The sequence below is a fragment of the Phodopus roborovskii genome, unplaced genomic scaffold, assembly GCF_943737965.1.
Source record: "Phodopus roborovskii unplaced genomic scaffold, PHOROB, whole genome shotgun sequence".
Taxonomy (NCBI): Eukaryota; Metazoa; Chordata; class Mammalia; order Rodentia; family Cricetidae; genus Phodopus; species Phodopus roborovskii.
Window position 1 is genome coordinate 17,191,588 of NW_026125059.1, and position 288,358 is coordinate 17,479,945.

General features: G+C 42.7%; 3 protein-coding genes and 1 pseudogene across 8 annotated transcripts; 2 read left to right on the forward strand and 2 right to left on the reverse strand.

Annotated features, from left to right (window-relative positions):
- Nucleotides 1–62,635: 62,635 nt before the first annotated feature.
- On the forward strand, nucleotides 62,636–220,341 carry Chd6 (chromodomain helicase DNA binding protein 6). Of its 5 annotated transcripts, none has more exons than XM_051187234.1 (37): nucleotides 62,636–62,790; nucleotides 104,280–104,336; nucleotides 113,241–113,761; nucleotides 128,581–128,728; nucleotides 130,199–130,348; nucleotides 140,879–140,941; nucleotides 141,726–141,784; nucleotides 142,413–142,530; nucleotides 146,944–147,030; nucleotides 147,206–147,340; nucleotides 150,704–150,825; nucleotides 152,327–152,570; nucleotides 153,818–153,994; nucleotides 154,498–154,641; nucleotides 157,461–157,716; nucleotides 159,024–159,234; nucleotides 163,458–163,653; nucleotides 175,757–175,921; nucleotides 177,798–177,977; nucleotides 178,763–178,873; nucleotides 180,372–180,574; nucleotides 181,178–181,377; nucleotides 181,856–182,015; nucleotides 182,886–182,975; nucleotides 183,945–184,048; nucleotides 187,142–187,271; nucleotides 189,144–189,204; nucleotides 198,867–198,927; nucleotides 199,530–199,746; nucleotides 201,259–201,467; nucleotides 202,628–204,205; nucleotides 207,351–207,502; nucleotides 207,849–208,055; nucleotides 208,883–209,335; nucleotides 210,838–211,029; nucleotides 211,993–212,112; nucleotides 217,522–220,341. In XM_051187234.1, the coding sequence occupies exons 2-37, from the start codon at nucleotides 104,310–104,312 to the stop codon at nucleotides 218,410–218,412; spliced, it is 8,142 nt and encodes a 2,713-aa protein (XP_051043191.1). In that variant the 5' UTR covers nucleotides 62,636–62,790; nucleotides 104,280–104,309; the 3' UTR covers nucleotides 218,413–220,341. The 5 variants fall into 5 exon arrangements, with proteins under 5 accessions (XP_051043191.1, XP_051043215.1, XP_051043220.1 ...); XM_051187242.1 differs by lacking the exon at nucleotides 62,636–62,790 and adding an exon at nucleotides 63,377–63,442; XM_051187250.1 differs by lacking the exon at nucleotides 62,636–62,790 and adding an exon at nucleotides 74,145–74,167.
- On the reverse strand, nucleotides 124,383–124,481 carry LOC127225440 (uncharacterized; annotated as a pseudogene).
- Nucleotides 220,342–254,824: 34,483 nt separating the features above from the next.
- Nucleotides 254,825–259,747, forward strand: Emilin3 (elastin microfibril interfacer 3). 2 transcript variants are annotated; one of them, XM_051187275.1, is made up of 4 exons: nucleotides 254,825–255,046; nucleotides 256,116–256,238; nucleotides 257,229–257,452; nucleotides 257,700–259,747. In XM_051187275.1, the coding sequence occupies exons 1-4, from the start codon at nucleotides 254,883–254,885 to the stop codon at nucleotides 259,481–259,483; spliced, it is 2,295 nt and encodes a 764-aa protein (XP_051043232.1). In that variant the 5' UTR covers nucleotides 254,825–254,882; the 3' UTR covers nucleotides 259,484–259,747. The 2 variants fall into 2 exon arrangements, with proteins under 2 accessions (XP_051043232.1, XP_051043242.1); XM_051187285.1 differs by having other exon boundaries at nucleotides 257,859–259,747.
- Nucleotides 259,748–261,370: 1,623 nt separating this feature from the next.
- Nucleotides 261,371–275,378, reverse strand: Lpin3 (lipin 3). The gene is made up of 20 exons (XM_051187297.1): nucleotides 275,235–275,378; nucleotides 274,012–274,403; nucleotides 272,347–272,442; nucleotides 271,094–271,341; nucleotides 270,843–270,923; nucleotides 269,888–270,008; nucleotides 269,391–269,748; nucleotides 267,973–268,072; nucleotides 267,690–267,850; nucleotides 267,107–267,200; nucleotides 266,941–267,010; nucleotides 265,215–265,307; nucleotides 265,084–265,127; nucleotides 264,264–264,402; nucleotides 263,190–263,338; nucleotides 262,921–263,007; nucleotides 262,420–262,572; nucleotides 262,130–262,244; nucleotides 261,957–262,060; nucleotides 261,371–261,815 (listed from the first exon to the last, which is right to left on the reverse strand). Exons 2-20 carry the CDS (start codon nucleotides 274,201–274,203, stop codon nucleotides 261,671–261,673), a joined length of 2,550 nt encoding a protein of 849 aa, XP_051043254.1. The 5' UTR covers nucleotides 274,204–274,403; nucleotides 275,235–275,378; the 3' UTR covers nucleotides 261,371–261,670.
- Between the last annotated feature and the right edge of the window lie 12,980 nt (nucleotides 275,379–288,358).

Here is a 288,358-nt window from a genome sequence, read left to right on the forward strand (position 1 = left end):
GAGGAAGTAGGAGCCCTGAGACCCTCTGGGAAATGTAGTTTTCAAGATGATTTCTAGAAGCAGACGAGTTTCAGCCAGTTAGGTTTGGTTGAGTCACATGATCTCCTCAGTCAGCTGTTACCTAGTGAATTACTCATCCTGGGTTCTGAGTAAATAGCTCCAACACTGCCTAGATTGGACTTCTAGATCGGCCACCTCGGCTCCTCTGGCATATTCCCGCTAGTCCCAACTCTCCATAATTTACAGACACTATAGGACCTTCTGCTGTTGTAACAGCTGCTGCCCATGCTGCAGCTCTGGAGACCTTGTAATTGCTTCATTACGTACGTGAAGAAGCCTTTAATGTCTGATCACCTCATCTTTGGGGACTTTTCTACTACCTGTTCTCACTCCATCGCTTCGTCTTGACCCCTGACTGTAACTCCGCAAAACTGGAAGTCCTAGATTCATTACCTTTATAAGTTCCCTCTTGTATTTTGTCCCTCCGCCAGCCTAGATCCCGAGAATCCATACCTGTCTCAGGACCTTCCATGACTCCAAACATCTGGTTTGTACCTGATTTGAGTCTGCTAGGTTTTCCTGGAAAGGGAAACTGCAGTACCTAACATGTTGATAGCACTGAAGTCATCCCAGACCTCGGTGGGCAGGTGAATAACTCATAAATAGGTAATTTTAAAACTCAGGGGGGAAAATGGATAAAGACTAAATCACAGAAGAAGAAATGAAAATAATCTATGAGAAGATGCCCATTCTTATTATGATCAGGAAAAAAACGTAAATCAAGACACAATATGATACCGTTCTAAATCAACCAGGTTGGTAAGATTTAAAGCCAGGTTGGTGATCACCGTGATGGAAGGAAGGTAAACAAACAGAGAGAGTTTGCTGCTGAGAACCACAGTAACACAGGCTGTGGAAAGACAATCTTTGCTGCCTTTCATCTCACCTTTACACTTCATGTTTGTCCTCTAAAGTCATGGGAATGCAAGCTAGAACAAAGCAAAATTGGAGGGGGATATTCTAGGCTGGAAACATGGTGGGAAGATAAAAGATATTATTTAAAATCAACAGAAGCATAACTATATAAAGAAATAAACAGCAAGAAAATCAGCAGACTCTGAAGTGGTATATTGAAATAGATGTGTTTGGGAGATGGGAGAGATAAAGCCTTTTCCAAAGCATTATGATAGAGAGTGTTTGTTTCTGATGAAAAGCCAAGCACAGTCAATGTGTTCTCAGATTTAAAAAAAAAAAATTTTTAAAGGATTATAGCCAAAACCAAAAAATTCCTTTGAGAAGTGGCAGGTGTAAGATTACATACTGGAAATAAGTAAGTAATACAACTTCAAAATTTAATTTTGAAAAATAAGTTCTTTGTTTGCTTGTTTCTTGGAGGGAAGAAAGAGATCCCCAACTGATATGTTTGAGCACATCAGAATCCCCTACCGCATTGCCTCTATAGAGACAGGCTCCCAAGCAGACTGGGTCCCCGCTGTCATATACAAGGTATTAAGCAAGCATTGAGCCCCTGGTGGAAATACAGAGCCTGAAACTTCTCAGGAAGTATGCTGTCAAGCCTGGAGATCAGATTAGCTTGATTTTGTTCTTAAAATGCTAATGTTTTATTAATATATGTGTCTCATCCCCCTATAGCACAAGGCCCACTTAGCATACAAAAGAATTAAAGACTCTCAAATGCCTTAAAACATTTCTATATTATTTTCCTATATCATGTGACATTTATATAATTCAGAAAACAGAGAAAGGTTAATAGTTAATTACAAAAGGTATCATCTTGAAAGCAGTCCAATTTATTGCCCTTCTACATGGAGCTGTACCATCTGATTCTAAATTTGGAGACAGAGAGTAGGCACATCTTTATATATACAAGGCAATACCCAGAACAAACCAAAACAGTTTTGGAATCCCACACAAAATTATTATTTTAGTAGTTGAGCTCAAGATTACCAAGGAGTAAGAAAATCTATACATCATAAAAAAATAAATCACATAGACATCAATTTTGAATAAAATAGAATAATGTACCACAAGCCATTTGTACACAATCAGTTGATTTTTAAGTCGTCTCAATTCATTACATAACAATATTTTTGTAAATAAAAAATTATTTGAGAAAAAATATTACATACTGTCCCATGTTCAAATTATTAGACTTGATCTAAATAAAAACCACTCTAAAATTTCAGTACAAGTTCCAAAACACTCAGGCTCGATTCTATATTTAGTTCACCGCAGACCAATTCATCAACTCACACTTGTCTGAGTTTGAATAGTATAGAGATAAAGCATCTAAAAATGGAACTTTCAAGGAAGTATAGTACATATTACTCCTTGGCTCAAACTTTAATTCGTTTTGTAGTATTGACTTTTACTGGAGTAATAATGATGTATAGTTTAAAAGGTCAATTATGAGTGTAATTGTTTAAGACATGGTTTCTCAAGACAGATATGTAGCCTGGCTGTCCTTGAGCTTGCTCAGAAAACCAGGCTGGCCTCAAACTCAGAGATGCACCTGCCTTTGCCTCCCAAGAGCTGGGATTACATAAAGCATTTACCACCACCATTTGGAGAGTGTAATAAATACATAATGTCTTCTGTACATCCCAGTTCCAACTCTTTTTTCCTTTCTGTCCACGTTCCTGAATAATATGAATATGAGATGTATCAAGGCATGGTGGCACTGTCTTTTAAACCCAGCACTTAGACAGAGGCAGGTGAATGTCTTGAGTTCAAGGCTAACCTGTTCTACAGAATGAGTTCCAGGACAGCAGGGGCTACACAAAGAAACCCTGTCTCAAATAAAATAAAACAAATTAAAAACCTAAGATGCAAACAATAAGGAATTGTTAAGAAACAAAACATTGATGAGAGAGTGTTGTGGGGTGAGTATGATCAAAGTATGTCAGACACCTGGATAAAAATGTTATAAAGAAACCCATTGTGTAATTATTTTAATCTAATAAAGTCTTAATGAGAAGGCAAAGCATTACACCTATACTTAAGCTCTGTGCCTGCCCTCCAGCATTTCATTCCCTCCTGCCAAAAGGAAGCCACACCCTGAAATGGGTGTGTCTGTTCTACACATGCATAGCTTGTTATACTTTCACAAGAGTTGTCTACATTCTCAAGCATATATCTCATGTTTTAAGTCTTGGGAAAAAATGGTGCTGAAGTCTCCAAAACTTTTAAAATTAAACATTGTATTTTTGTCTTAGCTTGTATGTTTTGTCATTTCATTTTGAGTCAAGGAGTTCCTAGATAGCCCAGGATAGCTTCAAATTCACTACATAACTTAGGCTGCCCATGGCAATCCTTCTGCTGAGGCAGTTCTCCTAGCTAAACACAGCAGTAGTTCCAATTTCCTCTGTCCCACATATATCTCGCTACATCTCACAGTAGGAATATTCTACAAGTGATTTACCAATTTCTTCTTGGAGTTTTTTTTTTTGGGGGGGGTTGTCTCTCTTTTTGTTACTACAGTGTCACGATGAATGCAAATGTCTTACAAATTTCTCCTTCAGCATATTCAAGAACTATGCATATACCCATGAGTAGCATTTCTGAGTTAAGGGGCATATGCAACTTCACCTTTGGATATCTCTTACTAAGGCATGAATGCACTTCAGAGTACTGATTTACACTTACTTCTGCAGAGTACAAGCATCCCCATTGGGCACTATGACCTCCAACATTTGAGGTCAGATTTTAAATTATTCCTACACTGATGTAATACACAAAAAAGTGTCATCTTATTGTGTCTTGGTTTGCATTTCTTTGATCATAGCAAGACTGGACATCTTTTCATAGATGCATTAGTCATTCCCATTTATTATGTTAATTACCTTTTTTACTTTTTAACTTGATATTGTTTTGGATTTCTTTTTTTTTTTTTTTTTTTTTTTTTTTGAGAAAAGGTCTCTCTATGTCTTTATGTAGTCCTGGCTGACCTGGAACTCACTATATATACTAGGCTGGCCTTCAACTCACAGAAATCTACCTGCCTCTGCCTTCTGGGTGCTGGAATTAAAATAAGTGTGTACCACCACACCTAGCTTCTACTGCTTTTTTTTTTAAATCACTGATTGGAAAGTTGTTTGCATAATGTGAGTCTGAATCCTTTGTCAGCTATATATACTATTAATATTTACCTTACTTATAGTTCTTCTTACAGTTTCTTAATGTCTGTGTATAACCAGACTTTGTATTTTAATAATGTTTATTTCACTGGTTGCAAGTTCATTATGAATTATGTTTTTATTTGTTTATTTTTATTTTGCATGCATTGATGTTTTGCCTGCATGCATGTCTGTGTGAGAGTGCTGGATCCCCTGGAAATGGAGTTACAGACAGCTGTGAGCTGTCTGTATGAGTTATGTGGGTGCTGGGAATTAAACCCTGGTCCTCTGGAAGAGCAGTAGTGCTTTTAATGCTGAGCCATTTCTGCAAGAATTATGTTTTTTTTTTAATTTTATCAAATCCTATTTCTAACCGAAGAGTGTGACATCTATTTCCTTCAAATGTTTCCTTATATCCTTTCTAATAAGAGTTTCCTTATCAGGTTCAGGAATTCCACTTTTTTTTTTTTAAAAAAAACTGAAATGAAAAAATTCCAGTTTCATTTAGTTTTTTCTTATATAAGTAATCAATCATGATCATTTTCAAAGAGTTTGTTCTTTTCCACTATTTGCAGTACTACTCAGTCATAGAAATCAGTTAAACGTCTCAGGTAGTTCCCAGGCTTTGTGTGGTAGACCAATTGTCTAAGTCTATGTTTGTATTTTGATGCCATGCTATCTTAATGAGCTTACCTGATCTGAGACATTTACAATGTAGAATTATCTAACTGAGTTTTCATAGAAACATTAGGTTTCTCATTGAGATTTCAGTAAATATCTATGTGTTCCTGTGGAGAAGCATCTTTATGATACTATATTTTCCTGCCCATGTTCAGAAGCATTTCTCTTTACTTGGGTCATCTTTAAGACATGTCTATTATTTTGTGAGAGTTTTAAACATTTTTTGTTAGATTTACTGTGAGGTACTTTGTCATTTATTTCTTGGTGTTGCAAATGGCATCTTTAAATTTACATTTCCTTTTTGTGCCTTAACCATAGGAAAGCAATTGAGTTATCTCCCTAAATTCTCATAGTAACTCTAAAAACATCTGCTTGTAGGTTATATTGGCTTGTTCTGTATAAAGGATCATAATCCATGATCAATGGGTGTGATACTGAACAGAAGCCTCACTAGAGCTCTTCATAAACCAATGCAAATTGTGTTGTATGTGAACGTGGAGGCCAGAGTTCAATGCCAGGTGTCTTCTGCAATGCTTTCCACCTTGTTTTCTGAGACAGGCTCTCTCACAGAACCCAAAGTTCACCAAGTAGCTGGACTGGCTGGCTAGAAAGCTCTAGCAACTTACCCATCACACCATCAAAAGTGCCACTCACATTTCACTTGATGCCCAGTTTTCAGTATGTCTCTATTCAAAATTGTACCTAGGACCTCAAAATAACTTTTATTGAATGTCCTACTCCCCATTCCCATGCAGTTACAAAGGGTGGTCACATGGCTCTGTAGAATACATATGAAGATCCAGAAATCTTGCTGTTCCTCAAACAGGTGGAAATGATAAAGCTCTCATTTTGACCCTAACCCTCCACTTTAGGGATATGAAATGAGATCCTGTATCAAAGAACCTACTATCCTCTAATATTCAACGAGAATAAGGACACAACATACCCGAACTTATGGGACACCTTGAAAGCAGTGTTACGAGGGAAGTTCATTGCACTAAGTGCCCATATGAAGAAAACAGAGGATAGTCACATAAGAGAATTAACAGCACAACTGAAAGCCTTAGGACAAAAAGAAGCAAACTCACCCCGTAGGAGTAGATGCCAGGAAATAATCAACTTGAGGGCTGAAATCAACAAAATATAAACCAGGAAAACAATACAAAAAATCAATGCGACAAAAGAGTTGGTTTTTTGAGAAAATCAATAAGATAGACAAAACTTTATCCAAACTAATGAAAAAACAGAGAGAGAACATGCAAATTAACAAAATCAGAAACGAAAAGGGGAACATAACAAGGGACACAGAGGAAATCCAGACAATTTTCAGGTCATACTTTGAAAACCCATATTCCACAAAAATTGAAAATTTAAAGGAAATGGACAAATTCTTGGATAACTATCACTTACCAAAATTAAATCAGGAACAGACAAACAACTTAAATAGACCTATAACCCACAATGAAATAGAAGCAGTCATCGAAAGCCTTCCAACCAAAAAAAGCCCAGGGCCAGAAGGCTTCAGTGCATAAATCTACAAGACATTCAACGAAGACCTAAAACCAATACTCCTCAAATTGTTCCACAAAATAGAAACAGAAGGTTCATTGCCAAACTCTTTTTACGAGGCCACAATAACCTTGGTATCGAAGCCTCACAAAGACACAACTAAGAAAGAAAACTACAGACCAATATCCCTGATGAACATTGATGAAAACATACTCAATAAAGTACCAGCAAACCGAATTCAAGAATACATCAGAGAAATCATCCACCATGACCAAGTAGGCTTCATCCCTGGATTGCAGGGATGGTTTAACATATGAAAATCTATCAACGTGATCCACAATATAAACAAAATGAAAAAGAAAAACCATATGATCATTTCCCTAGATGCTGAAAAAGCCTTCGACAAAATTCAACACCCTTTCATGATAAAGGTCTTGGAGAGATCAGGGATAACAAGAACATACCTAAACATAATAAGAGCAATATATAGCAAACCAACTGCCAACATCAAACTGAATGGACAGAAACTTAAGGCGTATCCTCTAAAATCAGAAACAAGACAAGGCTTCCTTCTCTCTCCATATCTCTTCAATATCATACTTGAAGTTCTAGCTAAAGCTATAAGACAACAAAAGGAGATCAAGGGGATCCAAATTGGAAAGGAAGAAGTCAAACTGTCTCTATTTGCAGATGATATGATAGTTTACATAAGCGACCCAATAAACTCTACCAGGGAACTCCTACAGCTGATAAACACCTTCAGCAAACTAGCAGGATACAAGATAAACTCAAAAAAAATTAGTAGCCCTAATTTTTCAGATGACAAAGTGGCGGAGAAAGAAATCAGAGAAACATCACCCTTTACAATAGCCAAAAGCAACATAAAGTATCTTGGGGTAACACTTACCAAACAAGTGAAAGACCTATATAATAAGAACTTTGTGGCTCTAAAGAAAGAAATTAAAGAAGATACCAGAAAATGGAAAGATCTCCCATGCTCTTGGATAGGTAGGATAAACATAGTAAAAAATGGCAATTTTGCCAAAAGCAATCTACTTCAATGCAATCCCCATTAAAATCCCACCACAATTCTTAACTGACCTTGAAAGGATAATAATCAACGTTAGATGGAAAAACAAAAGACCCAGGATAGCCAAAACAACCCTGTACAATAAAGGAACTTCAGGAGGCATCACCATTCCTGACATTAAGCTCTACTACAGAGCTATAGTTCCGAGAACAGCCTGGTATTGGCACAAAAATAGACAGGTAGACCAATGGAATCAAATTGAAAATCCTGATATTAATCCACGCACTTATGAACACCTGATTTTCGACAAAACAGCTAAAAGAATACAATGGGAGGAGGAAAGCATCTTCAATAAATGGTGCTGGCACAATTGGATGATTGTGTGTAGAAGACTGCAGATAGACCCATGTCTGTTGCCATGTACAAAACTGAAGTCCAAATGGATCAAAGACCTCAACATCAATCCAGCCACACTGAACCTCTTAGAAGAGAAAGTAGGAGGTACCCTTGAACAAAATGGTATAGGAGACCACTTCCTGAACATAACTCCGGGGGGGCACAGACTCTGAGAGCAACAAATAATAAATGGGACCTCTTCAAACTTAGAAGCTTCTGTAAGGCAAAGGACACAGTGGACAAGACCAAACGGCAGCCCACAGACTGGGAAAAGATTGACAAAGGGCTGATCTCCAAAATATACAAAGAACTCAAGAAACTAGTCAACAAAACACCAAACAACCCTATTAAAAAATGGGGTACAAAACTGAAGAAAGAATTCTCAATAGAGGAAATCAAAAAGGCTGAAAGACACTTAAGAAAGTGCTCAACATCCTTAGCTATCAGGGAAATGCAAATCAAAACAACTTTGAGATACCATCTTACTCCTGCCAGAATGGCTAAAATTAGAAACACCAATGACAACTTATTCTGGAGAGGATAAGGAGAATGGGGAACACTCCTCCACTGCTGGTGGGAGTGCAAACTCGTACAGCCATTTTGGAGATCAGTATGGCGGTTCCTCAGGAAAATGGGAATTAGTTTACCACAGAACCCAGCAATCCCCCTCTTAGGCATATACACAAAATATCCACATCTATGCAACAAAGACATCTGTTCCACTATGTTCATAGCAGCATTATTTGTAATAGCAAGAACTTGGAAGCAACCTAGATGCCCCTCAATTGAGGAATGGATAAAGAAGATGTGGCACATCTACACAATGGGATACTACTCAGCAGAAGAAAATAATGGAATCTTGAAATTTGCAAGCAAGTGGATGGCACTTGAAGAAACCATCCTGAATGAGGTAACCCAGTCACAAAAAGAGGAACATGGTATGTACTAGCTCATATATGGATTTTTAGATCTAGAGAAAGGGATCACCAGCCTATAATTCACACCACCAGAGGAACTAGGATGCAAGGTGTATTCTAAGAGATTCATATAAAGTCCCTCACAGAAGGGGGAAGGGGCACGTCCCCCAGAGCATAGGGGAAGTGGGGGGGGGCAATGAATGGAGAGAGAAGTAGGAGAAAGAGAGGGGAAAAGAGGAAAACACATGCAACTAGGAAGATTGAGTCAGGGTAGGAATAGAAGACAGAAGAGAGAGAGAGACAGAGACAGAGAGAGACAGAGAGAGAACATAAAAGAGGGAGCCAATATTGGTTTGAAGAGAAAACTGAACCTAAAGAAAGGTCTAGACACCTCCAAGACTGCCGCCAACTAACAATTTGAGCATCCATGGAAAGGCTACCATAAAAGCCCTTCCCGGATAGTGAGATCAACAACTAACTTATCCATGGAGCCCTCATCTAATACCTGTTGGAAACAGAAGCAAACACCCATACCTAAACACTGAGTTGAACTAGAATCCAGATGCAGACGGAGAGGACAAGATCAGGTTGCAGAAACACATAGAGAGAGCTGACCTGAACAAGGAGAAGCTAATGGGCCTCCAGACTGATAGCTGGGAATCCAGCATGGAACTGACTCAGGCCTCCCTGAATATGGGTCTCAGCCAGAAGGACTGAGTAGTCTAAGGGACCTCAGACAGTGGAACCAGGATGTATCTCTGGTGCACAAATGACCTTGCGAACACATCCCCCAGGGAGGGATACTGCCTTAACCTAGAGACAGGAGAGAAGCCCTAGTCCCTACTTCAAATGACCTGACAGATCTACATGACCCCACCTGGATGGCATTGTCCTACATGTGAAATTTGGTTGGGGGGATTGGAGGGGAGGGTGGTCAGGGTGCATGTGAGGGGGCAGAGAGGGTAAAAGTGAGGGAGGGAGGGAGAGAGGGAAGGAGAGGGAACAGGAATTGACATGTAAAATAATAAATTAAATAATAAAGAACATAGTTGTGAAAGATGATGAGAAATGTTGAAGAAAAGAATACATGGATAGCAATAAAGAAGCATGTTAGCAAAACAAAAACAAAAAAAGAACCTACTATCCTCCATTCACTGTGCATCATCTTCCTTTTGAAGTTTAATCATCAACTTTCTCTGTTCTTCTAAGTCAGTGACCATGGACTCCAGCATCCCTGCACTATCAGCAATTCTTTTCTCTTTATTCATTTTTATTCATTTAAGCTTTTTAAAAAAATCTTTTACTGTTTGTTGTTTTCAGTCTTTGAGGAAGAGGGAAAATGAATGCAAATGTTTCAACATCACATCTGCCTACAGTGCAGAGATGTAAGAGGTAGATAGGTAGTCAGGGTTCTCTAGAATAGCAGAACTTATAGAATGAATATCTTCATCATTATTAATTAGACTTACAGGCTACAGTCTACAATAGTGGGCTATGAATGGAAGGTCAAGAATCCAAAAGTCACTCTGTCCACAAGGCTGGATGTCTCAGGTCGTCTTCAGCAGATGCTGGAATCCCAAAAAAGCAGGCTCTAATGCCAGTGAAGGAATGGACTTGCTAGCAAGGTGAGAGCAAGCAGGCAAAGAGCAAAACCTTCCTTCCTCCACGTCTTATATAGGCTTCCAGCAGAAGGTGTTGATCAGTTTTAAATTGTCTCTTCCTGCCTCAAGATCCAGATCAAAGGCATGTGTCTTCCTGAAAGACCCAGACCCTCATCCAGCTGCCTGCTTTGGCAGCTATGACAGGTTGCAGAAAAGATCCAGCAAGACATAGGTCCCTGATTCAGCAGGATGTGCTGATTCCTCTACTTTGCCCAACCTTGCCCTAATGACTAGGAAGCAACTGCCAGATACCCTCCATGTGTCAAGGAACCAATCAGAAGTTAACTCTGGATATGCTTTCCTGATAATAGTGGAATGTAAGGCATAGCAACTGCCCTGGGGTGGCCTCTTAGGCATAGCAACCTTTCTGCAGCTTCAGCTGACAAATCAACTCAGGACAGGTTCCCCCAGCCTGGAGGTGCACCAAACCTGAGACTGTTGCTATTCAACTAGTGGCCCCCCCCAGACACTCCCCTTGCTCTACCCCCAATATATGCCCTATCCCATTGCTGCCTGGGATCCCTCCTACTCCACTGTGTCAGATGGGCAGAGGACCTGAGCTAACTAGTAAATTAAAGACTCTTTGTTTTTGCATCAGATTTGGTCTCTTGGTGGTTTGGGGGCAAGGGGATTCAGAGTCTGGGCACAACATTCCTACCTCAAAAGTCTTGACTAGGCTGGGTGGTGGTAGTGTACACCTTTAATCCCAGCACTCTGAAGGCAGAGGCAGGTGGAGATCTCTATGAATTCTAGGCCAACCTGGTCTACAGACTGAGTTCCAAGATAGCCAAGGTTACACAGAGAAACCCTGCATGGGAAAACAAACAAGCAAACAAAAAGTCTGGACTAGAAATGGATTCGCCAACTTCAAACCAAGCAACATTATTCTCTCACAGGGTGACCCCATTTCTGGATTGTAGTTTAATCCAGATGTAGTCAAGTTGACAACCTAGAATAGCTATCATAGAGGAGAAGCATCAGTAACTGCAGGATGTCCACAGGGCCTGTTGGATTTTTGGAGCATCCTCTGGCTTTTAGGGTTTCTGTATTGCTGGATGATTGCCTGGCATGGTTGGAATTTGACTATGTGGGGAATCAGGAGCAAGGTGTGTGTGTGTGTGTGTGTGTGTGTGTGTGTGTGTGTGTGTGTGTGTGTGTGTGTGTGTGTGTGTCTGTGTGTATCTGTGTGTGTCTGTGTGTTCAGACCAGCAAAGCATTTACAAAAGACAAATGGGAGAGGCTATTGAACTGGAGAGGAGAGTCATCATACTCAGTTGGATGGATCCATCAAAAGCTGATCAGCAAAGCAGCAGTGGACTAAATATGGATGGAAGCCCCTCACCTCATTCTCCTCCTTAGGGGAGTTAATTCTCAGAAAGGAAGGGAGGAGACTAGGGAGGCACAGCTCAGAATGGCAGAGTTCACACTAGCAACCCCCCACTCAGAGTCAAGGAACCAGTACAGACATCACTCCAGCACATGAAGTCAAGTTCCTGAAGAGAATAGTTGATTTCTCATCTCCAATGTCTCCCAACACACACACAAACACACACACACACACACACACACACACACACACACACACACACACACACACACACACACACAAGCCAAGGCTCTAGAAATGGCTGTAACCTTTTTTTGGTGTCTTGTATGGGTTAGATCAACATAAATAAAGGCTGTGTCTCCAATAAAATAGTTATCTGCCTTTTGCATTTTGTAAACAAAAGCTGATGGGACACTTCTGAAAGCAAACAGCAAGTCATCCCCTGTGCAGCCAGAGCTCTGGAACCTGGGTGAGGCTTTGTCTCAAGTAGCTAAGGAAATCCCCTTCTAGAAAGGAAGCCAAGCTGTTGTGGATCCTCTGCTCTCATCATGAATGCGTCCCTTCTCTTCTGATGGGAAGCACCCTGCAAATCTCGATCATCCTGAGAAACCAAGCCATGCCCAAAAGGTTAGTGAGAGATGGGAGAATGCTCAGGAGAACAGCTTTTGTTCTGGTGAGCCAGCAGCTGCCATGCAAAGGGATGGCTGCTGCATCTCTCCTGGAGTGCAGGGACTCACATCGGTGAGGAAACTATTCTCCAAATTCACCCTCTCTGTGTTGTTGCTCCCCACAGCCTGCACCTGCAGCTCTTGGTATTATGCCTGGATATCTCTGTGCCCACAAAGGAGGGCTCCTAACAAATGGATGGCAAGCATGAGAGCATATCTCTCCAGCTCTCTTGCTGTGCCAACTGTGGGCAGTTTAAATGTCTCTTCAAAGTTCCCAGGAAAGGCCAAACCACGTGACCTTTAGGGAGCCCTAATACCATGGCTCTGTTTAGCCTCCTACCCTCCCTAACTTCTCACTTAGCCATCTTCCAGCAAAATTTGGTTGCGTGGAGGAACCATTTCTTAAATAATATTTACATGAGGCATGGGGATATAGCTTGCTGATTGAGTGTTTATCTAGTGTGTGTGAGGTCCTTGGCTTAATCTCTAGGACTGCCAAGAAAAAAATTAATGTAATTCTAAAAATAATGTTTGCATGAATCCCTTCCTCAGAGCCTGCTATTGGACAATCAGCCGAAGACAGCCTCCTGTTTCAAAATTCTCTACCAGAAAACTAAAGGAGTGGAGAGCCCTTAGTTTATGGGGCACAGAAACCTGAATTCTGTGGATATCAACAGGGAGCCCTTGGAGAGAATAAAGAGTAGAGATTCGCATTGTCTCTGAAAACTAAATGCGGACAAATGGGCCTCTGAAGGGAACCCAGAGAGGGGAACAGAGAGGAAGTGCAGTGTCTGAGGAGATGAGTGGCAATGGGAAAGTTGGCTAAAGCACTAACCCTTCGATACACTGCTGCTCACACAAACAGTGCGGATGTGAGGTTGGGGCAAAGGGAATCTAAAAAAGGCAGCCTGGGAGACTGCAGTGCTACAGAGAAGAATGGGAGCAAATGATCCTGAACCTGAACTCAGTGGCAGTGGGAGGAGCAGTTCTGCGCCAGAGAAGGCTAAAGATGATTCTGACCACTGTGGGCCCATACCACACACAGACACACACCAGATACACACACACAATCACATCACACACATCACTACCACACACATATACAAATATTATACACAATCATACCACACAAACACACCAGGTACACACCACACATACATATCACACATTACCACCACACACATAAACACTACATACAATCACACCACACAAATGCACCAGACATACACCAGACACACACGCACATACAACCATACCACACACACATATACCACACACACACACACACACACACACACACACACACACACGACAATTTAACTAAGAGACTAAAAAAGTAAGACATGCCTGCAGCTCTGGATTTTCATAAAATGATAAACTTGGAATTGATGGAGGGAGGTCTAAAACTGTCCCAGGCAAGCATCCCAAAGAATACACAGCACCAGAGCTTTTCACAGCCTGTGCCTATGAATGGGCTTCTGCAGCAAACATGGAAGATCTTGGAACCAACTAAGGCAAAGCATTCCAAAACCACAATGGGGGTGGGGATTACCCCACCCATGACTCAAGCACATGCTTTCTGTATCCTCAGCCCATGACAGACACAGGGCAGTGCTGGGGTTCTTCTCCATAACAGTAGCCCAAGCTGATAGCTTTGACCTACCCTGCCCTCCTTAAGCTTGCACCCCTACCCCTACAGCCAGCCTCCTTTCCCTGTGTTCCCAGAGTCCCAACAATGGTGTCCCAGGGTCACTGAAATGTAATTCAGGCTGGGAGCTGGAGACTTGCCTCTGAACCCGATTCTGTGTCTATATAACTCTTGCTGATTTTGAAATCTTTTTATCACAAAACTGATTCTTCACAGGCTGCTGAGGGCCTGAGCCTGGCTGTATCTTTCTCACAATTTCCCCATCTCTCTCTGAGCCCACCCCGCCTCTTTCTTCCTCCTTCACTCTTTTCTGCCCTCATCAATTCCTCTTTTCCCTTTTTCCCTTCTCCTAGTCCTGGCCTCCTTGAATCAAACTGGCCTGTGTCTCCAAAAAAAGATGGCACAGTGCTCACAGTAACTGACGCATCATAACGCAGTTCTTGCTGTTGAGTCCTTTCTGTTTCTTTGCTATTAAAAATAACCATGTAGTGAACATTATTTTAGACCTTTATCTACATCTCTGAGTAATTCCTTCAGGCTGCTGTACTCCCTAGAGAAGGCACTTCAAAGACTTGTCATGTATTTGCAAAAATCATTTATACAAGAATGTCGAACACATAACAGGATTTCAAATTTATACAAATCCCAGGTGTAAAATAGGGTCACATGTATTTCTCAGGAGTCCCTGAAAACATTCACACTATAGAATATTCTGTAGATGTTTTATGCATAGAGGACATATCTAATACCCTTTCATACACTTAAATATTTTAATTCATATTCTGAGCTAGTTCATATGTTGAACTAATCATTATCAATTTATATCAAACATGTGTCAAGTGCTAGCAATAGCCTTGGGCTAGATCCTGTTGATTTAAGCTCAACCTGGCTATTTTAAAATATACAAATAAGTTGCAAGTTTTCAAATACCATGAGGCAGAATATGTTCAAAGAGTATTCTAATACGCATGAGTTCTCTACCCAGACAATACTAAGCAACTCACAACTCTTTTCCAGTCTGCCTTCGGTCTCTGTTGGTGGAAACTGCTCCTTTTTCCAAAGCCTCAGACATCCTATAATGCTTAGTCATGGCTTTAAAGAAGGGGGACAGATTTTCTCCAACTTCCTTCCTTAGGACAGAGCTCATGGGCCATGGTGCACATCCATATTATTTACCCCATTTGTAGCAGATCCAGTGTGCTGCTGGCTCTGAAATAACCAAACATCAACATGAAAATGCCAAGGGTTTCCCATTTGCTGTATGGTATGCTAACAGGTCTTGGTGGAACTTGGTCAACAGTCACAATTTTTTTTAGCTACACTTGACTATCAGGGACTATTTTGAGATCCACAAAGAGGAACTTGAACAAAGATCTTATCCTAATTAAAGTTTGTTGCTGTGATAAACAGTCAGATAAAAAAAAAGTTAGAGAGGAAATAGTTGATTTGGCTTAGATTTCTAGGTCTCAACCACTGTAGAGGGAAGTCTGGACAGGAACTCAAGGCAGGAGCAGAGGCAGGAACCATGAGGGAATGATGCTTCTGGCTTACTCAGACTTGCTCATAGATTCATTCTTAGCTATCTTTCATATAGGATCACCTGCTTAGGAGTGGTGTTACCCACAGTGGGTTGAGTCCTCATTCATCAGTAAACAAGACAGTCCCTCACAGTCTTGCCCATAGACCAACCAACAGAGACAGATTTTCAATCAAGACTCTTTCAGGTGATTCCAGAAAATGTCAGGTGGACAGTTTTCCAGAGCTTTTAGATATCCTTGGAATCTCACCATTTAGTATGAAATATAAGCATGCCAATCAAATAATTGTAATATAGTATAATGAAGGCATCTCTGCAATTTTAGAATTGGCAAATGTGATGGGTACATGATGGAGCCAGAGGACAAGTATATTATGCAATGAACAAAGACAAGAGGACTTATTAACTGTGTATCTGTCAGCTAAGCAGGGTAGCAAACACTGCACTTACAAACTCAGTTACAAACTACATACTTGCCCATTTTTCACTCGGGTAACTGGACATTTTCTGGGTGTTGTCTCTGGTCTTGTCTAGGTTTAGATGAGCTTGACTACAGACTATAGTTGTTTTTGTTTTCAAATCTGTTTCATGCATTTGGGGCCTCCTTAGACCTGGATAAATAGTTATTACAGCAAGGAATGGGAACAAGCAAGCAAGAAACCAAACCCAACATACAATCACATTTGAAACCTCTGAATACATCATGTGCACTGACATACCATGGACCAAAGTGTATTACACTATGAAGGCTAAAGTCAAGGTACAAAAAGGGAATATTCAGGAGATGGAGAGATGGCTCAGCAGGTAAGGGCACTGGCTGCTCTTCCACAGGTTCCTGAGTTCAATTCCCAGCAACCACATGGTGGCTCACAACCATCTATAGTGGGATCTGATGTCTTCTTCTGCCATAAAGTCAACAGAGCATTCATATACCAAAAACAAATAGATGAGAGAGAAAGAGGAGGGGGAACATGTATCTCTTATGGAGATAGAGTGAGAAGCAGTGAATATTTGCTGCATAGTAATCTAATCTACCACAAACTGGGTCTTGAAGAACTGAGAAATGTTCCAGAGAGAGGTGGGAGGAACCAGTGACCCAAGGAGAGAAACCACATCAAGGAAAGGTAGGGGCACACAAAGGCAAAGCACACTGAGGAAGCTGTGGGTGCTTCAAATGGAGAAGATCAGCGGGAGGCAGAGTGCACGCAGGAAGCTACGGTGGGAAGGGGAGACAAAAGCTGGTATCCCAGGGGAGGAGGAAACCTGAAAGATCTAGATCAACTGACGCAAGGTAAGAGTCTGCTCCCCTTGCTGGGTTTTTGAGATAATCTCTTAGGGCCATTAGTATTTGGTAATGGAAAAATGAATACATGAGTACATGGATGGATGGATGGATGGATGGATGGATGGATGGATGGATAAATGGATGAAACCTTCCTCTTTGCTATAAAACCAACCCATACTTTTACTCTGCCAATGAATTTTTAAAGCCATGTTAATGGGCTGGTACTGCGGCTCCATGGTAGAGTGCTTGTCCAGCACGTGAAACCCTCTAAATTCAATCCTTAGTATTGCCCAAAATAAAGAAACAAATAAGAAAAGGAAGGCTTGAGAAGGTGGATCAATCAGTAAAGTGATGGCCATGCAAACAAGAGTTCTGAGTTTTGATACCCATGCATAAACACTGAAAATGGGACATGAACCTATAAACCCACTGCTGGGATGGGGCTTGGTGGCCTGCCAGTCAAGCCTAATCCATGAACTCTAGATTGAGTGTGGAGAGCTGCCGAGGAAGGTGCCTGGCATTTACTCCACATGTACACATGTGCATGAACCAAGAGAGAGACAGAGAGACACAGACAGACACACACAGAAAGAGAGAGAGAAAGAGAGACAGAGACGGAGACAGAGAGGGACAGAGAGAGACAGAGAAAGGGCAAGGAAAGACAGACACACAGAGACATAGAGAAAAAATAGAGAAAGAAGGAAAGACAGACAAACACACAGGACACATGGAGAAAGAGAGAGAGAGACAGACACAGAGAGACAGACAGACAGATACACACACACACACCCACACACCCACACACACACGCACACACGCACAGGCAGAAAGAGAGAGATGACATACTAACTCATATTCTTCATCATCTCTACTGCCCAAACGGACCTAGTAAATCCTTTTTGTACTCTAGAAAACTAAGAATCCTTTTCTCCCTGCCCTCCCAAAATTACTATAGTTTCTGATAAAATACATTTATTGAAAAATTATGGTGGGAATAATGTGAATATTCATTGTTTGGCCCCCCAAATGGCCACTCTTCATTTTGATATACTGCTTTCCATGTATTACAACTATGTAAATAGAGTAATATATCCTGTCATAGTTCACTGTTAAAGATGAGCTCAACAACCAATCTACTACATCATTTTTAATGACTGTTCAGTATTTCATTGGCTATATGTTGTGGAATGTCATTTTAACTATGGAAAGATGTGTTATATTTGCTTATGCTGCAGAATATTACTTTAACTGTGTAAAGGTATGTTACATTTGTTTCACCTTGCCTGCCTAAGGCATCTGATTAGTCTAATAAAAAGCTGAATGGCCAATAAGTAGGCAGGGGAGGGATAGGCAGGGCTGGTGGGTAAAGAGAATAAGTAAGAAGAGAAATCTAGGCACGAGAGAGAAGAGCGAGAGGAGAAAAAGGCACATGCCTGGGACGAGCCAGGAGCCACCAGCCAGCTAGATGGAGTAGAACATACAGAAGGAAAGAAAGGTAAAAAGCCCGAGGTAAAATATAGATGAAGAAAAACAGGTTAAGTTATAAGATCTAGCAAGAAACGAGCATAAGATAAGACTGAGTATTCATAACTAATAGGAAGTCTCCGTGTGATGATTTGGGAGCTGGTTGGTGGCCCAAAAGAAAGCCTGTTACAAATATATCATTTATTTGTCTCTAGTTCTCACCATTTAGAATAATTTTCTGTAATATATATTTGCTTACTTGTCTAGATAATTTTATAGGTATATATTACTAGAGTTAGAATTACTTGTTCCTGTATTTCTATATAAAATTTTCATATATATTGTCAAATTTCCTGCCAGAATGTATGTATACACATTCCCAACAGTGGTGTTTTCTCAAATGACCTTTCCTCATGGTTGACAATATTTTAAAATCTATTTTGATACATAAAAACACAAGAATTACATCTGTGTTGGCATTTAGCGTTCTCCTCTGATAGCACACAGAGCACTTTCCAGTACCAGGAACACGAGTTCGTAGGGGTGAATGCTTTAGGTAGTTACCAGTTCTTCTTCTTTGTGTTCAACAAGTTGTATAGATGCTGTCTTCAACAATAGGGCATACATCAGTTTGTGGAGAGCAAGCCACAGCCTTGACAATAGCCTGGGTTGTTTGGAGTATCCATGGGACCCCCGTTGGCCAACAACTTGGTTAGATATAACCTATTTCTGGAACTGGAAGTTTCATTGGATGAGGAGAGGGGTCTAGTTTGGGCTTTCTTGCCTCCATTATTTGGTGGTTCCATTTAGATTTCTTCCATATATGCATATATTTTAAGAAACTTCTTTTGTATTGGGGTTCCATACCTACCCCTCAAATGGCCCTTAGTTCTAGCTGTCCCTCCCTATATTCCCTCCCCTCTTTCTTCCCCTTCCCTGTTTTATTCTCTCATTCTATGCCCCCCAATCTATCAAAAGCTATCTATTCTATTCCCTCTTCCTAGAGAGATCCATCCCTATTACCACCCTCACTCTATACCTAACCTCTATGATTATATCAATTGTAGTTCTGCTTATCAAAGACTTAACAGCTCACATCTACATCTAAGCAAATTATACCATATTTGGGGGCTGGGTTATCTCACTCAGTATGTTTTCTTTTTCTAGCTCCATTTATTTACCTATGAATTTCATTTTTTTGAACAGATGAGTAATATTCCGTTGTGTAAATGTACCACATTTTCTTTATCCATTCTTCCATTGATGGACATCTAGGCTGTTTCCAGTTTCTGGCTATTATGACTAGAGTAGCAATGAACATGATTGAGCAAATGCCTCTGCTGTAGGATATAGACTCCTTTGGGTATATTCCCAAGAACTGTAATAGCTGGATCTTGAGTTAGATCAATTATCGACTTCCTGAGGAACCACCACAGTGATTTCCATAGTGGCTGTACAAATTTACACTCCTACCAGCAATGGATAAGTGTTCCCCTTAGTCTATAGCATCCCCAGCATGAGCTTTTATTTATTTTATTTGAATTGGCCATTCTAACTGGCATAAGATAGGATCTCAAAGTAGTTTTGATTTGAATTTCCCTGATAACTAAAAATTTTGAACATTTCGTTAAGTGCTTCTCAGCCAAATGTGTTTCATCTTTTGAGAACTTTCTTTCTATCTGTATCCCATTTTTAATTGAGCTATTTGTTTCCTTGGTGACCAGTTTGTTTAGTTCTTTACATATTTTATATATTAATTCTCTAGCAGATATGTCATTGATAAAAAAATCTTTTTCTATTCTGTAGCCTGCCTTTGTCCAAATGATAATGTCCTTTGCCATACAAAAGTTTCTGTTCTACATGCAGTCATCCACTCTGACCAGCACCATTTGCTGAAGATGCTTTCTTTATTCTAATAAGGTAGAGGAAGAATGCATGTGGATTTGGGTGAATGGGGAATCAAGAAGGACCCAGGAAGATTTGGGAGAGGAGAAATCATAATCAGAATATATTATATGAAAAATATTTTAAATAAAAAAGAAAACTAGAATCAAATTAATTTTTAGTAAGTGTATGATACTAAAATATTAATAAAAGATTTTTGGCAAAATAGATAAGAATTATGAGAATGGTGTATCATGTAATATTTGACCTATAGTCACATTGTGTAATGCTAAAATAGCTATTAAAACTTTATTTCTTAATGACAAAAGTTTTTAAAATCCTTTCTTCTAGACTTTTGAGATGTCTAGTATCTTACTGTTATCCTGTAATACAGTAATATACCAGGCTATCTCACTATCTAATTGTGACTTAGTGCACACTGGTCCCCACTTCCATTCCCCCATCCACTCTAACCACTTCTGGTAATCACCATTTCACTTTCCACCCCTTCTCTCCTCCTCATCTCTTTCCCTCTCCCATTCTTGTCTCTCATGTGGAGGAACCCCAGCCCTATGCTCTTAACTTCTTTGAGATTAGCTTTTACCGATTTCACACACATGAGGTCAGGCTTTATTTGACTTTCAGTGACTGATTTATTCACTTACCATAATCTCCAATTCCATTCATATTATCACAGTGACTACTTATGTCCTTTACTATAATTTCTAGTTCCATTCATAGTATCACAAGTGACTGATTTACATCATTTACCATAATCTCCAGTTAATTTGTATTATCATCACAAGTGACTGATGTGTCACTTAACGTAATCTCCAGTTCCATTCATATTTTTCAGAAGTGACAGAAATATTTCCTTTTATGGACTGAGTACCATTCTGTTGCAAATATTTACTGTGTTTTCTTTTTCTTCTGTCCACTGATGGACTAGAAAAATAAATGAATTTTTCTCTTCTTAGAATATATCCATGGAAATCACTGAAAATATTATTGAATTTAATTAAAAAATTAACATACAAGTCTATGACCTTATTCTATTACAACAACAACGTCAGGAAATATGTAGTATGAAGATGTACTGCTGTGTTCGGTGTAATAGAAAACTGAACAGCCAATAGCTAGGAGAGTATAGGCGGGACTTCCAGGCAGAGAGAGAGAACTCTAGGAAGAAGAAAAGGTGGAGTTGCAGCCAGACTAGGAGGAAGCAAGAAGGGTAGTTTAGAGATGAGGTAACCAGACATGTGGAAGAATGGATATTTTAAAAAAATTAGTGAATTTAAATTATAAGAACTAAGTAGGAACAAGCCTAAGCTAAGGGCAAGCTCTCATAATTAATAATAAGTCTCTGTGTCATTACTTGGAGCTAAGAGTGGAAAAGAAAGTCTGACTACATGTGACGTCAAACATAGAGGCCTGAAAAAGCTAAGAAAAGTTCTGGGAAAGGAGCTGGAGTAGTCCCACAGTCTGAATGGCACCCAGTCATTTCATCACAGCCAACTATAAATCAGTCTGGGAAATACACTCCAACTGATACCTGAGAGTGAGTAGAGATGTGGTAAATGACTGACTCCTCTCTACTACTTGTTCCAAAAATATGAGAACTATGCATTGACTCCTGGATTTAAATATATTGAAGCAATTGGTGATGGTGGTAGTTCAATCTTGATAGAGTGATAATTGTACAAACCTGATCAGAATAGGTTCAAGAGAGAACTGAAGATAGCAACTACTTAAAACAAGAACTGGTTTGGAATTTGGGGAATGGATCAATGAGTAAAGTACTTCCTATGCAAGCAGGAGGATCTGAGTTCAAGTCCCCACAACTCATGTGAAAAGCCAAGCATGGTGGCAGGAGAGCTAGAGAAATGTCTCAGCAGTTAGGAATGTGCTCTTATCTTCGGCAAGACCCAGGATCCACTTCCCAACCACCACATGGTGGTTCACAACCATCTGTAACTGTAGGCTCTGATGATCTGATGCATTATTCTAGCTTATGTGGGCCCTGCACACACATGGGTATCCAGATATATATGCAGGTAAAACATAGACACATATGAAATAAAATATTTTTAAAGATTTATTTATGTTTTATGTATATAGTGTTCTGCCTCCATGTTATGTCTGCACATCAGAAGAGGGCACCAAATCTTATTATAGATGGTTGTGAGCCACCATGTGGGTGCTGGAAATTGAACTCAGAACCTCTGGAAGAGCATCCAGTGTTCTTAACTGCTGAGCCATCTCTCTAACTCCAACATAATAACTTGTTAAAAATGTAAAGCTAAACTTATGGCACATGCCTATAAACCCAGTTCAAAGATAAGTGACAGGGACAGAATGATCCTTAGGATGCTGGCTAGTCAGTGTAGACAGTGAACTATAAGTTCAGTGAGAGACCCTGTCTCAAAAGATGAGATGGAGCAGTAGAGGAAGATAGTCAATATCAAACTAGGGTATCCATGCATGCCTAAACACACACACACACACACACACACACACACACACACACGATTACAACACACACATATACATAGTTAAAAAAAACAAATGTGGTTTTAATAGGTTTTGTTATAAAGGGAAGCAAAGTGATGAGTTAGTTGTTGCTGGAAGCATTATGAGATAATGAGTCTCCCCACACACACACACTTTTTTTTTTAATGAAGAAATAGCCACATGTTTTTGTGCTGATGGGAATGTTCCAGTGGAGAGGAAAATTGATGATACAGGAAAGAGAAGGAAAATCACTAGAGTGATGTCCTTGAGTGAGCAAGAAAGGAGAGGATCTAGTGATAAGGAACTGTTTGGTCTTGGGAGAACACAGACTGCTCCCACACTGTAACAGCAAAGAAAATAGAATATATGGATAGCCCCGGTAGGGAGCAAACGTGTTGGGCTGAGGTACTGAAGTTTCTCCCTAATCATTCATGGTTTTCACAGAAATAAGAAGCCACATTATCAGCTGAGAGTGAAATTGAGGGACTGTAAGGTGTTTGGGCAGAAAACAAATACAGCAAACTAGGGAGACAAAATATTACTCAAGTAGTTGGTCTTCCCAGCGAACAAGCAGCCATTTCTGAAACAGTCTAGTCTGAGTCCACGCCCAACGACATCTCCTTTTCTTCACTCCATCTATAGACTTCCCCTTGCCTAGATTATCTGAACTGAATAGTCACAGCAATAAATAATACTTTTATCACATAGATGACCCAATCCATGTTGTAAGTATTTCATGTATAGCTAGTCACAGTAACTCTGAGCAGTCAGTGCTCTTACAGTCCCATTTTATAATGAGAGAACCAAAGCGCACTAACATATACCTGAGCTGATTGTGAATTCAAGTCATTGGATATGGGGTCCTTACTCCTGCCATATACACACACAGTCAACTTTTTTTGTTTGTCTGTTTTTTTGTTTTGTTTTGGGGAGGTTTTGTTTGTTTGTTTGTTTTGTATTTCAAGACAGGGTTTCTCTGTGTAGCTTTGGAGCCTATTCTGGCACTCACTCTGTAGACCAGGCTGGCCTTGAACTCACAGAGATCTGTCTGCCTCTGCCTCCTGAGTGCTGGGATTAAAGGCATGCGCCACCACTGCCTGGCCCACAGTCAACTTTCTTACCCAAAAGTTCCACATCCTTGAAATTAACCAGCCACAAATTAAAAATTCATACACACCCCAAATTGTATTTGTGCTGAGCGCATACAGACCTTTCCTTCATCATTATTTCCTAAACAATATAGTATATAACACCTATTTACATAGTATTTTCTTTGTATTAGGTATTATAAAGAACCTAGAGGTGATTTGAAGTATTCAGAATGTTGCACATGGATCATATGTAACTACTTTGTCATTTTAGAAGAAAGGCTTGTTATCCAAGGGTTTTGATATCTGAAATCTAGAAGACATCCTAGAATCAAATTCCTCATAGATACCAGGGATGGTGTGTGTGTGTGTGTGTGTGTGTGTGTGTGTGTGTGTGTTCTTACAAGAAGTAATCAGAAAGTAATAAGAACTAGAAAGCATTAATCTTAAGAGGAATAGATAAAATCCTCAAAGGTCTCTGGCCAAGTAACTGGAAATGAGATTCAGAGCATGGGTCAGTCTTGTATAGAAATCCTAGAAGCAGAGATTAAGTCACTGTTTTCAGCATAAGGACAAACTGAAAAGGAAGGAGGAAACCCTCAGGAGTCTTCCATGCTCTTTATCACTCAGCACATAATGCTTGACTTAGCTTTATTTTGATTTCCTTCTATATTTTAATTGTTTTCATGAAAGGTGGCGTGGTCCTGGGATGGTCAAGATAATGATGCTAAAAATGGCTTCCAATCAATGAACAGTGAACCTTATCAATGAAAAAAATCTACTCCATGAGCTGGGAACCAAACATTTTACTGGCATTGTATCAATTCATTGGTTACAACATTTCTGAGGGTTTCAGAGCCTTGTTCTCATTTTTAGATAAGAATTTTGAAGCAAAGAGATATGGTAGCACATGACCAGGGTCACGTAGATAATATATGGTGGAGGTGGAGCTTAGGAACAAGCCTGTTGGAGTTCAAAGACTGTGCTAGCTGTGTTGTAGCAGCTGTTTCTCTATTTGGAAATGAAGCACCCAGAATACTAAGGAACCCTGTAGGGCCGCAAGGGCCTGTGGGCCAGAGCCTCTGGGTGAGAGGAACTCCCTTTAATGAAGGCAATTGAGAAACAATCCTCCTCTTTATTTCCCGGTAACAGGGGCTCAGAAAAGCTAATTATCTTCCTGTGAACCAGTTAACTATTCAATTTTCTCCATTTGGGTAATTAATTATCAGAGTCAAATGCAGAATCCAGCTAATTTTAGAAACACACAGCTGGAGGGTCAGCTCCGGAACAAGCCCAGCTGAGAAAGGAGGAAGAAGCAATCACTTCTGTTGCTGCATACAGGGAGAGGAATGTCGAGAGACCTTGGACAGGAGAAACCAGATTAAGGCCGGATGGCTGGGACTGCCTCTGCATCAGAGAGCTAGCAGTCAGTGTCCAGGACATAGAAAACGAAAGCTACTATTGGGCCGTGGAGGCAGGACTTTGCATCATTAGCATCTATTACTGCCTGCCCCCTTTCTCTCTGAGGAACCAGTGGGAATCTGGCATGCCACTGGTCCTCAGGTTCTCCTTTGAAGCCCGTTCATAAAAGGATGGGTGAAAGAATGAGAGGGAGGAAAGGAGAGGGAAGAGACAGAAAGAGAGATAGAAACAGAGACAGACAGAGGCAGATGGAGAGAAGACACTGGATCCCACTTTTGAGTATCAATACATGCTAACACCATACCTCATATCAAGGAGGTTAGACACTTCCACTTTCTTTACCATGGGTGAGAAACCCAGGCTCAGAGAGCAGATGGCAGCTTATTCAGTCTCCTGGTCAGGGTACAGAAGAAACTGGAATTTGAGCTCAATGTCTAACCCTGTGATCTCACTGCCCCCTAACATGCCACACTAAACGCACAATTTTCAGGGCAATACCAGGTGAGGTAGATAGGAGTATTTAGCATCACAAAAGTTGGAGAAGCACTTGGCTCACTATGGCAAAGATAGCTGGTCAAGAATATTCATCCCCAGCAAGCCCCTCTGGAGCAGGAGGATGTTCCTTCCATCTGCATATAAAGATCTAAAACTTTTGCTACTACCTACTGCCATGGGTTCTGGGTAGTAGACCTGACAATAAACTTTAGGGTCAGTTGCTGAAGGAAAATGATTAGGGGTGATGACTATAGCATGAATAATAAAAACCCAGAGACAGATGTTGGAATTCAAGCTGAAGATCAGAAAAGCAGAGCAGTCAAACACTAGAGAGTTCTTACCTCTACCAAGGCTCAGATCAAAAAGGGAGATCCTGTCCTAAGTGTGACTGACTCCTGTCTTATGTTCCTCTCTAGTGCTGGTATTAAAGGCATGCATGACTACCACCTGGCCACTATGGCTAATTAGTGTGGCTGCTGGGATTAAAGGTGTGTGCCACCACTTCCTGGCCTGTATGGCTGACTAGTGTGGCTAGTTTGCACTCTGATCTTCAGGCAAGCTTTATTTGTTAGATCATAACAAAATATATCACCACAGATGATGATTTCATTGAGCATGTAGTATGTGCAGATATGTGCTAATCACTTTAACGTGTGCTCTTTCACTTAATCATGTGATGATCCAAGAGTTTTCCCATTCCTACTGCACAGACAGGTGAACTCAAACAACAGTTAGTTCCTTTCCTCTTGACTGAGGAAACTAAATCCAAACCTAGGCAGTCTGACTCCAAAGCCTCCTTCTAAGTCAACAAGGCCCCTGGCAAGAGGGAAGATGAGAACTCAGAAAAAGAATGCTAAGGAGACCACACAAAACCATGGACCTCTCCTCCATGGCTGCTTGCATAGGTTCCTAGGTAGATTCATTTCACCTTCTATTCCTATCAGTTCACTCACTGTGAAGAGCCTTGTCTCTCTGCAGCGGGGGAGTCCCCTTAGGCTGACTCTTAAGAACCCAATACTCTGACTTGACTCAAATCCCGAGATGTTCTGCATCAGGTACATATTCCTTGCTGTTATGGACACCCTTCTCTGAGATGCTGGGGTTTTCTTAAAGGCAGGGCAGGTAGAGAACTGCTACCCACATCAAACCAACAGTCCATCTTTCCTCATCAGCCATGCCTTTCTCACACTGTCCACCCTGTGTCATTTCTCCTGGAAGGCCAGTCTCCTCTCCAGCTGTCACCCTTGCAAATGCTCAAGGCCCAAACTGAGATTCCCAGAATTGGGCCTTCATCTTTTTGCCAGGTGTGATGGGAGTTTCCAAGTTCAAAGCCAGGCTCCCTGCCCCAAGCTGCTGGCCCAGTGCCTCAGCAGGTGCAGCATGGTTGCTAAGCAACATCTCTGGATCTCTGTATGTTCCTGTCATGTGGTTGTGGTTGCTAGGGAAACAAGTCCTCAGGCATCCCATGTTGCAGCAAGGACTAGGCAGTGGTATGTTATCTGAGGCCTAACAAAAGCCCTGTTGTCCCAGGTTCTGATGACCTATGATTCCCTAAGTCTGATATAGGCACAGTTAGCTATCAGATGGATCTTGTATTTCCCCCCAGGTACTAGCTTTTAGAAGAGAAGTGAAGGAGTGTTGATCATGTGTTGGGCACTCGTGGAGTCTCTTCTTTTGGGATGGTTAGTAATTGACTTTACAGGAATGTATTAATAGGCCAGATTCTGAAGCAATTTCCTAAACCCATTTTCCCCTCCCTTTACCCAGGATTGTAGGGTAAGAGCATTTGTCCTTTGTATGAAGTAGACAGTTGTACCAAGGTCTAAGGACTACAAAGAAAAAAGAAAAAAAAAGCCAGGCAGCCCCCCAATTCTACCTCCACATTCCTGCAGCTCAAATACTAACAAAGAATAGATGTCACATCAAGGATGCTACAAGCCCTCGAGGGCTCAATTCCCTGGTCTTCAAATCAAGACTTCCTGTTGATCTCTATACAGGATTAGACTCAGAAAAAAGTGAAAAATGGGGTGGGGGAGATAAATGCAGAGAAAATATAAAAGATTCCGCCCACTAGTGAGGAGGTATAAAAGTGAAATGAGTCATACAAGTTGAAAAATATGGCACAGAGAAATAGTTAGAACAAAATGACCATAGAATTAACAAAGCACATAGAAAATAATTGGAATGTCCCAGGGGGGAAAAATGACTAGTATTAAAATTCCAAAGAGCAGCCAATACAAACATTAGAACTATTTCTATCCCAAGTCACATCTCAGAAAGTATCAGAGTAACCATGAGAAGATCCTAAATGCTTCCAGGGATTAATAACAATTTTAGTAGAAAATGCCAAAAGTCATAATAGCACAAAATGCCCCAACCTGTGTGGACAGTCTCTAAATAACCACAGGAAAATGATTTCATCTGCTCATCTTCTAAATTACAGCTTTTCTTCATTCCTAAGGATGTTTTTATTTTCCTTATCCAGTTGATCTCTCTTATAACACCTTGCCTTTTTGTCAGCCCCCTGCTGCCCTCCCTGGATGATACTATCCTGGCTACCAGCACTGAGCACTTGTGAGAGAAGATAAAGATATGAATTGCATATTCAATGTCTTATATTAGCAATAAGTGTTTCTTCCTCAATTGTAGCCAATGCCACCAAATCCAGAAGTCTTCTTTTACTTCCTCCAGAAAAATAAATCTGGACTCTTCTGTAGGAGTTGAAGAAGGAGCCCTGTGAGTCTGTATGTTGGGCTTTGGATCAATCTTTCTGTTTTAATCCCATCCAGTCATACCAATACCCGAGCCTTCGAGGAGTTTTTGCCAGTAACATTGGGTTGCTGTTTCTTGGCTTTCCCATTGCCACATTAGGATTCTAGTCTCTGTAAAGTCAGCTGTCAATCATTTATCTGCTTTCTAGGTTAATTTGTTTGGTGTGTGTGTGTGTGTGTGTGTGTGTGTGTGTGTGTGTGTGTGTGTTCTGAACCAGTAAATATATGGGGTCTACTCACAGAAGCACTGGTAGCTCAAAATTATCTATGTCACCAGAAAGTCTACCTCAGTATGGGTCAGGACTCATGAAAGCTGCATTCCTGGGGCTCCCTGAACAGCTTATAGGCAGCTCCACTGAATAACCTCTTCTTTCCAGTTTTTAAATTGTGTAGATGTTTTTAAGTCTTCTCCACCCTCTTGTTCTTTGTAGATTTAAACCTCTTTAAAAGGTCTGTACTTGGTAGGATCTTGGCAAACAGTCTTAGTTTTTATGTTGAAAACATCCAGACTGACTAAATACAAATGTTACCTCTAGCATCCTGGTTCTAATGTACACTAGCTGTTTAATCATTGCTAGTTGCTCGTAATACAATGCCACAGACTGGTGGTCTTATAAAGGAAAGTTCCAATGCAATCCAGGGCATCAGTATGAGATATGGGGAACACACATGAGATCTAGCCAAACCCATAGTCAACCCATTCTTGAAATAGTCCATTAATCCATTAATTGGTTCATGAAATAAGAGCTCGAATGACTTCTTAAGAGTTCCACCTTTTAATATCTCTAAAGAGGGATTATATTTAAACATAAGGTTCAGGTGAGGCAAGCAATATCCATATTATAACAAATAGACAAATGTTGGAAACTCTCTGTGCCTCAGTTTCCCCATCTATAAAATGGAGATAACAGTAGCAAATATTTCATATCACTATCTGAACTCCTAGAATAATTTCCAGTAGATATCAAATAAATTCTTCCTAAGTTCATGATTATGATTATTTAGTATTTACCATGTGTCAACATCTGTGGCAAGAGCCAGGTTTGGGAAAACCAAAAAGAACACAAGAGTTTTATTTCTACTCTTTTGGCCTCACTCTGGAATAACCAGTTTTCCCACTCAGGTCTATACCATGTAAATATGTTATGCACCTAAGTAAATTATCAAACAGGTGGAAGTTCTGGTTGTACAAACACAGCTGGTAACAGTGTAAATAGGCTATTCAAATGATTCAAGGGCCAGGGAGGCAAGGCAGTTGCTTTCAAATACGGTTGACTTTCCTCAGCATAATGGGTGTTAGCATCATTGCCCAAATGACTTGTCCACATAGTTACTTCTGAGCACTGAAGTCATGCGATTGTCATTTGTTTTCTCAGGGTAAATGACATATGCTTTGGGAAGTGACCCCACTCTGGCCCCAAGTACCCTAAACAAAGACTCCTTTACCCTTTTAAATAAGCTTCCTGGTGGTTCGCTTTTTTCTGGTTAGCTTGGCTTTCATCCTCTTCTCTCTGCTCTCTGATCATGCTGAGCAGGCAGCAAACCTGCAGGTTTTGCAATGCAGAACCTGCTGTTCAGTCTTAAAACAAAAAAACAAAACAATTTGTGAACTTTCTCTCCTGACAGAGGGAGGCACAGGAGCCCATCAATGCAAAGAAAGGAGCCCAGCTAACTCCAGGCCCAACTTCCAATGAACTAGACTTCTTTAATATTAGTGCAAATGCTGGCCAATATATTTCTATGATGGGGGAACCACAGGGCTGAAAATGACTAGACTTGGATTTTTGTTTTTGTTTTGGAGACAACACTTCATTATACAACCCCAAGCTCTCAATCCTCCTGCTTCATCCTCAACCTTCTTAGTGCTGGAATCATAGGTGTGTGCCACTACCCTCAGTATACATATCTTTAAAGGGACAACAACCCAGCCAATCTTAGAAGATGGAGTTATTCAGACTATCTCTTGGTTGGGGTTTCTGTTGCTGTGACAAAACACCATGACCAAAGTAACTCTTATAAAGGAAAACATTTAATTGTGACTGGATTACAGGTTCAGAGGTTTATCTCATTACCATCATGGTGGGAAGCACGGAAAAGTGCAGGTAGACATGGTGCTGGAGAAGGAGCCAAGAGCTCTGCATCTGGAATGGCATGCAGCAGAGAGAGAGAGAGAGAGGGAGAGAAAGAGAGAGAGAGAGGGACAGAGAGAGGGAGCCTTGGCCTGGATTGAGTATTTGAAACCTCAGGGCCCACTCCCAGTAACTTGCTTCCTCCAACAAGGCCACGCCTCCTAAAAGCACCAATCCCTATGAGCCTATGGAGGCCATTTTTGTTCAAACCATCACAGGCTGCTAATACCTCCATGATCTATCACTGGGTTGATTAGTTCTTTTCAATACATGCTAGAGTCATCTGAGAAGAGGAAACATCAACTGAGAAAAGGCCCTCATCAGATTAGCAAACTCCTCCATGGCTTCTGCTTCAATTCCCTCCTTGACCTCCTCCAGTGATAGATGGTTACCTGGAGGTGCAAGATGTAATAAATCCCAATTGCTTTTGGTCATGGTGTTTATCTCAGCAATAGAAACCTGATGACCAGCCTATTCTTAGACAGGTCTCCTTTGAATAGCTTGTATTTTGATTGATCTCACCTCCACCTTCAACTCCCAACCCCCTGATTCCAGGTAAGAACTTCTCACCCAAGCAAGGATCCTGGTGTGCCTTACTATGTTCCAACCTGGGATTATCTTGAGGGATTTATTGTTATACTCTTCTTTGGTTCTATCAGTGAGTAGAGCCGGTACAGCTGGGTACCAGTTAGATACCCTTTCTTCCTACCATGGCTGCAGAGATGTACAGAGATAATAACATGTCATAAGTTGGACGCCAACAGAACACCCATAGATACACTGCTTGAGAATCAAGGACTTATAAAATGCCAAGTGTAAGGACTTTTCCAGTTGTCCCACTTATAACTTGTTTTCATTTCCCAGAAATCAGAGTTCAGCATCAGTCCCCTTTACTTATCTCCATTTCTGTATCTCTACCAACAGACACATGCCCAATAGATATCAAGAAAACCACTTCTTTCAACTCTGACTTGCCCAAGTGAGGGCTTTGTTCACAAAGTTGTGGTTTCTTCTTTGCCTAGGGTGAGTTTTGTCCCAGGAAGCCCCTCATACATTCCTTGTTACAAACCAATGTCAAAGACACTACAGAAACATCCCCAGAACTGTCTACACTCCATATATGGAAATAGATTAAGTCAAGCTGGTAGATAATATCTCTTGATCTCAGGAAAGATTTTTGTTATTGGCTTTCATGAGTCTATTCACGCCCCTATATCCCATAGAAATCAAAAATATGATTCTTCTATGGAGAATAGGATATATTGAGGGACCAGGACCTATTGGGTACTTCTTCAGAGTGAAACTTTTAGAAACAATAATGCTAAATAACACTTGACAAAAGAGATTTTGGAGTACAAGCAAATGCCATTCGCTAACTCACCCTGGGAACAAAGCCCATGAGTCCTATCCTGCTTAGGCCGACTATCTGGGGGTTTGTGGGCACCACACTTATCTGGCTCCAGAGTTGGCATGTTAAGGACTACCCTTTCTGCTCCAGAGTGACAAGGAGCAGTCAGCTGTCTTCAGCACAAAGTTGGAAACAAGTCCATATGGATTATTTGGGTCCCGACTTATGACTTCTAACATGAAAGCCCCATCATCTTCAGTTTGACTTCCATGCTGGTGGTGGGTGAAGAGGAGGACTCTTTTGCTCCTTGAGGACCAATTCTTTGTTCCCTGTTCATGATTCTTACTGTGGGCCCAAGGTTCAAATACAAAGCTTTCCACTTGTTCTCTCTTTGGGGGGAAAATTTTCTCTGCATTGTCCATAGCCAGGAAGCCTAGATGTCCTGTTTTCTTTCTGGGCAGTATGAAGGTTTAACTTATCCCTACCGGGATTTTGAAACCTTGGGCAGAATGGTCCAAAAACAAAATCTATTACTTGATAAAAGAGGTCTTCTAACCAAACTTCCTAAAGGAACTGCTAAATCTAATCTCCAGACACCCCACCCCCAGACTGGTCCCTGTTATCAATAGTTTTTTTCCAGTAGTCTATTATTACTCATTCTTTGAAATTCTGTGGACTTTCCTATCGTCTTTCAATAAATCCCTCTTGTTATGTTTAGGTTACCAAAAGTCTGTACCTGTTATTCACCACCAAATACTCCTGCCTAATTCAGTAAGGATGGCTCTCACCCTGTTATTCTTGTCTCCTAGGTCTAGTGGCCAGCCTCTTCAAAAACAAGCACAGGCCGTCCCCCTGTAATTACCAGACAAACTTCAACTTCTGACTCCTTGTGGTCTTCATTCAACAAGCGAGCATGATCCTTAGGGCAGTGTGCAAGACTGAATCAGAGAAACAGAAGAATGGCTTGAGTGTAGAGAGAAGACAGAGAAACGCATCAAGCACCAGCCATGGGGCAACAAAGCCATCCATCAGGAAGAGCCTGGCAGGAAGCTAAGACCTGCTGGGGGTTAAAGTGCGGGGTGAGAGAAGTCAACATGATGATCAGAGGGAGAAGCACAGAGACAGAAGTTCAGGCAGAGAAGACCTAACTCATGAGCACGCTGGAGTAACAAAGGAGCAAGGATGTCCATTTAGCAGGGGACCACACCACGCCACGCCACACCACACCACACCACACCACACCACACAGTGCCCTGGGAACATGGCAAACATTCCCTGTTCACTCACAACAGCTGCGCTGTAGGAAGAGGTCCAGCTCCTGTCTCCCTAGCTGTATCTCCAAGCTGCTGACATGCCAGTGTGGATGGGCAGAGGCCCAGGATGCTAACCAGAGTGATGAGTGAATCTCCTGAGAGTACATCAGTTTTGAAAGCCTCATCTCTCATGTGGCTGAGAAGGGAAATGGCCTTGGTGGTTGAGCTGCACCAGTCCTTCCAGAGAAGCCAAAGGTGGGTGGTAAAGTCAAAATCTGGAATGGAACCCAAAATCTCTACTCTGCTCAGTCCGTTTTTCTCTTGCTTTTGCCTCTTTCCACTACTGGAGTGAGGAAGGGAATGGGCCCATGGCAGAGTTGGTGAAGAAGAAAGGATATTGTACTAGCCAGGCTTCTGGCTTCCAACTGTGATTGTGAGAGAAAATCTCTGGAAGAGCATTAAGTTGCTCAAAGAAGTGATTAGAAGGCTTGCAAACTGGCCTCAGAGAAGCCAGGTAAGATTTCAGCACAAGCAGGTCATTACTATCAGCACTATGACACTGGATGCTGTCTCCTTCATGCTTGGTACTTGCTTCCTCCAAATAGAGTTGGTGCTCAAACACGTAGGATCCCTGAATGGCTAATGTCCTCTTCTAAGATAAACTATGTCTCCCTTCAGCCCAGGCCAAAGAAATCTCCCACATCACTCCATCTAGTACAACAAAAGGCCAGAAGGGAAGAGAAAGTAAGGCTCCCCATTCTCATCTTCACATATTCCCATCCAAGACTGGGGCACTTGGAAAGGACAAGATGACTGTGACAGGAAGGTTGTAGATCTGGGGAATCCTGGGTACCCTCCAAGTTTCTGTCAGGTTAACTTAACTCATCTTATTGGCAACTCTTTCCAGAAGAGCACCAGGAGAGACCTGATGGGTAAGTAACTGTTAAAAGAAGTGGGAGTATCCTACATTCAAAACAGCTGGACAAAGCAGCCTTACAGACTACAGCCAGGATTTCTGAATCTTCTTCGAATCCCCCATGACAGCACCCCTTACCAACAGGAAGTAGTTTGGAAAGAACAACGCCCAAATTCCCAAATATTGTGTATAAATGTTTGTTTTCATTTAATTGGACTTTGTTATATAAAATAAAATCAATTAATAATAATAAAAAAAGAAGTGGGAGTGTTTAGAAAGTTCTGATTTGTGGGATAAATGTTGAGCTCATCCAGTTACTGAAACTGATTTCCCTGTGGCTATGGAACAAGCAGAGGAAAGACAAGAGGGAAATGAGCTTGGATGTTATGCTGGAACAATGGGATGCCTCTGACGTATCTTAAACTGGAAAGAGACATGATAGTATTGGTGTTTTGGGAATGAGATGAAGAAGGTCTTTTGTTTTGCTATTGCCTCATCACTAGTACCAGGGAAGCTGACCTAAACCCAGGTAGACTGCAGGTAGAGATTTGGCCTGCCTTCTGAGGGGAAAGCCAGGGTCTGTGTCAGTGCAGAGGCTTGAGACCAGCAAGCTGGCTGCCGACACTGTCCTTGACCGTCAGTCCAGACAGACACTGCCTGCAGTGTGTCTTTGCCTCTGGACACTTATGTAATAGGCTTTATCAAGGGCCTCCTCTGTACCCTGTCCTGAGATCCTGCCCTTCTTTCTAGGGTTTCCACTTCATTGTTCTTTAGACAGGATGGCTAGCACTGCTGGGGACTGAGCCTGGCTGCTACACCAGAACCCTTCCTCAGAATTCCATAAGCCAGAGCAGAACGCTGGAATCCAGGTTGAAGGCAGCACAGACGGATGCAAATGGGTGTTCCTGTGATCTTTGCAACACATGTACAGTGGAAATAGCAAAACTAAATAAAATCCAACTGTGTGGCAAACTCTAGTTACGCATACCTTATATAAGGAAAAGAAGCCTGGTTTATTTATCCTTGGGCTGCTGTCATCATGTCTCTGTGACACTCCCACTTCATAGCACTGATGTGAGACCAGGCTGTCTAACAGTCATCAGATGTGGAGACTTAATGCAGGGAAGGCAGGAGCCTCAGCAGGAACTCGGTAATTTGTGTTCCTAACTTGACAAATAGTTTTTTCCTGGTTTTTGTTTTTGTTTTTTTTTTCCCTCTTCTCTGAGGCCTGGGTGTGTGGGGATACTGGACCCTGCTTCTGCTATTGACATCGCTGTAGAGGGGTCTGGGTCACTACTAAGCCCTTTCCCTACAGATTTGATTCTAAGTAAGTGGTACCAACATAGACAACGAAGAAATGGTCTGTTGCTTTTCTGAAGAACACAGCTAACTAACACTTAGAATTCTTTGCTGACAGAGATTTTCTTGTGTGATAGCATCTGTGTTTAATAAGGAACTAAAGGACTGCATGTGTTTGAACCTTTATGTACATGTAGTGCTAGTTATTGAAATATTAAATTCATTTCATTCTGAACACTAATGCTCGAGGAAATGGAATTTAAGCGACAGAGCCAGTGTGCTTCAAAGTCTGAGTACTCAGTGGGACAACTGGGCTGGCCCTGCACACTCCTTTCTCAGATCTTCCATTAGCTGGACTGTGGTGAGGCACGGTAAGGCTGACAGGAGATGGGGAAATGACCAGAGTGGTTCTCTCTCTATGCCACTGCTGGGTCTCATGTAGCTGAAGATTACCCAAATCCTCCTACTTCTACCTCACAAATACTGAGATGACAGCTGCACGCCAGTATGCCAAGTTCATTTGGCACTGGGGATTAGGTCTAGGAATTGTTGTGTGCTAGGCAGTCACTCTTCCAGTTGATTTATATGTATCTAGCCCACTGGCAGCATTCAGTAGCAGTTCCATGACTCCAGCTCCATTAGACTTGATTATCACAGTCCTAGCTTCCCCCGGTGACCCTGAACCCTGAGTTCTAGTAACACCACCTCCTGTCTCTCAAGCTTCTGGTGACAGTGGCTTCCAGATGCTACTAAGCTCTGAGTTGTTTCACTCTCCTCTGTTGGGCTTATTATGACCTGTATAAATAATGGTCTTCATGAAATCCTTCTGTCTTGAGTGATTCAAATGGTGCTGTTTTCCTGATGGGACTCTGCCTGGTATACTTAAGGTTAATGGAAAGGGTCATGGATGGGGTACTTTTGTTTTAATTCTACTTTATTATTTCATTGTTTGGAGACAGGTCTAATATAGCACAGATTGTCCTTGAACTTGCTATATACGAGGGTTGGCCTTAAATGATTTGTCTTCTTGCATCTACCTCTCCAATGCCACATGTGTGCATCACTTCACCTAGTTCCATTTTGCTTTTTAAAATATATACAATGTCCCTTCTGCTTCCTAGGCTCTGCTAGGAGACCCATTCTCATAACTCACTCCAGTAGTGGAAAGAGGCAAAAGCAAGAGAAAAACGGACTGAGCAGAGTAGAGATTTTGGGTTCCATTCCAGATTTTGACTTTACCACCCACCTTTGGCTTCTCTGGAAGGACTGGTGCAGCTCAACCACCAAGGCCATTTCCCTTCTCAGCCACATGAGAGATGAGGCTTTCAAAACTGATGTACTCTCAGGAGATTCACTCATCACTCTGGTTAGCATCCTGGGCCTCTGCCCATCCACACTGGCATGTCAGCAGCTTGGAGATACAGCTAGGGAGACAGGAGCTGGACCTCTTCCTACAGCGCAGCTGTTGTGAGTGAACAGGGAATGTTTGCCATGTTCCCAGGGCACTGTGTGGTGTGGTGTGGTGTGGTGTGGTGTGGTGTGGTGTGGTGTGGTGTGGTGTGGTGTGGTGTGGTGTGGTGTGGTGTGGTCCCCTGCTAAATGGACATCCTTGCTCCTTTGTTACTCCAGCGTACTCCAGGTCTTCTCTGCCTGAACTTCTATCTCTGTGCTTCTCCCTCTGATCATCATGTTGACTTCTCTCACCCCACACTTTAACCCCCAGAAGGTCTTAGCTTCTTGCCAGGTGCCTTCTGATGGATGACTCTGCTGCCCCGTGGCTTGTGCTTGATGCATTTGTCCATACTATCCACATCCAAGCCATTCTGCTTTGCAATTTGTCTCTGGGATCTATACTTCTCAAAGGTTGGTGTGATAAGACCTGCTTGACCACCACACAGCCAGAGTTCTCCATGGGTCTATTGTCTGTGGTTTCTTTGCTCAAGAAGGTTAATCATGTACCAAACACAGAACTAATGTGTTCTGCTTTAACCCTATGATTCATATGCAACCTGTACAAGGTTAAGCATGCCATCTTCACTCAATGGGTCTGGTCTTTTTTCTGCCTTCCTTAACTCAGTGGCTGCTCTCCTGCTCTGCTCTAGAGACGGAGTCTTCAACATGAAGCCCCACTTGCAACCTACTTTTCTGTTGCTCACCCTATCATCTGAACTTCTTCATATTCAGCTGTCCCAACTCTCTGTTCAACATGCTTTCTCCTCTCCCATCTTCGGCACATGTGATCTTCTTTGTACTTTGCTGTCTCTACCTATAGTCTATTTCTTCTCCAGGAGCCCAACCTAGAATGTTTTTACTTCTCTGTCTTTATTGAACATGAACCTTCTTGAGACAAAGATAGATATGGGAATGTATGGTGGTGGCAAGGGACACTGCACATCAGGATCTATGCTATGTTTCTTGCTGTTTTAGAGTCAAGAGTTTCAACACAACTGACAGTATTCACTTTTCTGAAGGATATCTCAAACAAGAGTTTCAGTCAGTCATGAACTATATTCAAAATCAAAGTTATTCAACCTTTGAATTTACCCTCATTAATGACCCCTAAACTTGAACAGTGATGTTCCTCTGTCACCCTTACACCTGACACTCTTCTGGTACTCCTAAACTTGAATGATGTACCCCATAAACAACCTTGTAATTTCATTTTACAAAGAAAATTCTTTAGGATAGAGAAATAGTAAGGGCTGGAGAGATGGCTCAGTGGTTAAGAGCACTTTCTGCTCTTGCTGAGGATCTGGGATTGGTTTCCAGTACCCAAATGGCAGCTCTAGTTCCAACAGATCTCTCACCCTCTTCTGGCATCCATGGTCACAGCACACACTTGGTGCATACACATATGTGCAGGCAAATACTCATGCACATAAAATTAAACATAGTAAACCAGCTCATATTTCTAGCAATTATAAAATTGCTTAATCTTTGAACCTACTTATGGATTATATTTGATCAACATAGCTTCAAAAGCCACAAATGTGTAGCTATTGTTAAGACATTGGGCACACCTTTCTTTTTCTTTTAGTGGGAATGTTCCAATTTAAAGCATATGCCATCTCTTTCTAAACAATTATCAAATTGTTCTGTATTGACTATGGTGGTTTGAGTGAAATTGGCCTCAATAGGCTCATGAAGTGACACTATTAGGAGGTGTGGCCTTGTTAGAATAGGTTTGGCCTTGTTGGAGGAAGTGTGCCACTGAGGTTTCAAATGCTTTAATCAGACCTAATCTCTCTCTCTCTCTCTCTCTCTCTCTCTCTCTCTCTCTCTCTCTCTTTCTCTCTCCCTACTAACTGCTGATTCAGATGTAGAGCTCTGGGCTCCTTCTCCAGTACCATGTCTGCCGGTGCTCCCCCATGCTTCCCTTCATGATGAAAACGGGCAAAACCTCTGAAACTGTAAGCCAGCCCTAATTAAATGTTTTCCTTTTTAGGAACTGCTATGGTTATGGTGTCCCTTCACAGCAATAAAAGCCCTGATTAAGACATCTTCAAATTCTTTCCAGTGGGGTAAAACTCTGGCCACACCAGAGTGGAAGTCCTTTGTGGGAAATTCTTCAGCCAGCAGCCTAGGTATGCATCTCCCACTTGAGTGAACAAGCCGGGGCAAGAAGGACCTTTCAGAAACTTTCGTGACCAGCTAGGGAATCAGAAAGTAACTAACACAATGACCTCAAACATCCTACTCTAGAGCCTAGAACATACAGTCACTTGTTACTTTCCTAGCCCTGAGTCCAGAGCTCAGTTTTGGGAGATATGCAAATAGTCACATGACTTTTCCTGGGGGAACAGACATAGGGCACTGACACACTAAAGGAAAGAGTCCATCCTAGTCCCACTTGATGAATTTAGGAATTTATTGGAGATAGTTATAAGAAAGATCATGGGTGACTGACTCAAAGACACCTGCACCATCAGTAAATCCCATGAGCAAATAACGGACAGCTACATTATGGAAGAGTCGCACCCCAGTCAACTATCACTTATAAAAACCTCTGGGAAGGAAGAGATTTCATGAGGATTTTGTGACAGCTTGTAAGCCTCATGAGCCCCTGATTCCTGCCCTTCCTACCAGTAAAGAATATTTATAGCTCAGATCTGGTGAATGTCTTCTTCAGATGATAACAGCTATGCTGACTGGTGATGGCAACGATCATGTCCGACCCAGAGGAAACTGATATAGGACAGCTAAATCGAATGTTCTAGAGACATTCTAATAGGTGTCCTACTGTCCTTTCCCTATGAAGCCTGCTCAGGGACAAATGCCTCTGTAAGATTTAAGTTCCAAGAGTACTTCTCTCCAAAGGGTTACAACAGCTAGAGGTCACAGTTGTGACCTGGGTACTTCTTTGCCTGGTGTCTCCCAGGGCCTGGGGTAGCCTAGCTACTTGTATTGAGAGTCTGTGGAATTAGCTCATTGTCTCTTGCTCTGCTGGTATTGTGATGCTGAAAGATTCCTAACCTGCAGTGACTCAGCTGTTTGTCTGAAGCAGAGTAGCAGGACAGTAGGGAATCACTTTGGAAGCAAGTCTTGAGCCCCCTGGTCATAAGGAGGCCTACCCTCTTGCCTATAAAACCATGTAGAGAGCCAGAAGTGTTAGGATCTAGGCCTGGATTACCCCAGGAGTGTAGGAGAGATAATGGGAATCCTGCCAGGTCAGAAAGAATTTAAGAGGCTTGCAGAGTTTTTACTGCAGCCCAGCCTTCAAGATTCTCCCACCAGGCAGCCAGAATTAGTAATGAGGTGTCCTGCTGGCAGGTGATACATACAAATCAAGAACTGTACAAAGTCCTCCTAGCAAGACTGAGACAAGAAGCAACCTTCTTTGAAAGTTGAAGAAACAGCAAATTTCTCAAGCAAACAAACAGATCCAAAGCAAGAAGGCAGGCCCATGAGTCAGAGCCTAAGGTGGAAAGGAGAGACTCAGAAACACCCTCATTCATTCATCACCTGATGCTGGACACTGGAGATGTGCAGATCAGTCTTGGCCCTGGAGAAAATCCATATTTAACTTCAATGATCAGCCATAAAAATAAGCAGGGACTGCAGTCAAACATGGTTAAAAACATGTCAAGATAAACATGGGGGGCTGAGTGTGGAAGTGAGGACCTAACTCTACCTTTTGGGAAGGAAGTCTAGACAGCCTTTGTAGTAGAGGTAAGATGGAGAGCCATGCTCACAGAGGTAGGGTATAGAGAAGACTGTTTGGGGCACTGTGGATCATTGCATGGGCCTGGCTGCTCGGGAGCTTATGCAGCCATTGCAGACACTGATGAGAGACAGAGAGAGGATGTACTCCTAGCTATGATGTTCTTGATCTTAGTTGGAAGTAAACACAGATTGCCCTTCCATGGCCTTAGCATCTTCTCCGGTCAAATGACACTTCTTATTAAGGAGGGGAGATGATGATGACAGCTAGCTTCTGTTGTATTTCTTCCTTATAAATGTAGGAGATTGACTTAGCCAGACAAAGGAGGAAAGAAAGCTGACACAAGAGATGTGGGGAGACTGAGCTTGGTAGATTCTTGTGAGTCTGAGACTCAACCCACGCTACACAGGGTTCCAGAGGAAGGGCATTGTGACCAGCTCTGGCATATTGATTGTTCCTGCCCATCTGGTACAGGACGGAGAAGGAGCTAGATCTGCAGCTGGGTCCCTCAGTGTAAGAGTAATAGGAATTAGGAGATGGTATGGGTGTGCTGAGTATGCCTTTCCCTGAAGGTGGCCTGAAGGGATCACGGACTTACCTAGATACAAAGGAAAACACTTGTAGCCCCAGCTGCCTGGATGCTGAGGTCAGTGTGGTCACACAGCAACAGCCATCTCAAAAACAAAACGAAAACATGGCACAGTTTTACGTGCAGAGTTCAAACATAGCTTGTTAACTGTGGGTCCTTGAGCAAATTACCAAGTCTCTGAGCCACTGCATCTTCTGCTGTTGTAAGATAAAGACCGCTTATTCACATCCTTGCTAAGAATGTCTGGTTGTGTAATACTCTGGTACTCAGTGGATGTTCAGTTAAAGGGAATTCTCTTCTGCTTCATGCCTCAAGACCCTGTCTCAAGAAACCCCAAAAAGAAATGAGTGGGAGACTTTATTCAACATGTGGCTCACACACACACACACACACACACACACGAAGATCTCTTTTCAAATCAATAAGAGAAAGAATATATTAATTGCCTATAATCTCAGTACCTGTGACACAAAGGCAGGAGGAGTTTGATTAAGTTCTGGCCAGCCTGATCGACAGAGTGAGACACTGTCTCAAAAACAAGAAGAAAGAAAAGAGAGGGAAAAAAGAAAAATGTACAAAAGATAGATGTAACTACTAGAATGCATGTTGATAATTATTAACCACATACATTGTACATATGCAAATACACAGCCATATATCTGTATTTCTTTCATTAACAAAGTGGTGAATTATAACCATAAAATTGAATTCTCACTTAGAAGGAATAAAGCAGTGTGTTTTCTTTCGATTTACAAATCATTTGTATTCTCCATGGTGTGTGTGTGTGTATGTGTATGTAGGTGTACACTATCTACTGATTCTTCTAGACTATCTTTCTGATAAAAGTTGACTCTTATTGGTGAATATGAGTTCTCTATGTATATACTATTTTAACTTTTTAATTGCCATACTTGTTGCCAAGTTTTTTTTTCTAGTTTGTCATTTGTATTTGGACTTTATTTCTGGTATTTTGGTTATACAGAAGCTTTAAAAAAAATCAAGTGATCAAAATCACCAGTGGATATATGTCAGTCTGTGTTATGTTGCTATAATAAAACATCTACAAGTGGGTACTGTATGGCTTTCTGGCTTACAGTTTTACAGACTAGGAACTCAAGAGCATGGTGCAGCATCTGAGGAGGACCTCCTGCTACTTAATAACATGACAGAGAGCATTCCACAGAGAAACAGAGTTGGCATTCTAGATTGAGTCTCTCTCTTTGTATAAAGTCATTAACGCCAAGCTGGGCATGGGGGCTGAGGCCTGCCATTCCAACATTGGGGAGGCTGAGGCAAGAGGATTGTGAATTTGAGAACAGCCTGGGCTACATAGAAATATCCTATTTTTGAAGTACTGAATAATAAAATTAGTAATGTCATTTGGAGCTCCATCTCATGACTTAATCTAATCTTAAGTTACTGATCAAGGCATTGCTCCCAAACATGATTAAAATATAAATGTGATAACTTTTCACAATACACAGTTTGAAAGGATAGCCACCACATAAGACTGCCAGTTTAGACCGCCTCAGATTGAATGCATCTTGCACTATGTCTTCTAAGTCTTACCACTTTGACTCTAAATTGTGTATTGTATTTTGCTTTTAAACTTTGTCCTTCTGTGCAGGTGTGAGAGAAGAAAGAATAGGAACTAATCATACAGACTTGAGTACTTTGATACTATCAAAAGTTATATGTTGAAATTAACTGATGTTAGCCAGGCGTTGGTGGCAAACACCTTTAAATACCAGAACTTGGGAGGCAGAGGCAAGTGGATCTCTGTGAGTTCAAGGCCAGCCTGGTCTACAGAGCGAGTTCCAGGACAGGCTCCAAAACAAGAAACCCTGTCTTAAAAAACAAAACTAAACAAACAAAAACAAAACAAAAAGAAAATTAAGTGATGTAAGAGCTGGCTTTTACATTGGCTTGTGAATTCAGTTAATACGAAGTCTACCCTAGAAACAAATTCCTTCTTAGTGCAAGCAAAAAAAAAAAAAAAAAAAAAAAAAAATCTGATTTCTTAGCTAAGTCTGGGGATTAGAATCCCAGGTGTTGATTCTTGTAGTCTTCTCTAAGAAATGTTAGTCTTTCCCCTCTTTTCCTGGGCATAACTCCCAACATTCCCATGGGTGGATAGAGAAGCAGCACTGTCCTGGCTAGTTTTATGCCAACTTGACCCAAGCTAGAGTCATCAGAGAGGAGCAAACTTCAATTGAGAAAATGTCTCCATAAGATAGGCCTACAGCATTTTCTTAATTAGTGATTGATGTGGGAGGGCCCAGCCCATTGTGGGTATATAGGGGAACGCCCTTAGGCCGGTGGTCCTGGGTTCTATGAGCAAGCCACGATGAGCAAGTCAGGAAGCAGCATTTCTCCATGGTCGCTCCATCAGCTCCTGCCTCCAGATTCCTGTCCTGTTTGAGTTCCTGTCCTCACTGCATTTGATGATGAAATATTATATGGAACTGTGACTAAACACTTTCCTCCCCAAGTTGCCTTTGGTCATGGTGTTTCATCACAGTAATGGTAACCCTACCCAAGCCAATGAAATAAGGACTGAAGCAGTGGCTCAGCAGTAAGAACACTTGCTGCTTTGGCAGAGGACTTGGGTTCAGTGCCCAACACGCACATAGCTGCTCACAAACATCCACAACACCAATTCGAGGGGATCTGATGCCCTTTTTGACCTTTATAGAGACCAGGAATGCACATGGCACACAAACATACATGATACAAAATACTTATACACCTAACATAAAGTAAATACTCTAAAACAAAAATGAACAAAAGAACCAAGGAGAAAGTATAAGGAATCACATAATAATTATAACACAAATCACACCTACCCTATGATTAAATACTTTCTAGGTGCCAAGGACTATTCTAGCACACTCTGTAAACAATGTTAGTGTCTTACTTACAGAGAAATGGAGTTATTTGACTAAAGGTAAAGAGTCAAGAAAGTAGTACTGGGTCCTGGGGCATTAGCTTACTTGATAATGTATGCACTGTGAAAGCATGAAGGCCTGAGTTTGATCCCCATGCCCATTTTTTAAAGCCAGGTATAATACCAATCTTGGAATGTCAATGCTAGAGAGCAAGGACACGCATATTCTTGGGGCTTGCTGGTCAGCCATTCTAGCCTACCAGTGAATTCTAAACCTGGTTTCAAAAAGGTGGACAGTACCTCAGGAAAGACATGCAAGGTTGCCCTATGTCTTCAACACCCACGGACACACCTTTGCTCGAGTGACCTTACACACAAACACACCTACACACATGAAAATAGGGATGTATCCCCACAACAGTAAAAAGTGGCACTGCCAGTATTTGAACCTAGACCATCTTTGTTCCTATGTTTGTTTGTGAGAATACTTATGATGCTGTTTTGACTTACCCTTTAGCTTAGGGAGAGTCTCTGTTGGCTCACTAACAGTTGCAACAATGAGTTGGTAAGTACTTTCCCATTTGCTGTCCATTTTTTCCTGATTTCTGGATCCCCTGCACAAAATGAGTCACATGCGCACTCTTTGGGTGCACTCTTGGATCTCCTGCCAAATCTCCCTTGCCAGAGAACATGGGCTTCAATTCTTCCACTAGGTTCTCAGAGGCTGTGTCAGATTTAAAGTATAAAGGGTTCCTTGTGCACAGTCTTCCAGCCAGCAGAACTAGCAATTGCTGACGCATTCCATATAAGGTTTGGGGCCTCAAGGAAAGTGTCCTTCCCTAACTAACCATTTGTCCAAAGTATTGATTTAGTCCTTTATTTTCTGAGCAGAGATTTGGAACTTTATTTACCAGCTTTAGATGCTTTAGTAATGCTGGAGTACCTAAAATTGACCAGTCTATAATTGAATTGAGTTATTTGGAGGAGGTAAAAATACACTGTGCAATTCTCATTTTATGTGTTGCTATTTTTACGTAGGCCAGAAAACGCGAACTAGAAAGGGAGGCTGCAATGTGCTGCACAGAAGGAATGAGACAGAGACAGAGACAGACAGAGATAGACAGAGAGACACAGAGAGAGAGAACACATGGGAAGGAAGGAGGTAGGTTGTTATTATTACTTACTTTTTGCCAGTGACTGTACTAGACCTGCCATTTAGATTATCTTGTTTAATTTCCACATCTGCCCTGAGGCATAGACTTATTGTAATTCATGGATTAGGAAACTGAGGCTCAGAAAGTTTAAACATCATGCTCAAGGGCACAAAGCTAGTTCACACAGAGCTGGGATCTGAATGTCATCCTCTCAGACTCGGTGTGTGTGAGGTACAGCAAAGTTGAACAGATTCCAAAGCCTAGTAGAGAATGGGAAAGATAAAGTGAAAATAGCCAGCTGTGAGGAAAGAGGAGCATGTCTAGAGAGACAGAAGGAAATGTGCAGTTGTAAGAGGTATGACTTCTGAGCTGTATCTAGAGCAGGGCAGGAGCAGGCAGCTGGAGCCAGCTCTGGTGGTAATCAGTATGAGACAAGAGGAAAGGGACTCATACATCAAAGAACATGCTGACTCAAAAGCAGGTGAGCGAGGAGGGCCTGAGAGAGGACAAAGATGTTCAGCCTGTCCCAGAGATAGGGGCTCTTGCCTACTTTGAAGCAGAGAAGACCCTAGGCATAGAAGTTCCTGAGCTTTCAGGTTGACTCTTCTCATTTGCAGAAACATTGCCCTTGTTAAAAAATCCCCCACCAATAAAAATAGATTTAGCCCATCAAGAACATTCCTTTTCTTTCTTTTCATTTTTTTCTCTCTCTCCCCCCCCAGGTAGGTATAATAGCCCTGGCTGTCCTGGAACTCACTTTGTAGACAAGGCTGGTCTTGAACTCACAGAGATCTGCCTGCCTCTGCCTCCTGAGTGCTGGGATTAAAGGAGTGTGCCACCAATGCCCTGCTTCAAGATCATTCTTAATAGGGCCATGAAATACTGTCTTCTGGACATGATCTGGCCATTGAATTGATGATTTCAGCTATGGTTCCCTGCATGAGACCTGTGCAAGAGAGGGCCATTCAACTCCCAGTACATAACGGACTGGGAGGAGATAGTGATGCCCAGTTGACAGCTAATGGTTGCTGGGAGTGGAGAGGAGTCATTTTCTTCAGTGCCACTGAAAAGTTACACACGCTCCAGTAAATTACTTTCCATCCATGTTCACATGAGCAATCCTTAAACTCAGTGAATCACAAGAAAACAAGAAAACAAAGGAAGTCAATGACAAAGACAGGAAAATAGGACTGGGGGTGCTTACTGGAAAAAAGGTGTTCAGCAGAAGTTGGAAGGGGTTGGCAAAAATGGCTGAAATATGTTATATACATGTATATAATAATGGTTAAGAGTAATCAGTTACCTAATTAAAACTAAGATTACATCTAATATAAGGCACTTACTGAGTATCTTTTTATACTAAGTGTGACATAGTGATAAAGATAAAAATGGCATGCAAAAATCTTCTGTCACCGTTCTTTCAGAGTTCGTAGTCTAAATGGGAGAAAGTGATCTGAGTCATGTGATCATGCAAATGAATCTGAATTAGAGTTTAAATAAGTGCTGTAGAAGAAATGTATAAATGAGAGCATATCAATAAGGCTTCTTTGAGAAAGCAACACTTGTTTTATAATGAAGGATGCACATGAGCTCACTATTTGCAAGAAGGATATTGTGATGATTATTTTTAAAAGCAATTTGCCACAGATTAGAGTCACCTGAATAGTAGCCTCAGCAAAGGAACTGTCCTGATTGTCTTAACTGATATGGGAAGACCCACCTTAAGTTGGGGTGGCCCTTTCTGGTATCAGACCAGATTGAAAAAGGATGGGGAGCTGGGTGGGGATGGTGCAGGCCTTTAAACCTAGCACTTGGGAGGCAAAGGGAGGCAAATTTCTGAGTTTGAGGCCAGCCTGGTCTACTGAGTGAGTTCCAGGACAACAGGTTCTACACAGAGAAACCTTGTTTCAAAAAAAAAATGAACAAAGAAAGGGAAGAAGGAAGGAAGGAAGGAAGGAAGGAAAAAAGGAAAAGGAGAAACTGTACATGGTAAAAGAAAGATCATCTGCCTTCTGCTGGATTGTCCTCCCTTTTTGCTTCTGATTTAATTTATCTTGTTGCTACTGCTGCTGATTCCTTCACTGATATCAGAATCAGCATTTCCAAGTTTCCACCATTGATTAAGAACCAGTGGATTTAAGATCAGATTGGGTCTTCTGAGGACTGAAAAACTACTGAGTTCTCAGGCTCTCAGATATGAGACAGCTATTGTTACTATTTCAAATGTAAGTTGATTTAATAAATCACACACATTTATACTTAGTTACTGTTCTATGACTGTGAAGAGACTCCATGACCAAGCATTTAATTGGAGCCTTGCTTATAGTTTCAGAAGATCCATGATCTTCATGGAGGGAAGCAGAAAATTGTATTGCTAGAGCAGTAGCTGAGAGCTTTACATTCTGACTTGAAGGAGAGAGAGAGAGAGAGAGAGAGAGAGAGAGAGAGAGAGAGAGAGAGAGAGAGAGCCCATCCCCAGTGACACATCTCCAACAAGGCCATACCTAATCCTTCCCAAATAGCTCCACTAACTGAGAACCAAGCATTCAAATATATTAGTCTATGGGAACCATTTTCATTAAAATTACTGTGTAGTGTATGTGTGTGCATTTCATTTTATTGGTTCTGTTCCTCTAGAGATCCTTGATTAACATGGATACTATTGGAAATAATAGAGAACCCATCAAATGCAAAGATCCTTTGTTTTGATGGTTCATTCTGGAGGATTGAGACTTAATCCAGGATCAGCCTTGAACACATTTTACAGACAGTTTGATGACTCCATTCCTAACTAGAAACTTCTCTATTGCCCAGTGAGTATACATTTCAGCTAAAAAGCAGTGTTTCTGTCTTTAAGAATCAAACATGTTTCACTTATTCATATATTTGCATCCAAATACCCATTTATCCAATCAGATCTCTAATCAAATACCTACTCATATATGTACTCATTAATTATCTATTGGCATCTACCTAAAATCCATTGTAACAGTCCATGTGTCCACCCAGATAACTATGCATTTATCTATCTCTATATATCCACCTCTATTTTATTTCTTTGTATGCTTACATATCAGTGTCCCTATCCACTCATTCGTCTATTTGTTCATGATTTTTTTTATATGGTCTCAAGACCACCTTTCTCCAACTTCAAAACCAGCTATATAACACTTCAAATCTCTACCTGGAATTATCTCTTTTTAATTTTTAAAATCTCCCTGTGTGTGTGTGGGGGGGGGTGCACATGGTTACACATGTGAGAGTGCTTGAGTGAAGGTCAGAGGACAGTTTTTGAGAATAACTTCTCGCCTTCTACCATGTAGGGCTTAGGAATCAAACTCAGGTTGTCAGACTTGGCAGCAAGAACCTTTTCCTACTAATGTATCTGACTGACCACCTTCTGTCTTTCTCTTATACATATAAAGGAGCTTGTGATTATTTTGGGACTGCTCAAACAAACCAGAATAATCACTTCATTTCAAACACAGCTTATAAACAACTTTAATTCCATTTTACCTAGCAATATAATATATTTTTTTAAATTCCAGGGGCTGAAACGATGGCTTAGCAGTTAAGAGGATATACCACTCTTACAGAGGAGCCATGCTAAGCAACTCACAACCATCTGTAGTCCAGCTCCAAAAGCATTGAACGCCTCTGGCTTCCAAGGGTACCTGTATTCTCACATACACATGTACAGGCATACACACATTTTAGAAATCTAAAACAATTCTAGGAATTAAGATATGAACATCTTTGGGTTATTATTCTGCTTCTCACATCATCATCCATTCTTTAAGCTATCTTGTTGTTTATCCATCAATATCTCTCTTTGGTCTTCCATTCGATTATGTATGTATATATAAACATGTTTGTACATCCATCCAAATGTCTGCTTGTATATGTATTCATTAAACTACTCATTCACTTCCTTGGTTTTCATTTATCACCCATAACAGGCATTGATCCCGATTTGACTTATATGTTCAATAACCCATTCATCCACAAGTCATTCATGAATCAATATATCTATCTGTTCAACCTCTCTTCTGATTAGATGAGCTGCCTTTGTATGTCTTTTCCCTGACCTTTAATTAGCCAAACTGTAATCTTTCAAGATACACACACACACACACACACACACACACACACACACACACACTTGCATGCATTCCCCACAATTCAAACAAGTCAGTTTATCTGCATCTTTGTTATTTGTCCTCAAACACCTTCTTTTCTGATCCTATGTAAAATGACTTAAAACTTCTGGTTCCTATCCACAACTCCATTTGGCCTGCAAGCACTTTGTACTACTAATTGGCTGCAGCACGCCTTCCCTGGATCTTACTTAGTTCACAGACCCCTGATGGTGTTAATTTTGAGTGGATCCTACTCATACCCTGAAGAAATTCAAGCAACAAACAACCCCACAGTATGTGAGCATTTGTGTAGAAATGTACTGGATTAGAGCTGTGTGTGTTAACAGTTTTTCTATGACTCCCTGACACTGATTCCATGGAAAGATTTTCCCCCCATAAAACCTATACCCCACACAATTTATGTTACTGCTGTTATTCCCCACAAGAAGACAAATGGTACTGTAAAATATTTGACTTGATGGCTATAAAAGCATTTTGTAAATAGTTGAATAATGAAATGTGGCATTTAAAAATCTCAGTTGCCACTATGTAAGGAAAAACAAAATAAATATGACTAATTTTATTTTTAACAACAAGTTTTGTTCTCCCTCAGACATTCCCCCCAAGGTGCTATTAATAAGGAAAAAAGCACGAGCTACTGATGTAAAAGCATAAACAGTGGCAGTAACTATAAAACCACCACTTCCAAGCACAATTGTAATTCACAGTTGTTGGGACTGCTAATGGTCTCACCACTAGCATATATAAGGTGGGCTGTGGTTACATGAAGTCCCAGCACTCAACTGAAATGCTATTCTCTGCTCTGCTGCCCAGGAGAGTACCTCAGAATTCAAACAGATGGAAATAATATTATTATAAAGATAGCCTTTTTTTTTTAAGGTAAAGCAGAGATTGGGAGTGTGGCTTAGTCTATAAAGCAAATACTTTACAGATTGAGTAAAGTATAAGTATTTGAAATTCGATCTGAAGCACCCATGGAAAAAGCTGAGCACAGCACATCTGTAATCCCAGAGTTGGGGAGTTGGAGACAAGAGGATCTATGGTGCTCACTGACCAGATAGTCTAGACAAATAGGTTCCAGTAAAAGACCTGGTCTCACATGATGATGGTAAATTAATAATAATAATAATAATAATAATAATAATAATAATAATAATGAAGAGCAATACTAAGTAAGACACAACATCAACCTCTGACTGTCACATACAAACACATGTATGCACCCTCAAGTACATGTGCACACACATATGCTACTTAATGCATGGGAACCTGCATGCACATGTGTATACACACATATAGAACACACACATGTAAATATTTCAGGCTGTGTTTTTTTACTAATTGGTTAATAATAAATTACTGGTCATATGCCATATGATTGACATATCAAGTCATGATTGACACATCATGTCAAGATGTGATCACTGAGTAATGTGGCTAAATGATTGCTAGATTCTTGTATGGTTTTAGGCCATTAAGCTATCATGGGAACAAGTTCACCCTAGCATGAAATTATCTTGACAAGCACACAGAAGATTCTTAGTTTGATTCCTCCTAACATTGAGTCCCCATTCATATTTCTTTAGGAGCTATAAGGACATCTTTCATGGCTGCTATCAGACTTCAAAATTGGCTTTGTAAATAAATACCCAACACTGTCAGTTTCTCGTGTCACACTGCCTGCCCAGGGTTAGCCTTAGCTGGATCTCCTCATTTAGTAACTCTAAAGAGTACGGGTGTGCCTATAGTGTGTGTGTGTGTGTGTGTGTGTGTGTGTGTGTGTGTGTGTGTGTGTGTAATATGTGTTTGCATGAGTGATGGTCAGAGGAGGTGGTCAAGTGTCCTTCTCTTCACCTTATTCCCTTGAGACAGTATCTCTGCTGAACTTGGAGCTGGACTGGTAGCCAAGAAGCTTGAGCAATCATCTTGCTTCCAACCCCTCCCCACAGTTTTGGGTTTTTTATTACCTGCCCATGCCTGACTTTTTATATGGGTGCTGGGGATCTGAACTCAGGGCCTCGTTCTTGTTCAGTAAATGCTCATAGCCACTAAATTATCTCTCCAGCCACTCAAACTTTAATAAACATCTAAGTCAAGTATAGTGAATTGGAGTCCACACTTTGAGAACAATTTCCTTCAACTTAGCCAGTTAAGTTGTGGCTGTCCCTATTTTTTAAATTAGTATTACATATCTGCATTAATCAGGCTTCTCCAGATAAACAGACAAATAGGATGCACATGAGTACATGCAGTTGGGGGGGTGGAGAAGAGAGAGATTACAGGAATTGGCCTATTTGGTTCCATTACCTACTATCTGTAAGATAGAAAACAAGAAAATCCAATGTTAGAAATTCAGCCTGAGTTCAAAGGCCTGAGAACCATGAAGCCCTGGAGGTGACTCCTAAGTCAAGTCTGAAAGCTGAAAATTGAGGTGGAGGTAGGAGAGGGTGTGGTTTTGAGTCTTTGTCCTAGTTGGCCTCCTGTTGCTATGATAAAACACTGACCAAAGGCACCTTGCAGAAGAAAAGGCTTACATGATCTACAGGTTCCAGCCACTCTTTGAGGGAAGCTAAGACAGGAACCTGGAGGTAGAAACGGAAACAGCACTTACTGGATTGGTTTTCACAGTCCAGTCATTAATGAAGAAAGAGCCCCCATGAACTTGCCTCTAGGCCAATCTGATGGAGACATTTTCTCAATTAAGGTTCCCTCTTGCCAGATGACTCTAGCTGGTGTCAAGTTGACAGAAAACTAACCAGCACAGTCTGAGTCTCCAAGCTTGAGAGCAGAAGACGATGCGTGTCCTAGCTCATCCACACAGAGGACGTGTACATTCCCCATTCTCTTGCTTTACTTGAATGGGCCTTGCAATGGATGGAATTAATAGGATGCTCCCCAAAGATTGGTTAAAAAAAAAAACAAACAAACATCTCTCTCTTACAGTCTTCTTATTCAACCACTAATATCTTCTCGACACACTTTCAACAGACACACTTAGCAATAATACTTGTGGGTTATGAGTTGTGTGTGTGTGGTGTATGCATGAAAGTGCACATGTATATGCAGATGTTTTGGGGTATGATCAGATGAATTTTGGTGCATTCCCATATGGAGGTCAGAAGTTAACATCAGATGTTTTCTTTTATCACTTTCCACCTTACCTTCCCTGAGCTTAGATTTCTCTTCCTACTTGTTCTTTCTGCCCACCAGCCCTGCCTATTTTTCCCCTGCCTTGCTAGTGGCAGGTCAGCTTTTTATTAGACCAATCAAGGTAGGCCAGGTGAAACTGCAACACATTTTTACATAATTAAGCACATGTAGCATAAATAAATATATCAAACTTTTACACAATTAAAGTAAAAGTAATATTCTGCAGCATGAACAAATATAGCACATCTTTGCCTAGTTAAAGTAATATTCTGTAACAAGACAATATAGAGAGGCACGTGGCAGTAGGTAGAGACTTGTGGGGGGCGGTGGCATCTTGCAGAATGGCTACCATACTTCAGCAAAATCATGAAAACAAATTCATTATTCTTCAAAGAAAGTGCAGTATGTTTTTCCTGAGATGTAAAACGATGTTACTTCTTGTATTGTCCATTTGTAGATGGTGGCCTCTGTAAATTTGTCAGTAGTGCCAAAGCTGGAGCTGCACACATAAGGGAAATGGCTCCATAGCAGCTCGAGGCTTTGCTAGAAAGCTTTAGCTTAAACAAGTTTTTATGGCTAAAATGGTCTAGCTATTGTTGCAGGAATGTATGCCAGTGAGTGAGGATCAAGGATTTATGAGGCTGTTTCAGGTTGGGATGATTATCGTTTTTAAAAATTCATGCCCAAGAACATTTGAGGTGTGACTTCCCATAAGTCACAGTTACTGAAAGTACCCATAGTCGTTTTAATGTGTAAATATATAATGAATAAAATGAGTAGAATAAAAATGCTAGTAGTATTAATCAGAGCTGAGTATGAGCTCTGAGGCACTTTAAGAGTTAAGCCAATTAGATCGCTACATGAGGAATGGAGGCTGTGAGTCTATAGAAGGTACCAGAAGAGACAGAAGGTCTCCCAGGCCCAAAGCAAGATCAGTGACATCAGTCTAATCAATGTAATTCATATGTTTCAGAAAGATTAAGTCAGTGAAAAGGATGCATAAGGAAATGGAGCAGAGGACAGGACATAACTGTAATGTGGCAATAAATAGTGAGCAGATACCATGTGCTAAATACTGTGCGTGAGTCGTTCAATCCATACAACTCTAATAGTTGGAATAAAATATGTAAAGTAAGTGAGTTTCTTAACTCCAGATCCTGTAGTGTTAACTATCCTTTTCTAGTTCTGTCCTAGGGAGTGGTAGTTCTCACAGGAGGACCTCTTAGTGGAGATTGATCCCCAGTGACTGCAACTCCACAATACACACTGAGTACTAACATCATTTCCTTGGCTCTAGGTTCCAGATTCCAGAAGTCACCCTCCAATTCTTACTCCTCTTCCCATCCCATCTTCTCATAGACAAGGTTAACATATGGTAAGACAGGATAGCCCACACAACAAGAATATATTCCCTTGGAGATATATATATATATATATATATATATATATAATGAGAATCATAAAATACTTAAAACATACAGAGAATAATACACAAGATTAGCCCAGTCTGAGTGTGGTACATTTGGTAGGTAGAGGCAAGGAGATTAGGTATTCAAGGCCAGCTCAGCAACATAGCCAGTTCAAATCCAGGCTGGGTTAGATGAGATCCTGTTTGACAAAATCAATCAATCAAACAAACAAACAAACAAAAAGAACCCCCAAACAAATAAACAAACAAACAAACAAAAAACCCAGAAGGCTTTGGATGATGGTTTAGTGGAAAAGCAGTTGACTTGTAAGCATGAGGACCTGAATTCCATCTGCAGAACCCACTTTAAATGCTGGTCATGGTGGTGTGTGTTTGTAATCCCAGCACTGGGAAGACAGAGACTGTGCCATAGGGCTCTCTGGCCTTCCTGCCCAGCCTAATTAGTGATCCCCAAGCCAAAGAAGAGTTCCTGTCTCAAAGGAGGTGGACTGAACTCTTGAAGATGATATTCAAGGTTGTTCTCCGGCTTCCATACATACATGCACCCACACATGCATGAACACATACATACAGACAGACATACACTTTTACAAGGGGAGGGTGATAGAGCACTTTTAAAAGGCCATAACGCCCTTGCTTAGTATACACAACACCCTGATTTCAATACATAGTATTGGAAATGAGGGGTGGTAAGAATTTACCAAAGATTAAATTTTATTAATATTTAGTTGTGTTGCTTTAGAGTTTTCCACAAATTCTGGGAGGCTAAAACAAAGAACTTTGTCCAAAGACAGACAGACCTGAAACTAGCACATCTGCAAGTTGCTTGCAAGGGGCAGCAGGAGTGGAAATACCCTTGTTGTCTGCTACATATGCTATTTCTTTGGAGGACTATTAGGGTAGCAGCTCTAATGTGCTTCAGGACTCACGCAGCTCAAGGACAGTTTTCTTCTGGTTTCCTTGAACAAAGAAGATTCTTCTAGCACAGTCTCACCACCATGTAACACCCCTTTGTGATATTTGACTTTCAAGATGTTAAAGTTGTTTCTGTGTTTGTCAGACTAACTCCTGTCCTTGCATAGACTGTAGACTCCCCAAGGGCAGAGCATGTACCAAATTTTATTCACTATTGTATCTCCAGCACCTAGGACAGTGTTTGTCAGCAGTGGGCATTTAAAAACAACCAAGAACTTTCAAGGCATGAGTTCAGTTTTAGACACCAACCCCTTTATAATCTCTCTAAGAAATAAATACATACAAAGGTTGAATATGAAAGTCTATAGCAGCACTATTCATAAGAGCGACAAAGTAGGGACAATTTAAATGCCTGTCATATTGTGTGACTTTTCCTGTGGAGATGTAGCAAAAAAGAAAAAAAAAAAACCTTCAGATTCTACCCAAGTCTAACTTAGTGAATCAGTAAATTTATTGGGATTTCTTAAATGAGCATGAACAACTTGAAGGTGGCTCTATCAAAGAAAAGCCCACTCCAGCATGCATGAAAAATGCATCTCTTGCTGCATGGACTGGAGAATCTCTTCCCTCCATAAAATTGTTTACCGCTTGTATAGGTCTTGGTAGGGGTCTTGTGGATCTTGTAAGTTTCAGGAGGCTGAGACTTGTGAGCTTCATTTAATTCATGAGTCTTATGAGCTTCCCTCCTTCCTCTAAAATAAAATAATTACACAAAACTGCCACATAGGCTTAGTAGTAGAGGCCTGTAATCCTAGCTACTTGGAAAGGTCAAAAGGTCAATTTACTTACTGAGTTAGCTGGAGACCAGCCTGGACAACTTAGTGAATTCATTTTGCAAAACAAAAACATAGAGAGAGGACTGGGAGGTATATCTCCATGGTAGAACACTTGTCTAACATGTACAAAACCCTGGATTAATCCTCCATGCTGCTAAATAAATAAGTAAAGAAATACCCACCACCATTTAGTGACTGTATAAACAAAAAGTGCCATATCCATTATGATAGTCTTGATGGTCAACTGACACTGTCTAAAATCACCTGGAAAGAGGGTGTAAATGAGGGATTTTCTAGACTAGGTTGGACCGCAGGCATGTCTCTAGGGGAATCATCTTTTGTATGTAAATAAATATTGGAAGACCTGCCTGCTGTGGGTGACACCATTCCCTAGGCAGGGGATCTTAAGAGTGTGGGAAATGACCTGAGTACAAACACTCATCCATTCATTGTTCTGTTTCTGATTATGGATGTGGCATGGACCAACTCCTTCAGGTTCCTTCTACTGGGACTCCCCTGGTATAATGTCTATAACCTGGAACTGTGGCCTAAAATGAACTCTCTCCCCTAAGTTGTTTTTGATGAGTATTTTATATCAGCAACCCAAAAAGAAACTACAACACCTATATAATGTAACGTTGTCTACTAATAAAGAAACAATGAATTAACACTTATAGTCTAGGTGAACTACAATGTTTAATATTATATGAAATGTGCCAGACATGAAATACTACCTATAGTGGGGGGGAAGTAAATTAATGGCTATGTGTGGCAATAGGATCAACGACAATGGGAATTTGGCAGGTGATGGAAATATTCTAACACTGAATGATGGGCTGCTTGACTGTATAGATTTACTGAACAACATCAAACTGTTCACTTCTTTCAGTAGGCAAATTATACAGTATTGAATTTTGTACCACAATAAAGTGGCTAAAACGGTTTTAGAAAATCAATCTCCTTACTTAGACACTTTATCCAAGTGTTCGCTCTGTGGAACATTACCTTTGTGGGACATCGACCTAGTTCTGCTAGTTGAGTATATCAGCTCTTAGTGATAGATCTGATTTTTAACTTGATGCATAGAAATTATCATATTTCCCAGCCTCCTTTGTGCTTTGGGAAATCTGTGCAAGCAAGTTCTGGCCCACATGATTGATACAAACACAAGTGATGGGCAGTATTTTCAGAGAAGTTATTGAAACTGCCCCATACTTTGCATTTTTTGCCATATACTCTTTCCTTCGATTAGTAGTAGTCCTGAAGCATAAAATGAAGAGTGACAGCTAAAAAAAGGCAAAGCAAAAATATCGAAGCCTGGTTTTCAATGTCCCATGCCAATATCAGACTGTTTGCCTCTTGCAGTTCTTATACAAGAAAAAATAAATCTCAACATTGTTATTCTTCTGCAGCTACCTCTTTTATTTTTAGCTATTTTTTAAACAGTTTTAATTATGTGTTTAAGTGCATCTCAATGGCCAGAAACGTTAGATTTCACTGGAGCTGGAGTTACAGGTAGTTGTGAGTTACTCAAAGTGAATATTGGGAACTGAACTTGGATCTTCTGAAAGAACATTAAGTGCTCTTAACCACTAATCCATCTCTCCAGCAAATTTAATCCTAAGTAATATCAGTTGTAGTAGGTGTGAAATGAGAAGAAGTTTTACAGACTTTAATAATGCAAGGTTAGTTGAGAGTTAGGGAGGTATGCTAATACATTGTTCCCAAGAACACCCTCCAAAAGGTATGCACAACTCCTGAAAAAATACTCATCCCAAAACACTTGTGTGATATATGATTTGAAAAAAATGATAAGTGTTGCTTTAAAAACTTGTATATTTGGCTCTTCTTTTCTAGTCCTTCCTTTTTCTAGACAGCTAACGAGACTACCCTTAAATGTATGAGAAAATGACATTAATTTGAAATGCTTGAAAGATTCCTATAGGATAAATTTCAAACTTCCTTTTTTCATGCTTCAAATATTTATTTCCACTTACTATAGCATAAGAACTTGTATTCCACTAAAATTAAATGCATACAAATCAAAAGTTCTGCAGAATGTGAAACTCAGAATATTTGCTAAGAATATATTTTTTTATATGCTTACAAGTCAGGCCAGTACTTCAAGCATTTTCATGTTCTACCACTGTGCAGTCCCATGTCTGAGTACACTAATCAATGTTCATTCCACAGGATGGGTTCCTGGAAAAGTCCCAGATGAGGCTATGATGGCTCAAATGCTTCCTTTGTTACTTGTTTGCAGATGACCTTGAGTGTGTTTGATTGCTTTTCTTCTCAACTTGACACAAGCCAGGATCATCAGGGAAGAGGGACCCTCAAGTGAGGAAATGACCCCATTAGATTGTCCTGTAGACAAACCTGTGGGGCATTTTCTTTCCTTCCTTCCTTCCTTCCTTTCTTCCTTCCTTCCTTCTTTCTTTTTGAGACAAGTTTTCTCTGGTTTCTCTGTATTGTTTTGGAGCCCGTCCTGGAACTAGCTCTGTAGACCAGGCTGGCCTTGAACTCACAGAGATCTGCCTGCCCCTGCCTCCAAGTGCTGGGATTAAAGGAGTACACTACCAATGCCCGGCTTGTGGGTATTTTCTTGATTGACATTTTGACGTAGAAGTGCCCAGTCCACCGTGGGCAATGCCATCCCTGAGCAAGCCAGTAAACAGTGTTCCTTCATGGTCTCTGCTTCAGTTCCTGCTTTGAGTTTCTGCCCTGACTTCCCTCTGTGATGGGATTTAAACTATAAGCCAAAAAATACCCTTGCTTTGGACATAGTGTCTTCTCAGAGGGAACTTAATTTTTTCCTTTAAATATGTATTTTAATTTATTATTTGTAATTTAATACATGTATATGGTTTACTTTTTATCATATTAGACCCTCACCAGGGTTTCTTTTTATGATTTGGCCTCTTTCTAGCCTCACTCTGGCCATCTCCCTCTTATATCATGAATCTTGTCAGTGCTAAGACCGAACCATGGTTTCCCTAATCTCTCCACATTTACACATGCCACTCACTCTTCCTGGAACACTTTCTACCTGCTTCTTTGCCTCCTATTTGATCACTGAGCCTTTCAGACTAGACTCCAATATCAGCTCAGCACATTCATTCAGACTTTGTGCAGTGCCTACTATGTACCAGACACTGCACTAGTGCTTGAGTTGCAAACACGGTCTCTGTCCTGAAAGGACATGGAATTCATGACATCAGACAAGTCCTGTGTTAGTCAGGGTGTGCAACTGGATGTAACAATCAACCTGCATTTCCCAGCCACTTGACACTGCTTATTTCTTGCTCACAGCATCATCCAGTGCAGGTAAACACAGGGGTGCTGCTCTTCCAGGTCAGTCTGGAACCCGGGCTTACATTATTGCCATTTCCTGGTTCTCCTTTGGATAATTGTGCTTATGACACGAGGGAAAGTAAGCAAGCTTGGCAGATCAACAGGAGTGTTTAGGGGATGCCCAGAAGTGACAGAAATCTTATTTTTACCAAGATTTATTTTTCTAGGGGTCAGTGAGATGGGCCTTCTTGATCAGTGAGAGGAATAATTTTGCTGTAAGCTTGTGAGGAGAATGAAATGGACTTGTGGAAAAAGACTTTTCCTTCCATAGGTTTGGAGTAAAGAACAATGGCGAAGCACGTGGTCTAACTGAGGAAACAGAGAAGTGAGTAGAAGCAGGAAATTGAGAGATTACAACCAGACATCTTCTATCTTCTGCTTGTGGAATAACTACTGGAAAGTTCTAGAAGTGGAGGAAAACTTTCTGAGGCTACCCTTTTGAATTGTAATAATTTCCCCCTTCTGGAACATTCAGGAAATATGGAATTGCTATATGGTATAGAATTCTTATATCTCTTATATCTTCTATCTTGTATTAGGCCTTTGTAGTCCTATAGTGTCAACTGAGTCTTCTTGCAGTTGCTGTGGCAAGCAGCTCTGAGTGAGGTTCCCATCTGACATCACACAAGCCGATCCTGATAGTGCTTTGTCTCATGGCCCTTTTTCCATGGTCCCTGTTGACACTGTGTTTGGGGACACCACAGAACCTTGATATGACACCATAGAATTACTGATGTGAATCCTTTCCCAATGAAAGATGAGCTGTGAGTCCAGCTTCCTTCCTTTCCCTGCCCCAGGTAATACTGAGACTCACGTTAGATGGCTTCTTAGAGAATTATCCCTGAGCAGAAGCCGCCAGCCACACTGAGAGCCAGCCAAATAGTCATTTTAGATTTGCTCTTCATCCGTACCTTGCACTTATGCCTTACCCCTGCAGTACAGAACCGATTTCTACCTCTGGGCAGAATGCAACAAAGAGCAGCTCAGTGCTGCTTCACAGGGAGGGCCCGGGCTGCTCTGAAAGAGTGTAAGAGCTCTTCTCAGTTCCGCTGAGTATCTCTGCAGTACCTTGTCTTCAGAATGTACCACTTCCTTTGCTCCTATGCATTCCACTGGGGTGTGGTTCCATCGTGGACTTCTTTTGATTCCGTCTCTTACCACCCAACATTGTGTCTTTGTGTCTCATGCTTATTGACTTTCCTCAAAGTTTGAGAATGGCAATTACTATCAAGTCTACCTTTCCTCTGTCCAGCTCCTGTCCTTCCCTAGATTCTCTCTTGACTCTCTTGGCATGTAAGTGCTGCTCCCTCTATCCAATTTTTATTTCTCTCAGCCTCATCCCAGGAATGATAAATTCATAGATGCCAGAGAGTTCCAGAACCATTGATCCTGGTATTTGGACTGAAGGGGTCTGACCACCAGCTTTCTAGTCCTTTAGCTGGTGCAGCCACTGGCTTAAAAGGTAAGAGCAAGGAGGACAATTAGCTACCAGTATACTCACTCACCAGTTTGGCAGGATTGGAAACCCTTGAGGTGCACGTCTGCCTGCCTTGTCCCAGATTAGACTACAAGTTCCTATGAGCCAGGAATGTTGCCGCCTTAATATTCTGTCTTTGTATCTCACACAATACCTGGGACAGAGCTTGCAGTTAATATCTAAGGAAAGATGAAAGAAGAGGAAGCATGGTCTGTGAGCCATCTTGGCCATCCTTGAAACAAATGAAAGGTTCTGGGTGAGACGGTTATGTGATGTGGGGCTGCTGCTACCTATGCATTTTTAACTGGACAAATCTCCGGGATCAAAGAAGAAACGAAGACGTGTCTTAGCTAAGATTACTATTGTTGAGATGAAACACCTAACCAAAAGCAACTTGAGAGAAGGATTTATTTCCTCACAGTTCCATACAACAATTCGTCACCAAAAGCAGTGAGAGTGGGAACTCAAGCAGGGCAGGAACCTGGATGTAGGAATTCATGTAGAGGCCATGGAGGGGTGCTGCTCACTGCCTTGCCCAGCCTGCTTTCTTACAGAACCCAGGACCACCAGCCCAGAGTTGGCACTGCCCACAATGGGCTGGGCCTTCCCCCATCAGTCACTAGTGAGAAAATGCCCTACGTGCTTGCCTACAAACAGACCTTATGAAGACATTTTCTTAGCTGAGGCTCCCTGGTCTGATGACTCTAGCTTGTGTCAAGTTGTTGTAAAACTAGACAATACAAGAAGTAAGACTCAGAAGAGGATTAGAGCCACAGATGAAAGACACAGGAAAACTGGGATATCTAAAGAGCTAAAAATATTCTCTCTAGGGGTACAGGAAGGCCCTGCTAATGATGTGATTACCCTTGACACACTCAAACCATACTCATCTTAAACACTTCTGACAAACTGCTCTTGGAGTCATCAGACTTAGATCATTCTTGCTTTAATTAAGGTAAAATGAACTTCTAAAGTCAGAGTCCAACCAGTTTTTTTCCTTCTTCTTCTTCTTTAAGTATTCACTGGGGAAACACTCCAGATGGGCAGGCAGAAGTGAAGAGGAAACAGGATCACTTGGTCCCAGGGTAGGAAGGATGCTATGAGGACTATTCAACCAGGGAGGGTAGGCTCCGGATCCCTCCTGTCCTAATTGTTCCTCCTCCATCTCCGGTCTGATTTCCTTCCTCCCTCCATCTGTTTTCCTACAGCATTCATCACTACCTGCCCCTGTATCCATATAGTTATTTTATTTATTGCCTTTTCTTTTGCCTGTTCGGTGAGAGCAAGGGCTTTGTCCTATTGGCCGCTATAGCCTACGTCTCAGATCAATGTCGGGTATTTAGTGGGCACTTAAAAATTAGCTGCTAAAAGACGAATTACCGAAGATAACAATTGGTTGAATCTCTGCCATATGCTAGGCCCTGTCCTTGACGAAGCTACAAGGATGGAGACAGGCCTGAAAATAAACACACCATGGCTCCACTTCTGATTTTACTGAAGCATATCCAATGCGCTGCAGGATCCTCAGGGCTGGAAAACTCCCGGGGTGTGGAAGGCCCTGGGAAGAAGCTCCTCGTGTGCTAGGGAGCCAGGCGGAGCTGCAGGAGAGGCTGCTAGAGACAGACGCTTCCCCCAGCCTCTCAGCATCTTCTTTTCCTGTCCGCTGGGATCCTTTCCTCTCCTTGCATGAGTATGCAGGATCTGGGCACCAGACATTCTCGTCTTGGGACCCCAGTACATCCTCTCCCATCGCAGGAGAGCCAGCCCCTGGTTTTCCAGCTCGCTTGTCCACTACTTGGGAGACCTCCACCTGAAGGTTGAGCCCTGGCCGCTCACCGGGTAGCCAGCGCCCTGGTCCCCGCCCCCTACCTGCAAGCTGAGGAGTGCTGCAACCCGCCCCGCCCCCGCCGCCCGCGGGACCCCAACCCCGCCCCGCCCCCGCGGCCCGACCGCTTCGTTCCGGGGGGCGGGGCCGCGAGCTGCGTTGTCTGCAAGGCGGGGAGAGCCAGGCTGAGGGGAGGGGCAGCGCCGGCATCGGCCAATCAGTGCCGCGATCACATCCATGCAAATATGAGCACAATGGAGCGAGCCCATCACTCGCTCCTGCAAGCAAGCTTGAAACGGGCTTCACACTGAGCGGCAGTCCAGATGACCAATGATTCCGTGTTTTGGGCCAGCAAAGCCCAATGGCGCGGCGGGAAGGGCGGGCCTGAGCTGGGTTAGGGTGTCCTTGCAGGGTGTCTGAGCTAAACTTCACCAAATAATAGCTGTTTGTATTTTGGCTGCTGCAGGAGCCATTTTAGGTAAGTTCTTCTCTTAACTTTTTATTTTCCTGCCTGGCCCCGGCGGGCTGGTCTTGTCCGCGGCGACCCTGTCTCCGCCCCGCTGGCAGGGATGGGGCTGCCCTATGAATGGACCGGGGCTGAGGGGCCGCGGCGGCGCGAGGCCCGGCCGGGCAGGGGTCCGAGCGCGGCCGGCGGGCGCACGGCCAGGCCGAGGGCTCCGAGGCCTGGGGCGAGGGGCTTGGCGTCTGCCCTGCCCGGCTGCCGCGCGCTCCGGCCACCCTCCGTCCTTGGGAGAGCGCCGCTGCGGGCCGCGCGCCCAGGTTCGGGGTCCCGCTTCCGACCCCGAGCGCGGGCCTTTGCGGTGGGGCGGGGCCTGCCAAGGCTTCCCGGGGGACCCCAGCGGTCCGCGGCGCGTGAGGGCCGCCCCCGCGCCCGCCAGCCGCTGCCGCCCCCGCGGAGAAGTTGCTCCGCTCCGCGTCCTGCGTCTGTTTGCAGGGGTGAAGGAGGGTGGGCCGGTGCCAGGCTGCTGCTCCGGGAGGGGGCGGGGGCCCCGGCGCGTCCCCGGGTCGCGCGCCCCTCCCGGCGGCTCCTCACGCACTAGCGCGCACTCGCCCAGAAAATTGGAACCCTGAAGACTCCAAGCCACCAAGCCACCCCGCTGCCAAGTTTGGTGCGTTATTAGATTGCATGTTAGAGCTTGCAAAGAAAAGGAGATTGGGGCGTGGGGGTGGGGAGAGAAAAAAAGAAAAAGAATCTGTCCCCTTTAGGTATTTATTTTTCTTCTCTGTTGAGAAGTAACGGAGAATGTCCTTCCTAAAATTTCTAGGGACCATGCCTGTCAGAGATGCAGAGGGGTTGGCAGCTTCTTGGGTTTTAAACCGAGGTTATTAGGAAATCCCCGCACTAGTGAGAGATAATTGAAATGTGAGTTTGTTTGCAGCTTCAGTTTTATTTGATCCAATTAAAAATGCATAAGCAAGCACTTTATGTTTGTGTACATAGAGTATTCCTAGTTTCAGTTATGACTAATATGAGTGTGGTTTCACGAATGTGGGATCTAATAAGGCAGTATAATTCAATTTTGAGCTCGTAGGCCCGTGTTCTCCAAATTAGGCTTTATAGACCATTAGTAATCTGGCCAAGGTTTCTAGTGAATCCCTGGCATCTCTGAGTATCTTCTCTAGGGCTGTGTGTGCCTTATTCTCCACCTCTTAAAAAACTGTTCATTCTGCTGTAACAGATCCATGAACAGAGAAAATAGATATATTAAATATTGACAGTTTTCAGAGTGTTTGAAATATTTTGCCTAGGATTTGATTATTTCCCAAATGGTATATAAGGATATCGTGCCAGTACGCTCCCATATTGGCATACCTCATGGGGATCTGCTTATGGTGCTTTTGGAAAAGTCTGGACAGACATCACTCAGTTCCCAGAGCGGTGAATGCTCAACTTACGGTGCTGGGGTGAGTGGGTCTTTCCCATTGGCTGTGCGTGGCACAGTAGTTTAGCTGGAAGCCAAGTTGGACAATCAGGTTGGCAACCTCCAAGAGAGGTTTTGTGAACTTTGTGGTTCTCTGGCAACAGAAAGATTTCAGATCTGTGTATGATAAAATGATTAGGCATGAGTTGTCATGTTAGCGTGGTTTATGCCAACCAGAGCAGGTGGTTTCACAAAGGCCTGGGAAAATGTGGAGTGGTATGATTTAATTTGGAGTTCCTTCATAGATGGGTTATGTTTCTGTATTGAAACTTTTTTCTTGATGAGTGGGTTACTAAAAGCTAACCTGACGGACGGCCAGGAAGATACCTCTTGTGGTAAAGTGCTTGCCATGGTAGCATTGGGACCTAAGTTTGAGTCTCCAGCATCCATATGAAAAAGTCAGGCATGGTGGCTCTGTAATTTCTGGGGCTTGCTGGCCAGCCTAGCTGAACTGGTAAGTTCCAGGGGTATTGGTATTGAAAGATAAGGTGGTGAGATTGGGGAAGAAAAACTGACCTTTGGTCTCCATGTGCACAAGCACACATACACAAACACACACAGAAAGCCTCTAACTTGTATATATCCCTCCCATCACTCTGTTGCTTTGGAATCTCCACTTATAACTTTGAGGTGCTGTTCCTGGTGTATGTAGTCTGTCTTGGTGTAGTGAAGTCAGATTTGTGTTTCTGAGATGTTACAGTTTCCCTGGAGTTACTTTTTTTCTTTTTTTTAATCTTTTACCATTTAGCTTTGTTACAGCACAGCAAACTAGATACAATTTTACCCCTGTTTTCACATACCTTTATAATTATTTTTTAGAGTAGCACAGTAGGAGGTCCTCCTCAATATATGAATTCAAGCTAGGGGTTGAAAAACCAGTTATCAATGGTGTGAGAGATCCAGTTAGGCCTTCCATTTCAGGAAGGCCCACTTGAAGTGTGTTTGTTTGTTTGTGTGTTTTGGTATTTATTGGTATACTTTACCATAAATTTCTCAAATAGAAAAGACAATATGTAGCAGGATTGTATCTCTTTAGGAACTACATCCAATTTATGATTTTACCAGCTAAGTATTGCAGAAGATTTATCAGAAACAGTCTGCCCTGAGGCCACTATATTGTGGAGATTTCTTTGGTTTATTTAAATTGCACAAACATTTTTTGGTTTTCTTGGAAGCATGGCTTAATCCCAAGCCTATCTATCTGTGGTTATGCTCTCTGGGTCAAACCATGAGGCTTCTTAACTAACATCAGACATCCTTCTGTCATTGCCTATGCTCTCCAACTTTGATGGGAAGTCTGTTAGTAAGGATCAGTGGGTCTCTCATGTGCCCTTTAAAGGTTATAGAATTCAGAGAGCCTCCCTGCAAAAGTACCTTTGGTACAGGACAGGGACAATACTCACATCCCCTGAAGAAATTGCTTTCTTTATTCCACTTTCCCCAATGGTTGCATTGCTTGCTGCAAAGCTTGCGATATTTTTGTCCTTAATAAATATTTAGGGAGTTTCTTCTACCTCCATCCCTCATAAAAGCTGTGATTTAGTTAAGTAAAAAGCTACAGTGGGTTTCATGGGGTTGCCTGCATCCTTCAGTACCAGATTATAATATTGCAAACTCTGAAGGACGTAAAGTAATAGCTAGGGCTAAGGTGTCAGCTCTTTAAGGATCATTTATTTGCAGTGGAATGTGGCATAATTGTGAGACAAGCAACAGAGAACCAGGGCTGGTCGGTGCTGGGGGCTAGGGGATATGAGGTACCCTTGCTCTGTAGCCACTTCATGAAGCTGGGCTGCAGCTCAGCAGAATGAAGTAACATGTTCAAGGCTATTAAACTAGGAAAGGATAGAGGCAGAATTTGAACCCAGATCTTTTAGCTCCAAAGCAACTCCAAACATGGCTTGTTTTAGTAGTGTGGTGCTAGGTCAGTGAACATACTTTTCCTAAGAATGTATCCCATTTTGCTTTTCTGTTTCAAGAATTGATTGCTGAGGTTGGGGGAGGTGGTACAGGGAAGGCCCAATAGCCCTCCTTTCCTGTAATACATTTAGGAGTTTAGGAGTAGTCAGGTACACAGTAATCATGACGTGCAGAGGGAGAATGCAGTCACTTTTCCATGCCAGAATGTTTTTTTCTTTGGTTTGTGTTGTGGAGGCGTTGATACCCTCATGAGAAATTCTGCTACTTCCATAAAAGTCGTGAAGGTAGTAAAAGAGTTATTTTAAAATATCCATTGCTGTTCCCCATCTTGGACTAAATTGTTTGGATAAAATCCAGAGAAAAGTATTTTGTCTGTAGTACCTATGTTGGCCAGTTCCTGTAGCTTGTGGTAGAGTATGTGTGTCCTCATATTCTTTATGTCCTTACTCTGTCCTGGGAACTTTAGAATATGTAAAGTACATGTGACATGATTTAAGCTCCTTTTGGGAATTTTTTAAACTCTGAACTTTTTTCCTCTGTGTAATCCTGAATGTCTTAAAATTTTTTTTAGATTCCTTTTTTTGTGTATGACTGTATACCGTGTGAGTACCTTGGAGTTACAGGTAGTTTCTAGCCACTTGTGAGTCCTTTGGGGGATCAAATCCAACGCCCAGTGCATGACTTAAAGTGTTTTAACAAGAAAAAAGCCCTATCTTTCAACAGACTTATATGATGCTGTTATCCATTACTTTAGAATTTAAGACTATACTTGAAAATTTTAGGAGCATTAGGAAGTAGAATTAGGATAGTTTCAGGGAATATTTCCAAACATAAATGGAAAGTGATGAATATGTACTTGAGGGTTTTTTGTTTTTTTCGTTTGTTTGTTTTGTTTTTCAAGACAGGGTTTTTTCTGTGTAGCTTTAGAGCCTGTCCTGGAACTTGCTCTTTAGATTAGGTTGGCCTTGAATTCATAGAGGTCTGCCTGCCTCTGCCTCCCAAATGTTGGGATTAAAGGTATGTACTACCACCGCCTGGCATACTTGAGTTTATAATAATAAGAAGTGATATTTCCTTTCCTTGTGTTCTTTAAGTTTTTTTTTTTAAATGAGGCGTATTCATCATCTAGTTTTATAGGCATAACTTTTATAAAGTAGTTACATTTTTCATATATTTTAGGTTTTTTTTGTATGCCGTGTGACCATGTTACTTAATTTTTGGAAATGTGTATCTGTGTTTGATTTTTCTTTTCTTTTTATTTGTTTTTGAGACAGGATCTTACTTTGTGATCCTGATTTTCCTGGAACTTACTATGTAGAACAGTTGGACTCTGACTCATAGAGATTTCTGCTGGGATTAAAGACACACAGTACCATGCCTAGCTGGATATTTATTTGTTTGTTTATTATTTATTTTGAATACCAAGATTGTTTATGCAGAAGAACTGGCTTCAGATGGAGAAGAGGTTTTTGTAATTTGTTTGTAACTTTTTCATCAGTTATTGGTTTATTTCTGAAGGCCAAAGAATAGTATACAAATCTATTGTCATTTGTGGTTCTCATAATGTCTCCCCACTTTTTCCATCCACATACCAAAAGTTAAATTAAGACTCATGGGTACTTTTACAGCATTCCCAGGGGTCATCCCTAGACTTCCTTCCCTCCCTGTGCTTTTCTGGAAGATGGTCCATGCTGGTTCCCCTTCGTAGGGTCTAAGGTTGTGGGAAGTAAGAAGGCAGCTGTATGACTGTCTTAGAGGATTCTGGACTTCTCAGTGTCAGCCATCTGCCTCTACAGATGGGGCTAGCAGGATGGTTGTGACAAAAGTGCATGACACTTTCTGTCTTTTTCTTTTTTCCTTACTCATTTTGTTGTTGCTTCTGTCTATAGATGAGGATTTTCTTTTTCCTGAACCCAAAGTCAACAGCCCAGGCACTTGTCTTTATTCACATATGCTAAAAGAAGGAACAAGCCAAACAGGTTCTTGTTGTAATTAAACAAAATCCCCTTTTTCATATCTCAAGTCTTACAACTTCTATGAACACTAAGTAGGGTTTTCTGAAAATGTGTCTAGCTGATCAAGTATTTATATCAGATTCCATAAAAGCTGCTGCTACTGTGGAAAAGTGTCTTGTTTTTAAGGTTCTTGGGTCTTACTGTGTGATTAAAAACAAATTGATAAAAACAAGTCTAGATCAGTAAGAGAGTCATTGAACTTGGGATTTCCATAGATTTTCTTATAGAGTCAACTTATTGGACTGGAACATCAGTTGAAGAGAAGAATCAGTTTATTTTTCTTAATAGATAGATTAGATGGTTTGGTAAAGGTCACTGATTCCTGTAAGGCAGTGGTTCTCAACCTGTGGGTCACAACCCCTCTGGGGTCAAAGGACCCATTCATCACAGGAGTCACCTAAGACCATTGGAAAACACTGACATTTACATTATGATTCATTACAGTAGTAAAATTAGTTACACAGTAGCAGTGAAAATAATTTTATAGATGGAGGTAACCACAACATGAGGAACTGATTTAAAGGGTTGTAGCATTAGGAAGGTTGAGAACCACTGCTCTAATGGCTTGCTCCTTTATGGGTATACATAGTAAAGTGTGCCTGGGCTGTTTGCTTTGGGTTCAAGAAAATATAGTCAGTGTTCTCATAAGTCCTTCGAAAGACTATGACTGATAAACTAAGTCCAGGTCATAGGTTTTGTTCACTGGAGGAAATTTTACATAATTTAACAGACACTTTATTATTGCTCATTGTATAGTTTGTCTTAGCAATTCTTGCAGTGTTAGCAGTCTGCATTCAACTGTTAGATTCCCATGAGTTCATTAGGCCATCATCACTCCTGGTCATGTGACAGGATTGGCTCACACTATCATTGTTGATGTCTGTATGGGCCATTGTAACGTCACTAGGACAGAAATGCTGACAGGAATAAGAGAGGAGGGATTTATTTTGGTTCAGGGCACAGGTGAAGGCATGTTGACCACGCTTGGTGGCTAGGCTGTGGCTGTGACAGCATATGTGTGAGGGCTGATTTATGTTAGTGTTAGTCAGGAAGCAGAAACATCTTTTTGCAGAACCCAGTCGGTCCCCAAGACAGCTGCCTGCCACCTCCAGCTAGTCTCCACTCCCTAAAGGTGCTTCATCCTCCCAAAGCAATGCCACCGCCTGGGGCTCAGCTTTTCAACACAGGAGGTGTAGAAGGACAATCTGCATCCTGACCCTGCCATCACTAGATTGCCTTTGAAAGCAAATTTGGTAGGATACCATGTTAAGGATTTAAGGGTATTCTACTTAATGGAATTAACAGTTTTGCCTTGAATTGTAAAAATACCTCGAGGAACTTATAGAGGTTATGAAAAACTAATGGCAAACTTCAGAAAGATGATGGTAAAAATATAAGATGAGTCTTTACAGATCTGACTCCTTTAAGTAGCTCCTTAGATTTGTGCAGGTCTGAACTGTTATGTCTCTGGATTGGGTTGAGTTGTATGCAGTACTTGTAGTAAGCATGTTGACACTTTTATGTAGTTCCTTAGAAAAGATGTTTTACCTCTTAAATCTAATAATAAAAGTATTAACTTACATTGTTCTGCTTGATGTGATCTCCCTCCTCCCCACCCCTGAGTCCATTTTTCTGATATTAGTATTAGTCTGTGGCTGATTAGGAAAGAACAAAAATGAAAACTAGCCCTTTGCTGGTAGAGAGCACTTGAGCCAGTGTTGAGCGACTTCAGCACTGCCATGTAGTTTGCTAAAATGTCAGAGCGGTGAAGTAGGCAGTGGAGAACCAGACGTTTATCGGAGAATTTTATGAAGATTGACACTTGAGAAATGGTTCTGAAATAGCACTCCCTAGTAGAACTTTGTGCTGTGACAGAAATACACAAGTTACCTGGCATGTATACTTTTAAACCTCTCATATGTGACTGAAGAATTTAAATTTTATTTAATATTAATTGAAATTTTAAGTGGCTAATGCTAATTAAAATTGACATTATGTACCCATTTATATTATCTGGTTTTATGTGAAAGTTGATTTGAAAGTTCAGAAAATTGGATCAGAAATAAGCCTGAATGTGTTTCATGAGGCTTGAGAAACAACAAGGTAGCTAATAGATTTGCCAGCAAGGGCTCTTAACCTTTCTGTCTATGACTACTATGTATGCTGTCCTTTAGCATGACTTCTGACATGTTTTCTTAATAAGATTTAAGGCAAGCAACATTTTAAGTGTAGTACTGTAATTCTCCAGTTCTCGGTAGAAATAGTGCTGGTTATAACGGTTTCCATCTCATTAGGTCATAGGGTTTCATTTTCAGATGTATTTATAAGTTGAGAACAGGGATGGATTTACACTTTGTAAAGGAAACCATTTTTGATCATACTCCCCAAGTCTCCTTTGAAAAACTGATTATCTCTGCCCCTATTGCAGTATATTTTAAAAAGTATTTGGTAAAAGACATTTCTTTTGCTTATTCAGGAATGAATATATATGTGTGTGTGTGTGTATGTATATATATATATATATATATATATATATATATATATACCTCAACCTGCCCCATGTGCTTGAACTTCAGATTTTAAACTTTGGAAAGCCAAGGATAACATTGATTTTAGTTTATTGATCAGTATCCCCGCAGAATTGCAAATTATTTTGTGATTGGCAAGTGGATAGAAGTTTGATTATATACAAGTCAAATTTGACTGTCAAGATCCAAATGTCAAATCATGCTTTTAAAATGCGGTCTAGTCATAATAAACGGGTCTGGTTAAACAGCAGCTTTATTAAACATGTGTATATCACACATGGGAAATTGTTGGTCATTTAGGTAGTGATTCTTACAGAGAGAGACAGCAAGGGCTTGTCCTGTGTGGTTTCCAGGCCCAGAATGCTAGGTTCCTTAAAGAGCATGGGTAATGCTGTGCGTAGAGTGCTTTGTAACACGGCACTGTCTGTTGTGGTTATGACACTGGTTGATGCTATGTCAGCTCACTTTTCCCATGTGTTAATTCTCTTTTAAGTGGCAGGTCTTACACTCTAAGGGTCCAGTGGGTTATGATGTGGTAGGGAATAGTGTCTGCTTAACTGACAGTGACATGAGTACCCGAGTAGTGCTGATTTGGGGACTTGTCATTTTGAAATATGCTACTTCAATTTCTTTTTATTTGCATTTTTAAAAGACCTCTCCTTATATATCCCTGCCATTCTCTCTCTGATCTATATCAAGTGTATGCCACTATGCCTGGCTGGCTTCTGTGTAACTTTTCTTCTAAAAGGATTCAAATTCTAGGTATTTGCATGTATGTGGCTCTTTCTTGCCCTTTCTCTCCCTCTCCCTCTCTTCCTCCTCTCCACCTTCTGATAAGGTCTCAGAGATCCCATATCAGCCTCAAACTTGCCCATTTGTGCAAAGTATGACCTTGAACTTCTCAACCCCCTTGCTTCCACCTACTGAATGCTGAAATTATAGCTATATGCAAACATGCTCAGTTTCATGCAGTGCTGGGGATCAAACCCAAGGCTTTCTTGCATTAGGCAAGCACTCTCCCAACTGAGTTACATCCCTAGCCCTCTATGAGGTCTTGGAGAATTGGGAAGCCATTGATAGAATTGCAATCTAATAGTCTTGACAGATCCCATGCTTAAAACGTTTGTAATTTTCCTTTCTTCAAGTATGCTCCCATGTTAAGATGGTGCTACATGACTGATTGCATAAACCATACACAAATACGAATCTTTTCATTTACCCATAATACCTACTCTCTGCACTCTTAACCTACTCTATCTTTTTGTGGTGTTTCATGCTGGCAGGGTTCTTCCCTGGATATTCATGCTGTGTGTTCCTTTTGAACTGAGCTTTGTTGCTGCCATCATGAGTGTGGTTATGGCAGTTATTTCTAGCTTGTGATTGAAGAGTATTGGACATCGCAAACATTGGCATTATAACTGGTATTTCTCAGAAAGTTAAAGAAAGTACTTTCAGTTTTGGCCATGTAGAAGAGTTGGCATGTACTTTTGAAGACATGTAGTCTAATTTCATTGTCTTTGAATAATGAAATGGGGTCCTAGTTAAGTTAGTATGTTGTGAATCCTGGTTTGTGGCAGTTCTTAATTCCTTTTTTTACAGGCTAGGGTCCTGAAAACTCACATAGGAAATTTAAAAGGGGGCGGGGGTGGAATTGGGGCTGGAGAGGTGGTTTAGCAGTTAAGAACACTTGCTACTCTTCCTAAGGACCTGGGTTCTATTCTCAGCCCCCACGTGGCTCACATTCATCCATAACTCCAGGCCCAGGAGATCTGACATCATTTTTTGGCCTGTTTGGCACCAGATATGCATTTGATGCACAGGCATTAAAGCAGGCTAAACATCCATATGCATAAAGTTAAAAAAGAATATGGGAGAAAGGAGTGCTTTGAAATTAATAAATCTGTGAGCTACACAATATTTACACTTAAAATTTTAAATGAGCATATGTGTTAGATGCCATTCTGATTTTTAAGCGAATGTGTTTCTCCTTTCCTCATCTCTCCAATTGCCCTGATGCCATCCCAGTTATTTTTCTCTTCCATGTACCATGTGTCCTTTGCCCCTGCCTTTCCTTATCACCTAATATTACTCCCTCTTGGTCTCCTTAGATTTTCTAGACTTTATCCACATGTACACCTGTTTGCACGTTCGTGCATGTATGTGTACACATAGGCTAGGATCTGCATATGAGAGACAGCATGCATTTTTGCTTTTCTCACTAAATATTATACTTTCCAGATCTGTCAATTTTCCTACAAGTTTCATGATTTCATTTTTCTTTACAGAGGAGTAGTCTGTTTTGCGTATGTACCATATTTTCGTTATTCATTCATCTGTTAATAGACATCTAGGCTGGTTCCATTTCTTTGCTGTTGTGAACATAGCAGCAACAAACAGGGATGTACAAGTGCCTGTGGTAGGTTAACTCCTTTGGGTAAATGTTTCAGAGTAGTATAACTAGATCATATTGTAGTTCTGTTTTTAATTGTTTGAGAAACTTCTATACTGATTTCCATCCGCGGTGAATAAAGATTCCTCCTTCTCTGTACCCTCTCCAGCATTTGTCAGCTTTCTTGATGATAGCCACCTTGACTGGAGTGAGTGGTGAAAAATACTCTTTAAATAAAATGTTGAAGATGTTATCACTGAGACTGGGAGGTGCTATTTTTGTAGGTTTTTAGTCTGTTTTCTCTTTTAATGATCTGACTTTCGAACTCTGCACTTTTAGGTACTGCAGTGTGCCACCCTTCTTTGTGCTCTTGGACCTTGGTGTTCACTATTACATATGGAATATGAGCCCTGCCTTGACTAAAGTTAAGTCCGGGTTACTTCTTACTAGATTCAGCCTGCCCAGTGTTGTGCTGTAAAACCTCCTACTCCTTTCTTTTTTGTCGCCTGTTACTTTTTTTTTTTTTTTTTTTTTGCTGCCTTCTGAAATTTTGCCTTTCCTAACATGATAAAGATAGCTCCTTGACATAATCGTATATCCTTCAGATCTCTAGTATTTTGGGAGTTTCAGAACGTTATGATGGACTTTGGGTAGGATAGCTGCCCTGTAGCCAGAAAGACTGTACTGAATGGTGGTTAAGGGTATGGAGTCTCTATCTGTAACCTTAGGTTTGAAGCTCTGCTACTTACTTCCTGTGTGGCCTCCTTTACTTCAGTTTTCTCATCTAATGTGGAAGTAATATTTGTGTCCTGTGGTGGGCTTGAAGATTATGTGAGTTAATTTATGTGAAGAGCCTGCGAACAGTGCCTGGCATTGCAATCATGATATGTGTTAGATATTATAAAGATTCAGGGGGAAATCGCTGATAATCTTTCTAGCTAAAGGGTTAATAGTTTTACTTACCCCTCCTCCCTTTTTTTCAGCAGGAGTTTCTGGTGATGTTCTGCAAGGCTTTTTATGTTGGGTGGAAGGATCCTAGAACTTGTTCTGAAGAATTTATAGGGTAAAGAAGATATAATATATTCATAAACACCTGCATACAGACAATTGTTCTGTTGCAGTATAGCTTGTGGAAAGTATAAGATAGGGACTGTGGGTGCTCAAAGAGGGGAGGGTTAAGTTATGTGAGGACATTGAATGGGACTGGTTGGGCAGGCAAGATTGGGTGTACGGAGACTGGTAGGGAGGTAGAAGTGTCCTAGAACACCTACTGAAGTTTCCCAAGATCTGCTCTGTGTCCCAAGACAATAACTGGACAAGGGATGTATGGTTAGGAATGTAAATACAGACAGTGTATTAAGAATGGGGAAATGTGGTGGTGGCTCACACCTTCAATCCCAGCACTTGGGAGGCAGAGGCAGGAGGACCTCTTTGAGTTCCAGGCCAGCCTGGTCTACAGAGCGAGTTCCAGGACAGCCAGGGCTACATAGAGAAACTTTGTCTCAAACAACAAAAACCAACAAACAAAAAGGAATGAGAAAACTCTCCTGAGAATAGGAGTGGGCTAATGAGCTGAGAGAAAAGCATGTTTAAAAACAGAGACCTTGGCCATGAGCCTCATCATCCTTTATCAAGATCTCTGTTGTGTGTGGCCCAGGTAGGAAAGGAATTCTAGTCCTTTTCTGCCCAGGAAGATTAGGATTAGAGGGCCTAGTACTGTAGTAAATGTATCCATCACCTATTCAGTAAATATATACTGAACGTCTGTATGTCCAGTGTGCAAACCTGGAGTGTGACAGTAGAGGAAGCAACGATTCAAGAGCTTATGTCTTAGTGACATCCGAACACATAGAACTGTAAAATGAAACATGTTAATGAGGCAGAACAGATTTATTTAACTAAAAAAGCACAATGAATTTCTGAAAACCCTTTTTTAAACTTTGAAGAGACCTACAGCATCCTTGAGCAGCCTTTTCCTGGGACAAGGCTAGTCAGGCTTTCCCACACTTGTAGTTCTCTGTCCCTTGCATTTGCAGCTCCTCTAGGTATTTTTTTTTTTTTTTTTCCATTTGAGATGAGAAAAATCTCAGTGTTTCCTTTCTGTATTTTTCTATGTCTGCCTGAAAGGCAGCCTCTTTCATCAAGCACAGAGAAATATTTTGCCTAGTTAACCAATTTGGGATTTCCATTGAACTGTCTCTGTCTTTTCTCATATTGTTACTCATTTACTTAGTAAACAATTGTTGAATGTTTTTTTTGGTTTTCATCCATTTCTGAGTCCCAAGGGGTTGAAGATAAATGTATATGGTCTCTCTGTCCATGTGGGATGCCTAGTATGTTAGAGGAAGCAGAAAGGTAAGCTGTTGCAAGCACTACCCTAAAAAGTAGTGTTTTTATTCAAGGTTTAGTTAGAGTAAGAGGGAGTAACCATCAGTGTGGGGGCTTAACCTGGAGTTAGTTAAGGCTTTTTTGCAAGGCAGACACTCTTAAATAGGTTTTTGGAAGTTGATTTTGAGTTTGATAATCAGTACCAGGATTAGTGTCTATGAGTTTGAAGAATCTTTCACTTGAGGAAAAAGGCCTGATTCAAAAGTGCATGATGAGTTGTGGCGGGAACATTGGTAGGGAAGCTGTGGAGTATGTATGTGGGAGGTGTAGGAAATTTAGATGCTGAAAGATCATGGTGAGGACTTTTCATCTTGTGCCTGCAGGGAGACGTCACAGAGGCTTTAACCAGTGGCATTTTTTCCATGCTTGGGTAGTAGAGGCTGGTTTAGAACAGTGGTGTTCAAACTTTGTACACTTTAGGATTACTTGAAGAGCTTTTTAAAAATGCATGGACTAATCACATTGGTGGATTGGTGGTGCAGGGACCCAGCTTTTAGTTTTTTTTTTTTTTTTTTTTTTTTTTTTTGTAGCCACCTAGGCAATGCCAATGTGTGCCTGAGTTTGAGAATACTGATTTTCAGTGTCCTGCCAATAAATAATGAATCAGGATTGGCCTAGCCAGGAGCCGCACAGGAGGAGACAAAGCCAACCATTATTCTTTATTTTCCTGTGTGCTTGACTTCTCTAATGAAAATCGGGGCCCTCTTGGGGCCGTTTTTCCATAGAGATGAGTATGTAGTAGCCTTTTCAGCAATTTTCCTTTGTTCAAGTGCTCCTATTTGAATAGGTAGAACATTTTAATTTATTTCTCTCCTTTTTTACTGTAGAATTGCCTGTGGGGTGAGAGTAGGTGGAAATGAAACTTGGTCAGTTTTATTGTCTTGTAGTTTTGGTTAAAGTTAACAAATGGATTAGATAACTGTGTAGGGTGGCATAAACTTGTTATTTCAGCACTTGGAAGGTTAAAGTGGAAGGGTCACAAGTTGATGGTTATGGTCTCAAATGGTTTGGGTTTATTTGTTTTAGCTCTGTATTAGCATAGATAGGAAAGTCTTCTTTAAGTCCTGACATTTGTGTAAAACTCACAGTGCTGATACTCTCCTTTAAATATAGGCTCCAGATAAAGTATCTAACATGTGGTGAGTATATAGTTTCCAAACAGCGCCTCGGTTCTAATTTATCTTGTTCCTGGGGGTTTGTTTACAGATGTAGTATAGAAGCTGACTTGGTTTTTACATGTGAAATATTCTCTTTGACAAATAAATTATGATGTGGGTAGTATTTAAATTAATCAATTTGGGTCAAGTTGGTCTTCTCCATTCTAATGGAGAATTGGAGCATGGAGAATTAAAAACATGTTTATATTCAAAGGCTTTTATGTACCCCCTTTTGTGTCTGGAAAGATACAACATATACAAAATAGTACCTGTGATGACTATTCTTGGGTCAGCTTGACTATATTTGGAATTAACTAAGTCACAAGCCTCTGGGTACACCTGTAAGTTTTGTTTTTTGGTTTTTTTTTTTTTTTTTTAAACTTAATTAAATCATTTGATGTGTGAAGACCCACTTTTAATCTTTTTTTTTTTTTTTTTTTTTTTTTTTAAGAGATGGGAAATTCCATCTTTAATGGAAGGGCCACACCTTCTGCTGGCAGCCTTTATAAAGAACACAAAGAAGGAAGCTTGCTTTTCTTTTTTGTTTTTTTCTGGCTTACTCTTGCACTGGCTAGCAAGTTCATTCCTCTACTGGCATTGAGCCTACTTCAGTATATACCGAAGACTAGCTGAGATATCCAGTCTTGTGAACTATGGATTCTCAAACCTTCTTGTTGGTAGACAGGCAATATTATTGAAGTAGCTGGACCACACAATCTGTAAGTCATTCTAATCGTGTGTGTGTGTGTGTGTGTGTGTGTGTGTGTGTGTGTGTGTGTGTGTGTGTCTGTCTGTCTATTCTACCAATTCTGTTCTTTTAGAGAAATGCCCCTCTTCTGTGTACCTAGTTCACTTGTTATTTTAACATTTGCCAAGTTTGCCTTTTAACTTTCTGTCTTTCCTTTTACTCTACCATGTGAGAATTATTTGCATGAACTGTGACAGTTCGTTTTACATCTGTCCTGAAATTCTTCTGTACAATCATGTACAATCACTCATGAAACATGACAGGAAACAGATAGGTAACCCCTGTCGGAACTTCACACAGCATTATTCTTTATGGTGTCCCCTTCTCCACCCTCATCTCCCCAGTTAGGATCTAGTGTGTATCTTGCATAGGTTGAGGTATCTTGTGTCCTTAACATGTGATAGTGATTAGTTTGAGCTGGTATTCTAGGATTTCAGAAATGGAAATAAAAAATTGTCATAGAAAATGGTATGGTTCAGCTTTCTCCTCCTCTTGTTTCTATTCTATCCTTTCATATTCCCCACTACTGGCCAAGGATTGGCTTTAGAAGATAGAGGCAAAATTCTCAAGTGGAAACTTAGATCTCATATACAGTTGGGTCTCCTGACCAGATATTTGAGTTAGTGTTTTGTTGCTATGACCAAAATACCTGACAGAAAAGAGAGGAGGGATTTATTTTATTTAGCTCATCATTTGAGAGTTTAGAGATGTTCAGGGACACGCCTCTAGTGACTTGTTTGCTTTCCACTGCCTCCCACCTTCCACCCTTCACTACTGCTAGTAATGCTGTCATTTTACAGATCTAGCAGGGGATTAATCCAGTTGTGTATCAAATCCCTCATGAAGCCTCACAGACACACCCACAGTGTGCTGCTCCAATCACCAATCACCGGTTAAGGTGGCAATCAAGATTTGCCATCACAGACTTGTGTAGTAGGTTGATTTTGTTATCATTAGTCTGTTAACAAGAGAGAAGCTGCTAAGGACATGATACAGGGAAAATAGTTAAGTTTCCACTTAAGAGAATAGAAGAAAAGTGGGCCCAGAGAAGAGGTGTTTTATTAAAAAACACCTTCCCTAGAGCATGCCAGGAGGACTCAGAGGTGCAGCAAGGAATCCACAAATAAAAAGGCCAGGTTCTAGGTCTGGCCCCAATGCCAGAAAGGCAGGCATTGAAGCAGATAAAACCATGGCATTTGTGTCCCATCCCAGAGCTGTGAAATAAAGAGCTTGGGGGATACCAGTACTAATTATGTATTATCTTATTTAGTCCTTGATTAATCTCACTGAGATTAAAGGCTCTGTTGTTACCTTCATTTTCTCAGTGAAGGAGTTTAGGCACTAGGAGGTTACATAGCTTGCTTTTGGTCACAGAGTTACTGCAAAAGCAGCCATTTTGAGCTTTGACTGACATAGTTGCCCCTAAGTAACCCTAGGTGTTTTTTTTTTTTTTTTTAATTGCATTTTATCAGAGTACCATACATAGATAAAACTTGGAATTGGGGCTTTGCAGTTAGCTACTGACTCCATGGATGCCCTTTCGGTATTCTTTTAAGATGATTAAACTACATTCTAGCCAAAGTGGATTCACTTCTGCTCCAAACCCCCTTTTTGGCCCACCTGGTCTTGATGCCACCTAGGATAACAATTCTGTCAGTAAGTCCCTAGTAAAAAATTTTCCCTGAACAACTGTAAGTCTACATATTTCTCTGCCTCCGCCTCACTGCATGTTGAGTCCTCTGCTTGCACACCCCCCAGGACCAGGTTGCTCTCAGCACCCTTGAGGTGAGGGAGCCGCTGTTGCAGAGATTGTGTCACTGTAATTCACCTGGCAGATCCTGTCATCGACATTTAGTGTTCAGGGTGCCACCCTGAAGTTCACTGTGAGAGCTAGTGGCTACAACCTCAAAACAATCCTAGAGAATTACGTTTTCCACTACTTCTTCTTTAATACAGACTGCTTTATCTGGGAGATCACTTGTTTTGAGAATCTCCAGTTGGACATTTGAATGGTATGGCATGTCCACTGATGTCATATTTCAAGTCAGTTCTGCAGATACTTTCATAATCTGAGAGATTCCTGCCATGTGCTTGGTGCTAGGGTGACAAATGTCACAAGGGGTAGTAGACGTGACTAATATTTAGATTGCAATGAAATATTAAGTAAAAGAGTAAAAGGAACATAGAAGAATATGGAGAGAGGTTAGAAAGAACATCCCCCAAAGAACTCACATCGTACTTGGGTTTGGAAGGATGGATAGGAATCTAGCATGTACTCACATAAAAATGAAATGGGAATTCCCAAAATCCATAAGCAGAGGCTTTCTTTTAATGGTATTGCTAGTATGCCTAGATCATTTTTGTTGTTGCTGGGTGTTTTGAGACAGTCATCTTCCCAGGTTGCCAGACTGACCTTCCACCTCTGGGATCATAGGTGTGCATCTCCATACTTGGCATTGCTAGTGCTTATAGTTGTTAAAGTTCCATACCGCCCCCTAGTGTTTTGAAATGCCATTAAGACCTTATGTCTCAGTAGTAGAGCTAAACACAGGTATTGTGTTTCTGACCAGTTTGGAGAAGGAAATGCTGCTATGTTGAATCTTCTGACACAATATATCTGTGTGAAACAAGTTTCTTGCTTGTTTGGTGGATTGTAGTATTTCCTAGAGTTTGGCTCTAGCCTGTCTTTGATTATATTGCTGGACTGGATTTTTCTTCTCTTACCATGAGACTATGTAGCCCATGCTGGCTTCGAACTCACTGTCTTGTCTTCCAAGTGCACTTCCATAACTAGCTTTTGAAAAAAGAAGAGTGTTAGAGAGACAGAGAGAGAGAGAGAGAGAGAGAGAGAGAGAGAGAGAGAGAGAGAGAGAGAGACTGTGCGTGCACGCGCTACAGCATGTATGAGGAGCTCAGGGAGCAACTTGCAGAAGTCTTTTTTTCCCTCTACCATGTGGGTCCTGAAGATGGGACTCAGGTCCTCAGGCCACACGGCATGTACCTTTACCCAATGAGGTGGCACCACATCTGGCATTTAAATAGTCAGTCACAGATGTTTATTGAGCACTGACTGATTCTTTGGGTGGGGAGTGAGCTAGGTGAAGACAATGCAGCAGGACTTATATTTCATAGCATAGCATGCATTCCTGTAAAGAATATTTACACATACACTGAGATTGGTATAACTGGAACAAAGAAAAATATTCCAGCTGTCGTTGTGTGTGTGTGTGTGTGTGAGAGAGAGAGAGGGAGGGAGAGAGAGGGAGAATGTATGTATGCATGTGTATGTGAGTGCATGCTTGTAGAGTATATGAATGTGTGTAAGAGTGTGTGTGTGTGTACACTGTTTAATCACCACCCTGGGATCAGCAGAGAACATGCCAGTACCTTATAAGGATCTCTTGTGCCTTTTCCCTAAAAAAAGTTCTCTCCCTACTCCCCCTAGTGCAGTTCCAACTTCTTTCAACAAAGATTAGTCCTCTCTGTTGTATACTCTGCTTCTATTGCTCAAAGGTTTGTCTGTGAGATCTTGGGGCACACTGATTACTTACCAGTCACACTGCTAGGAAGAGAACCAAAATAGTAACATTTATGCTGGTGAGGGCTAGTGTGGAGTTACTGATAGTTTCATACTGATAATTCAGTATACATTTCATACTGTATGAGTGCAGGTGTTAACCGAGGAGACATGCCCTTCCACAAACAATTACAGTAATGAAATGTTGATCAACTTATAGGCATAAAAATGGTTTGGTTTTCTGAAGACCTTCTGGAGTTTCTCTTGTCACAGAGTCAGGAAGAATTTTTCAGGACACCCAAAAGTGATCACTCCTGCACAAGTAGATGGTATGGAGCAGTAGGGTGTCTTCAGAGACCTGTAGGAAGTGATCAGGATTATAAGAGTGCCAGAAATGTCACATTAGGAAGACATTTTGAAGAAATCATCAGTATTTAAGTTTGTCTATCACCCGTACTGGAGGCAAGGGCAGCCTCAAATATGGCCCTGAAATATAGTGCAAACATAGACGTGAACATGGGTGGTCACTGGAGCAGAGGACAAAGTCTGGCAGTGCTGCTGAAGGGACAAAATAACATTCCCCCCAGTAACTGGGATATCTTAATGTTCTATAAGGCATTAAACATTCCCTAAGATTGGATTTGTGTGTAGCATTTCTTCTTCCATTCACTGGATTTTATAGCAGAATATGTTCTCTGTTGCATCACTTTGCCAGGGCTGCCATAACAAAATGCCACAGGCTAGATGGCTCACAACTCTAGTGGTTCTGAAGTGTCTGTTGGCAGTGTTGGTTTTGTAGGAAATCTCTCACGGATTGAGTGAGCTATTTCTTGCTTGCTTTCTCATGGTTTTTTCCTTGTTCCTGTCTGTGTTCAAACCTCCTCCTCTTTGTATAAGAACACCAGTTAGATTGGATTAGGATGGACCTACTGACCCATTTTTGCCTAATCAACTCTTTAGCAATGATCCTGTCATTATTTAACAGCCACACTCTGAAGTTCTGGGATCTAGTATTTCAGCCTAGGCATTTGGCAGAAGATATGTGTCGGCTCCATACCGTGTGTCTTTCAGAATCTGCCATGCAGAGAGTTGGATTGTTGGAGGCTACTGGAGAAGAGCAGGAAGGGACCAGTGTTGTGGTCAGTGTGTGTGCCCCTGTAGTGCTGGCCGCACTCTTAAGCATCATCTCTGAGTTTGTGGTTAAGTTCCTAGTGGCTCAGGACTATTCTCACAAACCCTCACTACCCTGAGAAGAAAAGAACATGAAGGCTGAAGGCTGGGTGGGCACACTTAACTAAGTGTGTTTGAGCCAGCACATCATATCCCTTTCACCCCTGAAGCCCCTTTCTTTGGGCAGTGTTACACAGTCATAGCAGTTTCCTTATCAAAACAGTCGAGGCCACAGCTTTTAAAGTAGATCATCTCGGCCTGCATACTCCTTGGGGCAAGAAGCTGTTTCTGTAGGATTGTAAGGTATTTTGATTGGGGTTTTAGTTGTCTCAAAGAGGTTTAGGAGAGTGAGGGGGGTTGGAGGCAGTTCCTTTTTAGTAACAGAAGAGAAATAAAGAGTATGCAAGGTTTTGTTCTGTTTGTTGTTGTTGGTTTTTTTTGTTTTGTTTTGTTTTTTTAAACGTAGTTACTTCTTAAGTTGTTTCCATTGGAGATAAAGAGAGTATATATGAGGTGAACTTGGAGAAGTTGCAGTTTGTAATTCATGGAGTTCCCTGGTAGCAGATAAGATGTTAAGGTGCCCAAGCACAAGCTGTCTTTGTTTTCCCGAATGGTTGTTCTCATGGTGCTTATATACTAGAGGTCCTGGTAGAAAACTCTTCTGAAATTAGAAATTTACACCTTCTGATGAAGAGAACCTATGAGAGAGAGTTTTTGCGCTGTGTTGGCTCCTGTTGAGTACTCTTGGGAAATCGTGGCACACAGATGTTCTAGTACTGCATCCTTCCTGTGCCAAGGCTGTTCTGTTGCCTTTGTGTTTTTAATTGTGGCCTAATTTTAAACCTGAATTCGATTTTTGCCAGGACAGTCTGAGTTTAGATGTATTTTAAAGTCTTTAAAACAACAGTTCAAGGTAGGTCTAATTCTGTGTGTTGTTTTGCACACTTGTGTTGTCTTTAATTAACTTGTTTATTGAGGAATGAGATTCCTTTAGCAGATACCAATGAGTCTTTGCTAATTCTTTTAGAAAGGAGTAAGCTCTTTTTTTTTTTAATAGCTCATACTTGAAAATGCACTCAGAATATTTTTTTTTTTTGAATAAGCAGTATCTTTCTCAAAAGTCTCTCTGTTTATGACAATAGACATTCCTTGTCTTCCTGGAAAATTATCTGAGCTTTCTGAATTGTACAATTTTGTTTTTTAACCATTTAGTTCTACCCTGCACCTCAATTTGACTTCTTTTTGTCTTGGTGTATGTATGGGGGTTGTTCATGACTTTTTTCTCATTTAAAAAGTAGATAACAAACCCCACTCAAAGTGTTCTTGTTTGTTTTTTATCATAAAGGTGCTTAGAGTTCTCAAAAAGCCTTGGATGTAGGGGTCCTGTGATTCTGGAGACTGATTGACTTCCTTGGCAGAGTATTCAGAACAGCTTTCTGGTCGAAATACCTGCTTAGTTTATCCCTAACTCCACACTATTTCAATTAGAAGTTTTTGTGGTTTTGTGTATTTTGTTGTTGTTTAAATTGATAGTGTATATATAGTTCATATTCTACATTTTCAGGAGACAAAGATGGATGATGGTCCATAGTAGTGTCATCAGGAAGTAGGAATTAGTTCAGGGTATTTAACCACTGCAGTTCAGTTTGATTCTTTTAGTTTCAAGGAACAGGGATTAAACCTGGCTAGCTTTGAAAAATGGTATGGGGTGAAATAATAGATCATATTCTTCTTCATTTTTTTGGGGTTGTTTCCTACATTGAATTCTGTCCCTTGGTTTTGGGCTTGGGCATTTGATTTGCTGTGACCTACAGCTATGTTTGTGTATAGGATAAGGCAGTTGTGTGGTGTGTTTGTCCAATAGGTTTGTTCTTCAGTGCCTTGGTTGTTACCATGAATAGATTGTAGCTACAGCCCCTGGGTCTCATTGTGAGACCACAAAACACAGACTATGACAAACAGCTTTCAGCAACACTAACCTAACTCAGTTGAATGAAACTAAGTGAATGTCAAGTTTTTATTTGTATACAACTGAAATGTTCTGGTCTGTTTTCCAGCATTATTTATGACAATAGATGATTAATACCATCATCCTGTGGGGACAGGACAGATCCACGTGCTTTAGTAAGCAAATTTTTTTTAGGTGGCTTTTAGCATTTTGACATTTGCCAAAGATTCCTATGATTTGGCTCCATCCTCCTTTTTCTCATTCACTGGCTACCTCATCCTTCCTATTGGTATATATGTTTAACTTACTTACATGCTAGGCACAAGCCCTGCATAGCTTTTTCAGACTTAAATCAGCTTTATAGCATCTCCCCTTCCTACTCATACTGCTCAATGTTCTCTTGGTATGTTCTGTTTCAAATATAAAAGAATGTTTTGTCCAGCAGGTACCTTTATCTCTAGTGATGTCATGTTCTTGCTGTTAGCATGTTTAGGCATTAGCCTCTGTGATTGGCTTTTTTGTCCAACTAGATATAGCAAGAGTGTACTGGAAGGAGAGATGTCTTTAGAGTGCCTATGAGTGGTTCCCTCAATAATAAAGGGCTTGAATGTGGAGAAGGTGTGGTAGGTAATACAGTCTTTTCTACATCGTTAAGAGCATCATGTGCCCTAGACACTGGGCATTAAAACTAGTCAGGTTCTAGACGGAGCACTTTTTTAGCATTGGTTTCACATGCTTTGAATTTTCAGGGGCTGCATTCCGTTGCTATTTCCTTCTTCAAAGATCCCAGCCTTTTAGCAAGAAGTCCCAGCCTCTTTCATAGGAAAGTCTGAGAGAAGAAACCTAGGGGAAAAAAAAAGAAAAGAAAGAAAGAAAGAAAACTTGACTCATTCTTAACCTCTGTATCTGTTCCCAAAACAAAGAATTGGTGGTGGTTTATAGATGAACCTGGACAGCTTAAAATTTACTTATAACAATCTTAAGACTATAATTAGAATTATTTAAGTATTTAGATATGTTTTAGGTACAGTAGTAAGTAACACTTTAAAAACATTTTTGGAGTCTTCCTTGCTATATATACACAGTATGTTGCTAATTGTTTACTTTTTAAAAATTTTTCTTCTTAAAACTTCTAGTAGTGATGATGGTAACATTGTTCTGTTATGCTCATGTTATAGTGTGGACCCTGAGCCATGCTACCTGTATTTACACCCTAGCTTAGCTACCAAATTAGGGTTCTTTAAAGGAACAGAATCAGTTTATTAGAATGGCTTACAGGGTGGGTCCAGGTAGTTCAGTGGCTGTCTCCTGACAGAAAGGCCAAGGATCTAGTAGTTGTACCAAGTGGATATTTCAGCAGTCCCAGTCTGGTACTGGAGTCCTGGGTATAACACCATCAAAGGAATGCTTCAGCAGCAGGATAGATGAACTTGCCAGCAAGGGTGAGAACAGGCAGACAAAAAGTGAAAGCTTCCTTCTTCCATGATTTTTTATGTGTGCTGCCATCAAAGCTGTAGCCTAGATTGAGGATGGTTCTATCTACCACATAATGATCAATCAAGAAAATCCTTTACAGGCATGCCTAATGGCTTGGATCTTAGTTGACTTTAGATGTTTTCAACTTGACAACCAAAATTAATGTCACAGCGCTCTCTCTCTCTCTCTCTCTCTCTCTCTCTCTCTCTCTCTCTCTCTCTCTCTCTCTGTGTGTGTGTGTGTGTGTGTGTGTGTGTGTGTGTGTGTGTGTGTGTAGACAAGGTCTCCATGTAGCCAGTAGCCTTGAACTCCTTAGTGCTAGAATTAGAGATGTGGGCCACCTTGCCTAGCTTTGATGGGGGAGGACTAGCGGGTGCTTGATCTTCCACTCCTCTCTTTCTTTGGTTCTCATTAAGCTTGTAATAGTTTCTATTTTGTGAGATTATTATGTATAGTAAAGTTTGCTGCCTTCTGGCATCTTAACTGTTAACAGTGAATGTTAAAAAGGCAAATCCAACCTCAGATTCTTAGAAGCCAAGTTCTTTAAGTAGAAGAGCTTTTAATAACTGAACACCATCTAAATCTTAGTGTGGATAAATATAGCTACTTCAGTATTAATTAAGGAAGTAACACCTTTGCTTGTAATAGGCAGAGGGATCTGAACTAATTAATTCTACCTTGCTGGTGGTAATGTTCCTTTCTGTTTCTGGGATGGAATAGTCTGTCCTGTTCCTGAAAGACTAAAATCTCAAACAACAACAGCAAAACAGATACCCAAGAGAACTTGATTCCCCAGATGACTTTCCCTACAATCAAATATATATTAGTGTATAGTTGATTTTCTGTTATATGTTAACACTGTAGTCATTCTTTAAGCATCATGTGTTTGATTTTATAGGTTCTCTTTTTACCTCCATCACTAACCAAGTTACAAACAGCATAGAAGAGCCAAAAATAGGGGGCAGTAGGTTGATAAAAGATATTAGAAGTCCGTGGCAGGCAGAAGTTTTGCAAGGTAAAGTATTTTGAATTCATTATTTTCCTTGCCTGATGAGAGATTCCTTGGTGCCTGGGTAATTGAACTAATCTGTATTTTATTAGTGGTTAAAGCATTTGAGTGGTGCCTTCTAATATTACATAAGTGCAGCAGACTGCTATTACGTGAAGCTTTGAAAGAAAAATAGGTATATTTGATACAAGTTTGTGATACAGTCAGTTAATGCTTCAACTATACCTACACCTAGCATGAGGTCATACTAAAAAGCCTCTGCTAAGTGGAGAGCAGTGGACATAGAGCAGAGCAGCAATTGGTTTATTTAAATTTGCTTTTTTTTTTTTAAACTGTGCAAAAGGTGGTTCCTTCAACTTTGTACAATTATATTTATTTATATGACTGTTGGAGAAACTTGAACATCACGGAGATGAACTCTAAAGACTTGGAAATAAACAACATATGGTGTGTTTACAACTAACATGCCATAATTCAGTTTCCTTGAATAACTTCTCTGGATAGAGGCTGGGAGAGATTGATTTTGTTAAGACTTCGGTGGCTGTGTTCTTCTCTACATAAAGAAGCTCACCTGGAGCCTCTCTGTAGTTGATGAAGGCCATTAGCACGAGCCTCTTGTTGATTTACTTACGTACCTAGGCTCTCCGTAGTTCTATATGCCTGTTGGGTGGTGGCCAAATTTAGGGGTTTAGATTCTTATCCTTTCTTCAGTCCTAAGAACATTTCCTTAAGAATATTTTTGATTTAAGGAAAATTTAAATGACATACAGTAGAATAATACAATGAATTTTGCCATTTATTTTTATCTGTTCCTTTTCAAATGACCTATCATTTCACCTAGTAACTGTTTAGTGTGTACATATGTCAGGTATGGACTTTATAGAAAATCATACTGTCACACCCTGCAAAATTAATCTCTTACTATTATCTACACTAAATTTTTTCAGTTTTGTTTTTCAGACATGGCTTTTTACATCTAATTCTTTGAGTGAAAATAAGTTTGGCACTGGCACATGTCTTCAGTTTTTTTGTTTTGTTTTTAAATTGATGATAGCCTCTCATTTTTAGAGATTAATGCAACTTATTTGTTGTAGAGACTGGCTGTTCTCCCCACATTGTGGGGCTTTGCTTGTGTATCCCAGTCTTAACACTGTGTTATTCTTCCCCACATTAGTGATAAGCAGGATGATTTGGAGGTAGGATTATTTTTAGAGTCATTCATTATTTTTAAAGTTCAAAGGTGGAAGGACCATGAGGACGCTGGCAAACAGCTTGAGTCTGTACCCCACAGCCTCTGAACCCTGTTTATCTTCATAAAGTAGTTGCTCTGCACCCGGCCACGGAGGAAGATCTTAGGACGCATCTTTGTAGCAGTAGGCCTACAGATAGATATTTTTCTTTTATTAATTTTAATTATGTATGTCTGTGTGGGAGTATGTGCACAGTAGTGCAGATGCCCACAGAAGCCAGAGGCCTTGGATGTCCCAGAGCTGCAGTTAGAAGTGACTGTGAGCCCTCTGGAAGAACAGTACATGCTCTTAACCAGCAAGCCTCTCTAGCCCAGCGACTAGTGTCTTTTTTTTGTCTGTTTTTGTTTTTTTGAGAATGATTTCTCTTATTGCTTTGGAGCCTATCCTGGAACTAGCTCCGTAGACCAGGCTGGCCTTGAACATGCAGAGATTCGTCTGCCTCTGCCTCCCAAGTGCTGGGACAAACACCTGGCTGTGTCTTTTTATTTTTGTTCTAATTTTTCAAGACAGAATCCCTGTAAGTAGCCACACTAGCCTGGAATTCAATTGCAAGTGTTGGGATTATACAATGTGCTACCATGCTGAGTTGTCTATAGCTTTAGACATAGCACATGTATAGGTGGGCTTATGCAGTAAGCTTTCTTGTTAAATTATCTTTGGATTGCCAGCCCCCAAATAATGACATTGAGACTTAATATTAATTATGAAAACATGTCCTTAGGCTGTTTTTTCTCCAACTAGCTCTTATAACTTAAATTAACCTATCTTTATTAATCTACATTTTGCCATGTGGCTCAGTTACCTCTGTTCTGTACCAGATGTACAGATTTCTTCAGTCTTGCTGGTATTCCTGCCTCTCTTCTTCCCATAGTTTTCTCTCCCTGGAAGTCCTGGCTATTGGCCATTCATCTCTTTATTAAACCAATCACATTGGCACATCTTCACACAGTGTAAACAAATATTGCACAACAGGCATGTATGTTATGATGTGTGTATGGGGGTGAGGACAACTGTGGATGTCTGTTTTCTTCTATTGTGTGGGCCCCAGGGATCCACCTTAAGTCAACAGGCCTGGCAGGAAGTACCCCTACTCACTGAGACATCTTGCTGGCTCTGACGTCGTGGTTGTTTGTTTTGTTTTTAATCTATATGTGTTGTTGTCAAAGCAATGTTCTCATATTTTAACAAACTTAAGCAGTCCTTTTCCCTTCTTTTGTTAGATGTGACTCTGTTTTTACTTTATTGCTATGAAGTGTTAATTTGGGTGTGAATAGTGAATAATTTGTGTTTGTTTAAATTATGCTTGTTTTGTATTGATTTGATAAAAGGTTAAGCTGGGTGGATAAGAAAATTACTAGATCATCCAAAATCTAAACTGTCATGTTAATCTGTTGGTTTGAACAGATGGTAGTCATTGATAAGGATGTGAACTACAGAAAAAGATGAGGAAGCCTCCTTAGTCAGATGGTGAAGGAGATGGGCTTGTGTAGTGTTCCACAGTGTGTGTGTATGGGGACATTTCACAGGAAAGGCTTTGGGATTGATCTGTAGCTATGCTGTGTGGGGGTGACCTTAAAAATATATTTCTTAATTGTACTTAGACTATAATTTGACAATAATTATTTCAGTTAATTTTTCCTCAATGTATAGCCTACTGCCTTTAAGTACTTGGCATGTTTTGCTAAGGCTGTTTTTACTTCTGACAGCTGTGGATTTCCTGAGTCATCCTCCAGCTTCTGTGCAGTCTGCCTTCTCAGGAAATCTTGTTGGAGAAAACAATGCATATTTTTTCTTTCTCTCTCTATCCGTTATCTACCTACCTGTCTACTTGCTTGCCTAGAGAAAGAACTTAGTTAAATGTGGGGCATGTTCCTGTTTCTGTGGAGGGTTTGTTTACAGAGTTTTTTTTTTTTTTTTTTTCTGCATATATTTTTAGGGACCAAGACTGTAGAATGATAGGGCTTAGAAGAATGCAGTATCTTCAGGAAAAGAACATGAGGAAATTTTAAGCCTTTATTTCATAGTTGAGGAAGCAGACCTCTTCATTTTATGTTTGTTAGAGAGCATAAAGGGAGATGTGAGGCAGCAAATTGAAAAGAATGACCCCAAATATTAATGTGATCTGACTACTTACTTTGTGAGCTATTAAGGAAGCTGTGAGACTCAAGAGAGAAAACTTTAAAAGATAAGTGAAGTCATATATTTATCTGGGCAACATTGTTGCATACCTTAATCCTCATACTTGGGAGGCTGAGGCAAGAAGATCTCAAGTTCAGAGTCAGCCAGAGCTGTATGGCAAGACCCACATTTCAAAAGAGACAGAAGATCTTTATGTGTGTCTATAAAAACGGAAAACTATGAAAAAATAGTTTTTTTTTTTTCCTTCAAAAATTCACCTCCTTGGTTCCCATCACACATATTCAGCAAAACCCCCTCTGCACTGGACGTGACTGCCAATGGGACTATTTTCAAGGCACAAGCTGGGCATCTGAACTCTTCATCCTCACATTTGCATAGCAAGTTCTTCTTTAACCTTTTCCCCAACCCCCTACTGTTGTACTTCTTGTCAACTCTCGAGTAGAAACTTTGGAGATTTTTTTTTTTTTTTTTTTTTGGTAGCCACCCACTTATCTTTGTTACAGTCTGAATCAGATGTTCCCAGACATGCTCACATTTGGAATGTTTGGTTCTCAGCTCTTGGTGCTGCTTGGGGAGGCAGTGGAACTTGCAGGAGGTAAAGTAAGTAAATCTGGGCAAGCCTTTGAATGTTCCCATGGTTTCTCCCCCTCTCTGATTCCTGCTCTGTGTTGTGAGAGCGTCAGTTGCACTCTACCATGCCTGCCTTCCCTGGCATGGAACCCTCAGGAAGCTTTCAGAGATGGAAACCAGGAGCCAAAATAAGTCATTCAGACTTTGTGGTTACATGGATGCAGAGCGACTAACAGGAAAGTGGAATGGTCATTGTGACTGGACCTGACCATGTGGTTTTTTAGCCTGCAGAACTGTGTTTGTTTGTTGTTTTCTTAGAGGAATTTTTACAAGTTTCAAAGTACAAACTAAGCTCTTGAATGCTATCAGCAGAGTTTAATGGGAGATACTGGGCATTCAGAAAATCAGAATGCTGATAGAACTGTGACCAGTGAAGGCCTAGCTTATGATGGTTCTGTTGGGAATTGGACTAGAGTTCATTCTTGCTAAATTCTAGTATATTTTGTTTTGCCCCTCCCTGCCCTGAAATTTTGAGTGAGGATAAGTTCAAGGATTAATTTGGTAGTGGAAATTTCAGAATAGCATGGCATTTTTGTGGTTGTTACTGGCTGCTTTTAGCCAGGTTTACAGTGAGAATTGGAAGAAAAGCTGATGCAGAAAGGTATGAAAATGCCTGATGGCCAGGAAAGCAGAACCCAAGTTGCTGACCAAAGTAGTTGCTAAATAGACTAGTGTCCTAAAAGAGAAGCTACACTCTACTGGGACTGCAGGAACAGGACATGCATGGCCTTACTCACCAAACTCCCAGGATGGAAAATGCATTTGAAAGACTTTGCTTAAAATAAAAAAAAAAAAAAGTTTTTTCCTAGGTTTAGCTGTCTAGACAATCAGAGGCTATTACATATTGCAGCCATGGTCCAAAGGGGCTGAACTTGGCTCAAGCTGGTGTCAGGACCTGGTGTTATCTATGTGGTAGTCAGTTTGTATGCATGTAGAATGTAAGAGTTACTGAGTCTCAGAGGCTTGCACCAGGGTTGTTAAGGAAAGCAAGAATCCAGGCAGTATGTAGCTGAGTCAGATTCCCATGGGGAGTCCCTGACAAGACATGGCATGAAGCTGTGGGAGTGAAACATGGATTGCAATGGGGAATCCCAGGGTGTCAGGTGCCAGAAATGTGGGGCTTCTGCTGAGGGTAATAGAACTGTAATTCAGTTTGTGTTTTAAACTGTCTTTTGATTTGAGAGTTTGCTAAGAGTGTAACTGGTGTTTCCTTTGGGACTCTCTTGGCATGAATTCTATTGTTCCTCAGACCAGTTGTCCCAAGAGATAAGTGTTTTGTATCAATCTGAAACTTTATTGATTGTTATTTAGGTGTTGGGAGTCAGTAGTTCTAGTATATTTTATTTGCAAGTATACTGTGAATTTTAAATGAATGACCACAATCTGTACTAATATGCATGCAAATTAAAGGAGTTACATGTAATGTGGGGTGGCGTTAGGAGATTTTAGTGGTTTGGCTTAGGTACACCTACAGAGGCAGTATCCTGAAGTTTTTGCTTTTAGATTTGGAGAAACAAATGTTTTTTGTTTTTCAAATTTAATACTGAACCAGGGTGGGAGGTGGGTTCTGTTTAGCTGCTCCTTCACCCTCCTCCCAAAGCTGTCTTTATCTGCTTCTGCCAGAACTTTGTGTGTGTGTGTGTGGGGGGGGGGGGTCTCACTGTATAGTTCAGACTGTCCTGGAACCTGTGGCACCTCTTCTGCTTTTTCTGAGATCATAGGCATGCACCACCCTGCTTGACTTTGTCATAGCTCACATCATGGAGCACCTTGTGTCATGTTTGCCCCTTAACCTCAGAACTTTGTTCTTTATAGGTTTCAGGAAAGGAGGAATTGGAAGTGAAGGAGGTTTGAGAAATGTTTCTCATCTTTAAAAATTTAGAGTTTAATTGTTCTTGTCATCTTTTAAACAGCAGTTCTTAGGCCCCAAGACCCAAGGTTGAACAGTTTATGGGAAACTGCTATGTCCGAATCCATCAGGGTGAAGCAGCTCCCTTGATCTGCATGGGTGGTTTGACAAAGATATGAAAATGTTTAGGTCTCAGAATTTCACCTGTAAAACTGAGGATTGTTGGATTCAGAATCTATTTCCTTTAAACAAAGACAACTTGGGAAAAAGAGTTGCTAACTCATTTGCCTTGTTTCTGGTTGTCTTGGATCACTACCAGTTTGATTTTTTTTTTTTTTTTTTGCAATAATTGCTCTATAACAATAATTTAAAATTATAATGGAAGACTTTATGAATTTAAATGAACAGAATTATAGTTGCATCCCTCAAGTCTTTATCCATGCTTAGGTATCACATGAATTTGTATAAAATAGTTTCTTTTTTGTTTAATGTTATTGGAAAGATCCATCCATATTGTCTGAGGTGTGTTCTAGTGTCCTCCTGAACAGTAATTATTTCGAGCTGTCCTAATTGCTTCCTACTCCTCTAGTGAGGAGAGGAACTACCCTCTGCCACAGTTCTACCTTTTGCACACGTCCTAACTGTAGTAGTTTTCTGAATACTAAATAATACTCAGAGTGTTTGTAATTTCCAGCCATGTAGTCTTGGCTTTCAGCTTTTGTCTCGGGATGTCATAAAAATGAAATCACAGAGTATACACTCGTTAGTTGCTTCTTTTAGTCAGCATTGTTACATTTGAGGTTCATCTGTGTATCAGTAGTTATTTTTTGCAATATGTGTGATACTGTACCATGTAAGTGAAGGTCAGAGGACAATTTATATGAGTTAGTTTTCTCTTTCCAGCCATCATGAGGGTTCAAGGGGTTGGACACAGGTAATTGGGCTTGGCAGCAGATGTCTTTACCCTCTGAATCATCTTGGGCCACCAGTAGCTTTTTAGAATTTATATTTGGAGTTGAGTAATTTTTATATGCTTGCTTGATAAACACAAAGAGGAAATATCTTAAATCATTTTTGGAGCCCTGGTATGTGTGCTTGACATAGGTGACTTATTTGATGTAATAGAATAACTTTAAAAACGCCCATAGTTTTTATACATATTCTATAATTGAAACAGACCCAGGAAGATTTGATAAATTGCCCAAATTATGTTTATATTCAGAATTTAGATAAATTCACTTCCAAATCTATAGATGTTACTGTTCTACTGAAGGCATTAAAGTATTAGGAGACAAAGGTACCATGTTACTGATGGGTCCTTCAGAGACTGACTGTAGAATGTCATTTGTCAAACCTTTATCTTCTCACATGGGATTATCACTTGATTTTCAGGACTCCAAATCTTGAGTGGGCTTGACTGTCAGTGGACTGTTTTCTTCAATTTTGTGTACATATATGTTCATTCCTGGTTGTCACCACCTGGCATTGTGGTATATAGTCTAAAGATAGGAAGGAAGCAAAGGCAGGTTTGAAATGCCCTGGTGTGGTTTTTGGTAACTCTGAAGGGTCTAGTTATTTCTGGTGCTGTCTATAGTATTGATCTACCAAGTATGTGGATTTTTATCACCAGATTAGCAGTAAGAAATTATTTTGAAAAGATGAGCTGAGATTTGAGGTTGAGCTTTATCCACAAATTATGCAAATGATCTCATTAAAGCTTTTGGCTGTGGAGCTGGAGAGTTGGCTTAGTAATTAAAAGGAGCACACTGTGCCGGAGTTTAGTTCCCAGCACCTACATCTGCAACTCCAGCTCCAGGGCATCTGAAATCCTGTCTGATCTCTATGGGCACCTCCACTCACATGCACATATCCATACACACAATAACAAATAAAAATGAAAAATTTGACTGTGTGCACACAGGTGTGCACATTCAGTTCTGATTCTGTGAACATGACATTACTGAAGTTTGTATACACTGTGTCATGTTTAATACAACTGAAATGTTTCTATACACATATGTCAGGATTATAGAAAAGAATTCTAGCAACAGAAAACACTGGATAAAGTCAGTAGTAATTAAGTAGCCTGAGGACATTGATCCAGTTAGAAGAACCTTGCAGTTCACAGTTGGGCTACAGCAAACCTCTTATCTAATACTTTAGTCCAGTACCAAGAGTTTCCAGGTATCCTCAGTAGGTTCCAGTTACTGCCTTTACTGCTGGTTATTTCTTTTCACAGACAAGGATTAAAATCATGACTCTGTGCTTAGGCTATCTGCCGTCAGGAGAGCAAGGCTTTTATTTTAATATGGGATGTTTTGAACCCTTTTTCTTTTGAAGAGTAGTTTTTAAGATTTATTTTAATTTATATATATATGCATGTCTATGTTTGGGTGTGTGTATGTGAGTGTAGGTGCCTGCACGGAAGTTTCCTGGAGCTGGAGTTACAGGCAATTTCAGTCATTCAGTGAGGTACTTGGGAACTGAACTTGGATCCTCTGCAAGAGCAATGAGTAGTACTCTTAAGTGCTCAGACATTTCTCCAGCCCTCAAGAGTGGAGTTTTAAGTTAATGTTGGTGATAATAACATATTCTTTCCTGTAAGGGTTGTCAAAGTTTGGAAATGGGGATAACATTAGTGGTTCCTCACAAGTGATAATTGACAAGTATTCCTAATTACGTACTAATCCAGTAGAAGAGGTAGATTTTAAATCTAATCCTCAGAAGTTTCTCATTCAGTGATACCTTCCCTTTAATCCACTTGTGAAAAAAAATCCATATAAGGCCGGGCGTAGGTGCCTCATACCTTTAATCCCAGCACTCAGGAGGCAGAGGCAGGTGGATCTATGTGAGTTTGAGGCCAGCCTGGTCTGCAGATCGAGTTCCAGGACAACCTCCAAAGCAATACAGAGAAACCCTATCTCAAAAAACAAAACAAAAAATCTGTGTATGGTGTTAATGTTTCTATTGATTTACTAAATATGCAGCAGCAGTGAGAACAGATGTATTTCCCTTTAGTCCTCCTTTAGTCCTGCAGCTGCAAACTTTTGCCGACTATAGTCATGAGTTTATCTTATTTCTGGCAGATAGTGGAGAACTGCCCAAATTATATACAAGAAGGTCTAATATATGAACTGTACATCCTAATAGATGGGGCTACTTGATACAGCTTATAGAATATCCTATGTCCATTCCAATCATCGAGGGTAGGGGAAGCCCAATGTGGTGGGACAGGGTTTATAATCTTAGCATTTAAGATGCTGAGACAGGAGGATGGAGAGTTATGGTCCAGCCTAGGCTGCATAGAGAGATTCTATATCAACATCCAGGGGTTTGGGATGTCACTCGATGGTAGAATATTTGGATAACATGTACAACAGTTACTCCCAGCACTGCATATTCACTGATTGTTTATGTCCTCCAGGATATTTGTAACTGGGCTACCTTTAATACAAAATACAACTTCTCAACCACAGATCAAGTACAGGGAAACCTTTAAAGCTGAAAAGACTTTGCTCACACCAGTTTGCACAAAAAAAAAAAAAAAAAAAAAAAAAACATGCCCACTAGATCATCTGGTTGTCTTTGAAAGGCAAAAATGACTACTTGTCATTTGAACACCCTTCCACTGTTAGCTGGCAATAAGCTTAGAAGATAATAAAAACACCAGAGCACAAAAATACATTACTGAATTTAAAAAATAAGTCAGATGTTTAAAAATTGCAACAAAGAAGAGTTGTAAAATAAAGTTGAAGATATTTCCTAGAAAGTAGAGCAAGAGATGGAGCAGGATGAAGGGAGAAATTTAAGAATGCATATAAATGAGAACAAATTAAAAGTGTGCCTTGAAATTGGAAGTTCCACCATTCATATAATAGAGCAGATATTCCGTTCAAAGAAAACCCAAAAGTAAAATGCCAGGGAGAAGCAAATATCAAGAAACAGGATTACAGTAAGAGAGAGACTGAGAAAGGGGAGGTGCTATTCCTGCTAAAGAGACCAGAAAAGGCCATGAGGAAATTAATGTAACTGAGCTCAAGTGCTCCCACCCTGGAAGATGGCGTGTTACCATCCCAATAGTTGTTTACCACCATCATTTATTAAATCTATGTTTAATACATGCCTAAGGGGTATAAATGAATTTGTGCTAAAAAAAAAAAAAAAGAAAGAAAAGAAAAAAGAAAAGAAAAAGAAAAAGAAAATTATTCATTTAAAAAGTCTTAAAACTCCTGTAAAAATTCAGTTTTTCCTCCTTGTGGTCACTGTACTTTGGTTCTTTATCATTCTTTGCAATCTGCTTCAAACTGTCTTTCTCCTGGAGACTCAGTCACTTTTGTCAGGGGTGAACTCTCAGGGACTAGTCCTCAGGAGTGCCACCACCCTCGATGCCCCTAAGGGTTAGTAGCACTAATGGTTGCCATATAGCTTTTATTCATTGAGTAGCAGACATCATAGATTGTCATCCTCTTTAAGTCTCCCAAACTCTCTGAGGCAGGAGTCACCATTAACAATCAAGGATTCCCTGCCTAATCACTCTCAGAGGTTGGATTTAAACTCTTGTTTTTTGAATCTTCAAATTCTTGATATTTACTAACACCTATATATTGCTTCATGGCTAGTGACACATAAATAACCTTGTCCAGTTTATGTTGTGGAGGGTAAATAGGTTATCTGATAGATAGTTCAAGGTGTATCATGCCAGGAAAATCAAGACAGCAGGGGCTTGAAGGCTGGTGGTCACATGACATCCACAAATCAGGAAACAGAAGAATGAAAGCAAGCTAGTTCACACTTCCTGGATGTTCTGCAGTCCAGGATTCCTTGCTGTGGAATGATGATACCCACAATTAAGATGGGTGTTACCACACCAATTAATGTAATAAGGTAATTCCTCACACATGTGCCCGGAGGCCCATTTCCCAGGTGATTCTAAATTCTGTCAGCAGTTGTCAATTAACACTAATGATCATGGTGAGGAGGGGAGCTGAGAGAATTTCCACCTACTAGAACTTCTTTGTGATTGGGAAAAAAAAAAGTTCTTTAACTGTGGCGTTATGTAACTGAATGTCTGTTAGGAAGGGTCCTCAAAATATTGCAGCAGTAGAAAGTTCGTGGGGGCTGGAGAGATGGCCCATTGTTTAAGAACACATACTGCTTCTGCATGGATTTTGAGTTTAGTTCCAAGCACCTACATCAAGTGACTCACAACCGCTTGGAACTTGGTCTTCTGGAGCTGGAACCTACATGCACATACCCACATAGGATGATGACAGGTTAATTTAATTAGAGTCCAATATATAATGAATCCAAGGTGTATCTGGAAGTACCTGCACATTTGGTTGACAGCCTCAATGCAGCCTTGGTTCTGAATACAGCACACGTTTTACCCTGTGCACACAGTCATTTACAGAATGCCTTCAAATACTGCCCCAAAACACCAGGGCTGAGATTCAAGACTGTTGTGTTATACTGTGTGTAAATATGGTCCAATTAGAGAAAACAGTGCTAATATTTTCCTGTCCTTCCTCAGCATGTAAGCATCAAATTAGTAATCTTTGAATTGTATTATTAGAATGTTTGGTTTTAAAAATTGTTGTTGGGAAAATAGACAAACCTTTATCCAAACTAACCAAAAGGCAGAGAGAATATCCAAATTAACAAAATCAGAAATGACAAGGGAGACATAACAACAGACACTGAGGAAATCCAGAGAATCATCAGGTCATACTTTAAAAACCTGTACTTACAAAATTGGAAAACTTTAAGGAGAGGGACAATTTTCTAGATAAGTACCACATACTAAAATTAAATCAAGAACAGATATACAACTTAAATACGCCTATAATCCCTAAGGAAAAAGAAAAAGTTATCAAGTTTTCCAACCAAAAAAAAAAAAAAAAAAGAAGCTCAAGCCCAGATGGATTTAGTGCAGAATTCTACCAGAAATTCAAAGAAAAGCTAATACCAGTACTTCTCAAATTATTCCACACAATCACACAATAGAAACAGAAGGAATGTTGTCAAATTCTTTTTACAAAGCTATAATTACACTGATACCAAACTACACAAAGACACAACTAAGGAAGAGAATTACCAACTAATTTCCCTTGTGAGCATAGATGCAAAAATATTCAATAAAATACTGGCTAACCAAATTCAAGAACATATCAGAGAAATCATCCATCGTGACCAAGTAGGATTCATCTCAGAGATGCAAGGATATTTCAAAATACAAAAAATCTGTAAATGTAATCCACCATATAAACAAACTGAAATAAAAACAAACAAAAAACACACTTCATGATAAAGGTCTTGGAGAGAATAGGGATACAAGGAACACACCTTAACATAATAAAGGCAATATACATTAACCCAACAGCCAACATCAAACTAAATGGAGAGAAACTCAAAGCAATACCACTGAAATTAGGAACAAGACAAGGCTGTCCACTCTCCATATCTATTCAACATAGTATTAGCCATATCAAAAGACAATAATAGGAGGTCAAAGAGATACAAATTGGAAAAGAAAACTTTCACTATTTGCTGATATGATAGTATACATAAGTGACCCCAAAAACCAAAAATTCTACCAGAGAACTCCTACAGCTGATAAACACCTTCAGCAAACTAGCAAGATACAGGATAAACTAAAAAAAAAAAAAAAAAAAAAATCAGTAGTCCTTCTATAAACAGATGACAAACAGGCTGAGAAGGAAATCAGACATAAAGCAAAAGATAACCAGCCTATGTTTATCCTGACCCTTATTAAACTGCGATGTCTCTGTTGTTGTTTGTGGCTGGCGCAGCACTGGGCCCAGGTGGGTGGAAAAATATGCTCATAACAAGCCTACAACCAACAACCCCAAAAACCTAGAACCTTCTTCCAAAAACAGAAGAAGCAGATGCAGAAATCCACACCTAACCAATGAGCCAAGCTTCTGAAGTACAATCAAATTGAGGGAGGAGCAATAATATGAGTAGAGGAGCCAAGGCCATGATGGGGAAACCCGCAGAATCAGCTGACCCGAGCTAGTGAGAAATCACTGACTCTGGTCTGAAAAATGGGGAATCTGCATAAGACCAAACTAGACTCCCTTAATAAAGGTGACAATGGTGTGACTGGGACAGTATATGAGGCCACTGGCAGTGGGTCCAAGACCTAACACTAATGCACAAACTGACTTAGTGGAGCGCATTCTATATGGAGAGATACCTTGCCCAGCCTAGACACAGGGGTGTGGGGGTGGAGAGGTGGCTTGGTCCTGCCTCAACTAGATGATGGGATAGACTTAGTAGACTTCCTATGGGAGGCGTTTCTGTCTCTGTGGAGCAGATGGGAGGAGGGGGGAGTGGAGGGAGTGGGAGGGAAAGAGGGAGGGGGAACTGGGATTGGAATGTAAAAAATATATTGATTAAAAAAATTTTTTTTTAAATTGTTGGGGCTGAGTGTGGTGCTACATAACATTAATGCCAGTGCTGGGGAAGGCTAAGATCTGAGAGTTCCAGACCAACCAAGAATAGTGAGACTCTGTCTTTTTCTTCTTCTTTTTAAGATTTTTCTTTTTTTATTTTAAAAAATATTTTTGTTGGTTTTTACATACCAATCACAGTTTCCCTTCCCTCCTCTCCTCCCAGTCTCCCAGCCACCCCATCCACTCTTTCTCCTCCTCTTCCTCCTCCATCATCATTACTCTTCAGAGAAGGGCAGACCTCCCATGCATATCAACCAGTCTATCAAGTTGCAGTAGGCACCTCCTCTTCTATTAAGGTGAACAAGGCAACCCAGTAAGAGTAAAGGGCCCAAAAGCAGGCAGCAGAGTCAGAGATAGCCCTTGCTCCCACTGTTAGGGGTCCTACAAGAAGACCAAGCTTTCGTAATGCAGGCTTCCTTGTTGATTTAGTCTATGAATCCCTGTGAGCCCAGGTTAGTTGATTATATAGGTTTCCTTGTGGTGTCCTTGACCCCTCTGGCTCCTGCAGACCTTCCTCCCTCTCTTCCTCAGGATTGTCTGAGCTCCGCCTCATATTTGGCTGTGGGTCTCTGCATCTGTTTCCATCAGTTGACTTTTTCTTCTTTTGTCAGTTGTGTTTGAATTTACCCCAAGTCTCTGGACTATCCTACCTCAGTATCCTGTCCCTCCAGGCAGTGTCAGGGGTGGCAAGACTCTATCTTTAAAAACAAAATAAATTTATTTAAAAATTTTATCTTTAAAAATAAACATAATTGAAAATAAAATAATTTAAATTGAAAATAAAATAGACTTATTTTTAAATTAAAAAATTTTAAATAATACCTGTGTATTAATTGCTGAATAGTGTGAAGCTGATAGTTTTCTATTTGTTTTTCAGTGTGCATAGTACAGTATTGAAGAATTTGAGAATGGCTGAGACACTACAGAAAAGAATTCTTAACTAGAGAAAGTAATGCAATAAGTTCTTACTGGAACCTGGCAACCCCCTCCCTTTTTTTTTTTTTTTTTTTTTTTTTTTTCTTAATAGATTATTATGTGATGAGCATAGGAAGGAATGGAAACTTTTATGTTATTAGCAATATATCTTTTTCGGAGAAGGTAATTACATGATGCACTTAAAGGTATTGGGATACATGAGGAGGGTCCTAGTGTCCTTCAAGTTTTCATGTGATTTAGAAGTTAGATTTTCCTGAGACAGATTTCTTGGTTTATATACCCAAGGCTTTCAGAAATGTATTATATTATGCTTTTTAATTAAGCGTTGAGATTCTGAAATTGCTGTTTGATTTGTTCTTCATTGAGTCACGATCTAATCACAGATTCTGAATGGTGGTGACACAGCAACAGAGGTCATACAAATCATTTCTAATGTGTGCAGAAGCAAAACCTTTCCTAGTGCATGGCACACAGCTTTACAGAAAGGTTAGTTGTAGGGTTTGTTTGTTTTGTGTTTTAGTGTGTGCCATCAGAAAGCCTTTAAAATGTGAGGTGTTTTAAGAGAGGGTTTTAGATTGTGAGGTGCTCAGGAACATGTTTTGAAGTATCTACTTAACAGTGTGATGTTAGTAACATCTTTATTTTGTGGTCTTTGTTGATGCTGGTAGAATTTTTCTGCATTTCTAATGATCGTATTTTATTGTGCAGAAGTTTTAGTATATATGTCTAGTAATTATAATACCCTTTTTATTGGCTGAAATTACTTTCTAAACTTAATTTTAGAATTTGTGGTAGTTTGTGAGATAGGTTGAAAATACTGTTTTTCTGGAATGATCAGGAAATGCTGCTTTCCTGAGTCTAATGATTTGAAATTGAAATGAAAGGAAAACAACAACAACAAAAAACCAGCATAATTTACCTAAAACTATAATGAAATGTAGAGAAGAGTATTCAAAGTTTTACCTGCTGTGATTTACAACTGTTGCTCTTTCTCTGGGATTGATGGTTGTCTTCTGGTGAATAATTGTTGCCTCACTGCTGACTGACTGACTGACTTAAAAGCATCATCTGGTGAGACTTTCCCTCCTCCCTGCCTTGCCTATTTTCCAGCTTGTTACCTCTTTGGCTGTGCTGCTATACCAGCACCATGGTAGCTAAGCCACTAGAGCAGATTATCTTAAACTTTGTCCACTCGTGACTCCAGACTGTAGGTATATAAAATAGGTACACAAGTCAAAATTTACTGGTAGTAGATTATAACAAAGTTACTTTAAAGCCATTTTTGTCATGCATATAATTTTACCTCTTATGGAGATGAAAGCAAATTACATATCAATGAGATGGTTGTACTTGCTAATTTTTACATAAAGAATTAAGTCCTGGCTAAATATATGAGACTGAAAGACAGAATCTTCAATATTTTTCAGAGGTGATTTTAATTTGTCTGCATGTATGTTTCTGTGTATGCGTGTGTATGTATGTGTAGATACATGCATGCCATGGCATATGTCAAGGTCACAGGACAAATTTGAATGATAGTTCTTGCCTTTATGCTTGAGGCAAATTTTCTTTTGTTTGTTCTGTGTCTGTGTCTGTGCAGGGTTTCTTTTTGTTGTTAGCTACTGTGCTGCCTTCTCCAGGCAAGCTGGCTAATGAGCTTCTGAGGCTTGCCCTTTCTCTACCTCACACTTGTCACAGGAGCTCTGGAATTACAGTACATGATATTGCACCCAACTTTCTGGGGGTTTAGACTCAGAATCTAGTGTTTGCACACAAGCATTTTATCCACTAAGCCAACATCCTGGCCCTGGAGAATGCTGCTTCACATAAATGCATAGTACCACTTGACAGAAATGTTTAGGGCTATTGCAGAAATAATTGGAAATTTTGCCCTCATCACAAACCAAAATTTGCTAAATCACTTTTTTTTTTTAATGAAACTTGAGTCAGCAACTCAAGCAGCACTTAAAAAAATCAAATTCTAATATAATACAATCCAAAGATATACTAATTTGATGTTTATATGCTGGGAAATGATAATAGGAAAATACTAAAGTTTTGGTTTTCTGAAGTAAAGCCATTGTGCTTTGATGTAAGAAGAAAACTGCAATTGTCTAGCACTTTGTAACATCATGGTTGTGTTTATTAGTACCACATGATGTCACGTAATGGTGATGGTATGTGCGGTGGAAAGAGCAAATGTGTGTTTCAAACCAGGGCTGCAGTGAAGTGGGCATTTAAATATTGCTAAGACATCTAGCTTCAGTATACATTTGATTCAGACTAATTTTTGGTAGTTGCAATTCAGAAACCTTTTAATGTTGTCAAATTTTTTGTGACCTCCACATTCAGTTATGTAACTCTATGTCGTCATAGCCCACTGCTTAAGACGTTAGATTTCAAAGAAAACTTTTGGTTTTAAAAAAAAATTTGTGGTAAGTTGACTAACTGTGGTTATATATATTTATGAACTATGAAGTGATGTTATGGTTTATAAATATAATATGGAATAATTAGTTGAGCTAAGGAAAATATATCCACCACCTCATAAGGTCTACATATGCCTACATAGTACATTAATAAGGATGTGATTAATTCTGGTGTGATTGTATGCCTCTGGTAAAGTGTTAGGCAACCTCTAAATCTATCCTAGAGCCAGAAGCCTGGCTCTATGGTTTATGTGTGAGGAGTATGAGACCCCTAAGTTGTATTTATAGTTAGTGATGCAAGCAGGACCAGGGTTCTTTCCTGTCCTGGAAGTCCAGTTCCTGGACTCTTAAGGTCTCACAAGTCATATTGAGGATGAGTTGTGACAGAAAGGCCATTGTGCTTGGAATGAGGATGATGGCTTAAGACCTGAGTAGAATGAAAGCAGTTCTTTAAACAATGAACTATTGTAATACAATTTACCAAGTAATATATTTACATGGTTTTAAAGCATCTAGTAGCAAAGGAAAACTGATAATGAGATGAAAAAGTGCCATCCCCTACCCAGTGTCAACCCTTGTCCCTCTCTTAAGACAAAGTTACTTTAAACCTTAAAGGTCTCTCTCTCTCTCTCTCTCTCTTTCTCTCTCTCTCTCTCTCTCTCTCTGTCTCTCTCTTTTTTTTATTATCTGTATTTCTATTATTAGAATGATTTGTCTGGGGCATACCTTATGTATTGAACTTTTATTTCTCCCAGAGGATTAAGTTTACCTGTTTTACCCTTTCCTCCTCATTCCCATCAATAAAGTTATACCATTTATTTTTGTTTCTGCTTTTAGTTACCTGGTAGCTTTGATATGTCAACACCTTTTATAAATTACCTGATCTACAAATACAGTATCTCTTCTACCTCATCCCACCTAGAATAATAAATTGGGTCTGGTGAGAGCTAGATGTAGACTTAGAGGTCTGGGCATTGTTGGACAGTTATCTGGAGGCAGTCTCAAGTGTTCTGTGTGAGATTTATCATAATCTTTGCCTTTTTATGTTTTATAGAAATAAATACCTTCCCTTAATTGATGAAAAATGAAAATACAGAAGAAAGAGAAGCAGGTAAGTGGTCTCATTTTAGGTATTTTGTCCATTCTTGTACCTTATACTTACTGAAGAGGATAGGCTAACAGTGTGGGCTCAATTTTAACCTCTGGTAGTTCCCTACTCCTCTGCTTTGCATTCTCTACAGAGTAACAGAGCTCTGGGTGACTAATGCATGAATTTTCCCTTTTGCTTCAGTCATGTCCATATAGGAGCAATGTAATGAAACTGTGAATGAGAGTGGTAAATATTAAATATTAACCGTATAGAAATGTCTCATCTCTTGGAACAGGTTTTCAGATTTTTGTGAGTGATGTGATCAATTCTCTATAGTTTTTTTTTTAACATGTTAATCATTTTTGGATATTCAGTTTACTAAGAGAATTTACCCACATTTTATGTGTATGTATACACATGAAGTATATATGTAGGCACACATGTAATAGCTTATGTGTAGAAGTCAGAGAATAGGTTTGTAGAGTCACTTCTCTCCTACCTTTCTGGGGAGCTCTGGGGCTTCAAACTTGAGCTCAAGTTGCCAGGCTTACTTTATAGGTGTCTTTACCCACGTAAACACCTCATTGCCTTAGAAGCATTCTTTATCTATAAAATACTATGACTGTGGCCAGTGTGACTCATCAGTGTAGTGTGTAGATATCTCTTCTCCTCAACTGGTACTTCTGTTTCTCTGATGACTTCATATTGGAAGGAACCTAGAGAATACCAGTCAGTGTGGCTTAGAGAAGTGAGATGTGGAGCTGTATCTTGAGTCCATATACAGTCTGTCTGAGGGGTGGCCTTTCTAGCAGTGGGGGTGATGATGATCTGAATTCCTGTTCCCATGCAAAGTGGTTAGATAGGACTGGCCACCATTTCCTTTCCAGTCTGCTTTGGAACCCTAGTTAGAGAAAGGTTGATGTGGGCTATCACAAGACTACCCTGTGGAAGGTCCTTGTTGGGGAGCCTGATTTGGAGAAGTTATTCTCATTGTCAGTTATTCACAAGAAAGGTAGTAGTTCTATGTAAACATTGGATTTCTCTTCCCTGGTGCTACAATGAGCTGGAAGTTGTAGGTAAGCACCACAGCGAGATTCACCTGCTGGGAATTTATCCTAGGGTACATTCTGACAGGTGTCTGAAGCTATGTACAAGATCTTTTATTACTGCAGCATTTATGATCAGGAAGATGAGAAAGAACCACACATCCATCAAAATAAAAGGACCATTTACATGTATTATAGAATATACCCCAAACCCTCAAAATTGTTATTTATGATATGCAGGCAGGCTTATAGTTATTAAGGCTGTTCTCATGTTTAATTTTTAAACATTTTTTAAGGTGAGTTACTATGTATCTTTAGTTAGAGGGATTTTTATTTTAAACTTAATAGTAGCAATTAGCGCAGAATGGAATTTTTGTTGTTTGATGGGGTGTTTTCTGCTTTGGGTTAGTTTGTTGTTTTCTGTGTTTGTATTTGTGGTAGTCTAGATAAATAAGTGTAGTTTGTGTGTAGACTAGGCTGGTGTTGAACGTGAGATCATTGTGCACCAACCTCTTGAGTGCTGGAACTATAGAGTTTACTGGGCCCTGCTGCAGAGTGTGAATTGTACTTGAAAATTACTGTTAGCTGTGTTGGGATCAGGTTAAATACATAGGAATTGATCGTCTTCCTTTTGTCAGTAGTTGATAGTAGGTCATAGGGACTATTAAAGTGTAAGAAATTCAGAGCATTAAAATGAAATACTGGAGCCCAAACAATCTGTAGGCTCTAGGACATAGTAGGTATCACATACTGGGTTGGATGGAAAGAGCTTCAGTTTTCATAGAATGATATAGAAATTCCCACTGTATCAGTTAGGCTCTTGGAACAAGTTATTCATAGTGTGGAAAGTGACTAAATAAAAGATAGGCAAGTACTTAGTATGTGGTATGTCAGAAGCAAGCAAATCTTTAGTGTCTAACAATGTGAATATCCACTATGTTTACTTTAACTGTGATTGTGAAGTGTTAGGAGTAACACCAAAAAGGCTTAGGTATAGCTCAGTGGTGGAGCATTTGCTCAGCATGTACAAGGTCTTTGGGAGAAAGAGGCAAGGGGAGGAGGAACGTCTGTTTTAAAAACATTCATTCTTTTAAAAAAAAAAAAAAAAAAATCAAAAAAAAAAACTCATTTCTTCTAATTATTTTTTCCATTTCTTTGAAGAAAAATGGCATGTAAATGCATTCTGATCTTTAAATTTTCTCATTTCCTTGTTCAAAATTTTATCAGGGAAAATTAAAATGAGATGACAGATTTATACAAGTTAATCAAATTCAGCAATAAACAATCATGCTTCTTATTAACTAGAAGGGGCAAAACAAGTGGCATGTCAAGAACAAAGCTTTAGAGATTGATTGACTTTGTATTGCCAAAGGAAATGTTGCAAAAAAAAAAAAAAAAAACTGAAAAATTAATCTTTCAGTCTTTTTATCTGTATTGATGAAAACAAACTAAACTGCTTCTAAGAATCATGTGGAGTTTAATTACTAAGATTACCAAACAGTACTAGACAGGCAGAAGTTAGCTAGGGAAATAAGGTGTAAATTGTAATGACTAAAGCCCAGCTTTTACAACTGGATATACTTTTTAAGAGGACACAACCTCACCGTAGGGATAATAGACTTGTGCTGATTCTTTTTTTTTAATCTTTTTTTTAAAAATGACAAATATGAAATGTGATATATTAATAGTAAGGGTAAAAGGTTTAATAATCTAGATCAATTAATCTAGTTTTTTAAAATGTAATATTTAAACTAGGAGGTATAACCAGGAAGTAATGTAAACTGGTGACTTTGTGAGAACCTTGCTTCCTATGAACAAGAGCTGAGGAGGCATAGTCTTCATTTTTAGGTCCTCGGGAAAACACAAAGTTGGTGGATTGAGAAAGTAATTCAGATAATCGGTGGGAATCTCAGACCTTGAGACAGTTGGACATTCTTCCTTGGAGTGAATATGAAAATGAATTATTCACTGAGCAGATATTGCTGAGTTTTCCACCTTTTTATGCAAAAAAATTTAAGTTCTACCTCAAGCCAAGTTCAACAGTGACTTAAATGTTTTCTAGAAAAATGTATGTAGTCTGATTATAGAAAGGCAGTTAAAGTAGGTCATAGTGCATGCCCCAGAAGAACCAGGATTTTACATTGTGGATGGAAGGGTAGTGGTCTGGTATTGGAATACAGGGACACAGGTAATATCAGCCCCACCAAAGAGTTTGAGTGTTTTAGAAACAGTGAGCTCTGTGGTGTCAGCCAGTTTGCTTCAAAGAACTGAACAGGGAAGGAAGAGAGTAATTGTAGGTAGATTCAGGAAGTGCTTGGTAGTTAGGGAGAAAGGGAAAGCCTAGGGTGGAGTGCTCAGTTTTGGTGGTGGCAAAAAGTAAACTAGAATAAGCATGGAATTAGCCAGCTGTCATGTTCCTGGTGCAGTCAGTCTGTGTCTTCTGGGGGAGGTGAGCTCAGATCTCTAGGAAGGTGTTTACAACCAGAGCAATTGCTGAATCACAAGCCTTGGTTAAAATAGTGAGTGAGGAAGAATTAGAACATTGATAATAATGTGGATGATTAGGAGGCCTGGGCAGTCTACGAGGCCCCTGACAGTGGATCAGTATTTATCCCTAGTGTACGAATGGACTTTGGGAGCCCATTCTCCATGGAGGGATACTCTCTCAGCCTAGACACAAGGGACCTGGGCCCTGTTCCAAATAATGTGACAGACTTTGAAAACTCCCCATGGAAGGCCTTACACTTTCTATGAGCAGAAGAGGGATTAATGGGGGTCGGTGGGGGGCATGGGAGGATGGGAGGGAGAGGGAACTGGGATTGATACATAAAATAAGATTGTTTCTAATTTAAATTTAAAAAAGGAAACAAATGTGTTCCAATAGGGGGGGAAATTTGGTTTTTGAGACTTCAGCAGGGCTAGCACTAGTCAGAGCTTGAGCTTGTTCAGCATTGGAAGCCCCTCTTCAGCATATTCAAGAGTGACAGTAAATTGCCCTGTTAGACCAGTTTAAAACGTAGTCTTCATGAGTCCAAAGGATTTAAAATGGGCTTCTTCAAACTCTTCCTCTAGAGAGAAGGAGGGAGAGAAAAGGGAAAGAGAGAGAGAAAGAGGAAGGGAAAGGACGGGATGGGAGGGAGAGAGAGAGAGAAAGAGAGAGAGAGAGAGAGAGAGAGAGAGAGAGAGAGAGAGAGAGAGAGAGAGAGAGAGAAACATGAGCTTGAATATTGACTTCTTCCTTTGTCTCGTCATATGCCTTCACAGGACCCCTGTGTGTTGTCCCCCTACCCCCATCATTCTAATTGGTTTTGTGTTCTCAAACTGCCTGAGGCCTGCAAGTTAAGAGAAGGATGACTCGTTACCTATGAAGTACATGAATAAAGCAGGGCACTGTAGCTCCAAGTGAAGACTTATGGTCCTGTCAGTAGCAGGGGTGGGGAGGGTGGGGGGGTGGTGGTGGTGAAGTGTCTCTGTTGGTGGACCCATGGACAAGAATGGCATCATGCTCCTTGGCTCCGGGCTCTTTGGCTGGGCTCCTGTCTTTGCTTTCCTTTGTTCCCTCTTACTCCCCTGGATTCTTTTACTTCAAGTTCTTCACTCCAGTACCTCTCTGCCGCCTCTGTCCTCCTTCCCATTATGAGATATCTGAGTCCTAGGCAAAGGTTATCAGTTTCCTTTTAAGTAGTACACATGTGTATATACATGTACATGTGTGTGAGTAAATTTTTGTAACTTAGGCTTTTATCTGTGATAATGGACTAAAATGGGCTGTCTTAGTTTGAGAACTGTTCCCTTGAACCATAATCTATTCATTTGTACTTAAGCCCTTTTAATTCTTCTAGATTTAGTTGTTTTCCAGGACTATTGTGGGTCAGTGAGCTTGGATCAAAGGAACATCACTGGTTTTTGTTTTTTTAGCAGTTAACCCTTTCTCTTTCATTTTTTGCTCTGTTCCTAGACTCTCAATATTTAAGCTGTTGATGTAAAGCAAGTTATTGTTGTTAGTCCTTTGTGGTATACTGTCTTCTGTCTGTTCCTTTAGAGACATTTCAGGGTGGAGACATGGACATTGGATTTAGCACTCAGGCCTTTTGTTTCTCCCAACTTAGAAGTACATGAAAGAAATGTTTTTATCTTAGGGTTTTTTCTCTTCAGGAGTCTTTTCCAAGTTTCCAACATAAAAATGCTTCTCTGGATTACTGACCCCAAATTTGCATTTTATATTTTTATTGCTAATATTTGCTTTTCCCCTTTTTAACATCAAGCACTTGTGCTCTTCCCCTTGGAGAAAGTGCCAGCTCTGTCACTGTAGGAATTTAGCTTTGGCAACTTGTTTCATCTCTAATCTGTAAAAGGGGTAGAGGTTGAGGGGGTTGTCCCTGGATGATTATCTATGATCCCTGGTGGGATTTCACAAGTAGTAGATAGGTGTTTGTTTAGTAAAGAATTACCTGACTTTTCCCATAGCAGTTTAACATGTTTAACCAAGTCTCATCTGGCTGGTCTGGTGACCTATCAATCTGTAGCATGAAAAATAAAAGATCCAGGGACAGGTATTGGGGTTCAAGCTTCAAGCTGAAGATCAGAAAAGCAAAGCAGCGAGGCACTAGCTCTCACTCTACCTCAGACTAAAAGGTGATCCTAGCTCCACCAAACCTCAGATTGTTGCCTCTCCTCAGTTTGGCTGGAGAATCCTGAGTTTTCAATGCCTTCCTGTCCTCAGTGTGACTGGAGAATGAATTCCTGATCCTGACTACTGAAAACCCCGCTCCTATCTTTTAAACCCCTCAAGTGCTGGAATCAAGCATGTGATTCCAGGTGCTGAGATCATCTTTGTGCAAGCTGTTTGTTTTCAGGACTGAATCAATCTTGTGTAGATCTAGGTGCCTAGGACTCAACAGAGAACCATCTATCTCTTAATCCTGAGTCCTAGGACTAAAGGTGTAAACCACCACCTCCTAGCTTCTGGCTAGGAGTAAAGGTGTGTATCAGCACTGCCTGATCTCTATAGCTTAAGACTGACTTTGCTTTCTGAATCCTTAGACAAGCTTTAATAAAACATGAATAATATATCACCACAACAATCATATTCTGGTTCCCTTGGAAGTCATACAAATACACATTAGCCTTTTGCCAGAATTTGAATCCACGGTTCTTTCCTCACAAGCTGCTTGTCTAGGGCATATCCCTAAACATCACTAAGACTGGCATCTTTATATTGACCTTGTTAGGTGATTGTACAGGTTAGAGGCTTCATGTCATCTAGTATCTCCATATGACACGTGTAGTGAATTTCAGCAGCTGCTGTAGTTATTGTCTCTGTATTTAATTCTCTCTGCTACTGCCCACTTCCATCTTCTTTGGAAATCCTTGTCCATGAGTAAAGAGACCTTGTCATGAGGCAAAGAGACAGTGTCACTCTAACCTAGAGCAGATTATCTTGGTGAAATTCAGTCTTTAGGCTTTAAAAGCCTTTTTAGTAACCAAATAACTGTTTCAACTTGTCCCCTCACTTAAAAAAAAAAATTATTTTCAGTTTCACAAGTACATAATGCTCTTTGATCAAAATTGCCTTCATTATTCTCTCTTATCCTTTCCCCCTTCCATCAAATCTTTTCTTCCAAAGTCCTATGTTCAAGACTTTTTAAAGGTAGAATTGTTTGTGTGAGTATGGGTAGGAGTTTACTTACTTTGAACAAAGACTACACTCTAGTGACTATAACACTCAGAAATAAGGCTCCGCTTCCCGCCAGCAACTATTAACAGTTCTTCCCTACAGCTCCTGAGGTTGGGCAGTGGTTATGCAGGCTGGTAGCCACCACCGCTGTGAGTTCATGGGTTTAGCAACTGTGTCCTGTCCAGAAGATAATGTTTCCTCCAATGCTTTAATGGTTTCTGCCCCTTCTTCTGAGTTCTTCCCCAAGCCTTGTAGGAGGTGATATAGATGTCCTGTTCAGAGCTTAGTATTGCACAGTCTCAGTTTGCCAACTCTCACACTCTTAAGAAAACTTGATCTCTAAGGGCCAGGTATCCCTGGCATAGAATTCATTAATATTCCCAGGATACACGCATAGCAACTTCCTTTTTTTTCTTAAAGTGCTGAGTCTTGAAATAACAGCTGTTACCCATAGGACTTAGGCTAGTTTATTAGCAGGACTTCATTTATTGTAAAGATCCAAAAGAAAACCTTTCTTTTCTTCAGCGTTTTTCTCCTAGTAATCTCAGTGCTGCATTGTGAGCCCCAGACTGCAAAAGAATACTAGAAAAGGAGACAGGGTAACAATCAGCTGAATTTGCAATGCTTTTATTCCCTGTGGGCCACGAAATGTGGGTACACCTTAGGGACCCAGCACACTGGAGGAAAGCCACACCTCCTGGGCAAATGTTTGTGGTATATAACATGCCAGGCCTCTTTATAGGAGAGCAGGCACTCACAAATGGTGCTATTTCTAAACTATCACCAGAATGCAGTTTTACCATCTTCCTGGAAAGTTGGTCCCTCCTGGGCTCTCCCTGGGCCACTTCTTTGTTTTAGGTCAAGGAAAGAGTGCTATCCCTAGGGCTAGCACTCACATTATTATTTGACCATAGCCAACCTTACCTTGGTTATGAAATGGCAAGTGCATTTTAGAATATCAGACCTGAAAGTAAGAGATGAAATATCCACCTCCAAAGTATTGTTTCTTCAAAATTGTTCATGGTGTGGGACTATGTTTTCACTTATGGCACTCAAAAGTGGCTTTGAACTTTCCTTTTTAGTGCTACCGTAGCCCCTGTGACATACTTGTGCTGGCATTTGTCACAGTAAAACCTCTCCTATTTGGGTAGTTTTGTTTTTGCAAGTGGCCAAATGTACTCGATTAAGTCTTGTAGCTAATGAAATTTCAATGTATTTCAGTTTAATGAAATTTCTATATTTGAATGAAATACAGATCAAGCCTAGTTTTAGTTATTATCAAAAGTAAAACTTGTGGGTCAGCAAGATGCCTCAGTGGATAAAGGCACTTGCCACCAACCCAGACAGTCTGGGTTCAATTCCCAAGACCCACATGATAAAAGAAGAGAATGAATTCCCACAAGTTGCACTCTGACCCGTGTACTGGAATGTGCATGCACACACAAATAAGTAAACGTTAAAAATGGAAAACTTGGAATGATCCCACTTTTCTTGTTCCAAATCAGCTCAGCTCAGTGTTGATGCTTCTTGGTGACTAATGAGAATGGGTTTCGAGTGGTAAAGGAGTACATTTTTCCTTCTCACCCCAGGAGGTCTCAACATACTTGAATAGCAGTGTTGTCTGTGAGTATCGTGAATCCCATTGCAGGTCTTTGCAGTATGCCTAGGATTTAGTGGCATCTGAAGGGTTTTTTTTTTTTTTTTTTTTTTTTTTTGTAGAAAATTATTATATACATGCCTGTTTTAGATAAAATACTAAAAATAATCTCAGATTTCCTCATAGAGAAAAGTCTTTCAAATTTTTCTATGCTAATTATGTCCTAAATTAAGAATTTGTGTGAATTGTTTGTGGATCTTCATGCCATATTGCATATATAGAGGTAAAGGGCAGTTGGTTCTCTTCACTTTTACAAGGGTTCTGGGAATTGGACATGGGTCCCAAGTTGAACACAACACCTTTACCTAGTGAGCCATCTCAGTGGCTCATATACTGACTTGTGACTTATTAACACCATGCCAATTCTGCGTAAAGCCACAGGCAGCTGTGTCCTGCTTGCTACTGTATCTCAAGACCTAGTGTACTGGAACTAACACATAGTAGGAACTCAATACTACATATTGACTAAATCCATGTATTCAAACCTAATAGCACTTTTTGTATGGAGCAGTGAAGGAGTAATGTGCTTGTTTTCTCTTTCACAGCTGGCCAAGTTAAAAGCTTTGAATCACTCCCCAATGTCCGATGCCTCTGTTCATTTTGATTACAAATCACCGTCATCACCATTTGACTGCAGCACTGATCAGGAAGAGAAAATCGAAGATGTTGCCAATCACTGTCTGCCCCAGAAAGACCTTTATACTACTGAAGAGGAAGCTGATTCCTTTTTCTCTAGGAAATTGATATCCCATAATGGGATGGAGGATAGTGGAGGCAGAGGTACTGGGGTGAAGAAGAAACGAAAGAAAAAGGATCCAGGGGAGCAAGAGGGAACAAAGGGAAGCAAGGACAGGGAGCCCAAGCCAAAGAGGAAACGAGAACCGAAAGAGCCAAAAGAACCCAGGAGGGCCAAGGAGCCCAAGAGGGCCAAGGAGCCCAAGGAGGCAAAGCAGAAAGATGGTGTGAAGAAGCCCCGGAAGCCCCGGGAGGCCTCTGGTATCAAGGAGGCTAAAGAGAAGAGGAGCTGCACAGACTATGTATCCAGGACGAAGTCCAAGAAGGCCAGGTGTGTACTTTCCTCCTTGCCCTTGCCTTCATGGGACTGTGTCTCTTTGCCATTAGCCCAAGCTCCTGGGCCTGACTTGACTGTGCCTCTGCTGGTCCAAGCTTTGTACCTCACATGACACAGTGAGGCGGATAACTCCTGGCGTTAATGGAAGGTGTTGTTTTCTAATTTAATATCTGAAGTTATACTTAAAACATTTTGCTTTTAGGAAATTCCAAGAATTGCTAACCTTTGGAGTCCAACCATCCTTTTAGTCTGTGTACCTAGTATTTAGCATTCTTAACGTGGTGGCTGGTGTCCTACCTGAGGGGTAGATGTGCCTCTTTACATGCCTTGTGGATGTGTTCTTTATGTCCTATTAGCTTTCAACCAAAATGACCTTCTTCTCGCTTCCTAGTCATGTAGTTTCTTAATACTCAATATGTATTAAAAGAGAATTTAAGCTGGGTAGTGGTGGTACACATTGTTAGTCCCAGCACGTAGGAGGCAGAGACAGGTGGATCTCTGAGTTTGAGGCCAGCCTGGTCTACAGAGCAAGTTTGAGGATAGCCAGGCTATACAGAAAAACCCTATCTCAAAATAATTCAGATGTTAACTTGTCTAAAGTATACTGCCTAGGACATCCCAGGTCTCATGCTATAGAGGCAGAGGGTGCACAGCTGCAGGAGTCAGTGGTATGACCGTGTGGCAGAGCCATGGGCAGACGGAGCTCTATGCTCAAGAGAACTGACTTTTCCTCCCCAGGCTCCACGCTCTATTGCAGGGTCATTTTTTATCTATTTCCATAGTGCAGAGTCTGGTGGTCTCTGACCCTTCCGTAGCTGCTCAGACAGTGCTGAATAAATGAAGCCAGAGAAGAACATATTGACCTGTATAGATCAGAAGTTGTATATAATGTGTAGCAGGAAAGAACATGCAGCAGTTGCACATCTCATACAGAGAAATCAGTGTTTGCTGTCTTCATACAAATTAATGTATGGCATTGTATTCGGACTTTCTGAGAAAAACATACAACAAAAACAAATACATCCCTAACTCAAAGAACTTAAGTTTCTGAAATCTAAATACAGAGGCAAGGTGTTTGTCTCATCAGACCATGAATCTTAGAGGTTGGTGTGAATGTTGAGAACAACATAATGAGACCACCAAACACCTGTGTTGGGTTAGCATACAAAGACAGGTGTGTTTAGAAAGTATTAAGTGCCAAGTACTGCAAGCAACTTCAAGTTTGCTTTGTGGTTGGTTTGCTTTTCAGAAGGATGGCTTGTCAGAACCAGATGATTCTAATCCAAGTGTAGATGTTGCTCCATAATATCCTCCCACGGGGATTTCATTTCTTGAAGGTCGATGGTAGGGATGTAGCTGGCAGAGAATAGCCATAAAATACTGCCTACCTTGAAAGGCCAAAAGGGCAGGTAAGGTTGGTATTCAAACTAAGGGAAACTATAGAAGCTTTATTTGGAAAGATACTCTGATCTCCAATATGTGGGGTGGGGTGGTATAGTAATTTTGGCTTCTGCCAATCAACCACTTGTACATTGCTTTGAGGAGCTCTCATGTTTTGTTTGTTTGTTTTGTTTTAAGGTAAAGGGATGTTTGAAGAAGGAAAGTCAGACTAGTAGGGGTGCCAAAAACTGTAATGAGTCATAAGTGTTTGAGAATTGGAGTGACTAGAGGAGCTGTCCTTTGTGCTTTAGAGGACCGAGGAAAAGATGTGTATCTGGACGCATCCATGTTCTTTGTTTTTTAACTGTCATATTTAAAGTTTTTCTTTTTTTTTTTTTACTTTTCCTTAAATTCATACTGACATTTTATAATATTTAAAACAAGTTAATAATAAGTAGATATTGTTATAAATTCCATTTTAGGAAAATAGGGAGTTGTTTCATGAAATAAAGTTGAATATCAAATGTAAAGGCAAAATCAAGATTCTGACTAAGGAAGACCTTACAGTATTAGATTAAAGGAGTGCATTTTGATCTAATTAAACCAAATAAAAGAATGAGTTGGGGAAGTACTTGTCCTTTTGCAGCCTGTTAAAGACTGAGTGAGCTCTTCAGCTTTAGAAATCAAGGGGGTGTTCTTTGAATGGAGCTTGAAGATAGAGAAGGATGGCCATCTCTTTAGAAATGTTGCTTTGTTTGTGTTTTAGGATTGTATGTACTAACTTGTAGTGATACTCTTCTTTATAGCCCAGATAGGGTTTTGAACTGTTTAGCCTTTGACTTCTTTTCCTTTGTATCTTTGTAAAAAATTATTTCAGTTCCTTTAATTCATGATTCCTCCAGTCAGCATAACCAGCTTTTAGTTATGAAAGGGTATTAATTGATTTTTTAAAATTTTTGTTAGTAATTAAGTGTCAGTGATGTGTGTTTGCATGCCCTTGTGTAATTTACTCTTGTAAATTGGCTCAAGTACTTGTTTTTATTTGTGCAGTTATTGATTTCAACCCCGGGTAAGACTTGGTGGTTATAAATGATTCATTAGTTGTCTGAATTACTGCAGGAGCATGGCCCCAGATTTATAGACTTTCGGCCTCTCCTCCTTCAGTTCTTACTACTACGACCCAACCAGTCTTTCTGAAGCATTACCATTGCCTTATTTATGTTGTCAGTCATGTCAGTGTTAAATCAAACCCTTTTTCCTCTGTCTTGATTCTAGATCAGCTGAGAAGTATCTGACAACAGAGGAGATGCAATGGACAACTTTAGTATTGATAAACTGGGCCAAAGAACTCCCATTGCCTTGTGGCTGGAATAAGGCTTCATGTTGGTTATTTCAGTTAAATGTACTACAATGGGCCAACTATTTCTCCTTATTTCTGATTGATTTCATTTGCTTTGAGAGAGTAATCACAAGCAGACAGTTGAACATGTCCTAGACCTAAGCAGTGATTGTAGTGTCTAGCACACTTTCCTTTTTAAGTTTGATATTAATAGTGATTAGTGTTTAGGACTTACAGGAAACAAAACAAATCCAAAACTCCAAAGTAGGAAAAGCTTCCTTTATTTGAACAATATTTTCTTCCTTTCTCCAGATGATTTTTGAATGTCTTGTTGACCCCTTAAGTAAGTAAAGCTTAAGCAAGAAAACACCTCCAGAAAGCTGAGTTAGGCCTTGTTATTTCCTTGGCTCTGAAATTAAAGTTTCGCTTAATATAATTTGCTGTTATTGTTATTATGAAACATTTATTCCATAGGGGGTTAGAATCACTTTCGTAAGAAAGCATGCACAGTGTATGTGTACAATTTACTATACATATGTTGACATATAGAGCAATAGTTGTTGGATCCTGTGTAGTCATGAAATTGATAAGAGACCCCCAGATCTCTGGGGAAGCCAGATTTTAGCAACTGAGAAAGGTTTCTCTAGGTTATAGTACATGGTACAATAGTTGCTGTTCTCAATGGCATCTTTTGCATCTTACGTTTCTCCATGCCTGCGAACTTCCTGTTTCCTTACAGCTTTTCTTTTGCAGAAGTCTGCTTCTCCTTGTAAAGCACAACCTGACCAGCATTCTGACTTTGTATGTGGTTTTCTGGCATTTTTACTCAGTATGGAGTGAGTACCTGAGGAATTTTGTGTGGCTTTTAGATCATCTGCCTCTGAACAGAAGGGTCAGGTATTAGGATTGAGCTGGAGGTTACTATTAGACACTTGGGTGTGGAACTCTGTTGTTGGTTAAGAGGAGAGCCTAGCTTTGAAATTTCTACCTGTCAGAATGTACCCCCCCCTCTCTGTGTATGCATGCCTTTGAGTATTCAAGTACAGTTATCTATGTACACATGTAGAGACTACAGCAGAATTGACAAGTCTTTCTCACTTTCTGCTTTATTGCTTTGAGGCAGAACCCTCACTGGCCTTTTAGGCAAGGCTAGTCATGTTTCTCTGCCTCCCCCACACCCCCCAATGCAGTAGGTAAGGTGTATGCAGACATTTCCCGTTTTTTATGTGGGTTCTGGGAATTCAAACCCAGATCCTCATGTTTGCAAAACAAGCTGTTTCTCTGTCTTCTGTATTCTTTAAAAAGCAAGAAATTAATCAGTATGCTGGCCCAAGTGGAGGACTGTCTACCTGGTTCTCCTGTTCTCAGACTTTGCTGTATCTAGGGAAAACTGGGACAGCTTGTAAGAAATGTAGATTCTCTAACCACATCCCAGAGATGATTTCTTAGGTGGAGGAGACCTGAGAAAATTACAGGCCTGAAATCACCTGGAAATGAAAGTACAGCAGGTTTTTAACTGTCCTTTGAGAAATGTAGTCCCAGATGAAATTTCATCATGGTGGAGATGGAGCACATTTAAATTTATGTATTTAACATCTGCTAATTATGAAAAACCAAAAAAGGAGAAATATGGTTGGTTTGATCAGCACCATTCTCTGCTTCAACCTTTTCCCCCAATTTGTTTTTGCTTTGTCAACATAGAGAGCAGGTTTTCCCAAATCCAGTAAGCTTGGTAGCATTGTGGAAGAAAAGTTTTGCCATTTTCTCATTGGAGATAGACTGACTGACTACTACTGTATCAGCTGCCAGTGTGGAGCAGGAAGAGCCGACTGTCTCCATAAAGACCAGCCTTTTCTCTTTGTTTAGGATACTTGCTTACTGAAGCAAGTTTTGGGCTCAATAGATTCTATTGGTAAAGTTATTTCTGTTGAGAAGTGTGTGTCTGCTGTTGGTCCTTACCTTCCATCTTGTTTTAGGCAGAGTCTTGTAGTCATTTGTTGCAGATGCTAAATTTAACTGTGTCATATGCTTCAGGGGATTCTCCTGTCTCCTGTCTCACTGTGGTAGCGCTGAGATTATAGGTGGTTACTTCTGCTCCTGTGTGGAGATTCACATTCAGATCTTCACATTGGCAAACAAGTGTTGTACCATTGGGCCATCTCCCCTGTTTCTGTTTGATAGAAGATAAATACAAAGATAGATAAAGATTATATGAATTCTGAGTAGGGACCTTAGGCTTTTGGTTAGTAGGGAAGTAATTTAATAGCTTCTGGAGCTTTGGACATTTTGTATTGGTGGTTTTTGTTTTTTGAGACAGGGATTTTCTGTATAGCTCTGGCTGTCCTGGAACTTGGTCTGTAGACCAGAATGCCCTAGAACTTAGAGATTTGCCTGCCTCTGCCTCCTGAGTGTTGAGATACAAGTTGTGGGTCCCCACACCAGGCCAGTTGCTGATTTTTTTATTTGTTCTTTTTAAGAGCACCTGGAGTGCTTACTCATCATCATCCTCAAGGCCATCTAAGGTAGTGTCTGGTACATTGACAATATTTACCAGGTCTATAAAAAATAAGCACTAAGAGTATTGCTTCATAAATCCCCATTTATCTACTATTCTACTGTATTTTTAGTGCCTGCTACATCTTGCTGGGTTTATAGGCATTTATCTTGAGAGTATTATTATAAATGACTAAAGGAAAAGTGTCACATAAGTATCATGCATGAGGTTGTCACTGGAAAGCTCTGTGAGCCAAAGATAACCTTACTATTGAAACAGAAGTGTCAATATATGTAAGCACCTGATACGGTTGTATACAAAATAGAAGATTAGGAGTGTTTCAGTTCTGGCCTAGAAAATCTCTTGGAAGAGGTGAGTATTGAACCAGGTATTAAAGGAATTAGTAGATGAAAGAAGACATAAGTAAAAAGAGCAAGACTTTAAATAATTGTTCTTTGGGGCCTTCATTAGTTTCCCTTCTCAGGGCCCATTCAAATAACTGGGACAACAAAGGGGAATGTATTCTTCAAAGGTGAGAGATGTTCCTACATTTCTCAACAGGAAAGGCCAGCACTGTACTTTCTTACCATACTGGTACATAAATGGCTGTGGGGTGGAGGGAGGAGTCCCAGCTTAGATCACAGTCAGGGCCTGTGTTTGCAGCTGTAGTGGGGATGCCTCCCTCTCATGGGGATCTGGCAGCTCTTGGGAGGATTTGAGGCATCCAGAAGTGGAGGAAAGAGTTAATATTACTGACATTTCACTCTGCTCTGTAAGAATGGAGCAGAAGAGCCATAGCATTTCTATGTTTTCCTGCCTGTACCGTAAAAGTGGCGCAAGAGATAGTCACTTCGGAGATCGTGCTTGTAGGCGTGGAGGTCCGAGGCTGTGTTCCTGAGTCATCCAGAACTTGTATAGATTCTAAATTAGTACTCTAAAATCAAGGAGAGATGTGCTGGGATGGGGCTGGGAGACAGCTTAGTCAGTAAGGTGCCTGCCATAGAAGCCTGAGGACCCAGCTTCAGAGCTTCTATACCTACATAGAAAGCTGAATGTGGTGTCCCACGTCTGTAACCCCAGCATTGGTAGTTGACCTTGGAACTTACTGAGCAGCCCTCCTATCCTAATCAGTGAGTCTCAGATTCAATGAGAGACCACCCAATCTCAGAATATAAGATGGAAAGCAATAGTGGAATACACCTGATGTTGACTTCTCACCAACATATATGCACATACCCCAAACAATGAAAACCAACTCTGAATGGTTTATAAATAAATGGTCAGAAAACAATTTATGAAAATTTAAAACATCACCCGAATCTAGTTATTATGGCTTTTATACCTGTGACCCCAGCACTTGAGAGGACAAGGTAGGAGGATTATCAATTCCAGTCCAGTCTGTTTTGCATAGTAAGACATAGCATTAAAAAAGGGGGTGAAGGGAACTCAAAATCAAAAAAAAAAAAAAAAAAATCAAGTACAGACAGGAATAATATATTTATAAATCTGAATTCAGTGACTTTCTTACCGCAATTTCAGTAGCCATTGCTTAATTGTTCAAGAACGTCTGCCGAGAGGTCTGGCCATGTTAGTTAGGTTATTGTCCAAACCAATTTGGGGAGTGGGATATGGTACATGGAACTGCTTGCATGTGCATTTGAAACCTCCCTACACTGTCTGAATTGGTATCTTCACTTGTTTGCAATTGGAAAACACTACATCTTCATCTTAGAAGTTGTAGTTCTTTTTTAGTTGTTATTATCGCCAGTGTATGTTGGTCTTTGTTTTGGTTCTGCAGATTTAGCAGCGAAAGCCTCTAAGACAGTGTAGATCTGGCTCCATTTTGTCTACAGCAGATTGCATCTGTACCAAAACAAGTGCCTTTTAACCAGTGTCCTTATATTCTGTGCCAAATCTATTCTCTATTTATAGATGGAATTAAATTGGGTACTATGAAAGTTGAATGAAATGTGCAAATGAGCCTTTTCATGGTAGATCTGTGTTTTAGGAGCATACTGCTGGGGATATCAAAGCCTGCAGGGATGCTGGGTTGAAACTCTTGGGAACTGTTTCTTCAATGGAATACTGGTTCCACACTGGAGTCCTCTTGTGGCCTCTGCTAGTCAAGGGATGCTGTGACTGGGTCAGGGACTATTCTATGTCATGATTGTAATTCATTCTTCTTGCCTACTAAGGGTATAATTCTCTTTGTAAGGTTTTAGTTCTTAAAATGGGAACTACTTTGAAATAATGTGCTTTGAGAGATACACTCTTTCAGTGCCTCAGATCCATGGATAAAGTAGTAAGACCTACAATCGTATGGTGCTGTGGCATATCATGTGTCTTCTCATCTCCAGATGCAGCACTAACTTTGTAATACACACTTCTCAAAAAGATCTGGGAGCTGAGATGGGGTTGGGGGAGAAGTAAGAAATCCTGTTCATCTAGTGCTTAAAGCTATCTAATATCAACTATAGCCAAGTAAAGATTCCTAGACATCTTAGTTCATGAAGCCATGTAGAATGCAAGAGAGACAGGTTTAGAATTTGATGTAATTTGTGTGTTGGTAGTTCTTTGTATATTTTAAGTGCATACTGGGTATGTTCTTACAGTAGATACATGTTTATTGTAAAATAGATAATTTGACATTAAAAAAATCTTATGTCTTCCTTTTCCCATGACCTACAAGTTTTTGTTTTTGTTTACTCCTAACTAGAAGGGAAGATTGTAGAATTAGGGTTGCTTTGCTCAGCCTCCAGTGCTGTTAAACAGGGACCATGAGGACTTTGTATTATTCAGAACTCTTGGTAATAAGCAATGCAGATCCAGTTTAAACTAGCTTAAGTTAAAAACTGTTAATTGGGGATGTGTTGGCTTACAGAATCAGAAGGTTTGATTAAGATTGACTTTACTGTGTGTGTTTGTGTGTAGGTACCCATAGTCCAAATTATTTCTTTTTTTTAGAGAACTCCCAAGTTGTCCTAGCTGTCATCTATGGACTAGTCAGTTTTAAAGTGAATAGAATATCATAGCACAGCCTTAGCTGTATCTTTTCTTCCTATCTGGGAACCACTATTAAGTATGCAATCCCCTAATCTTCTTCACACAAAAAAACAAGAAATACAGTATTTCAGTGTAAGTATTTATTTTAACTTGTTTGGGGGCCTGGCAAGATGGCTTATCAGGTAAAGGCACTTGCTACCACGCTTGGTAACATGATTTAGATCCCTGCCCCATATGGTGGAAGGAGAGAACCAAATCCCATGAGTTGTTCTCTAACCTCCATACTCATACCTTGGCACATGTACGCATACATGCAAACATCCACTAGATTTACTATGTACATGGGTGTGGGCCATCCACTGGAGCATGAGCACCTTACTATGGGCTATACCTTGAAAAAAAAAAAAAAAAAAAACAGACTCTTCTCTCCCAGCAGCCATCAGTCGCTAGTAGCTCCTGAACTAGAAGTAAGTCCCTCCCCATCCATGCTGGGATGTTTTCTGGCTCGGTCTTGGGCAGGTCTTGTAAAGGTCTTCTATTTTCATTGCTATGACTTTAACAAATACTTAGAGAAGGAAGTGTTTGTTTGAGTTCACAATTTCAGATCACAGCTCATCATTTGTGGAAGTCAGAGTAGGAACTGAAGATAACTTGAAGGTAGGCTTGCTTGCTGTTCCACACAGCATTTCCTGTGACCAAAGAACTCACCTACAGCCAAAGGGGTGCAGTAGGAACCATGGGTAACAGCTTGCAAACTGGTTTGCAAGATGGCTTATACTCAGCTAGCTTTCTTACACAGTTTTAGGACTATACCCTCCTATATCGATTCATAATTAAGACAGTCTGCCACAAACAAGCCTACAAGCTGGTGTGATCTAGGTACTTCCTCATTTGAGGCTTTCCTCTCAGGTGACTGTAGGCTTTTTCAGATTGACAGTTAAAGCTAACTAGAACAGCAGGCAACCACAGCTTTTCTGAGTTCATGAGTGCCACATCCCTATAGTCTCCAGAAGACACAATTTTACGGTATTATTCTTCTTGACCTCTAGCTCTTGAGTCTTTCTGTTGCCTCTTCTGCAGTGTTCCTTGAGTCTTGGGAAGAGAGAAGCCATGTGATAGATGTTTCATTTAGAGCCGAGCACACCACAGTCACTTGTTGTCTGTGCTTTGACCAGTATGCATGTCTACCTTAATTGCAGTCTGCTTGCAGAAAGATACTTCTTTCTGAGGGATTAGAGCTGCACTAATGTACAAATATAAGAATATAGGTTTTTAGAAAACAGGTTGATAATATCCACTTAGCAAAATAATAATAGCAGGTTTTCCCTTGAGCCTTATGACCTCACCAGCCACAATTCTCAGCTATTTTCAGAAACAGGCATGATTTCCCTCCTGGAAAAAAGGCCTTAAATCCAATTAGAAAGCCATTGGTTACCCCTATAATGTCCATACCACTGCTGCACCAGTGAGCATATCTTGCCAGGCTGGTCATTATTGTAGCTCACAGAATTTACAGCTGGGTAAGACTGCTAATAACTTTTCTCTCCCTGCATCCTGCATAGCACCTTCCAAACTCTGAAAGTTAGCTAGAAGGGAAAAAGCTTTCAGGGCAGTACTAATTTGGTTTCTCCATATCTTGTGACCAAATTAGGTGGTTTCTTCAGCAGTAGGGTTGGTCTTACCGTCAAGTTCTAATGGGCAACCAAGAGCAGTGGCAGGAGTCTGTATTGTTTGAGGAGGGGAGTCTCTGAGGTCCTTCTTGACCAGCTATAAGAAGGGCCCTATCCCACAGCTGGCACTGAATTTTTTTGTTTCATAACCTATTACTTTTGGGAGGAATGTTATCCTACTGTTAGGGTACCCCTATCAATTAAAAATACTTAAAATAAAAAATACATCTTGTGTGTGTGTGTGTGTGTGTTCATGTGTATATGTATGCATGTATGTGTGTGTATATAAAGAGAGACTGTATGTCCCTTGTCCTTTCTCATCTTCCCCAGTTTAACCATCCCCTTTTTTCCCCTTTGTACCACTTACGTTCTACAATCCCCCAACCTGCAGCCCACCTCATGACTCCTTTTTAGCATACTGGCTTCTAAATACATCCCAGTTTAAACAAGCAAAAATCAAAGCTAGGGTCCATTCATGAAATAGAATATGTGATATTTGTCTTTCTGGGCTCAGGTGACTTCGCTCAACGTGAAACACCCCTCCCCCACTTAATTATCCATTCTTTAGTAGATGGACATCTAAGCTGCTTCCACTCCCTTGTTACTGTGAATAGAGTAGCAGTGAACATGGACGAATTAAATATCTCTGTAGGATATAGAATTCTTTGGGGACATGCCCAGAAGTGGAAAAACTGGATTTTTTTTTTTTATTATCTTTTTCTAGTATTTTAAAGTATGGAATGTTTCACTACTTTGTGTATCATTCTTGCACAGGGACTGTGCTAATCTTTTATTATTCCAGTCTTATATGTATGCTATGGTGTTTCAGGTTACCCTGCTTGGACATCCCTTAGGGTAGGGGGTGAAAGACTCAGCACCAATGAGTCAGGCACTGGGAGTCAATGGGTAGCAGAGCTTGTTGCAGACTCATTTATTAAGAAAGTTAAGCCTGCCTTTATACCCCCTCCCAAGGTCCTGTTGGCTCTGGCAGCTGACTCTGCTGCATGTCTTTACCTCATTGGAGTCTCTGGGTCAGGTGTTTCTGTCAGCAGGCTCTGGGCATAGAGACAGGCTTGGTTTAGGCAGGAAGTACCTTCCATGCTTGTGCACACTCATGCAGGCTGGCTTGGGCACCAGAGGCAGGGTGCTTGCGGCTTAGGTAGCTTGGCTGCAGTTTCTCCTACACTGTGGAACCAAACACTGTAATTCTACTAGCTTTTATCAGTAACTATTTTTAAGGAACCTGATAATGAGTAAGCAAGTATTCATGAACCAAATCTATCTAGAAATAATAGAAACATGGGAATTATTAATAAAATGTTTCTGTTGGTAAACTCCCAAGTCTCGGGTTTTTAAAACTTACCACAAAGGGGCAAGTGCGTTTTGTCTATAGCCATCCTGGAAAATGAATTCAGGGGATATTTTATTGATGTGCTATTTAAAAATCCCATTTTCAGACTTACAAGGATCTCTTTCGCATATTTGTCTTTATCAGAAGCGCCCTGGGAAGAATTTTTGCAGTTTAAAATTGATTCTTTTGTCGAAGGTAACATAAAAAGTCATGTTGAAGATTCTCTCAGTGGAGTACTCTCTGAGTAAGCACACAGGTGCAGAAGACATTTTGCTGTTTGCCGAGATATTCTTCCAGCTTGGCCTCCTCCAGCCTCTAGCTAAGAAAGCTTAACTGTGGAAGTGCCTCAACCTCAGTTCTCCTTATTTTTATCATTCATTGTGCTTCCAAAAATGTACCCATTTCTCATAGTAAAATACCCCTTTTTAAAGAGGTTCTATTCCATAATTATGATTTGATCCTGATAGTTTTTACTATAATTTTACACAATAGAAAGTTTCTAGTACAAATGTATACACACACACGCTTCATAAATATATGTTTTAAATGAAGAGCAAACATCTGGGCAAAATTTAAATTAAATGAAGTTGCATTTAATAAATAAAATTAATTTAAGATGTTGGAAGGAAAGACTCAAGATTTTACATAGTATTCAATGGGTCTCTGAGTGTGTGTTTGTAATGGCGACTGTGGGAATATCATCAGCCTTCTTTAAATCTGTCAAACAATTAAGAATGAAAACTTTAAGGCAGCAGTAAAATCACCAGTAACTGTGGGTTTGGCTTTTTTATGTTTATTAGAATGTTTTTATTGATTCTGTTATTAAGATTCAAGTAATGTTGAAGTAGAGTTGAAGTTTTTGTATTTTTATGAAGGGATAAAACTGAGTCAGTAAACATGATGTCATTTGAAAAAGCAGTACCCTTGACTCATGTGACCTGAATGTCAGTCCTTGTCCTATAGCTGGCATTAGGACCTTTGCTGGTTTTATAGGTCAGTCTGGAATATGAGGATTGTGTGCTGTGTCTCTCTTCATTGATTTGAACAGTGCATGAGTATTTTCACCAGTGAAAAGAATTGCTGTGTCACTTTTTAATGAGCCTTGTAACCTGAAATAAGAGTTATATGAAAGTTTAGAATTTTAAAAATTTAGAAGTAGAACACTTTACTTTTTTTCTTTTTAAACCATTTGAAGGTACAAAACCCTTATTAAAGTCTATTATCTTCTGAAAGGATTGAGTTTCATTCACACTCTTGGTTTGAATTGGAATAGTTTTTGTTGTGGACTTTTCTAGTAGGTAAACAGACCAGTCTTCAGCATTGAGACTTAATAAATGGATTGACTTTGCTTTGGCCTAGTTGCAGGGTCTGTGAAGAGTGAAGGATAGTCAAGACTGATATATTAGCCAGCATTGTGGGCCTACCCTTTGTAAACAGGCACCTCAGTCCTGTCCTGTCTCCAGATACCACCCCATTATATTGCTTCCAGTGTCAATAAGTTCTCCTAATGGAAAACACCAGTAATACTCTTTCCTTGACCTCCACATTTGTCATTTGCTGCTACTCCTTCTGAGTCTTTCAAATCATTCTTAGCCTTGAGCCCTCATTGGCTGTATCTAGCATAGGTTTTCTATCCTCTTGCTTACCCTTGCCATTGTGGCCCTTTTCCTACAGGGTCCAGTCTGAACTCTGGTTCAGTGCTCTCTAAATCTTTCCTTCCAGTGCTCTCATGTAGCTTTTTTGTGCACTTGGACTATCATCCACCTGCACAGCTGTTTGTTAACTCAGGTTATTCGCCAAAAGTGTACAGATTTTTCCTGGCTTTAACCCTTATCTCCACTGCTTTCTAGCTTTGAAACTCTGGACATTTTGCTTAGCCTCAATATATTTCATATTCCTCGCAATAAAATGAGAATAAACTACCTGCCTGATAGTTTTTGGGGTATAAAGGAGATAATTCACATAGAGAACATAAGAGTTGTGCCTTCAGTACTGCATATAAGTAGCCACAGTCACTGTTAGTTACTCTTACTGTTTTTCTCTTGAGTGTCTTTCAGAATTCTATATGTGTCTTTGTTCAAGTTAACTCTCCCAAATCTCCCAAACTACAAATACTCTTTTTCAAAACATTTGTGTGTTATGAGTGCTTTGCCTCCACTGTCTGTGCACCACATGCATGCAGTGCCTTTGGAGGCCAGCAGAGGGTCTCACATCCCCTGGAACTGGACTTCCAGACAGTTGTGAGCCTCCATGTGGGTTCTGGGAAACAAGCCTGGGTCCTCTGGAAGAGCCTGTAGTGCTCTTTAACTGTTGAGCCATCCCTTCAGACCCCCACAAATAATCCTATTAATGATGCTATCTATTCATTCCTTTCCTTTTTTTTAAGACTTGCTTAAATATTAATTGAATGATTTCTGTGTTGTATAAGGCATAAGACTACTTAGAGGAATACAGAACCTAATCAGATCCTCTGGGAAGGATAAGAGAGATCAGAGATGTATAAAATGATAAAATGTCTATTTAGCAAATGTTTATTGAGCCATTTTCAGAGGATCTGAGCATTATATGTGGTACATGAATTCTAAGTGTGGTGTCATAATTAATGACTGACTGGTGAGATGGCAGTTTTAGCACCTAAAGCATTGCCAATGTGCTTGTCAAATGTAAGAAAGAATTTATCATACAGGCAGGTTGGGGTTTTGGTGGGTCCTTACAGGATATATTGCCTACCTCTGAGGAATCCTCCATATAGCACTCTGGGCTGTATGTCTTGGTGTTTTATTGCTATGAAGAGTCACCATGACCATGGTAACTCTTAAAAAGGAAAACACTTAATTGGGATGGCTTACATTTCAGAGGTTTAGTCCATTGTCATCATGGTGGGACATGGCAGACAGACAAGGTGCTGGAGAAGGATCTGAGAGTTCTACGTCTTGATCCTCAGGCAACAGGAAGTAAACTGTGACACTGGTTGTAGCTTGAGCATAGGAGACTTCAAAGCCCACCCCCATAGTGACATACTTCCTTCAACAAGGCTGTACCTTTTCCAACAAAGCCATACCTCCTAGTAGTACAACTCCCTATGGGGAGCATTTTGTTTCAAATCACCACACTGGGTATAGGGGAACTCTGCAGCTCTCACAAAGGCAAACGTGTGCCTTTGTGTGCCTTTTATGTAAAACATGCTCAAAAGAAGATGATGCCAGATTAAGGAGGTTGCTCTTCCGATGTGTCTTAAAGGGATAGTGTAATTTGATAATTCTTAATGTCGTTGAAGCAATAAGATGTCCTAGTTAATGATTTTGGTTTAAATTCAAATTGAGGTTTTAAAGAAACTCTTATTCTTTCCTGTAACGTTAATCATAGCTATAGCAGTCATTGCAGGGTGAATAAAGTGAATTCTGCTTCAGCCCATGCAGATAAGTTTCTTTCCATGTTTCTGTACATTTCTGGCAAAATAAGTACAGATTCCCCACTAAAGTCCACATTGGCCCTAGAATTCCATGGTATGATTTCATAGCTTTAATCACGAGTTTTCAAAACTGCCCAACAGTCTTAATTCTGAATGTGTTGTAGCAAGGAACAAGGACCAACCCCAGTGGAGAGAAAGAAGAAAGGAAAAAGGAAAAACGAAACCACTGTGGAGAGTTTGGAGCTGGAGCAGAGTCTGCCGAACCCATCCCTGCGGAGTCCTGAGGAGCCCACTGAGTCTGCAGACAGCCAGGTACAGCTGTGACTGGGACCTGCTGGAGGTTATAGCTGCTGGAAAAGTGTTCACATTGACACAGTGCTGCTCTGTGTCGGTCCCCAGCTTACTACCCTTATACACAGGTCCAAGCCGCATTAGTACTATCTTGGTGGGTGAGCACATAGGCCACATGCAGGATATTTCCCAAGTATGGTAGTTACACTAACAAATTCTCCAAAGTTTAGTGTTTGCTGTCTCACAAAGTAGCTATAGGTAGCTATAGGTCTTAGAGGCAGTTGATGTGGAAAATTAAGTTATGAGTCAGGCTAGATAAGGTTCAGAGACCTGTTTGCATGCAGCGCTCAGAGAGCTAGGTTAGTATGGACATCCTGTTCCTGGTGCTGTCAGTAAGAGGTATATTATGTATCAGAATAATAGGGAAGTTTCCAAACATGGAAATAAGGAGCTGCCCCTCTAGCTCAGTTCTTAATGCAGAGTGCCCTCGACACTGGTAGCGATGTTCTTTTTTAGGTTGAGGTACCTTCTCTAGGGCTTGAATTCTAACATTTGAAAGTACCATTTCCTCCAATATCCACAGCAGTATATCAGAACTGGGACATCATTTAGAATAAGATCATGCTGGTGGGCCCCTATGAGTTTCTCATTGACGTTCACTCTAGGTAGGCATTGCTTGTAACATCCTGGCCTTCATAAGTCAGTGCCTACTGTCAAAGTAAGAATCACCTCATAGTCTGTAAACTGAAACCTGTGGCTGTTAGGTGCCTATGCTGGCAGAAAAGCAACTATATTGAGTTGACCACATTTGGTGGGTTAAAGGTTTGTGGGATGATGGTTTCTATGGTGATTTCTAAATAGAAAAGGGAAAGTTTTGTGTGTGTGTGTGTGTGTGTGTGTGTGTGTGTGTGTATGTGTGTGTGTGTGTGTGTTTTAAGAATCCCTCAAATGATATTGGACATAGAGGTGATATAATGAAGAGGTGATAGCAACATGGAGAGATGCTTACAAAATGTCTTTTAGAAGAAAAAGGAACTGATGGTTTTTTTTTTTTTTTTTAAAGGAACTGAGGTTTTACTTATTTTGTATTAATTTTTCACACTACATTTTTAGGAGTTGGTGGCTAAGTGAATTTGGAAAAAAAGTAAATAAAAACTAGAAAATCTGAGTGGATCTCAAAAGACTGAATTCAGAAGTCACCTCCCATCCCTGTTGCTTGGGACCAGAAGTTCCAGAAAGGAAGAAAAACTGTCACTACTCATTAATGACTAAAACACATCTCCCTGGAGCCTGAGACTACAGACTTAGTATATCAGGCAATTCAGAGATTGTGCCATCACTTTCTCCCTTGCTTAGCTAGATCCCATGCTGCATGAATTTAGTTCTTTAAAAAGTACAAGATTCCTTTTAGAAGTTAAATGTGTAGGGTATTTGTGTGACAGTTTTTACTTGTGACTCACAGCTGCTCTGATAAGTGTGTTTGTCCTGCAGAAACGGCGCTCGGGACGGCAAGTGAAGCGCAGAAAATACAATGAGGATCTTGACTTCAAGGTGGTGGATGATGATGGGGAAACAATTGCTGTTCTGGGAGCTGGCCGAACATCTGCGCTCTCAGCTTCTACACTGGCCTGGCAGGCAGAGGTACATCCTTTGCATGATCTTGGCTGTAAAGTCATCCTGGCCTACTTGAAAGAGTTGTTCTGTGGCTCTTCACTGAAGTATAAGTTAGATCACTTTAACTAGTGGTAACGTTCCAAATGTTTCCTTTCCATTTGCATGTGGAATAAAATTCAGACTCCTTGTTCCCAACAGCACCCACACGATCATTCTCTCCCTGTTTCACCAGATAGCCATTCTTGGGAAATGGTTTTTCCCTCTCGTTGCTCTTCAGCCAAAAAGCTAGTCACCTCATCTACCCATCTACAGCCCCTGGCCGTGCTGTCCTTTGTCCATGCTTTCTACCAACACTATACAAGTGGACCACCTTCCTTTAAGTTTCACACAAAATGTGGTCTCTGTATAAAGGTCTTTCTTGCTCCTGTTTCCCCCCCCCCCTTGCCTCTTTTATCTAAAGTAGCTCCCTGTTTCTCATCCCAGTGATTGTTTCTTGCTTATTTTCTTCATGATATAAGCACAGTTGGTAATGTTATTGGAATGTGTGTCCTCTAAGGGTATTTTTGTTTAAAAAAAAAAAAAAACCATTAGACTATAAGATTCTTGCTGGATATGTTAAATCACATCTATACTCTGGCATTCTGGAGGCTGAAGTAAGAGTATCACCATCAGTTTGAGATCTTTCTAGAGTATGTAGTAAGTTCTGGGCCAGCCTGTGCTATAGAGTGAGACCCTATCTCTCAAAACATCCCTAGAAGACTCAATAGGTAAAAGCAGTTTCCACGAAGTCTGGCAGCCTGAGTTCAATCCCCAGAACCCACATGGTGGAAGAAGAACAAGCTGTCTTCTGACCTCCACACAGGTGTCATTTAACAGACATATGTCCTTAAGAAGTAAGTCTTGGGCTGAAGAGCTGGCTTAGTAGTTAAGAGCACTGGTTACTCTCCCAGAGGGCCAGGGCTTGAGTCCCAGCATCCAGATGATGGCTCACAACCAGCTGTAACTCCACTTCCACAGGATTTGACACTGTCTTATAGTCTCCTTTAGTAGCAGATATGCACATAGTACATAGACATGTTTTACACATAAAATAATAACAGGAAATTTTAGAGCAAAGTCACATAGTAAATTTTTGTCTAGATAATTGTAGCTGCAGTTTCTTTCCAGCCTGGTCTCACAACGGATTAGCCCCAAATAAGCACACAGAGATATATTAATTATAAACTGTTGACCGATAGCCCAGGCTTCTTATTAGTTAGCTCTCTTAATTATTAACCCATTTTTATTAATCTAAGTATTTCCATGTGGTCTTATCTTACTAGAGAAGGGTCTGGACCTGTTATTCCTTCCTTGGCTACATGGCGCCTCCTAGCAGCCTCTCTCCTCGTCTGGTAGTGTTTTTATTCATCAACCAATAACAGAAACATATATACAGGAGGACATTCTCCATCAGATAATGAAATCAAACGAACTTGTAATTGTAGTTGAAACTGGTTTGAAAGATGCCTATTGTGAGCCTGCTACAAGGCCAGCATCTGGCATGTAGATGTTAATTATCCAGATGATTGTTCATGCCACAGAGCTCTTTATGGTAGAAGGACATGCAGCTTTACTAGCTCTTCAATCAGTGGCAATAATGTACTGGGTATAATGACCACACAGAAACTGGAGTAGATAAGGGTTCATCAGAAGTTGAGGGCCTGAGAGACATTTCCTAACAGTCAGCCATAGGTTATGATATGTCAAGTGGAGACAAGCATGGCTGGCTGCTGGGGTGTGGTTTGTACAATGATGAGATGTAAGGGATAAAAGAAAGGTAGGAGCAGAGCTTTGCTCATCTAGTATGAGTGCCCTTTTATTGTCGATTGAGTTAGAGATAGAAGGCATTAGTAGATTAAAGCAGAAGAGCAGAATGACCTTATCAGCATTTCAGATGCATTTTCTTCCATTGGGGAGCATTTGTTGAGGAGAATGATGGTATGGGGACTTGATTGCAGACATACAAGTAAAAGGAGGTTTAATTGAGGAGGTCTGTGCCAAGTATCTGGTTTAGAGAAGATAAGAAAGGGAAATGCAGAATCATGCTGTGGGTATAGGATGGGAGTTGTTGCCAGTAACACATTCTGGGACACAGGCTGTCACTCTGGAGGCCCTGATGCTGACCTGCATTACTGCTCATGCAGAGTAGCAGCAAGCCATGTCCCCATCCTTCCTGGATGCTCGTGTTCTTAGAGAAGTTGGTGATGCCTAGCCTTCAGACACCTGTCCTCCAGCCTGAAGCATCCTCATGTTACCTCCCTTGTCTTTTCTTCAATCTTTACAAGGAAAGTAGCAAGAAGCTGCCTGCTTGATTTTACTGTGTGCAGATTTTTACAAGACTGTCTCAGTTTTGGTCTCCTGACTATTTGTGTAGTTTATGTGACTTTTATCTTTTGGAGCAAATGAGCTTTAATATGAATAAAGCATCAACTCATACCATTGCCCTTGTCTCTCTAGGCTCTCCTCTTCAGTGCTTTCAGTGCCTTCCTCTGGCCTTGGCCATGCATGGTAGTCTGCATTCACCTCTGGCCTTTCTGCATGCATGATAGGCTGGGGTCTCCTTCTCTGGCCTTTGCTATGCATGGCAGGCTACATTTGGTTTCCCTTTTGAGGATGTCCCTGCTCCCCTCAGCTAGAGACTTGCTCTGCTCTGGGTTACAAAAGCACTTTAGTGTAATTAGCCCTGTCACTGCCCGTTGAATACCTGCCAACTTGCTTTTGTTGTTGTTTCCCCCTCCTAAGCCATGAGCTGCTTCAGAGATGGGTTTGTGTCTTTAAATTAAGCCCTGGGATCATTCTTGAGATGAAACCTCTCAGGGCACTTTCTGTCTTCTTTTTGTGATGTTACTGTTATGTTTATTTACGGTGTTGAGTCAGCTGGAACCCTTGAACCATTCACAGCTTGTGATGGGTTTTCATTGCCTGTGCTATGCTGTTTTTAGTTAATTGGATTAATAACTTACAAACATAATTTTCACTTAGGTACAGCTTTGTGTTAGTTAATAGTTAATATCTGTGTACTTCTTTTTATGTATCTATGTATTTAATGAATTAATATATTCAAACTCATTAGGCAAACAGCTATATTTTCTTTTTCTTTTTGCTTGATTCCTAGGTTAAAAGACAGGGATGATTATTTTGCTTTGCCAGGCACATGTTTTCTACATTTCCTGATACATTATTTTTCCTAGTGGTGCTTATACTTTTTACTGTAATGTAGTCATTTGGACCTTCAGACAGATGTCTTGCCAGATTCGGTGTTGCTGGGCCTGTGTACCTGATTCCATACCATGGCCTTGCTTTGAGCTCTTTACTGTTGGATTCCTTTCACTCTTAGTGTACTGGCTAGTCTTTTGTTTGTTTGTTTTGTTTTGTTTTCTTGAGACAGGGTTTCTCTGTGTAATAGCTCTGGCTGCCCTGGAACTCACTCTGAAGACCATGCTGGCCTCAAACTCACAGAGATTCTCCTGAGTACTGGGATTAAAGGTGTTCACTGCCACTGCCCAGCTAGTTTTATGCCAACTTGACACAAGCTAGAGTCATCAGAGAAGGAGCCTCAACTGAGAATGCTTTGTTAGATCGGGGTGTAGGCAAGCCTGCAGTACATTTCCTTAACTAGTGATAGATAGGAGAGAGCCCAGCCCACTGTGGATGGGGCCACCTCTGGGCTGAAGGTCCTGGGTTCTATAAGAAAGTAGGCTATGCAATCTGTGGGGGAGCAAGCAAGTAGGCAGCACTCCTCCATGGTTTCTGCATCAGCTTCTGCCTCCAGGTTCCTACCCAGTTTGATTTCTGCCCTGACTTCCTTTCGAATATGAACAGTGATAGAAGTGTAAGCTAAACATGCCTTTTCCTCCCCAAACTGCTTTGGTCATGGTGTTTTGTCACAGCAATAATAGTGACCCTAACTAAGATAGGCAGGTTTGGTGGTTTCCTGTCTTCTCCCTTCTTCATGGAGTACAACCAGTTTTCACGCTGTTCTCTTCAGGCAGTTTCCTCTGCTGTCCTCTTCTGCTCAGATGAATGTCATCAATCACCACAGCACTGTCTCAATTCCCTGCTGCAGATCTCTGTTCTTCCTAATCTGGTGCCAAAATACTAGAGGGATTGCTGGTATTCTGTGTCTCCTGCACACTTCCTAAGTGCTAATATCAAACATGATGAACTGAGGATAAGAGATAGTTAATGGAGTCTGAGGATGACAGGATGACTATTAAGATCCCATGTAGAAACACGTACTGTGTCCTTAGTGTCCTCTTAAATAGTGTCCCATCAGCTATTGGGGCCTAATTGTAAACTCTTACTGGACTTGCAGTTACTGCTGTAGTAAGCATTTGCTCTGAGACATTCAAAGACAAGCGTGTTCATCATGTCTTCCATTGATGAGATTGCTGGAGAGCTGGGACCAAGCTCAGAACCACGTTCGAGCTCTCTGTGGCATTTAGTAAAGACTCAACGATTTGAAATGAGTTTTACTTCTAGCTGGATCCATCTTTATTGCTTGGTAAAGATTAGTTGTGGTAGCAGTAAATGAGATTTTAAATTTTGAAATGTTCTTGGAGAATAAAAGTTCTAAATGATATTAGTCTCTAATATACAAAGGTGTCAGTAAAATGGTCTTCTGAAGTATGATTTGAGAAAACGAATATTTAAGAGCAGATGGTTTTTTATATCTGCAAACTGTATCAATGTTCATACATATGTGATCTAGCTTATATGCAAACTAAGTTTAGGGGGGAAAGATGCTAATACTCTATTGCCTTTTTACTTTGGTAAGTATTTTAGGAATGCTCATTTTAAAATTCCCTTTTCCTTTTATTAAAATAGGTAATTAAAAAAAAAGAAAGAAAGAAAAAGAAAAACCCTGTTCATTATTATCTGATAGTATCTCTGTTGTTTTTCCAACCTTCACAGCAGCTACACCCAAATCTATCTCTGCTTCAGCCAGTAATTGTGGCTCTGCAGTTATGGGCCTCCTCCTTAGGCAGCAGACTGGTGAGACACAAAAGTCCCATTGGATCTACCTCCTGCTGCTGCTACCAACTGTAGCTTTTAACTAAATCTATATCATTCTTTTTGCCAGTAAAGCTCCAGAGTCAGAGGCTGGGGTGAAAAACCTGCTAGCTCAGAGGCGTTGAGGAACAACTAGCTGATCCGTCCTTCTTTGCCTATGCTTCAGAAAGAGTTCGTCCTTCCCCTCCCCCAAACCAAAAAAGACAACCACACCCAAACTCCCTCCCTACTACTTCCTCTGTGTGTGTCTGTCTTCCCTGACTCTCTATGATTACTTTCTCCAACTAGTTGCTGACTCCCCCTCCTGATCCAAGTTATTTTCTTTAATAAATGCTTGTTTGGGTTTCATACTGTGATAAAATAACCTACAATATGTCTCTGTATAACACAGGCCTAACACAGTCCTGCTTCAACCTCTCTGAGGGAGAGCTGGAATTATAGATGTGTACCATCAATACTTTGTTTGGTTCTTAGTGGTTTGATAATCACTACTGATTCTTTTTTTAGTTTTTAATATTTCATAATTCAAGTCCATTTATGTAACTTTTTAGAAAAGTTTGTCATTCAGAGGTGCTCATGGATAGCAAAATTCTGAAGAAATTTAGATAAATGAGAATTTTATAGTTATTTTATTCTGGAGGGCCAAAAACTTGAGAGAAGGCATAGCTAGAGGACTACTGTTTTATTACCTGAGTATTGGTTATATCTTAAATGTTTCCTGATAACTGTGATTTTTAAAAGACAGAATGTTAAGTCTTCTGGTGCTGATCCCCAATGGTGTGAAATTACATTGGAATTGAACTTCCAACTCCTTTGAACTTGAAGGTTTTCTGAAATGGATGTTTTAAGCCCTGTAAGAATGAAATGCTGTGCTGTCCTCATCCATGTCCTTAGTTCTGATCTTAGTAAAATACTTGGCTAAGAATCTTGTCGTTATAAAACCTGTTACCTGTTCTTTTTGTCAGGTAAAAATTAAAGGATATTTGAAGCAGTTAGTAGGAAAAGGAAAACATTTTTTTCAGCATGTATGTGCATCCATGGATGCTTCCTGCTAGTACAGGCTAAACAGGACTTGAAGGGCTATAGTGTTAGAGACCATTACTATCATGGCAGCACATGTGGCTCAGGAGTAGCTGGGAGCTTTACATCTTCATCTGCAGGTGGGCGGGGGGACCTGGCATGGGTTTTTGAAACCTCAGAGTCCACTCCCAGCAACATCTTTCCTCCAAGGTCATACCTATTCCAAGACCGCAGCTCTTAATCCTTACAGATAATTGAAACTAGGGACTAGCATACATATATGTGAGCCTATGGGGGCCATTTTTGTTCAGACCACCACACATGGGTATGTGGAGAGAAAACAATTCAAGATTACATCAGGATTTTTGGCTTGAGCACCTGAGAAGGTAGTTTCCTTTAACTCAAATGAGAAAAAATATAGATTTGGGGATTAGGACTTGGGGGCTGAAAATGTGTTAATGTATCAGACCAAGAATTAGTTTTCAACCTTTTTTTCTTTAAAATATCTTAAGATACCTAAGTAGAGATACAAGAATATGAGCCTGCAGTCTAAAAAGAAGTTTTGATCTAGATATGTGAATTTGGCAGGAATCACAATACAGCTAGTATTTAAAATCATAAGGCTAGATGAGATCACTTTGAAATTACTATAGTTAAAAAAAAAAAAAAAAAGGAACAAGAGGAAAAAGAGGAAAGAAACCTTAAAACGAAGTCTCTTGTACCTTGTTACTTACTGTAAGTTAATGGAAGATTTTGCCTGCTGGGTTGTGGCAGACCAATGTTCAACTAAGTTCAATAAACAGATGAAAATATGAACCGATAGACTCAGAATATGGTGAACCTTAAGCTGGAAAAGTATGTGAAGATACATTTTACCAAAAAGATTTTATCTTACACTCTGGAAACAAAAGATGACATTTCAAGAGCTATTAGGAAAAAAATTTTTATAGCTAATATCATTAAACATCTATTAAATATATTCTCTCAGAATCAGGGAGTGAGATGATTCTCTATATAGTCATTTATATTCTCAAACACATTGGAGGACCTGACCCTCATAGGTAGGCAGAGGAGAAATACTTTAGTTAGCAAGTACTTGCTCACAAACATGAAGGCTCACTTTGGATCACCAGCGCTGAAATAAAGACTGGTGGCTTTTGGTTTTTAGCCCTGGTAACCAAGGGAGGAACAGAGACAAGCAGACCCTGGAAGCTTGCTGACCAGCCATCCTACTTGGTGGTGGACTCTGGGTTCAGTGAGAGACACTGTCAAAAACAAAACAAAAAACCCAAGGTCGAGAGAATCAATCTGGCCTTCCATGTGCGTGCATACATGCACATACACACAAATGCATACTAAGATGCACCCACCCCTAAGAAATAAACAGTTGAAAGATTACAAAGGACTATATAACACTAACATTAGTTATAGAGGAGTGACTGTATAAAATTCAAAATAATCTAGAAACCATTAGAATTAATAAATGTGGCCAGGAGATGGTGGTGCAGACCTTTAATCCCAGCACTTGGGAGGCAGAGGCAGACAGATCTCTGTGAGTTCGAGGTCAGCCTGGTCTACATAGCAAGTCCCAGGATAGGCTCCAAAGCTACAGAGAAACCCTATCTCTAAAGGAAAAAAAGGGGGGGAAAAAAAGAAGAAAGACAGAGAAAGAAAAAAAGAAGTACTAAGACTAGAATAGTCTGAAATAATCTTGAAAAGCAAGACCTTAATTGAAGGCTTGTTCTAAACAAGATTTTATAATCAGATGAAGTCAGTAATATTTAAGCATCTAATCTGGCGATATCTGGTTAAATTGATGGTGGACATTTCCAGTGATAAACTGACACATAACCAAGAGATATGTCAGGTGTACACTAGATGTATGTAGGAATATTCTGACATTGGTTCTTGGCTAGGCCTTTCTGCTCACTGCTTTGATGACCCTACCAGGTATATCACCATTTGAAGTCTGAAGGTGTTTTCAGTCGTTGCTGTAGAAGCTTTATAAACTCCATCACTGCAGAAGCTGTGCAACTGCAGTGTTCTCCCTGCTCAGCAAGCCAGGCTGGTCTTAAGTACTTTCAAGGTCACATGTCATACTTCAGGCCCTTCTACCCAACAAGCTCTCTGTTATCAGAAGTATCGGTCTTACACTTGGCTTTAATGAGAAGCCAACACTCTAACCCAGAATGGATACCTGAGATTTGGGGTTTTAATACACCAAGTACACATGATTTTGAGCTGGTCTCTGGGAAGATGTGAGAGGAAGGCACCAAGAGCCCAGACTGGAGGCTCAAATGGAAAACATGTCCCAGGAGAACCATAGTGGGGACAGTTAGGCTGGCTCGGAAGCCCTGCCACACACACTGAGCTACTCTGCTATCAGCCTGCAGCAAGAAAGCCCAGTGTGGGGGCCTGCACCCCAGAAGCGTCCACCTCTCCCTGGCCATCCCACCTACAGCCACCACACTAATATTCTGTTCCTTCCCAACCCACTTTTGTTGCTATTGTTATTATTATTACTACTACTATTATTATTCCTGGTGTAAAAAGCATTAAAGCCAACACATAACCCTATGTCCCTTTTTGCATCAATCCTTCTGCCTCATTTCTATTTCCATTCGTTTTCATTTTACATACTCATCTGCTGTAAGGAAAAGATGATGCCCCTGCATATAAATGTTATCAAATGTAAAAAAGGAAAAACAATGAAAACTTGGTAATTAAGCTAAAAGACAGTAGTTTTACTAAGAGAGTAGAGCTACGTTGCTCCATACAGACATTACCAGTGTGGACATTGCCAGCCACGTCTGTCTATTGAACATTGGAAATGTGACTAGCCTGGATTGAAGTGTGCTGGAAGTATAAAGGACGCATTGTATTTTGAAAACACAAGGAAAAGAACATTTTTAAAAAAAAAAAAAAAATTTTTTTCCCTGTATTGATTCAGTCAGTGTATTTAAATCATAATACTTCAGATATTTGGGAGGTTAAATAAAATATACTGCTAGGAGGCTGGAGAGAGGGTTTTACAGTTAAGAGCATCTGCTCTGCAGTTATGAAGACCCAGCACCCACATAAGGACCCCTCAGAAACACCTATGACTTCAGTTCCAAGGGAGACAGACAGGTACATTATTGGGACTTGCTGACATCTAGCATAGCCAAGGCTGGAGGGTGAAGTTCAGGGAAAGATCCACAAAGGAAATGTCAGATTTCCAGGAGTGTCTGCCTGCCTGCTTGATGAGCTCCATAGTTTTACTGCCATGTCATCGCTCCTTTTTCTGGGAAAAGATTGATTTAAGATTGTTTTAAAAAATATGTTTTCTATAATGATGTGGCCTTTGGCATAATTGAATGTGAAGTTGATATGCAGCACAGTCATCCTTCTGGAATATCCCAACTAGTTAGGCTATTGTGGTGAGCGTTCTTTTCTGTACTGTTCCAAGTCTTAGATTGAAGTAGGTCTGAAAAGGTCATCGAACATCTGAAGCCAATGAAAGGGGGCTGTACAAAGTTCTGCAAGAGGCTAAACATGAGGGTGCCCTTCCTAAGACTGCGACGATGTGTTTGTGTCATAAATGCCCTTAAGAGTTCTTGGAGGTTGGTGGCCTAGGAGTTTTGGTTGTTTGACTAGGGTAGGAAGGAAGGAATTGATTTTCATTTGGGTTTATCAGTGAAACAGCAGTTTAATAGAAATTACTTATACCTTGATTTTACAGTTTAAAAAAAGATTCATGTGCAGTTTTATCCTACTAAATTGGTGAATATTTTTTCCTACCACTTCTACAACTATTATTCAGAAATTAAAAAATAGTCATTGATTTTACTAAAGTCAGTAGTTGATAGGTATTGGTTGATTCTTTTCTATTATAGAAAATTTTATGCATCAAAATCTTAAGAGCAGTTTTATTGGTTGTTTAATCTTACAGCTTGCACAATAAGGGCTATGCCCAGAACATAAAGCCCTACTGTTTGAATTCTAGCTTTGCAGTATTTGTAAACTTCCTAGGGAGGCTTTGGTATTCAACGTCTGTGGACTCTTACATTTCTAATTAATTAATTGGGAGGGATGCCTTGAGTTCAGAATACACTTTCAAAAATCAGTCGTCTTCTTCCACTGTGGGCCTGGAGATCCAAATCAAGTGGTTAAGCTTGTGTTGCAAGAAGTTTTACCATCTGAGCTGTCCTGCTAGCCCTGTGTTGTTAGTATTGAATGAAACATTAACTGTGTATGACTAGCTGAGTATCCCTGACCCAGAGTGTTCTAAAATCTTTGAATGTCTACATGAGTTGTAGATTTCAGGATTTTGAATTACAACTATTCTGGTGGTAGTCTATACAGATACTCCAAAATTCAAAAGTCCCTGAACTCAGAAACCCTTCTGACCTCATTCTATACTTATTCTCTCAGACAGTGTTAATTTTTTTTTCTTTTTTTTTTCTTTTTTTCTTTTCTTTTTTTTTTTTTTTTATCTGTCTTCAGGAGCCTCCAGAAGACGATGCAAACATCATTGAGAAGATCCTGGCATCTAAGACTGTCCAGGAGGTTGGTGGCTCCTGTTTCATGCTTTCTGTCACTACTAGACACCACCTCTGTGGAGAAGGATTTGCCTTCTGTTCATCCTCAGCTAGTGTGAGAGTTTGTGAAGAACTGTTCTTTTGGAGGGTTTTAGGACACTAAGTTCTTAAATGTCTTAAGTGCTCAGTTGATAGTTTTCTCCGTTAGGATCCAACAAAGGTATTTTTATTCCTTTGTTGTAGCTCATTGAAAGTCCTCAGGGGACAAGAGGAAGTGGATAAAGATTTCTAATGGGAAACGGTGGGGGCTTTTCTTTACACATCCTGGGCTGTCTTAGGAATCCCTAACAGAAAGTTCCACGAGTGAGACAGTATGTTGGTGCCAGTGCAGTTGTATCTTATATGTACTTCAATGTAAACCTCCCTATTGTTGTTTCCATGTGGAGAGAAAGTCAGGGGAAGCCATCCAGACAGAGATTAATGCAATTTACTTCTGTATTACCCTGTGGTCCTCGCATTCTGCATCCTGGGCTAGCCTGAACTGAAAGCTTTTTCCATGTGGACCTTGCAAAGATGCCAGCAAAGGTTCCTTTTCATACTCCTCTACTCTATTAAGTAGCTGTGCATCTAGTTCTTGGGAAATTTAGGGTTAAGATTAGCAGTTAGTTTGTAAGAAAGACCTGGGATAATAGGAATACTTTCCTGAAATCCCTACTGAAATGAGGCAGAGGTATTGGTTCACCTGTTTTGTTTGGCCTGTATGGGTGAACTTCCTGGGGTATGGGCTGATAACTGTTTATTGTTGATTACAGGTTCACCCAGGAGAACCTCCATTTGACCTAGAGCTGTTCTACGTTAAGTATAGAAATTTGTACGTCTCTCTGATACTCTACATGTATTTGAATTTTATATGAATAAAACTTTCTTTCCCATGATACTTCATTATCTTCCATAGTTTCAGAAACTGGCCCCTATGGCATGATTTTGACTGCTTCAAATTCACCTTATGCAATATTACTCATTTTGGCTTCACGTAGAATCACCCAAAAGGCTTTTAAAAACTGCTAAAGCCCTCATTTCACCCAAGACCACTTGATTTATAGTCAGAGTGGACCCTTAGGACTGATGTGTTCTAAAAAATTCTCTGAGCATTTCTCATGTGTACCCAAGATGGAAAAGCCGTTCTGAGATATATATATTCATTCATTCATTCATTCATATTCTTGCATTTCTCTCCTTCCTGCTACCTGCCCACTTTCACTGATGTGTAGTTGATAGTTTGTCCATCAAGTCTGCCCCTTTCCCTGCTCTGAGCCAGTTTTGGTGGAACCTGCAGAGAAATTAGTGGTTTGAAATCAATCTCATTATTGCCCTTCAGGGCAGGTTCTTTCTAAGCAGTGTCTAGCACCTGCTACTTCTGTGTATGATGACCATTCTTTTTATTGACACTTTAGTAGTGTTTTGCTGTGTTTGTCTCACACTTATATGTCTTTGGATAGTTCCTATTTACATTGTAAATGGGCCACAATGGAAGAGCTGGAGAAGGATCCCCGCATCGCACAGAAGATCAAACGATTTAGGAACAAACAGGCCCAGATGAAGCACATTTTTACTGAGGTGAAGCAATGTGTATTGACTCATTTCACTGCTGCTTTTCTTTCTGCATTAAATATTTAGCTTGAAGTTTCTGTCCACAGTGAAGTCCTATGTGGCTCTATTGGTCAAGACTGATATGGATGCTGATAAAGAGAACAACATATTCATTCATTTACTAAATGACAGTTCAAGTGAGAATAATATATACACAATTATAGGCCCTTCTCTAAACAATGGACATTCAAAAAAAAAAAAATCCTTACAGTTTGAATATAAACACAAAGGGCCAAAAATGTTAGAAAATAACTAAGCTTGAGAATTTCAAAACAAAAGAAAAGACTAGTGAGTTTCAGTGTTAAATCTGAGGTGGCTTTGTATCAGAAGACACAACTAACAGCTCACATAAATAGAAAATATGAGTATCGCTTCTATATGCATCTTCCCTAATTACTCACATGTGCATACTTGCCTGGCATACATTCTTGTTCAGCAGAAGAATCTTTGAATTTACACATGTGCATATGTTATATGTCTACACAGACATATGCCAATCAGATTTCATAGGAAAAGTACCAGTCCTGAAATATAAGGGAAAAGGAAATGCTGGTCATTAGGCATACCAAAATGTGTAGTTTTGCTAGAAACCAAAAGAAGTGCAAATAAGATTGGAATCATACAGTTTTGGGTTTTGTTTTGGGTTCGTTTTGTTGTTGTTTGGTTTTTCAACCCAGGGTTTCTCTGTGTAACAGCCCTGACTGTCCTGGAATTCTCTTTGTAGATCAGGCTTGCTTCAAACTCATAGAGATCCACCTATCTATCTCCCCGTTGCTGGGATTAAAGGCGTGTATCACCACTGCCCTGCAGAATCTTACAGGTTTTACTTAACAGATAAGTTACTTAACAGTTAAGGCTGTACTAGGTATTAGCCATCGTTGGTGAGAATATAGTGAAGGGACACTGCTTTCTTGTCCTTACTGTGAATGTGACTACGTCTGAACCATTAGGTGGCCCCAAATTTGTGTGTCCTTTTCCCCAGAAAGTTTAATACTGTCGTGTGTTTAAAAGAAACCATCAAGTGTTTGAACAAAGAATTGGCTATTTTAAAAGTTGCTTATACTATTAGTTAAAAGCAAAACAATGTTAGATAATAGTCATTTGCTAAGTTACATATTCTATAGAATGAGATACTATACCTTTAGTGAATAATACTAAAGAAAATTATTGGTGCTTTGGAAATATACTTGGTGTTATAAACTGGTGTTATTTTAAAGAAAAATGCCAGGCTCCAACAGTACATTGGACAATTCCATATTGGAGTGCAAGAGAAAAGAAATACTGTAATAATTCATAGAAAATGTCTTGAGTAAATACGTGGATATCATATCTTTCTCTGATTGATGGAATTCTAACTTTTTTTAAGATTTATTTATTTTATGTATACAGTGTTTTATCTGCATATACATCTGCATGCCAAAAGAGGGCATCAGATTCCATTATTGATGGCTTTGAGCCACCATTTGGTTGCTGGGAATTGAACTCAGGACCTCTGGAAGAGCTACCAGTGCTCTTAACTGCTGAGCCATCTCTCCAGCCTCATACTTTTTCCCCCTTTCTTTCTCTGTCCCTTCCTTCCTTTCCCCCTTTTAAATGTAATATACAGTTTTATACAAATAACTTTTTAAGGAAAGAGACAATAAAATTATTCTTAAAATGTACTCTTACAGTCAGGTGATGGTGGCACACGACTTTAATCCCAGCACATGGAAGACTGAGGCAGGTTGGTTTTTGAGTTCTAGTCCAGCCTGGTCTGTAGAGGAAGTTACAGGACAGCCAAGGCAACATAGAGAAACCCTGTCTCAAACAAACAAGTAGCCTTACTAGAGTCTAAGAGTGCACTCAAATGCCATCAATTATAGTAAATTGCTTGTCCATTTGCCCAACTGTGATTCATAGTGTGTTCCTTTCTGCTACTGATAAGTTGCTTCAGGATATGTCAGTTTGGGATCCTTCTGATGTAATCTCACACTTAGTGCTGGATGTTAACTCAGTGCTATCACACTTACCTAGAGTGCCCAATGCCCTGGGTTCAGTCACATACCCTCCAGTATAGTAACAGTTTGGCCCAGACTCTGTGGTAGTTTAAAGCCCATGAGAACTATTTTGGCACGTTCCTCTGAAATAGAGAGTTGGGGAAAAGATGATGACTAAATATGACCATTGTGAACCCATTGGATAGTCTCTGTATTTCTTGGAACATTTCTTTCACACCTCTATTTTAACAAGGGTTTGCAATGTAGTAACTTGTTTATATGCCTGGGTCTTTCATTTTAAACCCTGTGAGACAGACAGTCTGTTTGTCACTGGAGCTAGGCATGGGGTCTGTTCTTATTACACCAGGTCCTTGCTTCAGACCCTTTTACCCTTTAAAAAAAATAAAAAAATAAAAACCCTTTTACAAAATAAAGAAAATCTAAGCTTAGTGATGAGACCCACACAATCCTTTGTCTTTCTGACATGGGAGTAACTTTTCCTTGGTTGCAAACAGGGAAAGTGTGTTGAGTATGTCTTAGAATAATATAACAAGTTTTACTGGTAGAAAAGAAAAGGATTTTTTTTTGTTGTTATTGTTTTGTAGATTTGTCTTTGCCTGAGTTTGTTTGAACCAGAGGCCAGAAAAGGGCACCCAGAACTAGAGTTACAATTGTAAACTGCACAGTAGGTACTGGAAATTGAACCTAGGTCCTCTGGAAGACTAGCCAGTGCTCTTAACCGTGGATCCATCTCTAGTTCCAGGAATAGAGAAGATTCAAGTACATCACAGAATTAAGGATGAGTAATGGCAGAAAGACTTCAATTATTTGGTGTTTGTATTAGTAACTTGGATAAATGATGAGTAATTTGTGGTATAGAGATTGAATTTAGAGTTGATCTTTTTATGCTCATTATTTCCAGCTGCTTTATGAGATAGATATCCAAGGCATAGCTGAGAGACACTACTCTGTAGTTCACATATGCCACAGGAGTAGGCGCCTTCTGACTGGAGAGCCAGACTTCCTTGTCATCACATTGGTGTCAGATGAGCAGTAAGAAAGTCAGATTTTAGGCTTGTCTAGACAGTCTAGGGTGAGTAAAATAGAGATGTGAGTCTAATGGCCTACATTAGTGTTTCAGCATTTTTATAATTTTAAAGTACAGAAAAATGATTGGACTGCCAGTTTAATTACCCACAAATTTGCTGCATGCCAAGTAATTCTGCCTGGGCTGCATTGTGAGGAGTGCTGTTATGCCTGGTATTTCCATCCTTCAGCGTGATGTGATGGCTTTGCTTTGGGAGCACTGGAGATTGTGGTACAGGGATGGAAACATGGCTGCGTCAGTGCAGAGTTTGGAAATGGAGTGTGTAGTAGTTAGAGCTTGTATTCTGAAGTCAAATTTCCAGGTCTCAGACCATGTATAAACAGGGCAGGGTAGCCTTGGACCACTTGGATAAGCCACTACTGATTCAATGTGTTCATATGTATATAGAGACTCTTAATATGCGCCTTGAAGAACACTTCAAATTGACAGAGCAGTTGTTTTTCAACTTTATGGAGATATAATTAACAATATTTACAGAATTTTAGGGGTACAACTCAGTGCTTTGATGAGCATACACATATAGTTAAGTTATTTAAGATGGCATCCAAAACAGTATTTTTAGCTGCTGTTATGTTATACTTTGATCTCAGAAGATTCATTACAGATATCTGATGAGTACATACATACATACATACATACATACATACATACATACATACATACACACACACACATATGCATACATACCTACATACATACATACATAGCCTTTGCCCAACATCTCTACTCATGGAGGCATAAAGTACTTATAGCAGCTGTTCTGTAAGGGCTAACTGAAAGTAGTTTGTAGAACTTGTGACACATTAACTAGTCTTAAATGTGATCTAATCTAGCCTTTGTGGAAGCATAATGTGCATAAATATAAATAAATAAAGTCAAAGTATACGTGTCAGTGGGCTTTTACAAAATAAAACCTATAACTGTCACTAACATCAGGAAATAGAACTTTAATGGTGTTAAGAAATTGCCATTCCAAATAGCTCACCAAGGGAGCAATGAGCTATATATAAGATCAAGGGAGCCCTTCAGCTGACTTTTGCATATTGCTGTAGAAGGTCTTACTTGGCCATGGTTCAACCTCTGCAGTGGTTGGGTCCTCTAAATTTAGTCATGAAAAGCAGGATTTCAGGACAGTCTTCCAAAAATGCCTGTGAAATGACTTATTCTCAAATACTCTTCTTCTGTCTCTGAGTTCTGATAAGAGTCCAGAATAGAGACAACTTAAAAATAAAACCTGGTTGTCAAGAGTTGAGGGGGAGAAAGCTACACATATTAACTGTATTCTGTTTGCCTCAGCCTGATGAAGACTTGTTCAACCCAGACTATATAGAAATTGATCGTATCTTAGAGGTGGCCCACACCAAGGATGCAGAAACAGGGGAGGTAGGTGTGTTACCATTTGCCTTTCATAAAACACTGTCCCTTTCCATACACACACACATTGCTTGTCAATAAATGATTTTTGTTCTAATGCCATTCATGCATTCTTTTGCAGGGTAGGTTTTCAGGGGTTGGCAAAGAATGGTGACTACCAATTTTCTTGTTGCTTTTCCACCAGGAAGTAACACATTACCTGGTGAAGTGGTGTTCCCTGCCATATGAAGAAAGCACATGGGAATTAGAAGAAGATGTGGATCCTGCAAAAGTTAAAGAATTTGAATCTCTGCAAATCCTCCCTGAAGTTAAGCACGTGGTAATATATCTGTGTATCTATCTGACACCTCTTGCAGTATATAAATTTTTGTACTTAGAAATTATGATGCATATTTGACTCTGTTCCCAAATGGCTTCTGAAGTATCATATCTTTGATGCTACCTCCATTTGACAAACTTCATCTGCATCTTAATCAGCACTTGGCTCTGAACTCTGTTTCAGTGTGTGTAACTTTTAAGAAGCGTGGGTATAGGCTTAGAATTCTTGGTGTGCACCTGTCCTTTTGCACCAGTAACATTGAATGTGAAGAGAGATGGGTGTGAAACCTGTGCACCCTTGGTGGGTTTTGTTTGTTTGTTTGTTTGTTTGTTTGTAGCCCTCTACCCCTACCTACTCTACTAGACTATTAAGGTGAATAGTTCTTAATGGTCCTTAATAGATCCCTGGAACCTCAAAGAGAAGGTACAGAATTTTGAGATGTGTTTATTGTTTGCTTTTCTGATTCTGGGTCATTTGTAAATGGAGTACCAATAATTAAAAGGAGACAGAATTGGAATCAGAGCCTTGTTAGTGTGGAACTAACTTGGGGAGATCAATTGTTAAAGAAGGTGACTGTAGGCTTTTGTGGTCTGTTTCTGTTTTTAAAAGACATTGCCATTTTATATAAAAATATCCAATTATTTAATTTTGTGTGTGAGTTTTGCATCACTGGTGGAAGTAAGAAGACTAGATTAAGTATAGTCCTTTTAAGGGCAGTGTTTGTTTTTGGTGTTATGGCAAATGAAAATATGTAGGAACATCTGAAAATGCAGAGTTGTGATTAGCAACTCACACAGCGTACAGTGTGTTTGTCTTAAGTGGTTATTTAGCTCCCTTTCAGTCTTCTATATATACCCTTGTCTGCTTTTAATTTGCAGTTACATACAAAGCATGTTAAAAGTTGATGTGTGTGGTACCATAAAACAGTGTACAGGCTCTGACCAGGAGCCTATTCTAATAAAAAAGAGTACATGTATGCAGAGAAATAGAACCCACTAATTGTGGTGAGAAGAGTTACAAAAACAAAGCATTATGGGAGTAGAGGTCCATTCTGAGGCTAATTTACCTACAAGTTATCAGAATCCCAGCCTGTTCTCTCAGCACAGCTTCCAACCTGACTGTGTCTTTGGCAGGAAAGAGAGTCTCAGGTGCTGTCAGGTGATTTCATTGTCCTTCACTACTTTCAATGTGTGAGGCTGTGTCACAGGTCGCTCAGTGAGCTACAGTATCTTTTATAAGTGTCCCTTTTTCCTAATGTATTTGTTCGCATTGAAAATGGGCATTTTGAAATTTTATTTCAAAGATTCTAAACTGAAATAGCTAAAAATATAATTAGATCTGTTTTTTTTTTTTTTTTTTTTTTTTTTTTTTTTTATACGTAAAGGTGAGTTACATTAAAAAATAGGACTTTTTGCTAAAGGGCTCTTGTTCTGGGTGGTAAATTTTAAACCTTACCTGTCTTAGTGACTAGGACAGTGATTTCTGTAAAAGGAACAGAGTAGCTGATGAGTACAGGGATGTCTTTGTTCAGTGCCTTTTCTATAAAAAGAAAATAGAAAATACATTGGCATGTTAAGTTTATCTCTTTTTTATTTCTAAAAACACCTATAACTATGTGCTGTTGCTAGTATTCAACAGTCCCGTCTCAAAGTGCTTAGTCTAACACAGCTGAATTAATCTCTAGGTGAGCTGTCACAGCTGTTTTTCTGAAAGGTCATAGAAAACTTATATTTAACTCCAAGTATAATGGAAGTTATTTTTTCAAATATCACATGAAATAGCTTTAGTTAACAACGTATTTTAGGTGTAAACTTTATTGTAGTAATTCAAAGTAAAATTACAAAAGACTAAAATATGTGGAAAAACAAAAATTTAGTATCCTCATTTCTGACAGCTAAGAGTTTTTTTTACAATCTTAAGTGACACTTTAGAGACTCAGTTTTCTGTAAGCTAAAAAGTTGTGAATTTATGTAAATAAGAAAAATAAAGCATAAATAAATAAAATCTGTGGATATGAAAGCTCAATAAAGATTTAAATAGTCTCCTAAATAAGCACTGTCATTTTAATTGAAATTTTAACAGTAATTTTAAAAAATTTGATTCTAAAATTACACAGAATAGTAAGATACAGTCCCAAAGGCATTTTATGTGTATGTGCACATATTGTATCTTCCTCTATTGCTCTTCAATACTTAGCTATTTAATGGTAGCAGGGACAATGCTTAACACTTAGCTAAACTGGCTGACCAACAATCTCAAAGGTCCACCCATCTCTGTCCCACCCTTACCAGGCACTGGCATGTAAGTTGTGCATGACCTTGTGGATGTACTAATGACCCAAATCCAGGTGAAGATGCTTACATGGCAAACACTTCACCTGTTAAGCCATTTCTAAAACCTCAGCAAAGGCCAGTTTGAAAAATAATTTCCTGTCAGGTACATACCTTCAGTGATTAAAAATGTGGTTTTATTGCAGTTCAGACAAACAGTATATGGAAAAAGAATGAACATGGTCATCTTGAAACGTTATATAAGGGGCCGGAAGAAGGGCTAAGAGTATGCACCGCTTTTGTGGAGCACCTGAGTTCATTTGTCCAGTAACAACCACCTGTAACTCCAGCTCTGGGAGATCTGACGCCGTTGTCTGCACACTTATGGGCACATAAGCACACACAGATAGATAGATATACACATACACATTTTAAAACAAGTCTTTTTTTTAACTACATCTATAATAATGGGCATCTCATTAGATTTCACAAGATGACTGAATTTTAGAAACTGGTATTTCATGTGGAAAAATAAAAGAATGAGAACACTTGTCCAGGCAGTAATAGTGCACACCTTTAATCACAGCACTCAGGAGGCAGAGGCAGATGAATCTGTGAGTTCCAGGACAGCCAGGACTACGCAGACAAACCTCCTCTCAAAAACTAAAAAAGCCTGTATTTTGTTTAAGGGGAATTAAAGAATTTGTAATTTGATTATAAAGGGTTTTTTGTTATTGTGCTAACTTCAGAGACTAATTGACACACTGTTTTACCTATTGTCCTTTCCTGATCCGACACAGGAGCAAAAATGAAATTCCATTAGAGAAACCAGGAAACCCAACTAATCCTAGCTTTTCAGGGAATTAAAGTGTAGATGACAGTGGCACCTAAGAGCCTCACAACTATGTTTGACACTAGATATTAAGTTGGTCTGTTACTGTTTGTAAACTTTACAAAGGTATTCATAATCTGGTAAAATTCGGCAGTTTGGATCCCTCCTCAGAGCAGTTTGGGATTTGCTAGCTTGCCCGTGGTTTTCCATGTTGTGTTTTTATCACGTTTCTATACACTGTTGTCTCTGCTTCCTTCCTAGGAGCGGCCTGCTTCTGATGCTTGGCAGAAGCTGGAGACGTCTCGTGAGTATAAGAACAGTAACCGGCTGCGGGAGTACCAGCTGGAGGGGATGAACTGGCTTCTTTTCAATTGGTACAACAGGTGAGGGTTCCTAAACCAGCCTGTGTTCACATCCAGCCGGTGTTGTGTTGCTTTAGCCTGAGGTATGTTGAGTAGACTCTGAATGGCAGGAGCAGCACTGCTCCCAGTTTGGAATCATCCCAAAACTTGTATTTTTATGTCAGTTGTTTCCTCAACAGAGTGAGAAATAAGTCAATATCATTCAGTATATGTTGATAAAGGGGGATGGTCTGATCAAAAGGATAGGAGGAATAAAAAACTAAGATCTTATGAGGGTGGACATTGTCTATCTGGGCTTTACTGTTTTGATATAGGGTTCTGTGTGTCCCAGGTAGCCTCAGATTCAGGTTGTAGACTAAGAAAACCTTGAACTCCTGACCCTTGCTTCTTCCTCCCAAGTACTAGAGTGATAGTCATGTGCCACCACACCTCCATAGGTCTTTACACCTGCCTCTCCTCAATTTAAAGTCCCTGAAAGGGAACAGGGGTAGATTCTAGGCTCACAAATGTGCTGGATTTATGCAGTAACACTCAGCTGTGAGTTATTTGTATTCTAGTTTGTGGTAGAATCTAGAGGAGCCAGATGAAAATTTGAGAAAGATAATTGAGATTTTCATAAGACTGGACTTTGTACCACATTCAGTATTTTTAAGTCAGTGCATTGTAATGCAAAGCATACTGAGGAAGGACTCTGGTGTCCTGTTGTTCTAGTGTAGCCTCTGCTACTTACTCTGTGACTCAGCATAACTTACCCAATGAAACAAACATCTGAACAGTGAGCTAGTGAGAATGGTTGTGGCCACACCTTTCCCAGGACCACCACTTTTGCTTCTGAGCACCAGATAGCAATGCCTTTACTCTTTGTGAGAAGGTTTTAGAGGTTAAAATTTTGTCCTTTGATAACATGCAAAGGCTATACAGTGGGATTCCCATCTTTACCTTGGTTTCTAGGAAGTTTGAAGTCAATTCAAGATCAAGCTCGTGCGTGTGCGTGTGCGTGTGCGTGTGTGTGTGTGTCCTGGATTTAGAAAAGGACCTATAGGAGGGAAGAATTAGGTCTTAGGGGAGAAAGGAAGAAGGAATAAGAGTACAGTTGAATGTGAGTGGCATGAACGCAGAAAAGGACTCTGTAGGGAGAATGGAGACAGCGTGTGGCTGGGGGCAAGAAGGATCCAAGTGTAATAATAATATATGAGAGAAAACACATTGGTGTGTATGCTAACCTAAAAATTTAGTTTAAAAATTAAAATTTAAAAAAAAACTACCTTAGGTTATAGACATTTTCTTTTTGTTCTATTATTGTTTTATAGTCTCTTTAGTTTCTATTCTAATAGTTTTGTTTTATAAATTTTCTCATAAGTTGGCATAAGCAAAATAAGAATAATTGTAAAACTAACCTTAATTTCATCACTGCAAAATTATAAAGCCTTCACTAACCTCAAAGGTCAGAGTTTTAGTTATAACTAACCTCTGTAATTTCCTATATTGGTAATGAATTACTCATACTTCTTACCCTCTGCAGAAAAAACTGTATTTTGGCAGATGAAATGGGCCTAGGGAAAACCATCCAGTCCATCACATTCCTTTCAGAAATATTCGTCAGGGGAATCCATGGCCCTTTTCTCATCATTGCCCCTCTTTCTACCATCACTAACTGGGAGCGAGAATTCCGGACATGGACGGAGATGAATGCTATTGTGTACCATGGCAGCCAGATCAGCAGGCAGATGATTCAGCAATATGAAATGGTGTACAGAGATGCACAGGTGAGCCTTACCTGAACCAGACGACCCAGAGACTCCTTACTACACAACAGCATTTCTGCTTCTTGTCTTCAGGAGTTTCAGTGCTGCATGTAGAGCTGCTGTTTGCTTGTTTGTAGAGTTTTTGTATTGCTAAGGCTGTTTTCTTGCTTGCTCTGGTGGTATTTCATGTAAGATTGTGATAAAAACACAGGTTGAAGAGATGCTAAACTCGTGAGATCTTTCTTAGGACATTGAAAGCCTGGTTTATTGGCTAGCTTATGACCTTGCTTATGTGTGCAAAAGGTTTTGTGTTAACTACTGTGTAGCCAGTAAAGAAAATAAGTATATGGCCCAGCCATGATGGAACATTCCTTTAATCCCATCGTTTGAGAGGCAGAGGCAAGCACATCTCCTGCTAGCCAAGGCTATATAGTAAGACCCTGTCTCAAAAAAACTGTATTTAATAAAAAAAAAAAATGTATGGTGTTGGAATTTGAGCTCAGGGAATTTGTTGATGAAATGAACAGATTGGATAGGGAATGATAAAAATGTGTTTCATGTTGAAAACACAACAACTTTATTTTCTGTATTTTGGTTGTATGTAATCAGCTTACTGGGTATGGTTCTGTACTTTCACCAGGCACTGGTTTTCATAATTAAAGTAAAAATCAAATGATCAATCAGAGGAAAACCAGGGGTTCAGATAATCTAGGAATTGTTTGGCAGAAATTTTATATTGCTTTAACATTAGGCAACTCTGATCTTGAGATATGATGGTGTCATCTAGACAGACAGCAGATGGAGGTGTAGCCTGTCTAGCAGCACTGCACCGGGTATGTGCACAGTGCTGTTAGTGTCTGTGCTAGAACCTGTATTATAGGGTAAATAAATTATGTAAATCTGAAAAGTAGCAGAGGGTTTCCTGGAGTGTTCAAGGTATGCATGGCTTAGGTAAACTCTAAGCTAGAGATAATGCATGCGTCATCTTGGCTGCTTTCCTTAGCATCGTGATTCAGAAACTAAAAAGTTCCCTTGTTGCCCTTCATCTTTCTCCCCTTTAGGAGGACAGACTCAAAATTTGTTTCCTTGATGTTCTGAGGTCTTCTCTTATCTAAATGGTTGGTTCATTATGTTTTCTCCTTTCTCATGTAAGGGAAAACAGCACGGTGGCTTCTCACCTGTCATTGAACTGTGCTGTTCTCTCTCAAGTCTCCTAGTAGAATTCAGTGCCATCTGTAAAGCTCTGCTTTGGTTTGTGTTACCCTCAGGGAAACCCCCTTTCAGGAGTCTTCAAGTTCCATGTGGTCATTACAACATTTGAGATGATCCTGGCAGATTGCCCAGAGCTGAAGAAGATTCACTGGAGCTGTGTGATCATCGATGAGGCCCACAGGTTGAAGAACAGGAACTGCAAACTTCTTGAGGGGCTAAAACTCATGGCCCTGGTGAGAACTAGCTAGCATTTTACATAAATAAACATGAATTCCTTCTATTCCAAGTGGAGGGAGCATCCCACAGCCCTTAAGCGCATCCTTTTTGCCACAGATTGATTCCCAGAGGAACCTAGAAAGTGCTAAAATTTCTTGAAATTTGTAACCTGGAAACATGAGGTGTTTGCAGTTTCTTTATGGATCCCTGAATGAACTGGTACTAGAGATGATAATCTTAACACGATTGCTTCGGGGCAGGATTAGGCAGGCAGGCACCTAATGATTCTGAGAGAAAGAATGGCTGCTCTGGTTCCCGTGAAATTTCTGCTGCATTCATTGATGTTGGAGGAGAGTTGACCTGTTAATGACTACCACTCCTTTACAGCATTGGCACCCTACCTTTTCATTAAAGATTTGCTCCCAAGTTGAGCACAAATGCCCTGTCTAAATTTTCACCACAGACATGCACTGTTTTTGTGGCTCCAGTGTGGCTTACAATCTGTTTTTGATTTTTACAGGAACACAAAGTGCTGCTCACAGGAACACCCTTGCAGAATTCTGTGGAAGAGCTCTTCAGTTTGCTTAACTTTCTGGAGCCTTCGCAGTTTCCTTCAGAGACTGCTTTCTTAGAGGAGTTCGGTGATCTCAAAACAGAAGAACAGGTAATTGGGGACCTAGAGGATTGAGACAGTGTAGTTGTTCCCTTCACATTGCGGAAAACACAGTCAATATGGGGACAGGATTTTTTAAAGTTCCTACTTTCTTGTAAAATGAGCATTGCCACCTTTGTTTTGTATATTTGTTTATGTTGAGGAAGGCATCTAAATATTAGCAGTTCTTACTGCTAATAAGAATGATTTGGCCTTCTGCTTCACTGAATGCTATTGTGCATTCGATGATGTTGTCTGTAGCTCTGGCCTCAGGAGCACGCTGTTGTCTTTTGCTTCCCTCATTCCTTCATCTTTCCTGCTCCATAATCTGCAGCATGTTTCCAGGGCCACTCTCCTTGGTTATACATTACACAGTGTGAGAAAAACAGGCAGTCACATATGTGGAGTAACTGTTAATTCTAATGTTATTCTGATTACTTGCAATTCTCCAGCATTTGAGGATCTAGTACTGTCTAGTTTATTGGACCCAATTTAAAACAAATCAGTCTTCATCTATTGTTGATAGAAATCTCTACTAGGAATTTTTTAAAATGTCACACAAGTTTAATTGCTACAAGAGGAACAAATAAGAGTTGGGAATGTAAAAGGAAAGACCATACCCATTAAGAATCTGGAATGACAAGGGAGAGGGTACAATTTAAGAATCTCTCGAGGGTAAGTTTGCAATGGTGAACAAAGAAGAGTGACTACTTTACATGGGAGGGGGAGCTCAGAATAATCAGAGCCATGAAATCACACGGTAGTGACAGAGCATCTTGTTAGGCTGAAGCAGTTTGAAGTACAAAATAAAACCAGAGAAGATCTTGAAATGGAGGTTGAAGAGTAAGAAGGTAACAGAAGAGTCTAACAAGGCATTTAGTTTAAGAAAGATCAAGTTCTGCTAATTGATCTAGCAACTGTGCAAAAGTGTTGTTGCAAGAATTTGGGGACCAAAACGTTTAAGACTACCACTAACTGATGTAATATACTCTGGTTCCAATCTGTTGCTTTTACTTGTCATGCAATTCATTGAAAACAGTGAAAAAAATCACATGTAATTCTCCTCCTCTGCATTTCAATATCTGTTGATCCTTCAAAAGCCAGTTCCAACCCACTCTCCATTTTTGGACCATTGGAAATGCATCCTCTTCTCCCATTGCACTTAATTTGTGGTATGCATTTTTTCTTCTTCCTAGACAATGATCTCCTTGAGGACAAGGCCCACATCTTCTCCAAAGTTGTTTGTTGTATTGACCAGCAAAGTGTCTGGCATATAGTATACTCTAAATGATTCAGGTATGAACCAAGCGAAGGGCAAAAGCTGAACCCAGCATGTGGCAGATTGACATTTGTCCCAACCTTTAACAATTAGCTAGCACTGTTTTTCTCTTTAGGCTCTTACATAGTAATTCTTTACCCATTGGGGGAACAAGACTCCTAAATACCTTTGGATAGTAAAATTAAGGTCTAAAAAAAGTTAGGTTTAAAAGTGGTTTTAGAAAAAAATACATTAGCTGATTTATTTTGTATTTTTTAATTATATCTTTTTAGATGTACTTTGTATACAATAGGTTTTGAAATTTGTATACATAGTAGAATAGCTGAATCAAGCTACTTAATCTATGCATTACATTATCATCTTTTTTGTGGTGAGACTACTCAAAATCCACTCTCACAGCAGTCCTCAAGAATACATTGTTATTATAGTTGCCATGTTGTACAGTAGCTCTCTTGACTTTGTTCTATCTAACTAAAATTGTGTGACCTTTGACCAACATCTTCCAATCCTACTCTATGGTAATCATCATTCTACTTATTTTATAAAGAAGAAATGTTTTATTTTAAAACACAATACATGTAAGGTCTCCAAAGTGTCTGTTTCCAACCAAAGCATGTTCATCATCGTTTAAAGCCTGTTTCAGTAAGTATCTGTCCTTACCTACCCCACAAGTGGTGCTTGTTTCTTCAGGAAACAGTGCTACAGCAGATCCAGCCCCTTGTAGAATCACTGAACAGCCAGCCCTTCCTGACTTTAGAACTTAGTTTATTTCCTTTGTGCTCTCATGTCCTTATTTTATTATCATCAGGGTTGATCTTACTGGTATCACACTTGAGCTTTATGTAGGTTAACTCAAGTGCTTTGACTTTGAATCACCTACACTGTCATTGTCTTCTGGAAGAGGGAATGGATTACCTCGTTGGTTCAGTCTAGTAAATGGGATCTTTGTATAGGTGTGGTCTCTTAGACACATAGCCAGATTATATAGCAAAGAAGAGTGCCAGGCTTGAAATAGACCGAATATGACAGCTCCCGTGATGTTATTATACAGCATTGACAAACACTCCTACTTCTAAATACAATTACTGCTGCTGTTACTTAAAAGGCATAGGATAACTCCATTTCAAACTGCCTCTAGTTCTTAACTCTGTCCTTTTTGGCATCTCAGTCTTCCATCTTAATGTATCACTTGTACCATCTAACAAGACAAAGTATTCTTCATATAACTTCTGTGCGCGTGCGTGCGTGCATGTGTGTGTGTGTGTTAGAAAAAGAGCAAGGGAGCTTTGTTTCCTCCATCCTAGAAAATAGGTCCTGTCTTCCTTCTCCCTTTATATCTTGTTAAGAGGTTGCCACAAAGGTTCTTGATAATTTATGAATTGAAACCAGGTCCATTTTTCCTCCAGATATTATTGTAAGCTCCCCATTTGATGTCATTTTTATGACCTCAATACTATGATGACATTGAAGAGATTATAGTGAATGTTAAGATACCATAGTGATCATTTAATTCAGACTGGGGCAAATAAATGGCTATCCTTTTCCTAAACAGGTAAAGAAATTGCAGTCTATCCTAAAACCAATGATGCTTCGGCGCCTGAAAGATGATGTGGAAAAGAACCTTGCTCCCAAGCAAGAGACCATCATCGAAGTAGAACTGACCAATATCCAGAAAAAGTACTACCGTGCCATCCTGGAGAAAAACTTTTCCTTCCTGACCAAAGGCGCAAATCAGCACAACATGCCTAATCTTATCAATACTATGATGGAGCTGAGAAAATGCTGTAACCACCCCTACCTGATCAATGGTGAGTCAGGGCAATAAGGAGCAGTAACTCAGGATAGCATGGGCCTCTGCTGAAAGCCAGTGATAAACAGAGGCCACATGAGCTAAGAGCTCTTTTATACACTAGCCCAGTGGTTCTCAACCTTCCTAATGCTGTGACCCTTTTATCCAGTTCCTCACATTGTGGTAACCTCCAACCATACAGTTATTTCACTATTACTTCATAACCAGTTTTGCTATTATGAATTGTAATGTAAATTCTAATGTGCAGAATATCTGATATGCAACCCCCATAGGTTGAGAACCACTGCACTAGGATTTAATATTTTTTCTTTTTACACAGTATAGAACAGAGGATCAGAGAGGATAAGAGTTGTCGCTTCTACAAACTCTGTTTCTATGGGGCTTCTGTAGACCTGCCTGACAGCGAGTGGGAATTAGCCATCAGTTTGCTGTCCTAGTGACCCATAATCTAACCCAGACTTTCATTTGAGAATAGAGAAATGTGTTCCTTAGCTGAATGAATGATGATGCAACAGTGAGTTAGAAGTGTGCATATATATTCAATCATATTAGTTATTCTGACTAGTTGAAAAGATTAGAGGTGAGGTAGGTGTTTGTGTGTGTGTGTGTGTGTGTGTGTGTGTGTTGTATGTATGTGTATATGTATGTAGGTATAGGCCAGAGGTCAACATCAAATGTCCTCCTCAATCACTCTGCACCTTCTACACCTTACTTTTGAGACAAGGTCTTTTAGTGAATCAAGAATTCACCATTCCAGCTAGACTGGCTTTCTAGGAAGCCCCAGGTATCCTCCTTTCTCTACCTCCTCCCCTATGATGGGATCACAGGCATCTGCTACCATACCCATCTTTGTATGTGGTGCTGAGGATTGAACTCAGGTCTTGTCAATTGAGCCATCTCTGTGGGTTTGGGTATTTGCTTTGGTTTTGGAATTTTTCGAAAAGATAGTGAAACTTTTGAGGAATTCTGGTAGTAGTGTGGCTTGGACTCTTTTGTAGCTAATCCTGCAGTAACAAGAAGTATGGAAGTCTTTTGCTAACTCTGAATATTTTTTTTTTTTTTTATCTTTTACTTGAATAATTTGGGTTAGAACTTGACATTTCAGACTTTGAATTTCCTAGAGAGAATTCTCAGGAAAGCAACAGACCATTCTGCTCCAGCAAAGTGACTGCTAAGGATACAGACCCAGAATCTGACTGTTGGTCCAGGAGTTAGGATTTTTGCTTTATTTCCCTAGAATCTTCAAAACAAAGAACATCTTTAATCACATCTTACTCAACAGTCGTTTTGCTCATTATTTTTCAGGGGCAGAGGAAAAGATTCTGGAAGATTTCCGGAAAGCCCACAGCTCTGAGGCCTCTGACTTCCAGCTGCAGGCCATGATCCAGGCAGCTGGGAAGCTGGTGCTGATTGACAAGCTGCTCCCCAAGCTGATCGCAGGCGGCCACAAAGTACTCATCTTCTCTCAGATGGTGCGCTGTCTTGACATCCTGGAAGATTATCTCATCCAGAGGAGGTGAGCTGTCCTCTGTCAGCACTCAAGAACATTCACCATCAGAGAAAAGGAATGCCTTTTTAAAGATTGATTGACTAAAGTCTATTGTTTATCTTAGGACCAGGTAGTTTCAAGTTTAGCTGTCTGGAATAAATTCATTGCTTTTATAGGGTGGAGTTACTGTTTTGCTTAAGAAAAATCCCATATTTGTTTATATTTACTTCAGTTGAAAGAAGTAGAGAATTACAGTAGCATTAGGAAAAGCTAATAAGTGGATGTTGTGACATTCTTGTATAGTATGAGAGGCATGCATCCTTGATGGTGTCATGTCCTTAAGTTTCTGAAAGACTTAAGCCAACATCTTAGAAAGAATTGTTTGTCCACTCAGTGGCTCTCTAAGGCTTTGTGACACTAACTGGCACCCAGCTCCTAGTCCTGTAAATGCTTCACCTTGTGCAAGTGAGAAGTCTGGTGTTGTGGGGATTATTAGATTCTGTGCTAGAACTCCCCTGCTCTCCTCACAGTGTCTGTGATACACCAGTGATCTGAAGATGATGATAGAGTTTTAAGAATGCACTTGTAAGGATAAAACTTTGCAATATCATAGGAGTTAGTATCGTTAACACTACACTACACATTTTCTCAAGTAGTTAAATCAGAGTTGGTCTCAGCTGTCCTAGCAAATTTTCCCATCTTTGAAGACTATGTTTATCCTTATAAATTACATGCCTTCACAGAAAGAATTCTGAAGAAAATGACAGATTTAGCTGTGGATATGCAAACGTTTAATATTGCATAGATAATTCCTCAAAGTTAGATGTAGGAAATAAGGAAAGTCCTCTGAGCACCGTGATTGAAATTTACAGGAAAGTACTATTGAGACTGGCTATTCTCTCTTAGAGGAAGCCAGTCAAAACATGTGTTATAGATACAGTGAACAGAACAGCTAGTGTCCCCTGACCAATTCTGATTATTTCTTAACTGCATTTTATACTAAAAATGTTAAATGCATATGGAGATTAGAAATGTGAGCGCTCTCACTCATTTTCTCTCTCTCTCTCTCTCTCTCTGTGTGTGTGTGTGTGTGTGTGTGTGTGTGTGTGTGTGTGTGTGTTCCAACTGCTTATTGCTGGCAGACAAGAAAATTGTTCATTTCCCTTCAGACTTTATGTGGTCAACAACTCTTGTGCCAAAAACATGTCATCCTCACCGCTAGCCAATCCCTTAGAGGTTTTCCCAGAGTACCACCTGCTTTTTGTTGACATGAATTTCTCAGAATTACAGCTTCATGAGCCACGTCAATAATTCCTAGGGATCTTATTCAAAATATAGTTGTCACTGAGGGTTTATTGGTGGAGTTTAGTATGGAAGATTGTATCGTATCTGCTTTTTTCATTTGAACTTATCCTTCAAGGTTTTCTTTGTTCTTGAGTGTCTTTACTGCTCCAGCTGTCAGTTTGGTTTTGTGTTCATTTAATTTCATGCCAGACTCATACAGAAGTCGGAGCATAGCCAGAAGATCTGGCTCAGAAAAAAAGGGAGAGTGGGGAGTGATTTGAGTTTAGATAATCCATTTTTAGTTATTTGTCTTTGAGAGCACTCCCTCAAAACTAAACAAGTGACAAAGTGAGAATCATTGTCTCGGCCTTTCTGCACACATACCATTTCTTAAAACTGTTGTTATAACTACTTTATGGAGACAACCCACCCTTGCCGTGCCTCCCCAGGTGATGTCCAAGCGTTGTCACCCATTTGTTGATTTCTTCCTTCCTGAATGCTGTGCCAATTCCAACCTCACTATGATCTGCAGGCCTCTAGCTCCTCTTTGATGCTCAGGAGTGTCTTTTCATAAGACCCTCTCTTCTGATCCTGTAGCATTGTCTGTTGACATAGAAGGGAAGGAGGCTATCGTTTAATAGAACCCCAGCCCTGTCTTCTCACTCTGAGTTCTGTGCTGCTTCTGTCCCATCACACGTAGCCCACTAAAGATCGTAGCATTGCTTTATCACACTGTTTTGATACTTAGGTATGTTTTCTGGAATTACAAGCTCCCAAACTGTACTGGTGTCCCTAACTTGTCTCTGATTGCTCTTTTTTAGTTCTTAAGCAAATTTCTCTGTCCAGCATTAGAATGTGGGTTAGTTGTTATGGGAACTTGGTTACCAGCTTGGGCTGAGCATGCTGATTTGTTTGTGTGGTTGTCTTGCTGTGAAGTTTCCATAAGTGGGAAGTGAGGGTGATGATAGGAATGCCCCATAGGATTGTGGTGAGAATTTAATGCAGGGATGCATACATAAGTATATGCTGTAGTGTTTGGTACACAGCAGACACCTAAGAACTTGCTTTATTAGTGTTGTGGTGGTTACAAATGTTAGATTAAAATACATACATCTAGCCCTTAGTCTTTCTTATGTCACAAAATCTCCTTGGTGAGCCTTTCTGACAAAACAGTCTCAGTCTCTCCTGTCATTTGTTACTATGGCTCCCATACATATTATTCTTGGATATATCCGAATCTTAAAAGAAAACAATAGCAGAAACCATGCACACACTTGTAGGAATGGTTACCCTGAGTATATGAGGGAAAGATAATGTTGCTTTTTTTCTTTGTTGTTGCAGTGTAAGTTATCAGTTAGGTCTCTTCCGCTCATTTCCTTGACTGGTGTCTTCATATAGTTCTTCCTTTTCTTAGTCAAATTAGAGTTATGTTGCCAAATTTTGTTTTCAGAGCCATCTCTATACAGAATCATCAGCCCACATGTCTATCATTTTACTCTTAACAGGTATTTCACTGGGTTCTAGAAATTTGTTTTTCTGAACTGACTCATGGTGTTGGTATTCCGATGACTTTTGTTTTGTTTGTTTTGTGTTTGTATTTTTGAGGCAGGGTTTCTCTGTGTAGCTTTATAGAGTTTATACTGGAACTTACTCTGTAGACCAGGCTGGCCTCGAACTCATAGAGATCCAGTTGCCTCTGTGTCCCGAGTGCTGGAATTAAAGGTGTACACCACCACTGCCTGGTTTAGTCTTTTTCTTTAAAAACAGTTTTTCAGGTTTACTTATGTGTACAGATATTTTACCTACAAGCATGCCTGTTGCTATGTAAATTCCTGGTGCCAAGAAGGTCAGAAGACGATGTCATATACCTCCGATCAAGAGTTATGGATGCTTGTGAGCCACCATGTGGGTGCTAGGAATCAAACCCAGATCCTCTGCATGAGCAACTAGTGTTCAAACCACTGAGCCCCCAGGCTCAGAATGTTCTTAGTACTTCTGCTTGACTCTCAAGGTTTTTTTTTGTTTTTGTGTTTTTGTTTTTGTTTGTTTTTGGTTTTTTTTTTTTTTTTTTTTGTCAGCTTTGGTGCCAGAGTAACTTGTCCCTGTAAATTTACTTGTCATCACTGTAAATTTACTTGTTGTCAGTGAGAAAAGATGATTGCTGTTAAGCCTTACTGGTCTGTTATTTCTTGGTACCCAACATGATGTACCTGTGTTTTGTTCTGTTTTCTGAATTGTCAGTAGCAATTATGTCCCTTGAACATTTTCATTTCCTGTTCTTACCTCTTCCTTTTACCCAACCGTGCTGTCCAAATCTTTCTTCCCTATCAGCAGGCATCCTTCCACTTCCCTCCATTGTCTTCCTTTTGTTCTTTCGTCTCTGTCCCTAACTCATCTTAGAAACCATTTCTGTATTTGACTGCACACAGGAAGGTTTTGCTCTGCACCTGTAATGTTTTGAGAAACTGACAGGGTGGAAATGGCCATTTCAGAACCCAGGTCTGGCAGGGCAGGCACCTTACCACTTTTATCCTGAGCAACTGGAAACTGAAGTGAACTCTGAGCACCAGTTATGAGCACCGCTGAAATCCGTAGTTGGGGCTCATATCTACCTGCTTTTCTGCCAGGGAAATTGTAGGATGAGATTCTATGCAAGAATAAACTGGGAAATTTGTGAGAATAAGTTATTTAGACAACATTTTGGGGATCAGTATTTGGTGATTTTAAGTCTTATAGTCATCCTTAATTTATGACTGGCTTTTAAAAAAATTTTACACAAAGAAGATATTTCTCAGAGCAATTTTAATCTGCTCTGCTTCTTCTGTATTTGGTGGGATTTCTTAGAGACTGTTGTCATTTGGTCCACATTAAGAAGTGAAGGATTTGAGGCCTTTGGGCAGTAGCTTCCTGATTGTTCTTTGAACCTTGATTAACACCTGGGCTTTCATTCATTTGGGTCCCCTCAGATACACGTATGAGCGAATTGATGGGCGAGTACGGGGAAACCTGCGCCAGGCAGCCATCGACCGGTTCTGTAAGCCAGACTCAGACCGCTTTGTCTTTCTTCTGTGCACCAGAGCAGGAGGCCTGGGGATCAATCTCACAGCTGCTGATACCTGCATCATATTTGATTCTGACTGGAACCCTCAAAATGACTTGCAGGTAACCATTAGGATGATTACTCTTTCTGTTAGCTGCCTTGACTCTTAGAATGTCATAACCAAGTCTGTCCTAGTTATAGATTATGTGCTCTGCTCCATGCTATGAAATCAGCTTTTAGGGATTTGGCTAGAAGAAGAAACTAAATGAAAAGTAGGTGTCAAACCTTCCCGCTAATCAGAGAGTAGTTCTCTCCCAATGGTCAAAATCAAATGATTTTTCCCCCCAGTGATACACTAAAACAGAATAGAACTGCTGTTGTCAGACATAAGTATCTGGTATTTTCCCTTCTGCTTGTTTAATATCACGTGTCATTTGCAGTAAATGAACTAACAAGAAAAAAAGGTGGGAAGGCCCGATAGTACGGCAGACAGGCACTCTACTAGACTGCTTCTCCATTGATGTAATATGTTGGAGGTTATATATGTCTGGTTTAGTGGCTTTCTAGATTGTATTTTCTTATTACAACCAAACTGAATCACATGTGACTTTACAAAGATTGCTGCAAAAGCATGTTAAGCGTAGGAAACAGTGAATGGCTCAACAAGTGAAGGTGCTTGCCACCATATCTGACAACCTGAGTTTGATCCCTAGGACCCACATGGTTAGAAGAGGAGAACCAACTCCCTCAGTTTGTCCTTTGACCTCCACATGTGTGTTTTATGCATGCATTCGTACACACACGCACTATAATGTAATAAATAAATGTAATAAAAGCAAGCATAATGAACAGTTAAAAAAAAAAGAGTGCTTCTATTTGGAGTTAATCAGCTCTGTCAAAATAAACTCAGTGGCAGCTACCAGAGTATATAGTAAGTCAGCCAAAAATATTCTAACTTCTCAGGAAAACTAGTAGAGGATTGGCTCACATCCATTATTATTCAAGATTAACCTCATCCTTATGTATACTAAAATCTCGGAATATTTGCTAATACTAAGATTATTAGTATTCAGGGTTGGAAGGATGAATAAATGGCTCAAAATGTAATAGATTGTTATTAAGAAAGTTTGGAGGCTATTGTTTCATTTAAGAGGGACCTTAGATGATGTTGCTAGGGAAGGGATGCCAGGAGACGGCATTAAACTGAGGGATTGGGCTCCTTTTCTATCTACTCACTTCCACAAAGTCATTTCTGCTTTGTCCTTTTCATTTAATGAGTCTCTAAGTAATCTTTCATGTGACAGAAACAATCCACCAGTTAAAAGCCAGTGCTTTAAATATTAAATTGATAAAGTTGACTAAAGTATAGGAGGAACACGGAGATAAATTATCACAAAGTGATTTGTGTGGCACTATGTGCATATCTGACTTAAAAGAAAACTGGTGATTATAAATAATTCATTGTCCATTCTTTGTCCTGGTGAAGGGATGTTAGACTCCAAGGTGGGTTGCAAAATATGGTAAATAGTTTTGAAGAAGTAATATATATACTAAATATTAAAGTTAAAAGACAAAGGCTAGTATTTGATCTAAAAAGAACCTAATTTAGGGTTAGAAACATAAGTCAATGGGGAATCACTTGACTAGCATATGTAAAGCCCTGAGTTCAATTCCCTACAGCTAAAAATAAAGAATTAAACAAACAAACAAAAATTAGGAAAGTATTACCTTTATCACTGCCATCTATTTATTTAATAGCGCATCCCCATGTGTATTATCTGTGGTCAACTCCATGTTACAGTGGTGGCTACAAATAAGTTGGCAACAGAAACCCCCAAAGACACAAAATATGTAGCATCAGGCACTTTGCCAGTATTCATAAACCCTAGACAGATCACTTCATGAGCCCTTGGCAGCCATGAAGTTCTGGGCTCCTTTACAATGCTTTCTCAACATTAAAGTGATTGTAGGGCAAAATGTCAAGGAGAATAATAATATAAGAAACTGAAAATGAGTGGTTAGTTTGGATATTCCTACTGGAATTTCCAGAGGGTAAATTGAAAGCATAAGGCCAGATGCAAGCTTTTGGAATCACCTCGCCTCTCCTAATGAAGTATAATCATTGACTATTAAGTAGATAAAACACCAAGAAAAGCAAGTGGAATGCCAAGCCTAATGAAGAAGTGGAATCATACCTTCTCACATCTGTAGCAGCCACTGGAAGTGGACTGAGCTACGCAGAATTAGATGTGGCACTTTGGAATGGATGTTTTTTTTTTTTTTTTTTAATTGTGTACTGCTGGGGAATTGGAAAAAGGTAAAGAATATTAGTGAAGTACATGTTGAAGTTAGAGCCTTTGAAGTTTTTCAGTGTGCTTTCAGTTGGTGAGCTTCCTCTAACAACTGAAATGAAGACACCAAGAAGACCAACACTACAGAAGGTCCAGGGTAGCAGCTTGCATGCCAGAACATCACAAAAACATAATGAGTGAAGGAATCCATGATAATGACAGCCTATGTCAGGGTCAGGGTTTAAATTTTTTGCTCTTGGTCTTCCAGACTAGCTTCCCTATTTCTGATCTGCCTATTTCTGTTTTATTGATTGGTTATTATTAAGGTTTTTTTTGTTTGTTTATTTGATTTTGTTTTTCAAGGCAGGGTTTCTCTGTGATTTTGAAGGCTGACCTGGAACTAGCTCTTGTAGACCAGGCTGGTCTCGAACTCACAGAGATCCTCCTGCCTCTGCCTCTCAAGAGCTGGGATTAAAGGCATGCACCACCAACACCTGGCTTCTTTCATAATTTGGTGGTAATTACTTTTTTCTCTTTTTAATGTGTCATCAAACTAGCTAAAAGAAGAAGAAGAAAAATATAGAGTCCTTTAAAGGCAGGGAATTGGATAATTATTGGGAAATGATTGATGGATTGTAAAGGAATAGGGGATAATCTGGAGACTCAGACCTTCAGACCCCCTTATGATTGCTAAGACTGTAGCTAAAATTACCTGTGAAGATGGGTAAAATGATAGATCCTAACACTAATTAAAAACTACTAGCTCTTTATCAAGTATTCTTGTTCCATATATTTTGTTTATTATATGTACATATACTAATTAATATTTTTAATAGATGGACCAACAACTCTTTGAAGTTACTACCTTTGGAAATTAGATTAGTCATAGCATTTATCTAGGAATGGGTTGAGGCACATACCACCTATACTGCCTGATGTAAATATCAAACATGGAAAAGAGAACCCATTTTGAACTGGGTTTTAACCTCTATCATAGGGAAATTTTAGCAGAGCCCCAGAGATCTCAGTTCATTTGAAAGAAATGTGAGTTTACTGTGGTCTCAATCAATAAGGCAATATCTGGACCAATCCAAAGTTGTCTCTAGTTAGGACATACTAAGAAGCTGTCATTGCAGATGGATGATTCCAGATGGATCCTGTAGGATCTTAAAGTAAAGCAAGCATGATTATAGGAAGACTAGACTCTGCTGAAGTGCACCTGAGTCTGTGCTAGGGAGCTTTGCTAATGAAACGAATACAAGGTAGTCATCTTCCAAAATTTTTCTGACTCAGTTTCAAAGGTTACAGCTGGTGGTCAGTTAGCGCTGTTGCGTTCAGGCCTGCAGCCTGTTCAACTCATAGTAACTAGGAAGCAGAAAGTCAATAGTTGGTCCCAATGTCCCCTTCAAGGACATCTCCACCCTACCCTAATCCCCTTCTGCTAGGACCCATTTCCCATAATTTTCTGTAGTGCTAAGTACATCTTCAAGGCAGGTCTCTGGATGCAATCAGCTTCTGTGGCTGGAGAACAGAGCTGAACTTGAGAAAATAGTCCCGTTTTGTTTTAGGCTTTTCATTGTTCCTGTGCATCCATTCCTCCCTCTGATTGTTTTCTGGAGAGAGAGAGAGGTGATTTGGTTGGTTTGGGTTTGGGTTTTGCTTTGTGAGACAAAGTCTCACTACATATCCTAAGCTGACATGGAATTCAGATCTTCCTGCTCTGCTTCTCAAGCCCTGTGCCTGGCTAGGGATATTTTTTAATTTAGGTCTTCATAAAACATTGTTACTGAATATCATCTGTTATTTTCTTTATCTGATTGGAGTCTGATTTGCCCAGTAAATCATATGCTGCTCCCATTTCTAGATTGGAATCAGTTTAAAAATAGACATAAGTGAACAGTACTGGATCAAAACACTAGCTTCAAAAAGTCTGGAGGCATTTAGAATATGTAGCTAGATTTACAGTCAGGGTTAGGCACATGCACATCCTCGTGTCTTCACTAAACTTGCTACCTAGATCAGTTGGCAGCCATCAGTAGAGTGAAAGGTGCCCGGTAAGCCTGCTGGTAGCAGAGATGAATTCAGTGTTCAGAGGCAGGGAGGCGGCCTCCAGTACTTGAGCCCCAGCAGCAGCAGCAGCAGCAACAGGTATTGTCTAGGATCCCTGTAACACAAAAGCGTAAGAAATGGCATTGGAGGGAACAACCACGTAAGAAGGAAGCAGAGAAATAAACTTGGTTTCTTCTTAGGGAGCAAGTCTTGCCAGTGTGGAGAACCTCTTAGGGGTAACAATATGGCATCACACACCCCCTCACAGATTTACAAGCACCTTCTTTGTTGCTACTCCATAATAACCTATTGAGTTCCCCACGTTTGAAGAGAATTCAGGTTAACAGTGGAGACAACACCGTTCCAGGGCCTTCCTGTGTTTAAGTTCCCTGAAGGCAGAATTGAGACACCATAGAACAGATGTTCTGGCTAGAGGCACAGCATAGACTAATGCAGCTGGTGTGTGTCCATGGGAGTCTGGAAAGGAGAAAAGGAAATTCATACTTGGAAGACAGCCCTCCTTCTATCGCCAACAGTAGAACTCTAGGAGCCCTACACACTGCTCAGGGAAGCTGGGGGACTGTTCCTCCTTTTACTTCCTCTGCTGCCATCCTCTTGGCAGCACTCCTGTGTCTTGACAGAGTGCAGATGTCTGAAATGGGAGGCTTATTATACCTTTTATCTTTTCTAAAACTGAAAAGTGGAATGGTAAGTGCATGTCCAAATGCTGTTAGGTAAACAGTCAGTGAATACATTCAAACTGTAGGATATGCCAGGCATTAGCTGAACTAGAGGTACCACTGAACTAAACTAGTTGCTCTACATCTACTACAGCGTTCCCATTTCTGAGAGATGGGAAATGATAAATAAGGAAGATTAAGATAATTACATGTGGTAACATTTATTATAAAGAAAATCAGATAGTATAGAGAGGACAAGGATGGAGCAAGTTGGGTACCCTGATTTAGGTAGAATGGTCTAAGAAGAATTCTTTAAGATAGTGTTATTTGAGCCTAGTTGTCAAGGAAGCATGTTACAGAAAGCAAACAGAATGACCGTGTAGGGTAGGAATGAACATAAATGATATAAATGATATCTGTAGGACAGGAAGCTACCATACTACGTGGTCCCCAAAAAAGTGCTAGTGTTTCCTTGCTTCTTTCATTCTTTTTATGCTGCCCCAAAGTACTCTTCCTATTGTAAAAATGTGTTACTCCTTCCTGCTCTCAGCCAGCACTCTGCTGACTTAGCTGGTATGCTTATTGAGCTGGAGACACTACTAGGCCCCAAGGAGGGGGAAAAAGTGATGGAGTAAATCATACAAAGAATGCAATGGGATGGTCCATGTGCTGTTTTCTGAGGACATTTCCATTGTAAGAAGTGATATTTTACCCCCCCCCCCCGCCCCCGAAGAATAAATGTGGAGCTAGGAAACACAGGTTCAACAGTAGACCTGCAAAGAGACAGGAAGAACAGCTTCCTAATCTTCTGAATCCCTACTGTGTAGATAACCCCTTATTCCTTCTTTTCACAAGTAAGCAGCCTGTGGGTACAGACTCCCAGAGCCTTAGGGAAAAAAGCCAGTGCCTCAGAATAATACCCAGGGTTGGAAAATGGGTCTGGAAATTCAACAGTGTGCTAAAAGTGGTTGAATTAGTGATGAGCTTTGAGTTGCAAATTAGGGTTATGAGTTGTTTTTAACTTGTGATTGTGCAGGTTTTCATTAAGGAACAAGTATAATCTAAAGTGTTAAGGAAAACGTGCTTTTAAAATGTAATAGAACTGATAACTCAGAAGAGAATGGAAGCAAAGGGCTTTGTGTTTGGGTTTTTGTTGGGGATTTTTTTTTTTTTTTTTTAAAGTTGTTTTGAGTTCCAGGTCTCACTCTGTAGCTCAGGTGAGCCTCCAACTCACAATCCTCCTGCCTCAGCTGAGTATTGGGATTATAGGTATGAGCTACCATACATGACTGATTTTGTTTGTTATATTGTTTTTGTACCATTCGTTTCATTTTTACACGGTTATAAAAGGCATAGTAGAAGGCTTTGCTGACCTCTGTACTTGAGATGGACAGAAGTAAATGAGGGCAGAATGAGTTTATAACCTGTCACTGCTAGGTGACTGAGCTAAACACTCTTGTTTGCATTGAAAGCACTGTGATCTGTGCCTGCTTTATTTTCTTAAAACATTGCATCTGGCCTTTTGTTCACCTCAGGTGGATCAAAAGACTTCAATATATTATTGAATTAAAAAAACAAGAAATTTATGTGTATATGCTAACATTTATTTATGTGTTGTGTTAACTTTGCTTGACCTGGAACTCAGTATGTAGATTAGACTGGTTTTAAATGTTAATGTTTATTTTTAATGGGCTGTTTGTGTCTGTCTCTCCCTGACCAATGAAAGGTAAAACTAAAACACAACGAAACAGTTTGTATAATTTTTTAAATGGTTACCTGTAGAGAGGGAGCTAGGAAACAGTGTATGTGACAGAAGCCAGTTTTCTCAAACATTCCTTAAGTTTATGACTTTAGAACCACTTTAACTTTTTACAAAGTCTCAAAATGCTGCTTCCAGTTTACTTTTTACCTAACTTCCTGCATGTTAACATCTTACACAACCATAGTATAATGAATTATTAGAACCAGGAGATTAACAGGTACAGTATTACTATGAATCCACAGGCTGTTTGTATTCTTTCAGTTCCCATGAAAGAGAAACTTTCTATCCAGAATCACTTTCCATCAGAAGTGGTGCCCCCTCAGCATCCTCCAGTGTGTGATAACACCTTTCTCCTTCCTTACTTCCATGACATGGTACTTTAGAAGGTACTGATGAGCTTTTTAGAGTTTTTCTCTTGGTTTGTCAGTTTGTATTTGCCCAATTTTTCCTTAGCTATAAGATTATGCATTTTAGGCAAAAATATCAGAGACATGATAGTGTCCTTATCACTGCATCCTGTTGGAGAACACGATGTCATACGTCCATTTGCTTGTGGTGTGATTTTGATTTGGTTCAGATGCTATCTGCCAAGCCTCTCGATTAAAAAATAGTTTGTACTTTTTAAAAATTTTTTTCCTTTTTTATTTAAATTTGAAACAAAGTTGTTTTACATGTCAATTCCAGTTCTCTCACCCTCCTATCTTCCTCTATCACCCCCACCAAACCCTAACCCATCCCCTTTCTGCTCCCCAGGGAGGGTGAGGCCTTCCATGGGGAGTCTTCAAAGTCTATCATAATAATTGAGGCATGTGTCTAGGCTGAGAAAGTAACCCTCTATGTGGAATGGGCTCCCAAAATCCATTTGTATACTAGGAATACTAATCCATTGCTAGAGGCCCCATAGACTGCCCAGTCCTCCTAGGCTCAGAAAATCCTCCCGAGTAGCTAGGCTACAGACATGTGTCAGTACACGTGTCTATTTTATTTTATAATTCACTATTCTCACTGTTTTCCTTCATGCTATTTATATTCCACTCATATCACCTGAGCCTTTTTTTTTTTTTTTTTTTTTTTTCTTTTTTGAACAACATATTCAGATTCATGATAACATTTTTCCAGATCGGGTCTTGGAATTGGCTGTTTCTCCACAAATCCCTATTTTGATTTGAGGAAGATACTTAGTGATCAAGATCTGAAGCTAAACATAATTCTGTGTACCTATAATCTTGGGAGTTGGGGACAGAAAATCAGGAGTTCAAGGCCAGCCTTGAACTTCATAGCAGGTATGACATCAGCCTAGATTATATGAGACCTGTCTCAATTATATAAATAAATAAAAACAGAAAGTTACATCTGACTACTGTGTATAGCCACTGCTAGACCCTCTGGGCAGGCAGAACTAGGAAATAGATATACATACACTAACACAACAAGCACTCATGCCACACACACTATTTATACTATAGATACCCATCCATAATGAGCTTTCTGATTCCAGCCCTTTGTGGGTTGTTGGCCTAGCTTCTTTCTCTGGCAAAGAGATGTTTGATCACATTACATATAGCAGCATATTTATTTACTCACATCAGGCATAAAAATCAAATAGTATCATAACTGACCAATATTTTGTAAAAAGTCATAATAATGTTTGTTAAAAATTCGTTAATATAAAGTAAGTTATTTCATCTGTAATGTTACAGTATATAAACAAAAGTGTTATTTTCCGAAGTTTCTTAGTTCTATTCTTCCACATCAGGTCAATGGGTTGGTTGGTGTTTTGTTTTGTTTTGTTTTGTTTTGTTTTGTTTTGTTACAAAGTCTCACATTCCCCAGGCTGGCCTCAAATTCCCTGTGAAGCAAAGATGGCCTTTGAACTTATAATCTTCCTGTCTCTGCCTCCCAAAAGCTGGGTTCTCATTTCTTTCCTGCTCTTCTGTAACTGTCAGTCTCCCAATCCAGAATTGATTATTACATTTACTCTTTAGCCTCCTTTAATCTGGGTCATCTCGTCAAGTTTCTTTGAAGTTTTACTTAGTGAAAGCTGGCTGTTCTGCAGACTGCATCTAATTTAAATTGTCTGCTTACTCGGGAATTTTCAGATTTGGTACCCCCTTACTGAATTGATGCATCCTTCTCAGGTATCAGAAACACAAAAGAGTGGTCTGGTCATGTTTGCTTTGATCACTTTGGTTTCCTTACTCAAAAGTAGATATTTTTCCCTTTGGAATTTGTACGTAATTTTAAAGAAATACACTAGGACAGTGCCTGATCTTGCCAAAGTTTCACTTGTGATGATAGCTTCTGTTAATTATCTTTTCCAGAACCAGTTGCCACTTGTTGCTTACAAAGTTCTGATATTCAGACACCCTGGCTTGATGCATGTTTGTTAATTGAAATGCTGCTCCAGAGTTCTTTTCCGTGTGTGTGTGTGTGTGTGTGTGTGTGTGTGTGTGTGTGTGTGTGTGTGTGTGTGTATGTGCGCGCGTGTGTGTGTGTGTGCGTGCGCGCACGCACTCGTTAAATTCAGGTGTTGTAATTCATGTCTTCATTTTCATTTTGATGTTCACATGATGTTATAATTGCAGTAGGAGTCTCTTAAGGGGTGTGTGTGTATCTGTATACATAGTAGGCATATATTTTACTGCTAACTACATCACTATCCCTTTTAATTCTTATTTGGAGTCAGGATCTTGCTAAGGTGACTAGACTTGGTTGGCCTTGAACTAGCAGTAGCTGGATATAGCCATGTGTGACTATGCCCAGCTCAAGTGTTATTTTCCTTACATGAAGTGTGCAGTGTGATTTAGATTTATCTCTGTGTGTGTGTCTGTCTCTGTCTCTCTCTCTCTCACACACACATACACACACCACTGAAAAAAAGTTCCCATTGAAAATACTTATGCTGTTTTCTGTAGTTAGTGCTGTCTGTGTGTTGCAGTAGTAGTAATGCAGTTTTTTTTTTTTTTTTTTTTTTTTCTTCAGACTGTAATAGATAGACTGGCATGCATATTAGTCAGTGTTCTCTAAAGAAACAGAATTAATATAAGAGTCAATATTAACATGGGAAGTTGACTTGCCAGCAGGAATGAACAAAAGCTCTTTTCTTCTGTGTCCTTTTATGTGGTGGGCTGCCCAGATTTAGGGTAGGTCTTTTACCTCAAATGATTCAATTAAGAAAACATTTTACAAGCATGCCTAGTAGCTTGGGTTTTAGTTACTTCTAGATATAATCAAGTTGATAACCAGTAATAGCCATCACAGCATGTTTGGTGGGCTTCCCCTATTGTGCCACTTGAACACTAAAGGATTCTAGTGTCATTTCCAGCCATAAAGTTAGGGGAGGATCTGATTCTAACTAGGGTGATTCCCTGATAGGCAGACTTAAGAATCTCTACTTAGACCCGTTCCTTTTTCTGTCCACCCCACCCCATCCCCGGACTTTCAAACTCAAGTTAAACTAACGGGATGCTAGCCTCCTTTAACAGCCTGGCATTTGAGCTATGGGTCCTACTGCTTGCTATTCTGTTCTAGATGCTGGGATCACAATAATACCATGAGACAGGAACCGAACTCTGTCATTTTCTGAGGCTGCCACTGGCTTCATTCATTTGAGAGCCAGGGCACATCCTCAATGCTCAGGTTCACCTCTGCCAAAGCAAAAGAAGCACTCAGGTCTGCAGGATACCTGCAAGCTTCCCATGTGTGGCATGACCATCCCGCCTGATCACGGTCTGCAGGGTACCTGCAAGCTTCCCACGTGTGGCATGACCATCCCGCCTGATCACAGTCTGCAGGGTACCTGCAAGCTTCCCATGTGTGGCATGACCATCCCGCCTGATCACAGTCAATGGCACTCTTCTCTGCTTGATTGCAGGCATGAACATTTCTTGTTGAAGGGCAAAAAACAACAGGATTCCTTTTTAAAGGATAGGTGCATCTAGTTTTATACAGGAAATACCACAGAGAACTGTGGAACATGTTAAAAGCAAGGGAACTATTAAAGACTATTGGTCTCTGGTACAATATGTAGGCATAAATACATAGCTACTTGTGTTCTTTTAAAATGTGTGTGTACAAACACACACTCACACCCCTAACCATTGATTCATACTGATATCTCCATCTTAATACCACAGAGTCAGTCTGTTGAGTCTTATCTCCCTAGTCTACTGGACAGTGTTGCAAAAGCTCAGGCATCAGTCTGCAGAGGCTCCTGTAGGCTATATGGCTACAGTGCAATAAGACCTAACAACTGTATTGCAGCATATGTCGTCATTGTGTTCCTTAAAGAACTAAGACTAAAAACCTTATTAGTCACTTTAGAGGATATTGTTTTGCAAATTGAGTAAATGAAGAGAAAGAATCAAATGTGGAACTTTTCTTTAATAATAGTATAGTAGGACAGCCAAAGTATTAGTGAAGGCAGTTATAACCCCAATAAAGAAATGGATGTAACCGGGCAGTGGTGGCGGCGCATGCCTTTAATCCCAGCACTCAGGAGGCAGAGGCAGGCGGATCTCTGTCAGTTCAAGGCCAGCCTTGTCTACAGTGCCAGGTTAGGCTCCAAAGCTACACAGAGAAACCCTGTCTTTAAAAAAAAAAGAAAATAATAATAAAAAGAATGAAAGAAAGACAGAAATGGATTACACCATGGTGTTCAAGACCATGTTAAGACAGGCATGTGCCTCTTGATGGAATTTGTTGAAAGCCCATCTATGAGATACCTAGCCAAGACTTACATCTTAACCTAATGAGGTCACAAGGTATAACTCCAGTTTACAAATACACAGGACAAAAACACATTCAGACACAGCACAAATATAGCCAGCAAGATGGGAAAACAGAAAACCAGGACATTGCATTAACAGCTGAGTGGGAAGGCTGGTTGGTAGTGGTGATTATTTTGTTTTTGGAGGCTTAGAGACAGAACAATGCCTGCCATTGCTGGGGGAGGCAGGGGGCAAGGGGAGAAACAGAATTATTTCTAGGTATAGGGATGGTGGGGTGATACATCTTGCCTTTAGAATTCCATATTAAACTGTACAGATGTGGTAGAAAGGAAACAAGACTGCCCGCAAGGGCCCGCTATGCTTTTCTCTGGTGTTGTCTGTGCTTGAATTTTTTCAGTGAAATTTAAAAATAGGAGAAAAGCGGTGCTGCTGCCTCTGAGGTTTCCCAGAGGTAGAATAGCATCCTGAGGGTGAGTTTCACCTCATAAGATGCCTGCATACTGACCATAAGCCAGGAGGGGGAAACAGCTGTATACTTCCCATTGCTTTGTTTCACCACACCGGAGTCAGTGAACCAGCTGGTAAAGAAATGAGTGACTCTAAACATGGCAAATGACACCAACTGACCACTCATCCCACAGGGGCTACTGTCATTGTGTTTATGTGCAAATGTGAGTATACATGGTAACAAAACGTGTGGCCCTTCTTCCCAGGCTCAGGCCCGATGTCATCGTATAGGCCAGAGCAAAGCCGTGAAGGTGTACCGCCTAATCACTCGAAACTCCTATGAGCGGGAAATGTTTGACAAGGCCAGCCTGAAGTTAGGCCTGGACAAGGCTATCCTTCAGGACATCAACAGGAAGGGCAGCACCAATGGAGTGAGTACATTGTACCTGTCCTGGAACTTGAGGAGCTTGTGCCATTGATCCCAGAACCAGGCAGATGGCCCCCTGAGTACCAACCAATCAGGGATGAACGAGAGACTGTCAAAAACAAACAAAAAGGGAGCACTTGTCAGGATTTTTTTTTTTCCCCCCCAAAAGCTATTTCTGGGTTCCTTTTCACCATTTTGAGTCAGTCCTCCACAGCATAATTGAGTAATCTCCTATAGTAGCTGCATTTTCTGAACAGATAAAGGCAGTCTGGGAGTAGCTATGTGGTAGGGCTGCTCAGTAATAACATTGCAATAGATTTTAACCACACCCATCAGAACTGGTAGGTTTAACATTCTTAGTATATATGAGCCAAAGGTCTAACATTTTTATAACATATTGTTTCCTTACCTTATCTCTCACACCCCGAGCTTTGCACTGGCTTTTTTTTTTTTTTAATTTAATTTATATAACCAAGTCCATTTAAATGAAAACAAACATTTATAGACAATATTTGGGAATTTGGGCATTGTTCTTTCCAAACTACTTCCTGCTGGTAAGGTTTTTTTTTTTTTTTTTTTTTTTTTTTTTTTTTTGTTTACTTACTTTTATGTATGTGAGTGCTTGCCTGAATGTATGTGTGTGTCCCTTGGTGGCTGCAGAGTCCAGGAAAGAGTGTCCCATCTCTTAGAACTGGAGTTACACATTGCTGGGAGCTGTCATGTGAGTGCTAAGAGTCAAGCCTCTGCAAGAGCAGCAACTGCTCTTTTAACCACAGAGCCATCTCTCCAAACCAACTTTGCTTTGAGTTTCTTGATGATGTAATGGGGTTAGTATTATCTCTGCCCCATCACCCCAATCATTGCACAGTAGCTTAAAGGTGTTCAATGTGTGATGATAAATAATAAATGAACAATGCAATTAAAGTCATTTTTTTTTTCTAGTTGGACACAGTAACACATTCTTATAATCCCAGTGCTTGGGAAGTAAGTCCTGGGCAAGCGGATCAGTGACTATGGCCAACCTCTGCTACACATGGAATTTTCAGGACCAACCTGGATACATTAAGACCCAGTCTCAAAAAAAAAAAAAAAAAAAAAAAAACAAAAAAAACAGTGGCAATTTTGGATTGGAGAGGGTTAAGAATTACTGCCAAAATTCTTAAATTTTCCTAAGTGCAAAACAGCGTATCTCCTTTATCTCTGGACTTAGAGCATCAGAAATGGAGTTAAAACCTTGGTGCAGATGTTCTGTATTTTTAGCTATGCATGGATTACTAACCATAGTATTCCAGATTGCCCTTCCTGGAAGCTGTGGAATTCCCTCTTGTGATTGAAATAAAGAGAACCAGATTGTTAATTAGAACCAGGAAAGGGTGTTTTGAACTCCATTTCCTGTTTTCAACAAGTGGTTGAAAGATCACACTTGGCACAGGATCCTTTTTTTTTTTTTTTTTTAAGTTAAGGGATGACATCATTTCTAATACAAATGTATTTATTTAATAATGAATAAATCATTATTCTCTGCTCATATGGTACATCTGGAGGCTTTAAAGATATACAGGTTCAAAGTAAAATATTAAAATAAGATGTCAAGTATATCCTCTTGATAGCTTTAATGGCTTATGACAGTTGATGATAACCAGTGTCCTGAAAAATGTTAGGCCTTTGGCTCATGTATTAGGCTTAACTGCAGAGTTCCCTATCGACAGTTGCCTGCCTGACTCCCCTGCAAAGGAGCCAGGGCACCCTCATGTGAGCTGTTACTTCTGGGTTGTCTTTCTGATGTGTGCTGCTACTAGAAGAGATGTATCTTGAATCGTGAGAGCCACATTTGAGGCTGATTTTTCTCCTGTGCATTTCTACTTTGGTGACCTTTTTAGGTACAGCAACTCTCAAAAATGGAAGTGGAGGACTTGCTCCGGAAAGGTGCTTATGGGGCCTTAATGGATGAGGAAGATGAAGGTTCCAAGTTCTGTGAAGAAGACATAGACCAGATTCTGCAAAGAAGAACCCACACCATCACTATCCAGTCGGAGGGGAAAGGATCCACTTTTGCCAAGGTACGTGACCTCTTCCCCGTAGTCATTTGGGTGGGAGAGAAGGGATCACTGTTTATTCTTTAAGCTTGTTAAGGAGGCTTCTTTTCTTCCAAATGCAATCTCTTGACAAGGTAGACATTTGGAGTCACAGAATGAGAGAGAGAGAGGCTAGGGCCGCCAGCAGATAGACACTAATTTGTACTTTGTTGTATCTACTCTATACCAGATGTGCTCCAGAACCCTTGAGTGGACATCTGGATGCTTTGTAAAGTTTTCTCTGAACACTGTTAGGAAGTGGACCTCAACTATACCTACCATTCTTTTAACATGGTTGTAGTGTGCATGGATGTTCAAAGTGTGTGTGTGTGTGTGTGTGTGTGTGTGTGTGTGTGTGTGTGTGTTTTAAGTACATACATGTAATTCCATCTTTCAGTATGCTGATAAAGCAGAGGGATTGCAAGTTAAGGCCACCCTAGAATGTACTTGTTATGCTTTGTATCCAAAAAAAAAAAAAAAAAAATGAGCAAATAAATACTGCTCTTAAAGATAACTATACACCATTGTCTAAAAGGGTTGTCTTTTTACTTTGAAACTTAAGTTTTAGGAAAATGAGCCAATAGATGAAAATTTTTATTTCCTTACTCAGTCTTTAAAAGGAGGGAAAATTGAACTGTTTTGCAATTTTGGAAGAGCTGTTAGGGTTTTTAGTTTTAACATAGATGGCTTTTGTGTTTCTAGGGCACTTGGAATTAGTTTTGTTTGTATTCTGTTCAAACCCAATTTGTTAACTTTTGTCTCCTTCACAGGCTAGTTTTGTTGCTTCAGGCAATAGAACAGATATTTCCTTGGATGATCCTAATTTTTGGCAGAAATGGGCTAAAATAGCTGAATTAGACACTGAAGCAAATAATGAAAAGGTATGGTTTATTCTGTTCCACTGAACAGTTAACTGGGATTGGATGGGACCATTGCTCAGGTCACTATTTACTCCTGAGTCTTGATTCTTAAATGAAATGCTGTTGCAATGCACTTTAAAAATGGTGGTACATAGACAGCCCTTGATAAATATTAATTGGTAGAACTTTACAGTGACTAAGAATACACAGTCTGCTGGGCACCTAAGAAGTTAGAAAAATGCAGTTAGAGATATAACCTGTAAATAAGTCAATCCCAGGTTCAGGACTTCTCCAAAAGCAACCTTACCTATTAGCAATCCAAAGGAAGAAGGAAAGAAAATACCTGCTGGCTTTATCTCCATTTTTTTTTTTTTTTTTTTTTTTTTTTTTTTTTTTTCTTTCAGTGTCTTGGGTTTTTCCATTGTATATGAGTCTTTATGCAACACTCTTGCTTGACCTTACCCAGATAAGTGGGAAAGGAAATGTGGCAAAGACAGTCACATTGTGCCTATGACTGGTACTAATGCCTGGCCAGCTATGAGATATCCATAAAATGCTAGCCTCTTACCCTGCCTCTTACCCTGTTACACCTTCCACACATCTGGGAGGCGATTTCTTCTTATAATTTAGTGAAGTCAGTGAGAACCCACATAACTATTTTGTTGTGGTTATTGTAACTATGGATGGTTGCTTATCCTGACTCCTTCAACTGGAAATGTTGTTTCTCCTCCTTTAAGAAGGTTCTGAGATCCTATAGTTACCTGCCATAAAGAGTTTCTTAATCAAGGAGCCACTGTGTGTGCAGAACAGTGGTAGGGGAAGATAAGCTCCTGTCCTGTAGACAGCAAAAAACAATGGGAACATTCCATAGTAACAAACAAGGTGATGCTAGAAATTCACTGTCTGGGCTGCATGGAGGAGTGTTGGAGTTTCATCTGGCCTTGGGCAGACATGTAGAAAAACAGGATAAGGAGCAGAAATAGTGGGACTAGAGAAGAAGCAATTGGTGTGGCCAGAGGAGCGACTAAAATAAGATTCCTGAACTAGGCTTTTTGTCTTTTAGCAAAAGATTAGTAGATAAAGTAAAGGAGATGGATAATGAAAGCAGCAGGATGTGTTTTCTCAGGAAGTTACTGAGCAGATGGAATCGTTTCACCTGTCCTGTCTCCAGAGCTCAGACTGCTGTCTCCATGCTGTGCAGAACAGATGGTGCTTCCCACTCCAGTCTTCCTTGGAAAAAGCAGACTGCCACTTTGGGCACATGGGGTCTCTGCTTGCTAGAATGATGGCAAAAGCAGCAGATGGGGGTGGACAGCACTGGGGACCAAGAAACAATAGCTCGAAGTCCCTGAGAATCCCCTGTGCTTGTCCTGCCTGTGGTCATAGAGGCAGCTGCCAGGGGCTGACCTGGGGTGGTTCTTCCTCAGATGTCCCCTGAGGAATGGCAGCAGGGTGCCGTGTACTGTGGTAGGGAGTAAAGAGAAGAGGGGCCTCCTCCCTACAGTCTTCTCCATTTCAGGAAAGCTTAGTGATTGACCGGCCCCGTGTGAGGAAGCAGACCAAACACTACAACTCCTTTGAGGAAGACGAGCTTATGGAGTTCTCAGAGTTAGACAGTGACTCAGATGAAAGGCCCACAAGATCTAGGCGCCTCAATGACAAAGCCAGGCGCTACCTCCGTGCCGAGTGCTTCCGGGTAGAGAAGAACCTGCTCATCTTTGGGTAAGTACTGGCTCTGCTTGGGGGGGAAGGGAGGTGTGGTTATTTTCCCACTTTTTTTTTTAAGTCCCTAATATTTGAGGAGTGAACTTCTAGCTCCCTCTGGGTGCCAGCTAATGAGCTCTGTAGGAGCAAAGGAAAGCTGTGCTCCGTGCCAGAATCCCCTCATCATTGTGCCGTGTTGCTGTGGTATGACTACTGTGTTCTTCTCAAATAAATGAATGTCACAGCAAACCTCTGATACCAATTTGCTGCCTGGTACTGATTTCCTCTCCCACCCAGGAATGTATTATAAGGAATCGGTGCAAAAAAATGCTGCAGTTAAGGCATAGTTATGCAGTGCAGTGGTTACTACAGCTGTACTTTTTCAATTCCAAACTTATTCTCTGCCCCCGGTAATTTGGACCATCATGATTTAACAGTCTAGCGGGCACATGACCCTTAGAGACAAGTGGCGCATGCAGTCAAAGTCACAGGCCTTTCAGGGCAAAGCTGTTAGGGTGTACACCTGTAAAGGATGAGGAATATTTTGTCTCCTTAATTCCTGTTGTGTGGAGGATGTGTCTGTGGGCCTTCTTCCAACACCTTCTGTATTCTTACTATAAGCTGGGGCCGGTGGAAGGACATCCTGACTCATGGACGATTCAAGTGGCACCTGAATGAGAAAGACATGGAAATGATTTGCCGGGCCCTGTTGGTGTACTGTGTCAAGCATTACAAAGGAGATGAAAAGATCAAGAGTTTTATTTGGGAACTAATCACACCTTCCAAAGACGGACAAGCTCAGACCCTCCAGAACCACTCAGGTAAGAGGTGAAATAGCTCTGCTGTGAGATCTCTTGGGTCATTGTTGTCTGTGTTGTAGTATTATAAGGGCACTTGGACTCTTGCTGTTTCCACGTGTGACCTTGCTCACTTACCTGAGTCCATCAGGGTCCCCTGAACTGGGGCCGCTCCTCGTCTTCTGCCTTTCTCATTTCACCATTCTGTACTTGTCACTTCTGGCACTGTTTGTCTTGTTGTACTTCTCTGTCCTTAACCAAAGCGTCCCTTCAAGTCTCCTCCTCCTTCCTATTAGACCACAAGAGCCCAAAAGGGACAGGCTGGGTTATTCCTCCCTGAGTCTTACAGGGCATTCATTAAATCTTCCTGATGGCTTTGCTTTCTGTGGACTTGAGAAGTCTGTCACCAGGGCCCACCATGTTTTTTCTGCACGCAGCCCAGATTTAATGCCCATGCTGAAGCCCTTTTGGCTTACCCTGTGTCATTGTCTCTCCATTTCAGGGTTGTCTGCCCCAGTCCCCAGAGGGAGGAAGGGAAAAAAGACAAAAAACCAGCTCTTGCTCCCAGAACTGAAGAATGCAGACTGGCTAGCCACCTGCAACCCTGAGGTGGTCTTACATGATGATGGATACAAGAAACACCTCAAACAGCATTGCAACAAGTGAGTTAGCCCTGCTCAAACAGCTCAGATTTCCGGGATACCTACAGGGACCTTTCACACCCCATGAAAGCTCTGGAGAGAGGAGAGGAGACTGGGTCTAAACTGTGTCTGCACTGTCTTCACGCCCCTCTCCCACCTCCTTCAGAAGTCTTCACTCCTACAGTACATTCTGTGCCCAGAGGCTCCTAACCCAGCTTTCAGGAACTAGTCAGGACACCCTCTCTCTGCTTCTGAGCCAGGCCACAGTGCCATTTTCTACTCAGATCTAATAGAAATGATGCTTTCTTTAAAAGCCTCTAAGATGCATTCTTTTGAATAGATCACACGTATAACAATTTTTTTTTTTATTGTCAAAAATAGTTTTTCCTCCCATTTCTAGCTCTTCCATTTCTTTTCCCAGAGACAGCCTATTAGCCTGCTTCTTCAGGGGCACACTGTAATACCAGCATATGCAAATATATAACCTGCTCTTTCTTCCTTAAAATGGTGGACATTGTCCATAATATTTGTGATCCCTCTTGTCATACAAGTTACCTGGAAGTCAGTTCCTCTATAAGTACTGCCATTGTACATAGGCTTTCCTCCCAGTGGCTAGCCTTCACTCTTGATTGAAGGTAAGGGAGGTTAGCCTTGACTGTGGCTAACAGGGTGGTCTAACAAGAAACTAGGAAAGTGATTTGTTTTCTTGGTTATTGAAGGGGTGATCCTAGTAATGTCTGGCATTGATACCTGGTGTCTTGCTCTTTGGTATATTCTGGTATACCCCTTCCTACTACTCAGGAATGTTTATTAATTTCCCTATCTGGATTTGGTAATATGTTCTCAGTCTTAGGTTTCAGAGTGTTATATTAATGTGTTCATCTTTCATAGGGTGCTTTTGAGAGTTCGGATGCTGTACTACCTAAAAGCTGAAATACTGGGAGAAGCTGCTGATAAAGCATTTGAGGGAACTCCTGCTAGGTAATATATCACACATAGCTCTCAGAATTAAATAATTTATGTAAATTGCCTACTCATAGACGGGCCATGTCCAGCCTGTTATTTCAGGAGATCCATGTTTCCACCCTGCCCAAGACAGCTACCCAGATAGTAAACAGATAGATAGAGAAGAATTAGTCACTGGTCCTGTTTAGGCTTAACAAAATAAACAACACTCATCCCAAAATGGTTGTTTCTCCTTTGGCACTGTGAAGGTTTCTGGGAAGCTGAGGCCAGGAAATACTAACCTCATAGAGGGAGTTGGGCCTGCTAAGGAATAGTCAGGCTTATATCAGTAACAGTCAGAATCCTAATGGACAGTTGTCAAATTCTACAGAGAAACTATCCAGGTCGATGTTCCTCCATCTATGCCCAAAACTTTTCAGATGAATGAAGGCAGTGAGCTCAGGGTTCACATGTCCCTCAGAATATGGACCAAGACCCAAAGCAGCAGGTGGCAGGGTGCTGATGCTGGCTTGTTTGCCAATCCTGGTGTGTGCACCTGAGCATTATGCTCTTCCTTTTGGCTAGAACAGTGCAATGTATGGTCAGTTTTGACCTAATGGACCACTTAGTTTCTGAAAGGCCCTCTTTATACCTCAGACTGTATCAATGTCAACTCTGAGACAAGATGGTTTAGATAACATTAAGGATTCAGTCATATCTCAATTTGGTCATTTGGGGGGAATGTTGCCTTTCCATGACCAGATTATTCAAGACTGTTGTCCTGGTTCTTAACTGAAGGTACACGTCAGAATTGCTTTACACACAGAGTCCAGAGTCAGCTGGTGGTAGGTTCTCCTGAGTCTCGAGTAGAACCTGGAAGCCTAGTACTTATGCTTAAATAGCTTTGTGAGCAATAAGATATTTAGCTGCCACCTTCTGGGTCACCTTTAATATTTACTTAAGCATTCAGTCAGAAACACTGAGACCGCACCCTTCTTTCCACAGGGAGCTGGATGTGCTTCTGCCGGATATTGACTACGTGGAAATCCCAGTGGATTGGTGGGATGCTGAGGCTGATAAGTCCCTTCTCATTGGCGTGTTCAAGCACGGTGTGTTTTAGAAAATTGACCCCTTCCAGATCAGTTACCCAGTCTAATTCTTAGAAAGCTGAACCACCCACCGGAGTCTTGACCCAATGAATGTGTAACTCATAACAGTACTGTGAATACACTACTGAGAAACTTCAAAGGGCAGCTGTAGTCAAAAGAAAACAGCCCATTCCTAATGACATACTTCATCCAGCAAGGCTCTGCCTCCTAAAGGTGCTGTAACCTCAAATGGTGCCACCAGCTAGAGACTCACGTGTTCAAATGTAAGCCCATAGAGGGCATTTCATCTTCAAATCACAGCACCAACTGAGTCATCTTCCTAGACACCCTCTCATTTGTTCTTAATCATCCTTGTATCAGCCCTAGTGTGTAGCGCTTAGTAAGTATCCCTGAGAAATAACAGAATAAGGATAAGTGTTAGGTTTTAGATCCCCCCACCCCCCGAAATTCTAAGGTGATTTGAAGAACTCTGTGTTCTTAGTGTGTAACTTTACCATCTTGGTGTAAAGATGTGCTGGGCAATCTTTAATTCTTTTCCTTAACTAAGAAGTTAAAGAGAACTGGAAACAAGTACCCATCCTCACTTGTAAAACATTGTGTTAATAGTTTGCTCTTGCATTCAGTTGACTGGTAATTATTTCAGATTGTTCACTTTTCCCAGATCATGTACCACAAAGTCCGCATGTCTTCCCTCCATTCCTTTGTTGAGTCTGCATTGCAGTACTGTAATTTTTCATCTCCTAAGGTTTTGTGGGTATGTCTCCAGACAATCTGTTGTATAGCCACACTTAGGTGAGAAGGTTCTATCTTGGAGCCGCCTCTAGTAGAATAGGCTGAGTCTTCAGTTGAGATTCTAGCCTGTAATCAGAATGCCCTATAGTAAGCCTAGTCTGCATAATATTCCCAATAGTTCTCACACATGCACTAAATGAAAACTGCCCTTTTGGGATAGCCTAGCTACATGAAATCTTCCTCAAGATGAGGATTTTGGTATTTCCGAAAATATTCTTAGAAACTTACTCTAAATGTGGTAGGTAGCCTCTACCTACTCAAGGACCTATCATGTGACTGCTTGAGTCTTTGTTTTGTCATTACCACTCCTGGTTCTCTTCCAGGATCACTGTTAGGGGATTCTAGCAAACTGGATCAATCTCTTCCTCACCTCCAGCTTTGTAGCTAATGAAGAAATAGAAATTCAGGGCCCAGCTCTGGATGACGGGCCCACACATGACAAGACCAAAGATATACTGTATAGAAACTTATCAAGGTTGGGTACATGGAATATCCCAGCCTGTCTCATTGCCATCGTGCCACGTAGAAATCAAGGAGGCAGAATGCTTATGGGCAGTTAATCCTCCTATTTATGGGCAGTTAATCCTCCCTCAATGGTAATAGGACAGTAAGTAAAGGAAGGCTCTCACCACTCACTGTCTGATAAGTCATCTCTTCACGGGGATCAGACCATAGCAGGAATCTCTTTAAGACAGACATATTGGGGAAAGATTAGTTTTGATGTAAGCTTCAACAGAGATAGGGCAAAATAATTATTCTTCCTACACCAGTAATTAGAAGAAATAGGATCTCAAAATAATGAGGTCATCTAGTCTTGTTGCTTATTGAGTGAGTATAATATCAGGCCCTGAACTAGATACAAAACTCAGAATGATGAGGAAGAACAACATTCTATTCCTAGAGACCCTAAGTCTCCTCAGAAAGACTTGCAGTGGTCATAAGTCTACAAACTTTAAAAATCAAAGAATGAAAAGGTCAAATTCCTAATTCCTGTAACTCGTGTAGGGAAGTACTAGGTGTTGCATGCTAATGAAGGATAGAGTACATCACCAAACCAGGGCAGAATGGCCCATCCAGCAAAGTTAAGTCTATTCTTAACAACCAAGCTTTTCTCATTAGCATTCTGCATTTCCAGCACTGATGACAGGGTCTCAGTACATGCCATAGAACCAGTGACTGACATCTGTGAGAAGAAACATTCTAAGAGTCTTCCCTTTCCTGAAAGAGTTTCTCCCAAAATAGTTTGATATGACAGTAGATTTGGGTCTTGTGTAAGATTGCATTTTATTCTATACCACCTTCAGGAGAAAGAACCCACACCCCCTAAAAAAGATTATGTTAGATTCAGTAAAATACCACACATCCTCCTGCTTGGGCTTTCTCAAAAAGTACAATTTGCAGGGAGGAGGGCTGAAGAGATGACTTATGGGTAAAGTGCCTGGCATACAAGCATAGCAACTTAAATTTGGATCCTCAGCACCCACATTAAAGCCGGGCATAGTGGTGCTCACCTGGAGCCTTGGCACTGGGGGTTGAGGAAAGTGCAGGGACAAAAAGATGACCTGAGCTCACTGGTCGCCCTAGCTAGCCAGTGAGTTCAGGTTCAGTGAGACCCCGTCACTAAAAACAAGGAGAGCAGTAGAGGGCAACAGTCAGCGTCAGCTTCTAGCTCCCATGAGTAAACACATAAAACCTTTCCTTTTACTGTTTCATCATTATAGTCCATCTTCTGGGTCACAATACCTCTTTTGTTTACTTCAAATATATGGCAAGTGATTCCAGAGCAAGTGTGCATTAGCATTTTGTTGTACTGGGTTTATAACACTGGGCCAAGTCTGTTAACCCAGTAAACTGCTGTTGTGGTCCAGTTTATAATTCAGCAATTACATCACCATTTTATTCCACTTCCTTTTCTAACTTGTGCATAGAGTTAGACTGTGTGAAAATAAGCCCATTTAGGATATGAAAGGGTGTCAGAGCTGAGGAATAGGAAGAAGTTGTAACTTACCTGCTTCTCTGTACAAAGCAGCAAATGAGTGAGAACAGCCCGGCCATGCATCTGCTTACAGACATGATGTTTACACAAGCTTCAGCTTTAGTAAGAAACACCTAGAAGGCTGCAGTAGCTCCAGAGTCTTCCCCAGTTAGGAGGTCTCTTAAGCTAGCATTAATCCTGAATAAGCATTGTTAAGTTTGTATTGTCTTGTTTTTTACTGAATAAAGGAAACAAATGAATGTCTAAGTCAGGGGCAGATCTGTGGGCTCTGACCTGACTTCTCACACTTCTCATTGCCTGCTCAGGTTATGAGAGGTACAATGCCATGCGGGCTGACCCAGCACTCTGCTTCCTAGAGAAAGTCGGGATGCCTGATGAGAAATCCCTGTCTGCAGAGCAGGGTGTTACAGATGGAACCTCAGACATTCCTGAAAGGTGAGGAGCCACATAGGCCCACTCTGATGTCACATGCCTTGTCACCAACTTGTGTCCTATTCCACATATATCCAGGACTCTGTATCTTTATGTATTTATTACTTTTTCTGTTGCTATGATGAGATATGTGACCAAGAACATTACAGAATAAAGCATTTATTTTTTCTTAATTATTCAAAGAGAGAGAGAGTCCATAATGGAGAGGGAAGACATAGGGCAGCAGGAGCAGGAAGCTGGTGGTTCACATTTCATGGGTACAGGAAGTGGATCCAGACTGTAAACCCCCAAAGCCTAGCCCAGTGATACACTTCATCCACAGCAGGGCTTTACCTCTTAAAGGTTGCATAAGCTTCCCAAACTGGGGACCAAGTGTCCAGAGACATGAACTTGGATGGCCCATTTCTCATTCAAACCACTGCAGGTTTCCTTCAATGTCTGACATCTCTCCCAGGCTTTGCTGTACTGTGACCATGTCCTTCAAATTGCTTCTTTCAGTTCATCCTATGCCTTTTACTTATTCTTTGAACCAAATTCCTATTCCTGTCCTTCATGGATTTCCCAGGCTGATTGTCCTGCCTGGCTTGTTAACCAGTCTTCTCAAGATAGAGGCCTTTCAGGGGAGAATTCATACCTCTTCTAGCTGACAAAAAGCTACACAGGCACAGAAAGTACAGACTGCTGAGCATAAAGGTCCTCAGCTGATTGCTGGTTATTCAAGGATCATATAGCCCTGAGTTAGGCAGACTCACAAGTCACTGTATGAGCTTGTAGCTATTTAGCATAGTGAATGAATGGACACAAAATATAGGAGCATTCTCTTTGGCTGAGTTCTGTTTATTGTTAGCATAATCTCCAAATTTGTTAAGTTCTCAGGAAAATGGAAGTAACAGCTAAATCCTGTAGATCTCCAGGATACACAAATGTTTAGAAAGCAGCATTTCTCTCTTAGATGTGTGCCGTCAGCTTTGGCCAGATCTCTCCTCTGCTAAGGATGAGGTGCTTTTAATTGCCAGAACTGTGGTTAGACCTAGCCATGAGAGTGTGGCACTGCCAGTAACCCCAGTGAACACTTACCTGTCTGATGTTCTTTCTCTGCTCCAAAGGCATTTTCTGTGGACAGGATAATAAAAGCCTAGTGTAGCTGGTCATCCGTGTTAGTTAAAGTAACTGGTTGAGGAAAAACACTCGCTGGGTGAGGTAGCTGTGTGTAGCTCAGAGCTTTTCCATTTGGTGGCTCCAGGGAAGCACCTAAAGGAGAAGGCAGCTGACTGCTTTCCAGGTTAAGCATGGAAGAATCAAGGAAACCGGCATCAGCAGTAGTTACGCTCACAGGAGACAGAAAGCAGCTGACCCAGTCACAAGTGTGATACCAGGGAAGATGAACTGCCCTTCCTTCTCAGCAATAGAGAGAGTTATCTTCCCAAAAAGTGCCTTGTGGAAGTGGTCACCCCACTGTGCTTAGGGGTGGGCACTTGCTTGGCACAACTATTGGTCTAGACTAGTGTGTTCTCTTTCTCAGAGCTGTATGTTCAGACAGCTGTATGTTCAGACAGCTCTAGGTGAACTGATGGTATCATTGTTGAACTGTCAGCCTCAGAGTGCCTGGTAGATCCTGAGGCTTCACATCCTCATGTAAGGTCTCAGTTGAATGTAAATCCTTGCTCATCTACATGATAACATTCTTTGTAGGTAGTTTCTATCCTTCTTAGTGTCTCTAGGGTTCCCTGAAAAGAAAGGGAACATCTTATGATTTTGAATGCCTATGAGAAACATACCTGCTAACCTCCCCTTTAGCAGTGATTTGGAGGGCTTTCTTACAAGCATCCCAGTAGTAATGTAACTCCTAAGTGGTATATAATTACTTTTATTTAGAGGCAACATAGATAAAGAAGACAGTGCTGAGGACAAGTTAGATGGTCTCCAGAAGCAAACGGTGAGTCAGATTTGTTGCAATGGTACTGCATGCTCTTTCGTGCTGAGAGAGAGTGCCTCATGGTTTGGGGAGTTGGGTTGCATTGCTGCACTTGCCTTGTGTCACCCCAGCTTTATTATGGAAATTCCAAGCACACAGACTTGATAGCATTTGCATTCTAAATTTTTTTAGATAGCTGTCAATTCAAGATAGAGATATAAAACAGAGTACAGAGAAACCCTGTGTGCCCTGTATCTAGTGTCCTCCATAATAACAACTTGTAAGATCGTGTTTAGGATGGTGATATTGATAGGTTCAAGGTACACAGGGCAGTTCCAAGACAAAAGTCTTGTCACCATCTCCTAACCATTTGTCTTCCCCTTCGACCACACTTTAGTCCTTGATAATCATTATTGATCATTTTCATAACTTTGTCCATTTTAGGCAGAATCATGCAGTATGAATCTTTAAAAGGCAGTCGGCTTTTTTCACTTGTCATAATCTGAAAATTTATATAGGTTGTTGTCTGTTCCAACCATACTTAATTCCTTTTTTGATTTTGGTTGGGGGCAGGGGTGGTTGCTGAGTGTTATTCTATAACATGGACATGGCGCTGTTTATATACCGTACAGTTGTTTAAGAAACTGCCACATTTTTTTCAGTAGTTGTACCTTCCCCCCCCCCCCCACTGGCAGTAAATACATGATCTGCTTTTTACACACCCTGCTTTCTGCATTTGATATTGTTGGTTTTATGAGTCTATTCTGATGCTTGTGTAGTAACACCCTTGAAATTTCACCAATAGCTAGTGATGCTAACTACTTCTATGTGCTTAGTTCGGTAAAATATTCTTTCATGTCCTTTGCTTGTGTTCTGCTTTCATTGCTGTTTTAAAGTTCTTGATAAGTTCCAGATACTAGTCTTTTGTCAGATAGGCAGTTTGCAGACATCTTCTCTCATCTTGTAGTTTTGCCATTTTATTCCTTCTATGTTGTCTTTAACATGGCAAAAGACTTTAATTTGAGGAAATTAGTTTCTCGCTTGCTTTTGTGGGTTGTGTTTATGGTACCAGGTCAAAGAGCTCCTGCTACAGCCTAGAAAGTCTTTTCTGTCCTTCCCTCCCCCTTTAATCCCAGCACTCAGGAGGCAAAGGCAGGTATATGATCTCTGTGAGTTTGAGGCCAGCCTGCTCTACAGAGAGTTCCAGGACAGTCAAGGCTACACAGAGAGACCCTGTCTCCAAAACCAAAGCAAAAATTCTATACTCCATTTTAGGTTAATTCTAATTTAAATGTTGAGAATTAGATCAAGATTCTTCTGTAACCTGTTCACATCCCATTGCTCCATGAGTGTTTAAAGTACTCTTTCTATCAAAGTACTCTTGCACCTTTGAAATAACACAGTTGGACATGTTTGTGAAGTTCTGTTTCCGGGTTCTGGATTCTACCCTGTGATCTCTTTCTCTGTCACTAGTATATAATCTGCATTGTTGTAGCTGTGCGTCCTAAGTCTTAAAATTGAACCTACTGATTTCCTTCCACTGTATTATTTTTTCAAAAGTGTTTGCGCTTTATTTATCCTGTGCCTGCCTGTCTTTGTAATCTTATAATAAAATTATCTAGACAAGTAAGATTGCTCAGCAAGTAATGGTGCTCACCACCAAACCTAAAGTTCTGTCCCCGGGACACACATGGTATAAGTAGAGAACTGAGTCCTGCAAGTTGTCCTCTGACCTTACATATATGCGCTCGCGCGTGCGTGCACACACACACACACACACACACACACACGTGTTTAATTATTAAAATGTTTACTGTATTAAAATTGTGCTATATTACTTCTCATCATTATCTCTCCATTTAATTTCTTTCGTCAACGTACAAGCCCTATGCGTGTATTTTTAGATAATATGTCAGTGTTTCTTCTTTGGGGTGATTGTACACACTTTTAGTTCACTTCCATATCCCCATGTTCATTATACGGTACAGAAATCCAATACATGCTTTATGCCTGCCCTGCATTCTTTAAATGTTTCACTTATCCATTCTAGGCCCCTTTTCATGTTTCTTTGCATTTTAATTCTTCCTCTCTGGTCAAAATTATAAAACGTGTTTCCTTTTCTTGCCTTGTGGTACTGACTGAAATGCTTGGCACTTGATTGAATGAGAATAGTGGAGTAAATACCCTTACCTTGTGTACAATCAGGAGGAAGATACTTATCAGAATAATGTTAACTGGGGCTGAAGAGATGGCTCAGTGTTGAAGAGAACTTGATCTCAAGTTTCAGCACCCACAGAGTGGCTCATAGCTATCCCTCACTCCAGTTCCAGGGACCAGGTTCTCATATGGTACATATACATACATGCAGACAAAACATTCATACACGTAAAATAAGAGTGTGTGTGTGTGTGTGTGTGGGTGTGGGTGTGGGTGTGTGTGTGTTTTGGAACAGGGTTTCTCTGTGTTGTCCTAGAACTCTCTCTGTGGACCAGGCTGGCCTCAAATTCAGAAATCCACCTGCCTGTCTCCCAAGTGCTAGGGTTAAAGGTGTGCACCACCACCTTTTGGCATAAGTAAATATTTTTAATTCTAATTTTAAAAAATTATACTGATTGTAGATTATTTTATAGATCTCTTTATCAAAAATGAAGGGCATTTCCATAATCCTAGTTCCTGAGTTTTTATCATAAGCAGATGTTGAATTTTGTCATCATATGCTACTTTTCCTGACAGATAAAAATATTTTTTCCCCTATTTGACCTATTAATAAGGGGAAATACCATGATTAGTTGACAAATATTCAAATATTGAACCAACCTTATAGCACTAGTATGAGCTCTGCTTGATCATAATATATAATTTTTTTGTGTATTACTGAATTCTATTTGATAATGTTTTTCTTTTTTTCCGTGTGTGTGTGTGTGTGTGTGTGTGTGTGTGTGTGTGTGTTCATGTGTGGAGGATATGCATGCATGTGGTACATGAGTTGATATCCAGAATCATTCTCTTGTTTTTCCAAGACAAGGTTTCTCTGTGTATCACTGGCTGTTTTGGAACTCACTCTGTAGTCCAGGCTAGCCTTGAACTCAGAGATCTGCTTGCTTGTGCCTCCCCAGTGGTAGGATTAAAGGTGTGTGCCACTACCAAGCCAGAATCATTCTCAGTTGCTCTTATTCTTGAAATGATTGTCCTACGGATAACATAATGTTAATGTTAAATGTTTTAAATGTATTGTCTCTGGATGTTTTTCTTTCAGTTGATGTATTTGTGCCATTTCTATCTACTGTCATTATTTGTACATAACTTGGGCCTATTTTTACTTGTGTTTTCTATTTCTTATTGTAAATCTTACCTTCTTCTTGAACATCTTTTATTATCCCATTTCTTACTTATCTTTAGGGAAGCATCATTTAATAACGGGATGTGTTGCGAGAAGTGTGTCATTAAGTATTTTGTTGTACACATATCACAAAGCATTACACATGACAAAGGTGTTTCTGTGTAATATAATTTTATAGTCATACTGTCTTATAGCCCATTTTTATTAAAACATTCTTAGGTAGCCTAAAACTACATGTTGATTTTTATGACCTTATTGGTACTCATATTTTGTTACACATGTAATATTATAATCACTAGCAGCTCACATGAATGACAACTGCCGATCAGCTGCTGCCTGGCCTAGCTCTGAACACTATCCAGACTGGTGTTCACAGAGCAGCTGTCAGGTAGAGGAAGGGCAATGAAGGGAGAGATTGAACATAGGCATGAGAAGTAACTTACCTTCCACTACACTTCAGCTCAGTCCTGAAACTGCCTATGTCTCCATTTGAGTAATTAGTGGTTGTATTATTCTTCATCCTCAGAACCTTAGCGGTACAATAGAATCCAAAGCAGGCAGAACCAGCAGTGGCTTCTCAGAGAACCTGAGGTGGACAGATCCTAAACAGACTGACATTGTACATGGAAGGGAAGGGCCTGCATCTGAAGCAGACCTGTTAACTCCTCCTCCTCCTTCCCTCTCACCCTGTACCTTCTAGAAACCTTGACGTTACTGGCTGGGCAGTCATTTCTTTCTTGGGAGGCAGTTAAGAAACCCAGAGTGACATGTGAGACGGTTGACAAGGGCAGTTTAGCACACCTGGGAATAAAGAAAGGGAACCATCTGAAAGAGTGGCAGAGTGTTCACCCTGATGAGATCCCTCGCTCATACTTGAGCAGTCGTTCCCTAGCGATGCTGTGGAGGGGACAGAGGACTGTGCCACCTGCTGTGGAAGGAAAGCCACTTGTAGTTGGTTGACACTGCCTCCCTGAACCAGTGTGTCTTTCCCACTGCATTCTGTGGATTCTGTATAGTTTCTTTCTGTTCTACAAGGACCACAAACCTTTGTTTCCTTTGTGATAGGATTTTGAATTCTAGACATTGTTGTAGTTAATCCCCTTAAGTCTGGAGGGGGGGCAGGGTAGTATTTTTAAAAGTTTTTTTTTAATTCTTTGGGAATTTTATACAATGTATTTTGATCATATTCAGCCTCCCCACTCTTCTCTAATGCCTCCCAGATCCACCTTCTGCCTTCTCACCTTTTCTCAACTTCATGCCCTTTTTTTTTTTTTTTTTTTTTTCTCAAATAACCAGTGAGTCCAGTTTGTGCTGAGCGTGTACTCCTGGGTGGGGCCACTCATTAGAGGATGACCAACCTACCGGAGACCACACCCTTGAAAGAAAAATGACTTCCTCCCCTTGAAGCCGTCAGCTGTCAGTAGCCCCTCAGTGAGGGGTGGGAGCATGAGCCCCTTCCCTCTCTGTGTTAGTGCTGATTGGTTTGCACTAACCAACCAACCACAGCTGCTTTGAATTCGTGAGCACAGCAGACCTGTTGGTCCAGACCCTAGTTCCTTTATATTTCTTATCAAAGATCATCTCCAGCCTCTTGCTACTCTTGTGCCTCAAGAGCACACACTAGTTGTTCTCTCAAAATGTGACACTGAGAGATTTACAAGGACAGGAGGGACTTTAGGAGTGGTACAGCGTTCTCTTCCTGCCCTGTCTCTGTTTTAATGTCTCCAGTGCTTGTGATCAGTAAACACTTAACCAGCAATAGGGTTACAGCAGCAGGGTTCCATGAACCTACACACATACAGTTTCAAGTGCATTTGGGTTTGGAATGGTCTCGAGTCCATAATTGTCACCAGTCTCCAAAACCCTGTATTCCATGTTAGGAAAGTTAACATTTCTATCACACAGCTTTTGTTAGCCCAGTATCTTTTGACAGGTATGCACTGTCTTTGCTGGGCTGCAGTTCCAACAGCAAATATCTGGGCTGGGTCTCCTGTGCTTTCCAAAATAGGAAGCCTGTAATATGATGAAGTTGCAGCCAATGGGAGGCTAGGGAAGAGCAAAAAAAAAAAAAAAAAAAAGTAAGAAAATTCTGTCTTAAATGGTCAAATCCTACTGTAAGAAAATTTTAGTTAGGAACTAAACAAGAACCCATTTCTTATGGGTTAAGGATACTCTCAACTCAGTGTTTTTTGTGTGTAAAATTTGTTCATTCTTATCCCCTTGTAGGGGATTATAGCTCACATAGTCTCAGCTATACGAGCCCTACAAGCAAAGGTCACTAGAGCAGTGTCCTTACCTGCTCACCTCTTTGAAAATCCTACCTTCTCAATAACAAAACATTTGAACTTTGTGGCATTTGTTTCAATATCTACTTTTGTACCAAGTTTATGCAAAAGGATGCTTGATTTTCCTGCAGAATGAAAACCCCAGTGGGGCCTTTTTGACTCTGCCTTCAGACCTTTTATTGCCTGGTTACAGAGAGCCCTTGTGTTCTCCAGACTCCTGTACACCCACCCTTCAATTTCTAGGTCAAGAATCACCTCTTAGACCTGTACCAGCAGCACCTGGTTGATGTTCTAGGGTTCTGTGTAGCCACTGCCTACTTGTCCCTCATACCCATCAGACAGAGTTCCAGGGCATAAAGTTTGTCCTTTTCGCTATTATAGTCCTGGAGCCTGGTATAGTTCATGACACTTTTAAGTGTTTGGCTAACTGCTGTGTTGGCGCTAGGGTTTGGTGAGGGCATAGAAGAAATCCCCTATGTTTACATATTCCACCAAGTCTGCATTGTAGCCACCTCAGCCTTGCCAAGACAACATCTATAGAGAGGCAGCCATAAGAAAAGGAGGCCAGGCCTCCTAGTGTTGAGTAAGGAAACATCTCCCACTGCTCAGTGAGGAAGTATGTCTGTAGTTGTGCCCTTTCCGTTATTGTCTTCAGTGCTGGGGGGTGGGGGAGCAGTGTGTTTTCGTCCACAGAATAACTATACAGCAGTTAGTTACCTGTGTGCAGTAGTAGCTGTGTATCAGTGACTACACAGTACTCACCTCTGATTTCTCTCATCTCCACCATTAATGACTATTTGCAATTGGATAATGTTAGCAGCTCCTCCGCTCCATGTTTTCTCCTGTCTAAATTAGTTTTTACAATAAAGAAAATGCTTTTGCAGTACTGACTAGACTCTGTGGCAGTTTCCCTGGATTCAGTAGACCTCGGTAGTGCTGTTACTGCTGCTTGTTATACTCTGGAGTCTCCATAAGAGCACACATTTCAAGTAAAAGGTAGAAATGCTGAGTGGTGGTCTGGTGGTCGGACTGTTTGTTAGCACTCCCTCTCTCCCAGATACCAACTGTTAGGCATTTGCTTTGTGCCAGAATGTGGTTAAACTCACATCCTTGTACTCATTTATACTCCCTACCACCCTGTAAAGCTAAGTATGACTTTCTCCATTTTAAAAAAAGAAAAAAAACACTTCCGAGAGAGGGAAGCAACTTGCGCAAAGCCAAAAAGCAGAGGGCTTCTGTTCTTGGGATGGAGAAATTGTGTTCTATCTGCCCCTTCTTGCCAGCACTCTGGGGCCCCTTACCTGAAATCAACTCATATGTCTAAGATAAGCATGTCCCCTCCCCCCCATGTAAGCAGAAACTGGTGCTTGTGAGCTTAGCTGTAAGATCTTCTGTGTCCCATGGCCTGTTGGCTTCCTGTGTATCAAACTCACATTCAATGGCTATTTGGCCATTCCTTGTCATTCTGCTAAGAAGAAATGCTTTACAAGAGAAGACAGTCTATAGAAAAAGGCACTTTCTAATACCAAAAGCTTTCCTGCTTGAGCATTTGGTCCAATTTGGACGGCATACTGTCAGCAGTTGAGGTAAGGACACTTCCTTGCCCAGTGGCTACTTTTGCCACAAAGAAAGTAAACTCCATGTAGAGTTTCTTCAATGCCCATCATTGTCTCTGAGGTAAATTGGTGCTGTCAGGAGCAGACATGTCTCATTATCATGAAAAACCCTAATAAATGCCATATTCTGAAGGTCTTTGAAAGGTTTTGAAGAATACTATTCATTTGAAATATATGTCTATATATCTAGAAAACATAACTAATATAACTATAAGTTTTTACTATTATAGATGACTGTATTTAAAAATTTTACACAATACCTAAACAAGAGTAGAAATATACATAAAATAAAATTGATCTTAAATTTGTATCATTAAACCAAAATCCATACCAATGCAAAGTATGCACTTCTATACCTTATTCCCTTGTTGTTGTTGTTTTTTAGAAAGAGATTGACTGTGATCATTAACATTTATAATCAACTTCAAATGAAAACAATTATAAACAATATTTTGAGAATGTGGGTGTAGTTCTCTCCAAACTGCCTCCTGCTGTTTGGAGATGCTGTCAATCCCAAGGGGATCCTGAGCAAACCCTGAACCCTGGCTAAATCCTGGCTGTCGTTGTGGAGGCTGCATCATCTCAGCTCTTGGATGTTGTGTCACCAGGGCCACTGCTTCAGGTCTTGCTTGATCAAACCATGTTAGACTGGAAGGAATCCACAGCTTTCCATCTTCTGTAGAAACAAAAGCAGAACCTCTTCTCCAAAGTAACCTGTCCTTAGACTGAAATTTTCAAGTCAAGACATTTTCAAAATATATACATTGGATTAATCCAGCAGCATTTATGATCAAATGTCTTTTAGCAGCTGTAGCTCCTACCTCAGTAGTCAATTCAAAGACACCACAATAACATACCATACCCAGGCTCTCTGTGTATTTTCCATCTTTACATGGCTTTTTTAATTACTCTTTCTCTTTTATTTTTTGATTTTTTTGATTTCTCTGTATAACTTTGGCTGTCCTTGAACTCATTCTGTAGACCAGGCTGGCCTTGAAATCACAGAAATCTGCCTGCCTCTGCCTCCCAAGTCCTGGGATTAAAGGCGTGTGCCACTACACTCAGCTATTCTATTTCTTTTTTAAGGACTTTATACTTTCTCTTTTCTTTCCCAACTGTACATATTTTTTAATGATTTTATTTATATATTACATATACAATATTCTGCCTGCATGTCTGCCTGCATGCCAGGAAAGGGCACCAGATCTCATTACAGATGGTTGTGAGCCACTATGTGGTTGCTGGGAATTGACCTGAGCTTCCTAGAGCTCTTTCCCACAGATAGTAATAGTTCTATCTCTGGAGATAGTTGGGATAACCAGACAAGCTATATAAATGGTTTTGTTACCATCATTGTACACCGGAGAAATATGTATGTATTCAGGAAATGGACTATTCCTTTTTGTCTTCTCAAGAGTTTTCTCTTTCAGATCCATACATGGTTTCAAGAGCCTAAAAGAATGTCTTGAGTTTTAATTATTTGGAAGTTGTATTTATCAACTTTCATTGTTGTGTCAAAGCACCTGTTTCCTGTCCAGGAGGCAGCCAGTGCTTTCAGTAAACACCAGATAGTGAATATCCTGGACAAGAAGACATTTAACTCATTGTCACAGTCACCTTCCTGTCTTATACCTTCTTAAAAATGTAACATTCTTAACTTGGTCTGCACAAGAATGAGTGCAGACTGTGGTTCGCTTTTTCTAGTTCTCTTTTTCCCGTATTGTGACGTGATAGCCTTGTGTCCTGAGCTTATTCAGTGTTGTCATTTGGGTCAGAGAATGGTGATTAGTGAGTAATGTTTCCATATTTTAAGAAGTGGCATCTCCTTTCCCAGTCTCAAATCATCATCTTTGAAGAAACTCTGAAGTTTCACCCCTGAGACAGGACGAGCTAGTGAAGCAGCCTGTTCGTGGCAGCTTCATGAACAAGCCAACATGACACATTTGTGCCTCTGTTCTTACTCCAGATTTGTCTGGAGCTTCAGATCTTCATTTTAAGCTCCTGGGGTATTACATTGCCAGGGTCCAGTCTGGCGTGTTTTTTAAAAATAGTGTCCATTTCCATAATGAATATTAGTTAGCCTGATACTTTTTCACAGTGAAAAACAGAAATACAGGCATATTCTTTGTGAGATGACCGTATTAAATAGTGAGTCATAGTGGTAAAGCTGATATTTAAGTTCACGGCTAAAACAGGAATGGTACTTATAAAACGTAATTGAGTTTGCTGTCCGTTAACCTGATTCTCTGTGGGAAGAAGCGCTGGGGGAGGGAACTTCAGACAAACTGCTTAAGTAAGTTGTGTTTGTGAGTCCCTGTCTGGGTCTTAGGATGTCCACAGGCTCCCCTGTGCATGCATAGTCCTTGCAACAGAGCCTTTCTCACTCAGGTAGTTTCTTCTGGGCTGCAGTTTTGCTGATGCAATGGCTTCATTTATCCCTAGGCGAGCCCCAGAGATGGAAGTGATGGCATTTTTGGTGAAAAGAAGGATGACAGCCAGGCAGGTGAGACTGTGTCCTGCAGGCAAAGAAAAGTAACATCTCAGTTTGTAGTTCTTGTGGAGTTTATATGAAGTCAATGCTATCTTTAAGGAGACTTCCAAGTAAGTTGACCTGTGTTAAGCTTCCCTAGAATGACACATGTCTCTTGACTTCCTCTATTTGACATCAAAATGCAAAAGTTAAAACAACAGGTGTTTTTAGGGTAGAATCTGGATAGTAAGGAAAGGACTGTCATTTCATTGATGCGGGGTGTTCTGTATCTGAATTGAACTTAACTGGGACTTTGGTAGTTGAAAGGGTCAGCTACCTAGAAGCCATGACTCTATATGAAGAAGGAAACAGATTTTTCTTTTGCTCTTTCCTTTCTGTAGAGCAGTTCTGCCATTCAGAAAGGGGTGAGTATTTGAGTGAGAACAGCACTGACCACAATGTAAAGCTGTTTGTAAAGCAAAACTGCTTCTTTTCCCATTAGTCTCACTCCTGGCTAATGTTAAAGCAGCTGCTTTAAAGTCACTAAAGTCTCTTGTTTTTTGTATTTAAACAAAGCAAAATCCCTCTTTTGTATTTGTGTTTGTAAGTACTAATATCCTCACTGATGTTTGAAGCCCAGGATGGCTCCAACCCAGACAAATCACCCTGGCCAGTTTCATCTGCTCTCACTGCTCGACTCCGGCGTCTGGTCACTATTTACCAGCGCTGCAATCGCAAGGAGCTCTGCCGACCTGAAATCCTAGGTCCAGGTAATCAAGGATACTGGGTTCAGGAGGAGGTGTTCAGGAGATCTTCAGAAATGGACCTCATCAACAAGGAAGCCCAAAAAAGGTAACAGCAAGGAGAGAAAGCATGTTAAACTAATTGATCACTGGGTAAAGGTGATAAGGAAAGGCTAATAGCTGGAGGTATGTGTGTTAGTTCCCATGTGACAGATTGTCTTCAGAATTTCTTGACCACATCCTCCAGTGGTAAGTGGGGAGGCTGGTAGGTCTAGGATCCTCAGTGCACAATGCCTAATCACAAGACTTTCTAACTTGATATTCTTCCCAAAATCAGACCACAGTTGTTGAGAATATGGTTTTAAAACATCACACTGATATATGCCATGCCATTTCAAATTCCCTGACTCTTGTATCAACAAAAGTAGTAGGTTGGTGAAGCTGTCTTCCTATAATTTTGTGTTTGTGAAGATTGTGAGATCAATAAATGTGTATAAAATACAAGGCCATAAAGAAAGTGCTTATTACTCGTAGTTACTTAACATAATGAGAATTAAGCTTAAAAGGCTGCCATAGGCCAGTACAGGAATGAACAGAGCAGAGCTGCAGTTCTTAGACTTTACATCATTTTTCTTCTGGTGCAGCTTCCAGCAAATTAAAAGATAGCAAATTCAGTTACTCCTTCTGAGGTCATGAAATTTGGAAGTCTGTCTAGCATTGCTGCAGAATCCCTTCCTTTTTCTCACTCTTCCACTGATCTTTCATCTTAGTCTCTGTTCCCAGCTAGGGTAGAGCACCATACCCAAGAACCTATCACAAAGACTGGTGACAGGAATTTATATGCTCACCAGGTCACTGAATCCTGTTGAGGACCATTGTGTCCCAGAGAAGGTGACTGGCATAGGCCACTTACCCACATAGTAGGGAGAAATTAAAGGGAAATGGGGAGTCAGAGCACTTACCTTCTCAGTTCCAGTTTCCTTTGTAAGGTAGAGAGGTTAACTGAGATGGTGCAGAAAGATCCAAGAGTCTATGTTCTGGGTTGTCATGGGGGAATCAGTAAAAAACAAACTACAGTACATTAATATTTTTAGTTTTTATCTTCTACAAGGGAAAGTTTATTTAGAAAATTCCTAAAGTTAATGGCGAAGAAATAGCAAGGTCTACATACTTGACTTTGATATAGAGAGAGCAATACCAGAAGGAAGAGCTAAAGATTTGAAAGCAGCTCCCTCTTTGGCAGTGGGATGTAAGGCTCTCCACCCAAGTGACTTAAAGGAGATAGTAACATACATAAGTAAGTTCACCTGTGCTTTGGATTTTACAGGCTTCTACAGTGTGTTATTAAGTAGTTGGCTTTTTAAATAAAAGGATAAGCTAAGCACTGTAATACAGACCTGTAATCCCAGCACTCAGGAAAAGGAAGCAGTCAGATCGTCACAGCAAGACTCTGTTTTGTTGTTTGTTTTGTTTTTAATTATAATGCTATTGGCCAATGTCTAGAGCTTCTTAGTGGCTTAATTATTAACCCATAATTACTAATATATGTATTTCTACATAGACGAGAACTTGTTTATAAAGGTAGAAAAAACAGTTCACTTTTTCTCTGATTAATTCTCAGGTGGACTAGAAGAGAGCAAGCCGACTTCTATAGAACAGTGTCTTCCTTTGGTGTTGTGTATGACCAAGAAAAGAAAGCCTTTGACTGGACACAGTTCCGCATCATTTCCCGTTTGGACAAGAAGTCAGATGAGAGCCTGGAACACTATTTTTATAGTTTTGTAGCCATGTGCCGGAATGTGTGTCGTCTTCCCACGTGGAAAGATGATGGTGAGAAAACACTTGTCACTGTGAAGAGAATGTGTTAGGGTTCAAATTGCAGAATTACTATAGCTGAACTACAAAACTGGACTCTAACTCAAGAATTCTGATAAGGATGAGTAGGTTGTCAGAGGTCTGTGAGCTTCTAATTCATATCTCCGAATCTTCTAATTCATATCTCCGAATCTTCAAGGTATAACTTCTGTGAAAGTTGAAATTCATTTAAAACCTTACAGAAATATTAGGAGATTAACATTAACTATGCTTTCCAAAGTATAGTATTTGGTTTTTTAGATAAAGCTCTAGGGACTGGAGAGTGGCTCAGCGGTTGAGAGCATTAACTGCTCTTGCAGAGGACCTGAGTTCAGTTCCAGCACCTACATGGTATCTCACAACAATCCTTAGCTCCAGATGCAGGTGATCTGACACCTCCTTCAGGACCTCTGATGATACCAAGCACACACGTGTGCCTATACTTACATACATTCAAAATAGCCATATACATAAAATAAATCTTTTTTAAAAAGCAAATCAAGATCTGTTCTGCACTTTGTGTTATCTTTAAGTGAGACGTTAGGAACTGTAAGTATTATCTGTATATTGGTGCAGATAAAATAAATGGCTACTATTTAAACATCTGGTCCAGTAGGCAAACCTTGATGTTTCCACCTGGTTGGAGTTTAACACAGCTTCCCTCCAGTCTTCCCTTGGCTTCAGATGTTGCTTGCCACATGTTAGGATAGCAGAGACTATCACTGAGCCTCTGCCCCAAGTGTGGCTTGATTTTAAAGTTGCTCATTCAAGTCAAGGAGCTAATTTAGATCTTGGATTCATATTGGTGAGACCTGGATTTGAATGCTGCTTTGGAACCTTAAGCAAATGGCTCTCCTGAGCCTGTTTCATTGTTTTTTAAACAGACATGTTCAGGATTTTTTGAGAATTGGAGAATACATTGTGAGCTTAATGAGAGCATATAGCATTGGCTAATTAAGTGGGAACTGTTGTTTGTCTGCAGGACTGATGTTTTCTTCCTCTCTTTTTACTCTGTGCCCATTTGTCTTTAAACTTCCTGTTTCGGTAGGTATTCACATCTAAAACCAGCATACCGAGGGTCCAAGGAGTATTTATCGCAGCCCTATGTTTTAAGTTTTGTGTATTTTTCTCTCCAGGTCCCTCTGACACCAGCATCTATGTTGAACCTATCACTGAGGAGCGGGCAGCAAAAACTCTGTACCGCATTGAACTGTTGAGGAAAATCCGTGAGCAGGTGCTCAGGTGTCCACAGCTGCATGAGCGCCTCCAGCTTTGCAGGCCCAGCCTCTACCTCCCAGTCTGGTGGGAGTGTGGGAAACATGATCGAGACCTGCTCATCGGCACTGCCAAACATGGGCTCAACCGCACTGACTATTACATCATGAACGACCCCCAGCTATCCTTCCTAGATGCCTATAGAAACTATGCACAACACAAAAGAACTGACACTCAGGCTCCTGGAAGTCTCTGTTGTCTTTACCAGACCAATTCTAAACTATATGAATCTCTTACTTATACCCAAGTGAGTAGGACTTCAGAGTCTTTGGAAAGTGAGCCAGAGAATCTGGTGAAAATGGAAAGCAGAGATGATCCTCTCTGTCTGCCTGAGGGCAGTTTATCTGACATAACATGTGAAAATTTTATCTCCAAAGTTCAGGAGGTCATTTCTATTGACCATGATGAAAGCTTGCTGCCTGAGTCCTTGGAGAGCATGATGTACGGTAAGACAGGACTGAGCCGAGAGCCACGCTCTTTTCAGGAAACCCCAAGTACCAACACACAGTCCAGGAAAGATACTGTCACCATCTCAGCCAGCAGAGATGAAAGCTACCAGTCTGCTGGCACTGAGGCAGAAATGACTTCAAGCTCCTCTCTCATGAGCAGCTTAGAAGCAGGAGTAGCTAAAATGAACATTAAAAATGGAAAACATTTGTTGATATCTATCTCAAAAGAAGGGGAACCCTGCTGCAGTGAGACAGGACGGAGACCTGAAAGCATGGGCCACCTAGAGGCCAAATGCTTAGCTTCCCCTACGTTAGACACAGGACATGAAAGTGGGTTTGTAGATCTATGCAGCCTTAGTGTCTGTGACTCCAGAAGAAAACTCTCATCAGATCAGCAATTGATTGATTTATTAGAAAACAAGACTTTAGAAAGTCAGTTGATTTTGAGTCAGAACCAGAGTGATGAGGAAGAGGAAGAAAATGATGATGAAACCTTAGGCATAGTAGCAAGCACTGCAGAAAAGCCAGAGGGCTTGCACTTCACCAAGCCCACTGCGAACATCCCAAAGGGAAAGAACCTCTGCTTCCACCAGGATGAAGCCAAGAAAGGAAGCCTGGAGGTAGTAAGCCAGACTCCTGAACCACAGAGAGCCTTTCCTCCCTCCGCCAGTCGGTGTCACTGCAAACCCATGGAAAGGTGGGCCCGTGGTCTGGGGAGTGAGGAGTCTGAAGTAGAGAAACACAAGGCTTATCAGCCAGAGCTGTACAGAAGCAAAGCCAATAATAGCACAGTGGAAGGTGGGGCTGCTGTTATTCCAACAGAGCCGTTTAAGCTGAAGCATGAGCTTTTAAAGGAACCATGGAAAGAAAGTACAGAGGGGGGAAAGAGTTTCCCCATGTATGTTCCTGAAGGAAGTGATCCCAAACCAGAGGACATGGATTTTGAGAATAAAGATGATTATGAGAAAGATGGAACCTGCCATAGTCAAGGTACAGTATGCAGATCTGTACTCGTGTGATGGGAAGTGGGGTGCTGGGGGGAGCCATGGTCGCTAGTTTTAACTCCTAAAATGGACCTACCCACCCTCACTGTGTGGTAAACCCAAGAGGTACAAGGTCTTGATCTGGAAATTCACCCTGGAGAACTGGGAGTGCTTACGTACAGTCGCGGTGCCTCTACTGCATCCCCCATGTTCACTAGCAGGGCTGTGTGTTTATGTATGAGATGCAAACTGGCACCCAGGGAAGTGTTTTGTTCCTGCACTAGATATATTGAGCTAGCTGAAGTAGAGCAGCTTTGGGACCTCAGAGACCTGCAACTAATACAGGTGCCATTAATTTGCAGGAACTCCAAAAATACAAGTCAAGTTGGCCTTTGTTGAGGTGAGCATAGAAAGCAGTTGTTCGTGTCATCGTCAAAACCCTGTGCTTTATGTCAGGGCATTTGTGTTAGGTTTTTTCTAGAACTGAACACGAATAAAACAGTTATAAACAACTGAAGACATAGTTTTAATCTTATTAAATAGGGAAATATTAAATGGGGACTCAAGTTAGGAGTTTTGAGCCTGATGTGGTGGACACATCTTTAATCCCAGCACTCATGAGGCAGAGGCAGGCGGATCTTTGAGTTCGTAACCAGCCAGGCTATACAATGAGACCCTGTCTCAAAAAGGAATTTCAAGATGTTAAAAATTCTGGGTGACTGAAATTCTTTATGCTTTGTGGGAACATCCATACAGTGATGAGGGACTCTGGTGAACAATAGCAGTGATTTTTACTTGTTTCCTTAGGTTCAAGAGGACTTAAGGGGGTGAATGACCTAGATCATTTATTGTTGCCATTGTCTGGTGCTGGGTGTGGTACTCCAGGAGTGACACAAGCATGACCTCTATTAAAGGGGGAAAAGAAAAGCCTGACCATCTTGGGTTGTATAGCTTTTTGGGTTTTTTGGTTTTTTTTTTTTTTTTTTTCTCATTTGTCTATGTGTGTTTGATTATGTGTGTACATATATGTGTCCCTGTCTGCCACTGCAGATGTATGTGCAGGTACACTCACCTATGCATTCTTGTTTGGGGGCCAAAGTTGATTCCTCTACACTTTATTTTTTCAGACAGGGTCTCTGACTGAATCTGGAGCTCACCTTTTAGTAAGTCCCCAATGAGCCCCTGGGATCAACCTGTCTCCACCGATTTCCCAACACTGGGAAATCTGCCCACCATGCCCAGCTTTAATATTGGGTCTGGGGGGGCTCCAAATTCAGGTCCTCATACTTGCATAGTGTATGGTTGGTTTGCCCACTGAGCCATCTCCCCAACCTATATAGCCTTTTTTTTTTTTTTAACTCCCACATTGTTTTTGTCATTGTGATTAGTAACTAATGGTACCGAACCCAAGCTAAAATTTACATAGTAGCTATAGTAAGGACTTGGAAACTGAACTTAAAATAACTTGATGGACTTGTGGTCCAAGGAGGACATGTCTGTGACCGTGCCCCAGGCTTCCTTTTTACCCAGGTGAAGAAATCATTCTGTTTAGCAAATTAGAAGACTAACATCACTTTTTGAACCCTGTTGTGGTAAATAAATAAATAAATAAATAAAATAAGTCACCAAGAAGGTGAGGCATTGGAAATTCAGACAGATGAAAACAGGGTAAATGTGACTTAGGGGACAGGGATGTTTCTGCAAGGGGTGAGGCTAGCTGGTAGCTTTGTGATAATGATCAGCGCTGGTACCAGTGCAGACCCTGGGCAGCACTGCCAGCAGAGGTGGTGCAGGAGAGTTAGCCTGCTCTGGAAACTAGAAATCTGACAGTCTTGGAAGAACAGTAGCTTACTGATGCTCCTTTAGGGTCTGCCTTTGCTTCAAACCTTTCAGCTCTGCTTCTTTTTACTCCAGAGCAAAATCCAATTTTATGTCAACAATGTATAGGACTCAGGATAACCTAGGTGGTTCCTGCCTCCAGCTTCATGCTTAGCCCTACTCCTGGCTGTCTTGATTCCCTAGCATGCCCTTCCCTTCCCCTTTGCTTCCTCGCCTGCACAGCTATTCCCTGTGTATTAACCTACTTAGGATAAGCCTTCCCTCTTGTTCCCCATCGTCATACAATGTTTTCTTTTTGGATGTTTTAGTCTTGGGATTAGGATCTCATTGTTTAGCCCTAGCTGGCCTCAAAGTCCCAGTCTTCCTGCTCATCCTCTGCAATGCTGGAATTATTCATGTGAACCACCCTGCTCTTTATGTTTGCTCCCTGCATAGCACTGCCCCAATCTGTGACTGTTCCTTCATAGTTAGTGGTTTTCCATCTCCCCTGTGTGCCATGGAGAACCCTAAGGGCTCAGGCCTTGGCCCCTCGTCCTAGCAGAACTGCTCATAGGAAAGAGCTGCTGCAGCTCTTTGGGAGGCTCATTTCACAGGTAGAAGTAAAACTTACTCATCTCTTGTCAGTTTACCAGGAAATGAGGTCCAAGTTTCCACCTTGGACATTTCACTGGTCTCTGCTTATTCTCTATCATTACTAACTAGTAGGTTTTTGAGATTCCAGGCTACACTTAGAATTAACTTTGACCTTGCCTGGCATATTGGCACACACTTGTAGTACAAGCGCTGGGGAGACAAGCAGGCAGATCTCTGAGTTCAAAGCCAATGTGGTCAGCCAGGGCTACACGATGAGATCCTGTCTCAAAACAACAACTTAAGCTATCAGTAAAGCTCGCAACTCATTTGCTTTATTTTTATATGAATCATGACTCTTAACTTTGTTAGGAAATCAATGACTTCATCCTTTCTTAGCATCACCCTCCTGGTCTATCACATTTCATACCTCATAGACTGTCCTTTCAACTGTCAGATTATTACAGCGTTTAATGTCATCTTGTCCACTAAACCAGCAAGGAACGTCTATAGGTAGACTTAGATGACAACATGCTTAGTGGTCTATGGTTTAACTAATTTAGGTCTCCTGGAAATAAAAGACATGACAATTTGTAGTTAATTTAAAATAAATTAGCACTGAATGGACTACTTAAAAATAGAAGAGACAGATTCAAATGTCCAGATCCCTCACATCACTAGTATTTCCCAAATACCTAGTTGTTTGTTTGTTTGTTTGTTTGTTCTTTAACCTATCTCTCCAGACTACCCAGGGAAATACTCTGAGGAAGAGAGTAAGAGTTCGACATCAGGCATGGCAGGAGACCCTGGGGAAGAGGCACAGGAAGTCCGGGCTCCCACCATTGCTCAGCTGCTGCAGGAGAAAACCCTCTATTCCTTCTCAGAATGGCCAAAGGTATCTGCCAGAGCTTGCATCCTTCACTCAGGGCATTCCCAGCTTTGATTCCTTTGCATTAAACCTTATAAAGTATTTCCGCCAGAGAAACTTAGCTGTATACATTTGAACATTGAAAATGATGCACTAAGAAAAGAAAAAGATAATATTCACCAGACTAATTAAACCTCGGTTATAGCACAAATTTATTCTTTATTGTTCAGATCTTGACATTTATTGGTTATATAGTGAGTGTGTCTGATCATTTGTTTCTGGTCAGCGCCTTGTGAAAAACTTGGCCTTGCTCTCAGGGACTTTGCAGACTTGGGTAATTCGAAACTCGGAGCTGCTATTTTTTTCCCCCCAGGATCGTGTGATAATTAACCGCCTAGATAATATTTGCCATGTGGTGTTAAAGGGGAAGTGGCCCTCCAGCCAACAGTATGAGCCCTCGGGTGCACTGCCCACGCCAATTTTAACCAGCAGTGCAGGTTCTCGAAACAGCCTCTCAGAGCCAGAAGCAGCAGAACATGGCTTCAGCAATGGTGCAGCATTGGCAGCCCAGATCCAGAAGGTGAGGTTATAGCTGGTGTGGGCTACCAAAGAATAGTAGCCACATCCCACTTTCCATTGAGTCATTTACTCGGCAAGTATTTAGGGATTTTGGTTTGGTTTTTTAGTCAGGTAGTTAGTGTTAATTGGGACTCTGGACCCGTGGAGAGCTATTAAAAGTTTTTATACAAAGAAGAATGGAGTAAAAGCAGGGCTTTACACAAACTAGAGCCTGCAGATTGTCGGGGGAAACAAAGAAGAATAGCACACCACGTAAGGATGCTGCAAGGCTTCAGGCTAGAGGAAGAGAAAGGAACACACTTGGCAGTGATGATTTGAGGAGAGCACAGATGTCTTCCCTTAGAAGATGGGACGGCAGCAACAGATACCAATAATGAAATCAAGGCAGAAAGGGGTGTGTGTATGGAAGGAAGGTGAGTGGTTTAGGAGTTGCTAACACACTGAGTCTGATTTGACTGCACGTTAGACTCGCCCAGGGACCTTGAAAAGCTGCTGGCTCTAATTTATATCATCTGGCGCAGCTTGGATATTGGGTTGCTTTTGTTACAACTTCCCAAATGATTCTGATGTGCAGCTGAGGCTGAGACTCTCTGAATTTAAGCTTGTGACTACAAGTGTAGTCTGAAGCCTGTTAAAAGCGTAGATCCACCAAAGTAGATTCTACTTTTAATAAGCCATCTGGTGGTTAGCACTCATATTTGAGGAGCCTTGAAGTCACAGAGAAGATAACTGAAAGTAATACAAGGCCTGAGGAAATGAGGCCTGGAGAAGGAGCTGGTGTTTGGCCACAGAAGTTACATTCGAACTTTTTGCCATATGTGTTCACAGGAGAGCTTCTTAGCCCCAGTATTCACAAAAGATGAACAAAAGCACAGACGTCCCTATGAGTTTGAGGTGGAAAGGGATGCCAAAGCTCGAAGCCTAGAACAATACTCTGCCACCCATGGGCGTCCTCCCATTGTCCTCAATGGCTGGCATGGGGAATCAGCTATAGACCTCTCCTGCTCATCAGAGGGGTCCCCAGGAGCCACATCCCCTTTCCCAGTGAGCACCAGCACCCCTAAGATTGGGGCTATCGGTTCACTTCAAGGAGCCCTAGGTATGGACTTGTCTGGAATTCTGCAAGCTGGCCTAATCCACCCAGTAACTGGACAGATCGTCAATGGAAGCCTCAGGAGAGATGATGCTGCCATGAGAAGACGGAGAGGGAGACGAAAACATATTGAAGGAGGGATGGACCTCATCTTTTTGAAGGAGCAAACACTTCAGGCTGGAATTCTGGTGAGTATATGAGTCTCTTAGGTAAAAACCATTCTACATAGAGAGTTTATTCCTCAGGCACCAATTTTATTTATGGATCTTATACACCTTCTTAAGTTGTCCTTGTTTTCTAGCGTTATGATATACCTCCATCTTTTCTAGAATAGAAATACTAATTCACTGGTGCTCCTTAATGTGCACGCAGCCTGGAAAAAATGAGCTGAAGGGGCTTATTTCAAAAAGGAGCAACCCAGATCCTCTAGTGTGTGAAAAAAGAGCCACTGGCAGGCAGTCAGATAAGGCCAGGTGAGAGGCAACATTCCTTCAGAATGGTGAAACTCCTGGAGTTGAGATCTGGGAAATGGAAGGATGATCCTGGCTGTGGTGTCTGGCACTGATATGGGGCATACCATAGAGCTGTACTCTAGTCTCTCTAAAGCATCTGGACTGGGCAGTGAGCCCCAGGGATCCACCATTTCCACCTTTCCAGCTCTGGCATTACAAGCATATGCCACCACCTAAGATTTTGTTGTTGTTTTTGTTTTTCTAAGTCTTGTGTTTTGGTGAGGGAGTTTAGGTTTATTTATTCTGGGCCAGGCATACCAGTGGTACGTATATACACATCGAGGCAAAATACTCACACACATTATTCTTATTTTATGTGTATGAGGCCCAGAAGAGGGTACTGAATCCCCTGGAACTGGAGTTACAGATAGTTATGGGCTGCCATGTAGGTGCTAGAACAATAGCCAGTGTTCTTAACCACTGAGCCATTTTCCTACCAGTCTGACTTTTTTTATTTTTTTAAACATGGCTTCTTGGGACTGAACTCAGTTCCTCATGTGTGTAAGCCGGAGTCCTTACCACGCCACCTCCCCACCTCCCTACATGCTAAGAGCACATTCTCTCCCCCTGTTAAAGGCATGTGCTTCTCTTCTAGAAATACAAAGCAGTGATTCTCCTGTAGTGATTATAGTATTCCAAAGGAGTTACTGATTGAAAAAAAGAAATACTTCTCTGGACAGTTTTTTTAATTTGTTGATGCAAACACTATTAGCACCTTTGTAGGCCTTTATCAGACCCATTATGGGTATTGGTGATTCAGAGCTGAATAAGACACACATTCAAACCACAGAGGAGAAAAAGTTAAGCAAACCCCAGCATCAAATTTTCTGGGATGTAAGAAATCTGAACAAAATGCTGGACAGAGGGAGGCAGTTTCTAGAACACTGAGTGACAATGACAGAGGTCAAGCCTGCTGAGTAGACCAGGTGGAAGGCATTTCAGTGGTGAGTTCAGTGGTGAGGCATGTGTAAGAACAGTGAAGAATCAGTGTTTCTGTGGGTTAAAATTCAAGCCCCCAGTGGTGATGGTGGAGGTGGAGCAGATGGAAAAGTCAAACAACACAAACTGTTCTACAGGAGACCCATGATTGGCATGGGTAATACAGAGATGAATGTTTCAGGGACACACTTCCTCTGCCGTGAATGTCCACACGTACTCATTTCTTTTTCTTAATCTAGGAAGTCCATGAAGATGCAGGGCAGGCTACCCTGAGCACTACACATCCTGAAGGACCAGGAGCTGCTTCCCCAGCTTCTGAGCCAACTGCAGCATCCAGTAACCAGGCTGAGACAGCTGTTCCCAGCAAGAGCCTACTTGACTGGCTGCGGCAGCAGGCTGACTACTCCTTGGATGTCCCTGGCTTTGGTGCAGTAAGTGTTGGTTGCTACTACCCCAGACCACTGTAGCTCAATGAAAACTTGGGGAAATTTTTGTTGAGGGAAACTAGAAGATGGAAACTATTTGGAAGTAACCCGTGTTGACCAAGAATTTTTTTATTTATTTTTTGTTGTTGTTCAAGGCAGGGTTTCTCTGTGTAACCCTGGCTGACCTGAAATTTGTTCTGTAGACCAGGCTAGCCTCGAACTCAGAGATCTGCCTGCTTCTGCCTCCTGAGTACTGGGATTATAAGCATGTGTCTTCACCACCTGTTGAGAACATCATTTTAAAGATTATCTTTTTGTTTGAGTTTTTAAAGTTTAAATTCTCCAATAACAGAAATTACAAGAGCATACCAACAGGTTTGCATGCAAAAGTTGTAAGAACAGAATTTGGCTTAACTTATGACCACACAGTGTCATAAGTTCACAGATAAATCCTTAGGTTGTGTAAACTCTACCACTTGATGAAATTTTTCCAAGTTAATTTATTGGTACTTTTGCAAGAGGCTCTGTTCTTACAGTTGCTCTGGTAGAGTTTTCATTTAAGTCACTTTGATGTCTTTGCTCTGTGTCCTCCCAGTTAGGAACTGAGGAGGGCTCCTGAGCACTGGTGTTCAGTCTCAGTTCATACTGACCCCATGTGATTCATAAGATAACGTGGGCAGAGACAGGAGCACAGATCATAGATGCATGCACACACAAGACTTCCAGAACATGCTAGTCAGAAGGCTCAGTCCTGCTGCGGCAGTGCCCCAGGGCATGGGCACACTTGTTCTCCAGCCTGCTCTCTGAGTCCTGATACCACAAGGAGAGAGGTTAGGTGAGGCTTGGTGATAGAGTTCTGTGTAAAGCACTGTTAGGGAGAAGAGAACAAAACCAGCTGAAGAGAACAAAACCACCCATGTCAGACTGTGGCAGAATGTTTTATAACATCTTACTCCATTTACCTCCTAGAGTTTTTCAGACAAACCCAAGCAGAGGAGACCACGCTGTAAAGAACCTGGAAAATTAGACATCAACTCTCTGAGTGGAGAAGAGAGAGTTCCTGCTGTCCCCAAGGAGCCAGGACTGAGGGTAGGAAGAGGGCGCTGGGTGTGGGAGCAAGGGGACCATCTTGACTATGCCATGCCTTGCACACTTGAGAGAAAGCCCTGCTGAGCAATGGGTAGCTGGATGGCGTTTTTCCCAGAGGACAAGAGGCCAGCGCAGAGAGCTTAAACTGCAGTAAGTGCCACAGCAGCTGTGTCTCCTGAGCTTATGTTTTCCATCTTCGCCTCCTAAACAGTTTGTTAAACCATTCCAAAAGGGATTTAAAAAAAAAAAACCTTAGCCCTGGACATCAGTCTATTGTTTCCAGTTTAATAGATGTCATGATGGAAACGTGCATGTCTTACCTAAGTCTTTAATGACCATTTAAGTAAGACATTTCTTCCTAGTGCTTCTGCGCTGGCAATGAAAAACAGCTGACTCTAAGCACTGCCCTTTTCCTATTATAGAATCATGAGACTGGAACCAGCTTCAAAGACATCCGTAGAATACTTGGAGTCTTAACGAATCTGAGTTAATTATAGTTTACAGATGGAAAAGTCCTAACCTTAGGGGGCGGTAGTGACATTTCCCTTAAGAAACATTTGCCAGTGGGCCCACTGCACACCATGATCATTTTGTTTTCTTTTTTGTTGTTGTTGTTTTGTTTTGAGACACGGTTTCTCTGTATTGCTTTGGAGCCTGTCCTGGATCTTACTCTGCAGACCAGGCTGGCCTTGAACTCAGAGATACCCACCTGCCTCTGCCTCCCAAGTGCTAGGATTAAAGGTGTGTGCCACCACTGCCTGGATCACCATGAGCATTTCATCTCTCAGTGCCTCCCAGAGAGGAGCTTCTGGAAATTTCTGTAGAGACATTTGCTCTTCCCCAGCTTTTCTATAAATTCAAGCTCTCCTAGACTTGGCAGCTCTTTAGGCAGCTACAGCATTCACCCTGCATCAGCTTCCTTGTAGGATTGCCAGTGTGGTTTCTTATTGTAGCTGCAAACCCTGCCCATCCTAGTCATGTCCTCTTTGCAAAAAAGGAGTTGTCACTGGCTTTGTCACTAACCCAGAATCTCCACAGACAACTTCCTTCCTTCCTTCATCTATATCTGCTGCCACAGCTCCCTCAGGACAGCCCTGGTCAGTCCCTCAGATCTGTCACATTAGAAAGGTGTCCTCCTTACCTACCCCTTTCCTTTCCTTGCTCTGTTCTCAGAAAGGCCATTTTTATCCGTGGAACTTGTGTTACCCGCTGACCCTGCTTCTGTTTCTCTCCTATCTGCCTTGCCCTGTCTTCCCTCTGTGCCTCAGCACATGGTGTCTTGAGAAAGGTCGGGGAAGCCCTCCAGTTCTGCCTTGTTATATAATCCCTGAGCTATTGGTTTTCAGACATGCCATTGGCCTTGTTTCTTTCTACATGCCCGACCGTTTCCCTTATATTTCCTAGAAATTAATGTTCATCGCCCCTTTACAAGCACTGACCTCTTACCAGCAAAACCCATTTCTAATCTTGCAAGCCAAGCTCCCCTCTATAGTGCGTCTCCTTCCTTTATGAATTAAAAACACATTCCCTGCCTCTGAGGTCCCTTTGCTACACTGAGGCAAGAGCAGGAAGCTTTTGTCTGCCTGACCCTGGGGCTGCTCAGTCTTCCCATCACATAGGTGGGCAGTCGCTCTCCACAGCTCTCCCAGAGCATACTACTGCTTCTCTCTCAAAGGACCTCTTACACACCATTCAATGGGTGTAGCAAAAAGCTTATAAACAACAGAAACATGTTTCCCATACTTCTCAAGGCTGAGATATTGAAGGTCAACTGTCTGGTGAGGGCCCCGTATTCACAACCATTTTGTTGCACCCTCACATGGAGGAGGGACCAATAACTTCTTCTGGGATCTCTTATGAGGGCATTAATCCCATTCATAAGGAGTTGGCTCCCATGATCTCATCACTGTAAAACCCTCTCTGCTCCCCAACTTTGGGGGTGGGGTTTTAACATACAAAGGCCAAGGCAGAAACCCTGTCCCCTCTAAAAATAGATTAAAGGCCATAAGGAACTTGGTTAGAGCTCAGCGTCCTGCTGTCTGTGCTGCAGTTTGTCTGGTGACATCCATGTAACACCAAGGGCAATGAGACTCAGCTTTGAAATGCCCAGGCTGCAGTGGCTGCTTTCAGCTACATCCGTACACATATGGTTAATGTATAGAGAGGTCTTCATTTGTTTGTTACAGATACAACTACCTAATTATCAACCTCTGTCATACATGTGAGCATTGATAGAATGTGCTGTCAAGAGTTACACTCAGATGTTACCAGTGATTCCAGAAATGTCCTTTAGATCTGGCATTGTTGGGCTTTGTTTTGCTTTGGGGATTTCTAAACATAACTTACCTCGTCTCTTTTTACCCAGTGTTTGTTGGATAGCCTTTGTAAAAATAATAAGATTGATTTGGTCGCCATCCTTGTATGAAGAGTTTAAGGGTTAGAACAAACGCCATCATGTATTTGTGAGGCTGCTCTGTGGCCAGAATCTCATGCAGCCATCTGGGAAGCAGCTCTGCCTCCACTCTTGCTTGAACACAAGCACTCTTGCTCTCTCCGAGTGCTCTCTCCAGGCTTCTACAAGAGGAAGCAGGTTTACTCCCCCTCCCCAGTGTATAATTACCAGGATGGAGAACTGCCAGAGTCTGGTTTGGCTTCTGTGTGTGGTCGCAGTGCTGCTGGGAGGGATACCTGTCTGTGGTGGGCAGCATCTGGGTGGCTGAAGTAGCTCTCTACCACAGGAAGTGGTGCAGGCTGACTTCCTCTATCAGTGTGTCCCACACTATACATGAATCATTCTCTTTACCCTGGGCTCTTTTTCTCTCTAGACCTGAGAAGAAAAGAAGAGCAGCCTCCACCTTCCATCAAGCTCTGGTTTCTCAGAGGCCCCTGAGTGCTTCCTAAAGCTGTGTCTCTAACAAGGGCGAGAGAGGATGTTTTTAGACATCCTAGAGCCTGAAGAGCCCTCTGTACCTAGTGGGCAGGACCAGGGAGGCCAGAGTCATAAATGAGCTACCTTGACAAGGAACTCAGTTTAAATCAGTGGTTCTCAACCTGTGGGTCACAACCCTTTTACAGGGGTCAAGTGTCAGATATTTACATTACAACTCATAGCAGTAGCCAAATTAGTTATGAAGTAGCCACAAAAGTGATTTTTAGTTTTGGGGGTATGAGCCTGTGTCACTGATTCAGTGTGTGGCAATGAGTTGAGAGGAGGTGATGGAGCCCTTGGATTGGGAACTTCATGTGGCATTTCTGCTGCTCCTCTTCCTGTCACCATCACCCCTTCCTGAGCACCATCTGAACAGCTGACCACGCCCTGCAGGGAAACAGATACATTCTAGTAGCTTCTCTTGGGGCTTTCTGTGCCTGTCATCATAGTTCACTGAGCCGGAAATCAGTGTCACCAACAGCCATCACTACTCTTTAAGCAGAGCTCTGTTGAGTATTGTGACAGTTACATATTTCTAATAGTTTTGGGAGAAGAGACGCAGTAAGAGCAATGGGGCATGCCAGAGCTATGAGTAAAGTTCTTATACCAGTCTCAGCAAGTGATGAGTAGATTGCTTACCTGCTCAAAAGCCCATGTTCTAAGGCCCGGGCCTTAATAATAGGATTCCTCTGGCCCTTTGGTATCTGTCAGTGAGACTCGCACCTCCTTCTCCACCCTTTTCTACTTGCTCTATTGAGGAGTATAGGCAGAGCGGTGCCTCTGATTCTCAGATAGGCAACTGTGGAGTCCAGCTTCCCCTGCCAGATCCTTGCTGTGCACTCCTTCCAGATTCTCAGGAAGAGGCACCAGTTCCGCTCAGAGAGATGCTGGGCTCACCAGCACAGATGCAAGCGGTTCTACCACACTGCCTTGATGTTGTATCCACAGTACACATCCAGTGGCACAAGACCTATCACTGGCACTCTGACCATCCTGGTCTCACCCTTGCTAGAGTTCAAAGAAGGTTGTGATAGGAATGCCAGCTTTGAGACACTACTCTAGGAGGAGACCCAGGGCAGTGGGGCCTCTCCATCCCGTGCGTGGGAAAGAGCAACTACCAACAGTGTTTTCTTTGTTTTGCCTTTGTATGAGAAAAGGCTGCTCAACAGCTCAAGGGTTTTAATCCTGTGCTCTGTATTACGTGATAAACTAACAGAACAACGGAGAAAGGTCCAGGGATTGCAAGCAGCAAATGGAGAGAGATCACTTTTTCCTGTGGAGGAAACAGGTTTCTCTTTACAGGGATTCATATCAGCTGCAAAACAAGGTCCAGAGCCATTGTGATCAGAGTAGCTTCTGCTATTCCTCTCCACAACCAAAGCAAGGGTCCCAAGGAGAGGGCTTCTGCTGCAGCCTCTACCTCCCCTGCCAGTGTGTGCCCTCCTGCCACCATCAAGGCCACGTGCTCATCTGTGCTTTTGTGCTGTGGTCCTGCCTGATAAGGCCTGGTGGGGAATGGTCTGTGTGTATGGTGCCAAATGAGGAGCAGAATTGTGAATTGTGGAGCTCTTGGCAGATTAAAAAAACTGGAGAGCCTTTAATCCCAGCACTTGGGAAGTAGAGGCAGATGTAAGTTTAAAACCAGCCTAGCCTGCAGAGCAAGTTTCAGAACAGCCACAGTTAAAAAGAGAGACCCTGTCTCCAAAAAAAAAAAGGTTTTTGTAGTAAAACTTAGAAGAAAAATATGTGCTCTCTTTTAAGGAAACCAGAGCCTTAGTTATTCGGGTAGCATATGCACAGCAGTGCTCAAGACCCTTCATTTCTGCAATTTGTGTGTACATCCCTTTTCATCCCAACTTCCAGGAACTCAGGAAAGATTAGAACACATACAACATTAGCATACCATATCCCTAGCAAGTTTGACTTCCTGGGGAGGCAGGAACAATATGTTAAACACTTGACTTTCTGTGACTTTAAGTGTCACATTTTTTTTATTTATTTATTTAAACCAAAGCTGACCCATTCTGAGCCTCAGCATCGGCTGTATTATTTCCCAGTCAGCCTTTAAAATTGACTGCATCGGACTCCACCCTCCTTGCTGCCTCAGTGCAGTCTTGTGTTATGAGAAAGATGACTGCTATGTTCCAGTGAAAGGATCATGGCCATTTGAGTCAAGACCTGGGGCATCATCAGTGCTGGTCTCCAGTTCCCAGCTCTGCCAGTTTCTCATACAAAAGAAACCACTCTTGCCAGTCAGTGTTGAAAGTTCTGTCTGATGGGCAGCAGCATCTGGTTGCTTCCTTGCCACTAAATGCTCTCAGCCTCTAAGAGTCAACCCCCTCTGGGCCTGTGGACAGGAGATACTCCTTCCCACGAGAGCCCTGTGTGGAGCTGGGAATAAGCTATACCGGTACACAGCTGCAGCCACCACCTGCCATCTGGTAACTTTCAGCATCCAATGTTTCTTTGTCCTTTTTCAGGGGTTTCTCCCAGAAAGCAAATTCAATCACACCCTAGCTGAGCCTGTGCTTCGAGATGCAGGCCCCCGCAGGAGGGGGAGGCGGCCTCGGAATGAACTCCTAAAAGCTCCAGCCATTTTGACAGACTCTCCCTCTGGAATGGGACCGCTGTTCATGAATGGGCTGATTGCAGGGATGGACCTGGTAGGACTGCAGAATGTGAGAAATATTCCAGGCATTCCTCTCACTGGGCTGGTGGGCTTTCCAGCTGGTTTTGCTACCATGCCTACTGGTGAAGAGGTTAAAAGCACCCTGAGCATGCTGCCCATGATGCTGCCAGGCATGGCTGCAGTGCCCCAGATGTTTGGTGTTGGTGGTCTCCTCAACACACCCATGGCAACCACCTGCACAACCACTGCATCAGCATCTCTCTCAAGCACAACAAAAAGTGGTACCTCGGCCACTGAAAAAACTACAGAGGACAAGCTGAGTGGCCGTGATGGAAAAGCAGACACTCTGGTTGAAGATAAGCCTGGCCCGGGTCCGTTTTCCGATCAGTCTGAACCCACAATAACTACTAGTAGTCCTGTGGCTTTCAACCCATTTCTCATCCCAGGGGTGTCTCCTGGACTCATCTACCCATCCATGTTTCTTTCCCCCGGCATGGGCATGGCTCTGCCAGCCATGCAACAGGGCAGACACTCAGAGATGGTTGGCCTTGAGAGCCAGAAGAGGAAAAAGAAGAAAACAAAGGGGGATAACCCCAACCCAGAGCCTGCTTCCAGGTGTGAGAGGGAGCCAGACTGTGATCAGAACTGCACCGAGTCCGGTACTGTGTTGCCTCCCGAAAGAGAACATGTGGCACAGGCCGGGGAAGGGGGGCTCAAAGACTCCAGTGATGACACCAATTAGAGCTTTTTCATTTAAGAAATTATTGTGACTTGTAAGTTTCTTATCCCATAAAGGTTTGTTACTTCCCTCACTTCACCTTCATAAGAACCTGTGTTTCCATCAGTAATATTACCTACCTAATTTCCTGTCTGAGAATTATGGTAACATGTTAATAGTTGCAGGGTCTTGCCACTTCATTAGATAAGTGTCATCTACCTAGTCTAGGAGGCACAGAATTCTTTTATCCAGTTCATTCCAGCAATCATAGTTGATACTATACTTGGTGACATACCCTTCCCCTTCTCTTTCAAGTCCCACTTACCTGAGGAAGAAAATGGCAGAAGACAGCTGCCTAGGGATTCACATGGGGCCAGAGAGCAAGCTCTTTCTTATGGGAGCAGTTGGATAGGAAACGAAAAGGCACAGAGTAGAAAGTGCTGGTATGTGCTTTCTCAGTTCAAGTGCCCATTTTATCATGGCACTTTTTATTACTGGGCAGTCTACAGCATATACACTAATGATTGAAAATGCCCATACTGATGGCTTCTTTAAAACAGGAAGCTTCCTGATAGTAATACAGTTTCCCCTCATAGTTGTATTTCCTCATGCAATATTAAGAGGAAATACCGGCCAGCTAAGCAGTGTGCGTATCGTCCCCATTGGATGAGAGAAACTTAAAAACACTTTGAGTTACTGCAGCAAGTGAGAGAGCCTGCTCCCCCGGCCCACGAGCACTGCTGGGCCTTATCCCCAGGAGCTCTAGCTGATCATTCCCCTCTGTGTTAAGAAACCTGCTGCGTTTTAGTTTGTGTTCTTTTACCCAGAGCCAGGCTTTCTGGAGCCTACGGAAGGCTATTGTTCAGCACGTGCTAGATTCTGTCATGGTGTGATGAGACACGCATATCACCTTTTACATTACAACTGTGAAGTTTTTTCCTCTCCATTATTTATCTACTCTGTATCTTAGATTCTGGCCCAAATTCCAAAATGCCAGTCAGGCAAGGTTCTGTTAAGTCAGCAGCGTTCTCTCTCCTGCCTCTCCATGTTGAAGAATTGAGCAGGGAAGAGCCCACCCTGTGGCACTTGAGCTGCCCATTTCTTTCCCCCTTCTCCCCTTACATTATGTCCCTCCCGATGGTCTCCTTCATGGACAGCTCGTGAGATTTGAACCAGTCAAGCCCAGTGGTCAGGGGCTGGACAGGTGGCAGGTGTTAGTTAGACTACCAGATTCACTTTGTTGTCACAGTTGACTGGGTTTTTTTGTTTTGTTTTGTTTTGGGTTTGGGGTTTTTTGTTGTTGTTGTTGTTGTTGTTGGGTTTTTTTTTGTTTTTTTTTTTTGTTGTTGTTGTTTTTGTTTTTGTTTTTTTTTTTCCTGTTTCTGTTACAGTTCTGCTAATTTATCAGAAGGTCTAAAAGTTTGGCATGCTATTTCAGTTTGCATTATTTATTTATAATGATTTTTGTCACTGTCTTTTATACATTTGGGGTTATAAATTATGTAAATGTTACAATGAGCATCTCAAAGAAGTCTGTTAAATTGTGACCGAAAAAACCAATCAGGTGTATTTTCAAAAAGGAGAGTCCCGGTTTTATTAATCATAGATATAAACTAGAAATTCTATAACTGATCTATAAGAAAGAAGAATCCAAGAACTGAATAAATGCTATTTAATGATGTGTTTGTAGTGTAGTAGGTCTGTGATGCTGACAACAGATTTCTTAGAAATGCTGCTCGCTATTGAACTAACATTCTGTTCAGTTTTGCCTCCAGTGGAAGCAGAAAGGGTTTTTCAGCTGTTAAATCCTAAAAATCAATATAATTTATTTATGTAAAAGAAACACTCAATCAATATATTTTTGAACCTTTTAAGTACTAATTTTCTTTTTATCAAGTAGAAAAAAAGTGTATTTGCCCTAAATCCTTAAAATACAAATGCTATAAAAACTCCTGTATCTTGAAAGCCTTACTGCAAATGAGCATTATAGCCGCCCAACAGAGTCTGCTCTTCCTGTTGTCTCGTGTTGTTCTGTGTGGAAAGCTGTTCTCCCCAGCTGCCACGTAAACCTCCAAGTAGGTCACGGGTTCAGTGTGGACCCGACTTAACCACCAGCATGCACAATCCCCTGTTATATCTTACCAAACCTGTATGTTAACTCTCGGGTGTTTAGGCTTCTGTTGACTGCTGTTGTGACACTGTTTGCAAAATGAAATTGACACTGTGGATTATTTGCTCTGTAAGGCACAAGTGCTTCTTATGATTATTTTGACGTTTCCGAGAGCAAAAGCCAAATTTAAACTCTCTTCAGCAAACTTGAGCCTCTTCATCTAATTCCATGTCACTCATAGCCATAACGTCCCTTGGTCATTCTTCACCCATGTCTCACATAATAAACTGTCTGTGGTCTTGATGCTGAATTTCAAATGAGAAGTTCAAAATTCAGATTTGTATTGAGGATTTCGCTAGTACCTGGATGTCTGGCTATCTGGGCATTTTATGAGTATATCATGTGTATACCAGGAATCTGCAGTCATTCAAGTGCCCAATTCCTGCTGGACATCACTCATAGGGGATGACCTGACCACCAGAGCACAGACTAAAATGTGCCATAGAAAGAAGTTAGCAGCATAGCCTCCCTCCTTCAGACCCAGCCCTGAGGCTTTCCCTAAAGGCCCTCACATCTTTAGATGCATACTGAAGTCTCGCCTCAAACCTGGAATCTCTAGGGGAGCTAGATTGCTGTGGGTTGTGTGTCTCTTAAGATGCAGGAACACCTGGTCTCTTTAAGAACTTTGTTTCCTGGACTATAGGGAAGCGCTTGCCTCCAGAAGGTTATCACTGAGGCAAGAGGAGAAGAAGTGGGCCTGGGTGAGGACGAAGCAGGACACTAACCCAACCTCGCCTGTGGGTTGAGTCCCTACAGGGGCCTACACATCGGCATAAAAAAGGACATGTGCTGATGGAGTGAGGCCACAGGGTCCTCGGCTACTATGTTTCAAGTGAGGAAGTATGGAGGACCAGCAGTTACTCAGTGGGTAAAGATGCATGCTGCTAAGCACGATGACCTAAATTTGGTCTTCAGAAGCCACGGAGTGGACTCCTTAAAATTGTCCCACAGGTGCACATGTACACACACAGTAAATGAGTGGTCTTTCAAAACTCTAATAGAGAGTTAAGGGCTCTCCTGGATAGAGAAGAGCTAACTCAGTACTAGTGTCTTGGTTTTGTTCCTTGTCTCAGACAAACCTACCCCCCCCAATACAGTGATTAGTTGAATACACTTTGCTACTACTTTATATTTCTCATAAGCAACCCCATTGCAAAATTGTGGGTATCGTTTAGGAGGAGACTATATCTAACCTGCCTAATGAAAATCAGCTGCCAGGTTATCTTAGTCAAAAAAAGGCATAGCAGAAGACAACACCCCAGCCCTGGCTTCTGTGATACCAGTCTAGGAGCTCTCAGCTTGGAGACCAGAACTCTGAAGAACTCGACTAAAAACTTGGCACTGGGGTAAAGGGCAGACAGGAGCTTTATACCTGAGTCCTTTACATCAACTCTTGTGACTTCATTCATTTGCTTGGTCTAGAAACCTCAAGAGAATGTCTTTGAGCCAGAATTGGGGTTCACCTAAATTGACCGGGGTGGGGGGTGGAATTGTGGGGGAGCAGGCATGCTCGGGAGCCCTGAAAAGTAGCATTAAATGCAGATGGGTAAAAGAAGGGGACTGTGCTGGCTCATGCTGCCCTTTGCTACCAGTATCAGCCTGGAGGCCAGTAGGGAGACATTTAGCTTAAGCAAGTAGTTCTTAGTCTGTTGTGTTGGGAGGCCTCTGGGCTGGGGTGTAATCTGGAGACATCAGGATATCTCTGTGCTTGGCCTCATCAGCCAAGATGTGAGATGTGGCTGCCCATCTCAAAGAGCTTGAGACTTGCTTAGCTAGAAGGACCTGAGGAGGAAATCAACAGTACTCTCCCACTCTTGTCCTGCCTCTGGCCTCTCACCCCAGGCAGCCAGTGATCACCACAGCACCCATTGGTGCCTCTGTGTGTCACTGGGTCAGGGCTTGAGACTTCTGCACTTATCGCAGCATGTGATGCACAGATAAGAGCCCAGCTCAAGTAGATGACCTCCTGCCTCCAGTGGCACAGCTAGTGAGCAGAAATGTAAGCGTGTGAGGCAGGCTACATGTAGTGTCCTCTGGCTTTGTTCATGAAGCCACAGGGCCCACATATCTTTCTAGAGTGGGGCCAACCAACTATAGCCACAGGCTAAGAAGGGACTTCCTGTGCATACATTCTGTAAGAATCAAAGGAATATTCCATGGATATGGAGATTATATCACATTTAAGTTTTAATTACCATAAATAGTTTGTTCATGCTCAGGCACACTCATTCCAAGTTATCTTTTGTGCTGGCACTGCTGTTGTAACAGGAGTTTATGACAGTGAAAGCCTATGATGTTTATTCCCTTGGCCCTTGACCAAGAATGTCTGCTGACCCCTGGCCTCCACCATCAATTTAATTCATAGACTCAGTGTTAAGTCAGTTAAAATATACTCATGAACTCAAACACGGTCCTCTAGGAGTGTAGATCTTACAGTGGAATGAAAGACTCACATTTTCTCTTAAGCTAAAACATACAAAGCATCCCTGAACTCCAGGCAGCCCTCCTGAGCATCCTGCGAAACCCTGCAGCACCCTTTCACTTGGAAAGTTTAATCTACTGTGCCCTTTCCACAGTTTTTCCAGTCTTTTGTGGGGAGCCAAAAGAGGGCAAGTTTGAAGGTGCTACCAAGTGCATGAGGAAGAAAGTCAGGGTGTATCGGGTAACCAGGAGGCAAAGCCATCTGACTTGTTTGACAATGAAACTATGAGATTCCTCCTAAGTGGCAGAGCCTGGTCAGCAGAGTGGACCACAGGGAAACCTTACCGAGAGATAGGCGTGACAGGTGAGCCTGACGTCAGTGCAGAAGTAAGAGCCCATCTAACCCCCGCTACACCCCCTGAGCTCCCTGCAGCCTGGCTTAGAAACTTCCATGCTCTTCTACAGTGGAGCAAGCTTCATGTACATTGGTGTTTTGCCTGCAACTGTGTGTGTGTGTGTGTGTGTGTGTGTGTGTGTGTGTGTGTGTGTCAGCTCTTCTACAGCTGGAGCAAGCCTTTGGTGATCTGAGAATTGAGTGAGGGACAAGACTGACCCAAAGAGTGATTAGATTGTGTAGTCATTTCCCATTCAGACTTAACACCAGGTAGAAGGATTTGAGATACTGGGTGTTTTGTTCACCTACTGGCCACACAGTGATAGCAGCCACCAATAGCTTCAGAGTGGTCCCAGAGGAAATAACCACAGCATTCAAAAAGGAAGATGGAGAATCCCTCATCAACAGTTTAGTAGATTTGTGTCAGCCCTCATGGGAAAAATTAGAGACTTCTTAGAGGATCTATGTTAATCTGCTTGCACTGCCATAACAGTATCACTTAGTCTTGCAGTGTAAACACATTTTTCCCACCATCTGGAGGTCAGAAGTCCAAGATCAGGGTTCTGAAATGCCAGTCTGTTTCTGCTGAGCACTCTTACTGGCTTGTAAACAGCTGTCTTCTCAGGATACACATGCAGAGCAAGTAGGTGGAGATGGAGAGTTCTTCGATGTCCCTTCTAAGGATGCTTGCTAACCCTTATCAAGTCGGGTTCCCACCCCTATAAATTCATGCAACATCAGCCACATCCCCAAAGACCCAGATACAGCCACACTGAAGTTAGGGCTTCAATAGATGGACTTGGGAAGGACTTATATTCACTCTGTGTCACGACCAGAGTTTACTATCATAGCCACAAAGAAAGGTGCTCTTGGTATTTTTCGTCACAGTGGACAAAGTGGGGAGCTATGGACATCTTCCTCTGGATGCACTCACAGGAAGCTGAGGAACAGGTGTGTGCATCCAGAGGCCCTTCATGCCTCACAGGCACTTTAGGTACAGCAGAGTTTGTGAACTTCAGTGCCAGCCACTTAAGGCAGATGGCATGCATACCTAGAGGACTTGGAGACTTGGTTTTGTTTTTTGTTTGTTTTGTTGTTTTGAGACAGGGTTTGTCTTTGTAGTCCTGGCTGTCCTGGAACTCACTCTGTAGAGCAGGCTGGCCTCGAACTCACAGCGACATGCACCACCACTGCCCAGCTAATTTTTTTTTTTTTTTTTTTTTAGATTTTTAGGAATTTATTACTTCATGTACATTGGTGTTTTGCCTGCAACTGTGTGTGTGTGTGTGTGTGTGTGTGTGTGTGTGTGTGTGTGTGTGTGTGTGTGTGTGATCCCCTCTTGGAGTTACAGACAGCTATGAGCCACCATGTGGGTCCTCTGGAAGAGCAGCCACTGCTCTTAAGCACTAAACGAGGACATGGAGACTTAAGGTGGCAGTAGATGATGGAGACCAGAATCTTGACATTTGGCTCATTATCTGGTACCAGTGATAGCCTGTGGCTGCCTTATGGGGCTGTGAGCTCTATGTTGCTTCACACCTCACTCAACAGAGCATGGAAATTCAGATGCTTAAGTTTTCTTGGTATTTTCAAATACATTTTACTCATTCTTAGAGAATTTCATGCATATATAGGATGTATTTTGTTCATAGTTATCCACCTACACCCCCCTCTGACTTCTCCCTCACTCCTCCCCACCATGTCTTCCTTCCAACTCCATAGTCTCTTCCTCTTTAACCCACTGAACCCAGTTTGTGTTTATAGTGTGGGTGTGGGTGTGGGGCCATCTGCTGGAGCATGGGCAGCCTACCAGTAGCCACATCCCTGAAGAAAACTCTCCCCTAGCAGCTATCAATAGTGCCTCTGCTAGGGTTGGGGCTTCGGGAGCACCTGCCCAACCATGCTGGAACCAGAAGTTAGAGTGTGTCCCTGCCTGACAGGGCTTTGCACACATGAACTCATTGCAGTCGCCTTCACAAAGCCTGCATATGATCAAGTTCCCTGATTTTTAAGTATATGAAGGCAGTTCCTTTGCACACCAAATAATGTGTCTGCAGGCTGAGCCTAGTTCACAGAACACATGGGCTGTTTGAGTGATTACAGACCCATGGGTGCCGACAGGTGCCTGACACAATCTGCAGGCAATAGGGAGATACAGAAGCAGATTCTGTGTAGAGGGTGGTGACTCCCCTGTCCTGCACTGCCATGTCCCCTGGCTTTAAAGGCAGGCTGATTATAAGGGTTCAGTGCAGCACAGGCTAGACAAGTAGCTTAACAAAGTCCCCTGGGTGTAACCTTTCATTGGGCGCCACAACTCAGGCCCTGTTGGAGTGCATGACTGTGGCACCACCCTTCGGATCACCACAGCACCATGGATTTTCTCCCAGTGCATCTGGCCTCCGGGACCCTTATGAAACTATAGGTCTTACTATTGTCCCCTGTAGGGCTAAGTACAGCGAGTATAGTGCCCGTAGGGAGGTGGAGGGAGATTCCACCATGCCTCCTCTTTCCTGGCTCTGGCCAGAGCGACAGACCAGGACAACTGTAGCTGCCTAGACGCTGCTCCCAGCATGCCCTCCCCCACTCCTACCTCATCCCTGACCCAGACATTTCCACGCGCAGGTCTCAGACTTTCCAGACAGCAAAGCTGGAAGGCCAAGGGAGGTGGGAGGAAGGGAAGGAGTGACGGGTAGGATATAGCAGGGGTTGAATACAAGGTCCCAGCATCTTTTGGATTTTATGTATTTCCAGCATCCAGGAATCCCTCCTACTCCAGGCCAACTTCCCAGTTACTCTTCCTTGGGACCCCGAAAGCCACCCTTCTTACGTGACTGCAATAACTCATACCAGCTCCCATCTACAGGCCAATGAGGCATTGCCACTGCTGTCTGAAATGCCTGCCACTCAGGATCTTTTCTTGACCCCCCCCACACACACTCATTCTCTTGAACCCCTTGGGACTCTGCAATAAAACCCTGTGCAAGCACAGGAGACCCTGATCACAGCAGCCTCAGCGGGACCCATGACTCCCAGCACCTTAGTCAGATAAGTGCTGAGAAAACCCTGACTTTGCTCTTTGGAGTCCTCTAAAGGCAGCTGGCCCTCAGAGCCTGCTACAGTGAAGCCATGGCAAGCCAGCAGGGCCACCAGCTGCTTACAAGTGGGGCTGACTTCAGGATTTCCTCTACAGAGGCTGAAGGATGCTTAAACGGGTCCTGGATCCCACATGGCCTGGGGGAAGCCTCCATGGGCCTCTTCTCCCATGTCTGTTCAGTTAAGAAGGCCCCTCCAGCTCTGCTGCCCCGGCACAGAGCCATGAGGTGCAGGGCCCTGGCTCAAGTTCAGTACCAATGTTCCCACTCAGTGGAAGGGGTGTTAAGTCTCTCAGGCAGGAGCCTACCTTCCTGTTAATCCATTCCCCATGAGGCTTTCAATAAAAAGTTTGGCTGAAGGCCAAGAAACTCTTGAAAACTCTATGGGTTAGACCAAGATGTACAAACCTGTCTTCCTCCCAGAGCTGATAGAGGCCAGACTGCTCACAAATGCAGAGATGGAAGAAAGGAAGGGACAATTTAAAGAGCCCCCAGCAGCAGCTTACCCATTGGAGAGGATGAGGAGATGTGGGCAGAGGTAGCAGAGAAGACACCTAGGACCAGGTGTTTCCAGCCCCCTCCCCCACAGACACACATGTGATGTATATGAACTCACCCACCCTAACATGTTTAGGTACAAATGTAGTTATATGGACAACAAACTTTGCAGATATATACTCACATGGCTAATGTATACAGAGAGGGGCACAGATGACCCAGATGTCTGTAAAATCATACACAAATGTGTTTTTCTACACAGATACAAACACCCCAAAGATGTGAATAAAGGTTCACACTGCAGATAACAATGCCAGACCTAAGAGGTTAAAGACAGCTGGCTCTTACTGTCCATCCAGCCAGCTGGGACCCAGCACACATGTATGTATATATACATATATGTACCTATGAACACACCCAGAAGGTGAGAGAGCAGGGGGACCACTTCCTTCATGGTAGTTTTGTTTGTTTGTTTTGCTTTGTATTTTGAATTCTGGGTTACATCATGCAGTCAAGACCTGGTGCTAGGAAAGAAAATGGCTTTGTCTGCTGGGGATAGGGTTGTGGGAGCATCTGTAGCCTCCTCCAGGATAAGTGCCAGGCCTGGGATAGGATGGGCGGGTAGGCAGGGGCCTAGTGGCTTTGGTTGGCTGTGCCACTGATCCCAGAACATAGAATAGCACAGAGCCTAAAGCCCATTGTTCCCAGCCCCAACTACTATGGCTTTTGATCTTGAGCTAGCCTGGACTGCATGCCTGTCATAAGCCTATAGCTTCACTTTTTTAGTGGAGTGGAAGGTTGAGCTCTGAGTTAGAAAGACTGACACCAAGGATGAGACAGCCACCTTTGGAGGTTCCCTCCTCCCTTCCCCTCGTCCCTTCCCCTGGGGCCCTGCTGGAGTGCCTTGAGATGTCCTATGCCCTCTGTTTCCTCTTCATGGTCTGAAGACTCCTCTCCTTGACCTGGGTCCCACCACACAGCTATCCCTTTGGAGCCGAAGCCCTCATTTTCCCATCCAGGGAAAGTGCTTCAGATAGATGGGCTTTGACCTCTTCTGAATTTAAACCAAAGTCTGTCTCCCAAGGTAAGAAAGAGTGTTGAAAGACAGCAGGACCCCAAAGAGGCATTTGGGGTGGGTTGGGAACCCCTGCCTGCGCTCAGGAGGGTACTGATACTGCTCAGAGCTAGTGGATGCAGAAGCAGGTGGTTGTTTTTTAAGGCAAGACAACCTTCATTCTCTCCCTCTTCCATACACCACTCAGTGTCTTTCTGCCATGGCACAACGCAGCCAAGAGACTCACAAGAAGAGCTGCTGGGCCACCTAGCCTTCTCATCTGGAAACAGGCATTCTGTTACAGAGACAGAAAATGGACTGAAGCAGAAAATGATTTTGTTTTCGAAGATCCTCCCTAAGGAGCTAAGCAGCTTCTGAGAGTTCTAGAACTCAGTCTAGCTATCAGGCATTCACCTGAGAGCCTCCCGTGCTATCCTTGATTCTGATTCAGCAGGGAGAGTGAGACGAAAGCATCTGCCTTTGTGAGCTTGCATCCGGGTTCCCCTCACTGCACAGACCTTCTGTGTCACACATGCCTGCATCTGCTAGTGAGTTGGAATCATCCCACAGAAACACACATTTTTTTTTTGTGCCCCCACAAAGTTTGAAATGTTTCTGTCATAGCCCCGTTTCCCAGCCAACTCATCCTTGGTAGACTGCATATTTCAGGGACAGGACATGAGACTGTGTTTCCCAGAGACTGTGTGAACTTCATTGTCAGAGACAGCAGGGCCTTTCAGAAGTTCAAGTGCATTAGGTAACAGAACCCATCGGTGTACTGTGGTACTCTGTGTGTGTGTGTGTGTGTGTGTGTGTGTGAGAGAGAGAGAGAGAGAGAGAGAGAGAGAGAGATGTGCTTATGTAGGCTTATGCACATCCAGAGGTTGAATTGTCTTCCTCATTCTCCACTTCATTTTTAAAAATTATTTTACTACTAATAATCACCATTAGTGTGTGTGTGAGAGAGAGAGGAGAAGATGGCAGGGATAGAGGATGTGCCACAGTGAATGTGTGGAGGTCAGAAGACAATTTTGGGGAGTCAGTTCTCTCCCACTATAGGTTCTGAGAATCAAACTCAGAGTATTAGCTCTTTAAACCCCTCCAAGCCATCTCATTGATGCATTTGTGTACGTGTGTGGAAGGGGTACATGTGTGTGTGGGGGGGTGTGCATACCAGACCCAAAGAGAGCAAAAGTCTCATAGAGACCCCCTGTCTAGACCACATCCTACACAAGGACTGCCCCGGCCCATTTTCTTTTGCTATCACCGGCCACAGACTGGATAATTTATGAACCTAAGAGGCTTGTTTAGCTCATTGTTATGGAGTATAAGAAGCCTAAGAGCATAGCGCTGACACAGCAAACGTGTCAGCCCAGGGCTGCCGTCTTGTTCCTACAAAGCCGCAAGTCTCAAATACTACTAACGTACGATTTAGACAGGCATTAGTGGCACACACCTTTAATCACAGCACTCGGGGAGCAGAGGCAGATGGATCTCTGTGAGTCTGAGGCCAGACTTGGTCTACAAAGCCAGTTCCAGGATAGCTAGATCTGTTAATAGAGAAACCTTGTCTCAGGGGCGGGGGTTATAGACCTTTCCACATAGTGTCACTGGGGGCTTTACAACATGACTCTGGCCCCCGTGCAGGTGAGCAAAAAATGACAACGAATATAGTAAGTGCTGGCCAGGATGATAAGCTGCTGCTGCAACGGCCATTGTCGAGTTCCTTGGGTTGAGGGACAAAGGGAATCAAAGATGATTTTACAAGACAGCAGCTAATGTTGAAGGAGAGCTGGAATTTGTTCAGGCAAAGTGAGCAGCACAAACAAAAGTCATGGACCTAAATACTAGGGAAATGCCTGGTGCCTGATGTATGAGGCAGGCTGGCAAAGTGAGGGGTATTCTGGGTGGAGGGAGGCAAGAGTGTTGGGTTCAGCAGGAAAGCTACTGGCACCAGAGGCAGTGTGATTGCCAGAGAAACTGGGGAACCCCTGCCACGTGGAGGGCACCCAGCTATAGCTGGACTTGCCATCTCTACTTATCATGCCCAGTCTCCAACCCACTCTCCCATGTTCACCATAGGACGCTATATGGTCATATCCACTATGGTCAGATTCTCTCTTTGCTCACACTGTGTAAGTATCTGAGTTCTTTTATAATTTTGTATTTCATTTTTCCTAATACTTAAACCTTTAAGACATCTGTGGTTTATTTTGGTATAAGGTAGGAATCTAACTTTATTTTTTCCAAATTCTTAGCCAGTTATCCTGTCCCATTTTCTGAGTAATCCATCATTTCTGCAATCATTTGTTTATTTTTTTTCCAAAATGTCATCCCCCTTGGCTTGGTTTTAAAGGTATAGTTGCTATCTAGACAAAAGAAGAATGAGAAAGAATCAGGGAAGAAATGTGGGACCCCCATGGGAATGTCTGTCTTAGAAAGTGAGAGTTCCCTCTTCCCTCCTCCCCAAGAAAATGTCAACTTCTCTTGCTTATTACATACCTACTTATTATTATGTCATAGTTTGTATGTGGGTTTCCTTCAATATATAGGTACAGAGAGCAGAAAATCTAAAAGGGGTCATCATCTCTAGGTAATATATTAGCATAAAAAATGCATTTCCTCAGACTGGTGAATTGTTTCCATGGATAAAAGTGCTTGCCACCAAATCTGAAGACCCAAGTTCAGGTCTCAAGAACCACATGATGGGAGAAGAGAAGAGAACTGTCTTCTGCAAGTTACCCTCTGACCACCACACATCCCCATTGCCCCCATAGCACACATACGGAAATTAAGTAAACAGACAAAACTAACAAATAAGTGGCTGGAGAGATGGCTCGGCAGTTAAGAGCACTGACTGCTCTTGCAAAGGACCAAGTTCAGTTCCCAATACCCAAATGGTGGCTCACAACCACCTGTAACTCCACTTCCCGTGATTCTGACACTGTCTTCTGGCCCAGTACCCACAACAGGCAGCTCACAACCAACTGTAATTCTAGCTCTAAGGGATCTGATGCCCTCTTCTGGTCTCCTCAGGCACCTGCACTAATGTACACATACCTCCACATAGACAAACATGCAAACATAATTTTTAAGTCAATTTTCCTAAAGCAACACACACATATATATATGGATGGAAAAGCCAAACAAGCCTGAGAGATAAAAAAAAAATAAGAAATACTTGAAGGTTAGCATGGTGTTGAACACTTCTAATCCCAGCACTCAGGAGGCAGAAGCTAAGAGAAGAATCTGGAGTACAAGGCCAGTCTGGGCTACATAGCAAGAGTGTCTAAAAAGAATGAAAAAAAGAAGAAAGCAGAGCTGGGAAGGTGGGTCCAGAAATAAATCCCTCAGGTGTGAAGACTGTTGTTCACAGTCCCGGCACCCGGTAAATGCTGGGTGTGACAGACTGCCTCTAATCCCAGCACTCAGGAAACAGAGGCAGGGCCTCCCCCAAAGCAAGCTAGCCTGCAAGACTAACTGAATCTGCAAGCTCTCACATTTCACATGAGAGACTCTGCATCAAAACATAAGATGCCTCCACATGCACACCTGCCTGCCCCCTCCACACACACAAACAGACACACATACAAATACACAACGAGGAGGAAAATGAAAGCCAAGCCCTTGTGTTTCACTCAGTGCTGGCCCTGCCAGTGCCAAGCCCCTCTCCCCAAAGGTAACTGGGGTTGAAATGCTCTCTTCGCTTTGGTCTGAAGAGCCTGTTTCTCATCCATTGTGTGACTTCGTCTGTAAAGGGGTCTACTTTGGGACCTTGGGTTTGCTGTGCCAAACTGTTGTCTTTGTGCCAGCAATCAACTGTTGAAAACATCTGAATTTTATCACACACTTCAGCCTCTGACCACTCAAGATTTGCCTCATTGTTTGCTTCAGAAACAGGGCGACTATTCTATAGCTATTTTCCTCAGGAGCCTCATAGTGTACGCCCCTCCTCATTGACTGGAATTTTGTTGGAACTGAATTGTTCTTACAGATTATTAGATTATTTGGTCTGTGGGGTGGATATCCCCTTTGGTGTCTCTCTTCTGTGACTACGGTCAGACACTAATTTTTTCCCCTTATCTCAGTCTTAAGGCATCTGCTGTGGCAGGCACAGCCACCTGAGAGGAAGAGAAAGCTTGAGGCCAGTGGCCAGCAGGTAAGAGAGGGTGTTGGTACTCAGCAGAGCCCAGTGAACACAGCTTGGACCAGCTCTGGGGGTCACCCAGGGGCCACTTTGGCTCAGTGAGCAGAAAAATATTCAATTTGTTGGCGCTGTGGGACCATGGAAGAAACTTCTGGAGGAGGCAGTGAGCTCTCCAACACTGGCTCTTTCCCAGTGTTCCAGGGCAAAAAAAAAAAAAAAAAACGGAGTCTGGACTGCCTAGGGGCTTCCCAGTTGGTGACAGGCACTGGGGAAAGGTGCTGGGGTCATAAATACCCCCACACACACACAACACAGAGAGAGAGAGAGAGAGAGAGAGAGAGAGAGAGAGCCTGGTGTTTTTACTTTGCTCAAGGAGAAAAGACTAAGTCTTTCCAGCCTCCCCTGCCCCCCCCCACTCCATTCCGCTCACCTCATTTCTCTTTTTACATTGACTTCCTTCAGGTGGAATGGTGTTTCTCTATTTCACATTCTAAGACCCCCCCAACAAAAAAATCTCTGTGAGCACCCAACAAGGACCTGGAGTCCAACCAAGCATTCTCTTCGCTGGCCACCATTCTGATCGTCTCCTGGAATCCCTGCTCCGAGTCAAGCTGACAAATAGAACCCTGTGCCACCCTCCCCACCTTTCAGTCCTGGCATACTTGCTGGGCAAGTGTGTGGCCCAGTGGCAGTAAACAGGCACCTCCAGCTTGTCCCCCAGCCCTGGTTCTGCATGTATAGTCATCTTTCTCCCCTAGGCATCACTGTGCTTGGCTCATAGTGTCCTCAGGGGGCCAATGGGCTTCTTGATTCCAGCCTGCACATCTGGAAGTTGATGCTATTAAAACAAACCCCATTATATAACAAATGGACATCTGGAACCCTTTAGCACTGAGTTTTTAGAAAAAGAAATTGTTTTGGATATGCTTGCTCCTAAGAATGTGGCACAATGCCCCCTCCCCCCCCCCCCCCCGGCTGTCCAGGAACCCAAGTGCCTCTCCTGGGTCTGTTTCTCAAGGTAAGGGACCAGAGGTGGGCTGGGACACAAACGGGGAAAGAGACCCCCACCACCACCACACAGAGCATCTGCTGTCTTCATTTTTTGCAAGCTTTCTTTCCAAATTAATTTTAATGTCTACCCAGAAAATTGCATACCTACTATGTGCTGCCACCTCCATTTCAATCACATGCCTATCCCTAGTACTACATGCCAGGAAATCTAGGCTCTCCGTTATGTCTTCTTTTCCCTAGGCCTTCAGGGACCAGGAGACAGTTTCATAGATAAACGTGCTTGCCAAACAAGCCTGCCAACCTGAATTTGATTCCCAGAACCCACATTTAGAAGGCCAGAATTGGTAATCCTAGTAGTGCTCTTATGGTGGATGGGTGGTGTGAGTTGGTGATCCTGTACTTTTATGGTGGATGGGTGATAGAGACAGGAAAATCACCAGAAGCTGGCAGCTTGGCTCACCTGGAAAATGCAGCATGGCAGTAACAAGACACATACTCACACACACACGCACACACAAATACATATACCACACACGCACACACACATATACATATACACACACCACACACACACTCACATACACACACACATATATATATACACACCACACATGCACACACATACCACACACATACACACACACCACACATACCACACGCACGCACACACCACACACACACCACACATACCACTCGCACGCACACACACACCACACCACACACACCACACACACACATACCACACATACATACTCACCACACACCACACACACACACCTCAACCTGAACATACTGGCATGCCCCTGTGTTCCCAGCTACTCCAGGAACCTGAGGTGAGAGGGCCATCCTGGACAACACAGTGAAACTCAAGAAAGTCAGGGAAAGATGAAAAAAGAGAGAGAGAGAGCTTGAACGACCCTGAATTACTAATTTTTTAAAATATAGAGCTTGTTTATTTTTTATAAATTTTACTTAAATTATAAACAATCTTATTTTTCATATCAATCCTAGTTTCCTCTCTCTCCCATATTCCCATACCCCCCACCAACACCCCCCCATCCTCCCCAGGGAGGCTAAGGCCTTCCATGAGGGATCATCAAAGTCTATCAAGTCATTTGGGACAGGGCCTAGTCCCTCCCTCGTGTCTCTAGGCTAAGAGGGTATCCCTTCATGGAGAATGGGCTCCCAAAGTCCTTTAGTATACTAATGATAAATACTGGTTCCACTGCCATAGGCCACATAGACTGCCCAGGCCTCCCAGCTGACACCAACGTTCAGGGGCCCTGGTTCGGTCCTATGCTTGTTCCCAAGCTGTCAGACTGGGGTCTGTGAATTCCCCCTTGTTCAGGTTACTTTATTATTGTTATATGTATATGGGGTTTTGGCCTTGTGTAGCTATGTGCTATGTGCATGCAGTACCCACAGAATCCAGAAGGGGGTGTGAAATGCCCTCTGGGCATCAATCTGCAGGATTACAAACCTGACCACCCTTAGCCACAGAACTCCTCCAAGCAGCCTCAGTCTACTCTCAAATCGTTCTCCCTACTCATCCTCTCAGACTCATTAGTGAGGTCGTAAGTGATACTCTCTGAGAGGATTTTGATCTGTCAATAAAGAACCTCTGTATGAAGCATCTGGCTGGGGCTGAGGGTGTAGCTCCATCAGTAGGATGCTTGCTAGAATGCACGAGCCCCCAGCAGCACCTGTAGCCCCAGCCTGGGGGTGGGGTGGAGAGACCACATAGAGGGGAGTGGAAACCAGAAGATGAGGTCAAAGTCATTCTCAATTCCTTGATGTGTTCAAGACCAGCCTAGACTGGATGATACTATGCCTCAAAACTAAACATAAAGAAAAAAGTAAAGAACATCTAGCTAGGGGTTGGAGAGATGGCTCAGTGGTTGACAGCACTGGCTACTCTTGCAAACAACCTGGGTTTGGTTCCCAGCACCTACATGGTGACTCATAACTATCCATAACTCCCACATTCCTGAGGATACCAGGCACACAAGTGCTCTACTTATATACATTCAGACAAAACACTTGTACACATAAAAAATAAAACCAGAACATTGTAAAGAAATGTCTGGCTAGCATTTCCAAATGGAAGTTCTAATTTTAAAAATTTCCCCAACAGTTTATAATGCAAATGGTCAAGACTACAGAAAAGATCTTAACTTGTACATAGGACAAGCATGTGTACATGCTACCTGTGCAATGGTGGGTAGGTAATTGCGCATTTCTGTCAATTCCAAAGCAAGTTGTAGGTATCAGCATACTTTATGCCATTGACACTATGCACGCATATCACTTGTTTCTGGGTTTTACTATGAGCCCGCAAGTGTGTGTGAGAGTGTGTTTGTGGATGCCGGTTTACATGTGCTGAGGCAAGCATGTGGAGGTCAGAGGACATCCTCAAGGGTCAAACTTTGACTTCCACCTTTTTTGTGAGTCTTTTACTCACTTCCACATGCACCAGGAGCTCCCAGTAATTCTTCTGTCTGCTGCTCATCTCCCTTCAGGGACACAATGGAATCAGAGACATGTGTGCTACTGTGTTGGGCTTGATAAGGGTTCTGGGGATCCAAACTCAAACCATGAGGTTTGCACAGCAAGCTGAGCCATCTCAACAGCCCATTTCTGTGTTTCCTTGAGGTGAAACTGGCAGACAGTGACATGCAGAAGCTTTATGTTTTCTGTTTCAGTGAGTTTGAGGGGTGTAGACACCTGTGCAATGTGACACTTCATAAGCAGTCCATCATTAATCCACAGGGTACCTCGCCTCCCCCCTCCTGCACTCTGGGCCCCCACCCCTCCCAGAGACAAGAACTACTGTGCTTATTTTCACCATAGATGAAAATTCACCTAATTCGGATGTTTGAAGTCTCCAGTGCCTCCCAACACCTCAGCATGTGGTTGTACCTGCAGACAGGCTATTCAATAAAAATGAAGTTTAGGATAAACCCTAATTCCCTGTGACTGTGTCCTTATGACACACAGGGAAGACTATATGAAGATAGGGTTTTTTGTTTTGTTTTTTCCCCGTTGGGGTTGGGGAGGACCCTCAGCTAACTCCTTGATAATAGACTTTAACCTCCAGGATTGGGAGCAAGCGCGTTTCTGCATTTAAGACACCCAGGCTGTGGTACTTGGTTTTGACATTCCTAACAAAGATACTAGGCTTGTTTTTTCAAGATTCATATAAATAAAAGCTGAAAAAAAGGCCAGTCAGTATAGCAATCATGAGAACCTGAACTCAGTCCTCAGAAGCCATGTAAAAATCAGGGTGTGGTGGCACATGCTTGTATTGTTAGTGCTGAGGAGGCAGGGGCAGGTACATGGCTGAGACTCTGCCAGCCTAGTCACATTGGTGAGACCCAGGTCCCAATGAGAGACCCCATCTTGGAAAGCAAGGTGAGGCTGCAAAGATGGCTCAGTGGTAAGAATGCGTGGTGTGCAAGCATGAGGGCTTGAGTTCAGATTCTCCAAACCCATGTAAAGACTTGTCATAGGCCAGTGGGATGACGCAGTGAGTAAATGTGCTTTTGCCAAGCCTGTTGGCTTGAGTTTTATCCCTTGGACCCACATAGTGAAAGGAAAGAACTTACTCCCACAAATTATCCTCTGCCTGCCACACATACACACAGGCACACACACACACTAAAATAAAAATGTTTTTAAAAAATTGAAAGTGGCAGCTAGAGAGATGGCTCAGCAATTAAGAGTGTACTGGCTGTTCTTCCAGAGGATCTGGGTTCAATTCCCAGCACCCACAAGACAGCTCACAACTGTCTAAAACACCAGTTCCAGGGAATCTGACACCTTCACACTAATACTCACAAAATTAAAAAAAAAAAATTGGATATGGCCATGTGTGTAACCTCAGCCTGGGGGAAGGAAGCCGTGTTGGAATCCCCAGGGCTAGCCTGGCTAAAAATCTAAAAATGGCTAGCTTCCTGATCGGTGACAGATTCTGTCTCAAGGGGGTATGACAGAGAGTGACTTATAGAGAAGATGCCCAGTGTCCTTCTCTGACTTGAGCACATGCACAAATACTGGGGGGAGAGGCTTCGTCCAGCCTAAGACTCCTGGAATTTATCTATGATCTCTTGTTCCTTTTTGTTGGTGGTTAATATTACCCCCTATGGCGTTAAAGCAATTTGTTTTTTAACAGATGTTTACTTTAGGTACTTTATGATTTGTTCTGTTCAACAGCTGTCATGTCTGGGGCCTCTCCATGGACAGGACATCAGAAGTGGATTTCAGGGCTACAACAGGAAAACGGGAGCTTTCTTTACCGTCACATATAATAGCTGAGAGCAAGGAGGTGGGTGTCAGTGATAGTCAGATCACCAAGAGCCAAGACCAGGCAATCTGCTGATCATAGGAGAAGTGGTATGTTTAGAGTTTTGTGAAACACACTCTTAATTGTGAGATCAAAATGCTTCTGGGGTGCCCACATTTTATACATGTGTATGGTGGCTAACATGACAGTCTAGAATTGCCTGGGAAGGGAGTTCTCAAGGAGGGATGGTCAAGATTAGGTTAGTCTGTGGGCAAGCCAGGGAGTTGGGGGGAAATTATTTTGATTACATTAATTGAGGCTAGAGTACTTTCCTACTGAGGATGGCACCATTCCCTAAGCAGTGGATCCTGGATTGTATAGGAATGCAGTGAGCCAGCTGACTACAAGCATGCACGGATGCATGCATTCATTCCTTTGGCTTCTTCTCTTTGTTTTATTATTTACTTTTGTTTTGCCTGTATGTATGTCTGCCATGTGGGTACTGGGAACTGAACCCTGATCCTCTGGAAGAGTAGCTAGTACTCTTAACCACTGAGCAGTCCTTTCTGCTTCTTAACTATGGATGCAACCTGACCAGATGGATGTCTCAAGCTCCTGTCACTATGACTCCCTGAAATGAATTGAAACCTGGAACTCTGAGCTAAGATAAACTCGTTTTCCCTAAATTGCTTTTGTCAAGGTATTTTATCATAGCAAAGGAAACAAAACAAGACAACATGTGGCTATTTTTGTGTCTTGTTTTGTTCCATCTGAATGGGGCCTAGCCCCCCCCAAAAAAATTGCTTTACTTTGCTAGGATCCTTTTTAACAATGTGAATAGTTGAGTTAGAAATTACAGGAAATAGTGGTGCATACCTTTAATACCAGCACTCAGGCGGTAGAGGCAAGAGGATCTCAGTGAGTTTGAGGCCAGTCAGGTCTGCAATACAAGTTCCAGGCCACCCACGGTAAGACCCTGTCTCAAAAGAAAAGAAAAAGAAAGTGTAGGAGCCAACCCTTTATTACAAATCCTAATTTAATACCTTTTCCCCAACAAAGTCAGAGAAGAGCATATTCCAAACTGCCTTCATTTGTTTTATTCCAGAAATTCCTTTTTATCTGAAATGTTTTCTGACTTTGAAGTTCTTCAGAATTGCTTTTTGGCACAATTTATCTGCTTTGTCCCAAGTGGCCTCAGAAACTTCATCATTTCACTCCAGTGTTGATCATTTTTGGCTTTCCAAGACAAGGAAAACGCCTATGGTTTGACTTTGAAGCTTGCTGGAGAAAAATTCCTGGGACCCTTACCATGAGGTAAGGAAATTTGAAGGAAAGATAATTCATATTTGGAAACAGTGACTGTATTTGGCTCCTCTGTCACCCACAGGATGTGAAGAGTCATTTATGGCAGCTCCCTGTGACATCTGAAGTGGTCCATTTGCAGCCGATGATGACAGAGAGGCCTCCTGTGCTGTTCAGGGAATAGCTCCTTGCTGCCTCCTCACTCTGCAGCTTCACCGCCTCCAGAGGTTTCAAATACTTTGCTTGGTTCAGCCAGGAGCGGAGCTGAAAGCAGGGTTTGTCTTTTGGGTTTTGTTTTGTTTTGTTTTGTTTCCCTTCCTTCCCCAAAGTCACCATCACCACAACCAGAACATATACGTGAGCTCCCCAAGCCACCTGCTTCCCACTTAATGTGCTCTGTGAGTATTATCATTGACCTGACAGAGGGCTATAGTCAAATCAGTTAATTACACTTCACTAGTTTGCTTTTCCTAGCTGATATCCCCCCCCCCTTTGGCGCACCCAGGCCTTCCTCATACATGCTAGGCAAGTACTGCACCATGGAACTATATCCCCAGCTTGGTATATTTTTATAACCTGTGCTCGAGGATAGATCATACCAAAATATGTGAACTTTTCTCTACTTATCATCCCTAACAAGGGCAGCTTGGAAGTCTCATCATCTTCTTTTCCCAGCTCCAACCCTACTCCTGTGGCGGAGTTCCAGGCTCAGCCTAGGAGGTGGGGCAGGGTTGTGCTGAGTGGGCTGGCTCAGGATTTACTCTCCCTCTGCGCCAGACAGTAGGGACACTCAGCACAGAGGGCCTTGGGTGCGAATCAGATCTCCACAGCTGCAGGGGAAAACTTGGCACAGGACCCAGCAGAAGAGAGGCAGAGCCAGCAGCCTTGGGTGGGCCCAGGAGCTCCACTGCATTGCTCCCCAAAGCATGGCACTTGTCCTGGAGCACAGGGAGGCCCAGTCAGTCTGTCAGCTGGGCATGGCCCTTGGTGATGAGAACTCCAGGAGACAAAGGAAAGATGGGTGGCCAGTGGAGGGGATCCAGACGTTAGAAGAAGGGAAGATTCCCAAGGGCAGTGTGCTGTGGGAGCCACAGGAAGATACCATTCACAACTGAAAGGAAGAAACGTGGTGTATGTGGTGGGGCTGTCAAAGCCTGGTGGTCTGTGTGACACATACCTGTCACTGCAGCACCAGGGAGGCTGAGGCTCAAAGTCAGCAGCTACATAATGTGACCTTGTCAGAAAGAAAACGGGCAGGAAAGGGAGGGGAAAAAAATCTCTCCTAACCATGATTTTAAGAGACATGGTTTGAAATTTAAAATGATTTGGAGAAAGGGTGGGGATGTGGGAACGCATGTGGAGGTACAAAACCCAAAGCAAAAGTGTAAGTGAGAAAAAACAAGAGCCTGGAAGGAACAGGGCCTAAGGGGTGTCGTGTGCTCAGAACAAACATCAGTCTAATGTCCTAGAAGGGAAAAGCAAATGGAGTAAAAGCCATGGTTTTTTAAGAGGGAAGGAAAAGTTTCCATGATTTGAAGAACTCCCTGGGCTTTGCAGATTGGAAGGCTCATTGGTTTCCAGGCAGAAGCGGTGAAAAACAGACTCACAACTAAGCAATGCCAGGGAAGAGCCCAAAATTCCATGATTAAAGGAAAGTTCACATAAGCTTCCCAGTGTAGAGAACAAGTCTCAAAGAATGGGAGGGGGCTGGGGGGAATGGAGGGAGGGCAGGCATATCAAAAGGCGAATCTCCTTACAGTGCTAGCCCTGTAGGTGAGGTTCAGTCTGCAAAGTGCTAGCTCTGTAAGGGCAGGGCAGCCTGAAGTAAAAAAAAAAAAAAAAAAGTGCTGAGCATGGAGGCACTCACCTGTCATCCAGGCCTGGGGAGTTGACACAGGTGGACAGTCAGCATAGCCTACTTGGTGAGCTCCAGGCCAGTGAGAAACCATGACTCAAAAAATAACAAGATACATAGCATCTGAGGATACTGAGCATGGGATACATGTGCAGCTGCACACATACAGGAAGGAGGAGGGAGGGAGGGGAGAAGGGGAGGAGGGAGGGAACAAAGCTACCTTATATGCATCTCCGCCCCCCCCCACACACACACACATCCTATTGAGAAACCATCCCATAGTGGCCACCTAGGCAGGAAAAACTAGAATGCAGTAAGGGGAAGCCAGGGGAAGCTGAGTCACTAATCCATGTCTAGCCCGCTCCACATGATGAAGAAGGATGAGCTGGTGCTGGGAGTTGGCTATCCCCTGAGAAACTTGCATTGAGCCTGGTGGCACAGGCCTGTGCTCTACGATAATTTGGAAACTGAGGCTGGAGAATAGCAAGTTTAAAGCCTGCCCTGGCTGTAAAACCAACCTGAAACAACTTGGTCAGATGCTGTCTCAAAAATAAGAAACGAAACAAACAAACAACAATCTAAAACAAATGAGGGCTGCAGAAGGAGTTGAGCGATAGAATGCTTACCTAGCTTGTCTGGGGCCCTCCGTTCCCTCTGAAGTATGGGGATGAAGTTGGCCCTCATGCTGAAGTGTAGTTGTCACTCTGATGGTACTAAAAGGCAGGATATATAAGAGGGGATTAGGTCATGGGAAGGGCAGTGTTCTCATGAACAAATAAGACTAACGTCACAGGACTGGGTTAGTTGCAGGCTTTCCCTCCCTCCGCCAGCCTCTCCTTCCCTCTCCCCTTCTTTCCTTTTCTCCTTCTCTCCCTTACCATCATGTTAAGATACAGCAAGAAGGCCTTCACCTAGATAAAGACTCCGACCTCCCAGTTAAACTTCTGATCTATAATTTACCGAGTTTGTAGTTACAGCAACAGGACACGGACTGGAGCAGGTGAGTTTTAGTAGGAACTTGTATTAGTTGCTTTACGCATTTCTCTGACCAAATACCTGACACGGTACAAATGAAGTGGGGGAGAGCCTATTTCAGGGCACGGTGTGTCAGGGAGAATATGGCGGCTGCTGGCTCAAATCTGAGCAGATCAGAAAGCAGAGAAATTAACACTAGTGCTCACCTAGCTCGCTCTTCTCCCTTTTATTCAAAGCAGGCTGCCAGTCCGCGGAATGGTGTCACCCACTTCAGAGTGGGTCTTTCTCACTGCACCCTCTATGGAAATACATATGTTTACATGTATGTGTACAGGTGCCTGTGTGTGCTCGGAGTCCGGAGTCAGCATTAGCTGTCATCTTCCATGATCCCCCAGTTTATATTTTGAGGCAGGATCTCTCACTGAATGTGGGGCTTATCAACTTGGCTAGAGCAGCTGGCCAGCAGGACCTAGGGGTCCTCTTGTCTCTGCCTCCAAACTCTGGGAGTATAGGTGTACACCACCATGCCTGACTTTTTATATGGGTGCTGAGGACTCAAGTCCTCATGCTTACAGGGCAAGCCATCCCCGGACGTCAATAAGACTGTGCTAAAACTAATTAAACCAGAGCTGCCCTTCAGCAAGACTTTAGGAAGTAAAATCCATTAGGAATATTTTGCAAGAATAGCAGCAGTATTGAAGGTAGGCCAAATGGACAGGTTATTAGGGGTAGTGTGGAAATGATACATGGAAATGCTATTGGGAACAGAGTTGTTCCCAAATGTTCCTATTTTCCTTAGTTTCCCCCTTCTTTCTCAGTGAAAATGTGACTTTAAAAAACAACAATGACTTTTTTTGCCATTGTGGAATCTTCAATCGGTTTCTGTTACTATAACGGAGCACGTGAGACTGAGAAGGTTATAAAGCAGAGAGGTTTATTTTGTCTCACAGTATGGAAATCTAAGAGCATGGTCCTGGTAGCAGCTCAGCTTTGGGGAAGGGTAACATGATTCTCCTCAAAGAAGAAAGGAGGGACAAGGGGGCATTTTATAACCATCTACTCTGATGGTGTCAGCTCAGCCATTCCCCAGAGAATTGAATTCAATCTCCCAAGTAATATCCTCAAAGGCCCCACTCCCAACACCATTACATTGGCAAACAAATTTCAACATGAGCTTTGGCAAGAAAACCATATCCAAAACCATAGCAGCCATAAAATAAACAGCAGAATCATGCTTTGTAATTTACATATGTATTTCAGGTGATTCTCGAAGGTGCAGTTTTGTTCCTGCTGATTCTGTTTCCTAGGAGTGCTGATTTTCACTCCTGCCAGGCTCTTCCATCCCCAACACATCCGCCTTTGCTGCCTCTCCATACATCTTATAAGTACATGATTTTTGTCTCCATCCTCAAGCTACAAAGGACCGTGAGCAGATGCTGTGGTCCAGCCCTTACTCTTTCTCTTCTCCTGACTCCCACTTAAATATTCCTCCAACTCCACCTCAAATCGAAGGAGAAAGCCTTACCTCTTGTTTAGCATGAGCAATAGAGACCATTCCCACTTCCTGCCATCACCCCCAATCTCCCCCAATACCCCCACCATATCTTTAGACCTTTGCCTCTTGGCTCTGCTGGCCCTCATCTTTTTTGCCTTCTCTCTTGAACCTAGGGCTGTTGCTTGCAAGGCCTCCCCCCTCTTGCCTCTCTCTCATTCTCTCTCTCTCTCTCTCTCTCTCCCCTTTCCTTCCTTCCCTCCCTCCTTCTTCCACCCTCTCTCTAGCCCTTCTGCCTAGAAACTGTTCAGCTCTCCACCTCAGCACATCTCAGCCCCTCTGGACCCAGCACTTCCCACTCACCTTCCTCTGAATCCCTAACTCTCACCTCTCCTCCACTCCACTCGTGGCCCCGCCCTTCCCTTGATTGAGCCCACCTCAGCCCAGGCAGGGACACCCCAGTCAGTCCTTGCTTCTGTGAGGCTCAGAAACTTCACCCTGCCGTGGCTTGGCTGCTGTCTGTCTCCACGTGTCTCTAGACCACATCTTTCTGATTATCTTCTTCAGTACCTTCTCCATGGATCCTACCTGCAATGTGTAGCTTCTTGCCACACAAATGCCTCTGAAGACCCTCATTCCCCTGTTCCGAACTTTTACAGAAGAATTGATTTCTCTCTGGCTTCTGACGAAAGAGATGGGACGGTTTTGGATACTCTGGTTGTTTTCGTTATAAACATTTTTTGTTTGTTCTTGCCTCCATCTTCCCCTGCATTGGAAACTCCCATCCCCTTCTCCTTTTTCTTCCTCCTCTTTTCCTTCTCCTCCTCCTTCCTTCTCACTCTTCCACCTCCCACCTCCTCCTTTTTTGTTTGTTTTTGTTTTTGTTTTGAGACAGGGTTTCTCTGTGTAACAGCCCTGGCTGTCCTGAAACTCACTCTGTAGACCAGGCTGGCCTTGAACTCAGAGATCCACCTGCCTCTGAGAGTGCCGGCATTAAAGGTGTGGCTGCCTCCGCCACCACCACCCTGCTAATTCCACTCTATTTTTTTAATTAATTTATTATTTTTTATTTTTTTATTTTACATATCAATCCCAGTTCCCTCTCCCTCCCTCTCATGCCCCCCCACGTTCCCCTTCATCCCCCCCCCACTCCACATGTAGGTGATGCCCTCCAGGAGGGGTCATCTACATCTGTCAAGTCATTTGGAGTAGGGACTAGGATTTCTCTCCTGTCTGTAAGTTAAGGGAGTATCCCTCCATGGGGAATGTGGCCCCAAAGTCCTTTTATGAACCAGGAATACATCCTGGTTCCACTGCCCAAGGTCCCTTAGACTGCTCAGGCCTTCCAACTGAGATCCATGTTCAAGGGGGTCTGAGTCAGTCCCATGCTGGATTCCCAGCTATCAGTCTGGGGCCCGTTAGCTCCTCCTTGCTCAGGTCAGCTGTTTCTATGTGTTTCTGCAGCCTGGTCTTGTTCTCCCTCTCTGCATCTGGATTCCAGTTCTGCTCAGTGTTTAGTTGTGGGTGTTTGCTTCTGTTTCCATCAGCTACTAGATGAGGGCTTCATGATGGTGGATAAGTTAGTTGTTCATCTCATTATCAGGGAAGGGCATTTATGGTAGCCTTTCCACGGTTGCTCAAATTGTTATTTGAGGTCAGTCTTGTAGGTCTCTGTACATTTCTCTAGGTTCAGTTTTCTCTTCAAACCTATAATGGCTCCCTCTTTTATGCTCTCTCTCTCTCTCTCTTTTCTCTCTCTTCTCTCATCTGTTCCTCCCTGACTCGATCTTCCTAGTCCCATGTGCTTTCCTCTCCTCCTCTTCCCTTTCTCCTGGTTCCCTCTCCACTCACTGCCCCCCATTTCCCATGTGCTCTGGATATCTTGTCCCTTTCCCCTTCTGTGAGGGACCTTATATGAATCTCTTAGAATTCTCCTTGTATCCTAGTTTCTCTGGCAGTGTGAATTATAGGCTGGTGATCCTTTGCTCTGTCTAAAATCCATATATGAACGAGTACATACCATGTTCCTCTTTTTGTGAGGGTTACCTCATTCAGGGTGGTTTCTTCAGGTTTTTTTTTTTTTTTCCTGCAGAGTAGTATTCCATTGTGTAGATGTGCCACATCTTCTTTATCCATTATTTAGTTGAAGGGCATCTAGGTTGCTTCCAAGTTTTTGCTATTACAAATAATGCTGCTGTGAACATAGTTGAGCAGATGTCTTTGTTGCATGGATGTGGATCTTTTGCTTATATGCCTAAGAGGGGGATTGCCGGGTCCTGTGGTTGACTGATTCCCATTTTTTTTTTTTTTTTGAAGAACCACCATATTGATCTCCAAAATGGCTGTACGAGTTTGCACTCCCACCAGCAGTGGAGGAGTGTTCCCCATTTTCCATATCCTCTCCAGAATAAGTTGTCATTGGTGTTTCTAATTTTAGCCATTCTGGCAGGAGTAAGATAGTATCTCAAAGTTGTTTTGATTTGCATTTCCCTGATAGCTAAGGATGTTGAGCACTTTCTTAAGTGTCTTTCAGCCTTTTTGATTTCCTCTATTGAGAATTCTTTCTTCAGTTTTGTACCCCATTTTTTAAATAGGGTTGTTTGGTGTTTTGTTGACTAGTTTCTTGAGTTCTTTATATATTTTGGAGATCAGCCTTCTGTCAAATGTAGGCTTGGTGAAGATCTTTTCCCAGTCTGTGGGCTGCTGTTTGGTCTTGTCAACTGTTTCCTTTGCCTGACAGAAGCTTCTCAGTTTGAGGAGGTCTCATTTATTAATTGTTGCTCTCAGTGTCTGTACTACTGGAGTTATGTTCAGGAAGCAGTCTCCTATACCAATTTATTCAAGGGTACCTCCCACTTTCTCTTCTAAGAGGTTCAGTGTGGCTGGATTTATGTTGAGGTCTTTGATCCATTTGGACTTGAGTTTTGTGCATGGCGATAGACATGGGTTTATCTGCAGTCTTCTACATACCATCATCCAGTTGCTTCAACCATTTGTTGAAGATGCTTTCCTCCTCCCATTGTATAATTTTGGCTGTTTTGTCAAAAATCAGGTGTTCATAGGTGTGTGGATTAATATCAGGATTTTCGTTTCGATTCCATTTTGTCTACTTGTCTATTTACCAGGGAACTCCTACAGCTGATAAACACCTTCAGCAAACTAGCAGGATACAAGATAAACTCAAAAAATCAATAGCCCTACTTTATTCAGACGACAAAGGGGCAGAGAAAGAAATCAGAAATATCACCCTTTACAATAGACAAACAACATAAAGTATCTTGGGGTAATGCTTAACCAAACAAGTGAAAGGCCTATATAATGAGAACTTTGTGTCCTTAAAGAAAGAAATTAAAGAAGATACCAGAAAATGGAAAGATTTCCCATGCTCTTGGATAGGTAGGATAAACATAGTAAAAATGGCAGTCTTGCCAAAAGCAATCTACAGATTCAATGGAATCCCCATTAAAATCCCAGCACAATTCTTCACTGATCTTGAAAGGACAATAATCAACTTTATGTGGAAAAACAAAAGACCCAGGATAGTCAAAACAACCCTGTACTGGGAGGCATCACCATCCCTGACTTTAAGCTCTACATAGTCCTAATTTCACTCTTCTTAAGAAGGGACACTTCCCCCTCTTCCCAGGAATGTAGCCCAACCAGCATTATAATGCCTAAATTGGGGAAATTAGTTTCTCACTGGTTGACAATTTGGGTTCTAAACATAATGAGCAACCAAGACTCCTCCTGATTATGGAAGAGTAAGATTTAAGGAGAGCTAAGGTCCCTGAGAAGGACACCCAGGGAGAACTGGGGGAGGATCTGAGAAGAGGGGGTAGGAATGGGAAGAGCCAGGCCAGTGGAACAGAGAGACAGCTTTGGGGACAGCAAGCAGCTGCCTGGGCTGCCCTCTGACCAAGTGTCTGGGAGAAAGACAGGAAGCCAGCAAGACCACCCGCCAGCCATCTGCATTAGGAGCCCTGGATGCCAGCAGTGTGTGCTGCAGGGGCCAGGCCTCCAGAACTGGAACCCAAAGCACAGCTCCCAAGTTGGGAGGTGCAGAGACCCGAAGGCTGTAGACATAGCCTGATGTCCCTGGGGAGGCTCCTCCAGGGCATCTTACAGAGAGTTAGCAATTCTCTTCTCCAGCAGCTCCTGCTGAATCCTTTTGTAGCGGCAGAAACACCTGACTTCCCTCCACACTGTGCCATCTCTCTCTCCTGTCTCAGCAAAGGGACTGGAATCCAGAGGTCACTCTGGAGCCCCTCACAGGTCACCAGGGCTCTCAGTGCTATCCCAAGTCACTCCAGATGTTCTCTGCTCCTGTCACCCTCCCTGGTCTGATCCTGGACACCAGTACATCCTTCTGACCAACTTTCCTGTTCCTCTCACACACTTGCCCAGGGACTCCGTGGTGAATAGCTTGGGCAATGATGAGGCAGTTTGAGAGACCAGAGACGGAAAAGGCTAGGGCAGGGGAGGCAAAGAGGGAGGAAAAGGGAGACACGTGGAGATGGGATACAGCCATAGGGGCAGGCGTAGGGACAGCCATAGGAACAGAGGTAGGAGGCAGCCAGGGATCAAGCTGTCCTAATCCCAGCATAAACCCCAGAGCAGAGGGACTGATGGGATATCATACCACTGTGGGAGCCTCCTGACCTCTCTTTTGCTGAAGAACTGGGGCTGTTAGCGAAGGCCAGAGTAGCCAGGAATGCAAGAGGCCTCCCTGCTAAGGCTCAAGCTTGGGGGGCCCAAAGGGTCACATAGTGGTAGCAAGGGCAGGTAGCTGGAACCCAGGCTGCTGGTCAGTGGGGGTCTGCAAGTCCAGGCTCTAGTATGGAGCCCTTCTAAATAGATGCCAAGTAGATCATCTATCCTTAAGCATTAGGTAGAGGCTGGGGCCCCACGGGATGAGAGTACCTTGGTGCCCACCTCAGCCCTGACCTACCTCCCTGAAGCTTGTCAGCTCTCCTTCCAGAATGGCTTTCCTGGTTGTCAGCAGCAGCTCTTCCAGGATCCAGTCAAGCTGGCTCATGCACAACCTTTCCCCACCCAATAGTTACAAAATGACCATCTAAACCTGTGATTGGTCACCACATTTTTCAGATGGTTTGGAACTTCCCATCTGTAATGGATTATAGCACAGCAGAGAGACAGACAGAAGCTGTGCTGTGTTGGAGGCAGTGGCTCCCCGAGGCTGGACCCCAAGAGTGTGTATGCACTATCTCTGGCCTTCAGGCTGCACCTGGTTTATACCCACCTGAATCCCTTTGCCCTGACCAGAGCACACGTTTCTCCCCAGGCATCCCTCCTGGGGCATCTCCCGGCTCTCCTCCACCTGTGCTGCTTTCCACCTCAGAGTGCCTGGAGCAGAGCCTTGGGGGGAACATGGCACACAGCCCATCTGTGCTTCCACACCAAAGCAGTGCCCAGCAGATGTCCCAGCCAATCAAGGAGTCATAGCAGAGCAGGTCTGTGATAAGGATAGCTTTGGGTGAAGGTCAGGCTCTGTCTGCCCAAGCATGAGTTTTCCATGGCAACAGCAAGCCCTCCCCCCTCCCAGAGGGCAGTCTTTTCCCTTGTCTGTTTTGGCCTCTCTACACCCTCCCACCACATAGCCTCGACTTTTCTGTGGCTGATAATCCTGTGTACATTTTTACTCCAGTGCTTGTGAATAGAAGAGAATGGGCAGAAACCATTCCCAGGGCCCAACCATCCCCAATGCCTGGGCAGCTCTGCTCCCCTCCAGCCTGTCCCAACCCCAGGCCCTAGACAGATGTCAGTCACTCAGACAGGGAGCAGCTCCAGCCCTGACTGGAACCAGCCTCCCCTTCCCACATACCTGTTCCCTAAACACTGAGTCTGGCTCTGGCTCAGCTTGAAGGACACTGACAATGCAGGGTCCTGCCCCTCTCCCTGAACTTGACAGCTCCCTACCCCCATTACTTATATTCCAGTCCCAGAGCTTTGTGTCCCCTCTGCCTAGCACCTTCCAGATATCTTTCTACACCTATAGCCTCAGATCAGCTTCCAGGGCCTGCTGACCTTTTACAATGGAAGCCTATGAGGTCTAGCCTTGGCATCCATTCTGATGGTTTCTGATGGCATGGTAACTTCGAGTGAGAGTGGCTGCCTCACTGGTCCCTTGCCTTCTGAACCCACTATGTGGACCAGCAGCCTGGGATATTTGCAATGGCAGCTCTCTTAGGTGTCATTCCCAGCTGTAACTTGTGGCCCTTCATTGGGATGTTCAAATGCCTCTTGTCTGTCCCTAGCAAGCTCTCTTGGGACCTGGGTCACTCAGAGCCTTGCAGTATTCACCAAACACACCAAGCTCTCTCCTATATCTTGGTCATGCACATGACATGAACACCATCTAGTGCTCTCCCTAACATTTTGATCTCTGTAGTACCAGACCACACAGGGTGTCATGCTCATGGACTCCTTTGCTTACATATTCATCTCCCTGAATTGGGCCAGGCTTCTGGAATCAGAGCCTGAGGCAGTGATCTAGGTTCTAGTGATTTACTACGATGGGAGGAAGGTGCTCTCAGGACACACCCTACACTCACACACCCCCTGACACACACCACATTTGTGCACACGCATATGCACACCCCACATGCACACATACACACTCTCAAACACACACACACACACACACACACACACAAGGAAAGGAAACAAGATCGGAAGACAGAGTGGATGTCAGGTAGAGTTGAGACAGGGCACAATCCAGGGGCTTTGTAGCAAAAGCCATGCTGCCAGCCTATGCCCTAAGGTAAGGAGGCTGTCTTTTGTGTTCTTGGATCAGATGATAGTATGGAAGAAGGTTCTAGAATTCCCTGGAGAAGTGACTGTCATCAGCAAGGATGATTCACAGCACAAAAATAGCTACATCACACTGTCAAGAGAATGGGGGGCGGGGTATAATGGCCAGGTTGGGGTGTGTGCAGGATACAGACAGTGTCCCTCATGGAGTGGGACCAGACAGGTTTCTGAAGGACTGAGAAATGAGGATGCTGGCTCCCCCAACAGTAACAATCAGCAGCCCCCATATGCCCGCTGCCCTGGGAGAGGGTCCTGCCCACAGCCTGAGGGAACACAGTGGAGCTGTCATAGGGACAGATGCCCACTCTCCAGAGAGAGACTCTCCACTGGGCACAGCCCTACTCACTGGGTATCTGTGTGCCCAGCTTCAAGGCCATTGCTCCTATCTAGTCCTCATAATGGTCACTTTGCATGTGGGAATATAAGCTTGCAGGAGTGACGGGGCCTCAAACAGGTGGTATAACTTGTTAGAGGAGCTGAAATTCAAACCCAGCTGAGACTCCCTGCACTTTCATCCCCTTCTGTGTGAGTAACCTTGAATTCAGCTCCCCCTGCCAACCATAAGAAGCTGGGTCACGCTTGTACCATACAACAGCATTCAGTCCAATTCAGAGTCCCCAAGGGTCACATCTGGCATTTGCAAGTTGGGAGGCCCACACATGTATTTTGCATGTAATTTGCATAATGGATGCATCTGGCTTGCATGTGTTCACACGAAGACCCCTTCAGCACTGCACAATGCTGAAGCTGTTTCTAAGTGACTCTTACTCCATGAAAGTTTATCTGGGCTTTACCAAGTCCAGATGTCATGACTTCTGGACCTCCTCCTGGTCCTCGACTCTAGGCTGTACATCTACCCACTCAGGTTCTTGAACAAGTGACTTCTGTCTAACTGGAAAGCACTGATGCAAGCTGCTGCCCCAGAGACTTGTGTAAATTCGACAGTGCATGTGTAGTCCAAATGGGTTACAATGGGCTTTTTTTTTTTTTTTTTTTTTTTTTTTGAGACAGGGTTTCTCTGTATCGCTTTGGAGCCTGTCCTGGAACTAGCTCACCACCAGGCTGGCCTCAAACTCACAGAGATCCACCTGCCTCTGCCTCCTGAGTACTGAGCCGAATTGGACAAAGAGCCTTTTAATAGAGGCCAAGGTATGCATGCAGAAAGAAGAGTTTGGGAAGGGATGGTGAGCTTGGGTGATGGTCTGGGTAGAGTCGAGAACCCATATCTTAGTGTAGGTACCTACATAGTTGGCCTAGGGGAGCATTGGCTGTACCTCTCTGAGCAGCAGGGGCTTATCTGCAGCAGAGAGAACTCCTGCCAGAAAGCTGGCAGAATCTGAGTATTCTGTCTCTTTAAGAAGAGCTACATTCCATAAACTGTGGCTTTCAATGATTTTAGGTGATGAGCTCTGGATAAACAAAGAGCTATAACTTGGGTGAGACAAAAGGAGGCTTAAAAAAAAAAAAAAAAGAAGAAGAAGAAGAAGAAGACAGAGACCCACTTCTGAGGAGGCAAAAAAGGGATGGGTCAAAAAAAACAAAAAAACAAAAAAAAAAAAAAAAAAAAAAAACCATTAGGGCCCCAGACTCATACCCCACCAGGTAAGCCCACCTTTCTGTATCTTCCTGGGATCTTTTCTTCTGCCCCAGGAGGCGGTTCACCAAGGAAGCAGGACAGCTCCAATGTCCAGTAGAGGTTCTTACCCACCTCTTTGCCCTCTCAACCACTGAAGCATTCCAAATACAAGCGTTTATTCCCACATCTGTCTAGGATGCTTAGGTTATGCTGACAGTATCTCTTGGTATGCCTATAAACCAGGGCTATAAAGGTAGAGAAGGTGTGTGCCTCTGTGGGGTAGGCATGTATCTGTGAGTGTAGCTAATGATGAATTGTGCATGTCACGTGAACGGAAACTGCTTCTGTGTATGGTGCCTCTGTAGTCTCCATCCAGGTGGAGAGGCTCCCCTCTGAGTTAGGGAGGACATAACTGTCTGCTTCCCTCTCCTGCCTCTGGCCTCCCTAGGTTTCCTGTCTGGCACATGCAAAGTAGCCTCATCATCCACAGGGAGACCCCAGTCTCTGACTGTATCCAGCCAAGCCCTTGAGCATCTCCCTGTGCTGATGTCTTCCTCCTCCACTGGGATGGGGCCCAGGCACTGGCTCCCCAAACTGTTCCAATTAAAGAAGGAGTATGTTTTTGATGTCAGCCACCTGGGAAGGAGAAGCAAGACCCATCTGTCCTCCTAGCCCCCTGTTACATGGACATTCTCAAGTTCAAACAGGGTCCAGCCTCCTTCCTGTGAGTTGTCGGCCCCACATCTGGGGCTGGGGAAGGGAGTGAGAGGAAGGGGTGGGACCATTTGGAAAAAGATCACAGCTTCTGGGCTGGGGGAGCTTTCTCCCAGAGCCAGCTGAGTGGTGCTGCCAAGTATTCAGAGCCCAGCAGGGTGAGGGACTGGGCTCTGTCTGTTTGCCCCTCAGATGTCTGACTTTCTGAAAAGCAGGAAGTCGATGGCTTCAAGAGCATGAGTACCCCATACTCACAAAATGGCTCTTAACATCTCTGGTAAATGTGAGGCACTGGGTATATCTGGAGAACTGCCTGACCCATCGAAGCTAGCTCAAATGGTGGGTTATTAGAAGCAGATAGAGGAAGCCAGGGCTTGTCACCGAATGGCTCTGTTTCCCAAGTACTGTGGCCCTCTCTCTAGGCCACTCCCTTTACTTCCTCCTAACTGGCACGGAGCTGTGGCATAGCATGCTCTGGTGTGTCTTCTTGCCTCCAAAAGCCCCTGTAGTGGCTTGAATACAGCCCCATCCTGCTAAAACTTAGTTCCATCAGAACCTCAGATTGTGACCTTATTTGGAAATAGGGTCTTCAGAGATATATTTACTTAAGATGCGGCTGCCCAATGGCCGCTGTCCTTATAAGAACACAGAAACACAGAAGAGGGTCATGGGAAGACCAAGAGAGGTCTAAAGCAGAGATGAAAGTTCTGCAGACACCGGCCAGGGATTGCGCAGAGCCACCAGAAGCTGGGAGAGATCTAGAGGAACGACCCAGCTAATACTTTGATTCTGGATGGTAAGCCTCCAGAAATAAGGGACAATAAATCGCTGTCATTTCTAAATAGTTTTTTGTCGGATTTATTATCTTAAGTATATCTGTGTGCCACAGTATATGCCTAGTACTGGAAAGGACCAGAAGAGGGCATGGGATGTCCTAGAACCGGACTTATAGATACTTTTGAACAACCACACAAGTGCTGGGAGTTGTTGCTGCTAACCATGAAGCCATCCAGTCTCACAAAATGCTGTTATTTCCCAACCACCTGAATTGGTACTCGTGATGGCAACCATAGAAACAAACACTCACACCTTAAAGGAGATTGCAGTCACCTGTATGGAGCCAGGAGACAGGACAATCAGCCTGGCCTGACCTGAGGACCAGCTGGAAAGCATAGATGTGGGTTCAGAACTGCATCCTGGATACTGTCACCTTCCCTCCAATGTGTTTACAAAAGCACACCTCAAACTGGAGTCAGAAAGACAGCTCAGTCAGTGGTATGCTTGCTTTCCTGTAAGCATGACAACTTCAATTTGATTAAAAAAAAAAAAAAAAAAAAAAAGGTTTAAGGAGAGAGAGAAAAGGAAGAGGAAACAGCCAGGCATGGTGGCAGTAGCGTGTAAACACAGTGCTGGATCGCTGAGGCTCCTGGACCAGCCAGCCTAGCTTACTTGGCAGACTCAGAACAGTGAACAACCCTGTCTCCAAGAAACAAAGTGTCTGAGAAACAGCACCTGAGATTGACCCCGGCTCCATACTCATGGGAACACATATACACATGAACACCCCTCCTCCCCAACACACCAAAGATTCAGTTCCAGAGGACTGTGGACCTGAAGGGATCAGACAATGCCAGAAAGAAGTGGTCCTCTTGGACAGCAGAATCGGGATTCAAAAGGTATCTCTTGCAGGGAAGGCAGTTAATAAGAGTGACTATATAGACCAACTAACTCTTAGATTACAAGAGCCATTTTTATGAATGAAATATGCAGGGAGCCTGGCTTAACGTAGTGTCTTAATGAGGCTGTCATAGCAGTAATGAAGCAGACCATGGCCCACCTGATCTAAGGCTTTTTTTTTTTTTTTTTTTTTTTTTTTTTTTTTGAGACACATGGGGGGGCGGGGTTGGAGGTAAATGGGTGCTTGGTGAGGGCTCCTGCGTAAGGGAGACCATGCTAATCCATCACCACTGAGCCCAGACAGGCAGACTGACCACCCTACCCCGTTGCAGAAATTTGTGAGAAGGGAATTTTGCAGTTATCAGATCTCCTGGGGCACCCATAGACAGTGGACAGTCGAACCTTATTGCAGGAAGGTGACTGGGGAAAGTTCCCTAGTGTGCCCTTAAACACGGTCATTCCTGGTCCAGGGCCTGGACTGCAGTATCCATGTGCAAGTAAGACTGTTAAAACTAGTGTGTGTATAATCCAGCTAGATATTGAGCGGGTCTGGGGGGTTCCCAGCAGGGTGGCCAGGCCTGCCTCAAGGTTTTGCTGCTGCTTGCTGAGTACCCAGGGGCTGCGCATTTTTCGGGACCCTCCTGAAATTCAGTGTCCTGCGTCTTGCCTGCTCATTTTTTAACCTCGCGTTTGCACTGGGGGCGGGGGCCCTCGGGCGTCAGCTCGGATCTGGGGCCGGGGGGCTGGCGACGGGGAGGGGGCTGGCGGAGCTCGCGGCGCGGCCCCAAGTTTATGCTAATCCGTGCAGAGCCCGCCTCCCGCCTCCCCTGCGCGGCCCCAGCGGCGAGTAGCCCGGGCCACTCGGCGGGACGCATCGGCTGCGCAGCTCCAGGCGGTGGAACAAGCGCGCTCCGGGGGTCTTGAGTGGAGGCGGGAGTCGGGCTGGCGAGCGGAGAATCCCCCGCGGGAGGCACGGCGCGGGGCCGAGTGGAGACGGAGCGCTATGGGCCACCATCTGCCCGTGTGGCTGTGCGCTGTCGCGGCGCTGCTCTCAGGGGCGCAGGCCAAGGGCACCCCGCTCCTCGCACGGCCAGCACAGCCCAGTGCCTCCCGCTACAGCCTCTACACGACCGGATGGCGTCCGCGGCTGCGCCCGGGGCCGCACAAGTAAGTGCGGGGCCGGGCCGTGGCGGGAACACGAGGGGGCCCTCCGCGTGGCGCACCGCCACTCCCACCTGCCAGGACTCGCGCTGAGGCGTCGAGACCGGGGTACCCCAGCTACGGAAGAGGCGGTTCCCCCGGCGTGATCTTTTGCGCGGGCAGTCGCCCCAAGCTCCAGGAGGCTGCGGGGTTGGCGAAGAACAAGTCAGCCGAGGGGGCCTGGCGCGGCGGCTGGGATCCTGGCAGTGCCCATGGAAACCTTTCCAGCGAAGTAACATTTTCCAGCTGCGCTGTGAGCAAACTCCAGGCGCAGTGGACCAGGTGGAGGGAAATGAGGCAAGGCTGTCGGCGTATGGAACACGCTGGGCTCCCCCATCCGATGCCTTCTCTCTCCCCTCTGACTCGAGTAGTTGTAGATAGGACCACGCTCCTCCCCTCCTGCGGTCTGGCCTCAAGAACCCTGTGGGAGCCCCAAGGTGGTTGAACCGCAGAGCTGGTGAGGACTTGTGGGTCCTGGGCTTGTACTGTAGAACAGACAGACTTCCACAGGGGTCTGTTTATACCCAAATTTGAATTCCAGTGGAATGTAAAATCTTGTGGGCGAGTATTCAGCCCACAGCCACATTCTGTGAGCATCAGAGCAGGCGTTCTGGAAGGGAAGGCAAAGAAATGACAAAGCCGAGGCCAGAGAGCATTTTCAGGGAAGGAAAGAGGAAAAGCAAGTTGCGCTCTTTGAAGCTTTGAAGTACAACATAAGGAGTTTAGAAACAGTGAAGGAGTTGGAGGGTGGGAGGAGAGGCAGGGTGGTTGAGGGAGAGGCTGGGAAGGCCTTCTCAGAGGGGTAGGTAGCCACTCACTCTCCTGGTTCAGTCGGGCATTTGGCTCAGCAGGCACCATCAAGGACACAGATCAGACACCAGTGTGGAACTGGGCCCAGCCCAGAAAATCTGGACCCCAGGCAAACGTCCAGGCTTCCATGGAACACGAATGCATAAAAGAGATGGGGGGGGGGGCTCCTGAGATCAACAGGTGAGGGCTCTGGCCAAATATTCCAGAGGTGCTCTTTCCTCTCCAGGTCCCTCTGTGCCTATGTGGTGCACAGGAATGTGACCTGCATCCTCCAGGAGGGAGCAGAGAGCTATGTAAAGGCTGAGTACCGCCAGTGTGGATGGGGGCCCAACTGCCCCTCCACAGTCAGGTGAGTAATGCTAGATGCTGCCTTCAGCTGAGAACAGAGCCATTTCTGCAAAGGGCTGCTGTATCCTGGACTTCAAAGTGCCTACCTGAGCCTCGCTGCTGGCTAGAGTGTTCAGGATCCCTGAAAGAGGCCATGAAAGACGCCTAGATTTTGAACTTGCAGCAGATATTTCCCGATAGAGATGAGGACAGGCCTAATTTAGAGCCCAGAAGCCTCAGGGGTACAAGAGAGAGGCTGGGCTAAGATGTGATGGAGGCAGTGTTTAAGGAAGGAGAGGATAGGTTGATACTACAGGGGCCCAGAGCAGAGACCCAAGGAAAGCTCTGGTGACCAGAAGGTGAGGCTAAGGTGGAAGGCAAAGGTCCTGGCACAGTCAGTCAGACAGGCCACACAGGCCATGAGATGTAACAGACCCCTGCTCCACTCTACCAGAGCGAACAGGCTGATCAGGTAAAGGAGGGAGAGACCCTGGTGAGCCCCGCCTGCCCTTTTGGGCTTTCCCTTCCTGCTCACCCCAGCCTCTGAGCAGAGCCCAGTTCCCTGAGTAAGCTAGAGATGAGTGGCAAGGTGAAAAGCAGCTTGTGGGAGCTGAGAGGAGCGAGGGACAGTGAAAGGGGGCTGCCCAAGCAGCCTTGGTGCAGTGTCTCTCCCACACACCAGGAGTGTGAGGCTTTGTCAGGGTTCTGAGAGGCTCTGTTAAAGCCAGAATGGAATTTCTCATGGCAGCAGGAGCTGATGGGGACCAAGTAGTTTTGGGAAGTTTGGAGCTAAATCCCTCCTAGCATTCTCTTTAAGCAAACAGTATGTTCTTCACTTGCACAACTCAGGGCCTCTGTGAGGCCCACTCCTCCACATGGTTTGTCATCTAGAAGGTCAGAAAAGGAAACCCATAGGAGTGGAGACATCCAAAGGTTGTCTGAAATGCCAGCAGGGGGCAGGAATCTCAGCCCACAGGTACAATATGCTGCTCCCTTGGCCTCTCTGATCCAGGTACCGCTCAGTGCTCAGACCCAGATACAAGATTGGCTACAAGACTGTGACAGATCTGGACTGGCGTTGCTGTCCTGGTCTTACTGGAGAAGGCTGCCCTGAACATCTCACAGACCGTGGAGCTACCCCACCACGCCGAGAGCCAGAACCCCAGACTCCCTTAGGGCAGCTGGGCCCAGGCCCCAGGCCTTCTTCTTACAGCAGAGAGGCCCCCAGTCCCCGTGGTGAGTCTGTCCATGGATGTCCTCCAAGGGGAGTCAGGTTTCTTAGGCTTAGTGGCAGGGTGGGAACTGGTGAAGGCTGCCTAAGCTCTCATCGATGGGAGTGGAGGTGGGGAGGTACAGCTCATATGGGAATGACTGTCAGGTTCCAGCCTTCCCATTCCAGACCCCATCATAAAGATGAGGGAGCTGTGCCTATGGATGAGGATGACAAAGTCAGGGTGCCTCTGGGGTCTTTCTTCTTCCTTAGGAAGAAAAGGCCAAGGGCTGTTTGGTGAGCGGCTAGAACAGCTGGAGGGTGATGTTCAGCGCCTATCTCAAGCATATGGCACTCTGAGTGGTTTGGTGGCCAGCCAGGAGGATCCCAATAGGATTACTGGTGACCCCAGGGCTCCTGTTGTGCCTATAGGCTTTGGGGTCATCCCTCAGGGGCTGGTGGACCCAGAAGACAGAGGCAGAGGACCACTCATCCCTCCTCTGGGTGAGATCCTGAGCAAGGTGACAGAGGTGAGTAACACATTACAGACCAAGGTTCAGCTCTTAGATGAGGTACACGGGATGGCCCTTGGTCACGAGGCTCACCTGCAGCGACTGCGGGAAGCCACACCATCCCCTCTGACCTCCCTGGCACTGCTGGAGGAGTATGTGGACCAGCGACTACAACGACTCTGGGGAAGCCTGCTGGATGGCTTTGAGCAGAAGCTGCAAGGTGTCCAGAGTGAGTGTGACTTGCGTGTGCAGGAGGTGCGGCAGCAGTGTGAGGAGGGCCAAGCAGCCAGCCAGCGCTTGCACCAGAGCCTTGATGGCCGGGAGCTGGCCCTGCGTAGGGAGCTCTCCCAGCTGGGCACTCAGCTGCAGGGCCTGACTCTGACAGGTGGGGGCACCTGCTGCAGCCAACTGGCTTTGATCAATGCCCGTGTGGACAGCCTCGAGAGGAACTTGCAGGCTGTCACTGAAGCCCAAGGTAGCCTCAGCACCCTGGCTGCAGATGAGCTTGCACGCCTCTCTGCTGCTATGCTCCAGGGAGGTGTGGACGGGCTGCTAGAGGGCCTAGAGACCATCAATGGGACAGAGAATGGAGCAAGGGGCTGCTGTCTGAGAATGGAGATGGGGGGCTGGGGTGTCGGTGGCTTTGGGTCTATGCTGGAAGAGAGAGTACAGAACCTAGAGGAGCGTCTGGCAGCTCTGACTGGAGAGCTAAGCCACAACAGTGCCACACCAGACAGATCGGCACGGCCGCTTGTTCAGACAGAGCTAGCCGTGCTGGAACAACGGCTGGTCAGCCTGGAGACCTCTTGCACCCCAAGTACCACCTCAGCCGTCCTGGACAACCTTGTGGCGGAGGTGAAGGCCTGGCAGAGGCGGAGTGAGGCCCTCCTACACCAGGTGGCCAGTCACACTGCTCTGCTCCAACAACTCAATGGCACAGTCGCCGAAGTTCAGGGGCAGCTGGCAGAAGGGACAGGAAGCTCACTCCAAGGTGAGATCACTTTGTTGAAGGTCAACTTGAACTCAGTGAGCAAGTCACTCACAGGCCTCAGTGACTCTGTCAGCCAGTACTCTGATGCCTTCTTGGCTGCCAACACATCCCTGGATGAACGAGAACGAAAGGTGGAAGCGGAAGTCCATGCCATCCAGGAACAGGTCAGCAGTCAAGGCTCACGGCTTCAGGCTGGCCACAGGCAGGTCCTGAACCTGCGAGGGGAGCTGGAAAAGCTCAAGGCTGGTGTTGCCAGTGTGGCTGGAGGGTTGAGCCGCTGCTGGGACACAGCCCGGGGACTCCAGCACACAATGGGCCACTTTGACCAACGGGTAGCTCAAGTGGAGGGAGCGTATGAGAGGCTGGGCCTGTTGGCTGCCCACCTGAACAGTCTGCCTACTGAGCAGCTGAGGTCCAGGGAGAACCTGTGGGGTCACATAGACAAGCTGAACCACACGCTGGCCCAGCATACACAGGACATTGCCCGACTCCGGGATGACCTACTGGACTGCAGAGCCCAGCTGGCTGAGGTGAGGCCAGGGCAAGCTGACTAGATGGCTGGACAGATCCCACCAACCCTGGGAATATCATCCCAGAGGCCAACCCCTCCCAGCAGCACCTTCCAGCTTTCCTTGGCCATCCAGAGGTCACTGGATGAACGGCCTTGGTCCAGCTCAACATGACTGTCACAGCCATTGAAAGCCACCCTCAGTGGTGCAGTCTGGACAATTCAGGATAAGAGTCAAGGCAAGCTACACAAGATGCTGTCTCAGAAGAGCCAAGACAAACATGCCATGCCTGAAGAGAAAGGCCTTCCGAGATGGCACACTGCAATGTCTGCATTTTCTCTTGTTGCAGACACACTGGAGTTAGCAACTGTGCAAAGTTCCAGGCCAAGACTAACAAACCTGTCCACTGACCAGGGACCAGTCACAGCCCTTGAAGGCATCTCTTGCCTTGTCCCTTGGGCTTCCATCCTTAGGTATGTAAGGAAGATGATGCCCACTGGACTTATATGGCAGCTTCATACATGCTATTTCTGAACCAAAGACCAGAAGCCACCCAAGGTTCCCAACTCCCCACACATCCTTCAGGACAGAACAGAAGCCCTACAGCCCAGCCAGCTCTCCATATTCCTTTTGATCTTGCCTCAGGGTGAGGGTGTAGGCAGCTGTAGACTCCAAAGGAAAGACCCATCCCAATATATCATTTTTCTTTGAATTCACAAATACACCCACATGGTCCTCTCCAGTTAGGGGAAAATCTCTCCCTGCCACCCAGGTCAGTACCTCTGGCCAAGAGCAGCCTTGGAGTCTATTGAGGCAGACCCTGAGAAAGAGGCTGTAGCTGGGTGAATAGGAGTCCAAACCTTGCTTTTTAACATCCTTATAACACCCCAGCTGTGCCAGGAGGTTCACAAACTGGGGAGAAATTGAGGCTAGAAGCTGTTCAGGAATAGCTAAAAAACAAACAAACAAACAAAAAAAAAAACAAAAAAACACTGGTGCTTACAGACTGGCCATGTCTGCTGACCCCTGGCCTCAGTTTCCCCCTGGGCCTGCTGTGCTGTTTGTTTCCTGCACAGCTCTATATTCTGGCTTGTGGACATTCAATGTTGGTCCCCCACACTGATGTGGCTGGAAAGCAGGTTGAGGATTAAAGTTCTGAACTGATCCAAAGGCACTTTCTTCCCTAGGGAAAGCTACTGGTGTCATTTTGTGTCCCACTGTGCCTTGGACATTAGACTGACCAGCTGAAGCCAGAACATGATGGTCAGCAAACACCATCTGCTGTAGCCAGGATTGGGCTGAGCCCTCAGGAAGGGCCAAGAGCAGCAGAGGCAGTAGTTTGGCAGGGACAAGGTTGGCAGGAACCACCATCCATAAGCCCTTCTGTGACCCCCCCCCAGTTCCTCTGTCCTCTTGTTAGAGGGGCCCTGGACCATCCAGGCTTGGGGCTGAGAGTTTATAGTATTTAGAGGAAGAGTGATGCATGGATCAGGAGCTATGGGCAGATAGGGACACAGTAACATCTGACTTTGGAGGACAGTCTGGGCTCCCAGGAAGGGATGGGATAGCAGTGTTCCCAGATGGCCTTCAGCCAGACCCTGAGAAAGGGGTTGCTGTTGGTCTGTCTGTCTAGGTCTCAAGTTTTCATGAGGCTTGTTCTATCACAAGTTGAAGCAAGACCACAGAGACAGATATACCTAGGGTTCTCTATCTTCCTAATGCAGACCCTTTAATACAGTTCCTCATGTTGTGGTGACCCCCAACCATAAAATCATTGACATTGCTCCTTCATAACTGTTATTTTGCTACCATTATGGGTGAGAATATAAATATCTGATATACAGGATATCTGATATGTGACCCCTATGAAAGGTTAAGAACTACTAACCTCGGGGGATAGAGAATCCTGCAAGGGTCTAGTGACACATTTAATTGTTGGAGGTACCCAGTAGGAAGGCAGGTCCTGGGCACACCCATAGTCCCTAGATAATCTCCATGCTCCCCACAGCCATCTGTGCCAGAGACGATTGCTTCGCTATTCCATATCTTCAAGTAAATGGCCTTGTAGTGTCAGGTGCCCTGGTACTGAGTAATCTCATGGAAGATACAGCACTTGTTTTCAAGGCTCTCTGGCTGCCAACCAACTTGCTGCCCCCTTGTTGGACTGGGACTCATCTTCTAATACTTAGTGTCCTTAGCACCGCATCAGTCCTGGGTCAGGCCTAGGTAGGCTCATACTAGGGCATCGAAGTCCACGTATGGCAGTGGCTCCCGCCAATAGCAGAAGTTGCTGTATTCAGGGTTGGCCAGGTCTGTGCTAGGGCCACGCACCACAGGTGGGAAGAGAAGCTCAACCACCTCCCCGAGCCGCTGGTACCTGTGGGCAGAAAGAGCTGCACTGAGTCTAAGTTGTCACATGGCAGTGGTCTTCACAGTTGGTGAGGCCCAGGATTTGTCCGGGGAGAAAGTGAAGTTGGGGTTCTGGTATAGACTGGGCATGGGGGACATGTGGCCTTACGTGGATTTGTGGTTCTTTATGAGCTCCTGAACGAGGTCTCCCCGGGGGTTGACCGTAAAGATTCGAGATTCAGGTAGGCCCACTTGCCGGTAGGCAAAAACATCCTACAGCAGACGGAAAGGGTTAGGGCAGTGTCTGAGGCTGCTTGGAGCAGGGAGGAGGGGGACACTCACATTTGGCCTGTTCCCAAAGGCAGCATAGAAAGGTCGACCTTGGGGCAGAAAGAGCTGCTGGATGTCACTCAGGCAGGCAACCTTGAACACTTCTGGTTTTTTCTCAATCACCTCTCTGGAATGGCCATGACCATGGACAGGGAAGAGGGAAAGGGAAAGTCAGGACACCAGAGGGTCAGAAGACATCTGACCCAGCCTTGTCTGAAACCCATGAGCAAATGTGCGCGAGGCTGGAGGTGCTCTGGCCTTTCCCTGCAAGGCGCCGTGGGCCAGTGTGTGAGGGTGGTTACCTGTGGAGGGCAGAGAAGAGGCTGCTGGGAGACAACAGGATGGGGCCCTTGGGAAGGCCACAGCCATGCTCGCTCACCCACTGCAAGTATCCCTTGGTGAGGTCAGCCATGCCGATGGCCCGTGCTGAGCAGTACAGGAACTTGTACCCATTTCTGGTGGGGGGAAGAGGAGACAGAACCAGAGACAAACTCAGTATTCACATTGCCCCTATGCTATAAGCCCAGCTTGACTCTGGGGCTCTGGCCTTCAAATCCAGGGGGTTTTGCAGAAAGGGGACTTGGGAAGGCCTTGAGAGATGACCTGTTTTATGGGCTTCCTGCTACCTTAAGGTCAGCAGGTAGATGGCTCACAAGAGAACTAAGAACTAGAAAGGGTTTATGGACTTCCAGGCTACTGGTGATATCCAAGACTGGTTTCCCAGGGAAGAAGTTATGTGGCCTAAGCTTTCCTATGACTCCCTCCAGATAGGAGCCCTGGCACAGCCAGAGCTCAATACTTACAGATGGATTTTGTGGTAGAGACTAGTAATGCCCTGATGTGTCCAGTCTTTCCCCAGCTGGGGGAGAATGTGGCCCAGAGCATCCGACCTATAGCCAGGGAAGAAAGGTCCTTTAGGTTACCCAAATGGCTCCCATGCAACATGAGGGTGGGTATCTCAGCCCACCTGGAGAAAGGCATTTCACAATGCTCCCACGCACCCAGAACAAAGGGAGGTAAGTCCCCCAAGCACCCCCCCCACACAGGCTCCTCACAGCTAGCTGGGTCTCACTTGGTGATGGTGCCATCTATGTCAGAGATGACAACCTTGTCATCCCAGTTCCACAGGTAGATGGTGGCTTTGCAACGGCAGGTGCCTTGGTACTGGGTAGTCACACTGAAAACCACATCGTTAGCTCCTTCATGCAGGTTCAGACACCGCTGGGGACAACAAAGAGGGAAGGTATGGTCCCCTACTACCCCCTACTTTGACTGTGGCTTTTGATCCCCATGAGCCTCTTCCTCTGCTTCCCTTTAGTCAGAGACCATTCCTGAGGGGTCTCATGATAGCCTCACATGGATATATGTACATGGTAAGAAGGCATCTGTGCTGCCCAGGGACCTGCACAGTGCCTGGCACAGGAGCCCTGACTTCCAATGGACTCTCCATGTCACAAATATCAGAAGGCCATGTCTGCGATTCTCCACTTGGGTTTCTAGGCCAGCCCCAAGGCAAGGGCTGGTCTTGACAGGGGATACTCTATTCCAGAGGAGGGGACCCTATGGGACCATCATAGAAAGCCTCTTTCTGGGGCCAGGATACCCGAGTCAATGTTCCCCTAAAAGGAGACCTAGCCCTGAATATGATCCATAAATAATGACAGTGGCTGCTCTCTATCATAGCTAGGTGGCCTCCATGACCTCACTGATCCAAAAGTAGACAAGTACTCTAGGGTACCAGACAAATGGCTGCTACCCTGTACCAAGCCAATCAAACCCTGAATGCCTTCTTGGCTGTTGGGGCCACCAGCTAAAGATCTCAGGGAATTATACAGTGACAGATGGAAGGGGTTGTCAAAAACTTAAGAGTTGTTGTCAGCACGGATGACTTCGATGAGGACTCCAAGGGATACTGCGGTACACTGCAGGTAGTTATTTTAGGACATGAGAGGACTTTTCCCATCAGAGCTGAGAGGAATGTACTGGCCCATGAAGAAGTGAGCCCCCATCACTGTTCATATAGAGACCACCAGGGAAGCTGCCTATGGGGTAGATCTGGGCTATGGTGAACAGCATCTCATCATGGCTCTGAGACTTGGGTAGAATTAACACAGTCCAGCCCCTCCACAGGGGCACACACACTCACAATCTGATCAGAAGATAGACGAAGGGATTTCTTGTAGGTAGGGATGCAGCCTGGAGTGGAGGCTGGCAGTGTGGGGACTTCAAGGATCACAGGACTATCTGGAGCGTCATCATCACTGCTTGGGACTTCCATCTTCTCTCTGTGGGCATTACTGGCATTTGAGCCACCTCCCTCAGAAGAATGCCCCTCTTTTGCTTACTCTCAAACCAGGAACATGACAGGACCTGTCCCTCTAGAGACTGCCTTCCCTTCAAGTGCCACCCGTGTGGGATGTCTACCCAGGAAGGTGAGAGCCAAGCTGGAATGGAGGCCAAAACATCTTCAGTATGCCTCCCTGGGATGTCCACCCCAGATATTGTCCTGAATACATGTATCCTGGGACAGATCCTCAGTCCCTTGCTCCTCAAACTTGGATGGCTGGGTCACTACCAAGGTTGGAGAGAGAGGAGAGGGGGCCAGGGAGAGAGAGAGAGGGAGAGGAAAAGAGAGAGAGAGAGATCAAGTAAGCAAGTCCCTGTGCACTGGAAAGAGAGACCCTTGACCCTCTCCTCAGTACAGCAGCCCCTTACCCAGGCTAGGAGTCTGCATACCTGTTCAGCTTTGCCATTTCCTACTACAGGGACATTTGACATGTCTAGGTCTCAGTTTTCCCATCTGGGAGGTGGAAACATTTCTCAGGAAAACAAAGTGCTTGGGAATTGACAACCACCATGTCTGGGGAAGAAGTTCTGGAACCTGCCCACCCCACCCCCACCCACCCAAACCAGGGTGGTTTCTCACCAGGCTGCAGCCCTGAGCCCTGCCAACAGGTCCAACTTACCCCTGCTGCTCCCTGGCTGTGGTTTTCTCCCTCTGGGCATGGTGCTGTGGGAAGAACTTACATGAGCAAATTCTGCTTCCCGCCCCGTGCTGGCCCTGGCCCTGGCCCATGATCCCTGGCCACCCACCTACCTCCTCAGCTGGAAAGTCCCTGCGTCTCCAGGAAAACCACCATCGTCCACCCTTCCGGGGCATCTTCTCCTTCTCAAGCTTGTCCACAGTGCTCTGTGGGTAGATGATGGCCACAGGTTCTTTCTGTACCCCATAAATCTATCTTATGTTGGCATTGGGAACCCATGAGCCCAGAATCTTGACCCAACCTAGAGCATGGTACTATCAACCTCTGGAGGCTGAAGAAAATGTTCTCCTCTCCTCCTCCTGAGAGCCCAACAATGACTCATTGAACTCTGCAGAGGAAACCAAGGGCCTTTCCTGGATCACCAGAACTCCTGGCTCTAACCCAGTTTCCAGATCTCACAAGCCTATGCCCTACCAAAGCGCTGAAGGTAACAGTGCATTGTGAGAGTTTTAAGGGCTGGTATTCCATGCATGTTGCCTCCAAGTGGCCCTGGAAACAGACTGCAGTCAGGATATTCTTCAATCCCAAAGACAGAGAGACAACTTCCTGAAGTCGGATACTCTAACCCATGATCCTATCTCTCTCTTTGTATTCTGATCAGTGTCTGACTGGGGCAGCATTACCTTGAGAAAAAAGCTGATTAGATACATGCTAGATAAACCAGCAAAGTCCAGGGCAAGGCCTGCCTAGATGACACCCCAACACCCTACAGAGTCAAGTCACAAAACGCAAGTCATAAGGACATGAGCTTGGGGTCAATAACCTGGGTGCCAACAGGTTTGGGTGGGGGGTCTCTCATAGGCCTCAAGTGGTGGGTCTGTGTGGAATAAAATGAGGAGAGTCAGACAAGGGAGTGACTCCCTTCCCATAGGCTCTAGATGCTAGCTCTGTTGCCATATGATAGAGCCAAACGTCACTAAAAGGATGTTGTCAACATTTAACCTTTAAGGAAGCCTAACTAAGGGAACAATAGTGGATAAGGCCAGGGTGGGGCCCTGAGTGCCTCCTAGAGGGCAGAAAGGGCAGGTAGAGTCACAGGCTGCCACTGCCCATGAAGGGACTGACCTCACAGAGAGGGCAGATGGCCCCAGAAGGCAAGATGGGGAATCTGAGGAGGAAGATAAGCGCTTTCTCCTGAGTATGCACAAAGGCTGTTCCCTGCCTGACCTACTCAGGACTGTCACCCATTTGTCTGGCTACTTATTCAGCAAACACCCCATAGTAAGCTGTCATGGCATCAAGGTTGCTCATCTCCAGCACTCAGCTGAATTTGATGTTCATCTGGACGAGTCTTGAACCAACTGTGTCTTCCTAGGGAATGGGTTTGTTTGGCATATAACTCCTCAGGCTGGATGTGGCACATAGTAGGTTCTTAATAGATGAGGGCTGACCAAGGAAGCAATGACCCCTCAGTCCAGCACAGAGGAGGGGCACAGTGGAACCCTGCTTCCCAGGCCCCATCTTTCAGATCCCAAACTCTCCCATTGAAGCTTTATCGCAGTTTGGTGATGTATTGGACCTTTATCCCCCTCTGAATTCACCTGAGTTCTTCTGATGAAAAATCCACATGCAATAGGACCCAGCCATGGCTCACAACCCTAGGAATGATAGGCTTTGTCCACACAGTATGGGCAAGACTTTGAGGACCTCTGTTTCCTGCCTTGAGTGGACTCAGTAGCCAGTAGCCTTAAGCTTCAAGGCCCTTCCCTGTCCACCATCTACTTTCTTGTCAAGTCCATGACTTCAAGGCAATGGCCCTAGGGATTTTCTAAGCATTACCTCAGGTAAGTTCTTCTGGAAGGCTTGCAGAGAAAGAATCATGGGGGCAGCTACAGCCCAGTTATAATGCCTAGAGAGACAGAATACGTTGTTAGAACTAGAGCAACTGTGAGGGCATAGAGAGTGGGTATCTCAGGTCATCAGCCACCCCCAGCCGGCTACTCACTTCTCATTGATTTTCACCACGAGGTTTGGGTCATCCAGGAGCCCGGGATTTTTTATGAGGTCCTCATAGGAGACCATGTGCTGGTTGAACTTCTCTGGGCACAGAGGCAGAGAGTGAGGGCTGACACTGTCGCGACCCACTTCATCTACTTCTGCATACTCTCCTATATACCTTCTATGGGTCAGGTCCTTGACCTAGCAACATTTTCCCATTCCTGTGGTTTTTACATCTGTTCCCACTCCAGGATCTACAGGCTAGGTCAAGCATTTGTGTCACAAAGATGTTGGTCAAGCATGGGCACCACACAACAGATAATGGCAGGAAGTTCAGTTCAGCCTCACATCTTTGTCCCCAGAAGTCTTCCCTACCCTCCTGTGACCTCTGGAGGACTTCCTTGCTCTTCCTTGGCCCCAAGGGTTGTCCTCCTATGGCTCCTGGGTGCTATATCTGTTCTCCTCTGACCTCCTTTCATCCCTAGGAGCCTTCATCCCTTTTCTGATCCCTGAATAACTTCCCCATCCTCCCTTGGTCCCTCGCTCTCTGCACTAATCCTTGGGGTGACTGCCACTGTGGTTGAACATACCCAGGGAGATGTCTCGAGTGTCGGCCAGTCCACCACAGAGGGACAGTTCTATTTTGTCCACTGGGTCCAGAGTGGGTTCTGCTATATGCTCAGGGTTGGGGTTCTCCAGGAGCTTCTGGTGGCTGGGCTCACTCCACCTCCTGATCCCCATCCCACAGTCGCTGAAGACAAAGAGAGCAGCAATGACATGAATAAAGACGATCTTTCCTCCCATGATCTTGATAGAAGGCCATTGGCTCCACAGGCCCCTGTCCCAAACTCCCTGTCCCCAGAGCCCAGGCACCTCTGGGGGAAATAAAGGGCTGCATTCTCAGAGTCCAGGGAGGAGAGGTCATCCAGGTAGATGTCACTGGGGCCCAGATGGTGGTTTCTCTTCAGGGGACCTGAGGGTGAAGGAGGGGACAGACATCCACCAAACATGGGTTCAGTGACATGAGCAACATGTGGCCTTTTGCCTTTGAATGTCCTAAGGTGTTGCTGTCCAATAGAACTCTTCCATGACAGAAAGGGCCCGTATCTATATTGTCCAGTACTGTGGCCACTGCCACATGTGGCTACTAAGCACTCACTTCTGGTGTCACAGAGGGGTGGAATTTTAAAAATTTCATTTTTCTTACCTATTTATTAGTATCTTTAAAAAAAATTTATTTATTTATTTTGTGTGTGTGTGTGTGAATGTGGATACATGTGTGTCATGGTACACATGTAGTGGTCACAGGACCACTGTGTGTGTGTGTGCGCGTGCGTGCGTGCGTGCGTGCGTGCGTGTGTGTGTGTGTGTGTGTGTGTGTGTGTGTGTGTAGGTCAGAGGACAACTTGCAGAAGTCAGTTCTCACCTTCCACCATGTGTGTCCTGGGGATCAAGCTTAGGCTGTCAGGCCTGGCAGCAAGTGCTTTACCCACCAAGACATCTCACTAGCCCCATTGTTTCTTTGAGGCAGGGTCTCATGTACTCCAGGCTGGCTTTGAACTCACTATATAGCCAAGGACAACCTTGAATTTCCAGCCCCTTCCCCACCTGTATCTCCCAAATTCTGGGATTATAAGCTCGTGGCACTGTACACAATTTGTGTGGGGCTGGGACTTGAACCCTGGCTTCCTACATGTTAGTCAAGCACTCCATCAACTGTACACCATCCCCAGCCCTTAATTATTCATTTTTATTTTACCTCCTATAAATCAATGGCTCCCAACTTGGACAATGCAGTCCAGGGGGGCTTCCTACCACTCTTTGGTAAAGACAGGCTGCGAGCTGAGATTGGTCCAGCCTTGCTTGGCCTGCCTGCCCTCCTCAGCTGTCTTAGGTCCTAGGCCTGAAACATCTCTCCCACCTTGGAGGCCTAACTCATGCATCTTCCTCAGCCTAGAATCTTCTTTTCATCCCTTCCACGGCTGAGTCTTCATTTTCCATGTCTCAGTTACAACTCTCACTATTCAGAGAGAGCTTCCATGACCATGTGACTTCACGGTTCCCATCTCTGAGCTAATGACTCTGTTCTGTGTGGTCTATGCCATTCCCTCCCTTGTTTATACATATTCCATTTGCCTCCTCCATTGGAATGGGCCCCTTGAACACTGGCCAAGCACAAGGCCTGGCATATAGCAGGCATATATGCTCAAACTGTACTTAAAGTCCTATAGTCCACACAGGACATAACCCGAGGCCAGGGGCGTGGTGAGAGGCACCCAGCCACCACTCACCTTTTCCCTTGGAGACTTCAGGATGTCCAGAGGGAATATGGCTCTCCAGAGAGCTCCAGCTCCAGGATTTAGTGGCAGGAGGGTGGCTCGCACCCCTAGAATTCTGAGTCTTGGTTTCCTTACTCTCTGCGGTGGCAAGGGGAGAATCCACTAGAGTTTCCTCATAGTGTGTCGCCACATCAGGTTGCACTGTTTCAGTGCTGACCCTAGGCTGAAGCACTGGGGGTCTCAAAGTGTCCACACCAGCCACAGAGGGGGAAGATGGAGTGTTAGGTTCCGGTTCTTCAGGAAGAGCAGAGATTGCCTCGGCCACACTGTCAAGGACCATAGACAACTCAAGCCGCTCAGCTTTCGCCACCTTCAGTCAGACAAATACAGAAAGACATAGCCTGGTGCATGGGAGCTCACAAGACTCACATCCCAGCAACTCTAATCCTGATGTAGAAGGCCAGGGAGTTCCTGGAAGGCAAGGATGGGGGCAATATGGAGGAACCCACCTTAGGCAGTCTTCCCCAGGACCACTGCATGTGAGACTCAGCTCTCAGGGGACTGGGCTCCAAGGACCGCAGCTCCAGCTCAGAGTCACTCTTAGGGGACATTAGGTCACCTGTTGAAAGGCTGCAAAGAACCAGCATTCACTAGTCAACCTGTCACCACTCCCCAACCTGGCCTAACGTAAGAAAAAAAAATGTTCAATATGTATTTATGCCTGTACTGAATCCAAAATATACAAGAATATAAGTGTGTATATATGTTACATATATAAAGAACTCCTATAAATCAACAAGAAGGCAATCTGATCTTATTTTTTAAAGCTAACATCATGTTCTGCTATATAAGGAGTTCAAGGCCAACCTTGGCTATGTGAGACCTTGTCTCAAAAAATAAATAAATAAATAAATAAATGAAAAGGACGGCAAGATGTGGTTTCTATAAGATCTATTTATGTGTATGTGTGCACATGAGTGCAGTACCTGCAAAGGCCAGAAAAGGGCATCAGATTTCCTGAAGCTAGAGTGACAGGCAGTTATGAGCTGCTTAATACATGTGCTAGGAGCTAAACTTGTATCCCCTGGAAGCAAGTGCTCTTAAGTGCAGAGCCATCTCTCCAGCCCCACAAATGTGACTTCTTAATGAATAGAGTTTCTTTCCAGCATGAAGGAAAGTTCTAGAACTAGAGAGTGGTTCCATTTATGTAACACTGTGAATGGACTTTATGCCACTGAATTGTACACTCTGAACTGGTTAAAATGGTAAAGTTTATGTGAAGAATATTTTGCCACAATTTAAAAATTGGCTTTGTCCCAAAGCACTGCCAAACATAAGCCAAATGTGAATGTTTTACAAAAGAGAAATACAGATGTCCACTGAGTGGATTCTGAGGCATTAGTCAACACAGAGATGTAAGCAGAAACCTGGCTCATGCCAACCAGCCACACACTCAACTCTTACCTGGCCTGCTGGGTACATTCGCCATCAGAATAAGGGTAGATGTCCTTAGGCTGCAATGAGGACTCTTCCTCCTGAGCACTGCTTAGGGAGCACAGAGAAATTCTCAGAACAGGCAAGGGCACAGAAATCTGGCTATCAGGACTTGGGACAGTAAAGCCCAAGGCCCTTGTGCAGACTTGCACAGCACCATCAGTGGAAATGCTCTGATCCAGGCTAGTGCTCCCCACAGCCTCAACCGGGTTCCTACCCACCTTGGGGACTCTGGTGTTGGCTTTTCCTGCAAGGACAGCTCACTCTCGGCATCTGCCTCCAACTCCTCAGAACTGGAGTCCACAGCGCCCTCCCTGCGCCTGGGTTTCCTCCTACGCCTCCTCTTTCTCCGCCCAGTGATGACAAGGCCCTCAGGCTCACTGGCTGTGCCCAGCTGGGAATCTGAGGGAAAGCCCGACAGACCTCCCCATGGGATAGGCGAGGTGCACAGGCGAGGAGGCACGTCTTCCTGCGGGGAGAACCAGCGCTAATGTGCTAGAGCCATCAGGTTATCCAGAACCCCACAGTGAGCTCACTTAAGGAGCAGAGGTGGTGACAGCACATACTGGCCACAAAACCCCTCTGAGAGGTGAGGCAGCGGTCTAGGCAGCTGTGTCAGAACAGGCAGAAGCAGGGGCCTTAGTCTCTCACTGTCTCTTGGTAACAGCTTCCTCCAGGAAGCTTGCCCAAAATTCCTTGCAATGGCTAAGAGGCTGCATTGTTGGATATCCATGGGCTTGTATTCCAGACTTGTCTGGAACTCTTTTTTTTTTTAGACTTATTTACAGTGTTCTGTCTGCATGTATGACTACATGGCAGAAGAGGGCACCAGATCTCGTTACAGATGGTTGTGAACCACCATGTGGTTGCTGGGAATTGAACTCAGAACCTTTAGAAGAGCAGTCTCTCCAGCCCTTGTCTGGAACTCTTTTTGAAGGTAAAGGACTCACTTGTTTGAGCCTGCTGCATAGTGTCTGGCATACAGCAGAGGCTCAGTAAAGCCCATCAAATGCAAGCGGTTAAAACTCGCTGTTGGCTCGGGCTAGGCCCTGCCTCCATTCATTCGGAAAACACTCCGCTTTTCACCCCCCTCCCCACCTCCCAGTTCTGTGTTCTGGCTGTATGGTAGTGACGCGGACTAGAAGAGCCAGGCTTTATTCTTTGCAGTCCCTTCACCCTCATCTTTTCTGAGATTCCCAGGCAGGCCAATAGGCCAACTTTCCACTCCCCAGGGATCCAGAAGGTTCCTGCTTCAGAAACCTTCCCCAGAAAGAATCAACCAGAGTCGGTCCCCTTTCTGGGCTGTGACAGAAATATCATGAAGCTTGAAGAAAGCCTCAAGTGACCCCCCGAATCAGTTCTCTGCTAAAGAGATGTCCCTGGGGTCAGGGACAGTGACAGATGCCAGGTTCCCTCGTGGGACAGCACCAGGGAAGGGGTGAGGTCTGGCACAAGCCAGGGTGATGATCCCTACCTCATCACTGTCCAGCTCCTGGACAAAGAAGGCCTCGCCACTGTCCCCCAGCTTCATGTGCAAGTCCACAGGCTCTCCATTGATTTCAATGTCTACCTGCAATGGAAATGGTGGATGGGGACTAAGTGGCCATAGCACCGGTCCTCAACTGAGCCAGCAACTGGAGATACACTCCTGCCTGCCTCCAGCCCTGAGCTGGCTGGAGCTCTCTCCTGACTTCCATGGCCCTGGCTGCTCTTACCACTGGGTCACCAGGCAATTATTGCTGTGACCTCATTCTCTACTTCCTCCCAGCTCCCAGGTATTGACTACATGAATAGTGGTTAGACTTACCACTTATGGTAGAGTGTTTTATGTAGAGAATCCTGTTTAACTTTATAAGAACCCTTTGTAGTAGCTCCTATCATTATGTCCATTTTATAGATAAGGAAACTGAGGTGTGTGTGTGTGTGTGTGTGTGTGTGTGTTGTGTTGGGGGTAGATTATTTGTGAGGACCTGCCCTCCCAGCAAGAGTCTATGAACTCAAAAGGTCTTCAACTACACCCCAATCTCCTTGCTTTGTTTTGTGTGTGTTTGTATGTGGTGTGATATGCATGTGTACATATTTGTGTGGGTGCCTGCATGTGTGGGTGCCTGAGGCCAATCTCAGGTGTCAGCACTCAGTCACACTCTACCTTATTTTTTTTGAGACAGGGTCTCCCACCCATTGGTGAAGCTGGCAGGCTAGTGAGCCCCAGAGTTCTACCTGCCTCTGCTAGTATTACAGACATCTTCTGTACCTTGCTGTTTGTGTGGGGAAAGTTTGCTGGGAACCCCAGCCCATGGCATGGCAAGCTTTTTACTGATTCTACCATCTGCCCAGCCCTACAGCCCAACCTCACCTCCAGGGTACACTATCTTTCAAAGATTATACTTTCCTATCAGGGTTCTAAAACATCAGTCACCTCAACTTGAATGGGGTTTGGGCCCACTACACTGCTGCTCACACATGGACAGACCCAGGAGCTAAATGAAGCCTGTCATGAACCTGAGGAAGCCGATGTGTCTCTCCTAAAGGACTGACTTTTGTCCCCACAGAGCTAACCTCAAGGCCACATTATCTGTTGCTGTTTACTGTCCCAGACTATTCCATTGCTAGCACCAGGCATATAAAGACTTGTCCATTCCTAAGGTGACGTGACTGGGTTTAAAGACGTGAGGCGATTAGCGAGCACAGGGGTCTTAGCAACGAGACAGCCCCAGCAGCCACAGAACCTGGCTCTGCTCCACTGGGCTTCCTACCTGGGCAAATGAGACTCTTCTGGATCAAGGCCTTAAACAAACCCAGAAACATCAGTGAGGGCCGGTGAAGTGGCACAGTGGAAACTGGCACTTGCCACCAAGGCTGGCGACCTGAACCCACATTGTGGAAGGAAAGAACTCCCACACTGTACACACACACACACACACACACACACACACACACACACACACGCGCACGCACACTAAATACGATAAAATATATCTTAAAAGACAAGTCAGTGGAAATACAGAAGAAGGAAAAAGGGGTAGGCACACCCCACCTCCACCCCTTACAGAAGCGAAGTCTTTTCTGGGACAGCAGTGATTATGCTGCCTTCAAAAGCCCGCCCTGATGAAGCCAAACCACAGGCCGAAGCACTCACCACCTTCTCCCGTGACCGCAGGACACCCAGCTTGCCGAATCGCACGTGGAAGGGCGAGCACCGGAAGGAGCCATCCGTCTGTCTCACCACCAGCACATCGATGCCGCCACTCAGCGTGGCAGGGTTTAGGCCCCTGTATAGTTCCTTAACTGTTCCAAACACCGTCTCTGCCAACTGCCCCACATAGTTCATGGCTGCTGCTGGCCAAGAGCTGGGATGCCCAAGCTTAAGTTGTGTCTAGCCCTTGAAGAGAGAATGTGTCTGTACAGCAGCAGCAGCTTTGAGATGGATGGTCTCCAGGAGACCTAGGCCTACTAGCCGTGGCTGGCCCACCGACCTATTGTGGGGCCCTTGGGCAGCCTGCTGTCTTCTCTTACTGCCAATCTCCACATCTGTAAAAATAAGGTGAGATGATAGCTGGGTGCCCGTGCCTCTGCCTCCAAATGCTATGACTCATGGTAATGACTGAGCACCCCATGGGCATGGCTCATCTAATCTTCACAACAGCCCTGCAAGGCTGGCAGAGCAGGGTTACATTGTTCCTGTTTACAGATGGACCAGTCAAAGCTTGGAGAGGTGGGGTGACTTGCCGAGGGTCTCATACCTATAAAGAGGGAACCTGAGGGTCAAGTCCAGGTTTGTGTGACTCATGTCCAGAACCCTTGTCAGAAACAAATAGAGTCACCATGGAAACAGGACATTATGAGCAGTGGGGACAGCCTCCACATACAGCTAACCTTGTTAGGTATAGATAGCATCCCAAAGGAAATCTTCCTCTTGAGAAATGGGTCTAGACAGCTTGCTGCTTCCTGGTCCTAGAAATTGCATACACACTCCAGGCACATAACCCTCTACTGAGCCCTATTAGTAGTCCAGATTCCAAGTGAAGTCTCTGTGTTGCTTTAGAAACCACTCCAACCCTGCCACCCTATTTTCTCCTGGTAAGATGTCCATCTGAGGCCCACAGCCTCATGGTCTCCAGGCCATTGTCCTTAGCCCCTAGCTTCAGACTAGAACTCAGGTGCACATTCAGGCCAATGTTGTTCTTTACCCTAGCCAGACTGGTCCCTCCAGCTTTCCTGAATCAGGCAGGGTGGGGATAGGTGAAGGCAGGAGGCTTCAGTGGCACCAAAGGAAAGCCAGGGCTATAATGAAAGTCATAACCAAGCTGACATAGTGTCCCCTCGCCCTATGCCACCCTTTCCAGATTCAGCCCATTGTACCTGCTATGCTGCCAGGAAAGTGACCTACAGCTCCTCTGGCTGCCAGGGCTGAGAACTGGACCTGACACACCTCCACGTCACCCTCTGCTCTCAGATCTTGCACAACTCCTGGAGGACAAGGGTTCAGGATCATCCTTCAAGGAAGCTAAGCCACTTATCCAGCTTTATAGACCTAATACAGCATAGGTGGGGGCAGGGGAGCAGGAGAGAGGCTGACTCAGGTCTCTTGACTCCTTCATTAGCCCACAGTCCCCAAACCACACCACAGCTGTCTGCAGAGAGCAGCCACTCTGCATAGCTCGGTGATGCACTGAGCTTGGAATGTGGTCCAGGAATTGGCAGCCCAAGTGGCACTGCGGAGCTTGGTTAGAAATGTGGACACTTGGTTCTAAAAGTCTTCATGGGTCCACATGTCCATCAGAACAACCTCCCCAGTGGTGCCTGTATCCTTGAGTGTTGAGAAGAGCTGTCTCAGCGTTCCCAGGCCATAGCTGGATTTTTGGCAAAGTCTGAAGGATGGACCCCAGTGCGTGCCATTTTTGGAGGAATGTTGCTATCCCAGGCAATAAGCTTTCTTTTCTGTATGTCAACAGGTGGTGCACTTCAGAGGATGGACATAAGAGACTCAGACAAAAGAAGTGACCAGATCAGAGTCACAACTAGTCACTGGCAGAGTGGAGATTAGCACCCAGGCAGTTTGGTACCCTTACCCACGAATGGAGTGGGGATGACTTAGCATATGCCACCATTTCCACACAGGGGTTCTTTGTGTAGCCCTGTCTGGCCTGGAACTAGCTCTGTAGACCGGGCTGGCCTCAAACTCACAGAGATCTGCCTGCCTCTGCCTCCTGAGTGCTGGGATTAAAAGCCTGCATCACTACTGCCTAGTGGACAAGCACTTTGTTTGTTTATAGCAGTGCTGGGGAGGAAATCCAGGGTCCCTCCTATCCCAGGGAAGTTCTCCACCACTAAACTGCAATTCCCCAGAATAGGGTAGCAACTTCTGTTGCCCCAGCAGAGGGAAAGGGCCGGACATTTCTTTGCAACTAAGAACACTCAGTACCAAGGATACACAGTCAGTCTAGAGTAGCCTCCATAAAGCGTTCCAGCATTTCCTCTCCAGCTCACTAGTCTTGACTACCCAGGGAGCTCGCAGCCGCTGGGAGGAAGTGAGGCCATCATCCCTCCGCCCACTCTTTCCCAAGCTCCTGGTGAACGAACTCTGGCCCTAGAACGTGAATGAAGCGAGATAGAATAGGTGGGAGAGGAACTTTTCCCCTGGTCCAGCTAGGTTCCTACCTAGGAATTCCCCTCCTCCCATGGACTTTGGGACCCAGAGTCGTCGCCTCTACCTGAACGCAGAGGTCCCACAGGTAAGTAACTAGGTCAGGGCACTTCCGCCTTCTCTGGGACCCGGTGAGATCCGGGCTCCACTCCTTCCACCAACCAGGTGCGGCCTTCACTGTCCTGGCTCCACCCCTCACTTCGAAAAGACTCCGCCCCTGTCCCGTGTTCACACCCAAGGGAACCCTTTCTCCAAGGAGACTGGGAAGGCCGACTTCAGGACTCTGATCCGTGCCCAGCCTGGCCGCCAGCTGCAACGACAGGAACACCTGAGACGCAAGGACTTTGGAACCGCGTCTACCTATGTCCTGTTCCTTTCCACCTGGATATGTGACTTTGGGCGAATCTTCCACAGAATTGAAGGCGGTTCTTGCTTTATGAAGGAAAGCTACTTATAGGATTTGCCAGAGTACGTGAAATATCTTTATGAGGTGGTTAGTGCTCGGATTTCCCGTCCTGGAACCGCGTTCATTGGCCCACCACACCTCATTCTAGTCGAGATCCCACTGCCCATGTGCTTACAGTTGTAATTTCTTATTCGCTCGGTTAATGTCAGCCTTGTTTTGATTTTTTCAGTGCTGATATCAAACCCAGGGCTACACGCAAAGGGATCTACCACCGCTACACCACACAGCTCTAAATGTCCTTTTTAACTAAACTCGAACTCCTTGTGGACAGATTACCTTTTCGAGCTCAGGGCCATTGCAATAAATACCTGCTCTGTCATGCATCAGACAGTGGAAGGGCAGTGCACTCAATACCGCCACGGTCCAGCAGAGGGCAGATTGTGACCAGCCTTCTCACCCAGTCACGCTTCTTACCACCCAACAGTCTCAAGAGCAGGACAGATGAGCAGATTTGTAGACTATAAATGCATGGGGTCCCGATCAGGCCAGGCAAAGCTATTCCCTTTGAAACAGTGTTCGTTGCCTTTCTTGACTTAAAAGACCTCTGTGACTACTGTAAGTATGTATGGCCCATGCAAAGATGTGCTGGGAAAGGCCAAAAGCTGAAGGCGTTTGTTCTGAAAATCACATGCAGCCTTTGCTTAAAAGATGGCTCATTCAGCCCAACATGGTGGTCCCTGCCTTTATCCCAGCACTGGGAGGCAGATTCAGGTGGATCCCTGAGTTCAAGGCCACCCTTATCTACAGAGCGAGTTCCAGGACAGCCAGGGCTGTAAAGAGAGACCCTATCTCAAAAAACCAAAACAAACTTAAAAGAAAAAAAAAATCTCAGCCACTAAAGGCACTTGCTTTTGAGTTGGATGACTGCAATCCACATTTGCAGACAGGATGTGAAGCCAGAACATGCACTGTACACACTTTAAGTCAGTGGTTCTCAAGTTGTGGTGCTCTCCAAGCATGAAATTATTGTCATTGCTACTTCATAACTAAATTTTTCCTACTGTTATGAGTTGTAATGTAAATATATGCAGGATATCTGATAATGCAATTCCTGTGAAGTGTTCATTTGACCGCCAAAGAGGTTACAACCCAGGATTTCAAGAAACACTGCTTTAAATAAATGTTTTGTGATATTTATTTATTTTAAGGATGGTATTGGGGCACTGGGAAAAGCCAGCTGTAGAAAGGACTTGGGGGGGGGGGTGAGAGGTGAAAAGCTGTTGCCGTGATGTGATCCAAGGTGACAGAGCTTGTTTAGAAATGACTGGCTTTTGTTATCCTTCCTGCAGTGTCTAGTTGCTGTCTTAGAGGAGCCCTGCTGAAAGCAGGTCAATCTCAGGGTGGCCCCGGGGTTGTGACATGCCACAAGATTGTCTGTGGCAGTTACATAGAATAATTGCATTTGATGGCAGGAACTTCTCGAAGAAGGCTGAGACAGAAAGTAGGGGGGGGGGGTCACAGACTAGGGCTTCTGATGCTAGAACCAATCTGTTTTGTGTTTAAAGATGGAGGTCTCACAGCCAGATGCAATGGCGAATGCCTTGAAACCCAGCACTCAGGAGGCAGAGGTAGGCTGATCTTTGCAAATTCTGAGTTTGAGGCCAGCCTAGTCTACAAAGTGAATTCCAGAGCATCCAAGGCTATGTAGAGAGACCGTGAAGAAAGAAAGAAAGAAAGAAAGAAAGAAAGAAAGAAAGAAAGGAAGGAAGAAGTACAGGGCCCCACTCAGAGCTCTGTCTCCCTCCAGAGTACCGGAATTAAAGGTGTGCCCCACCATACCCAACTAAATCTAGCTTTTTGAACCTTAATTTCATTTACAAAATGCTGATAAAATTTACCTTGTAGGGTTATATTATGAAGATTTGATAATCAGTGCTCATCGGTCTTGGCTGTATATTTAAATCCCTGTGACCTTGACAAAAGCTGACTGACCCCATGGCATTGAGATTTCCACCCCATGTAGCTTTACTGAGAGCTAAATAAATGCGGAACATAGTGCAAGGCACAATTAGGCATCCAATGTTTATTATTGTTTAGGTGTTTGGTGTGTGTGTTGGGGGGGTGGTACCTGGGTGCATATAGAGGCCGGAGCAGATATCCACCTCAGTGCCTTGACACAAGGTCTGCATCTGAACTAGAAGCTTGCTTTATGGGCTCAACTGGCCAGTGATGTCTCTGGATTTCTGTCTGTGTCACATAGTGCTGAGCTTATAGGCATGCCCAGCCATGACTGAATTTTTTTAAGCCACCAGGACAATAGGCATGTGCCAAGTCTGGCTTTCTTTTTTATTTTCTTTTTAAATTCTGTATGTTTGAGTGTTTCACCTGCATATATATCCGTGAACCTTCTGGGTGCGGTGCCCACAGAGGCCAGAAGAGGGCAGTGGATCTCCTGGGACTGGAGTTAGAGCAGCTGTGAGAGATCTCATGGTGCTGGGAATCCCACACCTGTGTTCTGCAGCCATGACTCCAACCCCCATGACTGGCTTTTATGTGAATCATAGGGATTTAAACTCTTCTTCATGCTTGCAGAACAAGAGCTAGTACCACTGTGCCATCTTCCACCCTTTCTTTTTGTTTTATAGATGTGTTTGTTTTGGGGGCAGGATTTTGCTATGTTGCTCAGACTGACTTCAAACTCCTGGCTTCAGCCCGTTAGTGCTCTGACTACAGGTGCACAGCACCATGACCAGCTTTAAGATGAAGCTTGGAAGACAAAGCACATGCTGTTTTCATTGCTAGAGGGGGAAACATTCATATAATTGGATTTCCATCAAGCTTGTTTTCCAGTTCTGAATCATCTGGAATTTGGAAATTATGGAGGGGTGTGAGGGGTCAAGAGGCAGTCTCTGGTGGTCTTAACGCTCAGCCAAGCTGACCAAGACAGGGACTATCTTGCTCTAGTTTGTAGCTTATGTCACCACCTCTGGGGTACCCTTTTAGTCTGAAAGTACTGTGTGTACTGCATTTGCCTATTTCTGGAGTTAAAGGTTAGGTCGTTTCCCCATCTGCTGAGGTGCATGTGCTAACTGAGGCCTGTACCACTGGTGGCTGTTGGTCTCTTAGCAATCCAAGAGTAGTGGAACCAGGACTGCCTTCTTTTTGAAATTTGGTAGACTACATGCTTCTGAATCCTCAGGCAGGTCCATGACTATTTACTTTGCCCTACTACTTCCTTGCGGGTGAACCCAGTCTGAGGTGAAAGGAAGCTCTGAGCCAGGCCTGTCTGCAGCTGTGATCACATGTCATAAGCAGCAAGACTGGCTGCCAGGAGCAGAGCCTCCACCAGTCCTAGTGGGACCGGATGCAGGGATAGCCAGAATTGGCTCTCCTCAGGGAGCAGGCTCTGGGATAGGAGGCAGGCAATCGGTGGATGGCCACTATTAGCAAATAAAACCAAATGACACTAGTTACAGTTCAATTTCAGACACATTTTTTAGTGTATGTCCCATGTAATATTGATTATCTAAAATTCAAGATTAATGTCATATTTTTATTTTTCTTTGTTAAATCTGGTGAATCGTGTCTGCCTAAATAGCCAAGTTCCCAGAAACAGTCATTCCAGTCTGGTGTTGCCATATTTGGCTTCCACAGTCCAGTTCCAGAACAGCGCATGGCTCCCAGCTGCTTCCATGGCATGACCAGGACTCCCTGGCCACAGCCCTTCTGCAAGCCCAGCTGATGTGCTTAAACCCTTTCCCACCTCTGTCCACGTGTTCACTGAGTACCTACTGGGTGAAGGCACCATGCCGAATCCTTCAATCTCATGGTCTCAATGGCTTCTCATAAGACCCAGTACACAGGAGCTCATAATAATTCCATTTACCAGTGAAAAGATAGGCGCTACAAGATATTACTTGATGTATGCCTTAGTTAGAGTTTCTATTGCTGTGAAGAGAACCCATGACCACAGCAACTCTTATAAAGGAAAACATTTAAAAGGGGTGGCTTACAGTTTCAGAAGTTTAGTCTGTTGTCATCAGAGTGGAACATGTGCAGGCAGACATGCTGCTGGGAAAGTACCTGAGAGTCCTACATCTTGCAGGCAAAGGAAATGATCTGAGACACTGGGTGGTATCTTGAGCACACATGAGACCTCAAAGCCTGCCTCCACAGTGACACACTTCCTCCAACAAAGCCACACCTATTCCAACAAGGTCACACTATTAGAAGGTGACCTTGAGATTATGGGTGCCTGTTACAAGTAAGGTTTTTCCCGCTGGTCTGGTCCCACCGCCACGCCAGCCCCAATTAACACAGAAAGACACTGTATTAGATATAAAGCTGTAGGCCAGTTACTAGTTTCTTATTGGCTGGCTCTGTCTTAAATATTAACCCATGTCTATTAATCTAAGTATTTCCACGTGGTCTCATCTTACCGGAGAGAGGGGCCGGCGTTCTGCTCTCTCCAGTCTCTCCATGCTTACCCCTCTTTATTTCTTACTCTCTCTTCCTTCTCTACTAGTCCTGCCTATCTTGCTTTCCTATTGGCCAACAGTGCTTTATTCGTTAACCAATAGAGAAACATATTTACAGAATGACATCTCCCATCAGGTGCCAATTACATTCAAACTACCAGAGTGTATTTGTTTATTTTGTGTGCACCTGTGTGTATATTTGTGAGTGGATGGGTGTACACATGTACACGTGCTTATAGAGGATCGAGGACAACCTCTATCCTTAGGATCTCTCACTGGATCCAGGGATCCAACTGTTTGCCTCCCCAGAGCTGAGATTACAAACACACTACCCCCACACCCGGCTCCCTTGTCCTCATCTTTCTCTTTCTCACTGCATATCCCTAGCTAGCACGGAATTCAATGTGGAGACAGGCTGACCTCAGGCTCTGAGAGATCCACCTGCCTCCGTTTCCTGAGTGCATGTACCACCCCACCGTGCCCATGGACACCTAGCTCGCTCTCTCTCTCTCTCCTTCTCCCTCCTCCTCTCTCTCTCCCTCTTTCTCTCTCTCTCTCACTTAGGTCCTTAGGCTTGCAAGGCAAGGACTTTGCTGGTTGTGCCATTGTGCCGCCTCCAGAGCCCTAGCTAGTGTTGCTAAGAGTGAGTTCCCCCGGCCAGCAGCAGTAGTAGCACTTGGGAATGCAATGTGTTAGGAATTCACATTCTCTGCCTACCCACCTGCCAGACCTAGTGAGTCAGAGACTTTGGAGGAGGGGTTGGCAGTTGTTAAGGCCTTACATAAGTCTCTTCCCTTCTCTCCCGAACCCTTGGTTTGACACTTGATCTAATGTGAGATTTGTAAGAAATGAAGTCTTTATGCAGGCAGAGATTTAAGCAAAATGGAGGCTTTCAGGTAGGTTGTTTATGACTTACTGACACCAGGGCTGGGCAGGCCCTGGACACGCCATATGGACTTCACAGTCATGGATGCTAGGTCTAAGAAGATGCCAGTCAAGCAACTGCCGTGTAAGATGAATACAACTCCAGGAGCCCATAGCCAGGTGAAAGGGGTCACAGAGTGCTTTCTCTAGTACATATGTAGGCCTGAAAGCCAAGTTCAAATTAGAAGATGAGTGGGCATTGTGGGACCTACCTTATAGGAAGACTAGTTCAGTGTTGGCAAAGCAAGGTGAGGAAAGTGGTTGTGATGCTCCCTGCCCTAAGAGCAAAGGAAATACCATTGTGGGTATCATGGAAGCCTTCTGGCTTCTACGTAAAGGGAGCACTTCGGAAAATGGAGGGGTGTTGGGCCTTTCCATGCCTTAGATTAAGAGAGCCTCTGCAATCTAAGGCATCTGCAGAGGTTCAACTCCCAATTCCATCCATCAGCAGGTAAGAGGCTCTGAAGCCCAGGCCTTGCACTGGGTGCAAGCTCTGCTCTTCCAGGGCTAGCAGAGGGGAAAGGCCTGGGGAGCAGTTGCTCTGGTCCCACCCCCTCTGAGCTCTGCCTCTGCTACCCTTGCCAAAGAGAAGCCTTTGGTGCCAGCTGAGGACTAACTTGCATGGCCTTGTTGCCTGGCAGTGTCCAGGCTCCAACTGACTTTCTCAGGAAAGACGTCAGATGGCTGAGTCTTTTGGAATTTGACAGCAATTTCTGACTGAAAGAGGAAAACCAAAAGACCACTGTGTAAAGTGAACCTCTCTGTGTTTTAAAAGAAAAATCTCCAGCAGGTTGGGGCTGCAACTGTCAGGAGAGTGCTTGTTTAGTGTGCAAAAGACCCTGGGCCCCAGCAATCCACAAAACTGAGCAAGGTAGAACAGGAGTATCAAAAATTCAAGGTCCTCCCCAGCTACGAAGTGTGTGAGTCAAGCTTGGGCCAGATGTGGGAGACTTTTTTTTTTTTTTTTTTTTTTTTTTTTTTTTGAGACAGGGTCTCATTAGCCTTGACTGGCCAGGAGCTTTGTAGAACAGCTGACCTTGAACTCACAGAGACCCACCTGCCTCTGCCTCCACAGTGCTGGAATTAAAGGTGCGTGCCACCAAGCCTGGCCTGAGACTTTATCTTAATTTTTTTTTCCCCCACAGGTTGGAGAAATGGCTCAGCCATTAAGAGTGTTTACTGCTCTTCCAGAGGACCTGGGTTCAGTCCCCAGAACCGCATTTGGCAGCTCAGAGTGGTCTGTAACTCCACATTCAGGGGATCACACACCCTCATCTGGCCTCAGTGGGCACTGAACATATGTAGTGCACATGTAGTCACACAAGCTCACACAAATACACATAAATAATGAATAAATGAAATTTTAAAAAAAATCCTTCAAGACTCACAGACCACCCAGTACCAAAATAGTCCACACACCAAACTCTACAAGGCAGTTCAGCTGAGCATCCGTGACCTAACAGGCTGCTTCCGCTATGGCTCATAGCTCATGGCGCTGGCACTTCCTCCATCCAATCCTCACAAAACTACTCCAGGGCCACCTCAGTAGAGTCTCTCCCGAGCCGTAGCCCTGCTCTGTTCCTTCCCAGCATCCAGAATCCCTTCCATGGGTCTGGGGAGATGGCTTAGTAGGTCGCACGCTTGCTTTGCTCCCAGCCTCCCATCAAAGCTGGATGCAGAAGCAGTAAGCAGTATGTGTCTGTAACTCTGGCTACAGAGTGACTGTGTGTCGGGGGAAGAGGTAGAGGGGCAGCAATAGTGGGGGTAGACAGAGGAGAATCCCAGGGGCTCTCTGGCCAATCAGTGTAGCTTAAATATCTAGCTCTAGGTTCAGTAGAGGAACTGTCTCCAAAAATTAAAACGAAGAGCAATGGAGGAAGATGGCCCTCTGGCCTCTACATATGCATACACGAGTGAACACACCAACACGGAACTCATCCGGGTGAGTACGCATGCCTGTGTGCGTGTACACGCACACCACTCCTCCACGTGCTATTGTAACTTACTTCTTGTTGATAGCTGGCATTTGTCTCCCTCCACAGGAGTGTGGATCCTGGGAGGACGAGATGTTTGGTTTGTCTTCACTAATCTGTCTTAAGATCAAGGTCTGGCACACACTAGGCCTCCAGTAAGAATAAGTGAACTTGTAATCATGTCTTCAATTGTCCTGTGTCCATCCCGATCTCAGTCCCCTTTAACTGCCATTGGCTTCTTTTCCCAGGGCATTAGAACCTACCCCAGGGAGCAAGACTTGTCAGGTGTCTGCCTGCCTCAGGGCCTTGAGGGGATACTGGTTGTTTAACCTTGCATCCCTGCCAAGTTGCCAGCGTGTGAAATGATCAATTCCAGCCTATTGTTATTACTGATTTTGAGGGCTATGATAAGAGGGTAAAAGGACAGCAGATGAGAAGGAGATGACAAGTGGGCAGGCAGTCAGAGTGGGGAGAAAATGCACTCCCAGCCTTCGTGTTTCCTAGCAGTGCCTAGAGCAGCAGCCAGCAGCAAGCCAGGGCTGTGTGCCACGTACCATGAGCATGAGCCACGTGGCAGAAAACAGGCCTGTTGAATCATGGAACACTCACTCGGCTTCTACTGGCTTATAGAGTTTGGTGTGTGGAGTATTTTTGCTTTTTACAGTCCAGCTGTCTGTAATGATTTCCTTCCCGTGGCCTTGTTCACTAAAGTGTCCCTGAGTGACTAGCTGAGTCACTGCATTCCTTGCCGTTTAGGACACTGGCCCAAGCACCAAGGACCAGTTCTTTCATGGAGGTAGAACCTTTGTGGGTTGCCAAAGAGTGCCCAGGAAAGACAGAACAAAGAACTCCCATCTCTAACTTGCTCCTTTCCCCAGAAATGTAATTTAGAAAACAAGTAAAAATGTGTTAAATCACCAGGGAATGGCCACAGCCTGAAGAATTGTTTGTCAGTGATCATAAGGCCAGTGCCAAATTGAAATGGGTGGGACTTTTAGAAACCAAGGTCCATCCCTTAGTTGTGGTATGAAGGCCTAAATCCAAATATAGAGAATTAACTCTCCAGCCACATGGTGGGACTGTCAACCTGCTCGGCCCCTCTGTAATATAAGAGCCAGATCTTGGTAAAAAAAATCAAATATGCACACGGCTGGCTCATAGTGTAGCATTTTCACTTCTGAGATGGTTTCTGAGAAAATTTACTCAGATCTGTAAAAATAAAAGGAGATAATTTGTTAAAGGGTTGGAGATAGGTGGGGTATTTGGGAGCAAAAGGAACTCTAGGGATTGAGAAAGCAAAATATTGTAGATGTACATTGTTTCTTTAATTGTCAATTTGACACAGCTTAGAATCCCCTGGGAAGAAGAGTCTTAATGAGGGATTGTGTACATTGGGCCTATCTGTGGGTATTGTTTGCCTACTTGATGTGGGAAGACCCAGCCTACTATTGGTGGCATCATTCCCTAGGAAAGGGGTCCTGAACTGTGGGGAAACCTATGCAAACACAAGCAAGCAAATGGGTATTAAATGTGCTAATTTCTTTTGCCATTGACTGGATATGGTATGACTGTTTGACTAGCTGCCTTAGCGTCCCTACGATAAGCTGTAACCTGAAATTATATATGAGGAAAAAATCCTCCTTTCTTTCCTGAAGTAGATAACTGGTGTATGGAACAAAATTCACGGGACTGGCTCAAATATAGATTAATATAATTTTATTTGGGGAGAAAACACTTACACTCGATGCAGATGACCGCAGCAGCAAGTCCCTTCTCCAAGGATCTATCTACATCGGCTGCCCTCCATGACCCAATCGGGAGCAAGAGATAGCCAGCCTGTCCAGGACCCCAGAACAAATACCACACATTCCCCTACTCACCTGTGACCATGCCTTTTGGGGCATGGTCAGTGTCACAGGTGCGGCTGGGTAGATCTCTCACTATACTCCCCTAGATTTCTTTTTGTCAGGATATTTTATCATAGCAACAGAAATGAAACTAAAACGTGTGACTTAAAATTCCACATCGTAGTAAAAACAAACACTCCCCACCAAGAACCTCAGAGATTAGCTGTACCTACAGCAGCATGCACAGAGCTTACAGAGTTAAAGTGGGGGAAAAAAAGAGTAAAAGAGATTTTAAAATAATATTCCTGTTTTATTAGGGCATAATTAATGTACAGCAAACCACACACATTTAAAGTGTTCGATTTGAGCTTTAACAGGGGTATGCAAGACCATGGTTAGGATAATGATTATATTCAGCATGCCTCAAAATATAAAGTGCACACACACACACACACACACACACACACACACGGGCAGACGTTTAATACCTACTGTCAATTTTTTAAAAGTTAAACAGTATATTTGCACATACAGTGCATATATTGTAATCCCATGATTATAAGAGTAAATAATGTTTAGACTCCCTGAAAAAATATGAACGACTAACTACTGTCATGGTTTGAATAAGAATGGCTGCATTCTTAGTCCTCAGGGACTGGCACTGTTTGAAAAGATTAGAAGGATTAGGAAGTGTGACTTTGACGGAGGAAGTGTGTCACTAGGGATGGGCTTTGAGGTTTCAAAAAGCCCACCACACCAGAGCCAGGCTCAGTCTCTCTGCCTCTGTGTGGATCAAAATGTAAAGTTCCTCCAGAGCTGTGTGTGCCTGCATGCCACCATGTTCCCTGCCACAATGACAATGGACTAAGACTCTGAAACTGTAAGCAAGTTCCCAGTTAAATGTTTTCCTTTATAAGAGTTGCCTTGGTCATGGTGTCTGTTCACAGCAATAGGACAATGACTAAGACAACTTTTCCAAAACTGCATGGCCCTATTTGTACACATTCCCTGTTGTTAGCCAGGCGGTAGTGCCACACACGTTTAATCCCAGCACTCAGGAGGCAGAGGCAAGCAGATCTCTGTGAGTTTGAGGCCCGTCTGGTCTACAAAGTGAGTTCCAGGAAAGCCAGGGAAACCCTGTCTCAAAAAGACTAAAACAACAAAAACCAAAACCAAAAGAGAACATTCCCTGCTGTAGCTGGGAACACACTTTGCTAATGTATATTGTACCATAGAACTTCTGTGTCTATTGCCCTGTGTCTGTATCATTGTCTTCAGACTATGGTGAATGTCTATTATAGTAGAAATGGAAACCTAGCTTTGACTTGACTAACATATCACTAATGTTATCGTGATGGACTCCTGTTCTCTGCTTTACAACAGAGAGCTGTACCAATAACTTCCTTCTGTTTACTCACCTCCCAGGCCATTTTTTTCCCTCTTCATTTCTAAGTAGATGTCCCAGCAGAGTTTGATAGCTATACATTTTGTATCACAGAACTTACCCTGTAGTCATAAGAAGTAGTGGAGGGTTCTAGAGGCAAAGGCATGTAGGAGGAGTTTTTCATTGGGACTGCCAGTCAGCTCCCAAAAGAACCACACAAAGACTTAATATTAATTATAAATGCTCAGCCAATGGCTTAGGCTTGTTACGAACTAGCTCTTACAACTTAAATTAATCCATATTTTTATCTGTATTCTACCACATGGCTCGGTACCTTATCTCAGTACAGCATGTACATCTCCTGTTTTCTCTGCATCTCACTCTTGACTCCTGAGACTTCATTCACACTGTTGTGAATATTATTTTAAGAGTTGTCTATGCTGGGGAACATTTGTTTTAATGATGCAAAGAAAGATGTGTCGAATTTTTTTTTTATGTTGTATTTGTTTAACTCTGTGAAGCTGTAGTACTTTGCCTACTTTGTCTAAAATATCTGATTGGTCTAATAAAGGGCTGAATGGCCAATAGCTAGGCAGGAGAAAGGGTAGGTGGAGCTGGCAGGCAGAGAGAATAAATAGGAGGAGAAATCTGGAAGGAAGAGAGATCAAGGAGCAAGAACAAAGAAAGGGGCCAGCCACCCAGCCACCAGCCACCCAGCCACCCAGCCACCAGCCACCCAGCCACCCAGCCACCAGCCACCAGCCACCAGCCACCCAGCCACCAGCCACCCAGCCACCCAGCCACCCAGCCACCAGCCACCCAGCCAC

Excerpts from the sequence above, each read along its gene's own strand:
- Emilin3 (XM_051187275.1), top strand. The coding sequence starts at position 254,883 with ATGGGCCACCATCTGCCCGTGTGGCTGTGCGCTGTCGCGGCGCTGCTC. Across the intron at positions 256,239-257,228 it reads AACTGCCCCTCCACAGTCAG|GTACCGCTCAGTGCTCAGAC; the intron begins GTGAGTAATGCT and ends TCTCTGATCCAG. Across the intron at positions 257,453-257,699 it reads AGAGGCCCCCAGTCCCCGTG|GAAGAAAAGGCCAAGGGCTG; the intron begins GTGAGTCTGTCC and ends CTTCTTCCTTAG.
- Lpin3 (XM_051187297.1), bottom strand. The coding sequence starts at position 274,203 with ATGAACTATGTGGGGCAGTTGGCAGAGACGGTGTTTGGAACAGTTAAG. Across the intron at positions 265,128-265,214 it reads GGGACTTTCCAGCTGAGGAG|CACCATGCCCAGAGGGAGAA; the intron begins GTAGGTGGGTGG and ends TTCTTCCCACAG. Across the intron at positions 264,403-265,083 it reads ACAGCCAGGGAGCAGCAGGG|AGAGAAGATGGAAGTCCCAA; the intron begins GTAAGTTGGACC and ends TAATGCCCACAG.
- Chd6 (XM_051187234.1), top strand. The coding sequence starts at position 104,310 with ATGAAAATACAGAAGAAAGAGAAGCAG. Across the intron at positions 128,729-130,198 it reads CTGAGTCTGCAGACAGCCAG|AAACGGCGCTCGGGACGGCA; the intron begins GTACAGCTGTGA and ends TTTGTCCTGCAG. Across the intron at positions 182,016-182,885 it reads CTCAAACAGCATTGCAACAA|GGTGCTTTTGAGAGTTCGGA; the intron begins GTGAGTTAGCCC and ends CATCTTTCATAG.